We start from the raw sequence: 238553 nt of genomic DNA, 5'->3' as shown, positions 1-238553 counted from the left end.
ACCCAATCTCCAGACCTAAACCCAATAGAAAATCTTTGGAGGGAGCTGAAACTCCGTGTTTCTCAGTGATAGCCCAGAAACCTGTCTGATGTAGAGAAGATCTGTGTGGAGTGGTGGGCCAAAATCACTCCTGCAGTGTGTGCAAACTTGGTGAACAAGTCCAGGAACGGTTTACCTCTCTAATTGGCTACTGTACTGTACTAGTACTCTAATTGGCTACTGTAAAAGACTACTGTAGCAAATATTATCATTGGTTTTCTTAGGTGTTCAAATACTTATTTGCAGCTGTGTCACACAAATAAATCATTTGAAAAAAATCATGCATTGTGATTTCTAGGTTTTTCTTTTTCGATTGTCTCTCTCACAGTGGACATGCACCTACGGTGAAAATTTCAGACGCCTCCATGATTTCGAAGTGGGAGAACTTGCAATACAGCTTGGTGTTCACTGTAACCTCTACTCCATTTCTATTCTCTTCTCCATGGTAAAATAATTTAAACCCTGCTCCTAAACGTCTAGCTTCACTCCCTTTCCACTTGCTCTCTTTGATGCACAATACAGCAACCTTTCTCCTCATCATGTCAACTCACTCCCGAGTTTTTCCCGTCATCGTCCCAACATTCAAAGTCCCGTACACACAGTTGTAGGGACTGTGCATGCCTCTTCTTCTTCTGCCGACTGAGTAGCTTTCCTCCTCTTTTTTGTCTTCGACCTTCATTATCTGAATTTCTACCTACACCTTGTAGATTAACAGTGCCGGGGGTGGGCGTAGTTAGCCCAGGCCACGACCTATCTGTTGTGGAAGTCGTTGATGAACGCTCATATATGTTTGGCACAGTTTTACACCCGATGCCCTTCCTGCCACAACCCTTTGCATTTATCCGTGCTTGAGACCAGCCTACAGGACGCACAGGAATTGTGCCCCCCTTCGGGCTGCAGATAGTCAAAACAAACAATCAAATAAACAAAGTAAGTACATGAGATACACAATTGACACACTACCTAGTCTATGTCAAAGTTAAAGTCAGATAAAAGCAATGAAATATACAAAGTCTACACATAAGGTTCACAAATAACATACTACTTGTGTGAAAATATAATGTATATAAGGACTCAAAGGATATGTGGATCTAAGGGATTAGATAAGGTTGTTAGCGCGCTAGGCTAACTTGGGCCGAGCAGCTTCAACGTGAAGGATTCGCCTCGTATTTGGGTACTAACATAAGACTTGTTGAATTTCCTATAAGTCTTCACGTCCCTCGTTGTACACATTTAGGTCGTGCATGTTTTGAAGTTACTCACGTTCGATGTTTCTTCAACAGCATGGTTTGATCGCAAACGCGACTTGTTGTTAGCCAGCTAAGCTAAGGTGGTCTGGACCTATAACCAAGTTTAAATTGACGTTTCCACTCGCCCAACTTCCTACTAAGTACTCACGGTCCTTGTTGTATACGAAACGTAGGTTTTGCAGGTCGTGTAAGTATTCACGAATGATGTTTACCTCTTCAGCAAATATTTGATTATATACGATACTTGATGTTCCCGAGCTAGGCTAGGCCGCGTTGGTTCAATGTGAATGATTACGGCTCCAATTTGGGTACTAAGATTATACAGATGATGATTTTAGTCCACTGAAGTCATCACCAGGGGCGTCCCACTTCGGGTATTCACAGCATTCGGTCCAAATTCAGCAGGATTTAGTCATTGATCAGCCGTGCAGGTCGGAGCCTACTCGATTTGTTGTCACCAGGTCTGTAACTGGAAACGATATCACACCACAGCATCCCAATAGATTTAAATCCAGACTTTGACTTGGCCACTCCAAAACCTTAATTTAATTTTTTTGGAGCCATTCAGAGGACTTGCTTGTGTGTTTCGGATCATTGTCCTGCTTCATGATCCAAGACAGTTGCACTTAGAGTGCATGAATTTATGGCCTGACATTCTCCTTCGGGATTTTCTGTTCCATCAATCACAGCAAGTTGTCCTGGTCCTGGGGCAGCCAGGTCGCCCCAGACCATCACATTGCTACCACCATGCTTCACTGTTAGCGTAATGTTCTTTTTATCAAACAGTGTGCCATTTTTATGGCAGATGTAACAGGCAGCACAGCTTTCAAAAAGTTCAATGTTTGATTCATGAGTCCTCAGATTGTTTGTCATCATTATTTTTTGGGGCAAATGTGAGATGAGCCTTTGTATTCTTTGCTGACAGTAGGGGTTTTTGCCTGGGAACTCTCCCATGGATGCCATTTTTCGTCAGTGTCTTTCTTATGGTAGTGTCATGAACACTGACCTTAACTGAGGCCAGGAAGACCTGGAGGTCTTTAGATGTTGTTCAGGGTTCTTTTGTGACCTCTTGGATGAGTCATCATCACAGTCTTGGAGTAATTTTAGTTGGTCATCCACTCCTGGGAAGGTTTGCCACTGTTCCCAGTTTTTTGCATTTGTGGATATTGGCTCTGACAGTGGTTCGCTGGAACCCCTAAACCTCGGAAATGGCTTTGTAACTTTTTCCAGGCTTTTCTCATTTCTTCTTGAATTGTTTTTGGATCTTGGCGCAATTCATTGGTTCGTGAGATCCTGTATTCTATTTCATGTTCTCTGACATTCTATTACAGTGATTTCTTGATTCATAGAAGGGCCTTTTTCCCCATTTTTACAAATATATAACCATTTGTCACGTAACAATGCCAACTCTGACCTGTTTGGATGCCCGGGGCCACTGATCAGCCCTCTCCTCTGCACGACACTGCCCTGACACCTCTAGTACTGTACTATATTGTTACCTTCAGCAATGATTCCTACCCAGTGGAAAAGCTTTAATGGCACTGTGAAAGACAAAATTGACACCCACAAACACTGATGAAAAACCCTGGAGTGAACTTTATATTTTCTTGAGAATGTATTGAATGATAAACCAGCATAGAAGTGATATGGTGGAAGACTGGTTAGCACATATCTGCTTCACACCTTGCTTTTTTTTTTTTCAATGTGCCATGCGATTGGCTGGAAACCTATTCAGGGAAAACCCCACCTCTCGACTGAAAATAGCTGGGATAGAGAGGACAGGAAAAGCAAGGAATATTTAGAAAGGGGAAACAGAACATTTTATGAACACGATTCTTGCAAGCATAAATGCAGGGGAAAAAAACTAACACTTTAAATTTGGCTTCTTTTAAGCCTATTCACATGTATGTTAAAATTACATTGTTAAATTATGTCAAGTAATGCCTTGTCTTGGTACACAATTACTACGATGCACTTGTATATCTGCTCCCTCTCCTCTACAGTGGGTGACTTCACAAGAGGGTGCAAATTCCCCATAGAAATGGGAATGATTGACACCATTACACAATAGACAATAGCTCACTTGAACAAGTGAATGAATTGGAAGAAAAAACACCCACATGCACCCCTCATTATTCTTGTGGACACATTAACAAAATGAAACTCAACCTCAAACCATGAACTCCACAGATAAAAAGTAGCTCATTGACTGTCCTACCAGGCAAAATGAGATTTTAGACCACTGGTATACTATGTTAAGTAACACAAACCATGCTATATGTATGGGCTAGTGTGATCGCTTACATCAACTGATACCAACACACAGGTGAGCTTACTGTGAAAACAGTGAAGAAGTGGCCCAACTTACCAAAGAAAGAACTTCAAAACTCAAGTCATGCTTTGTTCAACTAAGTATGCTATGTAGCCGAAAGTACATAACCTGTCGATCCACATTTGTTTTGTTTTTGTTTTTGATGTAGGACGTGATAGAGGCACCTGTAAGACATTTATAGGAACAATGTGGCAAACTTTCTCCTTTATTTGTACTTACAGTGCCTTGTGAAATTATTCGGCCCCCTTGAACTTTTTAACCTTTCGCCACATTTCAGGCTTCAAACAAAGATATAATATATATTTTTTTGGTCAAGAATCAACAACGAGTGGGACACAATTGTGAAGTGGAATGAAATTTAGAATTTATTTTATATATTTATTATAATTGTTTATTTTCATTGTTTTTTTAAGTGACACTGTCAGATGACCTTTATTTATTTATTTACGTTTCGAAAGAAATTTTCGCCGCTGATCAGAGGACTTGGTTTTGATTGGTACAATAATCTGTACGTCAACTGTTTATATAAGGTCGGTCTTTCATTGGTCAAAATGGGACAAGTCGTTTAATTTTCTATTGGTCGTTTTCGGAGCTGCTGTCGTCAGAACCGGAAGACATGTTGACTGGCCGTAAGACAGGTAAATAATCAACAGAGGATGCAAAATTTCCCCATGGCTGACACAAGAAAATGACAAAACCCATCGGCTGACTGGAGCCAACATGAAACGGCAGCCTTTACCAAGGCCATCGAGGTACTGAAATGTTAAGCGCCTTGTTTTCATCTGTTATTTTAGGTGACGTTGCAGGGTGCGGCCCGCTGTCATGAGGTTGCTCGCTATCCCCATTGCTAAAATTTTAGCATGGGCTTTGTTATGAATATAATCTTGGAGTTGTAAATGTCAAGTGGCCGGAAACGTCACTCTGAACGGCATCTCGGAAGAATGCTCCATCTCAAATGACCAACATTAAAAGCGAGATCTCCCCAGAGGAACTCTGCACTGATGAAATTGTTCAAGATTTAGGATTAGTTTAGCCTGGTTTCAGGCTTTGCTTAGGAGACCACTGTTAGCGCTTAATAACTTTTTGCACGAGCCGTCTGAATACAGTTTTGTGTTTCGACTGGCTTTGTATTCACGATGTAAACAATGTGGAAGTAAGTTACTGTTTACCTTGCTTGAACACATTTCAAGGCAGTCTCGGTGATTGATTTGGGATAAAAATGACAAATTCCACGTATCAAGGCAGTGGTTCTCAAAGTTTTTACACCAAGTACCTTTAAAAAATATTTGCTGTCCAAGTAGAAGCAGAATCATTGGCCAACATTAAGGTGCAGAACAATAATGTTGTAGACCCAAGGGGTTATCAAAAAACGATGCAGAGGTTTTATTTTATTGAAAAATGTTTCATATTTAGCCACCGTAACATATTGAAGCTTTAATTTTAACACTATGTCTTACAAATAAAAAACTGCTTAATGATTAAACTGGAATGGATGTAAAATTTAAATCCAAATTGTACCTAAATGTTTAAAAACAAACATTGAAGAATAATTACTTTAAATGCAAGTGTATTCCACAACGCAGTGCAAATTTATTTGCCCCCCGTTCTCAAATCAAACTTTTTTTTCTTTACAAAATGAAATCCCCATTTCAAAACTTTTTTTTAATACTTGATTTTCACATTTGTTTTGTATTGAACATTAAAGTTGAGAAACTGCAAAAATCAAAGAATTTGATTGGAGAGTGAATATGTTTTCACATGACTTAACATAGACGTTAAATAGAACTGAATTGTATTAAAATAGAGGGTCCCATCATTATTTGCGGGGGCTATGTTCCTGCCTCCCCCACGAATCCTGAAAATCCGTGAATAATTGATGTAGTATTAAAATGCCTGCGTATTATATAGTATTTTTTTCGTTCATAAGGAACACAAGTCTTACATTATCTCCCAAATGGGCAGTGTGCCTAATGTCTGCACAGAGTTTCAAAATCTGTTAATATTTTTTTGTGGAACTACTGAAACAAAGTATAACCAAACGTGAGAGCAAAAGCTGCGAGTATATACTGTTTTCAACCACGTGACTACATCCAGGGCACCTGGCCATGTTGAATGGGTTAACTCTACTGACGCGCCATTCACTCAAATGCTTTTTCATATAGACCGGAGTTACACAAATGTTTGTACGACTGTTAAAAGTGACGCATAATGGCTAAAAAGACTTTGGAAAGTTATTGATGCTCATTAGATGTTTCAAGAAACCGTTAGGACAAGAAGTGTGCTTTGATCGACAACGTCAACCCATATGCCTTGGAGAAACACAAATAGAGCACACAACTGCGGGTGTCGGTAACCTATCCAGACATCGTCCACTATCTTCTCTTCTCGACAAGCGATTATACAATGGACCAACTAAAGAATTACAAAAGTCTGGAGGCCTACAACCAATTCATCAACGGCTGGGTTCGTTATGTGGTGGTCTCCATTGTAAGCAACCTGTCTCCCCACACTGCTATGATTAGTTTACCGCACAATGCAATTTAAATATGTACCGCATGATTATAGTCAGCATTGTGTTAAATTATGTTTATTATACCAACGAAAGACGTGTAGATTATTTTCCTTTTTGTTACCAAGAGGGAGAGTGAGAGAGCTTCGACCGGGATGAGTCCCAAGTGGATTCCGCACCTTTTTTTCCACTTCCATGGCTACATTTTTAACTCAACTCACGAAACAGCTAGCGTTGTGGTAACTCATTTTTTGCAAACTTACTATAATGAAACAGAAAATACAGATTTTGGAGACATGCGTTGCATTCACATACGAGTGTTGTGCTTGGCTGCTAGATCAGCTCTAATAACGACAGCCACACTTGTCGCCGTTTGGTCGATAACTGCTCCATTTTCTCGCTCTGGTTCTTGATCACAGCTGGCAGTCGAAAGAAAGACGCTTTACAACACCCGTTTGAGGAACCAATAACATAGCAGTCCGCCCCTATTCGTACACCTTTCTGAAATGATTCCTGGTTAGTTACATGTATTTACGGGAATTCACCAAACCAAGATGGCGCCTGCGTTCTAAATCGGAAGGTGTGTACTATACAGCACCATGAATGGTGAACTGGGAATCCGCAAGGGCATACTGCAATACAGGTATTCAAAAGTTGAAGCCCCTGTAACATTATGCACAGACGATTTTATTCAGTAATTCTTTGTGTACCACTAGAGCCCACATACTACCAGTAGTACTCGTAGCACACTTTGAGAATCACAACACTTATGTTTTAATTTGACTCAAATGTAGTAGCTTTTGTAGTGGGAAGGGTTAGTGTTACTGTCGTGATGGAGTTTTACATTGGATATTATTGAGACTTTGTCTTTGGGCTATTGACATGCTATTTCAAGGTATTATACAGTTTTGCTTTTATCCATCTATAGGGGTTGGTAACTCTGTGAGTTGTGATAGCATTTTCCTGTAGATTCTACGTGGTTTTAAGTACAGCTGTTTTTGCTTATATATCAAGTAAATTTGAGTGAGGTCTATTTTCCTCCACATAAAATAGCAAATGGTGATGATTTTTTTTCCCCCAAACAATGTGTGGTGGATTAGTTGGGGATTTGTATTGGTGTGCAACAGTTCTCATGTTTTTGACCGCTAAGCATGGCTGAATGACCTCGCTGCAAAGATGTTTTGCTGCACGCACATGTGTAAACTCCTGCCAGCATTACCTTGTCCCAAATGAATTAATCCCTTTTGCAGGAAGCAAAATACCATAATAACAAAACCAAAAACAACCAGACAACTCATGTGTGGTCACATTAGTTTAACCTGACATAGTGGAGCATAGTGTGGTGTAGTGTCGGACTTACTGTAGGTTTTATGATGACATGAGATTTGCTATGCATTTTTTAATACGATGGAACCTTTAAAGTGCCACTTTCAAGAAATGTGTAATATTTTTAGTATGTTATTAATGAAAAAACGGCAGCCGGTATGGACCCATCCGTTTTTTGACCACAAAACATGATTTTGACATATATGGCTTTTTGTAACTCCCGCCATGAAAATCCTCTCAAGGGATTTGTTTTCGACAAGAAACGGGAAGTGACGTGTGAGGCAGTAGCGCAATCAAGCGGACTCATATGTTTCTATTAGTTTTACCTGCGGGAAGGTACCTCGTTGTTCCTTCGTGTTAGCCAAAATGCCGTCTCGTTGCATTGCTGGATATTGCTCGAACACTCAGGAGGATTGATTCACTCTTCATACTTTTCCAAAAGAGTCAGTTCGTCGTGAAAAATGGATTGCACGGGTGCAATGGACGAGAGCTTCATGGGTTCCAAATGACAGCTAAGGTAGGTACGAAAAAAAACAATAGTTGGGGGGCATAATCTATAAATCGGGTGCTAAATGTGTCGATGTGCAGGCCTTGTAGATCGGCACCACTTGTCTGCTGGGGTGGCTCGTCGTGTCTCGGCCGCGGTGGTTCATCTCCGCCGCGGAAGTGGATCGGACGGTTAGGCAGTTTGGCTGTGACGTCGTAGTCGCTCGATGGCGCCGTTGTTTTTATCACCATCGCGCGGAGGTGGATCGGGCGGGGAGGTGGTTTGGCTGTGATCGCATATCATCTAATTATGGCTCGAAACAATAGGGTAATATTCCCCCGGTAAATTGTGAGATGTTCTCTTCTTCGAAAAGACCTTCTGTGTCAGAAGGGGCCTGTTCGTCTCCCAAAGTAGGGGGCACAGTGTGTTTTCAATGGCGAATGTCCGGGGTGACGTCACGGACAGGAGATGTAACCAATATGGCAACCACTTGGATGTCGTAGAATGACACTTCTGCAACTTTGCACATGGATGACGTGCTCTACGCTCATATTTATTTTTTCATATAGACATTGAAGTGAATAATGTTACATGTATTTTTCACTTCAATATCTATTTTAGAATGTTTATAGGGATGAGACTTGACCATTAAGGTCCAACACAATCTGTTCACCTCCAAAATGTTCATATGTTGAAATTTCTTTCAGAAAATAATGAATATTTTTATATTAGAATAAACAGCCCCTCCTTGACCCGTCACCTTATAATGGTGGAGGGGTTTGTGTGTCCCGATGATCCTAGGTGCTAAGTTGTCTGGGGCTTCAGGCCCCTGGTAGGGTCACCCTACCCACCTGGCAAAAAGGTCCGAGGTGAGGAACCAGACCAAGTACGACTCCAAAACCCCTATGACAAATACAAAATTTGGATCTTGGTTTCCCTTGCCTGGACGCAGGTCACTGGGGCCCCCCTCTGGAGCCTGGCCTGGAGGTGGGGCTCAAAGGCGAGCGCCTGGTGGCCAGGCCTGCACCCATGGGGCTTGGCTGGACACAGCCCAAAAGGGTAACATGGGTCCCCCTTCCTGTGGCCTCACCACCTGTCACCTGTGAGAGGGGCCATAAGGGTCGTGTGGAATGTGAGCTGGGCTTTGGCCAAAGGCAGTCGAATCCCCAGCTACGGAAACTAGCTCTAGGGACATGAATTGTCACTTCTTTGGCTGGGAAGTTAGCCCGAGTTCGTGCGTGAGGTTGAGAAGTTCCGACTTGATATAGTCGGACTTGCCTCTATGCATTGCTTGGGCTCTGGTACCACTCCTCTTGAAAGGGTTGGACTTTGTTCCACTTTGGAGTTGCCCACGGTGAGAGACGCTGAGCAGGTGTGGGTACACTCATTGCCTCCCGGGTCGGGGCCTGTACATTGAGGTTTACCCCGGTGGATGATAGGGTAGCCTCCCTCCGCCTTCAGTTAGCCTGACTATTGTTTGTGGTTATGCACCAAACAGCAGTTCAGAATACCCACCCTTTTTGGAGTTCTTAGAGGGAGTGCTCGAGAGTGCTTCCTCTGGGAACTCCATCATTCTGCTAGCGGACTTCAATGGTCACGTGGGCTGTGACAGTGAGACCTGGTAGAGCGTGATTGGGAAGAACGGCCCCCCCGATCAGAACCCAAGTGGTGTTCTGTTGTTGGACCTCTATGCTCATCATGGATTGTCCATAACAAACACCATGTTATGGCATAGGGGTGTCCATATGTGCACCTGACACCATGACCGCAGTTCGGTTATCGACTTTGTAGTCGTGTCATCGGATTTGCGACCGCATGTCTTGGACACTCAGGTGAAGAGAGGGACTGTCAGTTGATCATCACCTGGTGGTGAGTTGGCTCTGATGGTGGGGGAAGATGCCGGTCCGATGTGGCAGGCCCAAATGTATTGTGAGGGTCTGCTGGGAACGACTGGCAGATTCCCCTGTCAGAAGAAATTTCAACTCCCACCTCCAAAATAACTTTGCTGATGTTCCGTGAGAGGTGGGGGAAATTGTTGAGGCGGCCGATCGAAGCTGTGGCCGTAAGGTGGTCGGTACCCGTCGTGGCGGCAAGCCCAGAACACGTTGGTGGACACCAACAGTGAGGGATGCTGTCAAGCTGAAATGGAGTCCTATCGGGAATTTTTAGCCTGCATGACTCCCTAGGCAGCTGATAGGTACCGGCTGGCCAAGCAGAATGCAGCTTCGGTGGTCATTGAGGCAAAAACCCGAGCATGGGAGGAGTTCGGTGAGGCCATGGAGAACGACTTCAGGGCGGCTTCGAGCAAATTTTGGTCCACCGTCCGGCATCTCAGGAGGGGGAAGCAGTGCACCGTCAACACTGTGTTTAGTGGGGATGGGGGCACTGCTGACCTCACCTCGGGATCTTGTGAGTCGGTGGAGAGAATACTTGAAAAACCTCCTCAATTCCACCAACACGCCTTCCCATGAGGAAGCTGAGTCTGGGTTCTCTTAGCTTCTATCTCTGGGGTTGAGGTCACCTTATAAAGCTCCTTGGTGGCAGGGCCCCGAGGGTAGGTGAGATTCGCCCGGAGTTCCTAAAGGCTCTGAATGTTGTGGGGCTTTCCTGGTTGACACACCTCTGGAACATCACGAGGACATCGGGGACAGTCCCTCTGGATTGGCAGACTGGGGTGGTGGTCCTCCTTTTCAAGAAGAGGGACCGAAAGGTCTGTTCCAACTACAGTAAGGTCTATTCATGGGTCCTGGAAAGGAGAGTCCGTCGGAAAGTCGAATCTCAGATCCAGGGGGAGCAATGTGGATTTCGTCCTAGCTGTGGGACAGTGGACCAGCTCTACAGCCTCGGCAGGATCCTCGAGGGTGCATGGGAGTTCGCCCAACCAGTCTACATGTGCTTTGTAGACTTGGAGAAGGCATTCGACTGTGTCCCTCAGTAAGTCTTTGGGTTCGGTCCTTGTATGACCATTATCAGAGTTTGGTCTGCATTGCCGGCAATAAGTCTGACTCATTTCCGGTTAGAGTTGGACTCCGCCAAGGTTGCCCGTTGTCACCGATTTTGTTCACAACTTTTATGGACATCATTTCTAGGCGCAGCCGAGGCGTAGAGGGTGTCCGGTTTGGTGGCCTTATCATGGCATCTCTGCTCTTTGCAGATGATGTGGTTCTTTTGGCTTCATCAAGCTGTGATGTCCAATGCTCACTCGAGTGGTTCGCAGCAGAGTGTGAAGCGGCTGGGATGAGAATCAGCACCTCCAAATCAGAGACCATGGTCCTCAGTCGGAAAAAGGTGGCGTGCCTTCTCCGGGTCGGGGATGAGATCCTGCCCCAAGTGGAAGAGTCCAAGTATCTTGGGGTCTTGTTCACGAGTGAGGGAAGAATGGAGCGGTGCAGCATCTACAGTGATGCAGACTTCGAATCGGTCCGTTGTGGTGAAGAGGGAGCTATGTCGAAAGGCGAAGCTCTCAATTTACCAGTCAATCTACGTTCCTACCCTCACCTTTGGGCATGAGCTATGGGTCGTGACCGAAAGAGCAGGATCCCGGATACAAGCGACCGAAATAAGTTTCCTCTCCATGATGTCCGGGCTCTCCCTTAGAGATAGGGTGAGAAGCTCGGTCATCCGGGAGGAACTGAGTGTCGAGCCACTGTTCCTCCGCATTGAGAGGAGCCCATGGGGCATCTGATCCGGTTGCCTCCCTGGTGAAGTGTTCCGGTCATGTCCCACCAGAAAGAGACCCCGGGGATGACCCAGGACATGCTGGAGAGACTCTTAGCTGGCCTGGGCATGCGCCGGGATCCCTCTAGAAGAGCTGGAAGAAGTGGCCGGGGAAAGGGAAGTCTGAGTATACCTGCTGAAACTACTTCCCCTGCAACCTGACCTGGTGAAGTGGTAGAAAATGGATGGATGGATAGAATAAGCAGACTCAAAATAATGAAACCTTTATTAATTGTACAGTCTTTTCCATACACTGTTAAAAAGTCAAACACATTCCAGGGGATGCACAATATAGAGATGTTCCTATTCCATGGTGGCAATATAACGCCATATTATGCTGCTTGATCATATATTCTTCCATTAATATTCATTATATAAACCGGTGTTTCTCAAGAACAGGTCCATTAATCTCAATATGGTCGTCTTCATCTTCTTTTCCTTTTGGCTTGTCCTGAGTAGGGGTCGCCACAGCGTGTCATCTTTTTCCATCTAAGCCTATCTCGTGCATCTTCCTCTAAAACACCCACAATCTTCATGTCATCCTTCACCGCCTCCATCATTCATTCTTTGGTCTTCTCTTCACTCTTTTGTCTGGCAGCTCCATCCTCAGCTTCCTTCTACCAATATACTCACTCTCTCGGCTCTTGACATGTCCAAACCATCTGCTCTCTCGAACCTTGTCTCCAAAACATCCAACTTTGGCTGTCCCTCTATTGCGCTCATTTCTAATCCTATCTAACCTGCTCACTCCGAGCGAGAACCTCAACATCTTTATTTCTTCTACCTCAATTTCTGCTTCCTGTTGTTTCTTCAGTGCCACAATCTATTATGCGTACATCATGGCCGGCCTCACCACTGTTTTATAGACTTTGCTCTTCATCCTAGCAGAGACTCTCTGTCACATAGAACACCAGACCGCCAACTGTTCCACCCCGCTTGGACCTGTTTCTTCACTTCCTTACCACAGTCTCCATTGCTCTGCATTGTTGACCCCATGTATTTAAAGCTGTCCGTCCTTGCTATCTCTTCTCCCTCGAGCTTCACTCTTCCCCCACCTCCCCTCTCATTCATACACATATACTCTCTTTTACTTCTGCTAATCTTCATTCCTCCCCTTTCCGGTCCGTGCCTCCAGCTTTCTAATTGTTCCTCCACCTGCTCCCTGCTTTCACTGCAGATCACAATATCATCTGTGAACATCATGCTCCAAGGGGAATCCTCATCTGTCAGCCTATCCATTAATATCGCAAAAAAGAAGGGGCTCAGAGCGGATCCCTGATGCAGTCCCACCTCGACCTTAAATTCTTCTGAGACACCTACAGCACATCTCACTGCTGTTCTGCTGTCCTTATATATGTCCTGTAGTATTCTAACATATTTCTCCGCGACACCGGGTTTGTGCATGCAGTACCACAGTTCTTCTCTTGGTACTCCTTCATAGGCTTTCTCTAGGTCTACAAAGAAACAATGTATCTCTTTCTGACCTTCTCTGTACTTTTCCACTAGCATCCTCAAGGTAAATAATGCATCTGTGGTACTCTTTCTAGGCATGAAACCATCGCAGATACTTACTTCTCCAGATACTTCTGTCCTTAGACTAGCCTCCACTACTCTTTCCCCTAACTTCATTGTGTGGCTCATCATCTTTATTCCGCTGTAGTTTCCACAGTTCTGAATATCGCCTTTGGTCTTTAAAATGGGAACTAGTACAATTTTGCTCCATTCTTCTGGCATCTTCTCTCCTGCTATTATTCCATTGAATAAGTTGGTCATAAACTCCACAGCCACCTCTCCAAATTGCTTCCATACCTCCACTGGTATGTCATCAGGACCATTCTTCGTATAACTAAGCTCTTACTAATAATTGCCACTTCCTGGTCATTCATGCTTGCCTCTTCTACTCTTCCTTCTCTCCCATTTTCTTCATTCATTAACTTCTCAAAGTACTCTTTCCATCTACCAGCATTCAAAGTCCTGACACACAGCTGTAGGGTCTGTGCGTTTCTCTTCTTCTGCTGTCTAAGACGCTTTCCTCCTTTTTTTTGCCTTGCAGGTGAACAGTGCCGGGGACGGGTGTATTTAGCCCGGGCCATGACCTATCCATTAAGGAATTCGTTTGATAAATGCTCATATATGTTTGGCACAGTTTTACGCCGGATGCCGTTCCTGACATAACCCTCTGCATTTATACGGGCTTGGGACCAGCCAACAGGTCGCACTATACTGTCTTTCCCAAAGGGCTGCAGATAGCCAAAAAAGCATTCAAATAAACAGTCAATACATCACCATTCACATACAACCTAATCTATGTTCAAGTTCAAATAGAAGCAGTCAAAATAAACAAACTCAGTACATAAGTTACACAATTCACATGCTACCTAGTCTCCCTTAAAATTAAAGTTAAAAGGGTGTGTGGGTACGAAGGTTTGAGTATGAAAAATGTAAAAGATCTGTAGAATTAAAGGATATGGGGATGAAAGAGATCCAAACCAATGGCTCTCACCCCAGACGTTGCAAGTTGAATCGTCCCCACGATCCTTTTTGTACAAGTTGTATTGGTTGAACAAGATTATGCTGTTTGCTCACGTTCGATGCTTCATCAACGTTAATGGTTTGATCACAAATACGTTGTAAGTCAACTAAGCAATGGTAGTCTGGGCCGAGGGGCAAGTTTAAGTCTGCATTTCAACTTGTCCAACTTCCTCACTACTAATACTCACGGACCCTGTTGTATATGATACGAAGGTTTTGCAGGTCGTGTTGGTACCAGCGATTGATGTCTTCCCCCTTGATAAATATTTGATTACTAATGCGTCTTGTTGTTAGCAAGCAAGGCTAGGCTGAGCTAGGCCACGCTGCTTCGAATGTGAACGAAATAGGGCTCCAATTTGGGGACTAAGATTTTACAGAATGATTCTTAGTCCACTGAAGTCGTCACCAGGGGCGTCCCACGTCGAGTATTCACAACATTCGGTTGAAATTCAGCAGGATTTATTTATTGTATGATCGGGTTTGCCGGAGCCACGTCATTTTTGCTGCCTTAATTCAAGAGCTCCGTTAAAATAAAATCTCTTGAAAAACCTTTGACAACATTTAAACATGTAAAATATTCCTATAGTGTAGTTAGGAATATTTTACCGTGCTACCCAAACGATAGAGGGGACTTCATTATGTTAAGATGCGTCTAAGATCTATATGCTCTAAGATGCGTCACTGCGCAATTGGGCACTCGTCGCACACTCTCAGCGCACATGAAAACTGATACAGCGCAGTGAACCACAGCCTGACTTTTTTTTTTTTTTTTTTTTTTAGACACAGAAGCACACGGTCTCTAACAAGGAGCAGATGCTCAGCCGACTTCTACTCCCTAGTTTACCTGACACCCCCCCCTCCGCTCTTAAAGAGGTACACTCATAATTACAAACAGGACACACACCCGCAACTTCATATCTCTTGTTTATTAACATTTTGTAGGTAAGACTACAACTTCAACTTCCACTTCCGTGTTGGGAACAGTTTGCTCCAATCCAATGTCAGCAGTAGTGACGTTTAACTCCAGCTCCTTCTTCACCACAACAAAGCAATACCAAGTCCGCATCATCACAGAAGCTGAACCGATCCCCCTGACGATCTCCCAATTCCATTCTTTCCTCACTAATGAACAAGGCCGCAAGATATTCGAACTTCTCCACTTGGAGAAAGATCTCATCCCGACCTGGAAAGCGCACTAATTAACACATTATTTAGAAGGCGCAGTTCTTACATACATAGGTCGCACCGTGTTTTTGGGAACAGGCACGGTAAAGCATACGCTAGTTCAAAACATACTGTGGTGCTCACAAGGTAGTGAAGAACAATTGCACCTTTACATTTCCCACACAATGACGTGTAGACAATTCATTAGTGTACATCATTCACACTCAAGGTATAGACAGACAACACATCAGAGACTGACAACGTGATGCCTAGATCAGATTAACAAGCAAATTTGGTGTTTTACAATTAGACCATGTCAGTCTACTAATATAATCTTCACAACCCGTTTTATACAATTACGGGGCTTTATTTTGCAACTCAAATACGGCTGGAGACACACGTTACCTTGGCAATGACATTTTGCCATATACTATAAGAACAAAATTTGGGAAAATGTGATGGTAACCTTTCTCAGGAGATTATGTTCAATCAAGGACTCCTTGAGCTACATTCACATATGTTTTAATACAATACAGTTCGCGAGCAGGCAACAAAATGTGATGTAAATGTAGCCTACCAAGCTAGTGCTGGCACTAATGGATTAATGTAAAAATTCACCGTGCGGTTGATTTATGCTCTTAAATTTTGGTGTGTGAACCCGGTTGCTGTTTAGAGAAATGAGATGAGCCATAGTTTTCCACATGGAAGTTGGTCAGAGCTTACCAAAGACTAAGTACAGCAGGAGGTCAAAAGAGTCAAGTATTAATTGCTGGCAAGAATTGCAAAATTCAACAGCTTTATTACACTTTACATTAATATGAATTTCGATGATTTGGTGAGTATAATTTTTTTCTTCTCTTATAGTTGGCGACATCAAAGAGACAGCCAGTAGCAATGGATGTGCTTGGTTCCAAAAATAACGAAAGTACCTTCCCCAGCCTCGGGGATTTGGATGACTTTCTCACCAAGCACAACTCGAACTTTATTTGGCTCCTCGTTGGTAAGTGATTTGTTCTGTGACATCTATTTTGTAAACACTAGATTTTACTCATTAGTAGTCTTTTATTTGGTGAAAGGTGAATATAAATGTAAAAAAATAAAAACAATCAACACATTACATGTGGTGTGCCATTTTTACACCACATGTAACGGGCCTCACACTTTCCAAAAAGTTCAACTTTTGACTCATCAGTCCACATAATGTTTCTCCAAAAGTTTTAAGGCACATCTACATGTTTTTGGGCATATGTGAGATGAGCCTTTCTATTCTTTGCTGACCGCAGGGGTTTTCGCCTGGGAACTCTACCATGCATGCCTTCTTGGGTCAGTGTCTTTCTTATGTTACTGTCATGAACACTGACCTTAACTGAGGCCAGTGAGATGTTGTTTGATGTTCTTTTATGACCTGGATGAATTGTCATCGCACTTTTGAAGTAATTTTAGTTGGTCGTCCACTCCTGGGAAGGTTTGTCACTGTTCCTTTTTTCTCCATTTGTGGATAATGCTCTGACAGTGGTTTGGTGGAGCCCCAACGCCTGGCTTTGTCACATTTTCCAGACTAATGGAATTCAATGACTTTTTTTCTCATCTCTTCTTGAATTTCCTTGGATCGTGAAATGATGCATGGATTCTTGAGATGTTGTAGCCTACTTTCTGTTCTCTGACAGATTCTCTCCCTAAAAAAAATGAAAAATGAAAAGCCTTAATCCAATAGGTCATGTCATATGTACTGTACCTTGAAAATTTGAGATTACTCCGATATCATTTACTGGTGATTTGAGAAAATTTTTATCAGACTTAGGAATTAGAATTATGAATTTTTATGGGCTTTTCATTTGGGAAGTCACATAACCTACTTGCACGGATATGACGTATTCTATGCGTAAACAAAGAATTCATGGCCGATTTGTAGTGTCATCACATGCATTACCACTACCATCGGACATGCGAAAATGCTCTACTGTATCGCGAAATTTTACCATAATTCGGATCGAAATAATCAGAGGAAGGCTCGGTGGCATATTCTGCCCATTAAGAAAAAGAAACATTTAAGGACCCTGTGGCTAGTGAAGTGTGGTAAACCTGAGCTGTACGACAAACAGGCCAGGGTATGCAGTGAACATTTTGTCCACTGTTACTTGTGAATTTAGACTAACGACCCCTTTGCTCAAATCAGCAAAATACAACAAGGCAGTTGTATTGCTTTTAAGACAATTTAATCACACAGACACAACCATACAACACAAACACAATAAAATAGCAAACACAAAATAGAAGTTCAAAGATAGAGTAGTCGAGCAAAAAGTACAAATATTCACCAGCGTTGAACGAATGTTCCCAAACCGGCAAATGTTCTTTCCAGCGAATATTCCAAGTTAGCGAATGTTCCAGAAATGTCAAAATGTTCAAAGACGAAAGACAGCTGGCGTCCGTATAGTTTGTCCCAACCAGTGTACTTTCTCCCAAAGCAGCGGTACGGTGTGAATAAGCCCCGTTGAATTAAATCAGAGAAATCAGTGCTGTGATTATGTAGGAATTGATCTGTAACCAACCCTTTGTTTACACACATGATACGTAACTTCCTGTTTTTTAAGTGACCTGATCTCTTAAAAATAGTCAAAATGGCACCGACCATACAAAAATGTGATTAGTTGGATAAAAGAGTTATTTTTCATTAAAGTTATTTGCTCTTTTTTTTTTTTTTTAAAACGAGAATTTATCTGGATATGCTTATATTCATAATGAATTAACAAGATAATCGGCATTTCGTCAAGGTAAGCAATGACTGCAGCATTCCTTTGGTGGTAATCAGGTTTAGGCATGTTAAATTGAACTCACCTTTCACAAATTTGTGGTTAGTCATATTGACTTTGTGATGACTTTGTGCCTCCATACATCCATCCATTTTCTTAGCCGCTTATCGTCACAAGGGTCGTGGGGTGTGGTGAGCCTATCCCACCTGTCAACGGGCATGAGGCACCCTGAACTGGTTGCCTGACAATCGCAGTTTTTCATCACATCTCACAGCATAATCATTAAAATATATAATTTACACAGGATTTGATTTCCAAAAAATGTGAAAGGATACAGTGTATGTGTTGCTTTCTCAACTTGGAACTAATCTCTTGTTCAGAAATTGCACAATCTCTGTGGTTTGTCATCATAATTTCTTTTTCACTTTATATGAATATTCAGTCAGAATGTTGTGTTCAGAGTGGCTAGCAATTTAATAGTTTATTTTTAGACTTTGAAAAACTATACAGCATAGCCCACATACAGTCTTCTGCAAAAGTATTAGAATGGCAAAGTCTTCTAGGTGTAAATGCCCTGAAATAAATGCTTAAATTCTGAATATTTGATCTTTCATCTTTTGATCTGAAACTTAAATCTGTTCAGTATACAACAAAAATGAAGAAATTGACCATACCATTCTAGTACGTTTTGTGGCACTGTTTTTTTTCAGTGCAGCTTTGCCTTTTTGTGGATTCTTTTCATCATCTACTGTGTCCCCCCTGTTTTTCGTAGATAAACTCACCTATTTATGTTTTAAGTAGGAGAAAAAAGTCATTTACGGTAAAAAAAACAAACAAACAACCCCCCCCCCCGGAATATTTATTTATTTATTTACTGACTTACTTATTTACTTACTTACTTCAGGATTTGTATTGTATTTTAGGTTGTAAGTAGTTATTATTAAATAAATTAATCTCTCCATTATCATCATCTCCATTATTTCTTTTATTCGATCATTCCAGCCCTTGATAGACAAAATATTCTAAATTGACCATGTAGAAAATGCACAAACCTAAATTGTTTCTGATTCAGTTTGGTCCATAAAATGTTACATTACTGATCATTGTTTTCCAAACAAAAAGTGGATGTTTTCAGATGTCAAATTTGGATCCAAAAGCAAAACTGATCAGTCTGCTTTCATGGAGGACTAAAGAAATTGGAGAATATTTTCTGTTGGGAGGCTTCAATCACAAAGATTTGGGCACATTTAAGTCAAGGTGTCTGTAAATGATCAGTAATTATCAAAATAGTTGTCAAGTAATTTAATAATATAGTAGTCATTGATTAATCAATTAATAATAGCGCATCTCATTGTAAGGTAACGTCTCTTTAACGAGAACATTTAATTATTGTGTCTACATTTCACAAAACAAGTTGGTTGCCTGCTCAACCAAACTTCTGTCTAGAAAATGCAAAATGCTGTTCATTTTACACAAATTTTCAAAACCAATGAAAAATACAACAACAGCTGTTAGGTTTGGATTGACAGCAGGATTTGAGAGACAAGCGAGAACTTGCTGAAAGCTCACGCATTTCACAGGCTCTCAACACTTTTTTTCTTAATCTACTCTTCCTTTCTCTCCCTTCTTTTTCTACAAAGCATATCCAGAATGACTGTCAAGAGTCAGTGGCTCGTAATGGCTCTCCTCCCACCTCCCTTTTTTCTTTTCTGTTTTTCTGTGTGGCATATGCAGAATTACACCCAAGAATGAGACACTTCAAAGTCAAACTCTGTCGCTGTGCTGGCTCGCAATATTTTTTTTCTTTCCTTTCTCTCCTTACTTTCCTTATATGGCCACACTTTGGCTTCACCGTGACCAATTGGCACTTGTAGGTGACCCACCTGCCATTGGAGAGACCCCGCTGGCTCATCATCTGTAGTATATTTATTAAATATAGGCTTATATAGAGGCGTGTCAATGGATTGCGTATTGTGGATTCTATTCGTGATTGGGCTTGTTCCCTAACCATCACCAATAGCGGGGGTCCACTATGTACATATTAGGAGTAAAACTAAACTAAACTAGCATCCTTTATAGATATCCACCTATCCATTTTCTTAGCCGCTTATCCTCACAGGGGTCACGGGAGTGTTGGAGCCAATCCAATCTGTCATTGGGCAGGAGGCAGGGTACACCCTGAACTGGTTGCCAGCCAATTGCAGGGCACATGGAGATAGACAACAGTCATACTCACAATCACACATAGGAGCAATTTAGAGTCTCCAATTAATGACTGTTTTTGGGATGTGGAAGGAAACTGGAGTGCCCGAAGAAAACCCACGGCAGCAAGGGGAGAACATGCAAACTCCCACAGGTGGGGTCGGGATTTGAACGCCGGTGCTCAGAACTGTGAGGCCAATGTTCTGCAGCTGTGCCACCGTGCATTTTATATATATTTCACTGAAATGTCGATTAGTGCTTTTTGTCTACATTTTGTCTGTACCATTGCAAAAATGGTTGAAATGATACTGTATCAAAGTAGATAGAATATCATGAATGTGTACTGATATTTTTATTTTTATAAACCAATGTTGCATATTTTTTAAAACTAATAAGTAAATTCCTTCTGTTTTGCCATTTAGCCACCATTCTGTCCTGTGGATGGATCATCTATTTAACTTATTATAACTCTCGAAACATTGGTCTCATCCTCACCTACATCATCAACAGACTTTACAAGGATGGCTACATTCATATTGGTGAGTTATCAGGAGCTCTGTCACCTAGCGTTAAATAGTGGTGTATCGCTGTCAAACTTTGACTTCAAGGCATGTACGTGTTTTGCTGAATAATTATTGACATACCTCAAGTTGGTCTTATGTCAAAGCACATTTCCCTCTTTGAAATTAATGTAAATGCTATTCTAGCTCTCAAAATGCCACCCCAGTTTATATTTTCAATGTGACACCGTGAATGTGACCAAGATGAGTACACAGGCAGTGTGTGGGGCAATGTAACCTTCTTCTGCTTACAGATGTAAAAAGCAATTATTCCTCTCTGTCATGCGAGCGCCAACATATGGTAGTTTACATACACACTAAAACCAATCTGGTAAAGTGGTCTTTATTGGACACATCACATAACAATTGTGCACATAAGGCATGCTGTCTACTAAAATTTAAAAATGTAATTAAAATCGACCACTTTTAAGTACATCTAATGGTTACAAAAAATATGGTGTTTTGACAAAATCTTATTGTGACACCGTAAGTAAGGAAACAATCTTTGTGGATTTTTATTACAAAAAGCGAAAAAGGTACAAGACTTACAAGTTGTCACCTCTTAGTAAAGATCAGAGTGAAAGTCCTATCATTTTATTAAAGTGAGAGAGACAGAAAGAGACAAAACAAGACAATTGTCTATGTCCAACTGAATACGCATGGAACCGGTAGGAAGATCATCTCATGAGAAGAGCCTGACTGGCATAACTGGAAGCCACAACAGGACAAAACCTGTTAAAGTTAAATGTAGAATTAATAGAACTAATGTTTGGTATGTATCAATCAATCCATTTTCTTTGCCACTTATCCTCACAAGGGTCGCGGGAGTGCTGGAGCCTATCCCAGCTGTCAACGGGCAGGAGGCAGGGTACACCCTGAACTGGGTGCCAGCCATTCACAGGGCCGGGCTCACAATCACACCTAGGGGCAATTTGGAGTATCCAATCAATGTTGCATGTTTTTGGGATGTGGGATGAAACCGGAGTACCCAGAGTTGAACTGGTTGCCACCAATTGCAGGGCACATGGAGACAGACAACAGTCACACTCACAATCTTACCTAGGGTGAATTTAGAGTCTCCAATTAATGAATGTTTTTGGGATGTTGGAGTAAACCAGAGTGCCCGGAGAAAACCCACACAGGCATGGGAAGAACATGCAAACTCCACACAGACGGGCCCGGGATTGAACCCTGGACCTCAGAACTGTGAGGCCAACGCTTTCCAGCTGCGCCATGGTTCCACTATTGGTATATATGTAAAATATAAATCTGCCAACACAAGGGTACATATACATATGTTAATACTGCATCCATTATTTGCAGATTTTCACATTTTGCGGGGGGTGTAAGGAACGTAAACAACGGGGGAACACTGTACTCTGATTCAGCAGGGGCAATTAAAAAGTCCTGGGTTGATACATTGTCAAAGTTAATCAGAAGTATTTTGCAAAAACACAAACATACAAATGCAGCCTTTTCACATTCCAGCAGACGACTAGTTTGATGCTATTGTTTTCAGAAAGGCCTTCTCATACAGAGCTTGAAACACTTTTGGCCTCTTCAGAATTTTATGAAAATGTCAGTACAATAATTTAATATGTAGTAACTACACAATATGGCATCATTAATAAAATATTAAAATTGACCAAAATTCCAAGTTTACAACTTAGATCTTATATTTATTTATTAATTTACCTTATCATTATTACTTTTGAGATTTCATCATAAGATGTTTGACTTGTTTGTCTGTGTATGATAATGCTGCAAATACCATAGGGGCTTTGCTCTACATTGTGAAGGGTTTGCTGTAAAACATAAACCTGCCTTTTATACTCATACATAGTTTTTGTTAAACCTACTAAACCGGTTGTACGGTTTTAAATCCCAAAAGAATTTCTAACCTTAACAAGTGTTGTAATGAGATTATCATGTTAGCGCTTATATTGACCATCAGAATCAGCTTTATTGGCCAAATTTGTAAATGACACACAAGGAATTTTTCTCTGAAAGTTGCCGTTGTGCGAGTACGGCATACATGTTGAATAGGACAGCAGACAGTCAATTGACAGGGAATTTTTTTTTCTTTTACTCACAGTTGTGCAAAGGATCCAGTCTTCCAGCATTTAGAGCAATTTGAATGACCATCAGAGCGATAGTCCAGTGCAGTGGCTGTTGTGGAAAGGGTGTCAGGACTTGAAGTAGTATTGTATGCAGTTTAAAATGACTAGTTGTGGGATAGTCTATAATATAATAATTGGCCCCACAGGATGTGGCATGCAAGTCTTCAAGGGTGGGTAGGATGGTGCAGACAATCCATTCAGCAGTTTTGGTTGTCTGTTGGAGTCGGACTTTGTCCTTTTTGTGCAAGCCCCAAACCAGAGTGTGATGGAGGTACACAATACTGATTTGATGACTGGTATGTGGAACTGTCTCAGCATCTCTCGTGGCAGTTCGTGCTTCCCAAGTATCTACAGGAAGTAGATCGTTTTCAGGGCTTTTTTCACTTCAGGTCCTGTGTGACTGTAATTGTCAGGAACTCTGAAGGTCTCAACGGTTGATACAAGACAATTGGAGAGCAAGGGCAGCAGGTGTGGTGAAGGATGCCTCCTGAAGTCCACAATCATCTCTAGACTGTTAACTGCATTCAGCTCCAGGTTGTGTCGGCCACACCAAGCACCAGCCTCTCCACTTCCTGTCGTTACACAGACTCATCACCATCTTTTATGAGTCCGATGTCTGTGGTGTCATCTACGAACTTCAGGAGTTTTTAAGCCCGCTGCATTGAGGTATAGGCGTTTGTGTCGAGAGAGAAGAGCAGCAGGGAGGGGACAGACCTTGGGTTGCCCCGGTGCTGATGATGCATATGAATGATGTGGTGTCTCCTAAGCTCTCCTGTCATGTCCTGGCCGTCAGGAAGTTCTAAATCCACTGGCAGGTGACAGGTGGATGCTGACCTGAAGCAGCTTGGAGAAGAGGAGTTTGAGGAAGATGGTGTTGAACGCAGAGCTGAGGTCTACAAACAGAATCCTCACATAGGTTCCCACGCTGTCGAGGTGTTCAAGGCTGAAGTGCAGACCCGTGTTAACTGGATCATCCGCAGACCTGTTAGCTCCGTAGGCAAAGTGCAGTGGGTCCTTCTGGGGACCCGTGATGCTCTTGACGTGGTACAGCACAAGGTGTTCAAAGGACGTCATGACCACAGATGCCAAGATAATGGCCTGTTGTCACTCAGACCCGAGATTGCAGGTTTCTTGGGGACTGGGATGTGGTGGAGTGTTTGAAGCCGGTTAGTACGTCACACAGTTGTAGAGACCTGCTGAAGATCTTTGTGAAGATTTGAACAAGTTGGTCTGTGCAGAAATCGAGGTAGGATGGGGACCCTAGGTCCGGGCCTCCTACTTTAATCTTTTGTTGTTCGAAGATGTCTCATGTCCTGTTCATGGGTGGTCAATGGAGAAATGGGAGATGTTGAAGTGGTTAGTGGTGGGTGTGTAGAGTGAAAGGTTCCTTTTGAAATCGTTAGTAAAAGCTATTCAGGTTGTCAGCTAGCCTACTATTGTTGTCCACGGGAGGGGATTATTGCGTTTGGTTAATGATTGTATTGTGTCCCAGACTGATTTGATGTTGTTGGCACCAAACTTTTTTTTCTTCTTAATTTCTTTTGTCACCTGGTTGCTAGTGCCACTGTGCCGAGCCCTATCACCACTACGATATGCGACCTCTTCTGCCTGTCGAAGTTGTCTAAGTTTGGCTTGTTATGAAATATGTGAGAGGTTTTGATTGGTGCATACAGCTTCTCACAGAAACTGACATATGCTTTAACAGCATCTGTTTATTCGTGTAGCCTGCGAGCAGAATTTCCAGACAGTCCAGTCTGTGCAGTCAAAACAGCTGTGAAGTTCCTTTTTTGCCTCGTAGGTCCACTGTTTCACTGATTTTACTGAAGGCTTCGCACATTTAAGTTTATCTGTATGTAGGTATTAAATAGATTCAGCAGGATCAATTTCCTTTGGTCTTGGAATGGTCTTGTCTAAGTGTTATTTCTCCCTAGACGGACATTCTGTGCTGCTTGTATTTAGAGAGTTTGTGGTTTAGTTAAGCTTTGTTAAAATCTAGAATAATGAGGAGTGAGTCCGGGTGTTTTTTTTCAAATTCATTTACTTGTTCGGCAAGCGTTAGCAGTGCTACGTTTATGCTACCTTGGGTATGAATGTAGACATCAACAAGGATCAAAGAGGTGAGCTCAGGCGGCGGGTAAAATGGCTTACAGTTCAAGAACAGCAACTCTAAAGTTTAAATATTCAAAGTCAATCAATTTTAACTCTTGTTCACATATTTTTGAACATGCATGTGATTAAATATTTTTTTATACAACAAAATAATCTTTTTCAGTGTCAGTTATCATACAAGGTACAAATTTTAAGGTACAAATTCAGGAGCCAAATATTTGAACTGGAATGTGTTACACTCACATTTGCCCTGTCTACGTTAGCACATTGTGCTTATGGTCCCATTTTAGTTGCTGCTTTTGCCTCTTTGGCATGAAACAGTTTTCTGACCTCATATTTAAAAGTTTCCAAAGATATAAGATAATGAAAATCTACAGTGGAGGTTTTAGATGTCACAGCCACAGTTTTCCTCAATGATTTTTCAGTATTTAATTACTTGTCGAAGTAAACTTCTTTCTGCTCAGTGTCATCAACTGTTATTCGTTTGTTATATAAATATACAATATTACTTAAACATTGTGTCAAACAGAAATGGTCTTGTCTTGCTCAACAGGCTCCTTCTCCTTCTCTGTGCTGTCAGGAAAAGTCATGTTCAGAGATGTTTACTATATCAACCAAGACATGTCTATCAGGTAATCCAGCCTCTTGCTGTGATTGTCTCTATCTCTCTGTCTCTCTGTCTGCCTCTCTCTCTCTCTCTCTCTCTCTCTCTCTCTCTCTCTCTCTCTCTTCTCTCTCTCTCTCTCTCTCTCTCTCTCTCTCTCTCAGCTATCTTCAAATATAATCTTATGCAATCAATTCTTTATGTTTTCCTTGGACAGGATTCAAGATGGGTTCCTCATATTTCGCTGGTGGAAAATGTATAACCCCAAGCAAAAACAGCATGGTGAGCAAAGTGTATTGAGCCTCTTATTATTTAGACATAGAGTGATACCTCTGCTTATGAAATTAATCTCTTCTGGAAGTGGTTTTGTAAGTAGAAATGCATTTTACATTTGATTTGAAAAGATGCCTGTAAATGCCTGACATGCCTTCCCTCAAAAAATAAGCATTCAAGGTGCACATATTGTACAGAACAATAAAAATGTATGTTCATTTACCTTGAAAAATAAGCATTCACAGTGTACATCATGTAAAGAATAATAAAAAACTATGTTCATTTACCTTTGGAGAAGGGTGCGTGACGAGGCATCGCGGGGGACGGAGGAGGACAACTTAATTCCACTAAAATTAATCAAATCCACAAACTATGAATTCGAAACTAACATTAACTTGACGGCTTTTAATAATCTTTCAGAAATGTTCAAGACAAACTTCATCCAAGTGAGTGATAGCCCTACTAGTTAACACATTTTCCGGGTGATTCTTTTGAATAAATTCATAAATGTCATGGAATTTCATCAACACTTCCTTTATTCTGGTGTGTGTGCACGAGCGTAGGACAATGAATTCGGTGACAAAGATACACAATTTGCGTCACGGGTAAAGATCGACATCCCTCCTAGCCAATGGTAGAGCAGCTCTTTTGGACCACACCAATCAAGAGACAGGAAGTGCATCATGGCTAAAGATTGACATCCTTCCTAGCCAATGTGATCTGAGGAAGATGCTCCGGCGGTAGCCAATGGGAGAACAGATCTATCATGCCGCTTTCAAACCAAGATACAGTGCAGGATGTTTACATTCGGTGGAATCCAGCACCATTTTTTCCTTTTGTAACCAGAATTTCCTTCATAAGTAGAGACAAAATTTTTCTGTCTTTATTTGGAAGTGAAGAAAATACATCCTTGGTGGATTACAGCTGCTGTGGTTGTCATTAACATTGTGCATTTTATTTATATTTTGTTGTATATTTTTTTACTTCATTTGCGTTAAGGGGTATGATGTTGTGGGTTTTAATAGTAATGCAGATGTGGACCCAAAACCAAACAGAAGACATACTGTATGGCTTGTTGAATGTTACAGAAAGGGTTAAATTGTACAGCAGTTGGACGGGTTGCTGAGGTGAGTCGAGGATTCTTACCATAAGGGTGGAGAGTGTTGTTGGTTTGGTTGACGTGATGAGAAACTTGGAACAAGGTGGAGCCAGGCTAATCGAGGGACACAGCGACGAGATGTCATAGACAGGGAGTTCTCGATTTAAGGCGGTCTCGACCCAAAATGTTTCCACTTTATGGCACAATAGTCTTGTCTGCCATTTTGGCTCCAGCACCATAGTGTTTCTGCTTCACTCATTCATGCACATTGTTTATCTGTTTGTGCGCTGTGAGTTTATTTGACATTTTCACCCACCTTTTTACACATCATGGGCCAAAAGAAGAAACCTATTTTTTTTTTTTTTTGCAATGCTGGTCCAGCTGAAAGAAAATCAATGATCATGGAAACGAAGCTTAATATTTAAAAAAAATCGGAGAAAGGATTAACACCGAGACATGACGAACATAAATACTTGGGCTTCTGTCAGACAAGCTTGGCAATTATTATTAGGGACAAAGCCCGTATTTTAGTACATGTGAAGGGTTTTGCCCCAATGAGAGATCATACAGTGATCACAAAGCAACTTTTTTTGTGAATAAAAAAAAAAAAAAAAAGAAGCAACAATTTTTGATCCTTGCTGAGATGGAAAGAAACGGGTCCAAGCAGGTTGGAACAGCTGGTGGAAGGTGTCTGGTGTGTTATGTAACAGAAGAGTCTCTACTAGGATGAAGGGCAATGTTTATAAAGCAGTGGTGAGGCCAGCCATGATGTACAGATTAGAGACGGTGGCACTGAAAAGACAACAGGAAGCAGGACTGGAGGTGGCAGAAATGAAGATGTCGACGTTCTCGCGGGGAGTGAGCAGGTTGAATAGGATTAGAAATGAGCTCATGAGAGGGACAGCCAGAATTGGATGTTTTGTAGACAAGCTTCGAGAGAGCAGACTTCAATGGTTTGGACATGTTCAGAGGTGAGAAGTGAGTATATTGGTTGAAGGGTGCTGAGGATGGTGCTGCAAGGAAAAAGAGTGAGAGGAAAACCTAAAGAGAATGTTTATGGATTTTGGATACTGTACCTTGAAAGACTGCATTCAAGCATGAGGAGAAAATGCAAACTCCACAAGGAAACACCTAAGATGAGATTTAAGTCCAAACTTATATACAAATCAATTTCTGATTTTATGTATTGTTTATCTCTGTTCTGTCATCAGACCCTAAGGCGGAGACCAGGCTTTACGTGACAGTTAATGGCTTCGAGTTTCATGTCTACAATCGGATAGACCTCTATGCTCGCCTGCAAGAGACTTTCGGCCTGGAGCCGACACTCAGCGCATCCAAAAAAGATGTCGACCGTGGAGGGGAGGGAAGAAGCAAGACAATTGAACAGTAAGACATGCTATCATAGCCTCGCATGTTTTGTTTGCTAGATTTTTATTTTAAATAGACAGTACCATTTATTCCCATTTGTACAAGTTAAAATGGGTACACTGGAATTCTTTTGGATGTTCCGGATTCATTAGCAACAAATTAACAAATAAGCAAGCAATGCAATTTTTGCAGCGTCCATAAGAAAGACGAGACATTATTATCAACTATAAAAGAGCTACTAATGATGTTAAGACAATTGTGGAAACAACATTTACACAATTAACTGGAGTTGACCTGAAAAGTGTTAGCGGTAGCATGGTCTGTGTCACAATAATGATACAATAAATGCAGCTAAACATGAATGTCATGTCTGCATGCCAAGATATTTTGGACAATTACATGTTGCCTACTTTGTGGGAACAGTTTGAAGCTGGCCAATTTCTGTTCCAATGTGACTCTGCGCTAGTGACAAAAGCAAGGTCTATAAAGACATACATGATATAATCGGTGATGATTGAACTTGACTAGCCCAATAGAAGACTTTTGTGTGAATTAGAGCAGGATCTGAGAGCAAGGCCATCTTGATCAACATTTGTGTGACCTCAGAAATCCACTTTTGGAAGAATTGTCAAAAAAATCCCATAAACACTTCCCTTAACCTTGTGGGCAGCCCTCTCTGAAGAGTTGAAGTTGTAGCTACAAAGGGTGGAACAACATCCTATTTAACCCTATGGATTTGAAATAGTATGTCTCTTAAATTGGGGGTTTTCAATGCATTTAATCATGGAAAGCACATTATGTATGAAATGCACTGTGCAGTGGTACCTCTATTTACCTCTATTTAAATGATTCAATTCTGGAAGTCATTTCATAATGTGAAACATTCGTAAGTACAAATGCATTTTACATGTAAATAGCCTAATCCAATGGTGCTCAACAATCGCGAGGCAGTTTTGGTCTATCGCGAGTCATCCTGATTTTTTTTTGGAACATTTCGACAGCACACAGAACTTTCTCTAACAATGACCTGCTGCTTATTTACCTGACACCCCCCCCCCCGCTCTTTAAGGGGAAATCCAGTGCTTTGCATAAACGGTGTATCCAATAGTTCATGTAATGTGTACCCTATTTTGACAATGTGATGTTAAATCCTCTCTCAATTAATAGTGTTTTGAGAAGATTTTTACCGACAAGTACGAATTTTCAGGGGCGCTGCCATTTTCGCGAGTCACATGACCTAACGTGGACGGATGTGACGTGTTACGTGCCATTCCAAACGCTCGATTACATGGGAGACCATTTATGCCCAGCGCTGATTACTCGGATTTATCCTCATCTGATGAAGAAATAGCAGTATCGGTTGATCAGGAAGACTTCCATTCAGATTTGAACCTGTGGGTGCAAATGTTGAATATTCGGATGGTTCTTCGGGCATAATTACATTGAGTCTGACGAGCGAACCGAGCTTCGGCGGCGGTGGACACCGTTAGCCCCAGACGCCAGAGCTAGGTTAAAGGCCTCCGCAGGCGCGGAAGCTCGGTTAAAGGCCTCCGCCGCTACCAAAGCTCAGCTAACGTCCTCCCCGGATGTCGAAGCTCTGCTCACGGCCCGGCGGCGGAGCTCGCTCGTCAGACCCCGCATCATTCCCGTCCGAAGAACCATCCGCGGCTGTTGGCCCGGAGCCCCCAGGGGCCTTTGTTTACGCACTTATGTCGTGCCGAGGCCTCCGAGTAGTTAGACTCCACGTCATTCTGCCTGAAGAACCATCCGAATATCCAACATTAATTACAGCCAAAGGTTCAAATCTGTATGGAAGTATTCCTCCGTCTTCCTGATCAACCGATACTGCTATTTCTTCATCAGATGAGGATAAATCAGAGTAATCAGCGCTAGGCATAAATGGTCTCCCATGTAATCAAGGCACCGTATACTTCACATGTAGGTCATGTGACTCCCCTGAAAATTCGTAATTGTCAATAAAAATCTTGTCAAAACACTATTAAATGAGGGGTTTAACATCACATTGTCAAAATAGGGTACATTTTACATGACCTATTGGATACACTGTTCATGGAAAGCACTGGATTTCCCCTTTTAAGCGAAATTCCAGTGGTTTGGATTAACAATGTATGTAATAGGTCATGTCATACTGTACCATTACAATGTGATATTATTTTTAGAAGATATTTGTCGTCAATTACGAATTTTCATGGGCGCCGCCATTTTAGCGGGTCTCATGACTTAAGTGCGCGAACGTGACCTAATAAGTGTGGCAACAAAGGCTCGCTTACGTTGGGAAACAATTGTGGCCAGCGCTGATGCCCATTCAGATTTGAACCTGGGGGTGGAAATAATGTTGAATCTTCGGATGGTTTTCCGGACGGAATGACGCGGAGTCTGACAAGCGAGCTATGGCGAGCGGCGGGGCAGCGAGTGAGCTCCGGCGATGACGTTCTTTCTAAGGATCATTGAGACCCCACGGGGTGATATCTTGCATGGGGCTCCACTCCGATTGAGCGTTCATCAAAAGAATCCCATACCGGATCGGTTGTGGCCCAGTTTAACAATGCCCGCCCCCGGCACTGGTAACCTGCTGGGCATCGGTGGAAATTCAGCTACTGTGGGTCAAAGACAAACAAGAGGAGGAAACCGGATTCGTCGTAAGAAGAAAAAGGGGAACTCACAGAGCCTACAATTGAGTATAGGGACTTTGAATGTGGGGACTAAAACAGGAAAAGCTCAGGAGTTGGTTGACATGAAGATTAGGAGAAAGGTTGATATCCAAGAAAGCAGGTGGAAAGGTAGTAAGGCTAGACGTTTAGGAGCAGGGTTTAAATTAATTCTACCACAGAGTGGATGGGAAGAGAAATGGAGTTGGGATTATTTGAAAAGAATAGCTGGCGAAGAATGTCTTGGAGGTGAAAAGAGTATCAGATCGAGTGATGAGACTCAAATTTGAAACTAAGGGTATTGTGTATAATGTGGCTAGCGGTGATGCCCCACAGGTAGGATGCGACCTAGAGTTGAAAGAGAAATTCTGGAAGGAACTAGACGAAGTAGTCCTGAGCATCCCAGACAGAGAGAGAGTTGTGATTGGTGCAGATTGTAATGGACATATTGCTGAAGGAAGCAGAGGCCGTGAAGAAGTGATGCGTAAGTATAGCAACCAGGAAAGGAACTTTGAGGGACAGATAGTGGTGGACTTTGCAAAAAAGATGGAGATGGCTGTAATGAACACTTATTTACAGAAGAGGGAGGAACATATAGTGACCTACAACAGCGGAGGTAGAAGCACTCAAGTGGATTATAATTTGAGCAGATGATGTAATCTGAAGGAGGTTACTGACTGTAAAGTAGTGGTCGGGGAGAGTGTAACTTGACATCATAGGATGGTGGTGTGTAGGATAACTTTGGTGGTGGGTAGGAAGATTCAGAAGACAAAGGTAGAGCAGAGTACCATATGGTTGAAGCTGATAAAGGAAGAATGTTGTGTGGCCTTTCAGAAAAAGGTGAGACAGGCTCTCGATGGACAGAGGCTCCTGGGACACTGGACTATGACAGCCAAGGTGATCAGAGAGACAGGCAGGAGAGTACTTGGTGTGTCTTCTGGTAGGAAAGGGGAGAAGGAGACTTGGTGGTGGAACCACAAAATACAGGAAGTCATACAAGGAAAGAGATTAGCGAAGAAGAAGTGGGACACTGAGAGGACTGAGGAGAGGCAAAAGGAGTACATTGAGATGCAACGTAGGGAAAAGGTAGAGGTGGTAAAGGCTAAACAAAAGGCATATGACGATATGCACACCAGGTTGGACACAAAAGAAGGAGAAAAAGATCTCTACATGTTGGCCAGACAGAGGGATAGAGATGGGAAGGATGTGCAGCAGGTAAGGGTGATTAAGGATAGAGATGGAAATGTGTTGACTGGAGCCAGTAGTGTGATAAATAAGTTAATGAATGAAGAAAATGAGAGAGAAGGAAGAGTAGAAGAGGCAAGTGTGAAGGACCAAGAAGTGGCAGTGATGAGTAAGGGGGAAGTTATAAAGGCACTACAAAGGATGAAAAATGGAAAGACAGTTGGTCGTGATAACATACTGGTGGAGGAATGGAAGCAATTTGGAGAGATGGCTGTGGAGTTTTTGACCAACTTTTTCAACAGAATAAGAGCGGGTGAAAAGATGCCTGAAGAATGGAGGAAAAGTGTACTAGTTCCCATTTTTAAGAACAAAGGCGATGTTCAGAGCTGTCGGAATTATAGAGGAATAATGTTGAAGAGCCACACAATAAAGTTACGGGAAAGAGTAGTGGAGGCTAGACTCAGGACAGAAGTATCTGCGAGCAACAGTATGGTTTTATGCCTAGGAGTACCACAGATGCATTATTTGCCCTGAGGATGCTTGTGGAAAAGTAATGAGAAGGCCAGAAGGAGCTACATTGTGTCTTTGTGGATCTAGAGAAAGCCTATGACAGAGTACCAAGAGAGGATCTGTGGTACTGCATGCGTAAGTCTGGTGTGCCAGAGAAATATGTTAGAATAGTACAGGACATGTATGATGGCAGCAGAACAATGCTGAGGTGTGCCTTTGGTGTGACAGAATAATTTAATTTGGAGGTGGGACTGCATCAGGGATCAACTCTGAGCCCCTTCCTCCATGCAGTGGTAATGGATAGGCTGACAGACGACGTTCAACTGGAATCCCCTTGGACCATGATGTTCGCAGATGAGATTGTGATACTGTATGTAGTGAAAGCAGGGAGCAGGCAGAGGAACAATTAGAAAGATGGAGACATGTACTGTAAAGGAGAGGAATGAAGATTAGCCGAAGTAAAAAAGAATATATATGTGCATGAATGAGAGGAGTGGAAGGGGAGGAGTGAGGCTATAGAGAGAAGAGATAGCACGGGTGGACAAGTTCAATATTTAGGGTCACCAATCCAGAGCAATGATGTGTGTGGTAAGGAAGTGAAGAAACGGGTCCAAGCAGGTTGGAACAGCTGGCGGAAGGTGTCTGGTGTGTTATGTGACAGAAGAGTGTCTGCTAGGATGCAGGGCAAAGTTGGTGAGGCCGGCCATGATGTACGGATTACAGACAGTGGCACTGAAAAAACAACAGGAAGCAGAACTGGAGGTAGCAGAAATTATGTTGAGAGAAGAGTAAGACCAAAGAGGAGGTTGATGGATGAGGTGAGGGAAGACATGAGGGGCAGTTGGGGTTAGAGAGGAAGATGCAGGAGATAGGCTAAAATGGAAAAGATGACTCGCTGTGGCAACCCCTAACGGGACAAGTCGAAAGGAAAAGAAGAAGCTCCAACAGTGGACTTTTTTTCACCAAGCTGCTTGGCAATTTCTCCGTAGCCCTTTCCAGCCCTGTGAAGTGGTACAATTTTGTGTCTGGTGTCTTTGGACAGCTCTTTGGTTTAGGCCATGTTACAAGTTTGAGTCCTACTGATTGTATGGGGTTGACAAATGTCTTTATGCAGCTAACGACCTCATACAGGTACATCTGATTCAAGATAATACATGGAGTGGAGGTGGAATTTTAAAGGTGGACTCACAGGTCATTGAGGGTCAGAATTCTAGTTGATAGACAGCTGTTCAGATACTTATTTGCAGCTGTATCACACAAATAAATCAGTAAAAAAATCATTCATTGTGATTTCTGGATTCTTCTTTTTAGATTATCTCTCTCACAGTGGACATGTACCTACGATGAAAATTTCAGACCCCTCCATGATTTCTAAGTTGGAGAATTTGCAATTTAGCCGGGTATTCAAATACCTATTTTCTTCATTGTACCACTGTATAAATACATTTGATTTGCTTTTCTAAGTTGATACAAAATGTGAGTCAAGGCAGGTGACCAAATCCTGTTGGCAATATAGTGTGTGTGAGACAAGGCATGTGAGCAAATAATTTTTGCGGTATAGTGTGTAGCCAGACAGGTTACATTTATTCAAACAAACCCTCCTTTTGTACCACTACATTATTAATGACCTGTGCCGTCATTACCATGAGCAAAGGTTTCTGGAAAAAAAGAAGACCTTTTACTGTTGTTGATTTCTTTTTAAACCTTGCTGCAATGAGGAAAAAAAAAACCATCTCAAACCCAAATTATAGCTCACTGCTGCCTTAATTAGTTACTTATATAATTAATTAATTATTTAGGATATTTTGAAAGAATTGGTTGGCTTTAGGCATATCATAATTTCTTCAAATCCATGAGATTGAAAGTCCCTTTTCTCTCTCTGTGAAATACTGTTTTCCGTGAGGAAAGCAAGGTCATAATTTGAACTTGTCTTGGAAAATCGTAGTCTTCCCAGGAATGTCAGTACTGGGATGACTGGCAGAAGGCTGGACCTAATGTCTTTATGATTGTTTGGCAGTGTGAACATTCAATCCGAAAATCCAGACCCCACGTCGTCATGGCGCTCCCTCATTCCTGTCATCAAAGTTAACATCAGTACGGTGAGTTCCTAACAAACTAGCACCCTTAGAAAATCAGTCATTCAGTTATGGACACATATTACTAAGTCATTTTCGTGCATTTAAAAACTGGTTTACAAGAACTTTGTTTGTTTCTATATTTGCTTCCATTTTTTTGAAGGGTCGACTGGCATTTGGGAATCATCACCTACCTCAGACTTTGTGCTTCAATTTTGAGGATGCCTTCCTGACCTATGCCACTAAGCCTCCATCTAGCCACCTGGACCAGTACATGCACATTGTGAAAGGCTCACTAGAGAACGTCCGAGTCATGCTGGTTCCTAGCCCACGTTATGTTGGCATGCAGACTGATGAGTAAGGGCATGTTACCCAGACAAAGTGTTATTTTAGTTATTATAATTGCATATTTTTTTTTAATCTCAATGCATCCAATAACATGAGATGAAGTCATTGCCTTTAAACAAGTGTTTTTGAGCTAAAATTGAGCTACCCTTACTTTGTATTTGGTAAACTTTCTAAATACTATTGTTGAAATGGAAACAGTATGAAACAAGTTGTCACAAATATTGAGGTATGTCTTTTCCATTTCTTTGTAGACCGCCTAGGCTGATGGGTGAAGGTTTTGTTGTCATGCAATCCAATGATGTTGACCTCTACTACTACCAAGATGAGCCGGGTATGAAATACACTTACACGCACAATACTGACTATGGTCAGTGTTAACTTGAAAGAGGAATGATAACTAGCAAGCAAAGCTGAAAGGAAAGCTAGAGAGGAGAAGCCACCAATGGAAAAGCTCATTTTAATTTTCGACATTGTTTGCAATGTTTTTCTTCAAAATAAACCCCCTTTTTTGTGTGCGTATCTGCAGGTGTCGTACCAGTGGAACAAGGGAGTGGGGAGGAAGCTGAGACACCCAGTGAGGATGACAAGCTGCAAGATCTTCCTCCATGCTGGGGTCTTGACATAGTCTGTGGAAAAGGAACTGACTTTAACTACGGCCCCTGGGCAGATCGCCAGAGGTGCACAAACAAGAGCATGCATAAAAACACAGACACAGAATTTAGCAAAATATATATGATGTGACGTCATATTTAGCATATACAGTGGTGCCTCTACTTATAAAATTAATCTGATCCGAAAGTCATTGCGTAATGTTAAATTTTCGTAAGTAGACCGATCCACCGCTGCCAGAAATAAACATTCTAATTATGCATAGTGTAAAGAATAAGACAAAATTATGTTCATGTACCTTAAAAATAAGCATTCAAAGTGTACATGATGTAAAGAATAATAAAAACTGATGGTCATTTACCTTTGGCCTTGAGTGTGTGGCAAGCATAAACACATTGTGGCGTCTTCACAGGTGGAAGCACTCACAAAACTTAATTCCACTAAAATTAATAAATTCTATAAACTATAAATTCAAAACAAACAACATTAACTTTAAATGCTTTCTGAAATACCAATCCAAGGATGTTTGCCTTTGATGGCTATTAACAATGGTGCGTAATGTGCAGGGCAAACGTCATCAAAGTGAGCGATCATCCGACTAGTTAACACATTTTCCGAGTTAACACAAATTCTCGTGGTTAACCAATTCATCCATGTCATCCTTGGCCTTTCCCACTGAAACAATTTCCTCAACTTCAGGTTCCACCTACACTTTGAGCCTCTCGAGTCGAGCAGAAACAGCATGAAGCCACATGGCAGCAGCATTATGTCAATGACCATCAATATTTTGGGACCCATGGGAAAAAAAGATGAATAGATTTACAAAGAAGTTGTTGAGTGTGTGTGAGCGTATGACAATGGATTCAGTGACAACATACAGGAACTGCGTCACGGGTAAAGAGTGACGTGCCCCCCCTGGCTCCCCAAAAGAAAAAAAAAGATTGATTGCTCGAGCCAATAGAGGGGTGTGATGCCAGGGAAGATGCTACGTGCTAGCCAATAGTCGGAGCTGCTCTATTGCGCCACACAGACAAGAGACAGGATGTGCGTCATGGCTAAAGATTGACATCTCTCTTAACCAATGTGATGCCACGAAAATGCTCCAGCGGTGGCCAATAGGAGACCAGCTCCATAGCGCTGTTTTCAAACCAAGATACATTACAGGTTGTTTGTGTTTTGTTGAATCCAGCACCATTTTTTTTCATATCCTGAATTTCTTTCGTAACTAGAGACAAAAGTTTTCCGGGGAGGCTTTTTATAACCTGAAACTTTCGTTAGTAGAGACTTTCGTAAGTAAAGGTACCACTGTAGCTTTCTTAAAACGTTTGAAACATGTGTGCGCTCGACATCTTCAGGTTTGTTTTTAACGCTTTCAAATTTACCTTACAGTAGAGGTTTTCAAATAGTGGGGCTGGGGGTCGTGTGTGACTTTGGAGAAGATGTTTTTTTTTGCCATACTGGAATAAAATGTAATTGCACATCTGCTACAGTATTTGGCAGTGGCGCTCTCATTGTCAGAGTGTGCGCAGGGAGTATTAGCTCTATGGTGTAGGTTTTTTTTATTGTACTATGCAGGTGATCTGAAGTAATGTTAACGAACCCATTACCGACATTCATTTTTTTTTTAACAGTTATGAAATGAAAGGCAGAGGGAGACGAGGACAAAAGAAAGTCACCCGAAAGCTAAGATGAGGAAATATGACGAAGCGTATCTAGCGCTTGGCTTAACTGTGAATACAGTGGGAGATGAGGAAAGATGACTGTGTTTACTGTGTCTAAAAATGTTGGCAGCGGACAGCATGAAGCCAAATAAATTAATGCGCCACTTGAAGGGATTACACCCGACTCATGCTGATAAGATTGTCAAAGCGACTTCAGTAAACCAGCAAGCACTGTTATCATCATATAAGGTAGCGTACCAAACTGCTCAGAGCAAAAAAAAACCCCACACCATAGGAGAGGATCTGATACTCCCTGCAGGAGTAGACATGGTCTCTGTCATGCTGGATGATGCAAGTGCTGCAAAACTAAAAACTATCCCTCTCCCCAATGACGCTGTTGCCAGACGTATAGATGACATTGCTAACGATCTTCAAGAACAACTGGTAGATAAACTCAAGGACAAACATTTTGCCCAAGAATTTGATAAAGCAACTGACAGCAACAAAGATTGCTTATGTACGTTTTGACTTGACAAACTCAGGAACTGAGACTTGCAGTATCATGCTTCAAACCTCGCTTCGAAAAGCTTTGCACTGCAAAACCTGCTTATTTTAGCCATTAATCCCGACTTCCTCATTTTGTTGAAAAAAAAAAAAAAAAAAAATCGGCACAAATGTGCTCCTGAATTAATGATGTTGAACTGAATCTGAAATTATTTATTGAGTTTAGTTAATTTTATTTTTCACTATCAAATGGTGCAATAAGTGGGTCAAAAATGTTTACAGTTTAAACAAGGATTTTTTTTTAAATTTCCGGCAAATTGATGGGCTTAAAATCTTTTCAGTTACAGATCAAAAAACAATGTTAATAGTTATTCTTTGTTGTAAATTGAACTATACATTTTTCTAATTATTTTTTTTCTTTAATGTTAATAAGGATAAAATGTTGTGCAGAGCTGTACTTATAACAATTTTATAGACAAATGATAATATTTATGTTCGCGAGCAGAGTGTGGGGTGGCAAATTGTTTTTCTTCTTGCTGGGGTGGGCTGAACAGAAAATAATTGAGAAGCACTGCCTTACAGGGATTGTCTATGGAAATTCTTCTTGCCGGCGGACTATCAGGACATGAAGGTGACTGAAATGGCCCTGCCAGGAAAACCCAGACAGATTCAGGCCTTCGAGCTCCGTATGAACATCATTGCGGATGCTACGATTGACCTGCTTTTTACCAAAAACAGGGTATACTACTTTCTTGAGTTACTTCTTTGCTCTTGCCTTTTTTTCCGAATCTTCGTCCATCGCCCGTTTTTATTCTGGTTCATAAAAAATATTAGCATGGAACACTGCACCGTGTTGTATTCTTTATCTGTAGTAGGTTGTGAATTTTGATTATCTAGTGAAATAATTGACGACTCACATGCTGTATTATTGTTGTGATGACTTAGTATTTCTGTAGCTGACACAGCTTTCCCCTGACCAAACTCGCTGTGGGAATAGACCACTGGGAGGATTTACGGTTCTGAATCATGCCTATCAACTTTAACCATAAAGCTTGGTGGAAAACTAGCTCTTATGTTCGACTGTCCTATCCATCCATCCATTTTCCGAGCTGCTTATCCTCATGAGGGCCATGGGAGTGCTGGAGCCTATCCCAGCTGTCAACAGGCAGGAGGCAGGGTACACCCTGAACTGGTTGCCAGCCAATCCCAGAGCACACAGAGACAAACAGCCGTACACACAATCACACCTAGGGGCGATTTAGAGTGTCCTATTAATATTGGATGTTTTTGGAATGATGGAGGAAACGAGTACCTGGAGAAAACCCATGCGGGCATGAGGAGAATATGCAAACTCCACACAGGTGGGTGCAGGATTGAACTCGGGATCCTAGAACTGTGAGGTCAACACTTTCCAGCTGCTCCACCGTGCCGCCTACTGTCCTATCCATCCATTTTCCATATTGCTCATTCTTAGTAGGGTCACGGCTGTGCTTGGTACCTATCCCAGCTGACTGGGCGAAAGGCGGGGTAGGCCCTAAATTGGTCGCCAGCCAATCGCAGGACAACTGTACTATAATCTTTGACATTAATATTATAAGAGTCGCTGATGGTGTAGTGGTACACATGCCTGCCTTTGGTGCAGCCAGCGTGGGATTGATTCCGGCTCAGTGTTGGTGTCGATATTTGCCTTGCGACTGACTGGTGACCAGTTCAGGTTATAGTCCGCCTTTCACCCTAAAACTAGCTGGGATAGGCTCCAGCTCTCCCATGACCCTTGCGAAGATAAGTGGGTTGGATAATGGATGGATGGATTAATATTATAGTACTTCCTTGACTGTCTTTGTCTCACTCTGTTTGATTTTATGTCTTTTTTTCTTGTTACTAGGAAACCAATGCCATCCATGTGAATGTAGGTGCAGGTTCTTACCTAGAAGTCAACATCCCCATGACTGTCAGAGAGACTGGTATAACTTTTTTGCTAAATTGCCTCAACCATGACTGGGCTTGTGTATATAACATAATATAAGTCTGTACTACACTTGGCAGGTCACATTTTATCCCATTATCATCTCATATTACATGACATGTATAATCCCATCCATCCATCCATTTTCTGATCCGCTTATCCTCAGATGTAGGCACAGTGAAAACATGCAAACTCCACACAGGTGAGGCTAGATTTTAACCCAGGTCCACAGAACTGTGGGGCGGATGTGCTAACCAGTTGTCCACTAGATTAAATTAAATTATCAATTACAATTTGAAGATGCATATGAGGGATTTGTATTGTGAAAGTGGAAAGGGATGATTGCTGATAGCAAGTCAAATTCATGGCAAAGCAAAGCTGATTAATTAGTATAACACAATTCTTAGATGGCAATTCACAGTGCGCTACAAAAAAATGGAACAAGACAAAAAAATGAAAACAATCAATAAAATTATCAAAGTAGAGGATTGGCTTATGTCATCAGCTCCACTCGTCTCAACTTTATTTGTGGACCCTTTACGAAAACAACCACAAGTGTCGCAAAGTGTGGTCCATAATAGATCGAACACAAAACTTTAAAATAATGTAAAAAAGTAAGAATTTTCCAGTTTAGCTGCATGGAGGTAAAACACATCCTCACTATGTTGAGTTCTGACTATAGCACTGTGTTTTTTTCCCACCCATCATCAAATTTGTTTCCAAGTTGTGCTTTCACATCCTCACTTTTCATGGATGCCATGCACACAGATCTGCGTGCAAAATATCAATCGATCTGTCTGTCCATCAGTCCATCCATCCATTTCTATATCCTGTATTCTCCCTAGGGTCATGGGTGAGGTGTAGGATTCCCCATCTGACTTTGGGCTAGAGATGGGTTATGCCCTCAAATGGTTGTCTTCTATGTTTTGGAAATGCTGGAGCAAGCTGAAAATCCTGGAGAAAACCCACACAAGTACAGTGGTACCTTGAGATACGAGTTTGTTTCGTGACTGAGATCTTGCCTCAAGTTTCTATTATTTTACAATGAATTTCACCATTGAGATGAATGTAAATGCCATTAATCCGTCCCAGCCCCCATAATGCCATCCCATTTTTTTATTTTTGACGTCTTTAAATAAGTGTATTTTTAAATAACAAATATTTTATAAAAACAAAAAAGAGAATGGAAAGAAAGGAACTGCTTTTATAAAGTGTACTTATCTTGGAGATAAGACGACTTTTGGTAAGATACTGACGAAGGGTGGAGAAGGAAGATGGAGGATGTTTGTAGGGAGGTAGTTTCTCAGTCACTCTCGCTGACTTACTCTCTTGACACTATTGCTGAACTTAATTGCAACAAGTATGTTTTTCTTTCACTTTTGCTGATCTTAATTTGTCTCATTTCACTTAGCTACACTCTTAATGTTACTGTACAATGAATTAACTTAAATGAACTTAATTGCTACTGTACCTTTTTTTTTTTTTTTTTTTTGCTTAGTTATCTTCAGGTCTTTCTTCTTGCGCAATTTTGGCCTTTTTTTTGCAACACATTCTTCTGTATCAACAGATGGGCGTTTCAAAAAAAATACCTGTCCAAGGAAGTTTGTTACAGCCTCTTTTTGAGTATGTGTCTAGAGTGTGTAAGGCCCGTGTCATTACATTGCGCCAATGCACGACCAGTTCAAACCTTTTCTGGATGTTTCTTCACAACCAAGTCTGAAACTTTCTTCCATATTACCAACACTTCCTTTATATTGGTGGTAGCGATAACCTTCTCCTCTGTCTCCTCATCAGAACCCTCACTCCGCACCTCCTTATGCAGCTGCAACATCACATGGAGATTGGGGACAGTTCCTCTGGATTGGCAGACATGGGTGGTGGTCACCCTTTTTAAGAAGGGGAACCGGTGGGTGTGTTCCAACTACAGGGGATCACACTCTTCAGCCCCCCTAGAACGGTCTATTAATGGGTGCTGGAGAGGAGGGTCCATTGAGAATTTGAATCTCAGGTTTTTCATCCTGATCATGGAACAGTGGACTGGCTCTACTGCCTCAATTGTGCATGGGAGTTCCCCAAAGCAGTCAACATGTTTTGTGGACTTGGAGCAGGCGTTTGACTGTGTCCCTCAAGGTGTTCTTCGGGAGTATGGGCTACCTAACCTGCTGATATGGGGTACCGAACCCGCTGATACGGGCTGTTCAGTCCCTGTATGACCATTTTTAGAATTTTTTGGGGTCTTGTTCATGAGTGAGGCAAGAATGGAGTGGGAGATCGACATGCGTATTGGTGCAGCGTCTGCAGTGATGCCGAATTTGTATCTGTCCCTTGTGGTAGTCGATCTACGTTCCGACACTCACCTATGGTCATGAGCTGTGGATTGTGAGCGAAAGAACAAGATCCCGGACACAAGCAACCGAAATTAGTTTTGAAAGCATTTTAAGATACTGCATGTCATGGTATGCAGGCTGCTCGGTTGCCGACAAAAACACTACAGATATTTGTAAGAACTGCTGCAAAAGTCATTGGCTTTAGCCTTCCACCATTTCAGGACATTGCCAACACCTGTTATCACTCTAGAGCCAGGATCATCAATACACTTCTCACCCCTGTCATCACCTTTTCATTTTTTTGCCCTCAGGGAGGAAATAGGGGTCAATTATATCACGTGCCACTAGATTCATAGGCTTTTTTTTCCCGAAATCCATTGACCCTCTTACTCACCAACATACGTCATAGTCACCAGCACATTGCAAATGTTGGAAAGGAATCTTTATTTATTTTAAAATGTGCCTTTCTTTTGCCTATCATCTGAACACAAATATTATTGCACTTTTATAGATTTTTACTTAATCACTTTTAAATACTTTGTCATATTCTCTGTGTTAAATATAGTTGCCTACGATTGAATGTTGTGGTTTTCATGGGGAGGGAGGGAGGCATGTACAAGTTTGTTGTGTTTATCTGTAATAATGATAAAATGGAAATTTTAAACTTGAAAGGCCTGATCCAAATCCTATTGAAATTCAGAGGCTAGATCTGAAAAGGCGTGTGTGAGCAAGGCAACTGACAAACCTGACTCAGTTCCACCAGTTTTTCAAGGAGGAATGCGCCAATTCCAGTAGAGCACTGTCAGAAGCTTATGGAAGGTTACCCAAAAAACTTGACCCAAATCAAGCAGTTCAAAGGAAATGCTGCTCAATACTGAGAAAATGTATCTAAATTTGTGACCTCTAAGAAAATAATATAAAATTCTCTAAGAAATCCTCTCATTATTGTGGCATTCAACAAAATGAAATAGATTTGGTGATCTTGACTGACCTGAAACAGGAGAGGTTAAGTCTGATTTGACTCTAGACAGTGAGACAAAAATTGAAATATGCATTTTTGCTCAGTGTGTGTAAATTTATGGCTCGAACGGTATTTGCCTTGACTGCATTAAGCTTGGTTGTTTCACTGGTCTAAAGGTTACTGCATAGCTTCAACTGTACATACATCCATTCTCAATACTGTTTATCTTGTTCAGGCTCACAGGTGCTGAGCCTATCCCAGCTGCCTTTTGGTAAAATGGGGACTTCACCCTAAACTGGTCGCTAGTCCATTACGGGGCACATAAACAGACAACTTATCAGACTCACATTCAAATAATTACTGATTGGGAACAGAACCCACACTTCCTGTACCAAAATCAGAAAAATGTAGCACTACATCATTGTGACAAGTACAATAAACCCCAAATATACAGTGGAAAAACAAAGTTCAAAATACCCAGTAGTGCAATCTGGTTTTCAGGAAAAAGCTTTGTTGTTGTGGACATTGTAATGTAGCGTAATATCCAAAACATTCATTCTCCTCTAGTAGTGGCGTAAACAACTGTAGATGACCACTGACAACTTTAACATTGTAGTCGCCTCTTTAATGCGTCATCCCTGCATCTCATGGATGACCAATCAACCCACGCTTAATCCAACTGTTACATTAGGTAACAGTTGGAGTGTGTGTGAATCGATTTTATACTTGGAGAACGAGGAAGAAAGATGACATGATAGAAAAGAGAATGTTCTTGGTCTTCTCAGAAGCTGCACTGCAATATTGTAGAAACAAAGCTAACCCAATACTTGACACATCAAGCTAACTGCAAACTGCACGCTTTTGATCGTATGGTACCCATTTTTACATCACACCACAACATACAGTATTGTTTCGGCTCTTCTTCAGGGATTAAGTCTTAGCGGTATCAGGACTTTTTTTTCTTGGTAAAATATCCATTTTAGATGTTTAATTGCATTAGACTGTAAAACTGTAGTTAACTATGAGCACATCAACAATTTTAAAGAACTGATGGTTATTGTTTTTGACTTTCCCCTCAGGCTACTCGCCCACCATCAAAGGACAGCTGCTTCATGTTGACACCACGAGCAGCATGCAGTACAGGACTTTGCTTGAGGCTGAGATGTTAGCTGTAAGTATCCACTAATTACACAAGTGCTGCTACACTTGGAGGTCTACAATTTATTTTTAGGGGTGGGTTTGGTGGCAGTCACTTCAAAGATGTTTATGTGCAGGTAAACACGTGATTTAAACAAATACAAAATTTATTTTTGTCTGAAATTTCAGTTCCATGTGATTGCCAGCTACCCCCGGGTATGGAATATGCCCCAGTCTTGGCAGTGTGAGATTGAGGTGTACAAGGCAACGTACCACTTCATATATGCCCAGAAATTTTTTTTCACAGGTAAGTCAGAACAAGAGAGCAGCAACTTAGCTGAAGAAGAGGTCCTAAAATTGTGAAAAATTGTGAGATGGTTTTTGTACTAACTTTTTGTTGACTTAGATTTGATTCAGGACTGGGCGAGTGACAGTGCACCAGACATCTACTCCTTTCTTCCTTATTTTTGGACATTCAAGATGTCTTTTCACCAGTTTGAGATGATCTGGGCAGCAAACCAGCACAACTGGATTGATTGTTCCACCAAGCAACAGGAGAATGGTGAGAGGTTTATGCGTCATAATTCATGCATGAGCCCTGCTGGCCCCTGAGGCGTGACAAAACCCCCCCAAAATAACAGAAAACAGCAATTAGTTTACAAAAACTACTCTTTATTAACACATAAGTACAAAAACAATGCGCTGCACTGGAGTGTTAGAACAGAGCTATTGATGTGGCAGCTGTTTGATGTGTAAACCAGGTGAGTGCAGTGTAAGCGCAAAAGCAAACTCAAGAATTGACAGTGAACTAATGGGAAGAAGGAATTGGGAATGGTTGGGAGGTCTGAGTTCTTAAAGGTCTACTGACACCAAAAGCATGATTTTTGTATGTATGTGGGTTTTTGTAACTCCCGCCATGAAAATCCTCTCAAGGGATTTGTTTTGGAGAAAAAGCAGGAAGCGACCTTATTAGCAGACGCCCACTCAGGCGGGTTCGTCTGTCTATCCCAGTTTTACCGGCGGGAAGGTAGCTCTTTGTTTCTTCATGTTAGCCAAAATGCCGGCTTGTTGTATTGCTCGATATTGCTCGTACACTTCGGAGAATGAATTTACTCTTCATACTTTCCCAAAAGACACGGTTCATTGTGAAAAATTGATTGCACAGGTGCAAAGGACGAGAGCTTAGTGGGTTCCAAATGACAGGTAGGTGTGTATAGAGCTTTTAAAAAATAATAGTTTTGAGGGGGCGGCGGACGTAATCCTTCTTTCAATGAGTGACGACAATGCTTACGGTGCCGTCAGGGTGGCTCGTTGTGGCGCCAGGCCGCAGCGTTCATTGTCGTCACTCGCGGCCGTGGTGTTGGTCGTCATCGCTCGCGGCTGCGTCGTTCGTTGTCATTGCTCGCGGCCACAGCGTTCTCTATCGCCGCGGAGGTGGATCGGGTGGGGAGGTGATTTGGCGCATGCAGGAGGAGAGAGGAGCTTTCCCTCCCACCGGCCACTGGTGTTTCACCCGGGCTGGGTTCTCCTGAGTACACTACATACTGTCATACATACTGTCGGGGAGTCTGTTGTTATTTAAAAGTAATCCGCATGTCATCTAAATATGGCTCGAAACGATAGGGTAATATTGCCCCGGTCACTTCACTCAATTGTGAGATGTTCTCTGCTTCGAAAAGAGATTCCATGTCAGAAGGGGCGTTGGAAAAATCTGAAAATCTCTGTTGTTCCTCTCCCATAGCAGGTGCCACTACGTTTTCTCAATGGCGAATGTCCCAGTGTGACGTCTGCTGATGAGATTGCTGGCAATATGGCTACCATTTGGATGTCGAGTGAAATTTCTGCAACTTTGCACATGGATGACACGCTCTCTGCTCATATTTATTTTTTCGTATAGACATTGAAGTGAAAGTTATATGTATTTTTCATGACAATATCTATATTACAATGTTTATAGGCATGTCAGTGGCCCTTTAAGCACCCTCAGAGATTGCAATACTGATCTACAAGAAGGAACAAATTAAGATACCCAACATGAAGGAGCTCTCAGAAAATAATATAGTAGTATAGTAAGTAAGTATAACTAAGTAGTAGTATAACTGATCTGTCTTACATTTTGGTTACATATCAGCTAAAATGAGCAACATCTTTTGTGATGCAAAGGAGTTCTTGACTACTGAAAACTACAATAATGAATATAGCATAAATGAATCTCTCTCTCAATGTCATTCAAAACTAAACATTGGTCTCAGTGGGCAGAATATTTGATGCAGTGTTTGTATTTGATATAATTATGTCATGCAAGTGTCCGATATGTTGTGGCTGGTTGGGATTTAAACTCCGTCTATTACAGTTGATATACACTAAGAAGATAATAGTGACAATTGATTGACACAGTTTGAAACATTAATTGAGCAATGCATTATTTTACTTCAAGTAATTGTAGTTCAAGTAAACAGCTATTTGCCCGGGATTGGGACAGAGCCCTTCCACAAATATCCAAAACGTTTGAGTAATTGAAGCCTCACGTATTTTTGTCTATATTTTTAGGTTTAACCATAAATTACATTATTCACCCAAAACACTTCAACAATAACTTCAAACAGATCTTAAAGCAATGGTGTCGAACTCATTCACGGTGGGACACAATTAAAAATTTGGACAAAGTTGCAGACCAAATTCAATATTTATTGGAAACTGACTAATTGTGCATATTTTCCTTTCCCTCCAGATGTGTAATATCTGTAGTAAGTAAACTTTAGTATAAGGAACAGAGAAATCAAATGTGCAATAAGATAAATAATGGAATTTTTATTATGATTTTTTAAATAGATAAAATCTATAACTCTCAACTCTAAATTATATCGTGAACATATAATACGCCTCCTACTTTTCTTTAAAGCACCTATTTTCCCATCATTTCTTTGGCCAGTTTTGGGGAAGGGAAGGTGTAAAGTTGCCGAAGGAGACTTGTAGTTGCGAATGACTGAAACAGCAAAGGAGCGGGCGCTTGCTGGTCTGGACTTACGTGCCAACACACTAGCAAAGCATTCTGGGTTTTGTGATATTAAGGCTTCTTTATACCCGTGCACCCAGCGACTGCGCTGATGTCACTGCGGCGACCTCACATGCAGTTGCCTTTATACTTGAGCGCAAGCCACGCAACCAGTTTTGAAAATGTACTCCAATTCTCCAAATTGGGGTTGTCACTATGGCTGGTATTGACTTGACTACAAGGGGGTGGCATTTCCTCTGCATTCTTTGGCCATTTACGGTTGCCATTTTTACTTTTCCATAAGAAGGAACAAAGCAACAGCAAAGGTGACTGTGTCTGCTAGAACAAATGGACTTAGATGACCAAATGATACAATGCATTATGCTGCAAAATTGATCAAAAAGGCGGTAGCATAAGTGGTACAGTAATCCCTTGTTTTTCACAGTTAATGGCTATTAGAAACCCCTAATGAAATATGAAAAAACACGAGGTAGGACCCCCCCCCCCCACACACACACCTGGAATTTTCATGTATGTGTATCTAGGTACCAGAATGATTAAAATATGTAAACAGCAGTTATACTTTGCATATTTGAGACTAAGATTACTGCAGTACACGTATTTACTTAAATCTTTAATTATAAAACCTTTGTTAATCTTTCCTGCAACAGTCGCCTAACTGTGGTCGGGAAATGCAGGGGAGCCGCCTTGGAGGCGGGGACAATAACAGTACGAAGCACCAGTTCGCTGCTCAGAAGGCTTTATAAGATCCTTTAAGCACTCGGATTCAATGTGTGCTCTCTTAAACACTACTCTTCCCAGGTTGCCCTCGGTAAACTTGTAAACTATACACTCTAGCAACTGCTCACGTTGAGTTTCTATCCATTCTCATTCTCACTGCTCCACACACCTAAGGAGTCTCGTCTTACTCTCTCTCACACACACGCACACACACACACACACACGTTTACATGGCGGAGGAGAGGCTCGGAGAGGCTTTAAGCTAACTCACCTGCAGCATTGCCGTTATGATCATAAACATGATCCTTAAAGAAGTACGCATAGGTGTCCTCTTCCACAAAAGCCCCGTTTCACCCATATTTAAAATTTGCTTCCGCCGTCCCTGACAGATGAGGTTAGGAAACTCTTTTTCCATATGACGACAAGCAGCACCATACCGAGGCATGTTTCTGAGGCCATACAACATAACCAACATTCAAGTACCCTACACTCAGTTGTAGGCGGAGTTACCACTTCTTTGGCGCCGTGGAGGAAGATTTCGCTGGGAACAACGCTGATGTGGTATTGTAACTACATAGTCCTAAAAAATGTTTTTGCTTAAAAAAAAATTATCCCGAACACAACACTAAGATACAGTACATATGCGAGACGGTCAACAGCATGGACGAAAAAGTCCGAAGCAAAGAAATGAATGGGACAAGGGAAGTTGCTGGGCGAGGCTTCGATGATGCGCAACCAATTAGCTCACGGGATAAAGCCATTCGTGCTTTCACTTGTCGATGTCATGCCGGGAACCAATCACGTGCCTTATATCATGCCTTTCCGCAATATGCCAATTTATCTGCATTTTTCGTGTTTTTTTTTTTTAATTCATGAATTGAAGGTGCAAAAAGTGAAGCGCAAAGTTGCAAGGGAATCTTATATTTGGAACCGATTGTCATTACACCATGTGAATAAATGGACCAATCACAAGACATGATTTCTGTGGCCTTTTACACACCGCAACAATTTTTGTCGTGTGCGGGTCAAGTAATCCGGAGAGGTTGCATGGGGCAATGCACAGGTCACGTGATTCAATGCAGGCATTGTTGGCCATGCGAGCACAGGATTATAAAGAGACCTTGGGTGGTGCATGCAATATAGACTGGGGGGAGGTAGCTTTAATGAGTATTTGATATGGGTTCGCTTTCCAAATATAATTGCATTGTGGGTTGGATTTTGCCCACGGGCCCGAGTTTGAGATATATATTTTACAGTATTCTTCTTTTTCTTTCAGCTTGTCCCGTTAGGCGTCGCCACAGTGTGTCATTTTCCATCCAAGCCTATCTCGTCCAACTTCCTCTCTGACACCCACTGTCCTCATGTCCTCCCTAACAACATCCATCCATCAACCTTTTCTTTGGTCTTCCTTTCGCTCTTTTGCCTGGCAGCTCCATCCTCAGCACCCTTCTACCAATAAACTCACTCTCTCGCCTCTGAACACATCCAAACCATATAAGTCTGCTCTTTCTAGCCTTGTCTCCAAAACATCCAACTTTGCCTGTCCCCCTATTGAGCTCATTTCTAATCCTATCCAACTTGCTCACTCCGAGCGAGAACCTCAACATCTTTATTTCTGCTACCTCAATTTCTGCTTCCTGTTGTTTCTTCAGTGCCACCGTCTATTATGCGTACAAAATGGCCGGCCTCACCACTGTTTTATAGACTTTGCTCTTCATCCTAGCAGAGACTCTTCTGTCACATAAAACACCAGACACCTTCCGCCAACTGTTCCACCCCGCTTGGACCTGTTTCTTCACTTCCTTGCCACACTCTCCATTGCTCTTTATTGTTGACCCCAAGTATTTGAAGTCATCCACCCTCGCTATCTCTTTTCCCTGGAGCGTCACTCTTCCCCCACCGCCCCTCTCATTCACTCAAATATATTCTGTTTAACTTCGGCTAATCCTCATTCCTCTCCTTTTCAGTGCGTACCTCCATCTTTCTAATTGTTCCTTCGCCTGCTCTCACTGCAGCTTAAAATATCATCTGCGAACATCATGAGCCAAGGGGATTCCAGTCTAACCTCGTCTGTCTGCCTCTCCATTACTATTGCAAACAGGAAGTGGCTCAGCGCGAAACCCTGATGCAGTCCCACCTCCACCTTAAATTCCTCTGACACACCAACAGCACATCTCACTGCTGTTCTCCTGCCCTCATAAATATCCTTTACTATTCTAACATATTTCTCCGCACACCAGACTTGCGCATGCAGTACCACAGTTCCTCTCTTGGTACTCTCTTATAGGCTTTCTCTACAGGGTTCGTACAGGTCAGGGAATTTCTGCAATATCATGGAAAGAAACGTTGCCTTTTCCAAGTCTTGGAAAGTCCGGTAAATAAAAAAATATTTGGCTTGGGTCAGGGAATGCCATGTGATTTTTCAGTCACTGTGACTGTGTGTATTGGCGTGACCGCACTCGCAGATCTGCATAGTCGAGCACGAAAAATCATGCGTGTGAAATTTGTTACGAGTAGAAATACATAGACATTCTCTACATACATGAAAAACAATCCAGCGCAGTGAACCACAGACTGACTCTTTTTGGAAGCACACAGTCTCCTGATAGTTTACCTGACTCCGCCCACCTTTGGCTCCTAAAAGGGTACACTCATAATTACAAACACTGTACACCCACACAGTCTGGGCAGCGTAGAGCAAAGAGTGAGACATGTTGCTTGTGTTTACGCTCGATAATAATGGTAAAAGTAAAAAAAAAAAAAAAAGTGCTGTTACTTTAATGAATGTCGCGTATGTGAATAATAGAAGAAAAAGTGGTGCAACTCGATGAGATTTTCTCAGGATGAGATGGTGTATAATGTTAAAATTCCACCTTGGCACAGCCTGATCGAGGATGAAAGCAAAGACAATACAGTGCATAAATAGCTAATTATATTTATTGTTATTTAGTATTTTAAATATAGGAGGCAACATAACATTAACCTTAGATGAAAATATTTGTTCAACATGTAATTAGTTTATATTTTTATTAAAAATAGATTTCAGTCGTTATGATGCTCCTACTATATTGATAAGCTTTGGCACTTATTTAACTGAAAATACACGACCATATCGTTGAAATATTGCTGTCTACCACAATCTGTCAATTAAATATTAGTCATGGAATTTTGTATTTAATACTTGGAAACTCAGAAAATTCATGGAATTTTTATTCTCTTGAAGTGTATGAACCCTGTCTCTAGGTCTACAAAGATACAATGTATCTCCTTCTGACCTTCTCTGTACTTTTCCACGAGCATCCTCAAGGCAAATGGTGCATCTCTGGTACTCTTTCTAGGCATGAAACCATACTGTTGCTCGCAGATACTTACTTCTGTGTTGAGTCTATCCTCCACTGCTCTTTCCCATAACTTCATATATCTTACAGCATTAACGTTAAAAATAATTGTCTTAGAAAAGGTTTGATATTGGTAAAAGTGCATCTGGGTCTCTCCTTTGCAAACCATTAAAATGGCAATAATCCAGCCATTGCCTGGATCGGGGTTAGCAGGGAGGTGGGCAGACATACACAAGACTTGTAAAAGGGTTAAGAAATCGACAATTATTGGCCAGTCATTTTGAATTATTTATTGGGTTCCTCGTCCTCCTCATCTGTCTGTGGGGGAGTCTGATGTCAGTTAGAAGTGATCCACACATCGTCTGATATGGCCCAAAGCAATAGGGTGTATGGCCCCGGTCACTTCACTTCCTTCTGAGATGTTCTCTTCTTCTAAAAGAGCTTCAGTCTCAGAAGGGGTGTCAGAAAAATCTGAAAATCTCTCTTGTTCATCTGCCATAGCAGGTGGCACAACGTGTTTTCTATGCCGACTGTCCCATTATGACATCTGTAAATGACGTCACAGGCAATATGGCCGCCACTGGGATGTCGAGTGAGACTTCCGGAACCTTGCACATTAATGACACATGTTTTTTGTGTTGACATCTAAGTGAATAATAATATATGAAGTTTTCACAATATCTATTTTAAAATGTATATTTAAATGGAAGATCATTGTGTTGAACTTCACTGCATCATAGTGACCATACTACAGTATATTGTGCCAGTGTGGCAAAATTCTGTGTGGGGCATCGCAATATTGTAACGGTTAATTTTTATTTATTTTTTATTTAATGTGCACTATCGCCATCTATGACATTAATCCATGACATTAATCCTCTTTTGTACTGGAATGAAGGACCATGGACCATGGCAGTGGTTTTGACTCTTCAGTGAAGATACGTTTTACTCGAAGACCACTCTAATCCTTACAATATTCATATTCTGCAGTGTATCTGGCAGCATGTGGTGAGACGCTCAATATAGACTTTACTTTGCCTTTCAATGAGTATGTTCCAACTATCTGCCATACCCGCTTCATCTTAAAGGTTAGTCCTCTTTTCAGGTATGATTTGAATGTATGTCTGATAAAATTTATTCTGTGAGTGATTGCAAGTATTATTACTCTTTACTGGCAGTAAAAGTACAGCTCGTAGTGTTGATAAAATAATTTTAAATTCAGATGCATTTTATGTTTAAGAGATTGTTTTCAACTGTGTGGATCTAAGTACATGTACATCTTGACCTTTCAAGGCGGAGGATACAGACATGCGACTGTCTCTCCCTGAGTGCCACCCCAGCCGCTACCCCCTCCTCACCCTTGCAAAAGATTACCAGAATGTCAAGCTGCCCCCAGACATGTTCATGCCAGGGGAAAATCAAAGTGCCCCACCTCCTAAACCTACCAAACCCCAATGGAGGAATATCACCCACTCAGAGTGAGTTGTAGGAAAGAAGTGCATATGCCTCCAAAGAAAAGGTCTTCAGGAGTTACTTGACCAACTTGTGACAATGGAAAATATATGATTGGAAAAGAGGGCATTTGAACTACTTGATTTTCTGAACATTATTATTCTTTTCAATTGAATGAAACTATTATAGTAATATCTTTTTTTAAAGAAGTGCCCCATGACCATTATTTGCATAATACTAAAATTCTAGACCTGTTGTTGATTTGTTCTTGTTTGACTCACTAACTTGCCAAGGTTGATACAATGAACCTGCAAATTATTTTTAGTTAAGGACTGAGGCATACCCTATATTATTATTATTATTATTTTTTAGGAATCATCTCTGGTGATTGTGATAGTTTATGAATGTTAAGATTTTTTTTAAATGATGCAAAATATTTTATTGTATAATAATAAAATATCAAAGACCATCTCTACTTTCACATTACTGTTGTGTTATAGCTAAACTCATCCGCCTTCATCAGCTATGTCATGTCTGATGAGCTAACCATAGAATGTTTCAAATATTAAACATGGCATTATGAAGTGTTCTGAATATGTTTCCTAAACATCAGAGCTGGCTGGGTTGACTGCTGGAGTGTACCAAACTTCCTGCTCATCATTGATTACACGTGGCATCCCATTTATCCCCAAAAAGCTGATGAGCAACTCAAACAGTCATGTAAGCTTTCTGCCATTATCCCATACATTTATTATTTTAAAAACTTGTATGAATTCTAAATGTATCTTTCCTGACTAAAGTGTCTGAAATGGAGGAATCAATGCTGTCAGCTTTAAGGCCCCCTGAACACACTTCAGGACAACACACCCACCCGTACTACAATTCTTCTTCAGCCGCCCACGGCCGAATACCAATCGACCCTTCAGAGCTACCCTCTGACAGACTTCATGTGGAGATGGAAATGTCTCCAGATTCTCAAATTATCCTCTATGGGCCTTTACTTAGGGCTTTGATTTCCATAAAGGTATAAATACCTTTATATTGTCTTGGATTTTTACTTTGTTTATGTTTTGTTGCATTTTTATCGTTTAAAACAGTATTGTCGAGTCTGAAGTAACACTTGCAGTCTATCAAGCAGCCTTGTAAGGGCCACTCTTCTATAATTTACTCAGGAAAATTATTTTGGCGAAGATGACATGTACACAGACTTTGAAGAGACTGTGTCCAGTCCAGTTTTGTCCACTTCCTCATCTGGCCTTGGTTGGGCCCCTCTGGGAATTGATGAGAGTGGACATAAGGAAACATCTGATATACATCCCTTGGACCTGCGACCCTGGGACATAACTGTACTCATCAATCTTTACAAAGTCCATGGTCGACTGCCTATGGTAAGACTGACTGGCTTAGTAAAAAACAGAGCAACATTTTTAAAAATATGAGAAAAGAGCAAAAGCATGTGATGATGGATGGAATTATCCAGAATAGAAAGTCATCATTGTATTGTTTTTGTTTCGCTTAACATTTCATTTTTATTCAGACATGACTTTTTTTGGGCTAGATCAGTATTGGAAATCTAAGAATCTGTCTTTTGTTTCTCTTCCTGGGTTTTATCAGCACTGTAGCAATGAGGGGCCAGAAGGACCATCTGGCTTCTTAGAGCGGCTATGTTTTGAAATGAAGAAAGGTTACAAGGAAACTATGCTTCAGCTACTGTTGTCACCTGTTCACATCTTTGTTAGCGACAACTACCAGGTAAGAAAGCAAAGTGTTTTGGTTGATTTCAGTCATATGCCACACCACTCTCTTCTTGCATCAATCCATGAACCTTGTAACGAAACCATGGATGTAGATTTGTTTTCTTGGTGTGGATCCTTTGCCTTTTACCCCTGAAACCAAACCATAGATATACAATACATGTTTTTCCTTGGTGTCGAGGGCTCAGGAAATTGGCACATTCAATTTTACAAAATACAACTGTGATGCGTTTTGGTTTCCAAACATGTCTAAATATACATTTGTGTTGCTTACAATGAAATTCAACAATGGATACACTTCATATGTAATGCAATGAAAAAAAATGGACAAAAAAACAATAAATACCCATCATTCGCTGGAGTTAGTACTAATATATAAGCGTTCATCATACGAATTCTACAACAGTCAGGTCGTGGCCCGGGCCTCCTACACCCACACCCGGAAATGTTAATCTACAAGGCGTAGGTAGAAATTCAGATAATTTAGGTCGAAGACAAAAAAGAGGAGGAAAGCGGCTTAGTCGCAAGAAGAAGAAAAGGTATGCACAAACCCTACAGCTGTGTGTAGAGACTTTGAATGTTGGGACTATGACAGGAAAAGTTCAGGAGTTAGTTGACATGATGATTAGGAGAAAGATTGATATATTGTGCATCTAAGAGAGCAAGTGGAAAGGGAGTAAGGCTAGACGTTTAGGTGAAGGTGCAAATGAAGTTAGTATCTGAAGTAAAAATAAAATGATGTTCCTCTCATCGATATTCTTTTTGGGATAGAAGTTTCTATTCTGTCAAGACTTTGTGAAGTGAGTGCTAGTTGATTTGCAGCAAATAATACTTCACTTCACTCTGGCGAGTTTCCTAAAACGCTTAAAGTAGCTGCTGTTAAGCCTCTTCTAAAAACACAGCACCAAACGATTCCATGTTAGCAAGCTATAGATCCACCTTAAATCTCATGTTCATAGCTAAGATTGTTGATAAAGTTATTTTTAATCAACTCAGCAATTTCTTGAATTTAAATGGACTTTTTGACAAATTTACATCAGGTTTCCAAACTCATCACAGTACAGAATCTGCTGTTTTCAAAGTGCTAAATGATATAAGGTTGAATACTAGCTCAGAAAAGGTCTCAGTTTTGGTCTTGTTGGATATAGTGCGACTTTTGATACGGTAGATCATACTATATTATATTATATATAATATAGATATATAAATATTGGAAACGTGGGGTGTTGTGCCACTGTCGAAAAGGAGATAAATACTGGATGAGTCCAAATTATTTTCAACTAAACCACAACTGCCTGAAGCACATATTTTGAGTGAAGGCTTATATGTGTCTAGCAGACCAGGAAAAGCTCTTCCATGCTTTTATCTCAAGTAGACTTGACTACTTGAGATAATGACCTTCTGACTGTACTCGCCAAAAAGAGCATTAAACACCTACGGCTCATTCAGAATGCTGCAGCTCGGGTTCTGACCTGAACAAAGAGGTCAGAGCATATAACTGCAATTCTGAAGTCCTTACACAGGTTCCAATCAGCTTTAGAATCTGTTTTAAAGTTCTGCTCTATAAATCACTAAACGGTTAAGGTCCTGAATACATGAAAGACATGCTGTTGTAATACAAACCCCCCTAGAGCTCTGAGATCGACAATTTCAGGTCAAATAGTGGAGCGGAGAGTCATAGGCAAACATGGCAAAGCAGCTTTTAGCTATTATGCTGCACACAAATGAAATAAGTTTCCGACAGAGGTGACGTCAGCCCCAAGTGTGAATGTTTTTAAATCCAGGTTGAAAACGCTTTCTTTTTTCTCATGCTTTTTAGAATATTTCCACTGTTCATGATATTTCTTGCGCTGTATGCTGTTTATATTTGTACTTTTATTTTTTTTTAACAAATGCAGGGTGTCCCAAAAAATGTAGACACTTTAATTAATTGTAAACTTGATATTATAATTTTAATAATTTTTAACATGTAAAAGAATTTATTGAAAGTGTTTATAATTTTTTTGGGACACCTTGCATATTTTGTCATTTTTGTTTTTCCCATTTTAAATGTTTTATTTCTTTGTATTCAAATCCTATTAATCATTTAAAGCACATTGAGTTACCTTGTGTATGAAATATGCTCTATAAATTCGCTTTGCTTAACAGACTGCATTATTTTTAGCTTTGCCCAGGTTTTTACTAATGCCATATTCTGACCTTGTTGGGGAGCTACACATATTAAGTTTGAGGCAAAAAAATAAAAGGAGCATTGGAAAGTGAATCCGATGGTCGTCGTCTTCTTTTATTCATTGGAGCCGTTGGACTGATATGCAAACTGGTAGGGGTCCTGTTTAGGAGGGAGGATTTGATGTGGTCCATGACTAGCCACTCGAAGTGCCTCATAATAAAGGGATTGCATGGAACGAGGCAGAAGTTATTGTAGCAGGAGGGAGATTGCTTCTTTGGGACCGGGATCATGGAGGTCGCTTTGAGGCATGTTGGGACAAGTGCTTTGCTCATTGAGGTGTTGAAGATGTCTGTGAGGACATCATCAGCATCAGCACAGTCTCTCAGGATGCGGCCTGGCTGTCCTTGCATTGGTCCTTCTGAATGATCTCCACATGCTGTCCGCAGACAGCAAGATCACCCGGTTGCTGGGAAGTGGAGGGATCTTCTGTGCTGGGGTGTTGTTGTCTGCCACAAAGCGAGCAAAGTAGTAATTCGGGGTAAAGAAAAGAAGATTGTCTTTAGTAAATACCTGGAATCATTCTATTTTAATAACTAAAGACCAAGTCTGAAACCTTGGTGTGCTGATGGATTCCAGTCTCACTTTGTTTGTTGCCAACATTTTGCGTTTGTTTGTGGCATGTCTTCACTCTTGGGATTCACCATTATGAAAGCACTGATTAATGTCAACATTGTAAACAAAGTTTTGTTTATGTTTAACCTTGCATTGATGACAATTACTGTCATTTTTTTTTCTTCCTTGTGTCACAGCGTCCCACAGTGGATGGGGTGTTAAGGGATGGCCACCTAAGTCTGTCAGGCCTGCAGATGAGGGCTCACGCCATGTTCTCTGCACAGGGTTTGCCACTAGGAAGTGACACCCTTGAATACGCCTGGCTCATCGATATGCAAGCTGGGGGTCTTAGCGGCAGAGTGACTATTCCACAGGTGTGTGTTTTCTTATATGTTCTACAGATGTTCTATTCAAGTGTGAGTGTTTTAAAATCCACTTAAAAAAATTACTTAATCAGCTAATCTTTTATTTGCACTGTATGTTCTTTTATAAATTAACTCTGTCTCTGTACTTTGTTTTTAATATTTTATTGTTTTTAAATGCTGTTGTACTTTGAATCAGCTTAACCAAATCCGGGTACAGTTTTTGAAGTGTGGTTTATATATAAAGCTGCCTTGTGTTGCCTTGCCTTGAAAATCAAATGGGAATATTGTAAATACAGTTGTACCTCAAAGTTGGACCATGATGTGTTTTGTGAAGGTGGTGGTTTTCAACTAATTTATATTAGATTCCAAAATGCCGACATCATTAAATCAATTCGATTGACCTAGAAATAGTCATGGATAAACTCGCAAAATATACAATACAGTCTTCAGAATATTGCAAAATTAAAAATGGCTCTATCATCCTGATCTTGTCTCGTCATAAAACTGTGAGCTTTTTCACAATATTACAATTCTTATCATGCCTTGTGATTAATCCTGTGATAAAACTGAAGCTCGAGATATGTCTAACATTTGGGTAAACTTTGACCAAAAAGGGCAAACTCAAGTTTGCCACTCGCAAGGAAAAATTTCAGGGAATGAGCCCAAAAAGGTGACTTCCTTCTCTGAAAACCATGATAAATTTTACAAATAATGATTTCAATCAGATTTTATTTTATGTCGCAAAAAGTCCAAGGAAGTGGCAAAATATATACCCCAGAGTTAATTGTTTGTTGCTGGCTGAAATCAAGTTGAGCTGAGTTCCCCCCATGTCCTGTCTTATTTGACAAACAGAAGTTGCAGCGGACAGATTAGCACAGAGCAGGAGAAAACACCACCTAGTTCTTCTATGGTGCAGTAATTGCTTGTGTGATAAATAAATTTCATGACAGTTCAAACTCTTAAAACATAACATTTGTTCATGACGTTAATATTTAAATTGTAATTATGATCTATAATTTTCAGGGTTTTTTTGTTTTGTTTTTTTAGGTGGCCATTCTGATAGAGTGGGGGAAGTATTTCGTTTTTCATGTGATGTCCCGTGAGTTCCAGCTCGAACATCCAAAGCCAATTATCATCTGCCAGCATGGTGTTGATCGGCGCATCTGTGACGCTAAGGTATTTTGTTTTCCATAAAACCTGTGGACTATTGAGTTTTTTATTTTTTTTTTATTTTTGATTTCAGTCCTTCTCCTCTGTGTGTCCAGCTTTACTCTGTACATTAGTTAGATGTCTCGCATGGATGTTCCTTTTTGGGCAGATATATTTTTTATAGGTCCCAAGCCAGCAGAATCACGTTGTTTTCCTAATACTTTATTTATAATATAGGTCACAGTTAGTCTGTGATCTGATGTTTGACATCTACAGTGACATGAAAAAGTATTTGCCCCGTTCCCAATTTTTTTTTTTTTTTGCACATTTGTCACACCTTCATTTTTGGTGTATAATGGCACACCAAGCTATAATATGCACCCCCAAAGTTGACCTCAAAATTCTAGAAAACCCTTCTACCTACAGTGTATATATAATGCATTTATTTTATAAAATAATTATTCTGAAGCTGAGCAGTTTATTTAAACACTTTTTTTTAAATTTACTTGCTCCTGTTTTGAAATTCACAGCCCTTCTTTTATTTAGTAAATTAGGAAACAAAGTTGTGCTGATATGGTTGATTATCTAAGCGGAATTTGTAAGATGTGTACAATTCTTTAACGAAAACATGAAGGATCAGGTAAAAGACATTTTGTTTTATTTTAATGTGATTGAAATCAAAGGGTCAAGCATTTCAGAAATGCATTATCAAAAAAATAAATTAATGTTTTTTGTTCAGTCATCTGTCATATTTAAATATCAACATTCCACAAATTCTGCCAGGGTACGTAAACTCATGAGCACTTATGCAGTCACATGCTCGCCGTCATATTGGAATGAAACTTTAGGTTACTCATTTTTAATAACCACTATTTAGCGGTGGCATATTAGAATGGTCTACACTTTTTTCGTAACTTCGAGATCAGGGATGCCCAGACTTTTTTACCCCAAGATCTCCTTCTCAAGCATCCAGCCTCTCGTGATCATCTTGGGGGAACGGGGGGGGTTACTTTTTTTTTTGCATGACCATTGATGAACTAGAATGACCAAGTCACAAAGCTCTACCTACTACAAAAATGCAAAACATTATTTTAAAGTATATTTAGGATTATTTATGTGTAAATGTTTGTGTGCCTTGCATAACCACATGAGCCAATATTACACAACAAGATTAACTTTAAACATTTTTTTTAACTATCTGAGTTCACATTGATGATCACTAAACACCATACGAATGAAAATGCACACCTGGGCTGTGTCACCCACGTCATTGGATTCATCCAACTGCAGTGAGAAACACTCACAATCTGAGATGTCCTTCCACGCGTTACCCATGGCTTTACAGCGCCATGTAACTGTACTCCTTACAGCTGCAGAGATTTTATTGAAGATAATATTACCGCCTTTTTTTTAAAAGATTAGAACAATTAGTCCGCTATGCCTCTTTTACCATCTCTTCGTCTTTGAAGGACTTCTTGCTATTGACGACGATGTGACGAACCCGGAACGATGCTTCCGTGGTGGCTTTCGCTGTTCAACTATATTGTGTGAAAAGTGACTGCTGTGCGGCTAATCGGGATTTTAATATTTGAAGTCCTCCACCCTCGCTATCTCTTCTCCCTGTAGGCTGGTCCCAAGCCCAGATAAATGCAGAGGGTTGCGTCAGGAAAGGCATCCGGCGTAAAAACTGTGCCAAACAAATCTGAGCGTTCATCTAAAGAATCCCATACCGGATCGGTCGTGGCCCGGGTTAACAACGCCCGGCCCCGGCACTCCTAACCTACAGGACTTCAGTGGAAATTCAGCTACTGTGGGTCGAAGACAAAGAAGAGGAGGAATCTGGATCCATCGTCAGAAGAAAAAGAGGAATGCACAGCGCCTACAACTGATTGTAGGGACTTTGAATGTTGGGACTATGACAGGCTCAGGAGTTGGTTGACATGATGATTAGGAGAAAGGTTGATATTCTGTGCATCCAAGAAAGCAGGTGGAAAGGTAGTAAGGCTAGAAGTTTAGGAGCAGGGTTTAAATTATTCTACCATGGAGTAGATGGAAAGAGAAATGGAGTAGGGGTTATTTTAAAGGAAGAGCTGGCTAAGAATGTCTTGGAGGTGAAAAGAGTATCAGATCGAGTGATGAGACTAAAATTTTAAATTGAGGGTGTTGTGTATAATGTGGTTAGCGGCTATGCCCCACAGGTAGGATGTGACCTAGAGTTGAAAAAGAAATTCTGGAAGGAACTAGATGAAGTAGTTCTGATTGGTGCAGATTGTAATGGACATATTGGTAAAGGAAACAGGGGCGATGAAGAAATGATGGGTAAGTACGGCATCCAGGAAAGGAACTTTGAGGGACAGATGGTGGTGTACTTTATAAAAAGGATGCAGATGGCTGTAGTGAACACTTATTTCCAGAAGAAACAGGAACATAGAGTGACCTACAAGAGTGGATGTAGAAGCACGCAGGTGGATTATATTTTGTGCAGACAATGTAATCTGAAGGAGATTACTGACTGTAAAGTAGGGGTAGGGGAGAGTGTAGCTCGACAGCATAGGATGGTGGTGGGTAGGAAGATTAAGAAGACAAAGGGAGAGCAGAGAACCATGTGGTGGAAGCTGAGAAAGAAAGAATCTTGTGCGGCCTTTCAGAAAGAGGTGAGACGGGCTCTCAATGGACAGCAGAAGCTTCCGGAAGACTGGACTACAACAGCCAAGGTAATCAGAGAGACAGGCAGGAGAGTACTTGGTGTGTCTTTTGGTAGGAAAGGGGAGAAGGAGACTTGGTGGTGGAACCCCAAAATACAGGGAGTCATACAAGTAAAGAGATTAGCGAAGAAGAAGTAGGATACTAAGAGGACTGAGGAGATGTGAAAGGAGTACATCGAGATGCGACGTAGGGCAAAGGTAGAGGTTGCAAAGGTTAAACAAGAGGCATATGAAGACATGTACACCAGATGGACACGAAAGAAGGAGAAAAGGATCTCTCCAGGTTGGCCAGACAGAGGGATAGAGATGGGAAGGATGTGCAGCAGGTAAGGGTGACTAAGGATAGATCTGGAAATGTGTTGACTGGTGCCAGTAGTGTGCTAAATAGATGGAAAGAATACTTTGAGAAGTTGATGAATGAAGAAAATGAGAGAGAAGGAAGAGTAGAAGAGGCAAGTGTGAAGGACCAGGAAGTGGCAATGATTACTATGGGGGAAGTCAGAAAGGCACTACAAAGGATGAAAAATGGAAAGGCAGTTGGTCCTGATGACATACCGGTAGAGGTATGGAAGCAATTTGGAGAGATGGCTGTGGAGTTTTTGACCTACTTATTCAACAGAATACTAGCGGGTGAAAAGATGCCTGAAGAATAGAGGAAGAGTGTTCTAGTTCCCATTTTTAAGAAGAAAGGGGATGTTCAGAGCTGTGCTGTAATGCACAATATTGACTTTGGACAATTTGTGTGTGTTTGTGTAGGGAGGGGCAAATATGCATTATACACAAAAAATTACAGGAAATGGTTTTCCAGTCATCAAACAAATTCAACTCATTTTCAATAAAGTTGTTGTGAAAAATTAAAATCAGGTTACAGTGATTTGCAAATCATGTTCAACCTATTCTTAATTGAATAATGTACACTACAAAGACAAGATATTTCATGTTCAATTAATTAAGTATTGTTTTTAGTAAATAATCAATAACGTTTAATTTTATAGATGCAACACCAGTTCCAGCATATTTGTGACTTCAAAAGTTAGCTTTTTATTTAAGTACCCACCCACTTCCTGGTTGCTTCATGCCCACTCATCTCAACAGAAATTGCTGGGTGACAACAGTGCTGCATTATGTTTAAAAGTTTAAACTGTACATCACCTCCCCAACTTAAGGCAATTGAGGAATACTTTAAATAGTTTCGATTTATTTTGGGAGAAATTCAGTGTCTGCAGTCTTTGGGCCCTTTTTGTGGAGGACGGTTTTCTAAAATAGGTTTTTACACACTACTGTAAGTGCGTTTCTGGAAGAGAGCCACACAGCCAGTTGCCAGTGTAGTTGCAACAAGCCGTACAAATATAGCATGCATGTTTTACAATAATACATAACTGTTATAATGTTGAGTGTCAGTGCCCTCATAGTTGCCAGAATGTGTATGAGAGATGAATGTCGCCATTTATGTTCTGTGTTGAGTGAATGGAACCCTCTTTGAACCTATAGTGTGTGTGTGTGTGTGTGGGGGGGGGGGGGGATGAAGTCAGCCACCAATTGTGTTAGTTCTCCCCGTTAGAAAGGTGAGAGATGCCTGTACTTTTCATGAAAGGTTTTCCTCACCTATGAGAGACATGAAGAAAAAAAATCTCAAATCACTGTCTGAATTTTACATTTTACAGGGCTAATGTCATGAAATGGATGATTTTTAGTATGTTATTAATGAAAAAACGTCTGCTAATATGGGCCCATGCGTTTTTTCACCACAAAACATGATTTTGGCGTCTCCAGCTTTTTGTAACTCCCGCCATGAAAATCCTCTCGAGGGATTTGTTTTCGAGAAGAAGCAGGAAGTGACGTAAAGGACAGCGGTGCCCCCAAGTGAACTAGTTTGTTTCCATTAGTTTTACCTCTGGGAAGGAAGCTCGTTGTTCCTTTGTGTTAGCCAAAATGCCGGTTCATTGCATTGCTGGACATTGCTTGAACACTCGGGAGAATGGATTTACCCTTCATAAGTTTGCAAGAGACCCGGTTCGTCGTGAAAAATGTATTGCACGAGTGCAGAGGACGAGAGCTTTGTGGGTTCCAAATAATAAGTGGGTGTGTGTGTAATCGGTCTCTCATAAGGTAACAAAAGATCCGGGTATGAAATATATTGATGTGTGCGTTGGACGGCGTCGGGCTGCTGCGCGGACGGCGGCGAATCTGAAGAACCCAGCCAAGAATGCCTCACTTAGCCGCGTGCGCGCAGTCAACCGCCCCAGCTCGACTGTGTTGTTCATCGCATACTGCCGCGTCTATGAACAACCCCCTAAAGCAGCAACGCTCGGGTCCGTCATAAGCCACACCGGCCGGCTGCGATGAGCCGCGATGGCTCATCTCCGCCGCGGAAGTGGATCGGTCGGGGATGCGGTTTGGCCGTGATCGCATATCATCTGAATAGGGCTCGAAACAATAGTGTAATATTGCCCCGAGGGCCGAAACAATAATGTAATATTGGCCCGGTAACTTCACTCGGTTGTGTGGTGTTGTCCTTTTCGAAAAGAGCTTCCGTGTCAGAAGGGGCGTGTTTGTCTCCCATAGTTAGGGTGCACAGCATGTTTTCATTGGAGAATGTCCGAGTGACGTCACGGACGGAGGATGCAGCCAATATGGCAACCACTTGGATATCGTAGAATGACACTTCTGCATCTTTGCACATGGATGACGCGCTCTCCACCTACATTTATTTTTTCGTATAGACATTGAAGTGAATAATGTCATATGTATTTTTCATTACAATATCTATTTTAGAATGTTTATAGGATGACACTTGGGCTTTAAGGTGCAGAATAAGTATTTGGTCATCTACAAACAACCAAGATTTCTGGTTGGTCACAGACTCATAGGTAAGGTTTACCACTGATGAAAATTACAGGCATCTACCATCTTTTTATGTGGCAGAACTTGCACATTTTTTTTCACTAGACCAGAAAAGATTGCAGACACATTGTGGCTGGCGAGTTTCAGCAACTGTTTTTCTTTCTGGAATTAGCTATGGCCAAAACACTTGTTTTTAGTTTAAAGTGGCTAACATTAATCAGGATCCCTCACTGCATCATGGCAGTGGTCTATTTCATCCTGGTCTCTCTCCTGTAAAATTTGTAAATCCACCCTTGCTGGCTGGGAACTTCTGCTTCAAAAGCCAGCCCCGAGTTAGCAATAGTTGGCGAGCTCTCGGCATCAATCTGCCACGATGTATCAAAATGAGTCACATTTCCAATTCATCTGACGCACTCACAGTCTTCCATGAACATTCATGAAGCTCCTCAGGCACAGCCATTAAATGTTTAGTTCCACGGAGATTATCGTCTTGGGGAGAGCTCAACAACAGTTACTAACGTGCTAAGTCAAGATGGCAGTGGATTTAAGGACGTTATATGGCTTCATGACATTGCTGCTCGTCAGGATTAAATGCATGTTGTTATTTGATTTGTTTTCATTCAATGTGTAATATATAATTCAGGATTTGTTTTTTCAAGCAGACTTGCGAGTGAATCCTAAACACCACTCACCTGTTTGATGTGTTAAAAAAATATATCCACCTGTCTTTTACTTCACCCACTTGACATGTCCGCTCCTCCATGTGGTTGTGACTTGTTGTGAGTGTATCAATCAATGCTTGAGGAAGACTGCTTTATAGAGACAAACAACTTAACTACTTCCCAATGCGGATTCACCCTTAAAGTTAATACACTCACTGTAATTTGACTGGCATGTACGCAGCAGCGCGCCATCGCAATCACAAATCTGCAGTTGAGCACGAAAAATCACGTGTGTAAAATTTTTTACAAGTAGAAATACATCGATATTGAAAGACGTTGCTTGTTTTGTGTAGTCTTGACCATTGTTCCCTCTAAGATGCTGCACTGCGCAATTGACCCCTCCGTACAGGGCACTTAACCACGCCTCCTGAAGTTACGTCACCCCACGCTTGCTAACCTCAGACAAAGAATTAGCAAAAATGGCGTCGCAGGAAGAAAAGACGAGAGCGAAATTGGCGGATTTACCAGCTGATTTTTTTACTCGCATTCTTACCGAATAGTGAAATATCATTGAAGAGCAGACAGCAGGGCTTCAAGTATTTCAGCCAGGGGTATTTCAATGGTATTTCCATGCATATCGACGGAGAAACCATCGATATTAGCGCGAGATCTTTCCGGAGTCAGAGGAAGACCGAGAAGCCACATAATATAATATATTATAACCCAAAGACGAATTCGTCATTGACAGTTTCCTATTTTCGTGTTACCAATCACACTTGTGTGCAGAATCTGTATGTGTATCTGTATAGCTGTTTGTGAACCGCTGTATGAAGGAAAAGAAGAAGGCGAGGCTTGATTTACGAGTTGTTTTCTTTGTGTAACGTCACACGCTCCCCTCAATAATTATTCTTGAATTAGTGCCGAACCTACGTAAGTCCCGACCGAGTACGATGATCACTACTTTAGTGTCCTCAAACATCCTTCCTTCAGTCTTGGTGTCTCGGTGCACGTCAAAGGCTTTTAGGACTCGTTAGTCCGGTTTAGCTTAGCTCGCTAGCCGCCAACAAAGAGACACGTTTGTGCAGTCAGGTCCTCGCAAAGTATCGCTCAACACAGATCAAGTGTGTCAATCATTCACACGTAGCTATGTTATGCAAGTGAAGAACTGCTAATTCATTTATATGAGACATGGATTGAAAATCAAATATAGGGCATACCTTCGTGCAAACATAGTCCGGTTTAGCTTAGCTCACTAGCCGGCAACAAAGACACACGTTTGTGCAGTCAGATCATCGCAAAATATCGCTCAACACAGATCGAGTGTGTCAATCATTCACACGTAGCTATGTTATGCAAGCGAAGAACTGCTAATTCATTCATATAAGACATGTATTGAAAATCAAACATAGGGTTTACCTTTGTACAAACATATCTGTTCCAGTTGATTTTAGATGGATTCAGTTGATCATGCGATCTTCCACAAAGTTTAATCCATCGAAAACATTTTTCGTACTCTGTCTTCGGTTTTGGAAAGGGTACGAATTGAACTCCACCAACTAGCCTATCAGGATACCTGTCATCAGTATTACAAAGTCCGTGACTACACCTCTTAACCATATCTATTGTTAAGGAACCCAAATAGGTGATAAAACGCTAACAAAAGCTATACTGGACCATGCGACTTTTTCTGAGGTAACGCCAACAAGGGGCGTGGTTTATGCAAATCTCTGGCCTCTGATTGGTCAGAGACACGGATGACGCAATTTCTACGCAGGGGTCAATTGCGCACTTGTCGCACACTCGGCGCACATGAAAACCGATCCAGTGCGGTGAACCACAACCTAACGTGTTGTTTTTTTTTAACATGGAAACACACAGCCTCAATGTACAACGAGCTGTGCTCAGCCTACTTCTACTTCCTAGTTTACCTGACACCGCTCCCCTCCGCTGTTAAAGGGGTACACTCATAACTACAAACAGAACACACACCTAAAACTTTACAGTATATCTGCGGGCATGACTGGTGGATCACACACGTAACTTTATATCTGTGGGCATGACTGACCGACCACACCCGTACATTTTTCAAATGTGAGTGACTGTTAATAGGTCTTTGTCTTAACCCCTGTAATCCAACTATGTTGTTATGTTTTAGTTAACTTGCTTGCCCGGTCACTGTCGAACGTCAGAGGAGCTCAAGTACACCATGACGCGACTGGCCATGGATGGAGTGGACCTGTTCATTGTTGAACATGGCTGCGCTGCTAACGTCAAAGTATTTAGCCCCTCACTTATTATTTTATTAAATTTGAAAATCTACCATCGATGTCCAATGTCACACATCTTTAAAATTTGTTTTACTTTGCATAAAAGAGAACTATATTTTGAAGAAGTTGCAGTGTCCCAATATTTTATTATAACCACTACAAATACTGTATCTGTCATTGTAAAATATGCTGCTTTTCTCAGACAGGCTTTTTACGTGTGGCCAACTGCAACCTACATAATCAGGCAGTGGGAGAGGGCATCAGCGCTGTGGTGCAAGACCTAAACATTCAACAGTACATCGAGCAGCAGCAGCACAGTGAGACGAGCAGGCTGCTGCCAGCTGGGCAGGGGCAAGGTCCAGGTCAGCCACTCAGTCTCTGCCAGCCCCTGGTGATGAGACGCTCTGTCTGGCTGGAGGCGGGTTCAGTCAACCTGAACCTCATCACTGCGGACATTGCCCTGGCTGCAGACCACTCAGCCAAATGTGAAGTTCAGAGGCAATTTCTGGAACTACATGACACGCAGACCAAAAGGTACATAAACACAATCTCTCAATTGCTCGTTGCCTGCCAAGTGCAGCCTTTAAAGATTGGACTATTGTTATTGTTGTTTTGTAGTGGATTACTATTTGAAGTGTTTACCCCATCCTTCTTTCAAGACTCTGGTTCCTGTGGCCTGAAGAAGCTGGCATTAGAAACAAGCGGAGCAGGAATCGCTGTGGCTGCCTTGGAGGCTGCAGGTTTTTTGGAGGAACCAATATGGGCGTGGACTTCTTCAAATTGGAAGAGATGACACCCTCTTCCTCATCTGCATTCTCTTCCTCTAGCACTGAGTCAGATATGTGTTATGGGCAGTCTTTGCTTCAACCTGGATTGTGGATTATGACCAAAGAAACACCCAAAGTGGATGGTAGGAATTTATTAAATTAAATATGATAAGTAAAGACTCATGGCCTGCTCTCGTAGGTTCAGAAATATTGTAAACTCGAAGAAAAGGCTATTTATGTTTACTTGAATTGTATTTGTCTATTTACATTTGTCTGATGATCTTCATCATTAAAGTGGTGAAACTGCAAATAAATAAAAATTTGAGAATCGGGCCAAAACCTTTTTTCAGTTTTACGGGTAATGGGCCTTGTTTTCCAGTTGCATGCAAATCAGTGGATTTTTTTTTTTTTTTTTTTTTTTCCAGGAAGGGTTGTTGGACTGAAAACTGATACACATTCACCCTGCCTCCCTCCTGAGGTGCCTGAGAGGCGTGGTCAACAGCACCTTAGTCTCCAGGTGCCCCAATGCTCTCACAGCTCTGCCTCCTCCTCTGAGGAGAATAGTTCCTGCAGTGCGGCCTTACCCCTACTGGCTGGAGAAAGGGATACCCCCTCGCCAAGTGTGGAACAACGCATGTTTCTTGTGAATGGAAAAAGTCCTGTTGAGTGAGTAGCCTGGAGAATGCTTTTGTTTGTGATGTTTAAAGAAGATATAATATTTGATCAATTTTACCACCGCAGTGTGATTTCCCGCTTTACGCATAAAATGTGCCACTTGTGCTTGTGTCTCCTACAGTACTTTCCGTGATATTCCGGAGGGCTCACCCATTTCACCTAACAACTCCCAGGAACGCACCTCAGTGCGCTCACCTCTTTGCTCTCCCCTCAAGCGCCAGTCCTCAGTACACTCTAGTCGATTAGGCAGTACTAAGAGCTTGTCAGCTGCTGTATTCAATGACAGACCTCCCCCAGTGCTGTCTGGGGGTGTCCAGTTCAGCGGTGATGTTTCCCGCAGTGACGAAAACGTTCTGGATTCACCACGTCAGCGTCGAAGCTATGGCTCGTTCCCCTTTACACCCTCAGCAGACTCCAACACCTTCCATCAGTACCGATCTGCAGACTCTAGTATGTCGGTTGCTGACAGCGAAGTCTACTTCTCTGCCGCTGAAGAGTTTGAGCCGATCAGCAGCGCTGATGAAGGTCCAGGGACATACCCGGGGCGGAAAAAGAGGAGAAGGCAACAGATGCAGCCACCGCCACAGCCTCCTTATTACATGGAGAACTACAGGTCAGCTCCATCCTATAATTAAAAGTATTGTAATCTTCTCTAATACTTGCTTCAGTGGTGCTTTTCAGGAAGCGGAGAAAATGAAAGACCAAGGTTAAGTATTGAGTCAGGACGTTTTTCACCTTCACCTTCAAATTTCACCCGTGAGAGCAGTTGAATCATTAAAATTTGACTGTAAAAAAACATTCCCAGGTTTTATATTTCATTAACTTACAGTTTGAGTACTTTCAAATTGGAAAACCTTGGATATCAGCAAGCCGCCCTTCTTCTTTTCATTTCAGCTTGTCCCATTAGGGTTCGCCACAGCGTGCCATCTTTTTCCATCTAAGCCTATTTCATGCATCTTCTTCTCTAACACCCACTGTCCTCATCTCCTCCCTAACAACATCCATCAACCTTTTCTTTGGTCTTCCTGTCACTCTTTTGCCTGGCAGCTCCATCCTCACCACCCTTCTACTAATATACTCACTCAGTCGCCTCTGAACATGTCCAAACCATCTAAGTCTGCTCACTCTAACCTTGTCTCCAAAACATCCAACTTTGGCTGTTCCTCTAATGAGCTCATTTCTAATCCTATCCAACCTGTTCACTCCAAGCGAGAACCTCAGCATATCAGCAAGCCACCCTTATTAACTTGATAATAATTCATCCATTTTCTGTACTGCTTACTGCTTCTGTTCCTCACTAAGGTCGTGAACATGCTGGAGACTATCCTAGCTATCTTTGGGCGACCGTGGGGTACACCCTGAACCGGTCGCCAGCCAATCACAGAGCACATATAAACAAACAAGCATTGTCACTTACATTAGCATCTAAGGTCAATTTAGAGTCTTCAATCAACCTAAAACGCATATTTTGGAATTGTGGAGCAAACCAAAGCAGACACTGGGATAACATGGAAACTCCACAAAGCTGAGGCCGGGATCTTGAACCCCGGTCCTCAGATCTGTGAGCCAGATATGCTAACAGGTCGTGCACTGTTCCACCCAATGTTCCCTCTAAGCTGTGCAATTGTGCATTTGTCGCACACTCTCAGCACATAAGAAAACCTATCCGGTGCAGTGAACGCATTACAAATTAATTTGATATATAATGTTTTTTTTCCTGTATCATATTGCTGTGTAATTCGGTGAGTGACAGCTGTCCAGTAAATCATATTACGAAGCAAATACGCTACGCAACCAATCACGGGATTGACAGTACTTGCGCATGTGCTGTGCTTGTACACACTCCATAACAATAACAGTGCGGTGGAGTTTAGTAACACTAGTGCTAACCCCATATCATGGCGAAACGAGCAGGTAGTGAATGTGATGCATCGGCTTCCTAAACCAAAATAAAAAAGCACTGTGGTTCTTTTAAGATGGAATGGCTGTCGGAGTATGTGCAAATAGAAAAACAAGATCTTTAGTTTTTCCAGTGAGAAAAAGTACTCTGCCTAACATGTAGTGACGCTAAAGTTCTCAATGGAAGCTGGACTACCTCAAACAACACATTCAGCAGAAAAGTCATTTGAATGCTCTTGGAATTATACGAAGACTCAAGATGGGAAAAAGGATTGCTACATTATTGCGAGAGAGCGCAAACGACTGGGAGAAAAAGAACTAGCTGTCACACCCACACACACAAATCTTACCCTGAGCAAGTTCAATTTCTCAGACAATATTTTACCTGGCATTAAAATGAATGCATCAATGCTGTCAGTCCAACGCTCACGGCCATGCTACCCTGAGAACGCCCGATCTTGTCAGATATCGGAAGCTTAGCAGGTTTGGCCCTGATTAGTACTTGGATGGGAGACCGCCTGGCAATACCAGGTGCTGTAAGCTTCTCTCCCCGGCTAAATGCTGAGGGGTTGCGTCAGGAAGGGCATCTAGCGTAAAACTGTGCCAAACAAATATGCGCTCATCTAAGATGACGCGCTGTGGTGACCCCTAATGGGACAAGCCGAAAGGAAAAGAATAACAATGCTGTCAGTTCAAAAAATCCACAATCACATAGCACAGTATGTGAGTATACCAGAAAGCTGGCGAAGCAAAAACTAAGGCTTTGAATTTTTGAATTCAATCAATGAGACTATGTATAAGTTTAAAATGGACCCTGGCATACCCGAATAGTAGATGGGAGCACAGACATAACAGTACACAAAATGCTAGTCATTTATATCAAATTCAGGGAGGAAAATAATGTCAGCTATTAAACTTTGTAAGTTGGCCAAATGAGGTATATTAAAAGTAAACTAATGGAAATTGCTGTTGTAATTTGATTCTTTTAATAAACCATGAAACTTTCTATGATTCCAGGTGTGATACTGGTGTGTGGCCACAGTGAGCACTTCTAATGTTGCTCACAGTACTCAGTGAGCTTGTCTGTATGCCCAGACAGATGTAAAATTAGAGGGAACATTGGTGCCACCTGTGTGATGATATTGTTTTCCTTTCGGCTTGTCCCTTTCAGGGTCGCCACAGCGTATCATCTCAGATGAACGCATATATATGTTTGGCACAATTTTTACGCCGGATGCCCTTCCTGATGCAACCCTTCTTAGGGAGTGGAGGCCCCAGTGGGATACGAACCCACAACCCCTGGTTTACCAAACCAGTGCTCTAACCACGGGGGCCTCACCTGTATGTTGAATGCATAATACATAGCTTATCCTCGCAATAGTCATGGTCGTGGCTGGGTCTTTCAACATGACAATAACCCGAAGCACACAGCCAGGAAAACCAAGGAATAACTGTGTAAGAAGCGTATCAAGATTCTGGCATAGGCTAGCCGGTCTCCAGACCTAAACCCAAGAGAAAATCTTTGGAGGGAGCTGAAACTCTGTGTTTCTCAGCGACAGCCCAGAAATCTGTCTGATCTAGAGAAGATCTGTGTGGAAGAGTGGTCCAAAATCCTTCCTGTAGTGTGTACAAACCTGGTGAACAACAACAGGAAATGTTTGACCTCTATAATTGCAAACAAAGGCTACTGTACCAAATATTAACATTGGTTTTCTCAACTGTTTAAATACTTATTTGCAGCTGTGTCACACAAATAAATCATTAAAAAAAAATCATACATTGTGATTTCTTGTTTTTTCTTTCTCGATTATCTTTCTCACAGTGGACATGCACTTACGATGAAAATTTGAAACCCCTCCATGATTTCTAAGTGGGAGAACGTGCAATATAGCAGGGTGTTCAAATACTTATTTTATTCACCGTAAATAAGGGTTCGCAAGGGGAATTTCATATTATGGCCATATTGCTGATTGATACCAATTGTGACTAGGTGTCAAGGAAAACAAGGATATAATGCAATTTATGTGAATTGATATTACAAAATGTTTCATAGTCCCATTCAGTCAATTTTTTTTTAGTCCATTAATATGTTTAGCTTTAAATTTTTGGTCAGAACTCCCCAAAATATCCTCTTTCAAGCTACCGGCAATTGATCTTTTCCATGTCACATTTGAGATGACCAGATGTTTTTATTATAAAACATGCAAATAATCTTTGTGCGGATTAAATTGCTCGTCTTCCCCACATTAGATGTAAAAAAACAGCTTGGCTTGATTGGTCCATATGATTAAGTCTGCTTTGCAACGAAGTTTGGTAGAGCCGTATTCATAGCGACGTCACATCATCCAATGCAACGGTCAGACTCAGGCACTTCGCAAGAGTTTGATCACAGGGTTATTTATTCACATTGAACATACATCCACTTCATTTGCACCAAATTAATGAGCTCCTCCCACTTCTGTCCTCTTTAGCTGGTCATCAGCTTGGTCGCATCCAATAGTGATGTGTTGTAAGGGGCCCCGGATAGTGCATCAATTCACCTTGGCTAGTTCCATTTGTTTTTTTTTTTTTTGTTTTTTTTCCTTTCAGGTCTACTTACCATTGTAGTCGCGTGACTCATGCGGCCCAGCGGGAAGGTAGTCCCCCGTTACTACCATTGTTAAGCACTGTTCACCAAGTATTGGACTGTTGGCACACTAACCGGGAACATGAGCTTAATGGGATGTGGGCGAAAAACATGAGAGGGATATTTTGAGTTTAGTCAGGTTTTCCACTCCCATTCATTGGATCTGAACCTACCACAAAACTTCTTGCAGCCAAATGTTCTTGGTATATCCCGGCCTTTTGTTTTTCTATGATTGTGAAGCACAATTCACCAAGCGTTAGCTTGCTTACCCAACTAATACGTAATGTGATCTGAAAGGGGAAGCGGGTGAAAATTCTATAAGAGAGAAAATCTTTTGAGGTTATGCTCAGTAGTGTGAAGATGATTGCTTTTGATAATGAATGCAAGCCACTCTTATTTCATCCACTGTCACGGAAATGCTGTGCTGCCGTTCAACTGAGTAGAGTCACTGGGTACCATTGAATAGTAATTGACAGAACTACATCACACTCCCAGCGATTTGAAATCCACCTTTTTTGCAGGCCATATGGCGTTTGTTGACGTTTGCATTCAATTGTCACACTGCATACAGTTCTGTCCAGAAATATTTGAACGTCATGGTTAATTCCTGTTTTTGTTGTATATGAAAGACATTTGGGTTTCAGCTCAAAAGATGAATGAGACAAAAGGTCAGAATTCCTACTTTCATTACATTATTCACATCTAGATGTATTCAACCGAGACGTTATTCACATCTAGGTGTATTCAACCGAGACTGACCACCTTTTATTTGAATCCACCCACTTTTCAAGTGAGCAAAGGTATTGGAAACATGGTGAAATGAACTTAAAGTTAATGACATTTAATATTTGGTGGCATCACGCTTACTTGCAATAACTGAATCAATCCTGTGACCCAGTGATTTCATCAGACCTGCATTCCTCATTTGAAATGCTTTTCCAGGACTTTACTGGAGCATCATTCAGTTCTTGTTTTGTTTCTGGGGGTTTCACCCTTCCGTCTCCTCTTCAGGATGTAAAATGCATACTCAATTGGGTCTAATACCTTCCACTTTTCCCCTTTGATAAAGTCCCCTGTTGTGTTGACAGCGTGTTTTGGGCCGTTGTCTTGTTGCATGATGAAGCTTCTCCCAATTAGTTTGAATGAATTTTTTTTAAGTGAAAGACAAAACTGTTCGGCAACCTTCACAGGGCTGAAGTGAATGTATCATAATCCAATTTTCAAAGGAGACTTTGAGAGAAGAAATATCCAAGCCATAACAAAAGATGCAAACAAGGAGCAAAAATAATCAAAAGGCTAGATTGGATTTTGCAAAGTACAGCGATAAGGCACAAAACCTTTGGAACAAACTTTTCTGGACTGGACAAAATTAACCTTGACCAAATGTATGAAGAAAGACGGGATCTCCTTAAACATGTGAACATGTCTTTTTTAAAATATATATAATATAACTCATGATGGTAGCAACGGAATTTTGAAAACCATTACAAAATAATTTTGTCTGGCAATATGCAAACAATGCATCCAAACTAATTGGGAAATGCTTCATCATGCAACAAGACAACCCAAAACACTGCAACACAATAAAGGAGTTCATCAGGGGAAAAAGTGGAAGGTGGAAGCAAAGCGGAACACTGGCCAAGTCAATCACTGGACCCTAACCCAATAGAGCATGTGTTTTACCTTCTGAAGAGGAGATTGAAGAGAGAAAAATCAACCTGTTGCTCCACTCGTCACATTTTTAAGTCTTCTACTTGAGTGCTTGCCTTTCATTTAAATTGATATCTGCTACATATGTGATGAGACTGTGATGACAGCAGATGTTAATTTGTTGAATAAATAAGTACTTAAGTAATAGTAATTAATTACATTTTGATCAAAATTGGGCAGTCATACATCTTAATAAATTAAACTTGTTACCAAGTTAACTTTATGCTTAAATACTTTCATCTTGCTTAGCCGGAGCTCCATCTACCACAGTGTTGAAGGTCCTCTCACTTATGTCCTCAACGGGGAGCTTATTACTGAACCCCGCCCTCTGCCTCTGCCGCCAACGCTACCCCCATTGCCTTCCCAACCTCTGCCAAGCCACATATCTCAGGCCTCCTTTGTATCTGCCCTGGCCATGGAGGACGAGAGTTCAGTGGAAGCCGAAAAGACTGCAGAGCCTGGCCCAGTAACAAGACAACCCCATGTGATGGCTTGCTACCAGAACTACCTGGCCCACTATCAGGTGAAATGTTCATCACCAATAATTGTCATGCCTCCTTAAAATACTGATTATATTCTGCATTAAGATTCTGATTTGAACAACTTTATTGTGCCTAGTTCAGGCAATTTATTTGCAATTTCCAGGTCCGAGCACACATTCAACCTTAACAAACACCAAATAAAAAGGGCATCAAAGACATTGTAAATAGGATAGAAAGTTGTGATAAATCTGGAGTGCTGAATTACACATCCCAAAACTGTGCAAGGGATTTTTTTCAATATTTGAAGATCCATTTTTGCAGGTTAGTTAGGCCATAGGTGATAGTCTTGTAATATTCAAAAGAAAATGTCGAAAACAACAAATCTGAAATAAAATATAGATTTGAATTTCATCCATCCATCCATTTTTTTTGTAACACTTATCCTCAGCAGGTTTGTGGGTATGCAGGACCCTATCCCAGCTGACTCTGCATAATAGATAGGGTACACCCTGATCTGGTCATCAGCCAATTGCAGGGCGCATACAAACAATGATTACATTTGCATGCTCACCTATGGACAAAATGCATTACTGTGTGTCAATGCCAAAATGTGAAGTTAATGCCTTATTACATTTGTCTAAAATGCGAGTGTGCATGCTTGGAAAGTGGTGATGTCACATCAATTTGTGCTAAAGTTGTAATTTACACTAGTCATCTAAATAATTGATGAGATTCATGTATTTTATGCTTGTTTCAGAGAGAGTGCTGTGAATAATAACTTCATAACATTTACACAGTTATTACTCTGCAAGCCAAAGCATACAAGCTCTGGAAATATCTTAGCAATCGATATGTCATTTTTGCACATTCAAATTAAATTTATCTGGTACATACACACGAAAAACTAAGATGCATGTTCCGCCTCTAAAGCCACTTTGACCTCACATACACAACCAATGGTCTGCAAACTGTAAACTATAGATGAGCAGCAAAAGACTTATAGTCAAATAAAAGAGTATGGTAAATGAAAATAATTATTTTAAAATGTGTGTTGTTAACCTTAAGCAGCCACTGCGTGCTTCCTTGTGTTGTGGCTCATTTTACTGTTCTGTCTCCTGAGAAAAACATTTCATTGACATTAACATGACAATTCAATTTATTAAGGTAAAAAAAAAACCTTTCTGACTCTCTGTGAATAGATAATTGCTCCCTGAGCCTAATAACGGGTTGTGCCACCCTTGGTAGCGATAACTGAAATCAAGCCTTTGCGATAAGTAGTGATGAGTCTTTCACATCACTCTGGAGGGATGTTGTCTCACTCTTCTTTGCAGAATTGTTTCAACCCCGCCATATTGGAGCGTTTTCTACCAAGAACTGCTCATTTAAGCTCACATTGGAGCATCTCAATTGGATTTAAGGCCAGACTTTGACATGGTCATTCATTCCAAAACCTTAATTTTGTTTTTATTTAGCCATTCACAGTTGGACTTGCTGGTGTGTTTCGGATCATTGTCCTGCTGCATGAACACATGAGTTTGATGGCCCAAACTGATGGCCAGATGTCAAGATTCTATTTCTTTTCCTTTCAGCTGGTCCCGTTAGGGGTCGCCACATTATGTCATCTTTTTCCATCCAAGTCTATCTCCTGCATCTTCCTCTCTTAACACCAACTGCCCTGTCTTCCCTCACAACATTCATCAACCTTCTCTTTGGTCTTCCTCTCACTCCTTTGCCTGGCAGTTCAATCCTCACCACCCTAATACCAATATACTCACTCTCTTGCCTCTGGACATGTCTAAACCATCAAAGTCTGCGCTCTCTAACTTTGTCTCCAAAACATCCAACTTTGGCTGTCCCTCTAAAAAGCTCATTTCTAATCCTATCCAATCTGTTCACGCCAAGCGAGAACCTCAGCATCTTCATGTCTGCTACCTCCAGTTCTGCTCCCGTTGTCTCTTCAGTGCCACAGTCTCTAATCCGTACATCATGGCTGACCTCACCAGTCTTCTATAAACTTTGCCCTTCATCCTAGCAGAGACTCTTCTGTCATATAACACACCAGACACCTTCCACCACCTATTCCAACTTACTTTGACCTGTTTCTTCACTTCCTTACCACACTCACCATTGCTATGGATTGTTAACCCCAAGTATTTGAAGTTATCCACCCTCGTTATCTCTTCTCCCTGGAGCCTCACTCTTCCCCCTCTACTACTCTCATTCACGTACATATGTTCTGTTTTACTTCAGCTAATCTTCATTCCTCTCCTTCCCATGCCTCCATCTTTCCATTTTTTTCCTCCACTTGCTCCCCGCTGTCACTGCATATCACAATGTCATTTGTGAACATCATGGGCCAAGGGGATTCCAGTCTAACTTCATCTGTCAGCCTATCCATTACTACGGCAAACAGGAAAGGTCTCAGAGCTGATCCCTGATGCACTCCCACCTCCACCTTAAATTAATATTATAATTATTAATATTAGTAGTAGTAGTAGTACTAGTAGTAGTAGTAGTAGTAGTACTATACAAGTTAAAATAATTTAGAATGGTGGTATGAATAATTTTAAAAAAATAATTAAAAAAAACATAATTCTATTAATAGGTTAACTAACTTTTTTCCTCTATAATTCCCACAGCACTGCACATCACATTTGTTCTTAAAAATGGGAACTACCACACTTCTCGATTTTTTTTTTTTTTTCAGGCATCTTCTCACCTGCTAGAATTCTATTCAATAACTTCGTCAAAAACTCCACAGCCACCCCTCCAAATTGCTTCCATACCTCCACAGGGATGTCATCAGGACCAACTGCCTTTCGATTCTTCATCCTCCTTAGTGCCTTTCTAATTTACCCCTTACTAAGTCACTTCCTGATCCTTCACACTTGCCTCTTCTACTCTTCCTTCTCTTTCGTTTTCTTCATTCATCAACTTCTCAAAGTATTCTATCTATCTATCTATCTATCTATCTATCTATCTATCTATCTATCTATCTATCTATCTATCTATCTATCTATCTATCTATCTATCTATCTATCTATCTATCTATCTATCTATCTATCTATCTATCTATCTATCTATCTATCTATCTATCCCAACCACCAGTCATTCTACACATGACCATCCTATGCTGTCGAGCTAGCTCCACTATCCCCTACCTATACCTTACAGTCAGTAACCTTCAGATTATATCATGTGCACAAAATATAATATGGGTGCTTCTACCTCCGCTCTTGTAGGTCACTCAATGTTCCTGCCTTGGAAAAAAGTGTTCACTACTGGCATTTCCATCCTTTTTGCAAAGTCCACCACCATTTGTCCCTCAAAGTTCCTTTCTTGGATTGCGTACTTAGCCATCACTTCTTCATCCCCCCGTTTCCTTCACCAACATGTCCTTTGCAGTCTGCACCAATCAAAACTCTCTATCTGGGATGCTCAGAACTACTTAATGTACTTCCTTCAAGAATTCATTTTTCAACTCCAGGTCACATCCTACCTGTGGGGCATCGCCGCTAATCACATTATTCATAACACACTGAATTTCAAATTTTGGCGTCATCACTCGATCTGATACTCTTTTCACCTTTAAGACATTCTTAGCCAGCTCTCCCTTGAAAATAACCCCTACTCCATTTCTCTTCCATCTACTCCATGGTAAAATATTTCAAACGCTGCCACTAAACTTCTAGCCTTACTACCTTTCCATCTGGTCTCTTTTTTCTCATCATGTCAACCAACCCTTGAGTCGTAGTCCCAACATTCAAAGTCCCTACACTCAGTCGTAGGATCTGCGCATTCCTCTCTATCTTCTACTGATGAATCAGGTTTCCTCCTCTTCTTTGTCTTCGACGCACAGTAGCTGAATTTCCGCCGACGCCCTGCAGGTTAACTGTGCCGGGGGGCGGGCGTTGTTAACCCAGGCCATGACCGAGCCGGTATGGGATTCTTTAGATGAACGCTCATATTTGTTTGCCACAGTTTTAGGTTGGATGCCCTTCCTGACGCAACCCTCTGCATTTATCCGGGCTGTGGACCGGCCTACAGATTACACTGGCTTGTGCCCCCATAGGGTTGGATTGTCAAGATGTTTTTGAGTAAATGTGAGATTAGCCCATGTACTCTTTGCTGACAGCAGTGATTTTTCCTGATGCCGTTTTTAGCCAGTATCTTTCTTATGGTAGAGTCATGAACACTGACCATAACTGAAGCCAGCGAAGCCTCAGGTCTTTACATGTTGTTTGAGGTTACCTCCTGGATGAGTCGTCATTGTACTCTTTGAGTAATGTTAGTTAGTTGCCACTCCTGGGAAGGTTTGCCACTTTTTCCAGCTTTCTCCATTTGTTGATAGTAGCTCTGACAATGGTTTGCTAGAGCCTCAAAGCCTTGGAAATGGATTTGTAACCTTTTCCAGACTTACCTTTCCCAAATTTGTGTTTAGTCAGTGATTTTTTTTGATTGTACAAGGTGGTGAATACTTTTGCACAGAGGGTCAAAATCAGGTGGATATGTTATAGATATATATGGAATATGATCCACCTATAATCTCCCTGTTTTATATGTGTATTATTTGTTCCATTTCCTTTAAGGTGTCGAATTGGTCTGTCAAGCAGCCCAACAATAAGAGGACCTCCAAATCTTCTCTACATCGTCCCTTAGATCTTGACACACCCACAAGTGAAGAAAGCTCAGCATCCTTTGACCAGCTCTCTGTTCCAAGCTTTAAGGTGTTTTTTTTTTTTCAAATCCCATCAGGATAGTCAATTCAACGTAATTTAAATGTACACTGATAAATTAATACTGATAAAACTATTTCAGGTAATAAAACATGGCCTCTCAGCCACTTCACTGTTAGATAGAGGACTTCAGCTCATGGGTGATAACAACAGGTATTTAAGCCACTTTTTGCGTTTTTATGTGTGTCCTTTTTGGCTGTTAGATCAAGCAGAATGGAGAATATGCAACCCCTTCATGCCGGAACAATTTTACTGTGTCAAAGTGGAGTTTTTGTGCTTCCTCTGTGATTTCTTTCTGTTTAAATTTAAGTTTTATTGAGGATCAGAGTGAATCAGTCAAACAGAACAGAATTTTTCGAGGGGTGGTCCCACCGATGTGCTGGAACCTGTTCTAACACTCAGAGCCCCCCAACCCTACGTACGCCTCACCCCAGGAAACTTTGACATGAATATGTGCCCATTAGTATGTTAAGTGAGTGATTAAGAGACATGGCTCCAGCTGGTCAAACCCATCAGGCCGGACAACCACTGACGAAGAGGGCCATTACATGCAGACCTGCAGCATGATCCCAAGGACACTCCCGACACTTCTGCTGCCACCCTCTACCCACCCTTGAGTATGGGAGGTGGACTCCCCCCATAAAACAGACAGGGGTGAAACAAACAAACAAAAAAATGCATCGGGCCTCACAGCCCACAGGGGACATCTCCCCGCAACAAGAGGAGTCACGTGCAGAGGGATACACAAATGAAGAAAAGAGGAGGAAACCAGCTTGAGGAGCAACAAAAGTCCTCCTCCACCCACACCAGCAGCCAGAGCCGATGACCCAGGAGGACGCCAGCTACCACCACCCCAGCACCCACGGGACATGAGCGAGTCACCATCATACAGCCAGTTCTCCAAGAGACATCACCCCTGTCTTCCCATCCACCTATGCCTGAAATCGAGTGGAAAAAAAATGCTGGAACCGTGAACACAGGGATAAGAGAAGAAAATCCCCAGTCGATGCTTTTTTTTATCTCACCATGCAAAACCGATTTAAAATGTATGGGAAAAGAAAAAAATAAAATAAAATAAATAGTCCGACAAGAACAACTTTGAATACAGAATACAAAAGTCAAAATTATTTTTTCACCTTTAGGGAAGTATTCTTGGAATTGTCACAAGGCACCCTGCCAAGGCAAAGAAATTAAACTTCTAGATTTGACAAGTTAGGGAAAGGTGACCCGTTGTTTATGAATTGGTTATGTAATTGATTTTTGTAATTATTTAAGCCACTAATATTTTGGTATAATTGATAATATTCTGAAGCTTTCTCTCTGTCATCAGTAACATCCACTGATGTTATCTGTCCAAAAAAATAAAATGTGGATTTTGTTTTTCTCCAGCACGCCATATACTCCCCTGGATAAGAGAGCTATGGAGAATACTGATGAGGATACAACAACGGATGACTGGTCTCTTGAGCAGCCTCTAGCTCAAACCAGGACCACAGCCATAGTGGAGGTGAAGGGTGCCATTAATGTGGTGCTTACACCCCTTGTTGCAGAATCCTTGGACAGGTAGTAAAATTTGCTTTTGTAATGGTTTTGAAAATCATCTCAATAAAATGGAACTGATATAAAAGACGTCATTGCATATGAGTGGGAATATTTTATTGCTCATTACTTCCGAAAACCCCTTCAACAATTGGTCAGTGAGTTGTGACGAAGTCTTGAGTTTGCTTGGGATGTTGCCACTCTCGCTACTTACAAAGCACTTATTGCTATTAACTACTCCTGTAAAATGAAATTTTATGAAATGACTTACTATCCTGCAGTACATTGTTGTATTTTGGTTTCAGGTACATAGAGTCGATGGTCCATTTTGCCAGTATCCGTCATCCTGCTGCCATTCTAGATGACCTGCATGGAAAAGTTCTCAATGAAGCTTATCAGATCAGTAAATCTACAGTTACTGAATCTGTAAGTAAAACAAAGTATCCCTGCAAAGAGAAATCAAGATTTTCCGAATTACTATACTTCAACTATGGTTCTATCTGCTGAATTTCATAATTTAAGGTAGTTTTCAGCCCAGTATCTGCAGTCTCATTGTAGTGAATTTGGATCTACACAGAGCCAAGCAATCAAACAGGAGCCCAAGTTTTTCCAGACAGAGGGCATGATCCATGGCTCCCTCAATATCTCACATGGCCAAACAGACCCGTCTGTCAAACCAGATAATGTGAAAATCAAGGGCATCCAAGCAAATGTCTCAATCCCTAAGGTAAGACTCATGACCCCAAATTATGATAGGTACAACATTTTGGAAAATATAATTTCAGAATCAGAATCAGCTTTAATGGCAAAGTGTGTAAAAACACACGAGGAATTTTTCTCTGGCAGTCGGTGCTGCTCTGCTACAACATCCAAAACAAAGAACAAGGAACAACATAGCAACAAGAACAAAGGACAAGATACATTTCTGTTTATTGGAACTATTCTTTATAAGACGCGTAAGATGTAAAATATATCTAGACAAGTGTGTTAACGTTACATGTTCGAGGTTCCCGTGATAGACCAGTGCAATGTCAATTGTGGAAAGGGAGTAGTTTAAAATGATGAATTGTGCAGTCTACAAAATAAAAAAAAAAGTACTATATATATTATTGTTATTTTTTTTTTCTACTAATACTGAATGGACCAGCAGGATCTGAGTGAGTGACCTAACATGGCACAGGGCAGAAAAATACTAGGTCGCTGATCAAGTATTTAATGACTTAATTGCCAGAGGGAAAAAAACTGTTCAAATGCATGCTACTTTTGACTTTCATTGATCTATAGCACTTTCCCAACGGAAAGAACTGGAAGAGCTGGTGGCCAGGATGTGGAGGATCCAAAAGGATCCTGCCTGCTCTGGACCTAGTTTGCATTGCACAGAAGTCCTCAATAGTGGGTGCCGACAATCCATTCAGCGGTTTTGATCGTCCGTTGCAGTCTGAGTTTGTCCTTTTTTGTGGCGGCCCCAAACCAGACTATGATGGAGGTTCACAGTACCGATTTGATAACCGGTGTGTTGAACTGTCTCAGCAGCACTTGTGACACGCCGTGCTTCCTCGGAAGCTGCAAAAAGTACATCCTTTGCTGGGCTTTCTTGAGGATGGAGTTGATGTTTGTCCCCCATTTCAGGTCCTCTGACACAGTAATTCCCAAGAATTTGACGGTCTCGACGGTTGACACAAACAGTTGGACAGCGTCGGGGGCAGCGCCGGTGAAGGATGCCTCCTGAAGTTGATCGCACCAAAGCTCCAGTCTCACCACTTGTCAATACGCAACTCGCCGCCGTCTTTGATGAGTCCGATTACTGTGATGTCATCTGCGAACTTCAGGAGTTTGACAGTGAGATGCCACGAGGTGCAGTCATTCGTGTAGAGCGAGAAGAGCAGAGGGGAGAGGAAACAACCTTGGGGTTCTTCGGTGCTGATAGTGTGCATGGATGAGGTGATGTCCCCCAGCCTCAACTGCTTTGTCCTGCCTGTCAGGAAGTTGTAGATCCACCGGGTGATGGCAGGCGACACGCTGAGCTTGAGAAGTTTGGAGGAGAGGAGTTCAGGGATGATGGTGTTAAACGCAGAGTTGAAGTCCACAAACAGGATCCTCGCATAGGTACCCTCGCTGTCAAGATGTTCAAGGATGAAGTGCAGACCCATGTTGACGGCATCATCCGCAAATCTGTTGGGTCGATAGGCAAATGACAGTGGGTCCAGTTGGGGACCTATGACTCTCTTGAGGTGGTCCAGCACAAGGCGTTCAAAGGACTTCATGACCACAGATGTCAAGGGAACAGGCCTGTTGTCATTAAGACCTGAGACTGGGGCTTTTTGGGGGACTGTTGTAGCGTTTGAAGCAGGTTGGTACTTCACACAGTTGTAGAGATCATTTGAAGATCTTTGTGCAGACAGGAGTAAGTTGGTCTGCGCAGACTTTGAGGCAGGATGTGGACACAAGGTCTGGGCCTGGTGCTTTGTTGGTCTTTTGTTGTTTGTATCAAATTTGATCAACAACAACTATAGTCATCAGCATAGTAATTGTTTATGCATGTATGGGTATACTGTACATACATGTGTACTACATACATACATACATACATACATATATATATATGTATATATATATATATATATGTATATATATATATATATGTATATATATATATTATATATATATACATATATATGTATATATATATATATATATAATATATATATATATATATATATTATATATATATACATATATATGTATATATATGTATATATATATATATATATATATATATGTATATATGTATATATAGTATATATATATATATATATATATATATATATATATATGTATATATAATATATATATATATATATATATATATATATATGTATATATATATATATATATATGTGTGTGTGTGTGTGTGTGTGTGTGTATATAGTCGGCCAGGGTGGCTCATTTTCGGCGCAGAGGTGGCTTATCACGGAGCCCAGCCGGGCTGCTTTACGATGCTGTCGTCGCACACGGCTGAGTGTATCATTGTCGGCAGCGCTATTCAGAGCCGCTGCCGTCCGCGAGCCCGACGCAGCAGCCTTAGCCGAAGCCATTACCGACAGACGTGCCGCCTTGGCCGGGGTGGCTCATTTTTGGCGCCGAGGTGGCTTATCACAGAGTCCAGCCGGGCTGCTTTACGATGCTGTCGTCGCACCCGGCTGAGTGCGCCATTCTCGGCAGTGCTATTCAGAGCCACCGCCGTCCACGAATCTGACGCAGCAGCCTTCGCTGGCGAGGTGACGCGGCAGCCTTTGCTGGCGAGCCCGACGCCGTCCGATGCGCACATCGACACATTTAGCACGCCTGTCATACGTACACGGATCTTTTGTTACATTATGAGAGATCGATTACGTGGTCCGGCCCATACTATTATTTTTTTAGTAGCTGTATACACACCTCCCTGTCATTTGGAACCCACGAAGCTCTCGTCCTTTGCACCCGTGCAATCAATTTTTCACGACGAACCGGGTCTCTTGCAAACTTATGAAGGGTAAATCCATTCTCCCGAGTGTTCAAGCAATATCCAGCAATGCAACGAGCCGGCATTTTGGCTAACACAAAGGAACAACTAATGGAAACAAACGAGTCCACTTCAGCGCGGTCCAGCCCTGTGCGTCACTTCCTGCTTCTTCTCGAAAACAAATCCCTCAAGAGGATTTTCATGGCAGGAGTTACAATAAGCCACATAGGTCAAAATCATGTGCGGTGAAAAAACAGATGGGTCCATTCCAGCTGCCTCCTTACCTCCTCTTGTTGCGGGGGGATGTCCCCTGCGGGCTTTGGGACCTGATGCATTTTTTTTAATTAAAAGCATACTATAATTTATGCTTTTGTTGTCAGTTGGACTTGAAGGATGATGACCATCTGAACATGCATTTCTCCTCAAAAGCCTGAGGAAAATGGGTCGTTCAACACATTGTTAGGAAGAACAATCAACTTTGATTAAAAGTTTAATTGGAGAGGGGAAATCTTATAAAGAGCTGTAAAAAATGATAGGCTGTTCAGCTAAAATAATCATGTAATTCCTTAAAATGCAGAGCAAATCCCAAGACACATGGCAGAAAACAGAAGACAACCAACAAAATGAACCAGAATGGCAAAGGCTCAGCTAATGATCAAAGACCGCCTGAAGTTACCTGTGATTACTGTGACAGTGAGAAGATGTCTGGGTGAAACTAATCTATTGACAAGAATCCCCTGCAAAGTCACAGTTACTGCGTTGTCGTCACACGTGGCTGAGTGAGGCGTTGGTGCTGCATTCTTCAGAGCCGCCGCCGTCCGTGAGCCCGAAGCGCAGACTTTGCTGGCGACGCAGCCCGACGCTGTCCGACGCGCACATCGACACATTTCGTACGCGGATCTTTTGTTACGGTACTTGAGACCGATTACGTGGGCCGCCCCAAACTATTATTTTTTTTTAGTAGCTGTATACACACCTACATGTCATTTGGAACCCACGAAGCTCTCGTCCTCTGCACCCGTGCAATCCATATTTTCACGACGAACCGGGTCTCTTGCAGACTTATGAAGGGTAAATCCATTCTCCCGAGTGTTCAAGCAATATCCAGCAATGCAACGAGCCGGCATTTTGGCTAACACGAAGGAACAATGAGCTACCTTTCTGTAGGTTAAACTCATGGAAACAAACGAGTCCACTTGGTGGTGCTTCTGTCCTTTACGTCACTTCCTGCTTCTTCTCGAAAAAAAATCCCTTGATACTAAAAATCATGCATTTCATGACAGTGGCCCTTAAAGGAACATGCTGTGTCCTGCCTGCATAATTTTACTTAATTAAAAAAAAATCTTTCTGACAAATTCAATACAATAATTTCCTGTCCCACCCCTAATGATTTCTCATCCTCACTTTCAGGAATCGTTGTTTTAAAATGAGTGAATGCAATTTCGTGCCTGCAGTATTTGGAATCTTAGTAAATTAGTGTTGTGTGTTCCATTCACACAGTTGTTTGCCAGTCAGCTTTGGAACATCCAGGTCCTCTTTTGCTCTGTGGTGTCCTCCAGTTTAAATGTGTTTTCTTGTTTCCATGTTTTGCTAATCCAGTCAACGGTGATAGCATTTACCAAAAACATTGTCGTAAATCTATATATTCAGTGTGTATTCTGCTAAGTGCTCCAGCAGTCATCTTTATAGGACACTGAAGAGGAGTAGCAACAGTGCTTAACTTGCTCCATTTATAAACTATTTTACTATGGACTAGTTTCAAAGCTTTTAGGTTACTTTTTTTCCCAACAGTTCTTAATCGTAGTTCAGAATCTTTTTGTCCAAAGTGTACTTCATATTGACTCCTGCCTCTGATTTGCTCTCAGAAAAGTCATTATTCAATTCACATACTATTTCCACCCAGAACCGTGAAGGTTTAATATCATAAAAACATGACGAATAATTTTTTGTGCAGTATTATTTTAAGTGGACTGTGTTTTTTTGTCTGTTTTTGTTGTTATAATAAATATCACATATGAGTATGTCATCAATTTATGCAGTAATATTACACTGGGTACATATTTTCTCTGCCACCTTTGTATTTGTCTGCATGCATGTCTTTTTGTTTGGTTGTCAATTAGCAGATTACATCTCCAAAGTATTTTATTGATTGTCAACTAGGGACATGTTCAATAACATTGCTGAAATGTAATGTTTTATCCAATATTTTTCCTTGTAGGTGAACCTTTGTCTCCTACAAGCCTCTGTAGAGGAGAGTTTTCCATCCTGCTCTAATAAATGTGTTACACATGTGTCACTAGTGGCACTGTGCTTTGACAGGATTGCAACCCAGTTCAAGATGAATAGGTGAGCCCTTAAATCTTCAGTGTGTGTGTGTGTGTGTGTGTGTGTGTGTGTGTGGTGTGTGTGTGTGTGTGTGTGTGTGTTTAAGTAGATGTCCTAACATGTCTGTCCATGTCTCACTAATGTACCCTCTTCTGGGGACTGAAGATTGGAGTCCACAACAGATTACGATAATTCAAATGATTTTCGCTAAAATACTTCTTCGGGTAAGGTTAAGATTGATCTATTGTTTGGAAATTGTTGATGGGACATTGTAATCTAAGATTAATTAATAAAAGTAAATGAACGGTGAATATGACTTATCATAATGACTTCTATTTCCTCAATTAGTAAAAAAAAACAGTCACGAGAGTAAAAAATATGAGAAAATCTCAAAGTATGATGCAGTACAGTTCTATGCAACAGCACAACTTCAATCATGTAAAACATGAATACCTGTTTAATTAGTACCTCTGTGACAGTGTCAACTGAACTTTTCATTATTATTTTAGGGGTATAGTCGAAGAAAGCCCTAATATCACAGAACATGGGCGACCCTCTGTAATGTTAGAGAAGTATGCATCTGCCACGAAAATGCAGCCCCAATCATCTGGCTCATTACGTTCTAATGCTGGCATTGAGAAAGGAAAAGAAATAGCAGCAAGGCTCAACATCCACCGTATCCACAGCCAGCTCAGAGGCCTTGATTCCACAGGTTGGTTCTTTTGTTTTGAATGTATTTAATTGTGGATTGTTCTTCTATGAATTTTTGTGATATCGTCTTTTTTTTTTTTTTTTTTGCACCCATAGACATTGGCACTTGTGCCATCACAGCCATACCCATTGAGAAGTCCAAAGTACTATTTGGCATGGAGGAAATCGACGACTTTTCTCTTGTAGATGAGACAGACATCCATTGTAGCTCTGGTGACCTCAGCCGTTCTACTGTATCTCTTGAGAAATGGGGCTGGATCATGTTTGAGTGTGGTATTGAGAACCTTACAGTGAAAGGTAAACAGCCTCTTGGAACATAACTCCCAAATATGTTTTTTTTTTTTCCATTGCATGTGCAACTTTTTCTGTATGTAACACTTCCTCTAGGTGGTCGTCAGTCAGGTGCCATTCTTTACAATGCATTTGTCATGATGGGGCCCTCAGAAAATGGTGGAAAAGCAGGACTCCCCAAGTCTAATGGATCGATTGGTTCTCAGACTGGGAGTGGTTATAGCACTGATGTATCTGATGACAACCTACCACGTGACACTGTTAGCCCTGCCTCAGATGCTAACGGATATTCTGACTTAGATGATCAGGTAAGCCAGTAGGATGTTATTTTTAACATGTTCTGATGTTCTCTGAGATGTCACAACAACATTGTCCAGAAAGATGAATGACACCTGTAATTCTTGCAGTGACACTTGGGCAGTTGAACTGCAACTGCCTCTTGTGTCCATCTAGTGACATAAATACATTCCATGGCCTCCAGCAGAATATGACATAATATGGATACAAAAACAACCTTTGTATACCTCCACCTTACCTCCAGAGGTTATGCAATACTTTTCATTTCAAAAGGTACTGCATACGTGCGCGTGTAAGTAGGTGTCCTAACATGTCTGTGCATATCTCACTAATGTACCCTCTTCTGGGGACTGAAGGTTGGAGTCCACAACAGATTATGATAATTCACATGATTTTAGGTAACATACTTCTTCAGTTAAGGGGTCAGGTTAAGATTGATCTATTCTTTGGAAATTGTTTATGGGACATATGGTCCCCAATATGGTCCTGTTTTAAGCCACCTGTCTGGAAGTAAATATGTGCCACCAGGATTTGAATTTGAAGTGCCACAGAAAACAGGATTTGAATTTTAAATGTAAAGTGATCACATTTTCAATAGTTGTATTTCAGTGTAACTTTTCACTGTTAGCAATTCAACTGACTACAATTTGCTGTCTTAAATTCGCTTTCTGAAATTCAACCGGCTACAATTCGCTGTCTGAAATTCAGCTAGCTCCAATTTTCTGTATCTGTGCCAGCAGGTAGGGTTACTTCAGGTCAGAACCAAACAGTCAGCCTATACAGTTACGCTTTCATAGTATGTGACGTTACGTGACTAAAAAAGCGTAACTGCGATTGGCTGGGTGTTCGGTTTTTGAATTTTAGACAGCAAATTGTAGCTGGTTGAATTTCAGACAGTGAATTGTAGCCAGTTGAATTGTTAACATTGAAAAGTTACACTGAAATACAACTATTGAAAGTGTCATCACTTAAAATTTTAAATTCAAATCCTGTTTTTTGTGGCATTTCAAATTCAAATGCTGGTGGCACATATTTACTTCCATGCTCCTGGACACTTTTGAAGTTTCACTTGAAATGATCAGACAACAGTATTATTTCACAGATCAACCAAACCTGTCTGACAGCATAAAAACAACTACATTAAGTTTTAAAAATAAAAAGGATGAATATAAGCAACTCCCTTAGTCCCACATAACTAAATAGACTGTTAAAGCGTACAGAGTTTTGGTTAGGTTTATTAAATGTTTGCGTGTCTATCTGTTCTGTTGCAAGATAAGGTGCGTCAAACCCTTTTAATAATTTTGGCATAAATTGGGAATAAAATGAGATCTGATCTTCACTTTAGTCAAGGAACTAGAACTAAGAGTTTAAAATAATACAAAACAAAAATATTTTTTTCATGGGACACACTATATAAACATTCACAGAGCATAGTGGATCAAGTATAGTATGAACACAGCTCCTTGGAAAAATATTGTCTCTAGTTACGAAGAAATATCAGGATACGAAATGAAAAAATGGGCGCTGGAATCCCCAAATTCCACCGAACGTAAACATCCTGTATCTTGGTTTGTGTGGCGTGATAGAGCTGCTCTACCATTGGCTATCACCGGAGGATCTTCCTGGCACCCCATTGGCTAGGAGAAACGTTAATCTTGACCCAGGACGCACCTCCTGTATCTTAGTTTGTGTGGCGCAATAGAGGTACTCTACCATTGGCTATCGCCGTAACATCTTCCTGGCATCCCATTGGTTAGGAGTGATGTCAGTCTTTACCCATGATGGACTTCCTGTATTTTGGTTTGTGTGGCACAATAGAGCTGCTCTCTCATTGGCTATCACTGTAGCATCTTCCTGGCTAGGACGGATGTCATTCTTTACCCATGATTCTTTTGGATTCCCTTGGACACTCGACTGTCACTGAATCACGCTAGCGCTGTCACAAGCTAATGCATATTGGAAAAGTGTGTTTTCATTTGTTTTTTCTAAGTTTATTCATCTTTCTTCACCAGGGCCTCTAGAAACTTTAGTGACATTAAGTTGTGCATGCGTACATTTGTACGTATGTTTTCTCTTGGCTGTCAAAGTTTGCCTCCTCCTCCGTCCCCCACGGTGCCTTTTGCTTGTCACTTCATGTTCTCTTCGCATAGTTGCCCAACGCCAAAGGTAAATGAACATAATGTGTTCATTATTCTTTACATTATGTACTTCAAATGTTTAATAATGTAATGCCACAGATAGACAATGGCATGGGCACAGACAGAGACTGATAGAAACAAACAATGGCATCAACAAGGGACGTACAAGAACTGAAGGAAACCAGGGAGTTAAATACAGATATTTACGAGACAATGAGGAACAGTTGGACAAGACAGGAATGGCAGGAAGGGGCTGACTGGTTGACAAAAGGTGGAAGATAAACGCAAACAGGTATACACAATCAAGTGTGGACTGAAAACTTGGAAAACGTGAAACAAAACCAAACAAACCAAAACTGACTTTGACAGTGAAAACTGTATTTGACCAATTCGACCATTTTACTTACAAAACAAAATCTAAATGATCAAGACTTGCTGATCATGGTATTGCTATTCTATGGACTAACAAGACAAAAGTTGAACTTTTTGGAAGATTTGTGTCGCTTTATCTTTGCCGTAAAAGTCACAGCATTTCAGAAAAGGAACATCATACCAAGCTTCAACTTTGGTGGCAGTAGTGTGTTGGTCAGGGGCAACAGTCTCTATGACTTCCAGTGATTCATGAGTTCTGCCATGTATCAGAAGTTCCTGCATGAGAATATTACTCCATTAGTTTGTAACCTCAATCTTAAGAAGCAGGAGTTTGGCAGCAGGAGAGTGACCCCCCCAAAAAAAGAGTAAATTGACTTCTGAATGGTTTAAAAGAAAAAGGTAATGGAGTAGCCTAGTCAAAGTCCGGACTAGAATAAACAGGCTATTCATGTTTGAAAACCATCCAGTGTTACTTAACTGAAACAGTTATTGAAGGAATAGTTGGCTATAATGGCACCACAGAGATGTCAAATTATTTGCCAGTTCCAGAAAATGGTTGTTTTCTGCAGTTGCTGCGAGGTTGAGGTTAGCCAAAGCAGTTGGTAAGTTTAAGAGTCACTTTTTTAAACAGGGCAAGGAAACTTTTAATAGATGTTTCCTTAATAAATAAAATTATCATTTGAAAAACTGTATTTTGAGTTTCATTTAGGTTTCTTTGTCTGTTATTTACTTTGTTTGATTTTAAATATTAAGGTAGGGAAAATATTAAAAAAAATATATTGGAATTTGAGAGGCCCAAATACTTTCTCACGGGACTGTATTAAATCCACAAGTCATGGTCACTGACAATGTGATAAGGTTGTTTTTAAGTTTAAGTTGTTTCTACACTATGCGTTAAGTATTTATACAGTATACAATGTCCCCATTGATATGCTTTGCAAAAAATACACAGAAGTCAAATGAGGCTATTTTTTTTCCCAACTGCAGTTTATTCATGACGTGTCCTATTATAAAAAAAAAAAAATGTTGCTGGCAAATGTAGTCTAACAGTACCGCTGCTAACAGGGGAAATAAATGATCTGGTTTTGAGGATATTCAACTCTTATCCAATGCATATACAAAAACAACGAAATAACTAATAATTCTGATGCCTGCAATGTTGTTTAACCAATCAAGTTTTAGAGTCCAATGTTGAGATTGAGTTCTGCAGCCTTTGTCCCAATTGAATTAGTTGTTGTTTGTGTATTTCATTTGACTCTGAAATTTTTACAAATTCCACAGAAATGAGTAATTGAAGATTTGCATGATGATGTTCTGTAACTTAATGTGCAGGATGAAGGGGTTGAGTCCGACGACCTGAAGAAAGATCTTCCTCTAATGCCTCCACCACCTGACTCAAGCAGTATGAAACTGACAATTCGCGAGATTTGGTTTAGTTTTGCTGCTCCAACCAATGTGCGGTCACCTTCACAGACCATCTCTAGGTAAAGATGCCTCAAGTAGACACATATAGAGTCAATGCTTTCACAATTTTTTTTTTAGAATTTCATTCATGGCATGCTAAAACAGACATGGGTCTAGTGGGTAATGTGGAACATATTTTTACTTGAAATCCACAGTTTGAATTCAGCTTGCTTCTGTTAATATTTACAATGCCCCACACTTGTAGTCATGTACATGATGTAGTTTAACATCCTTCAATGCTTAAAATAATAATTTACGACTATACAAAAAACTGATACAGGATCATCAAAAATGATTGGTGTATTTAGCCCTGCAGTATGAACATAGACTGTTTAATGAGGTAATTAGCCAAATGTCTTGCGTTAGAACAGTCCGATGATTACAGTATGATCTGACGCAGGTTTGGCGCCATTTTTAAGGCGTCTTTATACTAGCGCCTGGGGCAACCGCTCTTATGCTACTGCGGCTCTCCCGCGCATAGTTTGCGTTTATACTCAGGCGAAACCCATGCACTCAGTTCTGAAAATGTACTGCAGTTCTTCTCCTAGTCAGAAGTGTCACTGTGGGTGGTATTGGCTAGGATGCCATAGGGTGAGGTTTCCTCAGCACATTTGGTCATTTCCGCTAGCCGTTTTTACTTTCCATAACAAGGAATAAAGCAACCACAATGGTGATCATGGCAGCGTGTCTGCTTGAACAAATGGACCTAAATGACCAGATGATACGTTTAATTATGCTGAAAAAGTGACCGAGAAGGCGGCGATGTAAGTAGTATGTGGAGGCGGGGAGAATAGTGGGTAAGTCATCACAGCTTGTGAGTAAAACAGGCCAATCACAAAAGATGAGCTCTGCACCTTTCCCCATGCAGCATCTTTGACATGTGCACGTCAAGCTGCATAGGTGTGCTACACGGGGAAATGCATGGATCACATGATGCAATGCAGACGTTTTTGAGTATGTGAACGCAAGAGTATAAAGTGACTTTTAGCTTTACAGCGAAGTTGTTACACTTAGCAGAGTCTGGAACAATTGATTTTAAACCACTGTTGGAGAAAGCGTGTATATCTTGACCATGATATTTCTGCAATGTTTCAAGAATAGTGATGAACAGACATTTTATGGAGTTCTCTTCTGGTGATACCTCTTTTTTGAAGTATTACCAATATACGTACATGCTCATTGACAATGTCTTCTGAATTTTGATCTCATGTATTTGATTCAACCCAAATTAAACCAAGAAGTACTGCTTCTGTGTTCATGTTTACAGGCAGTTAAATCTGCTCAGCACTGCCACTCCAGCCATCGGAGCCTGGTTAGTTCCCATTGACCAACTGAAATCTTCTCTTCGCAAACTGGACATGGAGGGTACACTTCGGGTGTGTGCAGTCATGGGCTGCATCATGACAGAGGCTCTTGAGGTCTGTAGTTTTATTATTGACTATTTGGTCACTGTGTTTCATTGAACCACTTAATTGTTATATTGCAGAAAAAGAGCATCCACATCCCAATCCGAAGCAAGTACAATCGAGTGACTAAGCGAGCACACTACCTGCACGAGAATCCCTCATGCATGCTTTGTAACATTCTTCACCGCTATCTCCAACAGGCAGATTATTCTGTCATAGAGGAGGCTACCATGGTTAGTATAAGGTCTATGCATTTTTTTTTTGCCAGTGCACCTTGAATAAGAAACGTTACTATTATTCAGTTAGGTAACTACAATTCCTTTGTAGTGCCCTTTATTGCTTACAAATGGGTTTGTTTATTGTTTTGGTTGTGCCAATCTTTTTTCTCTTCTTTCTTATTGCAGAATGATGGAGTTCCAGCCTTAGTAACTCTAAAAAAGGGTCTCGTGGCTTTGGCCCGGCAGTGGATGAAATTCATTGTGGTTACTCAGGGCTTCAAAGCTATTGGTCTGATGAGGCCCAATCAGCTGACTAAACCAAAGGAACCTCACCAGAATCTTTCTGAGACAATCCTGGGTCTGGACAACGGTGCAGCACTTCAAAGTGACACTAGTGGTGATGGAGCTGAATTTGAATATGATGCAGGTGGGGGTTGAGCGTTCTCATTACCTAAAAAAAAATATATATATATTATTCCCAAAGCCAATTATATTTTATTTCACTAGCCCATTAATCATTAAAAAATCAACTCAAACTGTAATCGATATTATTGCTAGAAAATGGATTGCCGGTAATAACTCAAGACCTGATGTAAAGTTGAAGGATCACTCAGGTTTTATTACTGTCAGTCATTTCGGGTTTTATTTGATGTCCTCCTTGTGAAGCCACAGTGAGCGAACACACCATGCTACTAGAGGGCGCGAGCAGTCGTCCGCCACCAAAAGAGGGAAACTCTGTTCCTGTCAGTGGAGTGGAGATCATGAGAAAACTCTCCAAGTCCCATACTCACAGCGAGTCTGCACTACGAATAAAGGTAAAAATCAACCGTGACTTTGTTTGCTTATCTACTGTACTGTATGTCCAGCATGATGAATCACACACAACGGGCTATTTTTAAGAACAGGGTAGCCACTAAAATATATACAGTTGAAGCCAGAAGTTTACATGCATTTTACATGCACACTTTATTTTTTGTCTCGCTTTCAGATGTCAAATCTGGCTAAACCACTCCTGTTTCATGTTTACATACGTTTCCTTAGTATCAAGACATTAAGACAAAAAATGAAATTTGTTTTTGCAGTCTATGTAAATTTCTGGCTCCAACTTTATATTTTGTTTTCCTGTTCTGGACAAACTATGATCTTGAACATATTAAAACTGAGTCCATTATTTATTTATTTTATAATAAATAATATAAAATGATTGGTTCTAAAATTTGCTGATCTGGGTAAATGTCAGTTTTCCCAGCATTATCCCAATTTGGTTTTAGTGTTTTGGAAACCACCTCTTGATTTGTTGTAACTTATCATCATAGACAATGACATCGTATCACAAAATAGCATTTGAACTGTATTGTCAATACACTATGGACAGAGGTTTTGAGCGAAATCTTTTAATTGGTTATTTATGTAATCAAATTGGAGTCTATGAATAACCCCTATGTCCCCCTAAATTGTGATATATATATATATATATATATATATATATATATATATTTTTTTTTTTTTTTTTTAAATTTAAATACAAATTTTGGACCATTCAATCATTCAATTTTTTGAGAACAAAGACCGTTTCAAATCAACTTCCTTCCAGATCCCTTCGTCCCATGATAGAAAGCAAATGTATCTAACATACAGGCTCAGCGTTAACCCGACACATGCATTTGTCATGCCCAGGGCTCCCATCCATATCAGTCTCTGAGTTACACCAGCGGTGACACAGCCGCTGACTCACCAGCCCATGTGAGCCGTGCAGGCCTGCCAGTCAAGGACAGCCCCAGGAAAGAGAGTCTCCTGAGCAATTTAACAGGAAGCTTTCGCAGTCTGCACAACCTGCTGGAGGGGACGCCCCAGAGGAATGAACCATCTTTTGCTACAACAGCCAAGAGTGGTTCCCTTACTCGTACAGGTGTCTGATTGAAAGTTTTAATATTCATTATTTGGGATTACTATAAATCATACTTAACCCATGCATAAAGAGTCAAGAAGTTGACATAGTAGGAGCAATTTGGGTTGGTATGGTAAATAGGTAAAAAAAATCCGCAATTAGCATAAAAAACAACTTAATTTATAAATGAATTAATCTTCCACTGCTTATCCGAGGTTGGGTCGCCGGGGCTACTAGTAGCTTTAGCAGGGACGTCCAGACCTTCCTTTCCACAGCCACTTCATTCAGCTCCTCCAGGGGGATCCTGAGGTGTTCCCAGGCCAGCCGAGCAGTCTCTCCAGCATGTCTCCCCAGGGAGGCATCCAGGAGGCATCTAAATAAGATGCCCCAGCCACCTCATCTGGCTCCTCTCAATGCAGAGGAGTAGGAGCTCTACTCTGAGCCCCTTCCGGCTGACCCAGATGACCGAGCTTCTCACTCTATCTCTAAGGGAAAGCCTCAACAACCTGCGGAGAAAACTAATTTCGGCTGCTTGTATCTGGGATCTTGTTTTTTCGGTCATGACCCACAGCTTGGAACCATAGATGAGGGCAGGAACGTAATTGGCCGCTAAATTGAGATCTTCACCTTTTGACATCGCTCCTCCTTTACCACAGAAGACCGTTACAAAGTCCGCATAACTGCAGACGCTGCACCGATCTGTCTGTCGATCTCCCACTCTATTCTTCCCTCACTCATGAACAAGATACTTGAACTCCTCCATTTGGGGCAGGATCTCATCCCCAACCTCGAGAGGGCATTGCACCCTTTTCCGACTGACGACCATGGTCTCAGATTTGGAGGTGCTGATTCTCATCCAAGCCACTTAACTCTGCTGCGAACTGCTCCAGTGAGAATTGGAGATTGCTGCTCGATGACACCAACAGAACCACATCATCAGCAAAAAGCCGAGATGGAGTACTGAGGCGCCCAAACCAGACCCCCTCTATGCCTCGGCTGCAGATGGAAATAAAAGTTATGAACAAAATCGTTGACAAAGGGCATCCTCGGTGTAGTCCATCTCTCACCGGAAACAAGTCCAACTTACTGCCGGCAATGCGGACCAAACTTTGATACTGGTCGCTCAGTGACTGTACAGCCTATATCAGGGTGTTTTGTACCCCATAGTGTTGAAGCACCCGTCCAAAAGACTCTCATACACCCCGGGGGCCTTGCTACCAAGGACCTTTTTAACCACCTTGGTGGCCTCAACTCGAGAGAGAGAGAGAGAGAGAGAGAGAGAGAGAGAGAGAGAGAGAGAGAGAGAGAAAACCCAGACTCAGCTTCCTCATGGGAAGGCTTGTCGGCACAATTGAGGAGGTCTTTAAAGTATTATTCTCACTGACTCACAATCTCCCGAATGTCCCGAATCAAGGTCAACAGCGCCCCATCCTCACTATACACAGTGTTGGCATTCAACTGCTCCCTCCTCATGAGAAGCCGGATAGTGGACCAGAATTTCCTCAAAGCAGTCTGGAAATCTTTCTTCATGGCCTCATGAAACTCCTTCCATAACTGAGTTTTTGCCTCAGCGACCGCCAAAGCTGCATTCCGCTTGGCCAGCCCGTACCCATCAGCTGCCTCAGGAGTTCCACAGGCCAAAAATGCCCAATAGGACTGCTTCTTCAGCTTGACAGTATCCCTCACTGTTGGTGTCCACCAACAGGTTTGGGAATTGCTGCCACGACAGGCACCGACCACCTGACACCCATAGCTCCGGCCGCCTAAGCAATGGAGGTGGGGATAAACATCCACCAGGCGGTCGCCTTCAAGCACCACCTCCATGCCTGCCTCCAGAGTGAGGCCCTGGTGAACCGCGTCTGACCAGGGGAAACCTCAATTCATGAGTTTTAGTCATCAAAAAGGTTTATGGATGATGGTTTATGGACCAAATTCTTCTAGATATTTCATCACAGATATTTTCACAAATATTACAATTAGAAACTGTTGGGTGTATGCCAACTTAATGGAAAAGGTTCAATAATCAATTGTTGTTTGACTAACAAACTGACCTCTTTGTGGCCTTAAGGGACAGAGATGTTGACAGAGCACCCACTTCTATCCGAGCCATCCTCCGTTAGCTTTTACAACTGGATGTCCAATGCAGTGAGTAACAGGAGGGGGGCTGCAGTCCAGGACTCCCCGCTTAACCGCTCCCAGCACAATAACCTCCAGATGGGTAAGATACGATGCACACAAATTTGTCTCCTTTTCAATTTGAACTACAATTTTTTTTGTCTCTACTAGGAAAAAGGAAATAGTAACAAATTATACTGAATATTTCAAACAATAATTCAATTAAACCTCCTGTAAATCTTTCAGTTTTTCTAGACTCACTGGATTCTTCAGCTGTTCATTACCAGTACCAGCCACTACAAAGAGTTAACAGTCCTGAAGGAGGTTAGGGGTTGTAACTCATTGTTGTGTTGACCTTAGTGAACTAGTTGATTGGGGACCTAGGTACAATAGGTAAATCCCTGTATGAATTAGAAAGAAGTGAGTGTTATTATCCCTGTATGACAATTTATAAATAGTTGCCATTATTGACTTTATAATTACAGTATGGCGGAAACTTGTCTCAAAGTAGAGTTCCAACAATGATAACTGATTGAATACGTCCATACTCGTAGTTTCGTATTTAGTCAGATTAATAGATTAAAAAGATGGGCAATTTTGCCATCAAGCAATCGTGTCACTGCAGTTAGTGCAGATATGTCCATCTTTTCTTTGCAATCTCCTGGCAGTTGCTGCGCCATGGTAGTCCATACACAGGTGGAGAGAGAATGTATTTTCATCAAACGAAACACCACGGCGGATCTCCTTGAAAGTGTTCGATCTTCATGTCTTGTGCTATCGTTATTCCTTTCATTCCAATGGTGACAGTAAAGACTCTTCTATTGGCTGTTCTTTATGCAATAATTCATTGTTGAAATTGGTCTTCTAACTGTGGCCACCTCGCTTTGTTCCCGGAGAAACTCTGTTACATCGTACCTTGGTGCAGTTCATTTTCTTGATTCCCCCACTTCCGAAGCATAGATTCTTTGATATTCTATCACAGCTGCTCTATTACCATTTACATCCGAGTAGCTAAGCCTGTAGTTTGAATTATAAGAATGTCTCTTTTTTTTATGCAAATTTCTTGGGTCTTTAGACAAACAAATGTTGTTTTGGAGCATACAAGTAGTGTGCCTACCGAAGTTGTGGCAGAGGTAAGCGTACGTATTGTACATAATATTCTCTGATTGGTTTATCGCTGCCAGCGTATGTAGTGTGTGTATTATAATGTCCGTGTCAGCGAAAAATGGTCTGACAGTCAATGTAGCTGCGCGCTGACCAAAGTCACACAACATTTTTACATTTTTTTTAATTCATTGCTATACATACGGCACACCAAATTATAAAGGGCGCTGTCGTTTTTTGAGAAAATGAAAAGTATTTAAGTGCGCCATACCATGCGGAAAATATGGTACATCTTGTCAGGATCACAAAAAAATAATTGACAAATGAACGCTTCTTTATGCTCGTGCAGACAGCAACTGCGCTGGTGTCACTGCGGCTATCCCCCCTTTTGTATACGCAAATTGCTTATGTGTCCCACCACTCTTGTTCTATAGACTTCTATAATTCACTTAGTCAGTCCCACCATCTTTCAGTTGTATAATCAGGTTCATGAGTCTTGTCTTGCATGCCCTAGTCCTGTTCCATCTTATCCTGTCGTTCCTTCATAGGATGTTTCTGAGGGTTGACCATTACAGATCCAGTAGTGTTCAAAAAAGGGACTTTGCGGGGGATTCTTGTCAATAGATTTGTTTCACCCAGACATCTTCTCACTGTCACAGTACTCGCAGTTAACTTCAGACTGTCTTTGATCATTCGCTGAGCCTTTGCCATTCTCCTTCATTTTGTTGGTTGTCTTCTGTTTTCTGCCATGTGTCTTGGGATTTGCTCCGCATTTTAAGGAATTAGATGATTATTTTAGCTGAATAGCCCATCATTTTTACAGCTCTTTATAAGGTTTCCCCTCTCCAATTAAACCTTTAATCAAAGTACATTGTTTTTCTAAACAATGTGTTGAACGGCCCATTTTCCTCGAGCTTTTGAGGAGAAATGCATGTTCAGCTGGTGCTGGCTTCATCCTTCAAGTCCAACTGACACCAAAAGCATAATTTATAGTATGTTTTTAATTTAAAAAAAAAAAAAAAGCAGCCGGAATGGACCCATCTGTTTTTTCACCGGACATGATTTTGACGTATATGGCTTTTTTTACCTCCTGCCATGAAAATGCTCTTGAGGGATTTGTTTTGGAGAAGAAGCAAATTTTTAACACACCCCTTTCAACAAATTTCCCAATAGCACAGCCTTAAGAGTGTGTACCTAAATCATGAATGCTGTGTATTTTGGATTTCTGAGAACCTCCTGCACCTACTGGAAACTTTTTTGACATGTAGCAATAAAAAATATACTGAAAATGTGTATTAATCTGGTTAGTCACATTGGACGGCTATGATTTTGAACATTACTATACAAAGAAAGGCCACAAGTAGCCCTGTGAAGGAAATGGTTCGTCAGTTCCAATGTATGTAAATCACAAAAACATATTTCTGATTTGATATATGAAATGTTTATATCGGTTTGGGACAACCAGGGAAATTGATTGCGAGAGACTGGATAGAAATTGTGAACTGATACTATACTCAATTTATTTATTATGCTCATTCCCTATACTCACATCAAAATTAATGTTTTTTTTTTCTTTTGCTCAATTTAGTATTAGTTGAGTTTGTTCCATCATGACTTTTGAGGGACTTGCCACTTGATGAATATTAAATGAGGTCATTTTTTGCTAAAAATCAAGTGAGCGAGGTTCACCTGTGAAAATGAATGGGCATTGTTTGGATGACCAATCCAGGGATTTTTTTTAACTTTCACTTGGGGAAAAAGTATAAGGGTGGTTGATTGTTGTTTTAATGACTTTTGAGTAATACAGTTGCGACAAACATTTCAGTATGTAGTTTTTATTCATATGCTTATACAGTACATTATAAGCATTGCTCTTCAGATTTATTCATATATACACTGATGAGAAAAAAAATCTTTCCCTCATTCTCTTCTATAAATTTCTTGAACATTTTTAGGTGGGACATGTAACCTACCAACTATCCCTTCTGCATCGGATTTCAACACAGTGTTGTCCAGTGATCAGAACACCTTGGATGGGACCCACTCACAGCATTCCCAGCATAGCACCAGCCAGGATGACATTGCTGATATTGAAGAGGGGAAGCTCTGTCCTGCCGCTGTTCAACTGGCTGATGCTCAGGTGATTTCTTTGTTTTATTAATTTGTTTGGTCATACCCATACATGGACAAAATTTAATCTGTCAGTGAATGGAAAAACTCACAATGCCCCCTGAAATAACTTAACTGTCAAAGGTTATAATAATAGTGGAAACAGTCAGTATTAACCAATGAAAATCATACATTACTTTTGAATTGTGGTTCAACTGAATTATTAAAAATAAAAGTGAGTACTCCTCAGGAGATTGGAAACAGTTTGATCATAGGGACATGCAAAACAAAGCTGTGTTCCCTGCTTCGCATCACAAGTGTCTTCCGACCTGGAAAGTCAATTGGCCCTTTAAAGGGTGACAAGTAGTCACTGTGAGTGTGATGAAATTGTGTATACCACTGTGAACATGAACCTCATAAAGCAAATGATAGTTGTCTCAGGAAATGACAAATTAGAGACAACCATGTTAAAGGCTATAAAAACTATCTCCAAGTTCCTGTGAGGACATTTAAGAAGTCTAAATTCCACAGGTCTGTAGCCAACTTCCCTGGAAGTGGCCACAAGAGAATAGTAGATTACATAATCATAACGCTAATGTGACTCGTAGCCAAAGACCCCAGAACAAACCCCAAAGAAATTAAAAGTGAATTCCACGGTCAAGGTACATCAGATCACACCATCCAGCTTTGAGCTGACGTAGACTTCATTGAAGCCAACCAAGGTAGACACCTCTTTCAAAGCCAACCATTAAAAGGGTTCACAAAGCTTCTGTCAGATGACCCTTTAGACAGATACAGAAACATATGCAAAATGTCACATAAGAAAAGAACATTGTTCCAACTGTGAAACACAAAGAAGGCTCGGTCATCTTCTGCAGCTATTTTATTTTTGTGGTACAGGGTGTCTTGAATTTGTGTAGCTTTACAATGAAATCTCCTAAAATCAGTGTCAAGACATTTTGGAGCTAAATGATCTGCATTGAAAATTTTTCTGTTGAACCAGATTTCCAAAAGTATTGTTTGGTAAATTTTCTGTAATTACATTTTTTTGTACATTTCATAATATTTGATTAGCCATTGTTTTTTTTATTTTTATTTTACTAAAAGAGGATTACCAACAATTTTGTCCTTGTGTATATGAAATGTTTAAAATATGTTTAACATAATTTCATACGAATGTGTTTTATTTGTAATGATAATAGCTTATTTCAGATATTTGACATCTGTTTTACATCTTAGGTTGTTTTCAAGCCATTGCTGAACTACACTGGCATCCAAGCCCAAGACACTACTCCTCTCAGCTACAAGATGTATTTTGGAGAACATCTGTCTTTTTCTGGCAACCTGGAGTGTCTGAGAGCAGACATTGTGGACTCTGATACATCTAAAGAGCGCAAAACTAAAAGGTCCAGAAGGTAAAGTGCATCTTATGTATTAATTAATATAGAAACTAGTATAGTGGAACCTCCATTCACAAATAAATAGGTTTATGTATAAACATGTCAGGCAAACATATTGTTGCTTCATTCATTGTTTTTCGTTGGTAAGCTCTTAAAGCATACAGGCTGTACTTTTGCTTAAAGAGCCACTGTCATGAAATGGATGATTTTTAGTATGTTATTAATGAAAAAAACGGCAGCCAATATGGGCTTTTTTTGACCACAAAACATGATTTTGACATACAGCTTTTTATAACTCCCGCCATGAAAATCCTCTCGAGGGATTTGTTTTCGAGAAGAAGTAGGAAGTGTCGTAAAGGACAGAAGTGCCCCCAAGTGGACTCGTTTGTTTCCATTAATTTTACCTCCGGGAAGGTATCTCATTGTTCCTTCGTGTTAGCGAAAATGCCGGCTCGTTGCATTGCTGGACATTGCTTGAACACGCGGGAGAATGGATTTACCCTTCATAAGTTTGCAAGAGACCCGGTTCGTCGTGAAAAATGGATTGCATGGGTACAGAGGACGAGAGCTTTGTGGGTTCCAAATGACAGGTAGGTGTGTACACAGCTACTAAAAAAAAATAGTAGTTTGGGGTGCGGTCTCTCATAACGTAACAAAAGATCCGCATACGAAATGTGTCGATGTGCTCATCGGATGGCGTCTGGCTCCTCCGTCGCTTCGCAAGCGAAGGCTGCGCTTCGGGCTCGCGAACGGCGGAGGCTCTGAAGAATGCAGCACCTGTGCCTCACGTTGTGACGACAACGCAGTAAAGCGACCCGGCTTGACGGTGTTGTTCATCGCGTATTGCAGCAGCTATAAACAACCTCCTAAAGCAGCACGGCTCGGCTCCATGATAAGCCACCTCGGTACGAAAATGAGCCACACCGGCCGGCTGCGATGAGCCGCAATGGCTCATCTCCGCCACGGAAGTGGATCGGACGGGGAGGGAGTTTAGCCGTGATCGCATCATCTGAACATGGCTCGAAACAATAGTGTAATATTGCCCCGGTAACGTCACTCGGTTTTGTGATGTTCTCCTTTTCAAAAAGAGCTTCTGTGTCAGAAGGGGCGTGTTCGTCTCCCATAGTAGGGTGCACGGCGTGTTTTCATCGGCGAATGTCTGGGTGACGTCACGGACAGAGGATGCAGCCAATATAGCGACCACTTGGATGTCGTAGAATGACACTTCTGCAACATTGCGCATGGATGACGCGCTCTCCGCTCACGTTTATTTTTTCGTACAGACATTGAAGTGAATCATATTATATGTAATTTTCATTACAATATCTATTTTAGAATGTTTATAGGGATGACACTTGACCTTTAAGCAGCACTAACCAATGTTCACATTCCACTTTATACATCTATTTCACATACTGATTTTCCTCAGAATGGCTCACAAGAAAGAGAAAAGTTCCAGAAATTGTGGTAATAGAAAATCCTGGATGATAATGTGGGTCTACTGCACGGGTCATCAACCATTTTGAGGCTAAGGGCTACTTTGTGAGCATCGCTCGTATGAAGGGTTACATGACCTGTTTGAGCCAAACTTCCAAAATAACAAAACTCCTTATACTTTACTATAGTTTCATATATAAATCTTTATCTTATATGACTATTTTTTTTTTAAAAAATCATTCATGTAAGCAAGACATTCAAAATTTAAAGCATAAGTAAGTTTCTTTCAGCTTGTCCCTTTCGGGGTCGCCACAGCGTGTCATCTCAGATTGACGCACATATATGTTTGGCACAATTTTACGCCGGATGCCCTTCCTGACGCAACACTTCTCACGTGCCTCAGGGGCACCTTAAGTAGTCCTCGTGAGTATTCATGTGCCCATGGGCACTGTGTTGGTGATCCCTGATCTAGTGGCTTTCAATGAGCTCTCGGTGTTTGAATGCCCCCTTCCCTGATTCATTCTATTTCCAATTATTTAAAGATTTGCTTTGGATTACAAACAGACTGAACAAATAAAGTTGAATTTGATTAACGGCTATTTCAATAGGACAGAGGCTACAGCATAGACATTTGATAAGCAAATCTCAAATGTACAAGATCACAGCATTTGTAGCTGCTGCTAATTTCCAATGCTTGTCGCCAGAATGGCTTTTGTGAACATGCTTACCACCTGATATACAAATTTAATTTGTTCGATCACCATGCTCTTATCTCAGAGCATTCATAACACAAAACATTCAGTTGAAGCCAGCGGTTTACAGACGCTGTGCCAAAACACGTTTCATTTTTTGTCTCACTGTCTGGAGTCAAATCAGGCTCAACGTCCTGTTTCAGGTCTGTCAGGATCATCAAATTTATTTCATTTTGTTAAATGCCACAATAGTGAGAGAAAGAAAATTTTACATTTTCTTCGGGATCATATCAGTGCAGGACTCGTTTCACGTTTTCTTACCAGCATCTTCAAGAAGTCTAGCTTTTGTCTTGAGGTTGATTTGCTAAAACACACTCATCTCTGGGACACAGAGCACGTCTCCTTCCTGAACAGTGAGATGATTGAACATTCCGGTGATGTTGATACTTGCGTATAATTGTTTGAACAGTTGAAAGAGGCACGATCAAGCATCTGGAAATTGCACCCAAGGTTGAGACAAACTTGTGGCACTTCATGATTCTTTCTCTGATTTCCTCGTCGATTTCTTTTGACTTTCCCATGATTTCAAAGAAGTAACTAGAATGTTTGAGGTGTGACCTTGAATACATCCCCTCACATATTAGCAGTTAACTTAACAGGAGCTTCCAAAAGCCATCACCTCATCGTCTGGGCTTTCCAGTGTTCTTTTAATCATAGTACTTTGTATATGTCAACTTTTGACCTTTTGACAAAATGAAAAATTGTCTGAGAAATTCTCTCTCTTATTGTGGCATTGAACAAAATTTAATTTTGGTGATCCTGACTTGCCCGAAACAGGAGAGATTTAGTCTGATTTGACTTCAGACAATGAGACAAAAAAATAAAATGTTTGTTATTGTCCAGTATTTTTGAACTTCTGGGTTCAGCTGTATTTCCTCACTCTAAGGATTGAAAATCCAGTTAATTTACTCGAGTCCCAGAAAAAAACATAGAAGAGAATATAAAGATAATATCTGAACACAGAACACACTCAAGTTTTATGAATGAAATGGAAAAAGCACATGGATGCTTTCTCTCTCTCTCTCTCTATCTCTCTTGTTCACTCTCTCTCTCTCTCTCTCTCTTGTTCACTCTCTCACTCTCTCCACACACTTCTTTGGACCCCTCCCCCCACCTTTGTGCAGCAGACTCTGTATCTTGTCAGAGGTTAAAGCCAAAAAAAATTGTTTAAATGTCTTAAGAAAACTTAAACTCAATAGTAAGGTATAGAGTACAAACAGTAACAACTGCAGCAGCAAATAACCTGTAGTTCTTCTATAATTGTATTTTGGAAGCCAATTTTCTTTTGTGTGAGTCCTTCACATCAGATATATCAGGCATAAAATGGGTCTCCTTTCAACAGCTTCAAGCTATTTTAAACATCCGGCTAGTGTTAATGTATTTTATTTTATGTAATGTTGATTGTTAGCCTGGATTGCTGTCGTGTTTTCTTTTGCATTCGCAATTGAGACTTGTGGTTGTTTAAAACATACAATATATAATTATCTTTGTTTTATAGTTACTTTCCCAGTAAATTCCATGCAGTAAAAGCAATGTACAGCTTGTAGCTTCTTGTTGAATATTTGCTAATTATGTCAACCAAACCACACCTTTTTGTGGAATGGAGCTGTCTGCACCGTAGAGCAGTTACATCTTAAGTTTGGGGTCGCAAGTCAAAGCAATAGCCCAGCCTATCGACTGCTCATATTAAAAAAAAAAAAAAAAAACATAAATCGGGTTATTTTAAAAAACACAACATCCAGGCGAAGCTGTGCAGCATATCCCTGTAGCGTATCCGACATGAAATTAACACGTCTCAATTCTTCCTACCTCTAGGCAAGGCATGGTGAACCTGCCACCTCTTGATTTCAAACCAGCACTTCTTATTGAGACTTTTAGCTTGAATGCAGTCGTGATGGAGAAGTCAACCACTGCGCCACAAGGTTCCACTGCGGTCCCATTGTCCTTCCACGACCTCACCCGCCGTCACTACAACACATTCCATTGTGACTTCACAACATCCTGCCAGGCCATTAGCCAACGTGTCGACATGGCTCTCGTGCGCCTTATTCACCAGTTCAGCACCATGATCGACGATATCAAAGCCACTCAGACAGACATCAAGCTAAACCGCTACACTGCAGGCTCTGCTTCACCAACCCCAACATTCAAGACCCGACCATACCGCCACTTCAGGTCGTCCGACTTTAGTAGGAGCTCACGAGGCAGCATCAATGGGACGGCACGCAGTGCCACACAAACCCTGAAAAGCAAAAGAGGTTTGGGTGGAGGGTTAGGTGGTGGAGGGACAGGGATTGTTGGGAGCTTACCACTCAATGTACCACCCTCAGGAATGGACACAATCGGAAGAAGGGAGCACAGAGGACGTGGTTCGCTTGGACGTTCAGAACGTCGCACCTCAAAGGTAACTCTTTGTCAAGATTTGAATCGCCTTTTGAAAAGACATACGTAGTCATCTATAGAAGCAGTCCATGTTTATTCCAAATGCATCTGTAGTTAACCTTTTCTCCTATTACACCCTAAAGGAGTGTTGTGAGCTTATGCGTGTTTAGGGGTAAGCACACAGAAGCCGACAACACTGTGTACACTTGTAAAGCTACTTTTATACAATTAAAAAATAATACACCTATACAGATGAACTAATGTTGATTAATACTGTCTTGAGAGGTATCATGTTGGCCCCACATCTACAGTGCTGTGAAAAGGGTGAAAAATTGCTTTTTCACAGTGGGTCAGAAAGGTTTGGATTTTTTAGGCCTTAATAAATCTGATTGTCATTTGAAAACTGCATTTTGTATTTCCTTGGGTTGTCTCTGAGTGATAGTTAAATCCTTTAAATGATTTGAAACCTTTGTGTGTGATAAATGTGGAAAAAAACTAAAATCAGGAAGGAGTCAAATAATTTTTCATGGCACTGTAGTTATTACCAAAATATTAGACACAGCTCTTATTATCACTAACTATTGTTACAATAATAAGCATCCACCCATTTTCCGAGCTACTAATCCTCACAAGGGTCACAGGAGTGCTGGAGCCATTCCCAGCTGTCGTCAGGCAGGAGGCAGGGCACACCCCGGACTATTTGCTAGCCAATTGCAGGGCACATGGAGACAGACAACAGTTGCACTCACAATCACACCTAAGGGATATTTATCAATTAATGTATGTTTTTGGGATGTGGGAGGAAGCTGGAGTGCTTAGAGAAAACCCACGCAGGCACAGGGAGAACATGCAAACTAGACACAGGCGGGGCCACCGTTCCACCCAGTCATAAATATATTCCTCAATGACTACCTTACTGATGATGTTACACTTGAGTCTTTTTCAGGTTGTTGAGCTAGACTGTGCAGTGTTAATGCTCTGATGAAGCTAGGGATTTTTTTATTAATGTATGATTAATGAGTTTGAAAATGTTAAAATTATATATATATATATTGTGATTTTGTTAAAAAAAAAAGTCCGACATTTTGTGCTAAACTACTTATATTTAGTTTCCTTTCTTGCATTTTCATTGAGATCGTACCAGCTTGTTGAGTGGAGTTTAGAGTATGCACACAAACACAAGGGAGAGCTAGTAGATTGGAAAAAAAAACCATGAAAGACCGTGTACACATTTCACATCCGGTCTTGGTGTCACCTGAGGGGCATGCACTTTTTGAAGGTTTGCAATAAAATAATTACATTCAGTTTACCGTATGTTAATGGGTGGGGTGGAAGTTTACAGAAGTAAATAAGTTAAATAATGAGAAGACCAGCCAAAGTTTTTTGGTCAAATAAAATAATATAGGAAGAATAAATTGAATAGAATCATCATACATCTAATTTCATGGAATCTTTTAACATTTTAGGTGTCAAGAAAGGGCTCGCGTGATGTGGCGGACCATATGACAATCCAGATGGACGACTCTGACTCTATCACAGTCTCAGAGCAGAGCGAGCCATCTGCAGAATGTTGGCAGAACATGTACAAACTGCTCAACTTCTACTCACTCATCTCAGATCCCACAGGAATCTTGGAGAAAAGTTCTGCAGGGAATTGTTTGTCAGGTGGGAATCCGCAGTTAGCATTTTTTCTCTTACTAGATCGATTATTCACATTGTTGGTTTCAGTCTTTGTACTTTCCCCTCGCATCCCTCCTGAATCTTGTTTTGCTGTTTATGGTCCACTTGTTTCTTAGATGGCATACTCATATCATATCCATCCATTATCTGAGCCGCTTGTCTTCATAATAGTCGCAGTAGTGGTGGAGCCAATCCCAGTTATCTTTGGGCAGGAGACAGGGTACACCCTGAACTGGTTGCCAGCCAAAGAAATTGTTAACACTTACTAAACCTCAGTGTATTATTTTGTCTTTGTGATCCCACAGGTTTTTCCAAAATGTTGTATTTTGTCAATCTTAAGCAACACAAAAGAACCAATATTTTTTAAACATACAGTATAAGAAATATCCTTGCTGTTACAGGTGGTGGAAGACATGTCATATCTGTCAATGCTTCACTTTGTTCAACCAGTTTTAAACTTCGAGCTGTGACAATTTTTGTAATAAAATTCAGTTAAGAGATGATCATGACATTTTAGTTCACTAGAGTTCATCCAGTTGTACTTGCTTATTGTCATGGTTAATCGCGACCCTAGTGAGGATAAGTGGTCCAGAAAATGGATAGATTACATGAGTCTTTTTAACTGTCAACCATAAGGGGTAGAATGTCAACTCAAAACTGTGAGGCCAATGCTCTATACAGTTGCGTCACCGTGTTGCCGTCCAATATATTAATTGAATTATAAGGACATTGTTTCTATTTCTAGCCTTATATAAACCCAGTAGAGTTGATTTCATCATTTAGAAATCGAACTGTTTGAACATTATCATTGTTGTTGTCAAGCTTGAGAATTAAGTTACTAATCTTCACGAAGATGAGAATTGGATCTTTGACAGAGCAATCTTGGACATCTTTCACACATCCACACATGAAATAGTTGTAGGACTCAAGAGATTTGTAAGCTTTCATATCTTTTAAGTAGGCATTTGCAGTATTCAGTCAATAATTCACAATATCTGGATACATATTTGTCAAGATTTCATAGTCAGTAGAGAAGTTCTCCTTTGCTTTGTACTGATCAATTCTGTAAATCAAATTAAGTTTGGACTTCTATCCCATCAAAAACTATTGATCTAAACCTTCCGCATCTTCTCTTCTATTTTCTTCTTTTTTTTTTAGCTATTTTTTTGTGTCTTGTTTTGCTGTTAAATAAACAAATTGGAGAACCTGCATTCCCCTTATGTAGAACACTTTTACTGTGTCACAGTGGAGTTTTTGAGCTTCCTCTGTGATTTTTTAATATTTAACTTAATATTTTTTTGTTACAAATAATGGATATTATTTGGGCTTACTACTGGAATCCTGTTGTTTTGTCAGGTAACTTTTGTAGTACTTATACCATGTCAAATTGGATACCTGGTGTGGTACATTGCAATTGCAGATGGAATACTTTTTTTTCATTTTTTTTAGCTGTTTTTTTTGTGTCCTGTTTGAGTGCTAAATCAAGCAGATTGGAGAATATGAATTCCCTTTATGCCAGAACAGTTTTACGTATCACAGTGGAGTTTTTGAGCTTCCTCTGTGATTTCTTAATATTTTAATTGAAGTTTATGTATGATCAGAGTTGAACAGAATTTCTAGAACGGGGAGAGACAAGACAAGCGCTAACTAAACAGAATGAGGGAAAAATAAATCATTCCATAGCTACATCAACAAAGCATTAAATATGGATGTTGCATTGGACTTTAGTGCTACACCCTGCAAAGGAAGGATGGGACCAGACAGGACAAGGACAGGAGAAGAAGCATGCAACACAAAGATCATAAACAATGCTATACAACTGAAATGTGGTCAGACTGACTAAGTGATATTTACAAGTCCATTGCACAAGAATATAATTGGGGTGGGATACATAAGCAATTTGCGTATACATGAGTTATTTGTTCCAATATTTGAGTGGTCCCACATCCAGTGAAAGAATCCCAGGGGTATGTGCCTATGGACACGCAAGTGAATTCACACCATTGTGCATGCAAAAAGACTGACAGAAATGTCCTACAATTACTGGTCGTGCACTCTGGAAGATAAGGACCCCACCTAATCTATCCAGGACAGAACCAGGACCAGGGGCCATATGAGAGCAAACCTGTAGATAGGAAACGTCACACGCTGAAGGACACAGTGACCCAACGCCACCCACCCACCACTATTGTCCCATAAAACCCCCCACCCACAGGAGAACAGGAAGCTGTAACGACCAGAACACGGGGTTGGACCCAAATGCACGGCTCAGGAGACGTAGAGGCGGTTCGCGAAACGTTTTTATTCAGTCTAGTAACGGGGATCAAGCAGCCAGTCCACTGAAGGAACAGTAACAAGGACGTCAGGCGTGAGAGGCAGGTCAGAGGGCAGGCAGGGGTCGGTATACAGAAGATCAGGAATGCAATCAAGAGAGTGTGGGAACGAGGCATTAGGCAACGATCTGGCAAAGGCCAGCCAGAAGGAGTCCTACTACTCAGTCGTAATTACGGGGAACAATGTGCAGGTGTGCTTCTCACTGATTGCTGCCCGTGTGTGCCGTGTCGAGGACCAGCACAGCCTGGAAAAGAACCAGCAGGATCATGACAGAAGCCCCCCACAACCCACAGGGGCTGTGATAAGGCCAGCCCCAGCCCAGACCGAGGACGGGAGAATCTCCCTTAGCTGTTAGGAAAGAATGGGGGTAGGGGCACCCGACAAGGGTATGATTATATACCATAAGCACAGGGAGAAGAGAAGAAAATCTCCACTGCATCTGTCCTCTCACCATGAAAAATAATCTAAAATGTATGGGGGAAAAAAACTTAAAAATAATTATACAGTAACAATCATGACAATAACTACCGTAAATAGAATAAAGAACCCGCAAACCTTGATAACAAAAAATACAGAAGTCAAGTCTATTTTCACAATTGGGAACGTATTCTTGGTAATTTCAGAAGGTATCCTACCCTGCCAAAGAAATCAAGAGTCTAGATTTAGCATGTTGGGGAAAGGTGACCAGTTGTCTCTGAATATGTTATTGATATTTTCGTTCTGCTGATACTTTTTCGAACTCAATACATTCTCTGATTACATTTTGCCACTAATTAATGTTAATGGCTTCCAGATGGGATACTAGTTTTCTTCCTCTCATCTCTTTTACAGAAGCTGGCCGTCGGCCATCAGAACCCCACTGTAATGTCATCTTTGAGAACGAACAGCAGGATCCCACACCCACGAGGCCTCCTGCTGCAGTCTCAAGGCGGCGTAGTTTGGTGAGCTCTGAGGCCCAGCATGTTACCCTCATAGTGTTTGGTATCGGCATGGTGAACCGCACCCACCTGGAGGCTGACATCGGTGGACTCACCATGGAGGCAGAACTCAAGAAGATACATGGAAGTTTTACCCTCAAGGAGAAGATGAAAGGTGATCCTGTGGATAAAAAAAATATACTTTTTTTATTCTTTCAAAGCTTTTTGTGTCAAAATATTATAGAAAAATCAGTCTGACATTAAACCCCCTTCAAGACAACGAATTGTATTACTAAGGCTTAAACTGAAGTTGTCTTAAGCAGTAGAGAAACATTTAGAAGAAATGCATGCAGCTCAGAGTGATGCAAATGATCAGATTTGTTACGTATATCAATGTTCAGTGCTGAAAAATTGTCTTCCAGCAAAATTATTCTCAACTGGTGAACGTTTGTTTCTAGTGCAATGCAATGCTTTTTTTCCTCCTCCTGTTTACATCTGACCTTTTTTGACTTTCAGATATCCTACATCAGAAAATGACAGAGACCTGTGCATCAGCCCACATAGGCGGTGTAAATATTGTACTGCTAGAGGGCATAACACCAGACATTCAGTACGTAACAAGTTCCTTTACTCACATTGTTTAACAAAAAAAAAAAGGTCGTTTGAGTTGAATGTCATTGTCTCAAGCAGATTTTTTTGTAGTCTTTTTATAATTCAAATAAGTAATCAAAAGAAGGTATTCTGTCATTTTTCTTGATTTGAATTACTGCTATCTTACATGAAATATGTTAGAATACCATCTGTGATACATGTAATTATTAAAGGTTAATACAATATACTGGAATAGAGAATGCTTTTATAGAAATGACTTTCAGTATAGTGGAATATTGCCTGAAAAAATGGTAGAGTGTATTTTAAAAACACTAGACATGTGTCTATTGTTCCATCTTTTGTTTAAAATGTACCAAGGAAGCATGTACTTCAGTCCGTAGGACTTTAAGTAATCTTTTGACATCACATCTTACATGTATGTGATGACTCAGTTGACCAAAGCATTTTATTTATGTTCCTGAACTGTCATACAGCCACATGCATTTGCTCGTAAAAAAATAAATAAATAAAACAACTTATTTGAAGCATTATACTCAAATGGTGTAGAACTGTTTTACATTTTCCTCTGCTCTCCCTTTTTCTTGTTTTGTTCTGTTGCTTTCTCAACAACTACATGCGTAGACTGGAGGATTTCCCAACATCTCCCACCAGCACAACAAAACAAGAGTTTCTGTATGTTGTTGCTGCTTTTTAGGGTTCACCTGAATTGTCTTATTCCAAATCCAAAATCATTTCCATCATTTGTTTATTTGTCATTCTGTGTGTGTGTGTGTGTGTGTGTGTGTGTGTGGTGTGTGTGTGTGTGTGCGTGCATATGCGTATGTGTGTGTGTGTGTGTGTGGTGTGTGTGTGTGTGTGTGTGTGAGAGAAAGAGAGAGACAAAGAGAGCGAGAGAGCGTGCATGTGCTTTTTCCATTTTTATTTTAAGCATTGAGCCCAATCATGCTCTACCATGGGTATGGAACTTATTCAGACCCCCTTAAAAACAGTATTTCTCTTTGTTATTTTGCAGTCGTTTGCTAAAATCATATAAGTTCATTTATTTCCTCATTAATGTACACACAGCACCCCATGTCACAGAAAAAACAGAAGTGATTTCGGATTTATTAAAAAAGAAAAACTGAAATATTACACAGCTGTAATTATTCAGGCCCTTTGCTTGACATTCATATTTAACTTGGGTGCTGTCCATTTCTTCTGATCATCCTTGATACGGTTCTACACTTCCATTGGTGTCCAGCAGTGTTAATTTTTTCTTATTGGGCTAGATTAAAAAATCCACATGCCTGTCTATAAAACAGCTTACAGTGCATGTCAGAGAAAATGAAAATCATGAGGTCAAAGGAACTCCCTGAAGAGCTTAGAGATAGAATTGTGGCAAGGCACAGATCTGGCCAAGATAAAAAAATAATAATAATTCTTTGGAACGGCCAGAACCTTTCCAAGAGCTGGCTGTCTGGCAATCAGGAGAAGAGCCTTGGTGAGAGAGTTAAAGAAGATGGCAAAGGTCTCTGGCTGAGCTCCAAAGATGCAGTCAGAACATGGGAGAAAGTTCAAGAAAGTCAACCACGACTTAGGGGGCTTTATGGTAGAGTGGCCCGATGGAAGCCTCTCCTCAGTGCAAGACACATGAGAGCCAGCATGGAGTTTGCGTAAAACACCCAAAGGACTCCAAGATGGTGAGAAATAAGATTCACTGTATAACCTCTAAAGGGTGCTTCTCCTAAATACTAAGCAAAGGGTCTGAATGGTCATGGCTGTGTGATATTTCATGTTTTTCTTCATTAAATCTGCAAAAATTGCGACAATTCTTGTCAATGTTGGTTGCAGTGTTTACATTAATGAGGGGGAAAAGAATTTAAATGATTATAGCAAATGGCTGGAATTTAACAAAGTGTTTAAAATTTAAGGGGGTCTGAACTTTCCATACCTTCTGTATACATGCTAGTTCTTTCCAGCCTGGTCATTTCCAATATTGTACTGTTGATCCCACATGTCAGTCACATGAACAAGTACAGTTAATTTCTGGTACAACAAACAGTGAAAATTACATATTTATTTTTAATTTCATTGACTTGGAATAGTGCATAAACTTGATACATTACAGGTGAATAACAGATAAGAACTACAGTATTCACTTATGATGTTAGATGCTTTCCCAATTAGTCTACCTATTGACGTTCTCATAAGCAATAGTCATCATTGTGCTATCTTCTGATGGCGGTGCATCCTCACAATTGCTACCCAATTGAGTTATGCAAGGGTTGCTGTCACATGTTAATGCAAGTGTAATTTTTTAGTATTTTAGCTAATAACACATTGATCCAACCATTTTCCATACTGCATATCCTCACTCGGATCACAGGTAGATAATTTCATCGAAAATTAATATCAACTGTTGGTTTTCTGTGTTGAATGATAATTAAGTAGAAACTGTGAAAGTGTCACAATTGATAGTTATTCTTGTATCTAGATAACTCAAAATCCTAAATCTGCATGGTGCTTCAGGAATCCTTCTAGTTGTTCATACGCTCATATCTTCATGCCACCTACAGAGGATTATGACAATACCGCCCGCCCTCTTAATCATCAAAGTTCTCTCTCTGCATTGCAGAACCGTGGTTAAATGCAACATCGCCAAGTCTCAAGCCTTGTACAGTGCCCAACGTGGACTGAAAACTAATAATGCAGCTGTCTTCAAAGTGGGAGCCATCGTGATCAACATACCCCAACACCCAGCCACTTTACACAGCATGATGGTCCGCAGTTCCCATCAGCTTTCCAAACAGATCGCTGACCTCATCCGACAGCCATCGAATGCGTATGTCTGCCATTGGACCTTGCTCCATTAAAAATTGTTGACTAGGAACCAAATACATCATACTTCAGTACTCAATGCAACACAGATTGTATGTTCATGTTTGTTTGAAGTGTTCATGGTTGTATACACTGTGTTTGCTCTTTCTTTTCCCTCTGCCAGTGTGTTATCTGTTTTCACAGTGCGAGTAGTTTATCAGTTTATTAAATGACTTGGAAACACAATCCATAATGGGGGTTAGCTTCTTGTCCTAGGTCCCACTGGCACTGCTCAAAAAGAATGGGCAAATGATACTATTACTTTGTGAACTCGTGATTTAAAAAAAAAAAACAAAACATAAAGACAAAATGTGTTTTGGGAGTTGATACATGAGACATTATACAAATAACCAGAATAATCTGCAAAAGTTGTTGTTTTGTCTCCAATAGGAAACATACAAGTGAAGCGTAGGAAATGTTAGGATTAGTTTTAGTTCAGTTTTACTTTTGTCCTGCATCTGCATGTATAGGTTTTATGAAATATCTTTATCAAAAATAGTACAAACAGAGTTGAGGTAATGAGGGTAACTTATAAATCAACAGCAGCATTTTATAAAGTTCAAAAAGAAAAATGTGTCCTTATTTAACTCCTTTGGAGTGATGATTGATATCTAGAGAAATATGAGAATGTCACACTGCATTCACATGCGCTACAGTAAGTAAATAGGATTTAAGCAATGTTTTTTTCCAGCATTTTCATTAATTCAATTTAATCATTTCATACACCATTAAATAAATGTACTCATTTCACTGAGCCACTCTGAGTGATTGTGTGAAACGTTGTTTGTTCCTCTACAGTCAACCTCCTAATAGGGAGGACACGCCCACCCCACAACCCTCTGACAAAGGATCCAGCATCAATCAGACACCTGTTGAGGCCAATGAGTTCCCCCAGCTTCCAGAAGGGCTCGAAAAGAAGCCCATTGTCCTCAAGTTCAGCGCAATGATGGATGGCATCACCATCGGTGCTGCCCTGCTGCCCTCGCTGAAAGCTGAGTACAAAATGGGTCATATGAAAAGCCATGGCATGACAGGTTTGTAGAAAAGTGGACCAAACAGGAATTTGGTCCAAGTGTATTCGAGCTAGATAATTTTACAAGTGCTAACTGCTTTTAAGAAGACTTATAACACAAAGTAATGTGCCTTCCTGGTGCCTACTTTAGGAGCTCAAACCAGCTTCACCTTTGAATTGCCAAACCACAAGCTTTGCTTTCAATCAAAAGTATCTCCTGTGGACATGTCCACCATGCCACCGTCAGCAAGCCTCACCCTGCCTCAAGTCACAATGTCTGGAGAATACATCATGGAGGACCATGAGAGTCACTCAGACCAGGGTTGGGGTGCTGATGACTTCCCTGCAAAGCAAGGGAACTATCTCCAAGGCAACTACCTGCGCTGTGTGGCTGAGGTGAGAAATTATTTCTTATGCAATTATTACCTGAATGTGGCAGCACAGGGATTAAGGAATAATTGGTGACTTTGCTACATCAGAAACTCCATACAAGCACTCCGTTTTCTCATCTCTTGTTTAGATTGGCTCTTTTGAACATAACCTGACGACTGATCTGCTAAACCACCTCGTTTTCCTGCAGAAAGTTTTTATGAAGGAGGTTAATGAGGTCATCCAGAAGGTGTCAGGTAATCTCAAATAGACTTGCACATCGAGTACTCGAATTTGTTCAACCAATATAAATTTAACTGGTTTGTAATAAATTTTTTAAAGCCTCGCATCCCTTTAAGAGCAGTGAAGTCAGTCTCTTTCACATTATTACTTTTCTGACAGTAGTGGTCTCCAGCTTCTGCTTCACACCCTGCAATCATAATATTCACAAAGTATAAGGTGTCACAAAATCTGTTGCTCTTCACAACCTTGGATTTTGTTGCACCGTTTAAAAAGAACCATGTAGTTCAATCATAAAATATTGTGTGTCGCATACAAGTAGCTATCCCAATATTTTGCAGTGGACTTTATTCTAAACTTATCATGAGATGCATGTGTTCATTGCTGCAGGTGTTGAACAACCCATCCCACTGTGGAATGAGCATGACACCTCAACAGATGCAGACAAGCCCAAAATTTTGCTTTATTCACTCAGCCTCATGTTCAAGGTACTTTGCACTCATGATCTCTCTATATGATCATTATCAGCCATTCCAAACATGACTCAAAATATTAAAATTATCAAACCAATTTTAAACAGAACATTTTTATTTACAGGGAATCCAGATGACTGCAACCACACCATCAATGAGAGCGGTGCGCTTTGAGACTGGCTTGATTGAGCTAGAGCTATCCAACAGAATCCAGTGTAAGACTCAACCAGGTGGCAGCAGTAGTTACCTCAAACTCTTCGGCAAATGTCAAGTTGACCTCCACCTGGCCCTTGGTCAAATAGTCAAGCACCAGGTGTATATATATTTCCATCAATGCCCCCATTTAAGTAATTTTTTTGAAGAGATGCAGTGGTTGACCCACTTTTCTTGTGACAGGTGTATGAAGAGGCTGGCTCAGACTTCCATCAGGTAGCATATTTTCGGACCCGAATTGGTCTACGAAATGCGCTCCAGGAAGAGATCAGTGGCTCGTCTGACAAGGAGGCTGTTCTCATCACACTCAACAGGCCAATTGTTTTCGCCCAACCAGTAGCATTTGACAGAGGTCTTCATGTTTGTGTGTCTCAGTAGATGTGATTATGTGATTAGTTAGTAGGGAGTGCCTTTGATGTGAGACCCACGTCTGAGATGCACAAAAATGATCAGGGATGCATAAAGCATGGTGAATCTGCATCCACAATTGGATGTGCTCAAATTAAGCAGTCTTGCATCAGTTTGTAGGTCAAAATTAGAAAACATTTGAATTTGAAAAACAAAACTCTAAATAATTTTTACCGCAGAGACAATCGCAAAGAATTCAGCAGGCAGGGGTATATGTGACAGAAGGCGCTTGGATCATGGATGCGTGGACTCTGAAATTAAACTGTTCATTGTAATAGTGATAGCACAATAGTTGTAAAAATGTGAAACAGAATTGATAAGGGAGAGGGGAAAAAAAGGCAAATGACAAGTGTGGGAGCATTTTATAGTGAAATGCAAGGTAAGTACCAGTTTGTTGTAACACGGACCTTTCTCTCTGCCAAGTATGAAACAGATGTTAAGTTAACATAGTGCAAACCAGTGGCCTTAACGTCAGTCTACTTTATTAGCATAAAATTAGCTCTCTGGGCCTGCGTAGTGTTGCGTTATTTTACCATGAAAAAAAACATAAACAACCATAGGAGTACTTACAGTGTGCTTTTTGCTGAGTGTAGTTGGTCTGTGACAAATGGCAAAACTGATGATCTGGAAGCGGCAAAAGTTTGAGTCACGTAGATGCAAAATGTGGCTAGAGAGGAATGAGAGTAAAATGGATCATCATCATGTACTGAAACAGATGAGGGTTTAGGTGAAGGGAGATGAAGGAAGTCTTTTTCTCTCAAGGTATATTTATTTTAGTTTGAAGAAATTGAAAACTTCCAAGACTTGGAGTAGTATGAAGAATATTTCCTAATCATAATCATCTGGTATAAACTGATAACTGCACAGCCAAGAAGGAACCGAATGTTTTATGTCACAAAATGCTAAAATGCTACATGCTTAATAAAGATGCACAAAGCTATTACAGCATTTAAAATAAACAGAAAAAATAATGCCTTGAAAAGCATTTTAAAAAGTGTCTTGCCTTTTAGACATTGTGAATTCAGGAAATAAAACTTTTGATTAAATAAAAACAAAATATTTCATTGTACATTGCGGTGAAAACTCTTATTTTCAGTTTTGTATACAATATTGCTTTGTAATCAAGCAAAAATAGTTTATCCAAATTGATTGATAGCATTTTGAAAGTATATATTTTGAGCCTTGTTTGTGTGTTGCTGTTCTGTTTTGTGCTGGCCAAGCAGAAAAAGAGTAGGGTGGGTTATTGCTCCATAAATACAATGGACAAAACTTTTTGGGGACTCGATAAATTTTCATTATGGTAACACCCAGTTACCATAATGCTGCTCATGGCACAGCAAACCAGAGACAGAACGGCTTTGGCTCAGAATGTGCGAACAACTGGGACCTTTTAGGGAAAGTTAGCGATTTATTTCATTCACTGTCCCAATAAGGACAACAACAAGCTCGTGTTCTCAGGAGCTAAACAGCTCACTCTGGCTCGGTCGATTGCGGCAACATTATTTAAAGCAGAAGTAACAAACTCCCCCTCCGGATCCAGAAAGCGTTCCAAAGAGGTCCATACCATAGCCAAAAAAATAAACATTTTTGAAGACATACTCTACACGGTATCTCTATTTTAAGCAGTGCAGCATGTTGCAGGCTTTACAGTAGTGATGAACTGTACCAACCAATCACGAGTTCGGCCACCCTTTCAGCCAATCAAAACAGCATCTCAGGCAGTAATTAAAAGTAGTAGTTAAAAATATGTTGTTTAAAAAATTGCTATCTTGGCAGGCTTCAACACATAATCTCTTAAGAGAGAACAACAGCAATGGATAACACAAAAATAGTGTACAAACAGTAAGAATCTGCCCTTTAGTAGGATCACGATGCAAGAACCCTGATATAGTGGAGGATTACTGTATCTGTACTATTGACTCATTTTTCCATGGCTGGGAATCACATAGCCTCAAATACTTTATAATATGCTATTTACATTTTATAGAACTCAGTTATAAATTCTGCCATGTATTTGATCTCTTCACTTATTTTTTAACCATCAATGAAGATTGCTTAAGGCTTTATCCATTTGGAATCCTCCTGCAGCTGTGCTATTCTGGCTGAATTACAAGGCAGCATATGACAACTGGAATGAACAGCGTTTGGCACTCAACAAGGACATCCATGTGGCCACAAAAGAGGTGGTTGACAAGCTGCCAGGTATCCAACAGACATCAGCCCAGGCCTTCAGCACACTCTTTCTTCAACTGACCGTCAATGACCTGGGTATTTGCCTGCCCATAACCAACACGTCGCAGGTAATCAGATGTAAATTGTAGGAGTTTGACTTTATTTGTACCATATTCATTTTACACCTCTGCCAAAAATAAACACAAAATATCTGCAGAAACGTAAATGTATACATGCATGCTATGCATATAAGAACAGTACCGTATATCACTGTTTCATTCAACAAACCCTGAAGAGAAACTCTGTTCTCTTATGAAACCTATTCAGGCATATTTACAGTTCATGAGTGTGTTGCAAAAACTTTTAAGATCTAACTCCAGACTACTCACAAAATGTATCTCAATTCTATTCAAATGTATAATTTTTGACTGATTCCTTAGAAAATATAACATTCAAATTTGCTTGTTATAACTCCAAAAAACTGCAAGATTGTGGATCATGTGGATTAATTTTAATCCACAAACTGTCCATGACTACATAAGGAGGAATGTTCGACCCTTGTGAGCAGAAGCAGTATGCAAAATGGATGGGTGTATGTTTTTTTTAATGTTTAAATACTGTATACTAGCACATGGTTTAGAATTTACGTAAGCGAACATATGATGGCGCTCTTTACATCTGTAAGAAGAAGCTTCCATTGCCCCCCACACTATCTGTGGAGGCAGGTCATTACTGACAATATTGGTCACACTCATCAACTTTAAAGGCTATTTACATCCTCTGAGCATGCTAAGGTTTCCCATAGCGAATTAGGATACAGAACTCATCCACATTCATACATTGTTTTAAAAAAAAAAAAAAGCCTGTTACAGTGTAAAAAAAAAAAAAAAAAAATTACACACGAACAAAAATCTGTTTAATAGCAACTGCATTGTAGCGAGGGAACTGTGTGTGTGTGTGTGTGTGGTGTGTGTGTGTGTGTGTGTGTGTGTGTGTGTACATATATATACATACGCACACACACACACAAACACTGTATTTTCACGACTATAAGGCGCACCGTATTAAAAGGCAAATCCTCAGATGCAAGTGCAATTCCAGTATTTAACACATACAAGGCGCACCATATTATTAGGCGCAGGCACGGTGGTGCTCATGAGACAGTGAGGCACAATTGCACCTTTATTTTTGTCAGCAGAAGAACACCCCCCCCCCCCCACTATGAGCGGTGTAAGTGAGTCATGAGTCAACACATCTTCACCCTCGGTTTCACACAAAACCAAAATCTTTACACCACAGTAAACAGAGTAGCACAACCAGCAGACAATAAAACGATGAGTGAAGAAATAATTGACACAAAACATGCACTTCAAACGTTATTTACATACACGTTTAGCGCCGCCAAGGATATAGCTATATCGCAACATTTGCTTAAAGCATACGGGAGCATCCATGCATGCTATTTAAAAAGGTACTGGACAGGAAACTGAGTTTAGTTGTACGTACTTTACTGACATATGTAACAGTGTAAATCGTGAGTTCAGTTGTGCTTTATTTAAGTATTTAACTATAGCTGTACAGTATAGCTCTATAATGATACTAGCCGAAACCATACGGTAGCGTGTACGCTTTTGAAATACTTCGATAAAGTACAACCAAGTTCACTGTTTACAATGTTAAATACTTAAAGTACAACTGAACTCCAGTTATCCTTCAGGTGCCTTTTTAAATAGCGTGCATGCATGCTACCATATGGTTTAAACTAGTATCACTATATAGTAGAGCTACATTATTAAATAAGTTAATAAAGTACAACCAAACTCACTGCGTATATGGTATATCCCACGTTGCTTGCAACTTCACTTTGTTTGACCTGTTCACGTCAATGACTAGTGAATGTTGTTGTTTTTCTTTCACGGTGATTGTTTGTTCTTTGTTAATTAATCCATTGCCCGTGTTGTTCTTCCAACTTGGGCCACCTCACCTTGTTTCCACGGAAATTCAGCTTGGTCTTCTCGATTTGGCAAAGCTCGTTTTCCTACTTCCTCAAGTGGAAGCAGACACGTTAGCCCGAGCATCCACAATCCTTTCAGAAATTGTGACTTAACTCGCCCGCGGTTGCCTCTTATTAACTTTGTGTTCGCCATTTGTCATCCATTGTTCCCAACTTCACTTTTATTCTGTTCACAGCGATGTCCAGCGAATGAAATTAGTTCCTTGTTTTTTTTTTTTCATGGCGATTGTTTGTCCTTTCTTAAATAATCCATTGCTCGTTGTTGTTCTTCCAACTTGGGCCACCTTGCCTTGTATGCTCCCAGTATAAAAGCAAGCTCCGAGTTCATTAGCTGTGCTTGTTTATTCACAGTGCTTTTTTGTTCTTTGTAAGCATTTCTCTTTGTAGGTGCCATTTTTGCGGGGACCTTAGCCAAAGCTACGTTGTTTAGCACAAAATACATAACGGCATTATGTACCTTCTGGGGGGAGGAGGCGTGCCTTTAGCATCCTCTCCACGGCCACACTTTCTCCTGTAACATCCACATGCTGTCCTCTCACAGGTCCACTTTTCCTTTATATAACCAGAGTGTCAGGAGGAAATGCTTCCAGTCGGTTAAAAATTTTTGAGAACGGATCACGTATAATGCGTTCCGCATTATAAGGCGCTTGTCTATTTTGGAGAAAATTCAAGACATTTAAGTGCCCCTTATAGTCGTGAAAATACGGTATATAAAATGCAGCTAAAGTCAATATTGCATGACTTGTTTCCGTAGAAAGGACATGCAACTGCTGTGGAGAGCACAAATGCTGTATCTGGGCCATGCACATCAAAAACCCAGCATCAAAGTGCACGAAAAGTAACTTGCAATATGTACATTGTTTCTGATGGGTTGCTGGAAGACATGGGTGACTGATCATCAAACTGTGATAAGATTTGTTACAAGAGCAATTCTTTGCAGTCTTGTTCTCTGGTTAAAATGAACCATGGAATAAAAATGCTGGTGATTTCAAATATGAAAGCTGTCCTGACTAATAGCTATGGTGGTTGGTATCTCAATGGTTCTTAGTGTGGGTCTTAGTACTTTTAAAGGTTGTGCAAATTAAGAATACTTAAGGCTTAGATACATAGATTGGCCAATCATTTCGACATGGAATGTGATTATTCACTGCATGCTAAATGAGAAATTATCTGAATTCCTGCATTTGATTTCTAGAATTGTCCCATGATTTATGTATTTGTTTCTTATGATGTACATACAAAAGGGGGAAAAACACATTAATCCATTATACGTTATATATTCAGGAATTCAGGTAATGCGGGCATAGGTTTTTTCTTAATCAAAATATCTAAAAACCAAAAACAAAAATTTTGGTAACATTCCACTAGTTTTTCAAAATAATTCAGTCAAAAGGACTGATACAAAGCAAGTGAAGTGTTATGGCCCCGTCACACCATGACATTCTGGCCAGCGTCCTACAGCGTTTGAGGAAACGTTGGGAGTCGCCCATGGTCGCCGGGATAACCCCACAGTAGGGTTGTTTCCACACCAGTGAACGTCAACGATCGCTGGGAATCGGCGGAGAACGCCGATCCGGAAAAAAAGTTTTGAACATGCACAAAAGTTCTCACCGAGACCAGCGTTCATCAACGTTTAATTTTAAACGCTGCAGAAAGTTCAAGAGCATCCGTGGAACGTTTTACGAAGGTTCGCCGAGTGTTGCACGCGTTTGCCTATCATTAGTCAGTCGTAACTCTAGCTTTACTTGGTTGTTACTTAACAACTTGCTTTGCAGTGAACGACTCACTGGCAACCTGTCAACGCCCACTGAACAATCCCCTAGCACACACAGCGTGTAACCAAAGTGAAACAAATGTCGTTTGGTGTCCATTGAGCGTCATTCGAGCGTTTCCCGAACTTCCATGCATATGGGTATATAAACCGATGCTTTGTAAAAACAAGGTCCATTTAATATTAAGCTACAGTAGAGAGCACCTACTATGGAAGATCCAGAAAGCAGCAGTTCGTTTTCGCGGAAAAACTCCACCAGACTATCCTCAACAGCCCGGTCCAGGATCCTGAAATCCTCTCTGCTTATTTGTCTCTTTATCGGACCGTCCTCACTGGGGTTTGCAAGGTGTATAGGGTCCCCAGTGGGTGTCACATGGTGTGTGACTTCGCGGACGTGCTCTTCCTCCTGCTGTTGTTTTTCCTCCAAACACATTGCTCGTGATGAAAGAGGCTTAGCTTTCTTACTAGCAGCGCTAGATGCTGAAGTCCGCGCCCTAACATTTTTTCTTCTCAGCGGCATGATGCTCACTGTTCTAACTCACCACAACAGCTGAAGTGACTATGAACTTTCCAACGTTTTAGTGCCGGTTCCACTGTAAAAATTCCACCCCAGCAAAACGCTTTTCTGTCGTTATTCACACACGCTCAACACACTCGTCTTACGTTGACAAATCGCTCGTTGCGCCCCGATGACGTGTTTACACATGCTAATAGTTTTTAGGGGTATCTTATTAGGTCGCTGTTATATGCTTTTCGTGCGTTAGACACGCTTTTCATGCATTAGACACATGTTAAGTCATGCGTTAGACACACGTTAATCACACGCCACATGTGTCATCCGTGTTTGAGAAAGCTGAAAAATAGAACAATTTAAATGTTCAGAGTACGTTGACCAGAACGTCCTGGTGTGACGGAGCCTTTACCAACTTGGCAAGAATCAGCAACTCTCAGCTACTCTTTTGTTCAGTATACACTATATACATGTTTTTGTTTGTAGTTTCCAGGCCCAATTGTAACAAATTTCCCTCTTATTGGTACACTCCTAGGCAAACCACAGCATAGACTTTGACACCAGCTCAGCTTTGGTCTTGACTATTGAGAGTACACTGATCACCGCCTGCTCCTCTGAGTCCTTGGTTAGCAAAGGCCATTTCAAGAATTTCTGCATCCGGTTTGCAGAGGGCTTTGAGACCTCTTGGGATGACTGGAAGCCTGAGATCCGAGGCGACCTGGTCATGAATGCTTGTAAGTGATAATGATTTCTTGTGGCTGAGAAATGTGGCTCTGTATAAATTATACAAAGTGTTGTTTTCTGAAAATTTTCCTGGACATGCATGTCTTTTATGTATACTCAAGGTATAGTCCCAGATGGCACATATGAAGTGTGTTCCAGGACCACGGGACAACCATCTGCTGGCAAGTTGTAGTAAATGAAATATGGATCACTAAAAAGAAGACTGAACAGAAGTGCCTGTTTTTGATTAATTTTGTCCTTGCCTTCATCTTTTCTTTTCAACAAATTAGAGAGCAGTAGTGCTGGTACCTGGACCCTAAATGTGCTTTGGAAAATGTGTGGTATTGACGTTCACATGGACCCCAACATTGGCAAGCGCCTCAATGCCCTGGGTAATACGCTAACATCAATGACAGGAGAGGAAGACGTTGAAGACATAACAGACCTCAACTCTGTCAACATGGTGGATCTTTCAGATGATGAAGTAGACACCATGTCACCTACCATCCACATGGTGAGTTAATCTCTCTTTTTGTGGCTCCCTGCAGCCGTTGCTCTACCATTCCATTGTACCATTGTAAGCAATCGTTTATCTCAATATCCACTCACTATCCACTATCTCAATATATAAGGATATCCACCCATTTTCTGACCCACTTATCCTTACAAGGGTCGTGGGCTAGCGCCAACCCCAGCTGTAATTGGGCAGGAGGCTGGGTACACCCCGAACTGGTTGCCAGCCAATCGCAGGCCACATGGAGACAGACTACAGTCACAGTCACACCTAGAGGCAATTTCGAGTCTCCAATTAATGCCTGTTTTGGGGATCTGGTAGAAAATCAGAGTGTCCGGAGAAAACCTATGCTCCACACAGGCAGGGTCGGGATTAAACCTCTTCAGAACTGTGAGGCCAACGCTCTAACCCGGGGGTCAGGAACCTATGGCTCACAAAGCCATTTCTGGCTCTTTTGTTGTTTGCCTATGGCTCGCAGAGCCCTGATAACGACATACAGTATACAGCAGGGATGCTAGGCAGTTTTGGTCGATCGCGTGACGGCCATTAAAAAAAAGACGTCTTTTTTTTTCCAAAACATTTTGCCAGCACACGTAACTTTCTCTAGCAATGACCAACTGCACAGCCACACACTCTGCTTGCTAGTTTACCTTGCACCGCCCCCCTCAGCTGCCGTTAATGGCTCTCGCAGCCTAAAATGTTGCCGACCCCTGCTCTAACCAGTTATCAAGACAATTACAGCAATATTCTGACAGCAATAATATTATGACTGCGAACTCTGCAATAAACAATTTTATTCTTAAAATAAAAGGAAGTCACATTTTACATAAGAAAAAAACTTTACTGAATACAATATAGCAAGGCTTACATCCTACAAGTGAAATATCTACTCTAATAAATTAGGTAAAATATTTGTCCAATCCTTTGAGATGTAAAACAAAATAAACCAAACAATCCACGGAAAAAGTCAGTTCCATTCAAAGTCTCATTTGATGATATATGAAAGCTAAGTTCTGAAAAATCCCCCAATAGAAAAATAAGTAATTAAAATGAAATATTCAATCGATCAGATTAGCCAGGCCCGTGATGAGTTTCTTCTTAAAAATTAATTTATGGATTAGAAAATGGTTGCGGGACTGATGATTGTGGGCTCTCTCCTCGAGGCTTTGCGGTAATAGAATAGAAAAGAATAGAATAGAATTCCCTTTATTGTCATTACACATTGTACGAGATAAGAGCACATCCCCTGGTTCAGTGTATACAAAACTGCAAGGTAAAAATAAATGAAAATAGATACGCAAAATAGAATGTATAAAATGTATTGCACAGGATGTTGAAATCAGTGTGCCTTCACATGATTACATGATTGATTAATAGCACGGCTTGAGGAAAAATAAGAGTTCAGGGGTGGTGATGGCTCTCAGAAAAATATTGTTTCTCAGTCTGCTGGTCCTTGCTGATAGACAGGTGTTCAAATACTCATTTGCAGCTGTATCACACAAATAAATCGTTAAAAAAATCATACACTGAGATTTCTGGATTTTTCTTTTTAGATTATCTCTCTCACAGTGGACATGCACCTATGATGAAAATTTCAGACCCCTCCATGATTTCTAAGTGGGAGAACTAGTAATATAGCAGAGTGTTCAAATACTTATTTTCTTCACTGTAGTTGCGAACCGGGGTGTTTCGTGTTCTTAATATTGTTCTGAGCTCTGCTAAGGCGGCGAGAGCCGTAAATGTCTGCCACGGAGAGGAGAGGGCGACCAACATTCTTTTGTGCTGCTTCAATCATTTGTTTGAATTCGGCTAACCGTTTCAGAAGTTTTTTTAAGCAGTCTTCCTAAGGTGCATCCAGTCATCTTGCATCTTACGTAAAGATAGAATGACAATGCCAATACTTTACTTGATTTCTTCTTACTGCAAACAGACAGGAATGAGCCCCCACCCCCCATGTCCCCAAAAAAGATTGTGAATTCTAAATTTATAAGACAGTTGATTCATGAAACATTACAGATCTGGTTGGGACCAGCTCACCTCTGTTTTGTCCTTTTTGGTAACATTAGTGATGTTTACTGGTAAAGTTAATGTGTTGGACTTCCACCTACTTCTTTAGGAGGCTATTCATAGATGAACCCTCCTGTTTTGCCTTGGAGATGACTTACAGTTTTGACTACAGTTTCCCTATATATCTACCATCACCAAAGATTTGGAAAATGACACAAATATTAATTTTCACAAAATCTACTGCTTATTTTTTTTATGATGGCAATTTTAATGTACTCCAGAATGTGAAAAATGATCAGATGATTGGCAAAGTTTTTATTTGCCATGAAAATGGTCTTCACCCTGCTACGCACGGACTCACACACTTCCACTGCAATTCAGCCCTGACACAGAAAGACCAGTTGAAATTTCAGTGATTCTCTCCTTAACACAGGTGAGAGTGTTGATAAGGACAAGGCTCGAGATCACTTTGTCATGCTGATTGAGTTAGAATAAGAGCTTTGAAAGGTGGGTGGTGCTTGAAATTATTGTTCTTCCTCTGTTAACCATAGTTACCGGCATGGGAACGTGCAATCATAATTATGATACACAAAAATGACTTTACATGCAAACACATTGCTGCTACTAAAATTGCACCTAAATCAACCATTTATCGGATTATCAAAAACTTCAAAGAGAGAGATTCAGTTGCTGTGAAAAAAGCCTCCAGGGCGTCCAAGAAAGTCCAGGAAACACCAGTACCATTTCCTAAAGTTCATTCAGCTGTGGCATCTGGTCACCACCAGTCTGCTCTGGAATTACTGCAACCAGGTGTGAGTGCATCTACACGCACAGTAAGGCCGAAGTAAGACCTTTGGAGGATGGCCTAGTGTCAAGAAGAGCAGCAAAGAAGTCACTTCTCTTCAAGAAAAACATCAAGGACAGACTAATGTTCTGTAAAAGGTACAGGGATTGGACAGCTGAAGACTGGGTTATATGAATAAAGGGATATTAACATTTGGTCCAATATAAATACATCTTTAAAAGAATCCCCCATAAAGTCCCTCTGTTAAAAAAAGACATGTGCGGAAGATTTTCCAAAGAACAGATCAACTCACCTAAAGAGAAATGGAGGAACATTTTGTGGACTGATGAGAGCTAAATTGTTCTTTTTGGGTCCAGGGGCCGAAGACAGTATGTGAGGCGACTCCCAAACTCTGAATTCAAGTCACAGTACACAGTGAAGAAATGGGTGTTTCAACAAGACAAGGGCCCCAAACTCACTAGTAAACATGCAAAATCTTGGTTCCAATGTCATGGAGTGGCCAGGCCAATCCCGAGACCTTAATTCAATCGAGAACTTGTGGGGTGACATCAAAAAGGCTGCTTCTGAAGCAAAACCAAGAAATGCAAATGAATTGTATAATATCGTTTAGGATTCTTGGAGTGGAATAACAGTTGAAGGGTGCCACAAGTTTGTTGACTCCATGCCACACAAATGTGAAGCAAAAGAAAACTGTGGTCATGCATCTAAATATTAGTTAAGTGATTCAAAGGATTGTTAAATCCGAGAAACAAAAAAAGTTTGTACAAAATAGTTTTGAGTTGATAAAGTCAACGGCAGACTGCTATTTTTTTTTTAATACACCCCTTTCAACAAATTGCTCGATTAGACAACCTTGAGAGTGTGTATATCATAAATGCTGGTTCTTGTTGGTGTTCTGAGACTCTACCGCACCTAATGGTAATTTTTTTTAACGTAGTAATAAAAAGGTTTACTGAAAAAGTGGATTCATCTGGTTAGTTATATATATATATATATATATATATATACACACAATATATAACATACTCATACTATGACATAAAATAACATTGGCATATAACATGAACCTATGTGTAATAATCAACACTTCCAATGTAGAATGAAAATATCCTATCAGTTCATCATCAGAATCATCTACTTTGCTAAGTATGTCAAAAACAGAAGGACTTGGTCTCCGGTAGTTGTAGCTCCGGTAGTAAATCATCCAATCTTACCCTTCGTAGTGTGGGCACTAACAATTGTGGATCTTAACTCTTGGTTGCATTTTGTTATAAATTTAATATTTATGTCAATTATTGCTGAAACCTCTCACTGCTTATATCGTCGCTAAGATTCATTCTCCAATAAAAAAAAAAAAAAAGAAAATGTATTGACATGTCTAGGTAGAAAACACTGTTAGGATGACCAGGTGATCTTTAGTCTGGCTTCATCTTGTGGGAGATTTTGATACTTATGGCTTTAGAAAGTTCTGAAGTCCTGCGGTCAGGGGTGTGGAATAAAAAACTAAAATCTGATAAACTATTAGTGGGGTGAGGTCATATTTGTGTCTCTTCGTGTGTGTGTGTGTATATGTCATTAATTGGACGCTCTAAATTGCCCCTTGGTGTGATTGTGAGTGTGGCTGTTTGTCTCAATGTCCCCTCTGATTGGCTGGCAACCAGTTCAGGGTGTACCCCGCTTCATGCCCATTGACAACTGAAATAGGCAGAAAACAGAATGTGTTAGGATGACCTGTTGATCTTTAGTCTGGCTTCATCTTGTGAGAGATTTTGGTACTCATGGCTGTAGAAAGTTCTGAAGTCCTGCGGTCAGGGGTGTGAAATAAAAAACTAAAATCTGATAAACAATTAGTGGGGTGAGGTCGTATTTGTGTCTCTGCATGTGTGTATATGTCATTAATTGGACGTTCGAAATTGCCCCGAGGTGTGATTGTGAATCTGGCTGTTTGTCTCAATGTGCCCTGCGATTGGCTGGCAACCAGTTCAGGGTGTACCCCGCCTCCTGCCCATTGACAGGTGGGATAGGCTCCAGCACTCCCCGCGACCCTCGTGAGATATGTAAAATAATTCAGGAAGGGGGCAAATACTTTTACACAGCACTATTACTTGCACTGAATGTATGGTGCTGTCATACAGTTCACGAGAAAATAACTAAATTTTTCTCAACAAATTCCAAAATATTCTTTATGTGGACCATTTTAAACAAACAACCACATTTAATTTAAAGGTCAAGTGTCATGAAATGGATGATTTTTAGTATGTTATTAATGAAAAAGGCTGCCCGTATAGACCCATCAATTTTTTTCACCACAAAACACGATTTTTACGTATATGGCTTTTTTTTTAACTCCCACCATGAAAATCCTCTTGAGGGATTTGTTTTCGACAAGAAGCAGGAAGTGACGTTGGAGGCATTAGTGCGCTCAAGCAGACTCGTTTCTTTCTATTAGTTTTACCTGCGGGAAGGTAGCTCGTTATGCCTTCGTGTTAGCCAAAATGCTTGCTCGTTGCATTGCTGGATATTGCTCGAACATGCGGGAGGATGGATTTACCCTTCATTAGTTTGTAAGAGACCCAGTTCGTCATAAAAAATGTATTGCACGGGTGCAAAGGACGAGAGCTTCGGAGGTTCCAAATGACAGGTAGGTGTGCATGCAGCTACTAAAGAAAAATAATAGTTTGGGAGGGGCCACGTAATCCGTCTCTCATAACGTAAGAAAAGATCCGCGTACGTATGACAAGGGGGCTAAATGTGTCGATGTGCGCGTCGAATGGGTTCCGCGTCAGGCTTGCCAGCTTCGGCTTCCGTGCCAGGTTCCCTGGCTTCCGCGCCGGGCTCGCCGGTGAAGGCTTCTGCGTCAGGCTCGCCGGCGAAGGCTTCCGCGTTGCGCTCCCTGGCGAAGGCTTCCACGTTGTGGCTCGCGGGCGAGCATGGCTTTGGCCGGTCTGGCTTATGTATACTGTCTGGGAGTCTGTTGTTACTTAGAAGTAATCCGCATATCATCTAAATATGGGTCAAAACAATAGGGTAATATTGCCCCGAACACTTCACTCGATTGTGAGATGTTCTCTTCTTCAAAAAGAGCTTCCGTGTGTGAAGGGGTGTGTCCTGTAGTAGGGGCCACAGGGTGTTTTCATTGATGAATTTCCGAGGTAACGTCACGGATAGTAGATGCAGCCAATATGGCGACCTCTTGGATGTCGACTGACAGTTGGTCAACTTTGCGCATGGATGACGCACTCTCCGCTCATATTTATTTTTTTGGAAAGACAATGACGTTAATAATGTTACATGTATTTTTCGTTTTAATGTATTTATTTATTTTATAATGTTTATAGGGATGACACTTGACCTTTAAACAGATCATCTTTGGAAAATCTTTTTCCTGTCCATCCATTTATCCCTGCCATGTCCCTGCAGAGTCCAGAGAGCCAGTTCAGCCCACGGCTGACTTTAAAGAAACGTCTGGTAAACCACATCCTGGGCCTTAGTGCCAGACCCCAGAGTGTATCTGTCCCTGCTGACTACCTAAACTGTCCTTCTCCCCGCCTCCGAGCGAACAGTGACAAGTCCCAAAGACCTCTCTCCTGGGCTTGTGTATGTAGCTAGCCGTAGTGTTTCTCTTCTTTGGCCTGACAAAAGCGCTTCTAATCTGGCCAACCTTTCTGTCACCTTCTTTTGACAAATGAGGCTTCTGGATTTTGAAAATACTGAGCAATGTAGGATAACATGCTTCTAAGTATCATTGCTTAGCATTTCCATTTACTGACATCTTCTATTAAACTTTCATAATGGGTGAAATTAAATAAGTCTCTGTAAGAATCATGACAAATCAATCAGTGGAAAAATCATCTTTGACTTTTCACCCTCTTTTACCTTGAGTGGAGTGGTGATGGTGGTGGTACTTTTGTTATATAAAACTAAATATACTCAACCCCAATTGTGGCAAGACTCATAAAATACCTTTATCACATACTTTAAACCACTTTCTGGGCACAGATGACTTTTGTTCAAAAGGAGTTTGCACTTTGAATTGCTACCATTATCAGTTGCAAAATTCCATTGTCCCAACAGGAGGCAGTTGATCCCAGAAGGCAGCTAGTCATGGGGAACCAGATGATTGATGCGCGCGGCAGAAAGTTTACCAAGAGGGTGGTGGACATCAGAGAGCTAAACGAACAGGCCAAAGTCATCGACGACCTGAAGTAGGAGTCATTCTTTATACAGTTTATCAATATATGAGCATTAGGTAGAATGCTAAAGGGCTTGTGTGACATAAACTTTTTGTTTGTGAGTCAACCAGAACAAATCACAGGTGTAAAAGATGCCCTTCTATAAACTTGAATTAAGTGATGTATCTGCATCCTTAGGAAATTGGGAGCAAGTGAGGGCACGATCAATCAAGAGATTCAGCGTTATCAACAGCTGGAGTCTGTGGCTGTCAATGACATCAGGAGAGATGTCAGAAAGAAGCTGCGTCGCTCCAGTATGAGGGTGAGTTTTCATCTCTCCCACACACTGCGTAGCTCTCACTTCAGTCATTAAAAATCCCTCCTCAAGAATGACATTGTATATGTCTCATTTATACCTTGAATTAAGTATTTCTGATTTTATTACCCAACCCCCATCCCTTCAGGCGGCCTCGCTAAAAGATAAGTGGGGTCTTGGCTACAAACCAAGCTACAACCGTTCCAAAAGCATCTCTGCAGCAGCAGGTCGACCACCTCTAAAAAGGATGGACAGACAGAGGTAACTAAAATCAAGAGAAGTCTTCAATCAAACTTTATTATTAGTAGTATCATTACTTACTTATTACTTGTAATAAGTATAATTATAAAATGAGTCGGGGTGGCCATAATTAATCAATGTGCAGTGTTCCCTTGTTTATCACAGGGGTTGCGTTCCAGAATACCCTCCCAGTAGCCGAAATCCTTCAAGTAGCAACCAATCATTAACTGCATATTTATATAAATTTTACAGCTTTGTATATGCAATTTAATGTGAATGACATTTTTGAGGTGCAGTTATTGATTTGTCCACTTGAGGTCGCCAACCACACTACACAAGCACATGCCTTTAAAACGTCAATGTGGTCAGCTTGAGTCAACGCATTTGAACTTAGCAAGGACGGGGCATTTGCTGTGCCTCATAGTGACTGCCTCTGCATTGTAGGGAGTGATAAAAATCATGGTACTGGCTGCTGCTTAACAAAATTTTTTGCGGTATTCTTTTTAAAATCAGGTTGTATTTGGTATTTGTGGGATTTATTTAGTGAAACTACTTTGCCTTGTGTGTTAATGAGCGGCATGTTCACTGCATTATGCAACTCAGTAACTTTCCAAATGTGTGAATTTAGATTATTCAATAAGGTTTATTTTCTTGCACATTGTAAGTCTATTTGTCCATGTGTGAATCATGGCTGCTACAACAAAGTGAACACACAACAATACCCAACTGAACCAAAGATGGTTAGAAGAACAATGCCACTTTGCTGATCAGCAAAAACTACATATTTGCAGTGGACTGGATTTGCAAGTAACCTGCATTTAAAGTAAAGCAAAAACTTTATATAGCACATTCCATGCACAACATAACTCCATGTGCTTTTCACGATTAAAAGTATTTAAAAACATACAAACTAATATTTAAAATAAAGGGAAAATTACAATTAAAACCATCTAGAGTGCAAGAAATCATTGAAAAGTGGAAATGCTCTAAAAAGAATATGGGGGCGCATTTAACCTTGCCTTAAAAATATTCACATTTGGGAATGACGTCACATCTGTTGGCAACTTATTCCATTTGTTCGCAGCGCAACACCTTAACGCTGCTTCACCATGTATGCGTTCGACTCTGCTCCACTATTTGGCCTGAGTCTGTAGAACTCAGAGCCCTACTGGGTTTGTATTCCATTAGGACCTAAACCATTTAGTGATTTATAGACCATTATCAGAACTTAGCCAGTGTATCAACTTGAGAATTGCAGTAATATGTCCTTACCTCCCCTTCTTGAACCATCATTTTAGTATTGTGTAGGGGTTTGTGTGTCCCAATGATCCTATCATTCAAGTTGTCGCTAGGGAGGTTAGATGTCACCTCTAGCAGGGAACGACCCTGAGCAGGTGTGTGAGGTCGAGGAGTTCTGACTAGATACAGTGAAGAAAACAAGTATTTGAAGACCCTGCTATGTTGCAAGTCGTCCCACTTAGAAATCATGGGGGGTCTGAAATTTTCATTGTAGGTGTAGACCTGTCAAATGATCACCACCTGGTGGTGAATTGGATCCGATGATGAAGGAAGATGCCGGTTCGATTTGACAGGCTCAAATTTATTGTGAGGGTTTGCTGGGAACCTCTGTCAGAATCCCCTATAAGAAGGAGTTTCATCTCCCACCTCCATCAGAACCTCTCCCACGACACGGGAAAGGCGGGGGACATTGAGTCTGAATGGATCATGTTATGTGCCTCCATTGCTGAGTCAGGCGACCGAAGCTGTGGCCGTAAGGTACTCAGTGCATGTCATGGGATCAACCTCCGAATCCGTTGGTGGAAACCAGCAGTGAGGGATGCTGTCAAGCCAAAGAAAGAGTCCTATCAGGCATTTTTGGCTTGTGTGACTTTAGGGGCAGCTGATTGGTACCAGTTGGCCAAGCGGAGTGCCGCTATGGTGGTAGCTAAGACAAAAACAAAGACATGGGAGGAGATTGGTGAGCCCGTTAAGAACAACTTATGGGCAGCTTTGAGGAAATTCTGGCCCACCATCATCGGAGTCTCAGCAGTTGGAAGCAGTGGCGTATCAACACTGTGTATAGTGGCAGTGGGACTTTCTTGTCTTTGCTTCGGGACGTTGTGAGTCTGTGGGGAAAATACTTCGAAGACATCCTCAATTTCATCAACAAACCTTCATTTGACGAAGCAGAGTCTGGGATCTCTGAGGCGGGCTCTCTGATCTCAGGGTTGAGCTCACCAAGGTGGTTAAAAAGCTCCTCGGTGGCAAGTCCCCATGGGAGTCTGACATTCACCCTGAGTTCCTAAAGGCTCAGGATGTTGGGGGCTGTCCTGGTTAATAGGCCTCTGCAACATCCCATGGAGATCAGGGACATTCCTCTGCATTGACAGACTGATATGCTGGAAAGTGGGGACCGGCGCAGGGGTGTTCCAACTACAGGGGATCACACTCCTCAGCCTCACTTGTAAGGTCTAGTCAGGGGTGCTGGATATTAGGGTCCTTCGGGAGGTTGAATCTCAGATTCAAGAGGAGCATTGTGGTTTTTATCCTGGTCGTGGGACAGTGGATCAGCTTGGCACCCTTGGCAGGGCCATAGGTATGTGAGAGTTCGCCAACTAGTTTACATGTGTTTGAAGGCATTTGACTGTGTCCCTCGTGGAGTCCTGTAGGAGGTGCTTTGGGAGTATGGTGTACCAAACCACCTGATTCAGGCTGTTCGTTACCCACATGACCAGTGACAGAGTTTGATTCGGTTTGCTGGCAGTAAGTCTGACTTGTTTCTGGTGAGGGTTGGATTCCGCCAAAGCTGCCCTTGCTCACTAATTCTATTCATTCCTTTTATGGACTGAATTTCTAGGCGCATGCAATGCGTAGAGGGGTCCAGTTTGTTAACCTCAGTATTACATCTCTGCTTTTTACCGATGATGTGGCTCTGTTGACTTCATCAAACAATCTCAAACTTTGATTGGAGGAGTTCACAGCTGAGTGTGAAGCAGCTGGGATGAAAATCAGCGTTTACATGTCTAAGATCATGGTCTTCATTCAGAAAAAGGTCGAGTGCCATCTCCAGGTCAGGGATAGATAAATCATAAATTTGTTTTTCTTTGCTTTAGGCCGCGTCTATTATTGCCGCAAATGGATATTTCATTTGTCATATTCAGCTCATTTGCAAGTGTCGTCACCAGCCAGTCTCTCCTGTTGGAGATTTCAGCAACCCCAACTCAACTCCCCCACCTCGGGATCCCCAGGGCATGTTGTTAAGTAGAAGGCTCTGTAGCTTGGTTTGGGTTCTTCCTCATGAGAATTGCAAGTTGGGATGCTGCCCGTCCTTGCCCTGGCTGCTGTCAGAGCTGTCAACTGTCTCTCCAGTCGTCACCAACGTCTTCTTGGTTGTATGACAGCCTTGCCAGCATGTCATTGGCTGTGCAAGATTTGAATGATGAAAGATCAACCGGTAGAGATCTTCAGTGATATTCCCGAGATTGTTGGGTGTTTCGAGTCTTTCAACACCTGAGACCCTCCCTCAGGGAGACCAGACCAGTGCTGATCAGACCAGCCCAGTAGCGTTGGTTAACTCATTGCTAAATATAGTGAGAATTTGCTTAATTGGCAATATTTGTATCGTCCACATGCGTATGCATCAGAATAAAAATTATACATATTTTGTTTTATTTTGACACTGCAAGGCCACGGTCACAGATTGTAATTGGCAACCTGGCCCATTACTGTAACTTTGCCATGGGCCTTTGCCAATGTCGGCTTCAGTTCATTATGAAGCTCAATATCTGAATAGACAATATGCTGTCATATTTTTTGTTCCTTGTATTTCAAAAACTGTGTGGCAATAAATACCCATTTGACGTAATCCTAGGTGCTCTCAGTTAGTAGATCAGCTACTACATTTCACCCGTTTTTGCATGTGCAAAACTCGGGTCCAAAGTGTATTATGAAAATAAAATTTTGTTGTGTTAGTAGTGTAGTTTTTGTAGTGTTATATAATACTGGATTATCAACTTTTTATGCCACTTTGCTGTTTACAGCTCCAGAATAGGAGATGTGGATGAATTCCCTGATGTGCGTCTGGATGCATCCTCTCCTGGACCGCGGGTCACTTTCAACATCCAGGATCCGGTAAACATTACATTATGCCCAAACTATACTCAAAACAGGACAAAGTTGTGTCCTCTGTGCACCTTCAGTATTCTCTACTGTTGTTAGATATATTTTGTAACTCATCAACATTGTGAGCCAAAAATTTAAATTTAATGTCTATTGACCTCTTTAAAATGTCTGTCTCAGTCTGTGCAGGGTCAATAAATAATGATTTTGGTATTAGGTAACAACTACATACTCTGGTATAACAACTCAATAAGTTGTTTTAAGGTGTTGGGATTCCATCCTTAATCATACCCGCAACTTTATATCAGCAGGCATTAATGACCAAACCTGTGCATTTTTCAAATGTGTGTGTGTGTGTGTGTGTGTGTGTGTGTGTGTGGTGTGTGTGTGTGTCTCTTTGGGGCCACACAAGACTTTTTTCTTAATAAATTTTCAATGAGATGTTTTGTTTTTTATTTGCTAATTTTTTGTTGTTTTAACTTTTTTTTGTTAAATTGAATCTAAATAATCAGGGTTTGGAGTCTGCAATTGCACCTGTCAGTCCCGGAGATGTATTCAAGGTATACTTTTGAAAATTACCATTTTACAAATTAAAATGAAAACGCATCACTGAATAATACAATAATTTAATTTCCTCTTCTCCTGTGTGACTACTTAATTGATCCAGTTATGATTTTTAAAATCCAGACTTGATGACGATATATTGGCTTCAGGAATCAGCATGGATTTAAGAAACGTTATATTTGATCAACAGTGTGATTGGATTTGCATAATTTGATGTCTTTGTAGTGACTTCATGCAGCATACAGAGATCTCTTTATTTATTTTTATTTATTCATGAATTGAATTATCCCTGATCATCCATCAATGTGCATCTTAGCAATTAGTCCCTTGATTTACCTTGACAGTTTATTAAAATGCAGAAATGATTACATTTGTACAATAAAATAATGAAAATTGCAAAGGTAAGATCAAATTTACATTATGAAGTCAACATATTTCAATCTTGTCTTGGAACTCTTTAGAATTTGTAACTGGCTTTACTACAAACTAATAAATGGCTGATTTCTAACAATAACCATGCATGGTCAGCACATTAACCATTACTATCGTGATTTCTCATTTATAATACACATTATTTTCTGGAAAATACCTTCAACATGAGTATATGAGTGGTTTAAAAACAGTCATTAGTTCTCAATCCATCCATCCATTTTCCAAGCTGTCCTCATGTCATGGGAATGCTGGAGCCTATCCCAGTCAATTTTGGGACCAAAGGCTACACCTCAAACCGGTCACCAATTAGTCATAGGGTCGACACCATCGCTGTTGGAGAATCGGTCCCATGCTGCCAGCACCAAAGTCAGGCATGTGTACCAGTTTTAACTCTTGTGATTTATTAGTTTAAATCATTTTTGTTCTCATTTAAAATTCTATTAATTTATTTATTGATTGATTGTAAATGTTCAAACTTTGACACACCCTTGTGTAAAGTTTTGACTGCATTATTATTATTCTTCTAAAGTCCATTAGTTTTTTAGCAGTTTTAGTTTAGATTTAGATTTCATTTTTACTCATGTACAGTATGTATTTCTGTGGTGCATTCTCGTGTTTAGTTTTAACACTGCAGCTTTCCATCTCCCACGTGACCATTGTCAAGTTAGAGGGCTTGTACAGTAGTACAATGTACTGAAAGCTACAGAAGTCATGTGCTCAGGAAACACATTAACTCGTGAGGAAAGATAATAAAACATGGGTAAGACAACAAATGTTGTAGAGGAAGAATAAACCCGCATATAGTGCCCTGAGAAAGTATTCGGCCCCCTTGAAATTTTCAACCTTTCGCCACATTTCAGGCGTCAAACATAATGATATAAAATCTTCATTTTGTGTCAAGAATCAACAACAAGTGGGACACAATCGTGATGTGGAACAAAATGTATTGGCTATTTTATACTCTTTTAAAGGTGTAATCCAAAGGACCTATATTTTATTTATATATCACACAAACATAGGTAATTTTTCATAAAAAATATTTAAAAAATTCTCAACACAACAGAAATGAAATAAATTAGCGCTAGCTTTGGATCCGAATGCCTCCGATGTCTGTTTCAAAGAGAGGCTCTGTTGAAGTTGCTGCCGTGTGATGTCATGCCAAGACAACCCTAGTAAAGAAAATGGCTTCCTATACAGACAATCATACGTGCTGCAAGTAGGATCGAGAGGAGATAGAGAACAGTGATGAAGACGTTTTTATGGAATGTTCTGTGTAAGAGATGGGAACTGAAGAGGAGAAATTTTGTAATTCTTCCCATGTTGGAAAAACATCCCATGCAGATGTAATTCAACCATATATGTTCAAACCTGAGTTGACGAATGCAACACAAGGACGGGATTCAGCAAAACCTGACGAAGTTGACGTGCAACTTCGCACCCAAAACACAGACTGGTAGGTGCCTCAAGATATCTACGTACACCTTGTTGACGAAATAATTTAATTCAAACACATTTAAACATCTGATGCTGCTTGCACGCAACAGTGAGTCGTTTGTTGTTGTACTAGCGACTGAGTCGATGTAAAACAAAAATCGAAAACCTTCATTACCGTTCTGCGTTTAAAGATCACATGTTTATAGGCCATTTTCGCATTATTTACATGCGTTTAGCCTGCATTTTAAATAATGCACCTAACACTTGAGAGCACACACTGCTGTAGTCTAATTTCAGGAAGACCTCAGCGTCAACAGTACAGTAACTTTGTACAGTCTCCAAATTTCGTCACCTCCTAAACATCACATGGATACGGATATTACCTGACATACATATATCTGTATTGGTGTTGTCAATAATAAACAATTGAACACGTACGTACGTACGTACGTACATACTTGCTACCAAAGCCAAGTGAACCCTGTACTGGGTTTTCAAAGCAGTCCTCCATGAAATGCTTGGAACATATTACTGTCCACTTTGATTTGTAAGGCCAATGTGCCTGCTTTGTTTTCACAAACCTGGTCCATAACCTGCTGATCTGTTCATCTTTCGGCCATTCATGTAAGGTGACTCTGTCAGCGTTTGACGCAGAACAGCCTTATACAACACACTTCCTCACCATCTTTGCTAGCTTTCTCACTCTCTGGCTAAGGTTGCATTGACGTGACGTCACATTCCGGGGAGTTATGGAACTTGCCATACCTAAGTGACATTTCGAACAAAATTTTGAGACTGACTTTGACACTTAATGTATTTCATTTCTATGTTAATAAATATATATATATATATATATATATATATATATATATATATATATCTTCTTCTTCTTTTCCTTTCGGCTTGTCCCGTTAGGGGTCGCCACAGCGTGTCATCTTTTGCCATCTTAGCCTATCTCCTGCATCTTCCTCTCTAACCCCAACTGCCCTCATGTCTTCCCTCACCACATCCATAAACCTTCTCTTTGGTCTTCCTCTCGCTCTTTTGCCTGGGAGCGCCATCCTCAGCATCCTTCTACCAATATACTCACTCTCTCGCCTCTGAAAATGTCCAAACCATCGAAGTCTGCTCTCTCGAATCTTGTCTCCAAAACATCCAGCTTTGGCCGTCCCTCGAATGAGCTCATTTCTAATCCTATCCAACCTGGTCACTCCGAGCGAGAACCTCAACATCTTCATTTCTGCCACCTCCAGTTCTGCTTCCTGTTGTTTCTTCAGTGCCACCGTCTCTAATCCGTACATCATGGCCGGCCTCACCACTGTTTTGTAAACTTTGCCCTTCATCCTAGCAGACACTCTTCTGTCACATAACACACCAGACACCTTTCGCCAGCTGTTCCAACCTGCTTGGGCCCGTTTCTTCACTTCCTGACCACACTCTCCATTGCTCTGTATTGTTGACCCCAAGTATTTGAAGTCGTCCACCCTCGCTATCTCTTCTCCCTGTAGCCTCACTCTTCCCCCTCTACTTTTCTCATTCACGCACATATATTCTGTTTTACTTTGGCTAATCTTCATTCCTCTCCTTTCCAGTGCATGTCTCCATCTTTCCAATTGTTCCTCTGCATGCTCCCTGCTTTCACTGCATATGACAATATCATCTGCGAACATCATGGTCCAAGGGGATTCCAGTCTAACCTCATCTGTCAGCCTATCCATTACCACTGCAAACAGGAAGGGGCTCAGAGCTGATCCCTGATGCAGTCCCACCTCCACCTTAAATTCCTCTGTCACACCTAAGGCACACCTCACCATTGTTCTGCTACCATCATACATGTCCTGTACTATTTTAACATACTTCTCTGCCACACCAGACTTACGCATGCAGTACCACAGTTCCTCTCTTGGTACTCTGTCATGGGCTTTCTCTAGATCCACAAAGACACAATGTAGCTCCTTCTAACCTTCTCTGTACTTTTCCACTAGCATCCTCAAGGCAAATAATGCATCTGTGGTACTCTTTCTAGGCATGAAACCATACTGTTGCTCGCAGATACTTACTTCTGTCCTGAGTCTAGCCTCCACTACTCTTTCCCATAACTTCATTGTTTGGGTCATCAACTTAGACTTATATATATATATATATATATATATATATATATATATATATATATATATATATATTATGTGTGTAATATATTAAATATTTTTTATGAAATTTTAGCTACATATGTATGACAGACAAATAAAATACATTTCCTCTGGATTAGACCTTTAACAAATAAAAACATGAAAAGTGGGACATGCAGTATTATTTGGCCCCTTTAATTTTTAGTGCAACAAACTCACTCCAGAAGTTCAGTGAGGATCTCTGAATGATCCATTGTTGACCGATGATGATAAATAAAATCTACCTGTGTGTAATCAAGTCTCCGCATAAATGTACCTGCTGTGTCTTAATCTCAGGGTTCTGTTTAAAGTGCAGAGAGCATCATGAAGACCAAGGAACACACCAGGCAGGTCCGAGAAACTGTTGTGGAGAAGTTTAAAGCTGGATTAGGATACAAAAAGTTTTCCCAAGCATTAATCATCTCAGTGAGCACTGGTCAAGCAATCATACTGAAATGGAAGGCGTATCAGACCACAACAAATCTACCAAATCTATCATCCCTCTAAACCTTCACCTCGAACAAGGAGAAGACTGATCAGAGATGCAGCCAAGAGGCCCATGATCACTCTTGATGAACTGCAGAGATCTACAGCTGAAGTGGGGAGTCTGTCCATAGGACAACAATCAGTTATACACTGCATAAGTCTGGCCTTTATGAAAGAGTGACAAGAAGAAGGCCATTTCTCAAAGATATCCATAAAGAGTCTCGTTTAAAGTTTGCCACAAGCCACCTGGGAGACACACAAAACATGTCGAAGAAGGTGATCTTGAAATCAAAATCCAACTTTTTGGCCACAATGCAAAACGATATGTTTGACGTATAAACAACACAGCTCATCACCCTGAACACACCATCCCCACGGTCAAACGTGGTGGCAGCCTTGTGGTTTGGGTCTGCTTTTCTTCAGCAAGGACAGGGAAGATGGGTAAAATTCATGGCAAGATGAATGGAGCCAAATACAGGACCATTCTGGAAGAAAACCTGTTGGAGTGTGCAAAAGACCTGAGACTGGGAGGGAGTTTTATCTTCCAACAGGACAATGATCCAAAACATAAAGCCAAATCGACAATGGAATGGTTCACAAATAAACGTATCCAGGTTTTAGAATGGCTCTCCATCCAACCTCACTGAGCTCGAGCTGTTTTGCAAGGAAGAAAGGGCAAGAATGTCTCTCGATGTGCAAAACTGATACATACCCAAAACAATTTACAGCTTTAATTGCAGCAAAAGGTGGCGCTACAAAGTATTTATGCAAGGGGGATAAATATAATTGCACGCCCCACTTTTCAGGTTTTTATTTGTTAAAAAAGTTTAAAATATCCAATAAATTTCATTCCACTTCACAATTGTGTCGCACTGACAAATAATTGAATTTTATATCTTTTTGTTTGAAGACTGAAATGTGGTGAAAGATTGAAAATTTCAAAGGGGCCGAATACTTTCACAAGGGACTGTAAGATCAATTGATCAACATTCACATTATAACTACGGGATTAGGGAACTGACTTGTGCATTTTACCAACTATACATTGTCATTTGGCACGCTGAAAATCCTCCACACCAGGTTGCCTCGATGATGTCAAGAATTTTGTCGTCTTTGTGGAAAAAAAAAAAAAAAAAACTCCCGGTAAGAAAATATTCCAGTGTACCTAGCCCTTGTACAGTTGTGAAAATGCTGTTATATGTCTCATCCTATCCCCTGATTCTGTAATCGTAATAATGTGAATGTTACTAGTTTATGCATGTTTATCCACCCTTTGCAGCGTATATTGTGTCCTATATTTTTTTTGGATTGCACCAGAATTGAATGTGTTATCTGGGAACATGACCTCTCTGGCGTTCAATACATTGTGAACCCCAGCTGACATGTCAGTAGTCACGTGGGAGGTGGAAAATAACTTCTTCAAGCTAAATAGTAGGATGGGTCACAGAAATACATAATTTAAGAAAAAAAAGAAGCAATAGGTCTTAGTGTTATCTATCCTATCCCTTAGTATTAATAATAATACAAATCAGTTAATTAGAAAAGCAAATTAGGAGTAGATCACAGTTTTACATTTACTACATATAAAGTGTTAAAAATAATAGCATTCCAACGTGACTAACCAGATTACTCCTCGTCTTCAGTATATTTTTTATTGCTACATGTCAAACAAGTTACTAGTAATTGGAGTGAGATTCTCAGGAAACCAACAAGATCCAGCCTTCATGCTTTGGGTCACCTGGTTCACATCTGTTTTTCACAAAATTTATAACCTCACTAATTGAATGCCACACTATTTTTTTAACACACCCCTTTCAGTCTTAATAGTGTGTATGTATCTTCTTGGTTTTCTGAGAATCTATTGCACCTACTGGTACCTTCTTGGACATGTAGCAATAAAAATAAACTGAAAATGTGGATTAATCTGGTTAGATTATATATATATATTATTAATTGGATTGCTGTTATTTTGAACACTACTCTATTTAAATTATATAAAGACACAGGTTTCCATTATACATAGGACAAAGGGTTTTCCTGATTTTGGAGTCATTTTTTGGAGGGAGTGCATTATACTCAAAAACGTACGAGAAATTACAAAACTTACAACTACTCCTTTCTCCCACCCAAAAATATTCAGGCAGACAGCCTAACAAAAATTATAGGTGACATCAGTGTTGTGCTATCAGGCTGAAAATTTTATGGATATTTAAAAGAAATTTGCAGTTACAATTTGCTAGAATATTAGCATCCATGTGCACAAAGAAACTGTCGACCTACAGTATCTCTCATCAGTAATTCGCCCAATGTATTGCTTGGTGTGTTCATCATGGTATCTTTACGCTTTATAATGCATTCATTAAACTCACATTTGCCATTGTTACTTTACTTGTTTTTATTGTTTTGGCTTTTCTTCAGTTGGGTGGTCTTGGTATCTTCATCTCCTGCCTCTCCTCTTTCATTCTCCAGAAAGCAAACGACCGCTCTGATCAGTGGCAGGATGGTAGTGTTCTGTCTTTGGATGTCTTCTGTTAAGTACAAAATATTTAACTACAATAATGAAATACTCAGCCTCATTGATGGCTGCATAGTTCATCCAAGTAACAGAACACTATCTCCTTTATTGTGTATTGTTGGATTTGGGTATCATTTGTCATTTTCAATTCTGGTTTTCATTGTTCCCATTGATCTCTGATGTGTCAGCTATGAGTCAATTGTTGAAGTGAGAGACAAATAAATACATGATGGGTAAACAATATGAGTAAATGATAAGTAAAGTCATGTAATACTAATGTTGACATTGCTAACTAATAATGTATGAAGTCTGAATGTTGGTGCTCCCCTTACTAAAATATTTTAGCAGGTTTTGGACTTTTCAAGAAATATTAAACAAGCAAGCAGCAATTCTGTGATATCTACCCATCCATCCATTTTCTTAGCCGGTAATCCTCAGGAGTGTCTCGGGAGTGCTGGAGCCTATCCCAGCAGTCAACGGGCATGAGGCAGGGTTCACCTAGAATTGGTTGCCACCCAATCTCAGGGCACATAGTGACAAACAGCCGCACTCACAATCACACCTTGGGGCAATTTAGAGTGTCCAATTAATGTTACATGTTTTTGGGATGTGGGAAGAAACAAGAGTGCCCAGAGAAAACCCACACAGGCATGGGGAGAACATGCAAACTCCACACAGGGAGGGCCGGGATTGAACCTGGGTCCTCAGAACTGTGAGGCCAACGCCTTCCAGCTATGCGACCGTGCCTCCAATACTGTAATGTGTTAAAAAAAAAAAAATGAAAAAATAAAAAAAGGGATACCAGTCAGTTCTTACAGCAACTCCTGGTGTTACATTTTCTTTGAGATGGTTAGATCCAAACATGCTACCCTTAGATAAATCCATCCATTATCTACCGCTTTTCCGGGTCAGGTCGCGAGGGAAGTAGCTTCAGCAGGGATACCCAGACTTACCTTTCTCCAGCCACTTCTTCCAGCTCTTCTGGAGGGATCCCAAAGCGTTCCCAAGCCAGCCGGGAGACATAGTCTCTCCAGCGTGTCCTGGGTTGTCCTCGGGGTCTCTTTCCAGTGGGACATGCTCGGAACACCTCACCGGGGAGGCGTCCGGGAGGCATCCGAATCAGATGCCCCAGCCACCTCATCTGGCTCCTCTCAATGCAGAGGAGCAGCGGCTCCACACTCAGCCCCTCCCAGATGACCAAGCTTCTCACCCTATCTCTAAGGGAGAGCCCAGACACCCTGCAGAGGAAACTCATTTCGGCCACTTGTATCCGGGATCTTGTTCTTTCTTTCATAAAATAAATCATTCAATACAATTAAGTAAAATTGCAAATCGGTATGTAATATCTCAGCAAATCAATTATTTGTTGAGGCAAAACCCTATCTTCCAAAATCAATTGCTTCATAGTTGTGACATCAATTACATCGTTACAGCACTTAAGCTCATGTTCCAAGAAAGAAGCGCTTTGTGTAATGTAAACTGTCTCCAACTGAGTCTGACATTTTGATCTTCTGTCAAGTTTCCTGAGGAGTCAGAGATGGACCTGTTGTCAGTCACCATTGATGAGCCATCACATCCTCGTGATCAGCACCATCTTCATTCTTCATCTATAATTGGAGACCACTGCTCAGTATTCAGTGCTCCTTGTGACCCTGTTCTCTCACCCACAATTCCCTTCCAGCATGATGACATCCAACGAGATGACCTGTCCTCGTCTTCCTCTGAAGAATCAGAAAAGGAGGATGAGTTTGAACGCGAGAGACCACTGAGCTATCGAAGGCCTTTGTACGTCCCCCCTTTTTATTGTTTATTTCTTTCCATTACAGTCTTGTGTTTCTCTTGCCTGAATAGCTTTAACATTTTTGCCATAGTTATTTGTCATTTTTGCTTTTGTGTCATGTTTCGGCTTTTCTGCAAACATTTATTTGCTCTTTCATTTTAGGCAAGGTTCTCAAAGGAAGTCATCGAGTTTTTCAGCTGTGAGTCAGTTGTTCACTGAGCGTTGGCCAAGCGCACCCACCAGTCGGAGCTTCGGCAGTGCAACAACAGAAAGAAACATCGACTTTGAGCTGGATGTGCGTGTTGAAATAGACAGTGGGAAGTGTGTTCTTCACCAGAGTACTCAGCAACCTGAGCATGAAGAAATTTCATTTAGGAGGTGCAGAGAAATTAATCTTGCAAGAACAATTTTGTGGTCTCCTTGGAACTTTTCCTTTAATCCAGCTTTTATAAATGAATATGGTACAGTAATTTGTTTCATCTGATCAGCCTCTTCTCTTTCGGGGTTTGGTAGGAGCTGTGATCGCAGCCTCAGGAGTCTTGACCAGGAGTCTCCTCCAAAGAAGAAAAAATTGCAGCCCACATACACATCCACTACCCATCTTCTCGCTGGAAAGAAATGTCCCTCCACACTGCAGACCAAATCAAATGACCTTGAGACCACAGTTTTCTACATTCCGGGAGTAGACGTAAAGGTCAGATTCTCCCACAGCAATTTAAAATTCATTCTCTTTGTAAAAGTTTTTACATTTTGAATAATTAACTCTCTTGTTCTCTATCACAGGTGCACTATAACTCCAAGACCCTGAAGACTGAATCCCCTAACGCCTCGCGTGGATCTTCCATCCCGCGTACTCTTTCCAAAGAGTCAAAGCTGTATGGTATGAAAGATAATGGTCCTCCCAATGTCCAAAGTCAGACTAACTCGCTCTTACCTCCCCCACTCCCACCTATCCCATCAGGTATTGGAAGTTCTCGCATTCCTAATTGCATGCCCTACTGCCATTCCTAGCACAGGCACACAAGTGCTATGCCATTCTGCACTTGGGGATTTATATCTGCATGTGTTTCCTCTGCATCGACTTCACGCAGTTATTTGATTCAAGGAATTATTCTATCACTCTCCTTTTATCAAATGGGCTCATGCATTTTGAGAGAGGCAATAAATTTTTGTTAAGTTGACCTCAACTGAATTTTAATGTATTTTTCCACTGTGTACCTACAGCCAAAGGTAAAGGTAGTGGAGGGGTGAAAACAGCAAAGCTTTATGCCTGGGTGGCCCTCCAGACTCTGCCAGAGGAAATGGTCATCAGCCCTTGTCTTCTTGATTTCTTGGAAAAAGCACTAGAAACCATTCCTATTACTCCAGTGGAACGGAGCTATTCAGGTTAATTCTGAGTGTGATTCCATACTCTTTCAGTTAGCATTTTACTCTCATTATTGCTCATATTGGACAGATTAGGTTCTTTATCTATGCTCTCATATTTCTTCTGGTCCTTCAGCTGTGGCTGCTCAGGATGAGGACATGGGTCAGTTTGAGACAGTGGAACAGCTCGAGGAATCGACCACCTCCCTAGTTTCTTCTTCAACATCAGCATATTCTTCTTTTCCTGTGGATGTGGTTGTCTATGTCAGAGTTCAGGTACAAGCAAACTCACATTTTTTTTCAAATTTATAATCTAAATTAATACAAAATGTACCGTTTTTCCTATTTAATAGTCGATGTTTGTGTTTTCAGCCTTCTCAGATCCGCTTCAGCTGCCTCCCAATGTCAAGAGTTGAATGTATGCTCAAACTGCCATCACTGGACCTGGTTTTCTCTTCTAACCGTGGTGAATTAGAGACCCCAACTGGAGCTCAACCCAATGATGGGTCACACTCACTCTCCTCCACTCCTCCTGGCCAGCACATCCCCAAACTACCTCCTACTAAAGGTCTGAGACTCTAATCATTTCCCATTTTGAGCAAGTTTTACTTTTGATTAGAACTGCCCCTATTTCGGAGTTTTTCAAGTAATGAACTGTCGCTTAATAATTTATTTTGGTCTGTTGCAAAGCAAGCGAGTGAATTAAAAATAAAATTGAGCATTTAAGGTTCTGTAATCCACTCACAGATACACTTTCAGACTTTTATATAATTCATTGCTACTTTTTCCAAATTAAAAACAAACAACAAAAGATGGTGGTGTTTTTGGGAGGGTTCGACAGATTTGTGGAATTTCAATTAGACAAAGAATACAGTAATGAGGAAAAAGTCACAAGTACAAGTCCATGTATCTGTTCATTTTCACCAGTTTTGTTAGCGACCATATAAAATAACTTATTTTTGTGCTCTTCCTACCTCTAGCTTCTCCATTACTGGGGAGCCCTCTGGGGCGAAGCCGCCACAGCAGTAGTCAGTCGGACCTCACTGGAGGCCAAAGTAACTCTTCTGGTCTCAGCTTCACTGCCTGCATGTCTGACTTCTCGCTCTATGTCTTTCACCCTTATGGCGCTGGAAAACAGAAATCTGCTGTCACAGGCCTGCCCCCAGGCCCAAGTCCGTTAGGTAATGATGATGGTGGTTGTGATGATGATAATGATACATTTCATCATAGCTGGCCCTCAAGTCATTCAAGGTCACCTTGGAGGGTTATAATAATAATAATAATAATATAACATTTGAAAACTACAAAATGAAGAATAGAATTAGAGCAAAGTAATATTTGGGGTGGAAGTAGGTCATCTATTAACACTTTGGCTTTGCAAACATCAAATAAGTGATTTGGTGATACAGCACACATTCCTCACATAGATCTGGGTCGAACTGCATTTTTGCAGCGGGTAAATAACTTCAAACAAAATAACATGCAAATGAATACATTTCTGGGGTTTAAAATTTAAAGACACAGCCATACAGGATCCCATTTAAACCGGAAATGAATTAGTACATCACTGCACACGCCACTTGAGAATGGGGGCAAGTTTAAAAGGTAAGAATAATATTATTAGTCAGTATTTATTATAAAATATCACCTTTGTTTGACCCACGATGGGGAAACTTGCATTGTTTCAGTGGCAGTAGTGGTTATATGAAATTTAAATGTATAATCTAAATAGAATGCAAGAGATGTGAAGTATTTTGTACAAAATTGAATCCTTTTTCATACATTTAGCATGTTTAAATCCAATAAAATAGTGGACTTCACCTTTGCACCAATATAGTGTAGCATTGCTGAAGCAATCAGAGCAAGCTGTGAGCTATCAACAAAAAATTTAATCAGCCCAAAAAGATTATCGTGGGCCGTAGTCAGGCTAAAATAAGAACTAACATGCTAGCCAAGTTCTATCTCCCTCCCTTCCCCTGTGAGCATCCATGCATGCATTGGAATTGTTCATTTTCATCAAATGGCAATGTCATGGGGTCACTTCAGGGTGAGTTATTGGAGCTGTTCAGCCTGCACATGTTACACTTGAGTCAAATTCTTCAGATCCTCAATGTGTATCATAGCTATGTAGATGACAGGTATATCTACCAGTGTTTCTAGATAACTAGTACAATTCACATTTTGTGTCACTGTCTAAAACAAATAACTGGATGAGCCAAAACTTTCTTCAGTTAATCCACAACACAATTGACATTGTTTTTGGCAGGAAAGAAAAGAGGATTGCTGTCAGGAAATACCTGAAGTCACTCTGTTTAAAGTGTATCGAATGTCTCATTTCTAACACAAATTATCTTATCTAGACGAAAATGTATGTTCACCTGTACCATAAAATGCATAAACTTTTCTGTTTTTACCAAAAATATAAGTGTTATAAATATGAATTAATATCCACAAACTTTGACCTAGTTTCACGTTTCAGAAAAATGCCTACTTTTGTGTGACTGACCTCTGATGTCACTACAGGTAAACATCCGATGCGGGACTACCATTACCCTGGAGCCTTTCATATTTTTGCCAAAGAAAAATCAATTAGTTTCAAAAATTCCTCCAGTCAGCAGTCTGTCATATGCAGTGAATATTTCACCCTGGACTCTTTTACTGGTGGACTCATGTCTGAGATGAGATTTGAATGTAAAAAAACTGTTAAAACCTGGATCAGTGCCGACCATACAGCCAGTTCCAACACCTGAGCAGATCGCTATTGCTGAACGCACAAAATGTGACTTTGGATCGGCCGCTGAACCCGGGCATGCTTCGACGACCTCAGCTCCCCCCACCCAGAAAGTACCAAAACTGCGAAGAGCTTTTTGTAAAAGACAAGTTGAGGAGGTATGTTATTTTTTTTCCATGAAAACTTTTAACACTGTTTACATGGTTGAATGATAGAAGCACATGTCGTTCTTAGCAAAAAAAATAATAACGTGTAAAAATGCGGGAAAGCGTTGGCCTCACAGTGCTGAGGATCCATGTTCAATCCCAGCCTTCTCAGTGTGGAGTTTGCATGTTCTCCCCGTGCCTGCGTGGGTTTTCTCTGGGTACTCCAGTTTCCTCCCACATCCCCAAAAGATGCAACATGAATTGGACACTCTAAATTGCCCCTAGGTGTGATTGTGAGTGCGGGTGTTTGTCTCGATGTGCCCTGCGATTGTCTGGCAACCAGTTCTGGGTGTACCCTGCCTCCTGCCTGTTGACAGCTGGGATAGGCTCCAACACTCCCGCGACCCTTGTGAGGATAAGCAGCTAAGAAAATGGATGGATGTATAGAAACCTTTTTTTTATTTATTTGTGCAGGGTTTTTAATTTGAATATAATAATACATGGTATTAAAACGAGCAGTGTTACATACTAGTCACTCAGAACAAGAGACCTGTTGGCAATTTATCAAAAATAATTTTGTGCACCATGAAATATATTGAACAGAACCTGTGCTTTATCGACACATTTTTTTCTTATTTTAGAAACTTTGAACCTTATTTTTCTATATTAATTACAGATGTTACAGGAAGCATCTTCTGCACAAGAGGTTGACATCGAACCAGCAGATGCGGAATCTCCATCTTTGGTCCATTCCAAAGGTTGCCAGACTGATGAAGGGCCTAAACATGAAAATGGAACATATATCTTTCTGGCAGCAGAGAGAATATATTAACTGATAATAATATATTTATTTCAACTTCAGTTCTCAAAGTACTCTTATTTAAAGACCAAATAATAATTCTGTGCAAATGTTATGTAACGTATTTATCCAAAATATAAGCATACAGTTGAATAAAAATACAATGAATCTAGTTCTGTGGTGCATGTTTATTTCATATTCAAAATATACATCATTTACACAAAGAAAAAAAATCAGGATGTAGACCATTTAAATCCTGTGTACTCTTGGCCCTCTGGAATAGGAAAGGTGTCACGAATCTTTGACACACAGCAGGACGCAAGTAGCACGGGGTTATTTCTGCCAAAATTTCGCCAACACCATCTCACAACCTATCCATAAGCAGTATGTCTGATTAACCTGAAAATATGACAATTTTCCAGAATGGGACTTTGTTTGAAAAAGCATTGATTGGAAAAATTCTGCTTTTAGCAGGAACAATAATAACATAAATTATTCTTTATATTGAAATTAATGTAAATGGGGCAGCATGGCGGCGCAGCGGTAGGCGTTGGCCTCACAGTTATGAAGACCCGGGTTCAATCCCGGCCCCACCTGTGTGGAGTTTGCATGTTCTCCCCGTTTCTGTGTGTGTTTTCTCCGGGATTTCCAGTTCCTTCTCCTTGATGACAGCTGGGATAAGCTCCAGCACTCCCGTTACCCTTGTGAGGATAAGCGATGAAGAAAATGGATGGATGAATGTAAATGTCAAAAAGCTAGGCTGATTAGGAGAAATATTAATTTTGAAAATAGCGCTCACTCGTACTGTGGAAAATCCAGTCGCTGCCGATACTGTTGCCTGAATTGTAAAGAGGCAACCTCCAGTACCGATGCGTTCAGACAGCTGGCAATAAATCCTGGGTGCTCCATCATGCAGTGCACCAGATGGTCTGGATAATCTGCCATTTTCTGGTGAATATGTTTGCTCTCATTGTAGCAAAAACACTGTTTGCATAGGTAGGGAGCGTTTTCATGCACACCTGTGGATATAATAAAAAAAATAATAAATAAAAATCTGTTCACATTCACAAACCTTTACAGCTCAAAGACCCATGGCAGTCAAGTAAAAAGAACCATCCACTCCACTTACAGTTCTATTTAAGTATTTAGTGCAAAACAAAACCACAAGATACCAGTTTACAGCTTTCAGTATAAAGTTTTGCGGTTTTGCCCCATGACATCTTGGGAAAATTCTGACTAAAATTGGGTTTGGACGGGTCTGGGTACTGTCTCCTGGGTAGGTTGCTCTCAAATTAATGTAACATTTTTAATGGATTTCGTTCATTAAAATCCTTATTTGTGAAAATATACCAACATACTGTGCACTATGTTATCAGCTTCTGTGTGTTTTTTTGCAATAATAAACAAGCATTGTACACGCAAAATAGTTGTCGCGGTTGTAGGGCTGTCGAGTACCAATTCACCAAATATAGGCCGTTTGGATCATTTCAAAACAATGCCGAAACGTCATACAGACATTCAGGATATTGAAGCCATCACTATTTGTCAGTTAATAGCTAAATAAACTAAACAACAACTTCACACAATGCTGACCAGTCCCATGTTTCCAAACCGCACATGTCCTCCTAGCTGGGTTGCTACCTTTATCGCCAGCTATTTCAAACGTGTGCTGTCCAACTGGCTGAAATTGATGACCTTTATAAAAGTCGTATTCTTTATCGTCTTCTTGGGACCCATCAGATTCATGTTCATTGCTCGAAGTACCGAGAAATCCATCGTCATTCTTTCATTATCGTCAAAGGGCGCCATGATGTTCTCACCGGCTCATCGGCTCTGACTTCACGCCCCTTGTCGGGTATTTCCGCTCTGTCGTCTATTTTCGGCGATTCCAGCAATGTGTGATAATTTTTTGCTGATATTCTAAAAATAAAAATGTTTCCTTCATAATGGATTTCAGATTCAAATTATGCATTAAAAAACTGTGCAATGAGGACCTTCCATTCCCTTTAAAGGCTACCAACCAAGGATGGAACCTTGGTGAATTGCTCGATTCCAAAATTACTTTGAACATGTCAAATCAATCTCTTAAACCAGCATTTTACAAGCTGAAGAAGCTATCCACAGTGAAGACTTGCATCATCCATGCTTTCATCTCAAATAAGATTGACTGTTAAAATAGTCTTCTGACTGGAATCATCCAAAAGAGCATTAAACAGCTGCAACTCATTCAAAATGCTGGACCTTGCATTCTCACCAAAACAAAGAGATCAGAACATATTACTTTAATTCTAAAATCTATACACGGGCGCTTGTCAGTTTTAGTATGGACTTTAAAAGTTCTATTGGCGCTTCTGGTCTTATCCTTCCATCCATTTTCTAAGCCACTATCCTCATGAAGGTCGCGGGAGTGCTGGAGCCAATCACAGCTGTCATCGGGCAGGAGGCAGGGTACACCCTGAACTGGTTGTCACCCAGTCGCAAGGCACATGGAGACAGACAACAGTCGCGCACTTGATCACACCTAGGGGCAATTTAGAGTGTAATTAAGTCCAGCTTCAAAACGTTTTGACTTTATATAACATCACCACTGGAAAATGATCTTTCTTGCACATTGTTTAAAATTTTATTCATTCTTTTCTTTTGAAATGTTTTGTTTTTCTCTATATTTAATATGCTTCTTATTACGATGTTCATTCAGTTACATTGTGTATGAGATGTGGTTTATTAATAAATTTACTTTGTTGCTATCTTCATGCCCCTCCTCCCCTACAATCGGAAACCACAGATTCATGAACAATATGCAGGATTGTGCAAAACAACACTGAAAAATAGCAAATCTCAGCTATTGCTTTAAAATATATATTTAATAATAAATGTTACAGATTTTTTGGGTCGTACCTTTACATTATCACAGTACATAGTGCATTTTTGGGAACCTGGACTTTGATTAAGGATAGCATTATTTTTTGGGTGAGAAGAATGGACAGGGGATGGTGGAACTACACAGTGTGATGGAATGATTTTAAATTAAACAAAAGTGGTATCGAGAGTGACACACTGACCATTACATAGTGGGCAGGGGTAAAAGATTGAGTTTAGAATGGGTGGCATTGGAATGGAGAGAGGGTTTGTGGTTGCATAAGTAGATTGTGTGTTACCCGTGCAGTTGTGAAAATGAATGTTATTGAAAAAGCATTTAGATTATAAAGAGAATAAAATTAAAAACAGAGGAACACCAAAGAAAGGCAAGGAAAGGTGCAAAATTATTTTAAAAAAGCAAAAGTCAGAGAGATGTGTTAAACCAGTTTCATGCAGTGTCGGGCAAATATTTTTGAAATTCATTTACATTAGCTGATTGTTCACCATAACTGCATTTATTTGTCCTTAAGGTACAGTAGATGAGGAGCCAGCATCTGTGACAGGAAGAAAGGACTCTTTGAGCATAAACTTGGAGTTTGTAAAAGTCAGTTTGTCAAGAATGAGACGGACAGGAGGCCCAACATTTATTGAGAGCTTCGTTCCTGGTAAAGGTGGTAAAATGGACACCACCCTCATCAATATCTCGGGTACGTTGTTGGCTCACTTGCACTAGAGGTGATCAGAATCATCTAAATTTGATGGTCACACTTGTCATACTAGTCAATTGTTAAAAAGTTAATGCCAAGGAGAAAGCCGTTGTCTTGTGGTCTTAATAAGCAGTGTTAATAAACACCTACCAGAAGGCTTTTTTTGTGCTAAAACATGTTTTAATTATTTTTTCTCTTCAGCTGTTTGTGATATTGGCTCAGCTTCCTTTAAGTATGACATGAGACGACTGAGTGAGATTCTGGCCTTCCCAAGAGCCTGGTACCGCCGAAGTATTGCTAGACGCCTCTTCCTTGGAGACCAAACCATCAATCTGCCAGGTACATTTATTAGTTTGTGTTGTGAAGAGGTGAGGTTAATTTCAAATGAGTTTGAGGTAGGCATTGCATCTCGACGTTTCTTTACTCTTCACTGCCGCAATGTTTGTTCAGGGAAGTCATACTGGAAGTTTAAATATACAGTGCCTTGTGAAAGTATTCGGCCCACTTGAACTTTTCATTTCATTTCAGGCTTCAAACAAAGATATAAAAGTTTCATTTTTTTGTCAAGAATCAACAACAGTGGGACACAATTGTGAAGTGGAACGAAATTTATTGGATATTTAATACTTTTTTAACATAAAAAACTGAAAAGCAGGGCGTGCAATATTATTCAGCCCCTTTACCTTCAGAGCGGCAAACTCACCCCAGAAGTTCAGGGAGGATCTCTGACTGATATGGATTAAAAAAAAAAAAGATTTCCCATGCTTTAAACCTATCAAGGAGCAGTGTGCAAGCAATCATATTGAAACGGAAGGAGTATCAGAACACTGCAAATGTACCAAGACCCGGCCTTCCCTGTAAACCTTCACCTCAAACAAGGAGAAGACTGATCAGAGATGCAGCAAAGAGGCCCATGATCACTCTGGATGAACTGCAGAGATACGCAGCTGAGGTGGCAGAGTCTTTCCATAGGACCACAATCAGTTGTACACTGTACAAATCTGGCCTTTATGAAAAAGTGGCAAGAAAAAGGCCATTTCTCAAAGATCCATAAAAAGTCTCATTTTAAGTTGCCACAAGTTATCTGGGAGACACACCAAACGTGGAAGAAAGTGCTCTGGTCAGGTGGAACCAAAATCGAACTTTTTGGCTACAATGCAAAATGATATGTCTGGCGTAAAAGCAACACAGCTCATCTCCCTGAACACACCATCCCCACTGTCAAACGTGACAGCCTCATAGTTTGGGCCTGCTTTTCTTCAACAGAGACAGGGAAGATCGTTAAAATTGTTGGGAAGATGAATGGAGCCAAATACAGGAGCATTCTGAAAGAAAACATGTTGGAGTCTGCAAAAAACCTGAGACCGGGACAGAGATTTATCTTCCAACAGGACAATGATCCAAAACATGAAGCCAAATTTAAAATGGAAGGGTTCACAGATAAAGGTATCCAGATGTTAGAATGGCCAAGTCAAAGTCCAGACCTGTATCCAATCGAGAATCTGTGGGCAGAGCTGAAGACTGCTGTTCACAAATGCTCTCCATCCAACCTCACTGAGCTCGAGCTGTTTTGCAAGGAAGAATGGGAAGGAATTTCAATCTCTTGATGTGCAAAACTGATAAAGACATACCCCTATCGACTTGCAGGTGTAATTGCAGAAAAAGTTGGCGCTACAGTGTATTAATGCAAGGGGGCCGAATGATATTGCGCGCCCCACTTTATGTTTTAAGACCTTTTGCTGTCACACTAATATATTTGGATGGTTGGGTTGTCTCCATTTTATTCTGATCATGCTTGAGATAGTTTGACTGATTAGAATTGATTTGGAAAGCCACACACCACCTTACAGTGCCTGTCAGAGCAAATGACAATAATAAATTAGGTCAAAGGACCTGCCTGAAGAGATCATAGACAGAACTGTGACAAAGCGCAGATCTAAGATTTAAAAAAAAAAAAAAAACACACATAAGGTTCCAAATAGCACAGTGGCCTCCCTAATTCTTAAATGGAAGACATTTGGGACTACCAGAATTGGCCCCTCCGTACAGGGCACTTAACCACACCTCCTGAAGTTACGTCACCCCACTGTTGCTAACCTCAGACAAACATTTAGCAAAATGGCGTCGCAGGAAGAAAAGTCGAGAGCGAAATTGTCCGATTTACCAGGTGATTTATCACTCGCATTCTTACCGAAAAGTGAAATATCGTTGAAGAGCAGACAGCAGGGCTTCAAGTATTTCAGCGAGGGGTATTTCAATGGTATTTCCATGCATATCGACGGAGAAACCATTGATATTAGCGCGAGATCTTTCCGGAGTCAGAGGAAGACACAGAAGCCACATAATATATTATAACCCAAAGACGAATTTGTCATTGACAGTTTCCTATTTTCGTGTTACCTATCACACTTGTGTGCAGAATCTGTATGTGTATCTGTATAGCAGTTTGTGAACCGCCGTATGAAGGATAAGAAGAAGCCGAGGCTTGATTTACGAGTTGTTTCTCTCATTTACTTTGTGTAACGTCACGTGCTCCCCTCAAGAATTATTCTTGAATTAGTGCCGACCAAGTACGACAATCACTACTTTAGTGTCCTCAAACAGCCTTCCTTCAGTCTCGGTGCACGTCGAAGGCTTTTAGGACTCGCTAGTCTGGTTTAGCTTAGCTCGCTAGCCGCCAACAAAGAGACACGTTTGTGCAATAAGGTCCTCCCAAAGTATCGCTCAACACAGATCAAGTGTGTCAATCATTCACACGTAGTTATGTGATGCAAGCGAAGAACTGCTAATTCATTTATATGAGACGTATTGAAAATCAAATATAGGGCCTACCTTCGTGCAAACATATCTGTTCCGGTTGATTTTAGATGGATTCAGTTGATTATGCGATCTTCCACAAAGTTTGATCCATCGAAGACATTTTTCGTACTCGGTCTTCTGTTCCGGTTGATTTTAGATGGATTCAGTTGATCATGCCGTCTTCCACAAAGTTTGATCCATCAAAGACATTTTTCGTACTCTGTCTTTGGTTTCGAAAAGGGTATGAATTGAACTCCACCAACTAGCCTATCAGAAAACCTGTCGTCACTATTACAAAGTCCGTGACTACACCTCTTAACCATATCTATTGTTAAGGAACCCAAATACGTTATAAAACGCTAACAAAAGCTATACTGGACCATGCGACTTTGTCAGAGGTAATGGCGGACGCCAACAGGGGGTGTGGTTTATGCAGATCTCTGGCCTCTGATTGGTCAGCGATGCGGATGACACAATTTCTACGGAGGGGTCAATTCTTCCGAGAGCTGGCCGTCTGACCAAACTGAGGGGAGAAGAGCCTTGGTGAGAGAGGTAAAGAAGAAGTCAAAGATTACTGTAGGTGAGCTCCAGCGATGCAGTCAAGTGATGGAAAAAAGTTCGAGAAAGTCAACCATCACTGCAGCACTCGACCAGTTGGGGCTCTATGGCAGAGTGAGCCAACAGAAGCAACTTCTCAGTGCAAGACACATGAAAGCCTGCATGGAGTTTGCAAAAAATAACAAAAAAAAAACGCCTGTAGAACTCTCGTAGGACAGTGAGAAATAAGATTTTCTGTTCTAATGAGCCCAAGATAGAACGTTTTGGCCTTAATTCTAAACTGTATGTATGAGAGAACCAGGGACTGCTCAGTACTTGTCCAATACAATAATGCGCGGCAATGAGGCGATGGCGGACACCCGGGAAAAAAAACATTTAATCATTATTATTCATTCTTTGTGGCCCGGTACAAAATGGTCTACGGACCGGTCCGAGGCCTATGATTGGGGACCAGTGATTTAGACCGATAAAACAACAACTTCATCATTGTTTTCTTTGTTTTAATACACTCCAAAAGAGAACAAGTCCAACATCACTATTAATCATAGAACATTTCAAGATTTTTTTTTTTTTTTATTCTGAAGAAAAAGAGCACGCAATCCCTCAGTTAATCACATAACTACATCACAGAACTACATCAGGGTGTCATTTCTCAGGCAAAAATATATATAAAAATAACATAATTCTGAAAAAGAAGAGCATATACTGTCACTGTCACAAGACAAACCAGTGCAATCTGTAGGCTCATTAAAGGGACAGCCAAAGTTGGATGTTTTGGAGACAAGATTCGAGAGAGCAGACTTTGATGGTTTGGACATGTTCAGAGGCGAGAGAGTGAGTATATTCGCGGAAGGGTGCTGAGGATGGAGCTGCCAGGCAAAAGAGCGAGAGGAAGACCAAAGAGAAGGTTTATGGATGTGGTGAGGGAAGTTATGAGGGCAGTTGGGGTTAGAGAGGAAGTTGCAGAAGATAGGCTAAGATGGCAAAAGATAACACGCTGTGGCGACCCCTAACGGGACAAGCCGAAAGGAAAAGAAGTATACTGTCACAAGACTGCATAGCAATTGTGTTATGCCCGAGCAGCAGTTTGTTCAAGTTATTCAGGTGTTTTGTAACACACCGTAAATGCAAGGTCCTGCACCATTCTCCGGAATGAAATTCTAACACTAGCTTTCCCTTTTCTTACATGAGCTGATTTGTTCTCGTAAATCAAAGTAGAGCCTCACCACACCACCTTAGCTTAACCACCTGACCTCAGTGTGATATGGCACACCAAAGATGTGGACTCTCTATCTCTGGGAAGGCTTGTCAAACTGACAGGGATTCAGGCATCTGGATGGGCCCACACACTGCCTGTGTAAGCAGGTCATTACTGACGATATTGTACACACTCACTTTACACAACAAAACTAAAATTATCACACATCATCAAACAGAGTAGCATAACTAGCACGTAATAAAACCAAAAAATGACTCACAAAATAATTGACACAAAACATGATCTTTAAATGCTATTTACCTCCTCCCAGCACTGCTGACACTAAGAATAGCTTCCATACACGCTAAAACACGTGTTGCCATGCATGCCTACAGTGTAACCAGTGTGTATTAATCCTGTATCCATTATTTGCGGACTTTCATTATTCGCGGGGGTGTCAGGAATGTCACCCCCGCGAATAACGGGGGAACACTGTTCAGTAATCCCTCTCTACTTCGCACTTAACCTTTTGCGGCTTCAGTGCATTGCGCCCCCCCCCCAAAAAAGCCAGATCCGCTTACAGTACATACTATATTACATGGTGTATTGATACAACGTGCATTGATATAAAGTGACATTCCCGGCATGACAAGTGAACTAATGAAGAAAAAAAAAAAGCTTTCTGGACCTGGTTCGCTGCGGATCTTTGAAGCCCTACCCAGCAACTCTCTCTCCCTCCTCTTTCCTATGCATCATTTTCTATGCTGATACACACTGTGAGACTGTGTGCGCATTACCTTTCTAGTTCACTTTGCCTCCAAAGCGCTGTGATGTTAAAGCTGCCCCTGAAGCACCGAGCGAAAGAAGATGATGCGAAATGAGAGGATTGTTCGAAATGGGAGCTGCGTTCGGTTTGTGGAAAGTAGATTGCAAATAAACGGCCTGGTGACAATGAGGAAGAGGAATCTGATTGATCGGCGAAAAAGTAAACTTTTGGATTTGGTCAAAGTCAGTCGTGGAGATGTGGCCAGAACGAGCTGGAGATTGTGAGAGAGACAGCCCGTGTTCTTGTCACTAACAGAAGTTCTTGTCTGAGGAGGGGCTGCCCCAACACGAAACAGACATGATGTCACGTATAAGAAGCGGAAGTGATGTAAGAGGTGGTGTCACAACAGTGCATTGGGGATTGTCGGTTTTGTCGACGAGAATACATCTGCTTCCATTTTGTTTGTAATTGTTTGGCTGGACACTTGTACTGTTGTAATTTTTGTCTCAAGGATGCAAAGTATAAATGCTGTACTGTTGATTAAACATTCTGGTACACACACAGCGACTCCAGCAGAAGTCTCTGAGTGATGAATGGTAACTATACAGTAATATAATAGTTTGTGTTTAATAATTTATATTCTAAATTTATAATACTGTATATTTGTAGTTATAAAGTTTGAAAATTAAAGAGTTAACTATATACCTCTTTTTTGTCTCAAATATGCAAAGTACAAATACTGTTTACATTTTTTCAACATTCTGGTACCCACATAAACATACATTCCCCGTTATGTCGCGGTTTTTCATTTTTCGCGTGAGGTTCTGGTCCTAATTAACCGCAAAATATCAGGGCTTACTGTACTGTGAATATGCTTCATGCCAGCGGCCAGAAGAAACACACAACAAGCAAGCAAGTTTGAATGAAGAATGATTGAGAAAAATAAAGCTTAAAAAAGGAACAAGGATATAAACTTAAAATAATTTACGTTAGTTTTGATCATTGACTAGGTTGTGAGTAGTCAACAAATTGTGGTAGCCCTAATGTCCTGAATGGTGAGACTTTGACATCAGTCAGGTCTTTACAGTCTTTTGTTCCTAAAACCCAACCTGTCCCTGTGTCATCTTCATTGTTTATGTTTCCATGCTATTGTTGAAGACTTTGCGGAATAATATGGATATCTATACCATACTCTTGTTCATGCTATTGTACAGAGCAATTGTTTCCTTCTTTGAGGTTCTCGATGAGGTTTGCCTTGTTGCAGTCTTTTTTTTACTTTTGGGGCACATCAGCTGTTTGAGCAGAACCATTTGAAAGACCATAACCCTTATGCAACATCTATGGGGCTTAAAGAAAAAACACAGAAATATGGAAAGATACTGTACTGCACACTGTTAAACACTCAAACAAGAGTATGTAAACTCTGTATTTTTATTTTGCTCAAGAAAATTGGCTGTTCTATACTTAACACATCTTGACCTTTACCTTGCTTCAGCCTCTGGCCCTGCCACCCCAGACTCATCTGAAAACATGACTCAGCATCTGTCCCCCGAGTCTAGTCGCAAAGCCTACTGGAGAACCTGGGACGGCAGCACTGGGACACACATACCTCAGTTCCCCAATGTCTTCTCTGATCACACTACTGGAAGCAACATCTCCCCAGGTGGCCTTGGGCACCTTAGGTCCCCTGCACCCGGACGCAGCAGAAGTGTGTCAGATTCATCTGCACCGAGAAGAGGTGATCTCACACACTGGAACTCTAATGCACTTGGAGCACATATAATCTATCATAAAACTGATGAACTCTTATATCAGGCATGGGTAGATTGCAAGTTGTAAGGCGAAATGTGAATCAGGTCCACTTTGGGGCACCTGCTTGTTTTCAGGCAATCTCCTGAGCTCTGGTCCCCATTAGATTGCGCTGGTGTATGAGGATAGCAAAGTGGGGCATAGACTTGGCACAGGACCTCATAGTCGCCCCTTTCTGCTGATCTTCATCTACAGTGTTCCTCTGCTATTTGCAAAATAGGGACCAAGCCTTCTGCAAGTAATTGACATTTCCGTAAAAATGTCTCACCGTTACCTATAGATGCCACAAGATGTCACCAAAACAATACTTTAATATTTGCCAGGGTTTTGCCTTAAACATAAAAACTGCAAACAGATTATTTTTTCAGTTTTCAGTTGTGTTCAAGGGTTGGTTAAAAAAAGGAGCTATTAAGTGAGTAATTTGTGAGGCGTGAATCATCAATACCACCACCAAAAAGAGTCACCACGACCGGGAAATATTTTGCCACAATTATGTTCAATTACCAACCACTAGCAAGTATTTTATTGTCACTAGGGGGATGGCTAAACCATGCAGGTTGCACAACGATTCAAGTTGCCAGTCCCAGCCTGATATGATCATAGTTTGATCTTTCATTAACCTTACTTTTCATTTGACATTCTCTCCCAGATTCAGCAACAAAAACATCTACCCCCTCATTTAGTAAAAATGGTAAAGCAGCAGGGCAGCAGGGGGCGCCGTGGGAGACACTGGTGGTGTTTGCTATCAACTTGAAACAACTGACGGTCCAAATGAACATGAGCAATGTCATGGGAAACAACACGTAAGTTGTTATCTTTAAACTTCTTAATTAAGAGATTGTTAGATTACTCTTAAATATATGAAATGTTTTTTTGCATAGCTTTAAGTTCTCTATGTTATCAATATTGAGCTCAATGCTACACTAATTAGAATAACTGTAGTCAGGCTGCATTGGTTTGGTAAACCGGGGTTGTGAGTTCGTTTCTCACTGGGGCCCCCAATCCCTGTGTCAAGAAGGGCATCCGGCGTAAAAACTGTGCCAAACTAATGAGTGTTCATTTGAGATCATACGCTGTGGCAACCCCTAACGGGACAAGCCGAAAGAAACTTACTTACCTACTAGGCTGCACAATGTATTGTCTACATTTGCGCAATAGTCACATTGTTACAGTACGTTTGGATGGGACTTCACAGATCTCATACACACTTTTCCGTATACATTTGTGCTCTACTGATCATAGTTTTTAAAGCAGGGGACATTTTTTTGCTAGTTTAAATGCGCTTTTGAAAATATGTTTCATATAAAGCAATATTGGTAAAGTATAACCTTTACATGTTTTATTTTTCCATAGGTCTTAGTCAGCACACTACTTATACAGTGAATTAAATAAGTATTTGAACACCCTACTATATTGCAAGTTCTCCAACTTAGAAATCATGGAGGGGTGTGAAAATTTCATCGTAGGTGCATGTCCACTGTGAGAGCGATAATCTAAAAAGAAAGATCCAGAAATCACAATGTATGATTTTTTTTTTTTTTTTTACTTTTTATTTGTGTGATACAGCTGCAAATAAGTATTTGAACACCTAAGAAAACCAATGTTAATATTTAGTACAGTAGCGTTTGTTTGCAATTACAGAGGTCAAACGTTTCCTGTAGTTCTTCACCGGGTTTGCACACATTGCAGGAGGGATTTTGGCCCACTCCTCCACACAGATCTTCTCTAGATCAGACAGGTTACTGGGCTGTCGCTGAAAAACACGGCGTTTCAACTCCCTCCAAAGATTTTCTTTTCGGTTTAGGTCTGGAGGCTGGCTAGGCCACGGCAGAACCTTGATATGCTTCTAGCAGAGCCACTCCTTGGTTTTCCAGGCTGTGTGCTTCGGGTCATTGTCGTGTTGAAAGAACCTGCCACGACCCATCTTTGATGCTCTGACTGAGGGCAAGAGGTTATTTCCCAAAATCTCACAATACATGGCCGCGGTTATCCTCTCCTTAATACAGTGCAGTCGTTCTGTCCCATGTGCAGAAAAACACCCCCAAAGCATGATGCTACCACCCCCATGCTTCACAGTAGGGGTGGTGTTCTTCGGATGGAGGTCATCATTCGTCTTCCTCCAAATACGGTTTGTATCTTCTCTGTATCATCCAAATGGTCATTGGCAAACTTAAGACAGGCCTTGACATGTGCTGGTTTAAGCAGCCAAACCTTCCGTGCCATGCATGATTTCAAACCATGACGTCTTAGTGTATTACCAACAGTCACCTTGGAAACAGTGATCCCAGCTCTTTTCAGGTCATTGACCAAGTCCTGTCATGTAGTCCTGGGCTGATTCCTCACCTTTCTAAGGATCATTGAGACCCCACGATGTGATATCTTGCATAGGGCTCCACTCCGATTGAGATTGACCTTCATGTTTAGCTACTTCCATTTTCTAATGATTTTTCCAACAGTGGACTTTTTTTCACCAAGCTGAATGGCAGTTTCTCCGTAGCCCTTTCCAGCCGTGTGGAGTTGTACAATTTTGTCTTTGGTGTCTTTGGACAGCTCTTTGGTCTTGGCCATGTTCCAAGTTTGAGTCTTACTGATTGTATGGGGTGGACAGGTGTCTTTATGCAGCTAACGACCTCACACAATTGCATCTGATTGAGGATTGGAGTGGAGGTGGACTTTTAAAGGCGGACTAACAGGTATTTAGGGGTCAGAATTGTAGCTGATAGATGTTCAAATACTTATTTGCAGCTGTATGACACAAATAAATCATTAAAAAAATCATACATCGTGATTTCTAGATTTTTCTTTTTCGATTATCTCTCTCACAGTGTACATGCACCTACGATGAAAATTTCAGACCCCTCCATGATTTCTAAGTGGGAGAACTTGCAGGTTGTTCAAATACTTATTTTCTTCACTGTATGTGTCCTAGATTGTTTTGACTACTCCCTATTTTATCCTCTGGATGCAACCATTCCTATAAAGATAAGTTAGCCAAAACGCAAAAGTGGTTTATCCTGTATTTTTTTCACATCTGTGTATGTATCGCATAGGATTCCAATGTCATTTTTTATTCAAATTAGAGCAGCCCTAAACTGTAATAATATTGAGCGTGTCAACATACACCAATTTAAATCTGTCAAGCCACAACTATTGATTGAAGAAACCCTCCCAACCCAACACATCTTCACCACCACACACAGTATCAAAATATAGTATATTTAAGTAGTAGTAGTATAGTAGGAGGCAGCACGGTCGAGCATCTGTAGAGCGTTGGTCTCACAGTACTGAGGACTGGGGTTCAAATCCCGGCTCTGCCTTTGTGGCGTTTGCATGTTCTTCCTGTGCCTGTGTGGGTTTTCTCCGGACGGTCCGGTTTCCTTCCACATCCCAAAAACTTGCGTTAATTGGGGACTCTAAATTGCCACTTGGTGTGATTGTGAGTGCGGCAGTTGTCTGTTTCCATGTACCCTGCAATTGACTGGCAACCAGTTCAGGGTGTACCCTGCATCCTGTGCGTTGACGGCTGGGATTGGCTCCAGCACCCCCCCAGCCCCCACCCCTAAGGATAAGCAGCTCAAAAAAGGGATGGATGGATAGTATAATAGCATTATTAGCAGCTTCACTAGCTAACTCAAACTAACTTTCTCTGTAGTGGTCGTGTTACCGATATATTATTATTTTTATAAAATAATAAGCCAACTGTGGCGGTACATTGGATCAGATAGTAAAGCGTTGGCCTCACAGTTCTGAGTTTCCGGGTTCAATCCCGGGTCCGCCTGTGTGGAGTTTGCATGTTCTCCCCATGCCTGCGTAGGTTTCCTCTGCGCACTTCAGTTTCCTCCCTCATCCCAAAAGCTTGCAACATTAATTGGACACTCTAAATTCCCCCTAGGTGTGATTGTAAGTGTGGCTGTTTGTCTCAATGTGCCCTGCGGTTGGCTGGCAACCAGTTCAGGGTGTACCCCGCCTCCTGCCCATTGACAGCTGGGGTAGGCTCCACCACTCCCCGCGACCCTCGTGAGGATAGGCAGCGAAGAAAATGGATGGTTGGAATAAGCCAACTGCCCAGACAATGATGGGGAAGACCTGGTTCTCTTCTCCGCTTGATATACAACCCAATTAAAGCATTACTTTTTTCTAGACTTTAGGCCATTTGATCAGCCCAATCAGATCATAATAATAATAATTGATCATTTTCTGCTGATTGGTTTTGATTTCATAATTCGTCGGCATTGATTGGCTCCAAAAAAGAAATTTATTCCACGTTGCCGTCGTGTTCTGTGTATATGAATCTAAAAGCAATTTTTTATACAGTAGTATTTATATAGGTTTTTTCAAGTCTTTTGAAAAAAATTTGTTGCAATGATAGAGAAAAGGCAGTTGCGAGACAACACACAATCCGAGTTTCAGATGAAAATTCACGATTGCACTGTCAGACTACTGCAATAAAATCTTGTATTCAGATCCCACTGAATCCCATTTTGTATTGTCGTTGGGCTTTATCTTGTCAACTCAAATGTAACATGACTACACTTGTTATCATGGGGATGACAAGTGTATCGCGCCGGCTATATTATAAAAAGAAAATGATTTGTTGGTGGTTACTGGTCCTCAGGACAAGAGAGGACTTCACGTTAGGCTTGCTTGGGTTACGGACATACAATGCGATACGGCTTGCGAGCCATCAAAACTTTGCATTGCCTAGCAAGCTAATACCGCTCATGGTTGTCATTGGCAAACTTAAGACGGGCCTTGACATCTGCTGGTTTAAGCAGCCAAACCTTCCGTGCCATGCATGATTTCAAACCATGATGTCTTAGTGTCAACAGTCATCTTGGAAACGGTGTTCCCAGCTCTTTTCAGGTCATTGACCAAGTCCTGTCGTGTAGTCCTGGGCTGATTCCTCATCTTTCTAAGGATCATTGAGACCCCACGAGGTGATATCTTGCATGGGGCTCCACTCCGATTCAAATTGACCGACATGTTTAGCTTCTTCCATTTTCTAAGGATTGCTCCAATAGTGGACTTTTTTTTTCCCCAAGCTGCTTAGCAATTTCTCCGTAGCCCATTCGAGCCGTGTGGAGTTGTACAATTTTGTCTCTGGTGTCTTTGGACAGCTCTTTGGTCTTGGCCATGTTCCAACTTCGAGTCTTACTTATTGTATGGGGTGTACAGGTGTCTTTATGCAGCGAACGACCTCACACAGTTGCATCTGATTTAGGATAATACATGGAGTGGAGGTGGACTTTTAAAGGCGGACTGACAGGTCTATGGGGGTCAGAATTCAAGCTGATAGACAGGTGTTCAAATACTTATTTGCAGCTGTATCTCAAATAACATCGTGATTTCTGGATTTTTCTTCTTAGATTATCTCTCTCACAGTGAACATACGCCTACGATGAAAATTTCAGACCCCTCCATAATTTCTAAGTGGGAGAACTTGCAGGGTGTTCAAATACTTATTTTATTCACCGTATGTGTCCTAGATTGTTTTGACTACTCCCTATTGATCCAACCATTCCTTTAAAGATAAGTTTGCTGGTGATTACTGGTCCTCAGGACAGGAGTGGACTTCGCGTAAGGCTTGCTTGGGTTATGGACCTATACTTATAATGCAATACGGCTCGCGAGCCATCAAAATTTGCATAGCCTAGCATAGCCACTCATGGTTGTCTTCTCAATAAATTGTCATTTAAAATAGGACCTGTTTGACGAGGTGAAGTAGACATAATTCTTAAAATCTTGACATCATACCAAGATCTAAAGAAATTCGGGAAGAAATGAGCAAATAATTTGGATCCATTTGTGTGGAAAAGGTTATAAAGCTTTGATGGTATGTTTTAGATCATTGTCCTGCTAGGATCCAGGTATCTTGAGTTTGAGGGCACAACTGATGGTGGGATGTTCTCCTTCATGATTTTGTGCTACACGGCAGAATTTGTTGGTTCATCTTCTTCTTCTTCTTCTTTTCCTTTCGGCTTGTCCCGTTAGGGGTCGCCACAGCGTGTCATCTTTTGCCATCTTAGCCTATCTCCTGCATCTTCCTCTCGAACCCCAACTGCCCTCATGTCTTCCCTCACCACATCCATAAACCTTCTCTTTGGTCTTCCTCTCGCTCTTTTGCCTGGGAGCGCCATCCTCAGCATCCTTCTACCAATATACTCACTCTCTCGCCTCTGAACATGTCCAAACCATCGAAGTCTGCTCTCTCGAATCTTGTCTCCAAAACATCCAGCTTTGGCTGTCCCTCTAATGAGCTCATTTCTAATCCTATCCAACCTGGTCACTCCGAGCGAGAACCGCAACATCTTCATTTCTGCCACCTCCAGTTCAGCTTCCTGTCGTTTCTTCAGTGCCACCGTCTCTAATCCGTACATCATGGCCGGCCTCACCACTGTTTTGTAAACTTTGCCCTTCATCCTAGCAGAGACTCTTCTGTCAGATAACACACCAGACACCTTTCGCCAGCTGTTCCAACCTGCTTGGACCCGTTTCTTCACTTCCTGACCACACTCTCCATTGCTCTGTATTGTTGACCCCAAGTATTTGAAGTCGTCCACCCTCGCTATCTCTTCTCCCTGTAGCCTCACTCTTCCCCCTCCACTTTTCTCATTCACGCACATATATTCTGTTTTACTTCGGCTAATCTTCATTCCTCTCCTTTCCAGTGCATGTCTCCATCTTTCCAATTGTTCCTCTGCATGCTCCCTGCTTTCACTGCATATGACAATATCATCTGCGAACATCATGGTCCAAGGGGATTCCAGTCTAACCTCATCTGTCAGCCTATCCATTACCACTGCAAACAGGAAGGGGCTCAGAGCTGATCCCTGATGCAGTCCCACCTCCACCTTAAATTCCTCTGTCACACCTAAGGCACACCTCACCATTGTTCTGCTGCCATCATACATGTCCTGTACTATTTTAACATACTTCTCTGCCACACCAGACTTACGCATGCAGTACCACAGTTCCTCTCTTGGTACTCTGTCATAGGCTTTCTCTAGATCCACAAAGACACAATGTAGCTCCTTCTGACCTTCTCTGTACTTTTCCACGAGCATCCTCAAGGCAAATAAAGCATCTGTGGTACTCTTTCTAGGCATGAAACCATACTGTTGCTCGCAGATACTTACTTCTGTCCTGAGTCTAGTCTCCACTACTCTTTCCCATAACTTCATTGTGTGGCTCATCAACTTTATTCCTCTATAGTTCCCACAGCTCTGAACATCCCCTTTGTTCTTAAAAATGGGAACTAGAACACTTTTCCTCCATTCTTCAGGCATCTTTTCGCCCGCTAGTATTCTGTTGAATAAGTTGGTCAAAAACTCCACAGCCATCTCTCCAAATTGCTTCCATACCTCTACCGGTATGTCATCAGGACCAACTGCCTTTCCATTTTTCATCCTTTGTAGTGCCTTTCTGACTTCCCCCTTAGTAATCATTTCCACTTCCTGGTCCTTCACTCTTGCCTCTTCAACTCTTCCTTCTCTCTCATTTTCTTCATTCATCAACTTCTCAAAGTATTCTTTCCATCTATTTAGTACACTACCGGCACCAGTCAACACATTTCCATCTCTATCCTTAATCACCCTTACCTGCTGCACATCCTTCCCATCTCTATCCCTCTGTCTGGCCAACCTGTAGAGATCCTTTTCTCCTTCTTTCGTGTCCAACCTGGTGTACATGTCTTCATATGCCTCTTGTTTAGCCTTTGCCACCTCTACCTTTGCCCTACGTCGCATCTCGATGTACTCCTTTCGCCTCTCCTCAGTCCTCTCAGTATCCCACTTCTTCTTCGCTAATCTCTTTCCTTGTATGACTCCCTGTATTTTGGGGTTCCACCACCAAGTCTCCTTCTCCCCTTTCCTACCAGATGACACACCAAGTACTCTCCTGCCTGTCTCTCTGATCACCTTGGCTGTCGTCGTCCAGTCTTCCGGGAGCTTCGGTTGTCCATCGAGAGCCTGTCTCACCTCTTTCCGGAAGGCCGCACGACATTCTTCCTTTCTCAGCTTCCACCACATGGTTCTCTGCTCTACCTTTGTCTTCTTAATCTTCCTACCCACCACCAGAATCATCCTACATACTACCATCCTATGCTGTCGAGCTACACTCTCCCCTACCACTACTTTACAGTCAGTAACCTCCTTCAGATTACATCGTCTGCACAAAATATAATCTACCTGCGTGGTTCTACCTCCGCTCTTGTAGGTCACTATATGTTCCTCCCTCTTCTGGAAATAAGTGTTCACTACAGCCATCTCCATCCTTTTTGCAAAGTCCACCACCATCTGCCCTTCAAAGTTCCTTTCCTGGATGCCGTACTTACCCATCACTTCTTCATCGCCCCTGTTTCCTTTACCAATATGTCCATTACAATCTGCACCAATCACAACTCTCTCGCTGTCTGGGATGCTCAGAACTACTTCATCTAGTTCCTTCCAGAATTTCTCTTTCAACTCTAGGTCACATCCTACCTGTGGTGCATAGCCGCTAACCACATTATACATAACACCCTCAATTTCAAATTTTAGTCTCATCACTCGATCTGATACTCTTTTTACCTCCAAGACATTCTTAGCCAGCTCTTCCTTTAAAATAACCCCTACTCCATTTCTCTTCCCATCTACTCCGTGGTAGAATAATTTAAACCCTGCTCCCAAACTTCTAGCCTTACTACCTTTCCACCTGCTCTCTTGGATGCACAGAATATCAACCTTTCTCCTAATCATCATGTCAACCAACTCCTGTGCTTTTCCTGTCATAGTCCCAACATTCAAAGTCCCTACACTCAGTTGTAGGCTCTGTGCATTGCTCTTTTTCTTCTGACGCTGGATCCGGTTTCCTCCTCTTCTTTGTCTTCGACCCACAGTAGCTGAATTTCCACCGACGCCCTGTAGGTTAGCAGTGCCGGGGGCGGGCGTTGTTAACCCGGGCCACGACCGATCCGGTATGGGATTCTTTAGATGAACGCTCATATTTGTTTGGCACAGTTTTTACGCCGGATGCCCTTCCTGACGCAACCCTCTGCATTTATCCGGGCTTGGGACCGGCCTACAGATTGCACTGGTTTGTGCCCCCATAGGGCTGCATTAATTTGTTGGTTCATCAATCACAGCAAGTTGTCCTGGTCGCTAGGTAGCAAAGCAGGTCCAGACTGTCAGATTGCCACCACCATGCTTCACTGTTGGAATAATGTTTTTTGTGTTATTTATTTATGTATTTATTTATTTATTTGTTTATTTATTTGTTTGTTTGTTTGTTTGTATCTGTGGATAATGGCTCTGACAGTTTTTCACAGATGCCCCAAAGCCTTGGAAATGGCTTTGTAACCTTTTCCAGACTGATGGATTTTAGTCACTTTTTTTTCTCATTTCTCCTTGAATTTCTATGGCTCGTGGTATAATGGATTGGTACTTGAGAGCTTGTAGCCTACTTCACATTCTAAAACAGATTCTATTTATGTGATTTCTTGATTCATCAAGTATGGTGGTAATCGGGTTTGGGTGTGGCTTGTAAAATTGAACTCACCTTTCCCAAAATTCTGTTTGGTCTCTTTGACTTTGTGATTTAACAGGGGGGGTTACTTTTTCACGGAGGGTTCAGAAAGGTTTGGATTTTTTTCTGTGCCTTAATAAATTAAATTATTTGAAAACTGCATTTTGTATTTCCTCGGGTTGTCGCTGAGTAATATTAAAATTTGTTTGATGATTTGGAAAATTTGTGTGATATGCAAAAAAAAAAAAAAAAAATCAGGAAGGGGGCAAATACTTATTCACAGAACCGTACATACTTCGCCATTAAAGTTGATTCTGAAAAAAGAGCAGCAAAGCTATCCTATGATTAGCAATTTGACATTTCCAGGTGTTAGTTACTGTCACAGTTGACTTTGTCTTTTCACTAATCTGTGCATTCTAAACTCTTGACCTTCATTTTTGTTTCATCGATAGTGTTTATGAATTATTCAGAAGGATTATTCCCCCCGCAGCTGGACGACCAGTGGTCTGAAGAGCCAAGGCCGGCTGTCTGTGGGTAGCAACCGCGACCGAGAGATCAGCATGTCTGTCGGCCTGGGACGCTCCAAGCTAGACTCCAAGGGTGGCGTAGTGGGTGGAAATATAGACGTGAACACTCTAGAGATGGTCTGTAAGTAAACAAAAGCACACTGTTTTTTCTACAGCTTATTAGGAAGCTCTACTTCCATAAAACCATAAACCGTCAAAACAGCTGACTTTGCAGTTGTACAGCAATTAGTTGTACTTCCTATGTATCGACGGATTTGTGAAATAATGACAAAATGTACAGTATTTGACTGACTGGATAAAATTATTGCACTCCATTTTTCATCAATTTATTCATGGCACAATTGCTCTACAATCAATCCCATACAGTCAATAGATTTCAATCAATGAATTAATTCTTACCCCCTGTCCTTTGTATTTCCCTGGATCAGTATGTGTTGCAGTGACACAATGAATAATATGGATGATAGACTGTTTGAAGACTCAAAATTCCCTGTAGGTGTGCATATGACTGAAAATGGTTGTTTCTCTCAGTGTGCTCTAGGATTGGCTGGCGACCAGTTCAAGGTCTGCCTCTCGCCCAGAGTCAGCTGAGATAGATGTCAGCACACCCGCAACCCTAGAGAGGATAAGCAGAATGGAAAATGGACAGATCGTGTTCCTCTTTTCATTAAAATACATATTGTAACTTAGCATACTGAGCACATATCTCAAGGGATGGGGGAAAAACATCACATTTCATTTGTTTTTTTGGGCCATGAACATTGCATTGTCAAAGAGAGAATTGACCAACAATTATCAAAAATAAAAGAACCATTTGGGCACTGTCCAGAATTATATAAATGTGAAAAAAAGTATGAAATTTTACGGAATTTGTAATACATTTGCGCTTAACCAGTGACATTATTTTTTAACCGTACAGTATCGTGTGTTGGGAATTTTAAAAATCAGCAGTTTAACATTTTAAAAAAGCATTTGCATACGGTAAATACCACTCTTTGAGAAATGTCTGGTACACACTGCAATTAAGAATGAAACCCATGGTGACTCTGAGCAAATAGGTTTTACTCTAGCCCTTTCTTTTTCCGCATTTTTCTAGACCTTTCTCCATATTCTTCTTTTAAACTGCCATTCTTATCCAGTTTTACAGAAAAATAGAAATACTTCATAATTGGTTGTTTGGTTCCTAGCACACATCTCTGAGCACCCAAACCAGCAACCAAGTCATAAGATCCAGATCACCATGGGTTCCACTGAGGCACGGGTTGATTACATGGGCTCAAGCATCCTGATGGGGGTTTTTAGCAATGCTGACCTGCAGCTCCAAGATGAATGGAAGGTCAACCTCTGCAATGTTGATTCCAGCATATCTGAGAAAAGGTATAATGCTTCATTGTAAAAATCCAACTAATCCGTGAGTGCGCTGAGCACTTGATTAGATAAGATTATTAACAAACCCTCTGTCTGTTCCGTCCACCCAGTGAGATATTTGTCCATGGAGACTTGCAGTGGGACATATTCCAAGTGATAATTTCACGCTCTACCACACCGGACCTAATCAAGATTGGCATGAAGCTTCAGGAGTTTTTCACTCAGCAATTTGACACCAGCAAACGGGCTCTCTCCACGTGGGGCCCAGGCCCCTACCTGCCTCCAAAAACCCCAGTCATCAACGTAGAGAAAGGAGCAGCAGAGCTATGTAAGTATGCCCATAGCCTGTACTAAGCTACTCAGTCAGAAACTGTTTTGTCCCGTTGGTCACCAGAACAGTTTTGTCACTAAGGGATTTAAATTATTTACGAAACCCTTTTAGATGTGGACCTTTTCCACTGAACAGTTCTTACCTGGATAAACATAGTTTGACTCAAACACTTGCCTGCATCATGCATTGTAAAAAATTATTATGACTCGATAGAAGTGTTTTCCAAAATTTTGAGGTCAGTTTCAAACAATTATGGCCTTAGAAATTTGGGCTGATTTCCGCACAGTATTCCAATTTTTTTAATTCCCAATGTTGTGGGTTTTTTGAGCTGGAATCCCAGATTATGTAAAAAAATAAATAAATACTTGAATCTGTTTAAATTGTGGGCCTTTAATCTGAAATCCATGATATCTGAACTTTTTGAATGGAATTGTGGAAATTAATGAATTTTTCCATGATGTTGTAATATTTTAGAAAGGGTCTGTAATATGAATAATTTAGGGCCTAGGTAGGAAAAACCCGTAGGGAACCCCATAAATAACCTTTAAGAGCTTGGATTTTACATTGTTCAATTCCACATATTTATCTTCATCATCCAAATATAAAGTGATGCCTCTGTTATCGACCACAATCCGTTCCAGAAAACGGTTCGAGAAGTGATTTGTTTGAAAACTAAACCAATGTTTTCCTTAACAATGAATGGGGAAAAAATAATGCGTTCCAAACCTAAAAAATTTGGGTTTTTAAAGCATTTTTTTAGCTTTCCCTGATAATAAACTGAATAGTAGAAATACATGTATAGTTTAAATACTTTATATAATAAAATGATTTGAGAAATGTATTTGTTTTTTGCTTAAAATGCATCCTTTAGTAGTAGAGTACGCAAGGCTGGGAGTGCATTGCCGTATCTGAAGCGACTCGGCCCCCAACCTTGTAACTTTTTTTATTAACAAAAGTGCAGAATAACTTTAAGCAAGCAACTTGCCTTCTTTGGAGCCATGATTGTGGGTTAATACGTTAGTTCTCAATAAGAAGAAAAACACTACTGGGACACGTCTGTGTACAGAGGCTATGTTATACAGAATAACAAAAATGCGCTGGTTGCGCCGCGCGCGTTATGTAATTTCCGTTTTTTTTTTTCGGGGGGCGTTCGAACTAACTTATAAAACACGTCGTGGGTGGGTCAGATGCTTACGCGCATGCATTGTTATTTCCGGGTTTTTTCGGGGGGTTTTCGAATTGACAACAAAGTGCGTGGTAGGTGGGTCAACTGCTTGCGCCGTGCGCGATGTTATTTCCGTTCGAATAGACAATAACAAAACGCATCGTGAGTGGGTCAGCTGTTTGTGCCGCGGGCATTATGTTAGTTCCAGGTTTTTTCGGCGCCGTGGGAATTCATAACAAAGCGCTTCGTGGGTCAGCTGGTCTTGCCGGACGCAATATGTTATTTCCAGGTTTTGTTGGGGGCGTTTGAGTACCGAATTTCGTTCGAAAACAGAAGCAAAAAAATATTGGAATTTTCGTTCGAAAGCCGATTTGTTCGAAAACGGGGATGTTCGAGAACCAAGGCTTTAGTGTATTTGAATCCACTTCTGTCAACTCTCTTGTACAATATCCCTCTTGTTTTTCCATTAATATACCATATAAAGTTACCGCTAGAATTAATTATATATCTTCACAATACCCAACCGCCATATGTTAAGAAAATAAGATGAGTGGTCTTCTTAGTTAGCCTGACTGAGGTGTTCTATGCAACATGGTTTTTAGTTTCCCGTGTTAGTATTTTGAAGTGAAAAAATTACTCCTATAACCTGAGACGAAGACAAGCCAAGCAAGAATTGTGAAGTAGAAAAACAATTGTTGACAAAGGTGGTTGCTTTTTTTGTGGGGGCGGGGTTCCAGTTATGAGCAAATACAGTGCCTTGTGAAAGTTTTCAGCCCCCTTGAACTTTTATAACTTTCGCTACATACATACAAATATAAAGATATATATTTTTTCAAGAATAAACAACAAGTGGGAGACAATGAAGTGGAATGAAATGTATTGGCTATTTTAAAAATATTTAACAAATAAAAACCTGAAAAGTGGGGCGTGCAATATTATTCCGGCCCCCTTGCATCAATACTTTGTAGCTCCACCTTTTGCTGCTCTCATACGCTTGGGGTATGTCTATCAGTTTTGCACATCGAGAGACTGAAATGCCTTCCCATTCTTCCTTGCAAAACAGCTCAAACTCAGTGAGGTTGGATCGAGAGCGTCTGTGAAAAGCAGTGTTCAGCTCTGCCCACAGATTCTCGATCGGATTCAGGCCTGGACTTTGACTTGGGCATTCTAACACCTGGATACATTTATTCATGAACCATTGCATTGTAGATTTGGCTTTATGTTTTGGATCATTTTCCTGTTGGAAGATAAATCTCTGTCACAGTCTCAGGTCTTTTGCAGACTCCAACAGGTTTTCTTTCCAAATGGTCCTGTATTTGGCTCCATTCATCTACCCATCAATTTTAACTATCTTTCCTGTCCCTGCTGAAGAAAAGCAGGCCAAAACCCATGCCACCACCATGTTTGACAGTGGGGATGGTGTGTTCAGGGTGATGAGCTGTGTTGTTGATACGCCAAACCTATCATTTTGCATTGTGGCCAAAAAGTTGGATTTTGGTTTCATCTGACCAGTGCACCTTCTTCCACATGTTCGGTATGTCTCCCAGGTGGCTTGTGGCAAACTTTAAACGAGACTTTTTATGGATATCTTTAAGAAATGGGCTTTTTCTTGTCACTCTTTCATAAAGGCCAGATTTGTGCTGTGTAAGACTGATTGTTGTCCTATGGACAGACTCCCCAATTCAGCTGCAGATCTCTGCAGTTCATCCAGAGTGATCATGGGCCTCTTGGCTGTGATCAGTTTTCTGCTTGTTCAAGGTGAAAGTTTAGAGGGACGGCGGGGTCTTGGTAGATTTGCAGTGGTCTAATACTCCTTCCGTTTCAATATGATTGCTTGCACAGTGCTCCTTGAGATGTTTAAAACTTGGGAAATCTTTTTTTTTTTAATCCAAATCCATCTTTAAACTTCTCCACAAGATTATCTCACACCTGCCTGGTGTGTTCCTTAGTCTTCATGATGCTCTCCGCACTTTAAACAGAACCCTGATACTATCACAGAGCAGGTGCATTTAAACGGAGACTTGATTACACACAGGTTGATTCTATTTATCATCATCAGTCAACTTTGGATCATTCAGAGATCCTCCCTGAACTTCTGGAGTGAGTTTGCTGCACTGAAAGTAAAGGGGCCGAATAATATTGCATGCCCCGCTTTTCAGTTTTTTATTTGTTAAAAAAGTATAAAATATCAAATAAATTTTGTTCCACTTCACGATTGTGTCCCATTTGTTGTTGATTCCTGACAAAAAATTAGAAATTTTTATTTTTATGTTTGAAGCCTGAACTGTTACAAAAGGTTCAAGGGGACCAAATACTTTCACAAGGCACTGTAGAATTGAGTGGATGAAAGACTACTACTAAAATTTTCTCTTCAAGATGATATTACTTACCATAATTCTTTTTTATGCAGACATGGATGCAGCACATCACCGTCACTGGCCCGGGGTGCTGAAGGTAATCGCAGGTTGCCACATATCCCTCTTCCAGATGCCTCTGCCTGAGGATGCTGTGCAGTTGGGTGGCTCAATGAGTCTCCATGGCAATCACATGACCCTGGCCTGCTTCCACGGACCCAACTTCCGCTCCAAGTCATGGGCTCTCTTTCACCTGGAAGAGCCCAATATCGCCTTTTGGACAGAGGCACAGAAAATATTGGAGGATGGTTAGAGAAAGCATTCATTTCACCCCCTTCTACTATGCAAAGCAAATTTGTATTGTGCATTTCATACACAAGATAACTCAATGTGCTTTACATGATTAAAAGCATTTAAAAACAAAACATTTAAAACCAAAACAAAACAAAATCATGAAAGTACAATTAAAACAGCTTGTGCCAAACATATATGTGCGTTTCATCTGAGATGACACGCTGTGGCGACCCCGAAAGGGACAAGCCGAAAGAAACTTACTTACAGTGCAAGAGATCAAAGCATAAGGAGAAAATTTTTAACCTGGATTTGAAAACATTCATACTTGGAGCTGACATAACTTCTGTTGGCAACTTGTTCCATTTAACGGAAACAAAATCATCTTTGTTTGCCAAGACTGTCAGAAACATACGGGGAATTTATCTCTGATCAATGTGAGGGGGAGGAAGCTGTTGGAATGCCTTCTAGTTTTGTTTTGCATGGCTTGGTAACACCTCCCCATAGAAAGAAGTTCAAAAACTTGGTGGCCAGGATGTGGAGGGTATGAGAGGATTTTGTCTACTTTTATCCTAGTGCGGGTCGCATGCAATTCCCCAAGGGTGGGAAAGGAGTACCGACAATCCTTTTAGCAGTTTTGATTGTCCATTGCAGTTCAAGTTTGTCCATTTTCAGAATCAGAATCAGCTTTATTGGCCAAGTGTGTAACAGCAGGAATTTGTCTCTCGGAGCGAGTGCTGCCGTGCTACGACATTCAGAACAAAGAAAAAAAACAAACTCACAAGAACAAAGAACAAGAGACATTCAGTTAATGTGCAAGATGCAGGGTCTTCTTCATTTTAAACAGTTAAGAGTGTGTCAACGCCCCCACATTATGTTAAGCTTGAGCAGGGTTCCCTTACCCATTTGCGGTTACCGTTGTAGACCAGTATTAATAGACATAGAGGTTGTCTGGACTTTTGAAAACAAAAAAAGTGTAATTCAAAGAATACACAAAAATGGTCAGAAATAGCTATATCGTTAATGTCAATTGATCCAATTTCAATATCCTTATAGTTCACCAGGTATAAGATGTGACGTTGAGTGTGAATTGGACTCTCTTACGTGGAGAGAGGTCAAATATGTCGAGTATACCAGAGAGTTCTCTGAATTGTTTTTTTTTTTATGTTATTGCCTGTTATTGTCAAAATGTTGAAGTGGTGTGTGGCATTATAATCTGTTTTCTAAAACAGGTTCCAAGGATGATTCCACATACATTGTGCAGACACTGGACTTCCATCTTGGTCATAACACCATGGTGACCAAACCATGTGGTGCACTAGAAAGCCCGATGGCCACCATAACCAAGATAACCCGGCGAAGACACGAAAACCCTCCACATGGCGTTGCAACTGTGAAAGAATGGTTTAACTATGTCACTGCCATGAGGAATGAAGGTGATTTTGGTTGGGTGGTTTTTTTTTTTCCTAATTGGTAAAAAAAAATGGACATTTACAGTTTATTCATTAACTGGATATTAACATTGTTGAATTCATTGAACAATTCATGGAACACAGATTTAGCTGAAGGATTACTTAATGATATGGTGTCTTAGTTAACCTAGTGCTGATGGTAATGATGCCTGAAATAGTGACTTTAAGGCCTCCTTGAAGCAGACTATCTAATGCAAAATTGCTGAATTAAAAAAACTTAAGATCAAAAGAGTTTTTGTATATATACAGTGAAGAAAAGTATTTGAAAGCCTTGCTATATGGCAAGTTCTACCACTTGAAAATCATGGAGGATATTCATCGTAGGTGCATGCCCATCGTTAAAGAGATAATCTAAAAAGAAAAATGCAGAAATTAAAATGTATGATTTTTTTTTTTTTTTAACGATTTGTGTGATACAGCTGCAAATAACTATTTTTACACCTGAGAAAACCACTGTTAATATTTGATACTGTGGCCTTTATGTGCAATTACAGAGGTCAAACGTTTCTTGTAGTTGTTCACCAGGTTTGCACACACTGCAGGAGGGATTTTGGCCCACTCTTCCACACAGATCTTTTCTAGATTAGACAGCTTTATGGGCTGTCACTGAGAAACACGGAGTTTCAGCTCCCTCCAAAGATTTTCTATTGGGTTTAAGTCTGGAGACTGGCTAGGCCACGCCAGAACCTTGATATGCTTCTTACGGAGCCACTCCTTGGGTTTCCTGGGTGTGTGCTTCAGGTCATTGTCATGTTGAAAGACCCAGCCACGAGCCATCTTCAATACTCTGACTGATGGAAAGATGTTGTTCCCCAAAATCTCACAATACATGGCTGCGGTCATCCTCTCCTTAATACAGTGCAGTCGTCCTCACAATAGGGATGTTGTTTGGATAGAACTCATCATTAATCTTCCTCCAATCACAGTTAGTAGAATTATGACCAAAAAGTTACATTTTGGTCTCATCTGACCACAAAACATTCTCCCATGACTCCTATGTATCGTCCAAATGGTCATTGGCAAACTTAAGACGGGCCTTGACATGTGCTGGTTTAAGCAGGGGAACCTTCCGTGCCATGGATGATTTCAAACCATGACGTCTTAGTGTATTACCAACAGTCACCTTGAAAACGGTGGGCCCAGCTCTTTTCAGGTCATTGACCAAGTCCTGTTGCGTAGTCCTCGGCTGATTCCTCACCTTTCTAAGGATCATTGAGACCCCACGAGGTGATATCTTGCATGGGGCTCCACTCCAATTGAGATTTTCCATCATGTTTAGCTTCTTCCAATTTCTACTGATTGCTCCAACAGTGGACCTTTTTTCACCAAGCTTGGCTAATTTCTCCATAGCCCTTTACAGCCGTGTGGAGTTGTATATTTTTGTCTCTGGTGTCTTTGGACAGCTCTTTGGTCTGGGCCATGTTACAAGTTTGAGTCTTACTGATTTAATGGGGTGGACAGGTGTCTTTATGCAGCTAACGACCTCACACAGGTGCATCTGATTCAGGATAATACATGGAGTGGTGGTGGACTTTTAAAGGTGGACTAGCAGGTCTTTGAGGGTCAGAATTCTAGCTGATAGACAGGTGTTCAAGTACTTATTTGCAGCTGTATCACACACATAAAACATTGAAAAAATCATACATTGTGATTTATGAATTTTTCTTTTTAGATTATCTCTCTCACAATGGACATGCACCTACGATGAAAATTTCAGACCCCTGCATGATTTCTAAGTGGAGAACTTCCAATATAGCAGAATGTTCAAATACTCATTCTCTTCACTGTATATCACTTATTACAGAGTTGAACTTGCTGAGGAATGTGGAAGCCAACAACCCAGAAAGTGGAGCTGCTGCCAAGAGCTCCAGTCTGCTGAGCAGCTTCCGCAGCAATTCGAACTACAACCACGAGACTGAGACGATATTTGCCCTTCCCAGAATGCAGCTGGACTTCAAGTCCATCCATGTACAAGATCCTGTTGAGCCTTCTCTGTCAGGTGGGGTACATTGTCAAAAATACTGTAATTAATCAGGCCGTTTGACTAAGTAGCGCAAGCTGTTTGCATTATAATAGAAAACACCAAAGACATTACTTGCTATTTACAGTTATACAATTTCTTATACATTACTCGTGATGCAATCATTCCGCTCACACATTTACGATATATTAAACGGTAATCCCTCTCTACTTAGTAAGACTGGCTGGTTAGACTGGTTGGGCGGATTCCCAGAAGCTCCATAGTTTTGATCCCTCAAATAGTTCTTGCGACCAGATGTAGTGATTAGAGGTCACATCAGCGCCATCGCTAATTTCAGATGTTTTTATATTCCCAGATTCCAACAGCAAACCAAAGGTAGAGTGCAGTGTTGTCACAGAATTCACAGACCATATCTGTGTAACCATGGACGCCGAGCTCATCATGTTCCTTCATGACATGGTGTCTGCCTACCTGAAAGAGAAAGAGAAAGGTTTGTAGCCTTTTTGCCAAGTCAATCTAAGTCACAACATCCATGAGTCAATAACGAAATTAAACTCATCAAGAGTGCTAATTGCCTTTAGATGGTTTCAAAAACGGTGTTGTCTTCTGCTCAGAAAAATGAGTCATTGGGTAAAAACGTAGCACGTAGCTATTAGTATCTATTTTTACTATTAATTAATGAATTAATTAATCAATGTGGATTGAATGTTGATTATTCATCTGAAAAAAGAAACTGTTAGAGGTAAATCTGTTTATGCAATTTCAGGCAAAATGGTAAATGCACCTTTGGCGGATACAAAATGTCGTCTGCTCACAAAGAATAGAACAAGAAATGCAAAACAACAGTTGTCTTCGTCTTCACTGTGTCCTTAGCCCTTTTCGCCCCACGAATGTTTGCGGCTCGGCCAGGTCAGAAGAGTCCTACGGCCATGCACGATGACAGCTGCACATACAAGGAGAAAGACGACAGCATCAACTACACCACAGTGGACTGGAGGGAGTTTATGTGCAACACCTGGCACTTGGAGCCCACTCTCAGGTCAGCTGGGCTTCATCTGTTTTTGCTTATATGTGTTGGTCACATACAGTTGTGAACCCCCTTGTAACCTGCTGAATTACTTCATAAATTCAGCCAAAAAATTTGATCTACCATATTTGGTATGGTTATGTCAAGATGGCGCGTGCCTGTGTGGCAGCCTTCAGCACGTTCTCGCTGGTACTATTTGTCTTTTTGTGTTTTTCGGGCGTCTCGGGACTCAAGTACACAAGAGGACTAGCTAGCCATCAAAGAGTCTTCTCCTGACTTTTTCGACAACTCTCGCAAATTCGCTGAATCTTTTTCCGGAGTTGCTATTCGGACTGCTTTTCAACGCCTCGCGACGAAGAGGGACGCGAGCCGGTACACAAGTCCGCCTGCGAAAGAGGGGACATCATCTAACGCTTCCGGCGATCCATCTTGCGAACCAACACTCCCTAGCCAATAAAATAGATGAACTGCAGCTTCTGATTAAGACCTGCAAAGACTTTGGAGGTTCTGCGGCTCTGTGCTTCACGGAGACTTGGCGGCTCTGTGCTTCAAGGAGACTTGGCTTTGTGGAAGAGTGCCTGACGCCACCGTCACGCTCCCTGGCATCGTGCGGACTGTGTCGCTCAGCTAAAATGGAAAACGAAAGGCGGTGGAATATACTTTTATATCAACGTGAAATGGTCCACGGACATTACACAGCTCAGCACACACTGCAGCCCGCTTTTAGAGTCACTGTTTATGAACTGTAAGCCGTTTGATTTTCTCCGTGAGTACACATCTTTCATCTTAGTCTGTGTTTACATTCCACCTCATGCTTGCATGAATGCAGCACTGCTAACGCTTGTCGAGCAGATAAATGAGATTGAGAAAAAACACCTAAAGTCGCTGCTTATCATCCTAGAAGATTTTAAGGCAGCTAAACTTAATCACGAACTCCCTAAATGAAAGCATCACGATAAATGTCCAAGCAGGGCAAATAACACTAGATCATTGTTATACATTCACCAAAAACGCATATCGTGCAATTCCTTGTGCACCCATCCAGTCCTCAGATCACTGCTTTCTGTGCAGACCAACTTGCTCCTGTCTTCGCAAAAATCATCAACAGGTCTCTAGAACTGTGTGAAGTACCAGCTTTCTTCAAACACCATTATACCGGTCCCAAAAAAAGCAGCAGTCTCAGGTCTCAATGACTACTGGCCTGCTGCCTTGACATCTGTGGTCAGGAAATTCTTTGAATACCTTGTGCTGGACCACCTCAAGAGAAGCAAAGACGCTCATTCACATCCTGCTTGTCCAATCTGTTATTTAGGCCACTGCAGTTTGCCTATCAAGCTAACAGGTCTGCAGATGATGCTGTTAACATGGTTTTGCACTTCATCCTTGAACATCATTACACCAAGGGTACCTATGCGAGGATCCTGTTCGTGGACTTCAGCTCTGCGATGAACACCATCATCCCTGAACTCCTCTCCTCCAAACTTCTCCAGCTCAGCTTGTTGCCTGCCATCTCCCGGTGCCTCAAAGTCTGCGCATACCAACTTGCTCTTCTCTTCACAAAGATCTTCAACAGGTCTCTACAACTGTGTGAAGTACCAACCTGCTTCAAACGCTATACCATTATAACCGTCCCCCAAAAAGCAGCAGTCTCAGTTCTTAATGACAACAAGCCTGTTGCGTTGACATCTGTGGTCATGAAGTCCTTTGAACATCTTGTGCTGTACCACCTCAAGAGCGTCACAGGCCCCCAACTGGACCCACTGTAGTTTGCCTATCGACCCAACAGGTTTGCGGATGATGCCGTCAAGATGGGTCTGGACTTCATCCTTGAACATCTTGACAGCGAGGGAACCTATGTGAGGATCCTGTTTGTGGACTTCAGCTCTCCGTTTAACACAATCATCCCTAAACTCCTCTCCTTCAAACTTCTCCAGCTCAGCTTGTTGCCTGCCATCTCCCGGTGATCTACAACTTCCTTACAGGCAGGACACAGCAAGTGAGGCGAGGGGACCCTACCTCATCCACCCGCACTATCAGCACCAAGGCACCCCAAGGTTGTGTCCTCTCCCCCTCTACTCTTCTCGCTCTACACAAATGACTGCACCTCGTGGCATGTAACTCTCAAACTCCTGAAGTTCGCAGATGACACCACAATCATCGGCCTCATCAAAGACGGCGACGACTCTGCATATTGACAGGAAGTGGCGAGACTGGAGCTTTGATGTTTTCAACACAAGCTGGCGTTGAACCCTATAAAGACTGTGGAAATGAGTGTAGACTTCTGGGGGCATCCTTCACCACAGCTGCCCCTGACGCTGTCCAACTGTCTTGTGTCAACCTTCGCGACCTTCAAGTTCTTGGAAATTACAGTCTCAGAGGACCTGAAGTGGGGGCGAACATCAACTCAATCCTCAAAAAAGCCCAGCAAAAGATGTACTTGCGGCTTCTGAGGAAGCACAGCATGTCACAAGAGCTGCTGAGACAGTTCTACAGAGCAGTCATCCAATCAATACTGTGTACCTCCCATCACTGTCTGGTTTGGGACCGTCACAAAAAAGGACAAACTCAGACTGCAACGGACAATCAAAACCGCTGAACGGATTGTCAGCATCACGATACCCACTATCAAGGACTTGCACGCAATGTGAACTAGCTCCAGAACAGGCAGGATGCTTTCGGACCCTCCATATCCAGGCCACCAGCTCTTCCAGCTCTTTCCATCGGGAAAACACTCCAGATCGATGAAAGTCAAAAGTAGCAGGCGTTCGAACAGTTTTTTTCCCTCTGGCAATTAAGTCATTAAATACTTGATCAGCAAACCTACTATTTTTCTGCCTTGTGCCATGTTAGGACACTCACTCACATCCTGCTGGTCCAATCAATATTGGTATTTTATCGTATTTTTTTTTTTTTTTATATTTTGTAGACCGCAGGATTCATCACTTTAAACTACTCCCTTTGCACATTTGACATTGTTTACACACTACATAGATTTTCCACTTGCACGTCATATAAGGAATAGTTCCTATAAACAGAAGTGTCTCTTCTTCTTTGTTCTTGTTGCTATGTTGTTTGTTCTATGTTCTGACTGTCGTGTGTTTTTACACACTTGGCCATTAAAGCTGATTCTGATTTTCCAGACAACGAGCCTCATCTTTTTTCGGATGCCGTGAACCCCGCGGCCTGTTTGCCGATGCCGTTAAAATGTTGTTTTTTTTATGCTAGCAGCTATAAGTTTAAAAGTACAGCAAAAACTTGTTCGAATTAAATGGTTGAAACATGGCTGTTCCCTACAATGCATTAGGGTTGGGGCATGCACAGAGGCTTCAGATGTATAGAAGAAGAAGGAGACTTTCAATAGGTGTAGAAGAAAAATGTACCTCAATTGGCCGTAAAAGAAGACTTCGCCCTGAAAGGAGAATGCTGCACGACACTCACAAAAGCAAAAAAAAGATTTTAATTGAATTAATTTAAAAACCTTTCACGAAAAGTAGCCGCATGCAAAGCTCTTCTGGTGAACTTTAAATGTCTGGAGCAAGGAGTGTGAAAGAATCGAATATGACTAAGGGATTAAAAGGCTGGAATGGTACATAAGGGGAACAGCACAATTTCAGCGGTAACTTGAGATGAAAATGAGGGAGAGTGATTGAGAAACTGAAATACGTCAGATATTCTGAGGCTGTTAAACTCCAATACTTTAGCGGCTTTTCTGTTATATTTAAAATGAATTACGGCTCTGATACAGTCACTGGAAAAAAGGTATGTAAATAAACATTTACAAAGTTTTTCCATGTGAATATCTAAGAGGCATATAATGACATGTACACCAGGTTGGATAAGTAAAAGTAAAACAGAATATATGTGGATGAATGTGAGGGGCGGAGGAGGAGGAGTGAAGCTCCAGAGTGAAGAGATAGCGAGGGTGGATGACTTCAAATACTTGGGGTCAACAATACAGAGCAATGGAGAGTGTGGTAAAGAAGTGAAGAAACGGGTCCAAGCGGAGTGGAACAGTTGGCAGAAGGTGTCTGGTGTTCTATGTGACAGAAGAGTCTCCGCTAGGATGAAGGGCAAAGTTTATAAAACAGCGGTGAGACGGTGGCACTAAAGAAACTACCGAAAGCAGAAGTGGAGGTAGCAGAAATGAAGAATCTGAGGTTCTCGCTTGAAGTGAGCAGATTGCATAGGATTAGAAATGACCTCATTAGAGGGACAGCCAAAGTTGGATGTTTTGGAGACAAGGTTAGAGAGAGTAGACTTAGATGGTTTGGACATGTTCAGAGACAAGAGAGTGAGTGTATTGGTAGAAGAGTTCTGAGGATGGAGCTGCCAGGCAAAAGAGCGAGAGGATGACCAAAGAAAAGGTTGATGGATGATGTGAGGCCGGACATGAGGGCAGTTGGTGTTCAAGAGGCAAATGCAGGAGATAGGCTAAGATGGAAAAAGATGGCACACTGTGGCGACCCCTAACAGGACAAGCCTAATGGCAAAGAAGAAGAAAACCAGTCTGTATATATCTAGTATATCCGCAGCAGTTGGTCCAGCTCGGTTAGCAGCAAACCCACACTGGCCAGCTCTCCCTTCCATCATCCTGGACAACGCATGCTTACTGGACAACAAGAGGAACTCTATCTGTTTACTCAGCACATCAACAAAAAGTGAGTGAGTGCTGTGTCCTTGCTTTTGTGGAAATATGGCTCAACGATAGCGCTATTCACCTAAGCCGGCGAGCATGCTACCAGGCAGACCTAGTTCTCGTCAAGGGAGAGAAGACGCACAGCGGAGGGGTTTGTGTTAAACAACGTTGCATGGCGCCGCGATGCTCCAGTGGTGTGTAAACACTGTTCACCACTCGCAAATGAATGCATAAATGGTACATCTGGCCCAAAGCCACACAATATACGTGAAGCAGGGTCCGTAAATATATCTTTTATGAAACCTCCATTTGCACACATTAACTATTAAGATGGATGGTTGGTGCAAGAACAACGCGCTCGGAGGCCATAATCACAGAATTTGAAGCTCCCTAGTCACCAATGAAAGTAATGAGTGTATTACTTACCCAAGAGTCAACTGTGGGAAAGTTCATGTCGGCAGTTTTAAAAAAACGTGTTAATATCTGGTGGTTGGACTAAAATTTCCTTCTCTAAAGCAACAATTAGTCTTGAATCTCAGCATGCAATGTATCAGTAGCAAGCGTTTCTTCATTGCAAACAGTGAGTCTTGGACGCAGGTGTGTTAAGCATCCTCGCCTGCAGCTGCTCCCCTTGTTCCAGTATCGCAGCAATTTTCCCAAAATTCTCTACTTCTAGATGGAAGTGAAAAAGCTTCCAGACCTCACTGTAAATGGACCTCCACTGTCAAGCAAACTGGAAACCTTCATTAGGATGTGGGGACTCGTATTGCCTTCTTAATTTCCGGGTCCATGTGACGGCACGCCAGCACAGGTTGTCTGTCCAGGCCGGGGAACTCAAACATAGGAATGGGGGAGTTCGGATCCATCTTGGCCTTCTCTCTGGTAACTGCCAGTGATGGCAGACCCGGAACCAATTTTTCCTGTCCCATGACAGAAGGTGGCAAGCTGCCAGCAGGACCCAGCTGAACAGGGTCAGAGTACCCACTCCATAGATTTATTCGCATAATTCCCTCTCATATGAGTCATGATTGGTGACGTGTACAGTGATAAATCTGAGACAGATGACGGTCACACTCACAATCATACCTAAGGTCTCCAATTATATCGTGATTTTGGGATGTGTGATGAAACTGAAGTCCCTGGGGAAACCCCACATAAATGCAAATTCCACACAGACGGGGGCAGGATTTGAAGCCCAATTTGAACTGTGAAGCTAATGCCCTAATCAGTTGATCCGCTGTGCCATCTTCCATTCAGTTCTTAAAAAATGAATTAAGATTTTGATCAATAATAACTGAGTGCCCAGGTCCTGAGTTTGCAAAGCACTCCCAAACCATGATACTCTTTGTACCATACTTGACATTTGGGAGGAGCCCAAATGTCAGGTATGGTACAAGTGAATCACTTTGATAGTGCTGTACTGTGCCTTTTTTTCACCACACATAACTGCTGTGTGATCCTTTAAAAGAACTGTATGTTTAATATTCATACAAGTTTGCCAGTACAGTGGCCCTCGTATTTTGTGGTTAATTGGGACCAGAACCACCTGCAAAAAGTGAAAAACCGCAAAGTAGCAGGGGATGTAAGTTTATGTGGATACCAGAACGTTTAAAATATGTACTCAGTATTTGTACTTTGCAAATTTGAGTCAAAAAGAGGTATTTAGTTAAATCTTCAGGGTGGTCCAAAATGTAACAAACACAGCAAACCTGATAGAGCAACTGTAAAAAACGTGATAGACAAAGCAATCGTGAGCATAGTAAGCATAGCAAAAGAGTATTAAAAGCAAAACAGGAAAGCAAATATCACAACTTTATGGAAGATTATTCCATTTAATCCAACACCCTGTAGGAGGACATAACCCTGTCAATACAACTGCTAAACTCGGCAGCTCGCACCATATTGTCCCACGTTTGAGGCTATAACGCTTTTGAAATTTTTCAAACCAACCTTTGCTTGCCAAAAAGCCTCATCCTGGAGGGGGTGAATCTCTCGTTGCAGCTTGATCTTCATCATCACACATTTCACTTCCTTATTAAAAGTTATTGAAGCGCTTTTACGGCTGTTTACCACATCATTCTTCATATAGCATGCCACTGATTCATTCATGCCATATTGGCGCCACCTCTTTGATCATATCCAAAAATGTTCCTTTTTTGCTGATCGTCATCATCTTGCTCTTCCTCATCGCCACCAGGCCATTTTTCTGAAATCCGCTTTCCATATCGCGAACGCAGCTCCCATTTCAAACAATCCTCTCATTTCGCAGCTTCCTTTTCCACTTGGGTGCTTCAGGGAAACTTATCACAAACACAACACTAAGATACAGTAGTATACGAGCCAGCCAACAGCGTGGACGAGACAACGTGCACAATAGGGAAATGGATGGGACCAAGGGAAGTTGCTGTGTGAGGCTTCGATGATGTACGACCAATCACCTCAAGGGATAAAGCCACTCGTGGTCTCATTGGTCGATGTGGTGCCAGGAACCAATTGATTTTTTTTTTTTCCTTCATTGTTCCACATGTTGCATTGGGGTTGTGTCTTGTATCAATCCGCATTGTATAAATGCGCCTAATGTAATATAATAGGTACGACTGTAAGCCTATCTGGCATTTTTATTGTCGGGGGAGGGGATTGGAAAAAAAACGCGATGCACTGAATCGCCAATTGGTGAAGCGCGAAGTAGAGAGGGGTTACTGTACTCTGTTGCATTAACAAGTTCATTATGTTCCATTGGTAATCCTAACACCTTGTACGTCAGTTCTGTTGCAAACCAAGGACCCCATGTGTATCGTTCTTCTGTAAGTGTTGCCTGAGACAATTACTAAATAATAATTACTAACACTGACACCACTCTCTTCAGGCTGATTTCGTGGACAGGCCGTAAAATTGATCCAGTGGGAGTGGACTACATCTTACAAAAACTGGGCTTCCACCACGCTCGGACTACAATTCCCAAGTGGCTCCAGAGGGGCGTGATGGATCCGCTGGACAAGGTACTGTCAATGCTCATCAAGAAGCTGGGCACCGCCCTACAAGATGAGAAGGACAAGAAAGGCCGAGAGAAGGAGGAGCATTAGCCCTGAGGACATGATGGCTGTTTTTGCACTGTTTATTTGGCTCATCTTGTGAATTTCAGTTTGCTGCGGTGTGCGCTACCACAAGTAGCTTTGACTGAGGCTTTTGCATTGATGTCATGATCTGTATAGTTTAAAAAGAGTAGCAATTAGTATAGTATACTTCAATTGCTTTAATGGTTCCAATCCTGCCTCTTTTACATGTTGCAGATGACCTCTCTTGATTTTTTTTTTTTTTTTTTAAAGGCTTTCCGAAATGAATGAAAAATGATTCCTTAAATATTGCTTTTTCTTTGTTTTGAATGGAACACATGGTAAATTATGCTTTACTTATAGTATTTTATGATGTATTTAATATTTCCAATATTTGTTTTTCCTTGATGTGAACAAATGAACACTGGTATATTTGGTATACGATCTGTCATGATTATTTATGGATATGTGGAATGGAAATCTTGTAACATGAATTAGCTTGATGGGCCAAGCTTGATTTTTGTGTTTAGTTAGTGTATATAATGACATTTTGTGAATGTTTTGATTTCCTAACTTAATAAAATAATTCCACTGGATTTTATATGAATGCCCAGCATTTATTTTTGAAATCATCTGAATTCCATGACTATTACAGTTACCAAATTTTGAGTTTTTTTTTTTTAAATGAAACCAGCTGATTAAACAAAATGATGTAAAAGCAGCCTGAAGATGTTCTTGAGGTTATCTTTGATTTGATTATAAAAAGCCTCCACTTCAGATTTAAAGCACTGATAAGGAATAAAAGCTTTTTCACGTCAACAGATGTAGGTGTGCAATTTGGTAATTACAAAATTGTTCCCTCATGTTAAAATGCAGCATTGAAATTGTAGAATTGTTTTGTGCTCAGACATGGTTTACCATTGCCATTTTTACATTTACGGTCCACAGATGAGCCACAACATTATGACCAGGTACAAGATATCATATCCTCTACAAAAACTGTCATTAATACTGCGCCTTTACAAAGAGCACGATTTGAGGCGTGCTAACAAATATATTTCCATTGATGCAGAAATGTAGGAATCATACTGAGAGTGTTGTTTTGTTGTTCCCATTCTCATGGAACTAATTCACTAAAACATTAGACATCTCACATTATAATGATATTCATACACTTATACATCGCTGCCATTTAATAATCTTAACTCGGTAAATCATGCAGATAAAAGCAAAAGTATTAGTTTTACCGAGACCTGGTAGTATTCTCTTGTGCTTATATTGGATATCATAATACCTATACTATTGTATTGATTGTAGGTTAATGTTGGGGCCTGTCAGTGAATATTCATTGACGTTTTTTTTATTTATTTACACCTCAAATCCGTCAACTGACGAGTGTGCAATTTTTATTTGTAATGAATTTGCTGCCGAATGCAATTCGGTCACATTAAAGTTTTTATTTTTTATCCTCCTCGCTCTTCCATCATTCTCACCATGACGCGAGCCCCATCACACTCGAGAACAAGGCCCTTTTCGGGGCCGCACCAGTGGCCAACTCCCAGTCAGTTAAAGCATAGTTTGTTTGTTTTTTTCCTCCCATCAGGAAAGTTAACAATGATTATAAATCAAATTACTGGGAACCATTTCAGAATCAAAATCAGCTTTATTGTAAGTGTGTAAAAACATAAAAGGAACTTTTCTCCGGCCGTCGGTGCTGCCCTGGTATCACATTCAGAACAAAGAACAAAAGACATTTCTGTTTATAGGTGCTATTCCTTATAAGATTCACAGATCTGCAAGAGGTAGTCTTCATTTACAACAGACAGGAGATAAGTGTGTGTCAACGCCCCGCATTGAGTTAAGCTTGCACAGTGTCTTTACCCATTTGTGGTTTCCGTTATAGACCAGTGCAATGACAATTGGGAAAAGGATGGATCTTAAAGTAACAAATCACGTGATAGTCTACAAACTATATTACTAATACTAATTGGACCAGCAGAATGTGAAGGTGTGTCCCACTTTATTTATCGAAAAGAACCAGTTTTCGATTCCCACACCTAATTATTTTTCCATGCATTTTCTATACTGCTTATACTTTGGCCAGGAGGCAGGATACACCGTGTACTGGTTACCAGCCAACTGCAGGGCTGATATAAACGAACAATCACCCCTACAGGGAATTTAAGAGGCTTCAATCAGCGTATAATGCATGTTTATGGGATTTGGGAGGAAACCAACCATGAAAGGAAAGTCGACCATCGTGCCGCTAGTTAGTTTATTGTATATATTAATGTGCTCGATAAGAGTGTATAGGTGGTCCTGGATGTGTTTGCAGGCAGGTATCAGGCAAGACAAGAGCAGGCAGCTGGCTTGTGGTAGGATCTGTGTAGGTCAGGAACACATGGGAACAGCAACAATGGAGAGGAGGCACCAGCATTAACAAGGGAACAAGGAATTGGGAATTGTGAGTCTTAGGGAGTAAGATGGGCTGTGCATCCAAGAGAGCAAGTGGAAAGGGAGTAAGGCTAGAAGTTTAGGTGCAGGGGTTTAAATTATTTTATCATCGAGTAGATGGGAAGAGAAATGGAGTAGGGGTTATTTTAAAAGAAGAGCAGGCTAAGAATGTCTTGGAGGTGAAAAGAGTATCAGATCGAGTGATGAGGCTGAAATTTGAAATTGAACGTATTGTGTATAATGTCATTAGCGGCTATGCCCCACAGGTAGGATGTGACCTCGAGTTGAAAGAGAAATTCTGGAAGGAACTAGAGGAAGTAGTCCTGAGCATCCCCGAGAGAAAGAGAGAGTGGCCATAGAGTGGAGGTGGACTTTTAAAGGCGGACTACCAGGTCTTTCAGGGTCAGAATTCTAGCTGATAAATAAGCGTTCAAATACTCATTTGCAGGTATATCACACAAATAAATCGTTAAAAAGTTCAAAAGAGCTGAAACTCCATGTTTCTCAGCGACAGCCCAGAAACCTGTCTGATCTAGAGAAGATCTGTGTGGAGGATTTGGCCAAAATCCCTCCTGCAGTGTGTGCAAAATTGGTGAACAACTACAAGAAACATTCCTCTTTAATTGCAAACAAAGGCTACTGTACCAAATAAGAACATTGGCTTTCTCAGGTGTTCAAATACTTATTTGCAGCTCTATCACACAAATAAATCGTTAAAAAATCATACATTGTGATTTCTGGATTTTTCTTTTTCGATTATCTCTCTCACAGTGGACATGCACCTCCGGTGAAAATTTCAGACCCCTCCATGACTTCTAAGAGGGAGAACTTGCAAAATAGCAGGTTGTTCAAATACTTGTTTTCTTCATTGTATACTGACAGAGTAATTTGTTAGATTACCCGTTACTGAAAAGAGTACTGGCTTTAGTAATTCTGTTGATTTAAACACCGTTACTCCCATCACTGGGTATCAGTGTCTTCCTCAGCCCTCACTGCTTGTGAGAATCTACGTGTTTCTTATGTTGACAGCACTGGCATGGAGCAGAAATTGAAAGAAGAACTCTTTTCTAATCACAAAGATCAGGAATTTCAAATGATCTGATTTCAAGTCTTGCGCCAGAAAAACATCAGGTAATCAGAAAAAAATGGAATGCGTCACATCTTACTGAGGAATCATACAGCCAATGTTACAACCCAAATATGAGAAAAAGTTTGCTCATCCATACATCCATTATCTGAGCCGCTTATCCTCACAAGGGTCACGCGGGTGCTAGCCTATCCCAGCTGTCAACGGGCAGGAGGCAGGGTACACCCTGAACTGGTTGCCAGTCAATCACAGAGCACAAATAAACTATTCACACTTATAATCACATGGGCAATTTAGAGTTAATGCAATTATACTTACTGTGATTGGTTTTCTGGAGTGTTCCTGACCCCTGATGCAATGCCACTTGAGGGATTGAAGGTGACGGACTGTCAATGTTGGCTTTGGCCTTGCCGCTTCATTACAGTGATTTCTCCAGATTCTTTTGACCTTTTGATGATATTATGTACCACAATGATGAAATCCCGAAATTTCTTACGTGAAGGAAAATTTTCCTTAAACTCTTTGACTATTTTGGCAGCACGGTGTCTAAGGTGAAAAGTGTTAATCCTCACAGTTCTGAGGTCCCGGGTTCAATTCTGGATCTGCCTGTGTGGATTTTGTATGTTCTCCCCGTGGCTGCGTGAGTTTTGACCGGGCACTCCGATTTCCTCCCAGATCCCCAAAACATGGAACATTAATTGGACCCTCTAAATTGCCTCTCGGTGTGAGTGTGAATGCGAATGGCTGCTTGTCTCTATGTGCCCTGCGATTGGCTTGCAACCAGTTCAGGGTGTACCCTGCCTCCTGCCCATTCACAGCTGGGATAGGCTCCACTCCCGCAACCATTGTGAGAATAAGGGGCTGAGAAAATGGATGGATGGATGTTCGACTATTTTCTCATTCACTTGTTCACAAAGATGTGAACCTCACCCCATCATTGATTCTGAATGAATGAGCAATTCAGGGAAGCTCCTTTAAAACCCAGTCATGGGTCTCCCTCTTTGTATCCAAGCTGGAGTACATGTTGTCATATGGCTCTTGTTTAGTCTTCGCCACTTCTGCCTTTGCCCTATGACGCACTCAATGTATTCTTTATGCCTCTCCTCAGTCCTCTCCGTGTCCCACTTCTTCTTCGCTAATCTCTTACCTTGGATGACTTCTTGTATTTTGGGGTTCCACCACCAAATCTCCTTCTCCCTTTTCCTTCAAGAAGACACCCCAAGTACTTTCCTGCCTGCCTCTCTTAAAACCTTGGCATTAGTATTCCAGTCTTCTAGGAGCTCTTCCTGTCCACCTAGAGCCTGTGTCACCTTTTTCCGAAAGGCCACACAACATTATTACTTTCTCAACTTCCACCACCTGATTCTCTGCTCTACCTTTGTCTTCTTAGTCTTCCTACCCACTACCAGAGTCATCCTACACACCACCATCCCATGCTGTCAAGCTACACTCTCCCCTACTACTATCACCTTACAGTCAGTAACCTCCTTCAGATTGCATCGTCTGCATAAAATATAATCCACCTGCGCGCTTCTACCTCCGCTCTTGTAGATCACTCTATGTTCCTGCCTCTTCTGGAAATAAGTTTCCATCATTTTTGCAAAGTCCACCTCCATCTGTCCCTCACAGCTCCTTTCCTGGATGCCATACTTACCCATCAGTTCTTCATCACCCGTTTCCTTCGCCCACATGTCCATTGAAATCTGCACCAATTGCAACTCTCTCTCTGTTTGGAATGCTCAGAACTACTTCATATAGTTCCTTCTAGAATTTCTCTTTCAACTCTCGGTCACATCTTCCCTGTGGTGCATAGCTGCACACTACATTACACCCTCAATTTCAAATTTCAGCCTCATCACTCGATCTGATATTCTTTTCACCTCCAAGACATTCTTAGCCAGCTCTTCTTTTAAAATAACCCCTACTCCATTTCTCTTCCCATCTACTCCGTGGTAGAATAATTTAAACCCCGCTCCTAAACTTCTAGCCTTACTACCTTTCCACTTGCTCTCTTGGATACATAGTATATCAACCTTTCTTCTAATCATCATGTTTACCAATTCCTGAGCTTTTCCTGTCATAGTCACAACATTCAAAGTCCCTACACTCAGTTGTCCGACTCAGTTGTCCGGTATGGGATTCTTTAGATGAAGGCTCGTATTTGTTTGGCACAGTTCTTTTTACACCGGATGACCTTCCTGACGCAACCCTCTGCATTTATCCAGGCTTGTGCCTCCATCGGTCTACCTGTACCATTGCATTACCTTGTGTATGAGATGGGCTATATAATAAATTTGCTTTGCTTATATCAATTATTCGGTAATTAATAAATATAAACAAGTAATTACCATTTTCGCCTTGCTTTCCTTTTAACCGTTTAATTGTTTAATAAATTAGCTTGATTAGTTTTGAAACTATTAGTTTGGACACTTCAACGGCATTCTTCTTCAAACCCACGACTACTTCTACTTGACTAGCGAACGTAAATCAATCCATCCATTTTCTTAGCCTCTTATCCTCACAAGAGTCATGGGGAGTGCTGGAGCCTATCCCAACTGTCAACAGGCAGTAGGCGGGGTACACCCTAAACTGGTTGTCAACCTGCCTTTTTTTCTCTGATGCCTCAACTCCATTTTACCTTCTTCCTGAGACAAACTGTTTCGGTGGGCAAAATAAAATAAAACAAAATACAATAAAATAATGCAACTTGTCAGTTGGCTTGGTGGCTTTATTAAATAACATATTATATAATTATAACAATTATATAATTATCAAATATTATAACAAAACGTAGAAACTAAGCTAGGTTATGCTTGAATCTTCAGAAAAATTTCAAACTATAAATTGTACTTGCATGTCTGCTTTTGTCTGAACTGGAAAACCGCATCCACATTGACAAGTTGTTTCCCTGTTGTTCATCTTTTACATTTCCCCATTTGTCTCTTTTCTGTTTGAAAATATTCCTTTGCCTTTCCAAAGCAGAAACATAAGCCTCAAGGAGAAAAGTCAGCGGCTTAATTTTTGCTCTCTGAGCTCACTTATCTGCAAGCTTTCACGTCCCAGCCACTGATGACTTCATGTAGAATATTCTATAAATTTCAATCCAGAAGGTTTTTGTGGTCATCAAATACAGTTTCAATGTGCTAAACATAGATTGCTATTTACTTCCGATCAAGTTCTATCAAATATAATCACAAATCTCACTGGTTGTAAATACTGTCCAGTTTGCAATGAAGATGAAAACATGCACATAGTGTAACTTTCGAACACCCCAAAGAGTAAACTATTTGGAAACCAACAAAAAGTCCAGGAAAAATTTGATTTCTGCTAATCTATCCATCCAATTTTTTATACATCTTGTTTTCATTTGGGTTGCAGGTGTGCTGGAGTCTCGAGACAGCTGACTTGGGACGAGAGGCTATATAGACCCTGGATTGAACCCCAACAATCAGGGCACATATAAACAAACGCAGACAAACGGACATTTACATGGAAATTTACACCCAAAGACAATCTTCATTTAACCTAAAATCTGTGATTTTGGAATGTAAGACAGTATCTGGAGAAAAAGACAACACAGGAGAACATGCAAACTCCACACATCAAGGCTGATGCCCAAATTCAAACCCATGGCCTCTGAACTGTAAAGCTGATTTTCTAACCAATCACCGACCGTGCTGATTTTAGTAAATCATGCAACACAAATACAGTATATATATGGTTGGGGGGGGGGGGGTTGCATATTCTCCCCGTGCCTGCGTGGGTTTTCTCCGGGCACTCTGGTTTCTTCCCACACCTCAAAAACACACATTAATCTGAGTCTCTAAATTGCCCCTAAGTGTGATTGTGTTGACTGTTGTTTGTCTCCATGTGGCCTGCGTTTGGCTGGCAACCAGTTCAGGGTGTTACCTGCCTCCCGCCCATTAACAGCTGAGATAGACTCTAGCACTCCCTGCAACCCTCGTGCAGATAAGGGGCTCAGAAAATGGATGGATGGCTATACAGTCATGAAAAAAATTAGTAGCCTTCCTAGGTGTTAGGTTTATCACCTAACTTGCTAGAATAGTTTCACAAACAACGGACAAAAAGTCGTCTTTCTTCTGATCAGGAGGATGTGAGAGACAAGCCAGTTACACTCTCCAAAGACGTTCTAAACCAGCCTCTCTCGTATTCTTTTTTTTTTTTTTTTTTTTTTTTAGAAAACAGACAAGGTCAAAAGGAGGGGTGAGCAGATGAAATGAACAAAGGTGCATTCTAGAATGATGATGTGGCACATCGTACGATGATGATTTAGCACATTCTTTGGTTATGATGGAGTTGTCCTTGGCCACTTGTAGGAAGATACTGTTGCATCTGTGTGTAGAAGCTCGTCCTGTGAACAAGACTCTTCGAAGCAAGGATGATACTTTGGCTTTGTTGCAATCCATAATAAATATATTAACTATAACTCTAACACTAGGTTTTCTTCAATTTTCTAACTGCGTGATGAAGGGAAAGAAAATTATTCTGATTGAAATTGAAATCGTTGTTGGTGAGCAGAATTTTTCAATTTTGAAACTTAGTATTTGCTTCAACCACCAGAACAACTTTAAATATAATTTATAATGACAACGCAACAAGCCTATCCCACCTTACACTGAGTGAGAGGCAGGTTACTCCCCAAACTCATCACCAGCCAGTAGCTTGGCACATATAGTATGAAGAACCATTCACACTCACATTCACATCTATGGGCAATTTAAAGTCTTCACTCCTCCTTCAACCTACCACACATGTTTTGGAGATGTGGAAGGAAACCGGAGTACCCGAAGAAAACCCATGCAGGCACGGGTAGAATATGCAGACTCCACACAGACGAAGCTGGGATTTGAACCCTTGTCTTCAGAACTCTGAGGCATTTGTGCTAATTAGTAGATCTACCATGTCACCAGAAAGCTAATTAAAAACAAGTAAAATAATAATACATTAAAAAAATGGAAATATTAAAAATAAATAGAGCCGTGGCTAAAAATATTGGCATTGGCAGGCCTGGGTTGACTGTCATGTCTATTTACATTAAATAGACAATACAGCACCATTACATAATTTGTCGAGAAAAATAAGTCTGTCAATATTCTGGCAACTATCCGTCCATCCATTTTCTTAAATGCTTATCCTCACAAGGGTCCCGGGAATGCTGGATCCTATCCCGGCTGTCAACAGGCAGGAGGCGGGGTACACCCTGAAGAGGTTGCCAGCCAATCACAAGGCAACAGGCAACAGACAACAGTTACACTCACAATCACACCTAGAGGCAATTTAGAGTCCAATGAATGGATATTTTGGGGATTTGGGAGGAAACCGGACTGGCTGGAGAAAACCCACGCCGGTACAGGGAGAACATGCAAACTCCAAACAGGCGGGCCCGGGATTGAACCTGGGTCCTCAGAACTGTGAGGCCAACGATTTCCAGCTGTGTCACCATGCCACCTCTATGAAAAGAGTATCATTTAATGATCCTGGTAGTTCAGGGTGTACCCTGCCTCCTGCTCTCAACACCCCCCTTGAACTTTTCAACCTTTTGCCACATTTCAGGCTTCAAACATAAAGATATAAAACTTAAATTTTTTGTCAAGAATCAACAAGTGGCACACAATCGTGAAGTGGAATTAAATTTATTTGATATTTTATACTTTACATACATATAAAAAACTGAAAAGTGGGGCGTGCAATATTATTCGGTCCCTTTACTTTCAGTGCAGCAAACTCACTCCAGGAGTTCAGTGAGGATCACTGAATGATCCAATGTTGACTGATGATGATAAATAGAATCCACCCGTGTGTAATCAAGTCTCCGTATAAATGCACCTGCTCTGTGATACTCTCAGGGTTCTGTTTAAAGTGTAGAGAGCATCATTAAGACCAAGGAACACACCAGGCAGGTCCGAGATACAGTTGTGGAGAAGTTTAAAGCCGGATTTGGATTAAAAAAAAAGATTTCCCAAGCTTGAAACCTCTCAAGGAGCATTGTGCAAGGAATCATATTGAAATGAAGGGAGTATTAGACCACTGGAAATCTACCAAGACCCGGCCGTCCCTCTAAATTTTCACCTCAAACAAGGAGAAGACTGATCAGAGATGCAGCCAAGAGGCCCATGATCACTCTGGATGAACTGCGTAGATCAACAGCTGAGGTGGGAGAGTCTGTCCATAGGACAACAATCAGTCGTACACTGCACAAATCTGGCCTTTATGGAAGAGTGGCAAGAAGAAAGCCATTTCTCAAAGATATCCATAAAAAGTCTCATTTAAAGTTTGCCACAAGCCACCTGGGAGACACACCAAACATGTGGTGGAAGCTGCTGTGGTCTGATGTAATAAAAAAATCCAACTTTTTGGCCACAATGCAAAATGATATGTTTGGCGTAACAGCAACACAGCTCATCACTGTGAAGACACCACCCCCACTGCCAAACATGGCAGCCTCATGGTTTGGGCCTGATTTTCTTCAGCAGGGACAGGAATGATGAATAAAATTGATGGGAAAATGAATAGAGCCAAATACAGTACCATTCTGGAAGAAAACCTGTTGGAGTCAGCAAAAGACCTGAGACTGGGATGGAGATTCATCTTCCAACAGGACAATGATCCAAAACATAAAGCCAAATCTACAATGCCATGCTTCACAAATAAACATATTCACGTGTTAAAATGGCCAAGTCAAAGTCCAGACCTGAATCCAATTGAGAATCTGTGGGCAGAGCTGAAGACTTCTGTTCAGAACACTCTCCATCCAACCTCACTGAGCTCGAGCTGTTTTCCAAGAAAGAATGGGCAAGAATTTCTTTCTCTCGATGTGCAAAACTGAGAGAGACATATCCCAAGCGACTTGCAGCTGTAATTGCAGCAAAAGGTGGTGCAAAAAAGTATTAATGCAAAGGGGCCGAATAAAATTGCACGCCCCACTTTTCAGGTTTTTGTTTGTCAAAAAAGTTTAAAATATTCAATAAATTTCGTTTTACTTCACGATTGTGTCCCACTTGTTGATTCTTGACCAATAAAATATATATATATCTTTATGTATGAAGCCTAAAATGTGGCGAAAGGTTGAAAAGTTCAAGGGGGTCGAATACTTTCATAAGGCATCGTATATATATATATATGTGGTGGCACAGTGGATCAGCTGGAAAGCGTTGGCCTCACAGTTCACAGGTCCTGGGTCTCTGTGTGGAGTTTTCTTCTCCGGTTTCCTCCTACATCCCAAAAACATGCAACATTAATTGGACACTTTAAATTGCCCCTAGGTGTGATTGGGAGTGTGGCTGTTTGTGTGCCCTGCGATTGGCTGGCAACCAGTTCAGGGAGCAGCCCGCCTCCTGCCCGTTGACAGCTGAGGTTGGCTTCAGTTGTCTCGCGACCTTCCTGAGGATAAGCGGCTCAGAAAATGGATGGATGGATAGATACATGTGTGTATGTATGTGTGTGTGTGTGGTGTGTGTGTGTGTGTGTGTGTGTATATATATATATATATATATATATATATATATATATATATATATCGCAAGTCTTGATTATTATAAAAGAGAGTAATTTTATACATGTTTTTGTCCTAGGTAAGTCTCTGGTTGGTATTTATGTAAGGCAGAAAAGTGAGGTATGATTCAACTAACCCACTGAATACAAATCTTGCTGCAGAAAAAAAGCTTCATGAAGTTGCATCAGCTGAAGAGTCAAGGGTAGATTTCGAGTGCAATGCTCAAGTGCCAGCAGGCCATGACGCTCACGGTTCACTTCACTTGAGCTGAATGCTAACGTCAGTATTTGTGATAAGCAACTCGTATATCCAGGGCTACCTCAAGGGCTTGTGTTACACTTGTTCCACTGCTTGTCTTAAAACAAAGCAACATCACTTTTATACCGTAACATGCTCATGTCAGCGCATATATGTCTGCAACTGAACATTAAAATGCCAATAACAGTCGCATAAGACAAACCTCTTCATGTCCACATACATTCAGTATATGTATCCTTCCAACAGCTGCTTTCAGTCAGATTTATCCTGTGGCCAATATTGTCTCTTCAGGAAACAGAAAGCAAATCAATTAATTTGTGAGGCCAAAAGGCACACTCAATGGGAAACAAAGTTTTAAAGTGTAACCTCTTGCTATATATATATATATATATATATATATATATATATATATATATATATATATATATATATATATACACACACACACACACACACATATACATAGTGAAGAAAATAAATATTTAAACACCGTGCTGTATTACAAGTTCGCCCACTTAGAAATCATGGAGGGGTCTGAAATTTTAATCATAGGTCCATCTCCACTGTCAGAAAGATAATCCAGAAACAAAAATCTAGAAATCACAATATATGATTTTTTTAACAATTTATTTGTGTGATACAGCTGTAAATAAGTATTTGAACACCTGAGAAAACCAATGTTAATGTTTGGTACAGTAGTCTTTGTTTGCAATTACTGAGGTCAAACGTTTCCTGTAGTTGTTCACCAGGTTTGCACACACTGCTGGAGGGATTTTGGCCCACTCCTCCACACAGATTTTCTATAGATCAGACAAGTTTCTAAGCTGTCGCTGAGAAACATGGAGTTTCAGCTCCTTCCAAAGATTTTCTATTGGGTTTAGGTTCGGTTAGGTTAGGCCACACCAGAACCTTGATATGCTTCTTATGGAGCCACTCCTTGGTTTTCCTGGCTGTGAGATTGACCTTCATGTTTAGCTTCTTCCATTTTCTAATGATTGTTCCAACAGTGGACCTTTTTTCACCATGCTGCTTGGCAATTTCTCCATAGCCCTTTCCAGCTGCGTGGAGTTGTACAATTTTGTCTCTGGTGTCTTTGGACAGCTCTTTGGTCTTGACCATGTTACAAGTTTGAGTCTTACTAATTGTATGGGGTGAACAGGTGTCTTTATGCAGCTCTCACACAGGTGCTTCTGATTCAGGATAATATATGGACTAACAGGTCTTTGAGTGTCAGAATTCTAGCTGGTAGACAGGTCTTCAAATACTTATTTGCAGCTGTATCACACAAATAAATCGTTAAAAAAATCATACATTGTAATTTCTGGATTTGAAGACTTTGTTTTCAAAACGAGACATAGGCATTTTTTTCAGATTTACGAAAAAATTTTGGCGCGAGTTTCGTAAATCTGAAAAAAATGCCTATGTCTCGTTTTGAAAACAAACTCTTCATTTTTCTTTTTAGATTATGTCTCTCACTGTGGACATCCACCTACGATGAAAGTTTCAGACCCCTCCATGATTTCTAAGTGGGAGAACTTGCAATATAGCAGGTTTTCAAATACTTATTTTCTTCACTGTATATATATATATATATATATATATATATATATATATATATATATATATATATATATATTTATTTATTTTCCCCATCGCTGACAGTATGTATGACACTATGTAGCGTACTCAGGAGGACCCATGCCGGGCAAAACACCGGTGGCCGGGAGCTCCTGTCTCCTCTCACATGCAGCCAAACCACCTCCCCACCCAAGAGACGACGAATCGGGTCTTTTGGAAATGTGTGAAGAGTGAATCCATCCTCCCGATTGTTCCAGCAATATCCAGAAATACAACGAGATGGCATTTTGGCTCACACGCAGGAAAAAAAAAAGCTACTTTCCAGCCACTAAAACTGGTATAAACACATAAACCTGCCAGTGTGAGCATCTGGTAAAAACATCACTTTCTGCTTCTTCTCCAAAACAAATGCCTCGAGAGGATTTTCATGGCAAGAGATACAAAAATCCATATACAACAATATCATGACGTGTGATGAAAAAAATGGATGGGTCCATTGCAGCTGCTTTTTAAAAATGTTTTTTTCATTTTTTAAATTAAAACCATACTAAAAAATCATACCAGGTGTGTCGGTAGACCTTTAATGTATGCAAAAACGGACCGGATAAGTAGTGTAGAGTATGGATGGATAGATAAAAAAATTTATTTGAAAAAAACCTAATCCTAACATTTGCTACTTTTCTCTTCCTTGCTTTTACACCAGTTATAAAATTTAACACCAAGTGGTGGCATGGTGAAGATTTGGTTAGCGGAGCCACGTTAAAGTTCTGAGGTTAGGGGTTTAAATCTGAGTTTGCATATTCTCCCAGTGCTTGTTCTGAGTTTTCGCCAAGTACTGGGGCTCCCATGCTCTCTGGAGTACTTGTTACCACAAGCCCCCCCACCCCACCCCACCACTCCCACTGTATGTCTGAAATGCCCCGCTGAATCATATATGGGATAAATATTTTTTTCTGTTGACTTTGACAATGTCAAAGTCTCACCCATATCAGTATAGTTGCTGTTCAATTAGGTTGCATTCGCACCATGTCAAAAAAACAACATAATATAACCTGCATAGCAGTTCTTGTTTTTATGTTATAATTGTATCACTGTTCATCAATGACAATGTGTTTTGTCTCTGTGCTAGTTCCGGACTTGCAGTAATTGACAAAACCTAAATGAGAGTACAAAAACATTTTCGTCCCCACCAACAGCGGACAAGATTGCATCTCTGAGTCACTCTGGTGTGCTATGGTTTTTTTAAGCGTTGGCTACTGATTCCGCCACATGCATTGGGAAGACATTGGGAATACACACCAACATAAAAGCTGAAGTATAATACTACAAAGGCAAAAGTTTTTACTTTTTACTTCAGTCCAAACAGAATGGCTTGGTATGTGATGTTACATTTTTGCATGGTCTTCTTTAATATTTTTTTGACAACAATGTCAACTGATGACGTCAACTCCCTCAACAGTAAGTTTTATTTCATATTATTCTTTTGAATAAAGTGATGATAGTTACTTGGGAAATGGAACTTGCTCTGAGATATACTAAATACACACAGGCTGCTTTTTTTTAAAACCACATTTTCAAGTGAATTTTTTGTATCTTTAAGTAATGTTAACTGTAACATGGCCCTCCCTTTTCATTTTTTTTTGGGGCTGTATACTCAACTTTATTTGATACCTAATATTCACTCACTCGTTTCCTGCTTTTAAATGCTATTGTTCTGTGATTTAAAAGTATGACAAGTTTATTGTAAAATGTACACAACCCTGATAAATGGTCTGTTTCTGACATAGAGAGGTTCCCGAAGGCTTTGCTTTGTATGAATATGCATTTTTTTTCATTATTATTTTTATTTTGGTTAACCACAGCAGCACGGTGGTGCAGATGTGGAGGATTGGCCTCACAGTTTTGAGGTCACGTGTTCGATCCCAGCCCCGCCCATATGTAAATTGCATGTTCTCCCCGTCCGTGGCTGCGTGGGTTTTCTCCTGGTGCTCCAGTTTCCTCCCATATCCCCAAAACATGCCTTAATTTGACACTCTAAATTGCCCCTACGTGTCATTGTGAGTGAGTCTGTTTGTCTCGATGTGCCCGAGACTTTTGTCTGTCTCTGTGTGCCCTGCGATGGGCTAGCAACTAATTCAGGGTGTACACTGCTTCCTCCCCAATGACAGCTGTGATAGGCTCAGCACTCCTTCGATCCTCGTGAGGATAAGCAGCTCAGAAAATGGATGTATTGATGGTTAAAACCATTTTTCAAATTATATTTTTAAATAGTTTTCACTCCATTATCTATTTCGCGATCAAATGGAGACTATTAATGACCATGTATATATGTAAATGGTTAATAAAGAACTGTTACATTCCCAAATATAAACAAAGTGGGTCCAGTTTTTTCCCCCAAATAAATTCTACTTTTGTAAAGCATGTTTACACATTTGCCTACCTATACATTGTTTGAAGACATTTCAGCTGTCAAATGCGTTTCTCAAATGTTAGGAAATGTAGTTGAGTAAGGTTCAGTTATATTTGGTCACTATTAGGAAAACAAATTATGTTCTTTGTATTTTGCTACATCCTCACATCCACCCTTATAAAACGGTTTATGAATTTGGGAATCTGATACACACAAACAGAATTGTAAGAGTGCACTGGAATCGCCTTGAGACATAATCAGTAAAATACAATTAAAAAAAAAAGAAAACCACAACACATGACAAGAACACACATGCCCTCTCTTCCTTCAATTCACCTATTTAACAAACTAGAATAAAACAGCGTGTAGTTAGATTATTTCTGTATTATTACACTGCTCTCTTTCTAACTGACTGCTGATCCCAAACAAGCAGGGTGCAACTGTACAGGCTCAAAATTAAGCTCACTCAATTTTATTTATAAAGTGAACCTTCCAACTTCCCTTACATGATTTCTTTTGGGGGGAAAAAAAATGTCAATTGTCAGGTTCACCAATCAGACATTAATTAAACAGGACAAAAAAGGAAGCAAAGACAAGTCTCGCCAGGAGAGAGGAGAGGAACTGTCTCATACAATTCACCACTGCACTCTGATTATCCTCTCCTCAGTACTTCTATTTATTTAGTTTTAAGACGTCCCTTATTTACATGGATGTTACAAAAAAGAGACGACAAGCAAAACAGTTTGAAACAAGGTGTACATGTTTGTTCATGCGCATGTGCATGTGTGGAAGATTGCTGAATACATTTGTGGTCATCATTTCTTTAACAGGCAGCAGTTCTAACAGTTCTGATGATTGGATGTTTTTGTTCTTGCTATCTCCTGCTAGGAGGCTGCCACGTTATCGAGGGCAGAGCAAAGCATTTCTTTATTGGAAGCAAATGTATGATAATTATGATCACAATTATTCCTACATTTCCCCCCTGTTTATCCTACATTTGCTACTACGTTTTCTAGAGCAGAGCAAAGCAAAGCAAAGCATTCTTCATTGCAGGCAGAGACAGTAACTGAATTGGAGCCGACCAACGCATTTCTTCATTGCAGGCAGAGACAGTAACTGAATTGGAGCAGAGCAAAGCATTTCTTCATTGCAGGCAGAAACAGTCACTGAATTGGAGCAGAGCAAAGCATTTCTTCATTGCAGGCAGAAACAGTAACTGAATTGGAGCAGAGGAAGGCATTTCTTCATTGCAGGCAGAGCAGTAACTGAATACCATTTACAATTATTTCTACATTATCCGCCTGTTTATCCTACATTTGCTCAAATCCTTAAATCATCTAATAGATCACCATTTCGGCTTACACTCTGAGGAAAATATAGCACTAATTACTTGTAATCTTCTGGATCAGAGAACAGGTCTGGAAGAGAAGTCATAACGTCATCATCGTGGTCAACAATATCACTGTCATTACTCTGTTGTGCCAATAGTGGATATATTTCTGCCAATTTTGAATTTGTCGGGGCAATAGCAGTGGTTATAAGTTGGTTAAGTGATGCCTTTATGCAGGGAATACAACAACATCCACACAATGCAAGAATAGCTGCAAACAGCGATAGAAACTAGGACAGAGAACACCAAATTTTTAGATTTGCCAAACTTTTTTTTTTCCCACCACTCAGACCAGGCTGATGTGTTTAGACCAGAGTGCTCCTTCATCTTGTGGTTCAGGGTGCGGAGGCCTTGAATGGCCCTTGTGAGTGACCCATCAGGTGATGTGATATTTGGAATAAACAACACTGGTCACCGAACATTGAGCAGTCGCCACCCTTCTCGGCCAGGAGCATGTCAACCGCTATGCGGTTCTGGAATGTTTTTGTTCTTGCTATCTCCTGCTAGGAGGCTGCCACGTTATCAAGGGCAGAGCAAAGCATTTCTTTATTGGAAGCAAATGTATGATAATTATGATCACAATTATTCCTACATCAATGTTCTCCTGCTTTTTTTACTCTTTGGCATTTTAATGATACCACGTAATAAAACACTCGGCAAGGTGGGTAAAGACATGGGTCTGAAAGGATTGTTAGAATGCTAATTTTGCTAACTTGCATTAGTACATCAAGAAAAACAAATATTTAAACTTCACTTAAGCCGCTATCCATCCGTCCATCAATTTTCTTAGCCACTTATCCTCACAAGTGTTGCGGGAGTGCTGGAGGCTATCCCAGCTGTCAACGGACAGGAGGCGGGGTACACCCTGAACTGGTTGCCAGCCAATCACAGGTCAACAGACAACAGTTACAATCACAATCACACCTAGAGGCAATTTAGAGTGTCCAATTAATGTTGCATGGTTTTGTGATGTGGGAGGAAACCGGAGTGCCCGGAGAAAACCCACGCAGGTACGGGGAGAACATGCAAACTCCACACAGGCGAGGCCGGGAACAAACCTGGGACCTCAGAACTGTGAGGCCAACGCTTACCAGCTGCTCCACCGTGATGCGCACTCAAGCCATGACTGGCTGTTTAATACAATAGAATAGTGAAAGTCTTGTCAATAATTGGTTGCCCATTTTTTTTAAACCCACATATTTTTTGATGGAGTGGAGTTATGGCGGCAATAAACGTTTTCCATGAAAAAAAACCTTGCATGACAAAGCTGATGTACTTTTGGTCTGTAAACAATCATTTTGATTGGCCTGTGAAGTAAACATGCACGTTCATGTGGACTGGCTTGTGCTGTCTGACTGATGAAAAATTAGTCATTTTGGTTGGCTTGAAAAGGCTGCATGCACGGTCATGTGACTGCTTTGTATCATCTGACTGGTGAATTGGAGTCAAATGACATTGATGATCTCTCTTTTTTTGGGGTGGGGTGGGGGTGGGGGACAATGGGCACCCAATGCGGAAATCAAAGATGAGTCTAAAAATAGATGCACACACGCAAGAATGAATCAATAAAAGTAGCGAACGGCAGGTCGATCATTGTCACAGATGAAAAGTATCGAGCCTTCTTCACATACCCATGTAGAATTAAAATGTATGGTGCTTTTAATGTACACTAACAAGTACAGTTGGAAAATGTCAGAGAATACAGTCAAGAAAATAAGTATTTGAACACCCTGCTATATTGCAAGATCTTCCACTTAGAAATCATGGATGTCATGATCCTGCCTTCCAGTCCTGGCTGGGCATGGCCCAGCACACCAGCGCTGATTAGGAGGTGCACACCTGCGCCTCATCCTGGCTGATTAACCCCAGTATTTATAAGACCCCGGGACGACTGGTCTTCACCAGATCGTTGCCTCGCGTGCCTCGTTCCCGCACTTCCGTAGTCCTGACGCCAACCTCCCGTGTACCGACCAACGCCTGTCTCCCGACCTGCCCTGTAAGCCTGCCGTTACTGCTCCTGCTTCTTGTTTGGACTGACTCCCTGGTAACTGACGCTGGAACGAATAAAGGCTTATTCCTCACTGCTTACCGGTCACCTGAGTCGTGCATTTGGGTCCGCCCTCGAGTCTTGTTCTTGACAATGGAGGTGTCTGAAATTTTCATCGTAGGTGCATGTGAACTGTGAGAGAGGTAATCTAAAAAATAAAATTCTGAAATCACAATGTATGATTTTTTTAATGATTTATTTGTGTGATACAGCTACAAATAAGTATTTGAACACTTGTGAAACCCAATGTTAATATTTGGTACAGTAGCCTTTGTTTGCAACTACGGAGGTCAAACGTTTCCTGTAGTTGTTCACCAGGTTTGCACACACTGCAGGAGGGATTTTGGCCCACTCCTCCACACAGATCTTCTATAGATCAGACAGGTTTTTGGCCTGTGGCTGAGAAACATGGAGTTTCAGCTCCCTCCAAAGATTTTCTATTGGATTTAGGTCTGGAAACTGGCCAGGCAATGCCAGAACCTTGATATGCTTCTTACAGACCCACTCCTTGGGTTTCCTGGCTGTGTGCTTCGGGTCATTTTCATGTTGAAAGACCCAGCCATGACCCATCTTCAAAGCTCTGACTGAGGGAAAGCGGTTATTTCCCCAAAATCTCACAATACATTGCCGCGGTCATCCTCTCCTTCATACAGTGCAGTTGTCCTGTCCCATGTGCAGAAAATCGCCATCAAAGCACGATGCTAACACCCCACCCCCCACCCATGCTTCACAGTATGGATGGTTTTCTTGGGAATGAACTCATCGCTTGTCTTCCTCCAAACACGATTCATGGAAATATGACCAAAAGGTTCAATTTTGGTCTCTTCTGACCACAAACCCTTCTCCCATGACTCTTCTGTATCATCCAAATAGCCATTGGCAAACTTAAGACGGGCTTCGACATGTGCTGGTTTAAGCAGGGGAACCTTTTGTGCCATGCATGATTTCAAATCATGACGTGTTAGTGTATTACCAACAGTCACCTTGGAAACGGTGGTCCCAGCTCTTTTCAGGTCATTGACCAAGTCCTGTCATGTAGTCCTGGGCTGATTCCTCACCTTTCTAAGGATCATTGAGACCCCACGAGGTGATATCTTGCAAGGGGCTCCACTCCGATTGAGATTGACTGTCATGTTTAGCTTCTTCCATTTTCGAATGATTGCTCCAACAGTGGACCTTTTTTCACCAAGCTGCTTGGCAATTTATCCGTAGCCCTTTCCAGTCGTGTAGAGTTGTATAATTTTGTCTCTGCTGTCTTTGGACAGCTCTTAGGTCTTGGCCATGTTACAAGTTTGGGTCTTACTGATTGTATGGGGTGGGCAGGTGTCTTTATGCCCCTTACAAACAAACACAGGTGCATCTGATTCAGGATAATACATAGAGTGGAGATGGAATTTTCAAGGTGGACTAACTGGTCTTTGAGGATCAGAATTCTAGCTGATAGACAGATGTTCAAATACTTATTTGCAGCTGTATCACACAAATAAATCGTTAAAAAATTCATACATTATGATTTCTGGATTTTTCTTAGATTAGGTCTCTCACAGTGGACATGCACCAACGATGAAAATTTCAGACCCTTCCATGATTTCTAAGTGGGAGAACTTGCATTTAGTGGGGTGTTCAAATACTTATTTTCTTCACTGTATGTAACAGAGTGAAACGGAGTAAATGTTGCACCTCACTACAAATCTCTGACAGAAAGAACCATCATATAGCAAAGGACAACTGTATCTGTATTCCACAGTGATAGGTTGCAGGGACTCAATTTTCACGAACTGGGACTAATTATTTCAAGACTTGGATTCTGGGACTTGCATAGTCTCAAATGTAAATTTACCTGCATGTGTTGGGGTGGGGGCGTGTGTGTGGGTTGGGTCAATAGAGTGGTTTACTCCTTGTATTTAGCTATCCATATTTAATGACAGGAAAACATGTCTCATTTTTGTTGTTGTTGTGAATTAATTGTCAAAGAATGGCTTCTGTCAGCGGGACTCTGAATAACTGGGGTTAAAAGAACTGGGGTTAAAATCCTGGCCCCACCTGTGTGGAGTTAGCATGTTCTCTGCGTGCATCTGTGGGGTTTTATCCGGGTACTCCGGATTCCTCCCACAACCCAAAAACGGTATAAGGTATAAATGTGAGTGCCAAGGGTTGTTTGTTTTTATGTGCAATGCAATTGGCCGGCAACCATTTCAGGCTGTGCCCCGTCTCCCACCCAAAGATTGCTGGGATAGACTACAGCACTCCCGTGACCCTTGTGAGGATAAATGGCTCAGAAAATGGATGGATGGTTTCTGCCATCTTCCACTTTAGATCACTTCACATTAATCTTACAAAATAATGATGTACCAAATAGGCATTGCCTCCAAAGGTAAAATCATGCATTGTTTTACCATAATAAAGTACTAGTTTTTATTTGTTTTCACCCTGGATTTGCATGCAATTCAAGTGACGTGACCGAGATGATCCACTTTTTCAAATTGCTTGTAATGTACCCAACAGCAATACCCATTAAGAAACTGATCGTATCATCATTTCAAGAAAGTCTTCAAATGCTTGATAAAAAAGCCTTTCAAACCAGAAAAAGGTAATGAACAAGTCCAATGAATCGCTGTCTTTCTATCTGTCTCTGTTTCTATGTAAAAAACCTGACCAAAGTGACCCACATAAAACCGCAGCACTCATTTTCTTGAAATGGTTTTCTAGACGAAGTTCACCCATGACCTCCAATGGTGGCTTTGCGATCCATCGACAGGCTGAGACAGAGGCCCTAGAAATAGGACACGCCGCTGAGATTTTTCAGTCAACTCTGCAAAACCTTCACAAAAAACTGAAGCAGAGGTATAAAAGGGATGTCACAGAAAGAGGTAGGCTCACTTTCGATAGTAAAAAAAAAAAAAAAAGAACTTGAGGCCAGACAATGTTTAGCCATTTCACTTTCTCTTAAACAGGTTGATGTTTTTCCTTCTGATGCTTACATGAATCTCTGACATGTCTCTTTTCACAAAGGTTTACTTACCTGGGAGCATGTGGAGCTGATCGCAGAGCTATCAGGATGTCCACCTCCAGTGCATCCAGCCATCTGCCAGTATAGTCACCTCAGCAAATATCGTTCCATCACTGGCATGTGCAACAACAGGTGGTTAAGTGATGCAATTGCCTCGATGCACAAAAATATCTAAAAATTATACCATAAAGCAATTGCACTTACTTCACCAAAGAGAGCTATTAGCACACGGTGTTTGCTTGCTTCCATTCAAGGCAGGCCCAAAAATGAAGAATATACGACTCAGGTAGTTTTGGGACTGGCAAAATGACGGTAAGGACTGGAATACTGTGTGGTACCAAAACTCTAGCCCTTCTGATAAAACACTTGGCCGCTTGGCTGCCCCCCCCGCCCCAGCCACTAAAATTGGGCTACAATATACATGCAACGTGTGATAAAGGTATGATTCTTCAGTTAAAAATTGTGTTTTCGTGTTGTAGTCTTTTTTTTTTTAGATTAACATTTACGCACTCTAAAAGAAGAAAATGTCCCAAAATATACTATACTGCCAAAGGTATTTGGCACCTGTCTCGACTCACATATGACTGCTATTCCCTTCTAAATCCATATGGTTTAATGTGGATGGTCAACCCTTTGCAGCTGCAACATGTCCAACTCTTGTGGAAATGCTTTCAAAAAGGTTTAGGAGTGAGTTTATGGTAATTTTATCCATTCTTCTTGGAGCATATTTGTGAGGTCACACACGGACCACTGACCACTGAAAATCAACACAAAGGTAGTCTATGGGGTTTAAGGCAGGACTTTGTGGAGGCCAGTTAAATTCATCCACACCAAAATCTGTCATCCATTTCTTTATAAACCTGGTGCTCAGCAACAGTCATCTTTGGGATATTTTTTTACCCCTCTCACCAAAGCCCTTCTCCCCCGATTGTTCAGTGTGCTGGATGAGCTTCCTTAGGAAAGCTTCTGGTCGTCTCAAACGTCTTCCATGAAAATATTACAGAGGGCACTGTGTCTTGAGGAACCTGAAGTGCAGTGGAACTTGTTTTGTAACCTTGGCGAGATCTGTACCTTGACACAATTCTATCTTAGCTCTTCAGGCAGTTCATTTGATCTCGTGACTCATTTGCTCTTACATGCACCGTAAAGACCTGTAATCAAGTCCAATCAGTATCATCAAACACAGCTGGACTTCAATGAAGGTGTACAACAATCTCATGGGTGAGCAGAAGAAATGGACACCACCAGAGTTTAATATTTGAGTTTCACAGCAAAGGGTCTGAATACTTCTTTAATTTGTTCTTTTTATTGTACATTTGCGAAAGTTGCAACCATAAATATTTTCTTCTCTCAATTTGGGATTCTGTGTGGACAGTACATTAATGAGGGAAAAATGTAACCTAAATTATTGTAGGAAAGGGCTTTTTTAAGGGGTTCTGAATACTTTGCGTACCCACTGAAATGTAAGAAAGAGAAACTCATTCATTTTGGCAGTCTCATCTAATAAATGACATGATGGAGGTGTGCTACTGACTTGAAAGGCATATTTTACTGTTGCTTTTTGAACATTCCTGGCATTGAACTATTGACGTTTGACTGTTGTTGATCAAATGTCAATATTAATTGTTATTTTGCCAGGTACAATCCTCTATGGGGAGCAGCCAACACCCCTTTGGTCAGGTGGCTTCCACCTCACTATGAAGATGGCCTGCGACAACCCAAAGGTTGGAACAGAGGAAGGCTCTATAACGGGTTCGAGCTCCCCATGGTAAGCTGCAAAATTATTTGCTAAGGAACAAAAAAAAATTTTCAGTGATCAAATAAAAAACTCAATGTAGCATGTTACATACCATTGACTGCTCTCCAGTTAATGTAGCACACCACCATGGCGCCAACTTTCGACTGGTTAGAGCGTCTGGCTCACAGTTAAGGTGATCGAGGTTTAAATCCTGGCCCCATCTGTGTGGAGTTTGCATGTTCTTCCTGTGCCTGTGTGGGTTTTCTCCGAGTACTCTAGTTTCTTCCAAGATCCCCCAAAAAGCCGCACTCACAATCACACCTTGGGGCAATTTAGTGTCCAATTAATGTTGCATGTTTTTGGGATGTGGGAGGAAACCAGAGTGCCCGGAGAAAAATGACACAAGTACCAGGAGAGCATGCAAACTCCACATAGGCGGGTCCAGGATTAAACCCGGAATTCTGAGACCAACGCTTTACAGCTGTTCCACTGTGCCGCCCAAAACATGCATTGCACGTTAATTGAAGACTGTAAATTGTCCTTAGGTGTTATTTTGAGTCTAGATGGTAGTTTGTCTCTATGTACCCTGCAATTGGCTGGCAACCAGTTCAGGGTGTACCCCACTTCCTGCCCAACGATAGCTGGGATAGACTCCAGTGTGGGATAAGTGGCTCAGATAATCCATGTATAGTCAAAAGGTGTTACTTTTGCATTGAATGTCACTTTTAATATGTAGTCCCATTATGTACATCCAGCCATCCATTTTCTGAGCCGCTTATCCTCACGAGGGTCGTGGGAGTGCTGGAGCCTCATTTCAAATTCAATTCAAAACACTTTATATGTTCCCGCAGGGCAATTCAAAGGGCATGAAAAGCAGCATTAGGCCAGTCAGACACCAGAAAGGGGTACTCAATGTGTTGATCGTGAGGCAGTTTTGGTCGATCTCGTGATGGCGTGCCAAAAAAAAAAAAAAATTATCCCATCATCTCTTTGCTTGATTCAGGTGGTGCAGATACGTTGATCGCACGCACATAAAAGCAAGCTGGCCTCCTATTTACGGTCTCTCATTTGCTTTCTCCACGGCAGTCGCGCCGATGCTAGTTATTATTTTTCTTTCAACTACAGGTAGTTTTGGAATTTGCACTCATTCGCACCAACAATTTGTATACTCTGCTCTGAAAGTATTGAAAACATTGAGGCCTGTTCGTTTAATTTTGCTGCACTTTTTGCTTTGATGACCATGAGACATTAGATCACCATTTCAGCTTTTATTTCTAGCTACATATTTGGTACACAACTTAGATGTAGAACCTTTTGTTGGACCCACCCATTTTTAATGTGAGCAGAATTGTTTGAACGTGACTGACATAAAACGCCTACAGTCTTTAGTTTTACGCGAGATCCTTCAACAATTTATACTACACTGCAATAATACCTCACTACAACTTCAAGAACTATATATATATATATATATATATATATATATATATATATATATATACACACACACACACACACACACACATATATATGTATATATAAATCGTATACATGTATATAACTTTTGTCCAAAGAGACCAGCTTGAAGTTTTTTTTTTCCTTAATAAAAACTGTACTTTATGTTTACTTGGGTTATGTTTGTCTGACATTTACATTTATTTCATTATCTTAAACATTCTAGAGGGCAAATTATGCAAAAATACAAGATTTTTAGAAGGTTTTTTCATTTTTTTGTGGCAAAAAAAAATTAATGACCCCCTCTAAATAAATTTCAAGTTTCATTCACTTCTGTTTCGTTCATGTCTAGCAGTATCAATACTTTAGATGAGATTAAAAAAATCTAAGATGAACTTTTCGTCTGTTTTTAATGGCCCAAAAAATGTTTTTAAATGAAAATAAAGGGAATGGCCTCACTGTTCCAACATATTTGAAGTGGAATATCCAGGTATACTGTACCCATTAACTCCTGCCACATTCTTTTACCCTGGGGAAAAAAATATTCATGTCTGCTATAAATGAAAGTACTCACTGTATTTTTTTAAATGTCAACAGCCAAAGAAAGTGAGCAGAAACATCATGGAGAGCTCTCGCAAATGTACAGATGATACCTACTCTCATATGCTTGTGGAGTGGGGCCAGTACATTGACCATGACATAACGCTGACTCCTCAAAGCCCTGGGAAACCCGGAGATGACTGCCTGAACACTTGTAAAAATATCTATCCCTGCTTTCCGATCCAGGTAAACTGCAACTAAAACCTTTTCTAATCCATCGGAGTGCTGTGTTCCAAATAGGTTTTTGCATTTGAATTTTTCTAGGTTTAAATTATTTTACTCTGGAGTAGATTGGAAGAGGCGGAAGCTGTAAAGTGTTGGCCTCACAGTTGTGAGGACCCGGGTTCAATCCCAGCCCTCCCTGTGTGGAGTTTGCATGTTCTTCGTGGGTTTTCTGTGGGTGCTCCAGTTTCCTTCCGCATCCCAAAAACATGCAACATTAATTAGACACTCTAAATTGCCCCTAGGTGTGATTTTAAGTGCGATTGTTGTCTGTCTCCATGTCGCCTACGATTGGCTGGCGACCAGTTCAGGGTATACCCTGCCTCCTGCCCAATGACAGCTGGGATAGGCTCCAGCATTCCCACAACATTCATGAGGATAAGCAGCTGAGAAAATGGATGGATGGATAGATTGGAAGAGAAATGGAGTTGGAGTTATTTTAAAGGAAGCGTTACCTAAGAATGTCTTGGAGGTGAAAAGAGTATCAGATCAAGTGATGAGGCTGAAACTTGAAATTGAGGGTGTGTATAATATGATTAGTAGTTATGCCCCACAGGTAGGTTATGACCTAGAGGTGAAAGAGAAAATCTGGAAGAAACTATATATATATATATATATATATATATAAGGAACATAGGGTGACCAAGATTTGTGATTATCTTGAGACAGCTCTTTTGTCTTTCCCATCATGACTTGTGTCTTCAATAACACCTTGGAAATAGGGCATGAAATATAGTTTGACTTGATTTGTAAATCATTGTATTGTTTTTAATGTTCAACACAATGTCCTCACCTCATTGGAATTGGGTTTGTCATATTTTTTTTTCTGCAGGAGCATGATAACCTCTCAAGTACAAAAATCTGTATGCCTTTTAATCGCTCTTTACCAGCCTGCTTCAACGGGTTTAGACCTGACATCTCTCAAGCCTTGCAACAACAACAGATGAATGCGATCTCATCCTTCATCGATGGTTCTGTTGTTTATGGCTCTAGTCCAAAAGTGAACAACTTTCTTCGAGATCTCCATGGGCATAATGGGAAACTAACTGTTAATGATCATTTTAAGGACAGCAAAGGAAGACCATACCTAGCTTTCGAAGAATCTCTGCAATCAGTCTGTCTCCATCATGAGGAAACTTTGGCATGTTTCTGTGCTGGTGACAGCCGGGTCAACGAGGGCCTGCCTCTGGCCAGTTTGCACATCCTCTGGTTGAGGCAACACAATCAAATAGCAGAGACACTTAAACACCTCAATGGTCACTGGAATGGAGAGACGATATATGAAGAAACACGAAAGATAATTGGAGCTCTGCACCAGGTAAAGTAAATTATGCACACAATAAAATGAAGTGTCCACTGATTTTTGTTCCACCTGTCCTGGCATGGTTGATAACTATTTCTTGAGATTGAAAATGCAAACTTTGACAGACTTTAATGACATATAGTCGTGAAGATGCACAGATACCTCTAACTTGTGTAAGAAACGTTAACTTCTATTTGAAGTAAAACAAGATGCTGTTCTCCTTTTTCTCCTAATGAAATTAATACAGTGAAGCATTGGGTTATGAAAAAAATAAAAGCAATATTTTCAATTGCAATTTATGGAAATGAGGGTCACTGATAATATAGTGGTACACATGCCTGACTTTGGTACGGGCAGCGCGGCATCAGTTCCCGCTCTGTGATGGTGTCAATATGTGCCCTGTAACTGACTCGTGACCAGTAAAGTGTAACCCTCCTTTCACCTGACGTTAGCTGGGATAGGCTCCAGAACTCCCTCTATGCATTCTTCCCTCACTCCTGAACAAACCCAATGATATTTGAACTGACCCCGAGAGGGCACTCCACCCTTTTCTGACCAAGGATTATGGTCTCAGATTTGGAGATGCTGATTCTCATCCCAGCTGCATCCCACTCGGCTGTGAATCATTCAAGTTATATTTGGAGATCACAGCTTGATGAACCCAGAATCCACATTGTCTTAAAAAAAGCAGAGACTGAGGCCCCCAAACCGGACGCCACCAAGGCTTGGCTGCGGCTAAAAATTCTGTCCATAAAAGTTATGAACATAATCGATGCTAAAGGCCATCCTTGGCAGAGTCCAACCCTCTGACTCTTTCTTACTACCAGGAATGCAAAACAAACTCTGGGACTGCTAGTGCAGGGACCCAACAGCTTGTATCCCTTTGTATGCCAGCCCCCACAGAAAGCCCCAAGGGGCACAGTCACCTTCTGCAAATCCACAAAACAGGTAGAGTGGTTGGGCGAACTCTCTGCATGCCTGCTCCTTCTGAATTGGAGATTTGTCTTCCCGATGGACCCTTGCCTCCAATACACCTGGAAAGACCTTACCAGGAAGGTTGTGCAGTGTGAGCTGACATACATCGACAGTGCCTTGTGAAAGTATTCTGCCCTCTTGAACTTTTCAACCTTTCGCGACATTTCAGGCTTCAAACATAAAGGTATAAAATTTATTTTTTTGTCAAGAATCAACAAGAAGTGTGAGACAGTCGTGAAGTGGAACAAAATTTATTGGATATTTGAAACTTTAACAAATAAAAACCTGAAAAGTGGGGCGTGCAATATTATTCAGTTTTGCTGCAATTACAGCTGCAAGTCACTTGGGCTATGTCTCTATCAGTTTTGCACATCGAGAGAGTGAAATTCTTGCCCATTCTTCCTTGCAAAACAGCTCAAGCTCAGTGAGGTTGGATAGAGAGCGTTTGTGAGCAGTCTTCAGCTCTGACCACAGATTCTCGATTGGATTCAGGTCTGGACTTTGACTTGGCCATTCTAACACCTGGATATGTTTATTTGTGAAGCATTGCATTGTTGACCTGGCTTTATGTTTTGGATCATTGTCCTGTTGGAAGATAAATCTCTGTCCCAGTCTCAGGTCTTTTGGGGACTCCAACAGGTTTTCTTCCAGAATGGTCCTGTATTTTGCTTCATTCATTTTTCCATCAATTTTAACCTTCGTCCATGTCCCTGCTGAAGAAAAGCAGGGCCAAACCAACAGGCTGGCACCACCATGTTTGACAGTGGGGATGGTGTGTTCAGGGTGATGAACTGTGTTGCTTTTACGCCAAACATATCGTTTTCCATTTTGGCCAAAAACTTCGATTTTGGTTTCATCTGAGCAGAGACACCTTCTTCCACATGTTTGGTGTGTCTCCCAGCTGGCTTGTGGCAATCTTTAAACGAGTCTTTTTATGGATATCTATTTATGGAGAAATGGCTTTTTTCTTGCCACTCTTCCATAAAGGCCAGATTTGTGCAGTGTACGACTGATTGTTGTCCTCTGTCCCACCTCAGCTCTAGATCTCTGCAGTTCAGCCAGAGTGATCATGGGCCTCTTGGGCGCATCTCTGATCAGTCTTCTCCTTGATGGCCAAGTCTTGGGAGATTTGCAGTGTTCTGATACTCCTTCCATTTCAATATGATTGCTTGCACAGTGCTCCTTGTGATGTTTAAAGCTTGGGAAATCTTTTTGGATCCAAATCTGGCTTTAAACTTCTCCACAACAGTATCTCAGACCTGCCTGGGATATTCCTTGGTCTTCATGATGGTCTCTGAACTTTAAACCGAACCCTGAGACTATCACAGAACAGGTGCATTTATACAGAGACTTGATTACACAAAGGCGGATTCTATTCATCATCAGTCAACATAGGATCATTCAGACATCCTCACTGAACCTCTGGAGTGAATTTGCTGCACTGAAAGTAGAGGGGGCGAATATTATTCCACGCCCCACTTTTCAGTTTATTTAAAAAGTACAAAATATTCAATTTTCCACTTCACGATTGTCTCACACTTGTTAATTCTTGACAAAAAAAAATGTAATTTTCTATCTGGACGTTTGAAGCCTGAAATTTGGCGAAAGGTTGAAAAGTTCAAGGGGGCCAAATACTTTCACAAGGCACTCTATCTATCCATCCATTTTGTGAGCTGTTTATCCTCACGAGGATTGCGATAGTGCTGGAGCCAATCCCAGCTTTCATCAGGCAGGAGCCAGGGTACGCCCTGAACCAGTTGGCAGCCAATCGCAGCCCACATGGAGACGGACACTCAGTCACAGCTAGCCACATTAGAGTGTGCAGAAAACACACATGTAATGTGTATGAATAAATGAATAAATCGAGTGAAGAAAATAAGTATTTGAAAACCCTGCTATATTGCAAGTTCTCTCACTTGGAAATCACGGAGGAGTCTGAAATTTTCATCGTTGGTGCATGTCCACTGTGAGAGAGATCATCTAAAAAGAAAAATCCATAAATCACAATGTATATTTTTTTAATGATTTATTTGTGATATAGCTGCAAATAAGTGTTTGAACACCTGTCTATCAGTTAGAATTCTGACCCTCAAAGACCTATTAGTCCGCCTTTAAAAGTCCACCTCCACTCCTTGTATTATCCTGAATCAGATGCACCTGTGTTTGTTTGTAAGCTTCATCAAGACACCTGTCCACCCCAAACAATCAGTTAGACACAAACTTGTAACATGGCCAAGACCAAAGACACCAGAGACAAAATTTTACAACTCCACACGACTAGAAAGGGCTACAGAGAAATGGCCAAGCAGCTTGGTGAAAAGAGGTCCACTGTTGGAGCAATCATTCGAAAATGGTAGACATGACAGTCAATCTCAATCAGAGTGGAGCCGCATGCAAGATATCACCTCGTGGAGTCTCAATGATCCTTAGAAAGGTGAGGAATCAGCCCAGGACTACACGACAGGACTTGGTCAATGACCTGAGCTGGGACCAACGTTTCCAAGGTGACTGTTGGTAATACACTAACACGTCATAATTTGAAATCATGCATGGCACGGAAGGTCCCCCGGCTGAAACCAGCACATGTCAAGGCCTGTATTAAGTTTGCCAATAACCATTTGGATGATACAGAGAAGTCATGGGAGAAAGTTTTGTGGTCAGATGAGACAAAAATTGAACTTTTTGGTCATAATTCCACTAATCATGTTTGGAGGAAGACGAATGATGAGTTCCATCCCAATAATACCATCCCTACTGTGAAGCATGGACGGGGGTGGTAGTATCATGCTTTGGTCATATTTCCATGAATCGTGTTTGGAGGAAGACAAGCGATGAGTTCATTCCCAAGAAAACCATCCATACTGTGAAGCATGGGTGGGGGGTGGGGTGTTAGCATCGTGCTTTGATGGCGATTTTCTGCACATGGGACAGGACAAGTGCACTGTATGAAGGAGAGGATGACCGCAGCCATGAATTGTGAGATTTTGGGGAACAACATCTTTCCCTCAGTCAGAGCATTGAAGATGGGTCGTGGCTGGGTCTATCAACATGACAGTGGCCCGAAGCACACAACCAGGAAAACCAAGAAGTGGCACCGTAAGAAGAATATTGAGGTTCTGTCATTGTCTAGACATTCTCCAGACCTAAAACCAATATCAAATCTTTGGAGGGAGCTGAAACTCCGTGTTTCTCAACGACAGCCCAGAAACGTGTCTGGTATAGAGCAGATCTGTGTGGAAATAGGCTAAAATCCCTCCTGCAGTGTGTGCAAACCTGGTGAACAACTACAAGAAACGTTTGACCTCTGTAATTGCACATAAAGGCTACAGTATCAAATATTAACATTGGTTTTCTCAGGTGTTCAAATACTCATTTGTAGCTGTATCACACAAATAAATCATTTAAAAAAGTCATACATTGTGATTTCTAGATTTTTCTTTTTAGATTATCTCTCTCACAGTGGTCATGCACCTACAATGAAAATGTCAGACACCTCCATGATTTCTAAATGGGAGAATTTGCAATATAGCAGGGTGTTCAAATACTTATTGACAAAGGTGACAAAGCATGTTTTCAATGGCGACTGTCCAAGTGTGACATCTGGAAATGACGTTGCATGCAATATAGCTGCCACTGGGATGTCGAGTGAGACTTTCGCAACTTTGCTCATTAATGACACGCTCTCTGCTCATTTTTTTTTTCATAGGGAGATTGAAGTGAAAAATATTACATGTAGTTTTCATAACAATATTCATTTTAAAATGTATATTTGGGTGTCAGTGTCACTTTAAGAACAAAGGCGATTTGCACTCCTCAGGGAATTATAGAGGAATAAAGTTGATGAGCCACACAATGAAGTTATAGGAAAGAGTAGTGGAGGCTAGACTCAGGACAGAAGTAAGTAGAGTAGGGTTAGATTAAACCCTAACCCTATTTGTCCTGCCTGATTGTTACAGTTTTCATCATAGGTGTATGTCCAATGTGAGAGAGATAATCCAAAAAGAAAAATCCAGAAATCACAGTGTATGATTTTTTTCAACCATTTATTTGTGTGATACAGCTGCAAATAAGTATTTGAACACCTGTCTATCAGCTAGAATTCTGACCCTCAAAGACCTGTTAGTCCGCCTTTAAAAGTCCACCTCCACTCCATGTATTATCCTGAATCAGATGCACCTGTATGAGGTCGTTCGCTGGATAAAGACACCTGTCCACCCCATATAATCAGTAAGACTCAAACTTGTAACTTGGCCAAGATCAAAGAGCTGTCCAAAGACACCAGAGACCATTTGGATGATACAGAGGGGTCATGGGAGAAGGTTTTGTGGTCAGATGAGAGCAAAATGGAACCTTTTGGTCAGAATTCCACTGACCATGTTTGGAGGAAGACGAATGATGACTTCCATCCCGAGAACACAATCCCTACTGTGAAAAATGGAGGGGGGTGGTCGTATCATGCTTCGGGGTGTTTTTCTGCACATGGGACAGGACGACTGCACTGTATGAAGGAGAGGACGACCACAGCCATATATTGTGAGATTTTGGGGAAGACCCTATTTCCCTCAGTCAGAGCATTAAAGATGGGTCATGGCTGGGTCTTTCAACATGACAATGACCCGAAGCACATAGGCAGGAAAACCAAGGAGTGGCTCTGTAAGAAGCATATCAAGGTTCTGGCATGGCCTAGCCAGTCTCCAGACCTAAACACAAGACAAAATCTTTGGAGGGAGCTGAAACTCCATGTTTCTCAGTGATAGCCCAGAAACTTGTCTGATCTAGAGAAGATCTGTGTGGAGGAGGGCCCAAAATCCCTCCTGTAGTGTGTGCAAACCTTATTTGCTGCTGTATCATACAAATAAATCATTAAAAATTTGTACATTGTGATTTCTTGATTTTTCTTTTTGGATTATCTCTCTCACAGTGGATATGCACCTACGATGAAAATTTCAGACCACTCTAGGATTTGTAAGTGGGCGAACTTGCAATATAGCAGGGTTTTCAAATACTTAATTTCTTCACTGTAGGCGCGTGGCATGGTGGAGCATCTGGTTGGAGCGTTGGCCTCACAGTTCTGAGGTGCCGTGTTCGATCCCAGACCTGCCTGTGTGGAGTTTGCATGTTCTCCCCGTGCCTGCGTGGGTTTTCTCCAGGCACTTTGGTTTCCTCCCACATCCCAAAAACATACAACATTAATTAGACACTCTAAATTGTCCCGAAGTGTGATTGTGAGTGTGACTGTTGTCTGTCTTGATGTGCCCTGCGATTGGCTGGCAACCAGTTCAGGGTGTACCCCGCCTCCTACCCCTTGGCACCTGGGATCACTCCAGCACTCCCCATGATCCTTGTGAGGATAAGCAGCTAAGGAAATGGATGGATGGATATATATTGCATATATATCCATCCATCCATTTTCTTAGCTGCTATTCATGTGCAACCAGTTCAGGGTGTACCCCGCTTCCTGCCCGTTGACAGCAGGGATCAGCTCCAGCACTTCCGCGACCCTTGTGAGTATAAGCGGCTAAGAAAATAAAGCGAATGGATAGTCTTTCTGATACAACTAACGGTTCATTTAAAGTTTGTCAGAAACTACAAAAGATTTGGTGGAGGTTATTATTTCATCCATCGGTGATCTGAGCCGCCTATCCCCACAAGTGTCATGGGGGTGCTGGAGCCTAACCCAGCTATTTTCGGGCTGGTTGCCAGACAATTGCACGACACATAGAAAAAAACAACCAATTGCACTCACCATCACACCTAAGGGTAATATAGAATTGCCAAACAACGCTTATTTTTGTGATGTGGGAGGAAAGATTAGAGCCACACAGGCAGGCCTGGGATTTGAACACCGGTTCTCAGAACTGTTAGGCAGACACTCAAACTAGTCATCCACTGTGCTGCTGTGATTATTTCAAGATAGAAAAATCAAATATGAAAGTATCTACTACATTTCTGTATATGATATATAGTATCTACTAAACGGAGGATATTTAAATCCTCTGTTGAACAAAAATGCTCATACAGTACCTCTATGTTTTTCTTTTTACATAAAATACTTTAATGTTACTGTATGTATCTAACACAATGTAATGATTTCAGCGTAAGACGCCAATTGTACGGTCTTATTGGGCTTTAGTTCAACTTTTAAAGCTAAATTTATTTGTTGTCTTTTTTTCCTTAGATTATAACCATGAGAGATTATATTCCAAAAATAATTGGTAAAGAATTTTTTGACAATTACATTGGACCCTATGAAGGATATGACCCAACTGTAGACCCATCTGCCTCAAATGTTTTCGCCACAGCGGCGTTCCGGTTTGGTCATGCAGCAATATCCCCGATCGTCAGGAGGCTCAATGAAAGCTACCAGGAGCATGAATCTTTCCCCAGCTTGTTGCTGCATGAAACCTTCTTTCGTCCATGGAGAATATTCAAAGAAGGTAAGAGTTATTTCATGAAAGTGGTTAGTTACCTTTCTTTCCATTTCTGTATTTTGCCAAATCTTCTGTATACATACATAAAACAAAAGCACAGATCATAACAATTCAAATATTTGACTTTTTTTTTTTGTTTGTTTAACTTTTCTTTTTCTGGTATAGGGATATTTTGTTGCAAATCCATCTGAAGATTGCCTTGCCAGTCTAAAGCCTTCCACTTCAGCCAAAATGTTTATAAAGTGTGTTTAGTATGTTTAGCATGTTTTCTTGCTGCTATCATGTGGTGCATCATCGATGAAGAGTTGAGAGCTTATCCCAGAAAAATGTATGGAAGCCCAAGCAATGACATTAGCACCACTTTATTTCACGGACTCGCTTGTATTTTTTGGATCATGAAAAACTACAGTACTTTCTCTACGCTTTAGTCTTCACATTAGTCCAGTAAACTTTGTTTCAGAATTTTTTTTAGGCTTATCTCTATTTTTCTCCGAAATTCAGCCCACCCTTCCTATTCTTGTGTTAATTAGTGTTTTGTATCTCATGGTGTTGCTTCTGTACTTTTGATTATCAACAGTTCTTCAAACAGTAGATTGTGATACCTTCACTCCTGGCCTCTGGATGTTTTTGTCGATGTAACGAACAGTTGTTTTTGGTCCTTCCAGACTGTTGTGTGTTATTTTAAGCAACAAACTGAAACAAAAATCATCGCTTTTTTAGGGGGGATTGACCCAATCCTGAGAGGTGCAATTGGAACAGAAGCAGCAGCCATTCATTCAAACAAATTGTTGGCGAACGAGCTGACAGAGAGGCTGGTTGTTTTAGCTATTCCACAACAAATGGACCTGGCTTCTTTAAACCTGCAGAGAGGACGAGATCATGGTCTCCAAGGTTTGTCTGGAACCTTTAACATTGTATGTTTTTGGTACTGTAAATCAATGCATTTCTCCTTACGCATACTGTAACTGCAGCAAACACCCAGCGATGTCAAGGAAACACATACTTTGTTTTTTATTCGTCAGAAATTGTAGAATACAGTGAGATGCGGCCCCTAAGGCCAAATATCAAAGATGAATCCATTTTCTGAGCCGCTTATCTTCACACACGTGGGAGTTCTGGAGCCTATCCCGGCTGTCATCGAGCAGGAGGGAGGGTACACCCTGAACTGGTTGCCAGCCAATTGCAGGACACACACAGTCACACCTAGGGGAAATAGTCTCCAATTGATGCATGGTTATGCATGGAGAAAACATGGTATACACTTTGTCTAACCGCTTATTTAATTGATGGATCCTCGAGAAATTTCATTTTATTTATTACATTAGACACCATGTAATTGGAAAAACATAGTTCTTTGGTGTTTTTCTCGCTGCAAAAATGTTTCACATCCTTGACAGCTCACCAACTCGTTTGGGGTCCCTATTTTTTCTTGTACTTAAAGGATGAAGCCAGCACCTGTTGAACATGCATTTCTCCTTGAAATCCTGGGGAAAATTCATCATTCAACACATTTTTCAGAAGAAAAGAATATTTTGATTAAACGTGTGATTAGAGATGGGAAACTTGATAAAGAAGGGCAAAAAATTAGAACCTGTTTAGCTAAAATGATATCTAATGCCTTGAAATGGAGAGCAAAACCAGAGACACGTGGCAGAAAACTGAAGACAAGCATCAAAACGGATCACAGCATAACCAAAATGGCAAAGGCTCACCCAATGATCAGATCCAGGATGATCAAAGACAGTCTGGAGTTCCCTCTAAATACTCTGACAGTGGGAAGATGTCTGTGTGAAGCTAATCTATTTACAAGAATCCCACGCCAAGTCCCTCTGTTAAAAAAAGGCATGTGCATAAGAGGCTACACTTGCCAAAGAACACATCAACTGGTTTAAAGGTCAAGGTCGAAAAGAGCTTCCGTGTCGGATGGGGCACATATGTCTCCCATAGTTAGGGTGCACCGCGTGTTTTCATTTCCGAATGTCCGGGTGACGTCACGGACGGAGGACACAGCCAATATGGTGACCACTTGGATATCGTAGAATGACACTTCTGCAACTTTGCGCATGGATGAGGCGCTCTCCGCTCACATTTATTTTTTCGTATAGACATTGAAGTGTTATATGTATTTTTCATTTCAATATCTATTTTAGAATGTTTATAGGGATGACAGACGGACTTTAAAGACACATGGAGGTACATTTTGTAGACTGATGAGAGTAAAATTGTTTTTTTAGGTAGAGGCGCCACAGACACTTTGTGAGACAACCCCCAAACTCTAAATTCAAGACACAGTACAGACAGTGAAACATGGTGGTGCAAGCATCATGATTTGAGCATGTTTCTCGTACTATGCTGTTGGGTCTATTTATCACATACCAGTAATAATGGATCAGTTTGCATATGTCAAAAGACTATAGGAGGTCATGTTGCCTTATGTTCAAGAGGAGATGCCCTTGAAATGGGTGTTTCAACAAGACAATGATCACAAACACGCTAGTAAACATGCAAAGTCTTGGTTCCAAACCAACAAAGTTAATGTCATGCAGTAGCCAGCTCAATCCCCGGACCTTCATCCAATCAACAATTTGTGAGGTCATGTAGAATGTCATTAAGGAATCTTGCAATGGAATAACAGATGAAAGGTGAAACAAGTTTGTTGACTCCATGCCACACAAATATGAAGCAGTTATAAAAAAAAAAAAAATTTGGTCGTACAACTAAATATTTGTTCATTGATCCAACGAATTGGTAAACCCTAGAAACACAAAAGTAGTTTTGAGTTTGTAAACTATTTTCTTAACACACCCCTTTCAACAAATTGCCCAATTGCACAGCCTGAAAATTCTGTATGTACATCATTAATGCTGGACCTAGTTGGTTTTCTGAGAATCTACTGGTAACTTGTTTGACATGAAGCAATAAAACATATACTGAAAACGTGAATTAATCTGGTTAGTCACATTGGACTGCTTTTATTTTGAACACTACTGTACAATAAATTTTGCTGCTCACTCAAAAATCATGATGCCCTCGCCTCGTGGGTGCCACTGTATCATATCTGACTGGAGGCACTTCTGAATAACGTACCTCTTTGTGTTACAACAGTGCAATGTCACTCGCTATCTACTTTTTTAGTTTATGTCCACTAAATTACCACTTTCGGCTGCAATGCCGTCTCCAGTTGGCTACCCGTAAGATGTTTCACACCAAACTCACCGCTTCTTGGATCGCTATTCCACGTTGCTACAGAAGCGATCTAGCTAATGTATAAATTGTGAGGAGTCAATACTCATATTTAATTTTTAAAAATCTGAATTACCTCAGCACATACATGCAGAGCAAAATATTTACTTACCATACCTAATAACATAAGAATAATACATCATGTTTTGAACATGGAAAGGAGCAAATTTTTTTGAGAAAAAAAGTGTCAGCCTTGGTCAACAAATACAGTACTTTATTGTGAGCAAAAGGCCAATTTAAAATCTCTGGAGAAAAATGTTAAGTTAAAATCGTAATTACATCAACCAGGACGTTCAAATTAGAAAATGTTGTGTATTGAAATGTGAATTTATCATCCACTCTGAGATTTAAGATGTTATGGCTCTCCAGGACAAATCGAGAATAGTGAGTATGTACTGTTGAAAGCTGTTCACCATATACCTTTCAGGATACAACGATTGGAGGGAATTTTGTGGAATCGAGCGCATCGGGACACTCGAACAATTTAAACGGGTTGTAAGTGATGCAAGTGTGGCTGAGAAGATACTTCAACTGTATAAACATCCTGACAACATTGACGTATGGCTGGGAGGACTTGTTGAGACATTTCTACCAGGCTCAAGAACTGGGTCTGTGTTTGCATGCCTGATTGCTAAGCAGATGAAAGCACTTCGTGACGGTGACAGGTGAGATCTACTATATATAAATAAATCTCCTGGTATTGTTTACGTTTGTCTTTTTTCCGGGCATCTCGGAACTCAAGTATCCAAGAGAGGACTTGCTAACCATTAGAGAGTCTTCTCTGGAGTTTTTCGAGAAGTCTCGCCAATTTGCTGAATCTTTTTCTGGAGTTACTCAACGCCGCACTCTTCAAGGCTTTGCGTTGGTGACGAAGAGGGATGCGAGCCAGTACCCAAGTTAAACTTCGGAAGAGGGGACATCGACTAGCGCTTCCGTCGATTCATCTCGCGAACCTACACTACCTAGCCAACAAAATGGATGAACTTCTGCTTCTGATCAAGACCTGCAAAGACTATGGATGTTCTGCTGCCCTGCGCTTCATGGACACTTGGCTTTGTGGATGCATCCCAGATGCTGGCATCACACTCCCGGGCTTTCAACTTCATTGTGTGGACCGCGTCCCGGAGCTAACACGGAAATCGAAAGGTGGTGGAATATGCTTCTATATCAATGAGAAATGGTGCACAGACATTACACTGCTCAGCACACACTGCAGCCCGTTTTTAGAATTGTTGTTTTTTAACTGTAAGACGTTTTATTTGCCATGTGAGTTCGCATTTTTCACTCTAGTCAGTGTTTACATTCCGCCTCAAGCTAGCATGAAAGCAGCACTGCTCGCGCTCGCTGGGCAGGTAAACAAGATTGAAAAAAAAACCCATCGAGATTCACTGCTCATTATCTGAGGAAATTTTAACACAGCTAAACTTAACCACAAACTCCCTAAATATAACCAGCATGTGAAATGTCCAAGGAGGGGAAATAACACGCTAGACAACTGTTCCACATCCATTAAAAACGTGTATCGGGCAAACCCCCGCACACCCATTGGCTCCTCTGATCACTGCTTGCTGTACTTAATACCGACATACAGGGAAGCACTTAAATGTGCAAAGCCTTGAGTAAAATCATTTAAAAAGTGAATCAACAAGGCAAAATTAGAACTTCAAAACTGCTTTGACAGCTCAGACTGGAGACTGCAGCCGAGATGAATACACGGATATTGTTACCGCGTTTTCTGTGAGGAGGAGTGTGTGCCAACAAAAACATTTCGCATGTTTAATAACAATGAGCTTTGGTTTTCAGCTAGACTTGGGAAACTCCGCCAGGCTAAAGAGATTGCATATCCCAATGGGGAAAGGGCCCTCTTCAATCGCACTAGAAACCAGCACTCCACGCACCCACCAAACTGCACCACAAGCCCCACCACCTTCCACTCCACCTTTTAACATCCATGAAAGGGACGTTAGACAGATCCTCAAAAAAACATTCAACAAAGCGCCGGGCCCAGACCTTGTGTCCCCATGCTGGCTCAAAGTCTGCGCAAACCAACTTACTCCAGTCTTCTTAAAGATCTTCAACAGGTCTCTACAACTGTGTGAAGTAGCAACCTGCTTCAAATGTTCCACCATTATACCATTCCCCAAAAAAGCAACAGTCTGAAGTCTTAATAACTACAGGCCTGCCTGTTGCCTTGACATCTGTGGAACGCTTTGTGCTGGATCATCTCAAGAGCATCACCGGCTGGACCCACGGCAGTTTACCTATTGAGCTAACAGCTCTGAGGATGATGCCGTCAACATGGGTCTGCACTTGATCCTTGAACATCTCGACAGCAAGGGTACCTTTGCGAGGATCCTGTTCGTGGACTTCAGCTCTGCTTTTAACACCATTATCCCTAAACTCCTCCTCCTCTCCTCCAAACTTCTCTACCTCAGCATCTCACCTGCCATCTCCCGGTAGATCTACAACTTCCTGACAGGCAGGACAGCAGGTGAGGCTGGGGGACACCAACTCATCCACGTGCACTATCAGCGCCGGGGCACCCCATTGTTGTGTCCTCTCCCCTCTGCTCTTCTTGCTCTACACTAACAACTGCACCTCGTGGCCCCTTACTGTCAAACGCCTGAAGTTTGCAGATGACACCACGGTCATTGGCCTCATCAAAGACTGCAGCGAGTCTGCGTATCGGCAAGATGTGGCGAGACTGGAGTTTTGGTGTGGTCAACACAATCTGCCGTTGAACACTCTACAAAATGTAGAGATGATTGTGGACTTCTGGAGGCATCCTTCACCACAGCTGCCCCTGACACTGTTAAACTGTCTTATGTCAACAGTTGAGACCTTCAAGTTCTTGCGAATTACAATGTCAGAGGACCTGAAGGAGGAGACGAACATCAACTCCATCCTCAAAAAAGCCCAGCAAACGGTGTACTTCTTGTGGCTTCTGAGGAAGAACAGCCCGTCACATGAGCTGCTGAGACAGTTCAATGCAGCAGTCCTCCAATCAGTGCTGTGAACATCCATCACAGTCTGGTTTGGGGGCCGACACAAAAAGGACAAACTCCCACTGCAATGGAAAATCAAAAAATGGGTTAACGGATGGTTGGCACCACCACTCTAACTCCTACTATGGACTTGCACACAGTGCGAAGTAGGTTTAGAACAGGCAGGATCCTTTTGGATACTCCACATCCTGGCCACCAGCTCTTCCACCTCCTTCCGTCGGGAAAGCACTAAAGATAAATGCAAGTCAAAATTAGCAGGCATTCAAGCATTTTTCCCCTCTGGCAATTAAGTCATTAAATTCTTGTTCAACATATTTTCGGTCACTCACTCACATCCTGCCGGTCCAATCAATATTAGTGTTACTAATATATTTTGTAACCTGTTGCACGATTCATCACTTTAACCTGCTACCTTTGCACAATTGTCATTGCACTGGTCTATAACGGTAACCACAAACGGGTAAAGGGACTCAAAGTGGGACGTTGACACACTTATCTCTGACCTGTTCTAAATGAAGATTTTACATCTTGCACAACTCTTAGAAGGAATATCCATTCATTTAACCCTAACCTATCCATCGAGGGGGAAACAACTTCAGCAGGGATACACAGACTTCTCTTTCCCCAGCCACTTCTTCCAGCTCTTCCGGAGGGATCCCGAGGTTTTCCCAGGCCAGCCGAGAGACATAGTTTCTCCAGCGTGTCCTGGGTCGTCCCCAAGTCTCTTTTCGGTGGGATATACCCGGAACACCTCACCAGGGAAGCGTCCAGGAGGCATCCGAATCAGATGCCCCAGCCACATCATCTGGCTCCTCTCAATGCGAAGGAGCATGGTCTCAGATTTAGAGGTGCTGATTCTCATCCCAGCCGCTTCACACTCAACTGTGAACTGCTCTCGCGAGAGCTGGACATCATGGCTTGATGAAGCAAACAGAACCACATCATCTGCAAATAGCAGAGATGCGATGCTGACGCCACCAAACTAGACACACTCTATGCCTCGGTTGCGCCTAGAGATTCTGTCCATAAAAGTTATGAACAAAATTGGTCACAAAGAGCAGCCTTAGCGGAGTCCAACTCTCACCGGAAATGAGTCTGACTTATTGCCGGCAATGTGGACCAAACTCTGACAGCGGTCGTACAGACACCGAACAGCCCGTATCAGGGGGTTCGGTACCCCGTACTCCCAAAGAACCCCCCATGAAGACTCCCCAAGGGACACAGTCGAACGGTTTCTCAAAGTCGAAAAAACACATGTACGCTGGTTGGGCGAACTGCCATGCACCTTCAAGGATCCTGCCAAGGGTGTAGAGCTGCCACATTGGTCCTCCTGAATCTGAGATTCAATCTCCCAACAGACCCTCCTTTCCAGCATGCCTGAATAGACCTTACCAGGGAGGCTGAGGAGTGTGATCCCCCCATAGTTGGAAGACACCCTCCGGTCCCCCTTCTTAAAAAGGGGGACCACCACCCAGTCTGCCAATCAAGAGGCACTGTCCCCTATGTTCACACGATGTTGCAAAGGTGTTTTAACCAGCACCACAACATTCAGAGCCTTTAGGAACTCCGGGCCACCAGGGAGCTTTTTAACCACCTCGGCGACCTCAACCCCAGAGATAGAAGAGCCCGCCTCAGAGCACCCAGACTCAGCTTCCTCATTGGAAGGGGTCTTGGTGGAATTGAGGAGGTCTTCAAAGTATTCTCCCCACCGATTCACAACATCCCGAGTTGAGGTCAGCAGTGCCTCATCCCCACCATACACAGTGTTGATGGTGCACTGCTTCCTCCTCCTGAGACGCCGGATGGTGGACCAAAATTTCCTCGAAGCCGTCCTGAAGTCATTCTCCATGGCCTGGCCGAACCCCTCCCACACCTGGCTTTTTGCCTGTGAAGCTGCATTCCACTTGGCCAGCCGGTACTTATCAGCTGCCTCGGGAGTCCCACAGGGCCGATAGGGCTCCTTCTTCAGCTTGACAGCATCCCTCACTGTTGGTGTCCACCAATATGTTCGGGGTTGCTGCCACGACAGGCACCGACCATCTTATGGCCACAGCTCGTCGTCCACTCAGACTCAATGTCCCCCGGGACGTGAGCAAAGTTCTTTTGGAGAGGGGACTTGAAATCCCTTCTGACAGGGGCATCTGCCAGTCGTTCCCAGCAGACCCTCAGAATATGTTTGGGCATCTTCCCCCACCATCAGAGATGATCAGTTGACAGCTCCGCCCCTCTCTTCACCCGAGTGTCCAAGACATGTGGGCGCAAGTCAGATGACACGACCACAAAGTCGATCATCGAACTGCGACCTAGGGTGTCCTGGTGCCAGGTGCACATGGGGACACCCTTATGCCTGAACATGGTGTTCGTTATGGACAATCCGTGATGAGCACAGAAGTCCAGAAACATAACTCTACTCAAGTTCTGATCGGTGTGGTTTTTTTTTGTCTGATTGGATTGTTAGACTATGAATATTTCCAATTGAAATTTGGACTAACACCCACTTTCAACAAGAATTAAAAAGTTGTAGATGGTCACGGTGTTGTTCATACTTTGAACGTAATTTAATTTTTGTTCTATGTCAAAATCATGAACGCAAGATGCTTTATGCACCTGACTTCAATTGTCACATTATACACTTTCAATATTTCAAGACTTGAAGAAGCAGGTTTTACTTTATACACAAGGTTTAAATACATCCATTCTTTTTTTTTTCAAGGTTTTGGTGGGAAGCAGATGGTATGTTCAGCCAACCGCAAAAGGATGAACTTATAAAAGTTTCACTGGCAAAGATAATCTGTGACAATACTGACATCAAAGAGGTCCCACCAGATGCCTTCATATTTGGGAAGTACCCATCAGATTACATCTCATGTGATGATTTACCAGAAGTGAATTTGGAGGCATGGAGAGAGGAAGAAAGGGAAGGTATGCGGACCAATGCACCACATCTGAGTGACGTCAGGAACCAGATGCACTAACACATGATCCCTTGATATCCATGGCCAATGAACTTAAGCGTTGACTTCAGGCGCGCTCATACAGCAGCGGAGTTCGGGCCATGCCACCATCGCCTGCTCTAAGTAATGCGACCGCCATCGGTTGCAGAACGGATGGGCCTAAACGTCACAGGGCTTACGGCGATCCCAGTACTTAGGGCAGGTGACAGTGGTTTGGTCTCTTAGCCAATCGGGACACAGAACACAAAGGGTTCTGGGGAAGGCTGAGGGGAAGGCTCAGGTTTCCCGTAGCGAATCAGGATACAGAACTCAATGTGTATGAGTGCGCTTTAAAAAACAAAAAAAGCCTGCTAGACTGTTAAAAAAAAAATAAAAATCACACCGCCCCCAAAAAATGTGTGATTGCGATGCCATGTAACGTGAACTGCATTGTAGTGACTGAACACACACTAACATATTTTATATTACATATATATGAATAATCATATTACTTAATAATTTTCTCAGTTTTTCAGTTTTTGTTACGTGGCAGCCATTTTCTCAAGTCATTTTTTTCCCTCATTAATATACACACAGCACTCAACCTTGACAAAAAAACAGCAATGTTGAAATTTTTGCAAAGTCATTATAAATGACAAAGAGAAACATAACGCAGTCATAAATATTCAGACCCTTTGCTAAGACTCATATATTTAACTTGGGTGCTGTGCATTTCTTCTGATCATCCTCGAGATGGTTCTACACCTTCATTAGAATCTAGCTGTGTTTGATTATACCGAATGGACGTGATGAGATAAACCACACACGTCTATATAAGACCTTATACATAGCTCACAATGCATGTCAGACCAAAATGAATATCATGAGCGCAAAGGAACTGCCTCAAGAGCTCAGAGAGAATTGTGACAAGGCACAGATTTAGCCAAGGTTATACAAAAAACAATTCTGCAGCACTTAAGTTTCCTCAGAGAACAGTGGACTCCATAATCCTTTAATGGAAGACATTTGGAACAACTCGAACCCTTCCTAGAGCTGGCTGTCTGGCCAAACACCAATCAGGGGAGAAAAGCCGAGGTCAAAGGTAAGGAAATACCCAAAGACCAGTGTGGGAGAAAGTTCTACAAAGTCAACCATTACTGCAATCAGCCGTTTCCGGCTGTGAGCCGACGGAAGCCTCTCCTTGGTGCAAGGCAGGAAAGCCTGCATTGAGTTTGTTATAAAAAACCTGAAGTAGTCCAAATCGGTAAGAAATAAAATTTCACCACTCCCCGCGATCCTTGTGAGGATAAGCGGCTAAGAAAAATGGATGGGTGGATGGATGTATGGATGGAAACCTTCTCCAGAGTGCTCATAGACCTAAGATTGGGCCGAAGGTTCACCTTCCAACAAGACGTGACATGATGATAATCACACAGCTAAAATGATGAAGGAGTGGGTTCAGAAACATTCTGTTCAATTGCATTGTGGCTGTTCTTGAATAGCCCAGCCAGAACCCCAACCTAAACCCAATTGAGCATCTCTGGAGGGACCTGAAAATGGCTGTCCACCACAAATGTTCAACCATCCAACCTGACAGAACTGGAGAGGCTCTGCATAGAGGAATGGCAGATGATCCCCAAATCCAGGGAAACTTGTTACATCAGTCCCAAAAATATTCATGGCTGTATTCCTTCAAGCAGGTGCTTCTACTAAATACTGAATAAAGGGATTGAATACTTATGGATGTGTGGGATATCACTTTTTTAATGAAACAATTTTTGTCAGTATGGGGCACTGTGTGTATGTATATTAATGAGGAAAAATAACTCAGATGATAATAGCAAATGGCTGCAATATAACAAAGTGAAAATTTTAAGTTGTCTGAATATTTTCCGTACTCACTATATGTTACAAATCTTTATGTAATTCAGACACATTTTTGTTGCTATTTCATGTTTTGAGCATGGAGAGCAGCAAAATGTTTTCCCCACTATTTTTGATCATTTTAGGGGTACGCATTGTACTCAAGCAGGCCCATTATAAACATGACATTTTCTTACTCAGGTTGATCACCACTTTGAATTTTAGTATTTAGGAATTACTATTTGAAGAAAGAAGTTTAGCAACTGAAATTAATAAAATTGTTTTGGATCAGGATTAATTGGAAACTCTAAATTGCAACTGAAATCGTTAGCATGTGTTTTTTTTTTTTTTTTTTAAAGAAACAATTGCATCAGCTGTGCTTGACAATGCATCTTTTCTTGAAAACTGGACCACAAGTGACTAATAAGCCAATCTAAAATCTCTGGAGAAAATGTTTATTTAGAATTGTTATTACATCAACCATTCCAATTAGACCATCTTGTTTCTTAACATGAGAATGTATGATCCACTCCCAGATTTAAAACGTTGTGGCTCTCCAGGCCAGATCGAGAATGGCGATTACGAACTGTTATCTGCATCTGGCAAACTGGTGGCCCTGTACTCCTGTTACCATGGCTTTAAATTAATGGGTGACGCTCTAATTGTTTGTGAAGGAAATCAGTGGAGCGACAAACTTCCCCATTGTGAAGACATGTGCGACATTTAGCGTAAGTACTGATTTTCAAATAGTAGTCTTGACTGTAGCTTTTGGCGCACATCTCTCTACTTAGAAACAGTTTCCTTCTCCATGTGACTGGAGCTTCATAGCCATCTGCTGCTACAAATACAGAAAGTGCTCCCTGAAATTAATGTTCATGTATTTAATAAACTACTTAGCTTGGCTAGCAATACTCATGCAATTTAATCTTCTCAGGAAATGTTTTGAAAGGTTGTGACAATGGACCACATCCCCCCCACTTGGAATCCTGTAATTCTCATTTGGTTCCTTAAAGACAATGTATTTTAAATAATGTATTTAAATACTTTTTCAAAATAAATTTGATCTGAAGTCTGAGTCTGAGACTATACATCCCAGTTTTGTTACAAGTGACTCATGAAATAGCCAGCAAGAAAGTGGGCAAAGTGATCAAAATATTATTTGTCAAGTGTTGTTCCTTTAACATTAAACTCATCTGACAAGTGTCTGTACTTGGCCCACAACTGACATAAGGGCCTGTCTCCCTTCATTTAAATCTCACCAAAAATCTCTGCTGCATAAATTGTTTTACAGAATCTAATTTCCTGTTCATTTTATTTGACAAATACAACAGGCAGGGTACATGCATGATAGGTAAATTGAAGACTAAATGTTCCATAGATTGAATGTGAGTGCTAATGGTTAACTGTACCCTGCAGTTGATTGGCAACCAGTTCCGGGTGTACGCTGCCTCCTACCCAAAGATAGCTGGCAAGACCTTCAGCACTCCCGTGACCCTTGTGAGGATAAGCAACTCATGAAATGCAAGGAGGGATGTCTGTGTCATATCTCTAACTGTCCACTGATTCAGTTTCACCTTTGTTGGATCATCTATATGTTGCAATTTCATGTTCTCAAATTGTTGTATGGTTTTTATTGTTACTCTGGTTCCCCCCTCCCCCTCAGTGGTTTATTGAACTGACTTTAAATTTGCCATAGGTGTGAAGACTCGTGAAAGGTTATTTATACTGATCTAGACCCCAATAACAGCCAGGGGCGGCTTATTCTACATTTCCAATAGCCGAAATAACCTTTAAAAAAAGCTTGAATATTAAATGTGTGTGGTGAAAATACTTTATTAAATCTGCTAACATTGACAACACTGCAGTGCACTAATGATTCTTAAAGGGTGGTTTGCATGAACAATGTATCCAAGAGGTCATTTAATATGTACTCTATTTTGACA

The 238553-nt window shown here is 41.2% G+C and overlaps 2 protein-coding genes and 1 pseudogene across 17 annotated transcripts; all 3 read left to right on the top strand.

The window, feature by feature from the left end:
* The first annotated feature begins 4234 nt into the window (after nucleotides 1-4234).
* kiaa1109 (KIAA1109 ortholog) lies at nucleotides 4235-191696 on the top strand. 16 transcript variants are annotated; one of them, XM_061844547.1, is made up of 90 exons: nucleotides 4235-4373; nucleotides 14973-15065; nucleotides 16221-16356; nucleotides 20734-20850; nucleotides 25654-25732; nucleotides 25922-25986; nucleotides 28288-28462; nucleotides 34826-34907; nucleotides 35047-35240; nucleotides 35483-35562; nucleotides 35758-35908; nucleotides 38588-38744; nucleotides 39891-39969; nucleotides 44339-44430; nucleotides 44586-44703; nucleotides 44803-44958; nucleotides 52461-52558; nucleotides 52764-52948; nucleotides 53536-53642; nucleotides 53723-53946; nucleotides 54095-54310; nucleotides 54537-54674; nucleotides 57656-57832; nucleotides 58871-58999; nucleotides 67339-67458; nucleotides 67653-67984; nucleotides 68110-68190; nucleotides 68278-68360; nucleotides 68643-68883; nucleotides 69014-69505; nucleotides 75377-75650; nucleotides 80199-80336; nucleotides 80428-80498; nucleotides 81735-81908; nucleotides 82190-82310; nucleotides 82411-82611; nucleotides 87605-87732; nucleotides 88221-88423; nucleotides 88519-88719; nucleotides 88810-89021; nucleotides 92853-93004; nucleotides 94252-94402; nucleotides 94471-94623; nucleotides 94795-95035; nucleotides 95275-95423; nucleotides 96286-96517; nucleotides 98565-98714; nucleotides 101671-101855; nucleotides 103064-103239; nucleotides 107229-107817; nucleotides 109262-109460; nucleotides 112641-112901; nucleotides 113243-113336; nucleotides 115953-116159; nucleotides 116993-117228; nucleotides 117358-117602; nucleotides 117727-117832; nucleotides 118206-118303; nucleotides 118413-118601; nucleotides 118685-118853; nucleotides 120998-121209; nucleotides 125913-126111; nucleotides 126223-126282; nucleotides 126391-126614; nucleotides 133501-133631; nucleotides 133797-133920; nucleotides 134063-134175; nucleotides 138195-138285; nucleotides 138786-138833; nucleotides 147392-147657; nucleotides 147815-148030; nucleotides 148166-148346; nucleotides 148436-148613; nucleotides 148877-149038; nucleotides 149154-149293; nucleotides 149390-149585; nucleotides 149998-150198; nucleotides 156083-156259; nucleotides 156461-156598; nucleotides 163076-163318; nucleotides 164039-164192; nucleotides 173381-173538; nucleotides 174605-174794; nucleotides 174896-175113; nucleotides 178692-178943; nucleotides 180159-180362; nucleotides 182203-182397; nucleotides 182735-182869; nucleotides 183253-183418; nucleotides 190909-191696. In XM_061844547.1, the coding sequence occupies exons 2-90, from the start codon at nucleotides 15006-15008 to the stop codon at nucleotides 191123-191125; spliced, it is 15258 nt and encodes a 5085-aa protein (XP_061700531.1). In that variant the 5' UTR covers nucleotides 4235-4373; nucleotides 14973-15005; the 3' UTR covers nucleotides 191126-191696. The 16 variants fall into 16 exon arrangements, 15 of the variants coding, with proteins under 15 accessions (XP_061700531.1, XP_061700528.1, XP_061700530.1 ...); XM_061844544.1 differs by having other exon boundaries at nucleotides 68110-68360; nucleotides 107229-107671; nucleotides 107744-107817; XM_061844546.1 differs by having other exon boundaries at nucleotides 68110-68360; nucleotides 126391-126492; nucleotides 126577-126614.
* LOC133513872 (5S ribosomal RNA) lies at nucleotides 71216-71334 on the top strand (annotated as a pseudogene).
* A 20628-nt stretch (nucleotides 191697-212324) lies between the features above and the next one.
* On the top strand, nucleotides 212325-238160 carry tpo (thyroid peroxidase). Its single transcript, XM_061844318.1, has 12 exons — nucleotides 212325-212422; nucleotides 212542-212702; nucleotides 212845-212974; nucleotides 214481-214610; nucleotides 216633-216821; nucleotides 217690-218175; nucleotides 225314-225572; nucleotides 226287-226457; nucleotides 229237-229474; nucleotides 234528-234736; nucleotides 237147-237338; nucleotides 238027-238160. The coding sequence occupies exons 1-11, from the start codon at nucleotides 212325-212327 to the stop codon at nucleotides 237335-237337; spliced, it is 2262 nt and encodes a 753-aa protein (XP_061700302.1). The 3' UTR covers nucleotide 237338; nucleotides 238027-238160.
* Nucleotides 238161-238553: the final 393 nt, after the last annotated feature.

This window comes from Syngnathoides biaculeatus, chromosome 15 (genome assembly GCF_019802595.1).
Source record: "Syngnathoides biaculeatus isolate LvHL_M chromosome 15, ASM1980259v1, whole genome shotgun sequence".
Taxonomy (NCBI): Eukaryota; Metazoa; Chordata; class Actinopteri; order Syngnathiformes; family Syngnathidae; genus Syngnathoides; species Syngnathoides biaculeatus.
The sequence above is the reverse complement of the archived record's forward strand: the minus strand, read 5'-3'. Positions and strand labels throughout refer to the sequence as shown.

Bases quoted from the DNA above. Each gene is read 5' to 3' on its own strand.
- tpo (XM_061844318.1), top strand. From the start codon at position 212,325: ATGTACCCAACAGCAATACCCATTAAGAAACTGATCGTATCATCATTT. The intron at 212,975-214,480 runs GTGGTTAAGTGA...TTATTTTGCCAG, and splicing joins ACTGGCATGTGCAACAACAG to GTACAATCCTCTATGGGGAG. The intron at 216,822-217,689 runs GTAAACTGCAAC...TTTTTTCTGCAG, and splicing joins ATCCCTGCTTTCCGATCCAG to GAGCATGATAACCTCTCAAG.
- kiaa1109 (XM_061844538.1), top strand. From the start codon at position 15,006: ATGCTCAGCCGACTTCTACTCCCTAGTTTACCTGACACCCCCCCCTCC. The intron at 109,461-112,640 runs GTGGGAATCCGC...TCTCTTTTACAG, and splicing joins TGCAGGGAATTGTTTGTCAG to AAGCTGGCCGTCGGCCATCA. The intron at 182,398-182,734 runs GTGGGGTACATT...TTATATTCCCAG, and splicing joins TGTTGAGCCTTCTCTGTCAG to ATTCCAACAGCAAACCAAAG.